We start from the raw sequence: 288358 nt of genomic DNA on the forward strand, positions 1-288358 counted from the left end.
TCATGTAATGTCTCAGCATGACACCCTTGAGGAAACAAATAAGTAAAGATAAATAAATTAAAGCCAGCACTGTCTGCCCTGCACGAATACGCCCTGTAGAACAAAGCGCATCATGAATCCTTTTTCTTCCAACCTCACAACTGGGGCGACTGGTGAACGAAAGTCGCTGTGAAAGAACTGCCACAGAACAGAAAAAAAGACGCAAATCACGACTGGAAGCGCCTTCTCAATTCCCGATAGAGAAAATACTCCCGCAAAGAACCAGCGGAGAAGCACGGGGCTTCGAGAGGTTCGGCCACGATACGACGAAGGGCGCCATCTTCAGTCAAACGCCTTACTGTAAATCAGTAAATAAAAGGTGATTAATGCAGGTGTTTAATAGAGTGTTATTGGTAAGGCACTGTTGACAAACTCAGAGTGTCAAAGAAATGGTTCCCCATCTCTTTTTAGTCGCTTCGTCATCTCTGTCGGTTCGCTCAGATGCCTTTGCTCCAACACTAAATCAGCATTACCAGCTGTGCTCTTTTAAGCAATGCTGAATGGTTGGAAGCCGTACAGATATGATTATTTCAACTCTGCGCATTGCACAGAGGGCAAACGCGCACTGGCGAAACCAAACAGCGACAATAAACGGGACACCTCCGTTTTGTTTGTCTCGTTCTTTTGTGTGCCGCCGTTTCCGCGCCGACTTCTAGGACTGTGCAAGTTTACCGACTCACCCATGTATCCTTATCTAAGCTCAACAACTGTGTTTGCTTCTATACCGTTTGGAACCAGACTCCCTGCCAGAGGTCTTTAGTCGAGAGGAGAAGACGCATGTATTGAGGAAACCCTCAGGGCCTCGTACACGACGTAGAGCTCGAGTGCAAGCGACGCTCGGAAATTGGTGTCAGAGAAAAAAAAAGACACACACACACACAGTTCTCGTAAGTGGGCCTGTTGACTCGACGGCGCTCGAAAAGATTTATTCAAGGCCAAATTTAGAAACTGTCCACTTACGCCCCATTTAGCCCCATCCAAGTGACGCCACTGTGACGCCCGTCTAGCGATCGTTTCACGGCTAACGACCCCGCCTTTTGCACGTCGGCTTTGTAGGCGACGACTGCATTGTTTTTAAACACGATGAAAAGTGCGCTCCTAGAAAACATCGGGTCATGCAGTCAGGATATTGTCAATAAAATCTATAGCATTTTGGCATCAAATCAACGCATGTAGTCAGCAATATTTCGAAGTTTAGACACAAGGTTGTGAAGTTCTCGAACGCGGGCAGGAGCGTGAAACGGCACTACATGTAGCCTACTTCGAATCCTAAACAAAGAGACGAGGAACGAAGGTGCTGTATTGCCGGCTTGGCTCTCCAAGCGACGAGTGCGCAACCTCCTCTTCAGCTGTGAGGCTATATGTGGCCTATCTCCCTCTGGCCATTTGTGGCCATATGTGGCCTCTGTCTCCCTGTGTCTATATATAGACCATATGCTGCCTACGTCTCCCGCTGTTTCACCAGCGTTTACCATCATCAGCGTTTACCACCATCGTCGCGTTTACCGTCATCATCGTTTACCGTCATCATCGTTTACCATCATCAGCGTTTGCCATCATCATCGTTTACCATCATCAGCGTTTACCATCAGTGTCACCACTGAAACAGAGGGAGACATAGGCCACATATGGCCTATATATAGCCATATGTGGCCTATATATAGGCCCTATGTGGCCTGCGTCTCTCTCTGCTTAATTGGTGACGAAGATGGGAGACGCTCCTGACCGCTCAATCTCTTAGGCCAACCTTTCTTAATCCACCTCATTACTTTCCAGAGAATCCTATGAACACTATTCATATCCAATAGCTGATTAGGGGATAAAACACAGTTATGCAGTGCCCTCATGTGCAACACATTTTCCTTGGATGCCGGAGTGTCGTTTGTAATTATGCTCCGGTGAAGCCAGGCGAATGAAGGCGTCAATAGTAGCGTTTTGCTGACCCTTTCAAAAGTCAACATGATGTTGGTATGCCGACATTTCCAGCGCCCAACGTTGAGCGCCTGCCATGAACATTTGCGGAATGGCTTTGTCGACATGAAAGAAATTAATGAGGGGCTCATGCCCAGTAACGAGAGTAAAGGTGTTACCAGAATGAGTGTTTTTTCTATTTATTATATTTTCAGCTACACCACGACTAAAGGAAACACGATAAAGAGCATGGATAAAACGGTGTCTGATAACTAAAGTAATATAATGTGGCGAAAGGAAAATTCACCTTGGCTTTTTTTGACTGATCACATCGTTCAAAGGAAAAAGAAGCTGCTTTCAATAAAATGAAGCTTTCGTAAGGTAGCAAATGAAAAAAAAATCAAAATACAGGCGTGAAAGGCTCATGGCAATTTCACAAGTAATTGCGGGGACATCAGGGCTTTCTTTTTTTATTATTTTATCTAGCTGCCGATCATTGAGGCCTGGTCATACCGCCGCTTAGTTTCATTGTCAATTAAGGACTCAATTTCCTTACTTACGTCACGAGTTTTTGCTGAGGACAAGATTCTGATGTTAAAGCTCCATAGCGCCCTTTTAAACAGAACGTCATTGCTCTTTTTCTGTTGTACGGAATGTTTCAGAATAAAAAGAAAATTAAAGCGCCATAATGCCAAGAGGAATTTTACGTAAGCTGGAACGAGAGAACACCGGCCCTATTCAGCGACGATTCACTTCGCGCTTCTATTCTTGAAAGCTTTATCATTGCTAGCCTCGTCTTTGAAGCCTGCAGCGAGGGGGACCACCGAACAATACCATTCTTTTCGTCTGGTGTTGCGAAACGGGAAAGATGCGGCAAAAATGCTTTGTCTGGATTTTGTCCACTAACTCAAGTAAAATTTGTATCCTTTTTTCTCTCCGACAGAGCTGTGCCGATATCAACACGCGGCGCGGCAAACACGATTCATATTCATCTGTGTGAACCGTGTTATGCAATCTCTTTGTTCAGCAGAACGTGTTGTCGGGCTAGTTTGTTCCTGTAGTGATGAAACATTTTTGCCTTTTTTTTTCCTTGAATCCGAGCAGCTACCGCTAGATCTCGAATAATAGAGGATACGATTTTGGCCACATGGTACGAACAATGCTAGACATTTGCCAAGCAAGCGAGATTTGGCATTAAATGGCAACCATGTTTCACAATTCGCACTTGCTTCTATGTAGCTCCCTCGATTACCACCTTTTCTTGTCATATATCATTCTCCTTTGTCAATCATTCCTTCCAGCCATTGATATCCACATGTTTACACCAACGTGTCGGCGAAGATATTGTCACGTTGTGTTGTCAACGCGTGATTTATTGACGAGCAGATTGGTGTGGCACTCAAAATAACTCTTTATTGGGCTGCCTTCCGCCCACAAACAAATTAACAGCTCGGTTGCGACAGTAGCATTAAGTGCTCTCGTCGATCCTAAGGGAACAGAATCAACGCCACTCTTGGCTGCCCTCAAATGAAGGCTGACCAAGAACTTTGAATGTAAGGCTAGAATAGCATGCTCGATAACCTCGTAAACCCAGCACTCTAATCCTTGTGCATTCCTAGCTAGAAGTACATAGTTTAGGACTTTGTTCACAGTTAATTTCTCCTTACGGATTTCGAAAGCGCTAACTGTGCACAGGAACGGACACTCACACAAAAGCCGAGGCGCTCAAAACAACTGTTTAATATTGCGAAGCAATACTACTTTAGGTCGCACTTCAGCCCGTTCCGTGGCTAGGCGGTGGTAGGCACCATTGACTTTTAGCGTGACCTCGCTGCGTGACGTCACACCACGTGACCTAGAGTGACGTCGCACCAGCTGTGCAAAAACGGGGCCCCATCTCACGCCGTCGCGAGGCGAGGCGGTAGCCACCAACGGCGGCCTAACTCCCGCTCCTCTCACCAGGGGCGCTACGGTCAGAGTGACGTCACACCAGCTGTATAAAACAGCTCCGCTCCTCTCGCCAAGGCAGTCATACAGCCAGATGTTACGATGGTGCCTACGAACAAGGCAGCTCGGCAGAATGCAAAGAGGAAGCATCAGCGAGCTACGGAGACGGAAGAAGAACGACTTTCTAAGCGGCGTGCCCAGTATGCAGCTCGGCGACAACGTGCAACCTCCTCTGTGGAAACAGCAGAAGCAAAGGAATAAATTATGAGTTTGCCCGACAGTGAGTCTCATTCTACTAGTTCACTGTTACCGCACCATCGGCCAATCGATACTGGAAGATTTTGTAATGGGCACGCTGGCGAGGGAAATGTTTGTCGGCATACACGGATTCGACGGATGACTTCCTCTTAGATGATTCACTGTAAGCCGTAACACTAGCATAACCCAAGACTACCACCAGCCATAATACCAGCTGAGCCGAGAATAACACACTATTGCTTCGCAATCACCAGGCTTAACCAAGCTAAGCCACGGCCGTTTTTTATTTTTTTATATAAGAGTATAAAAGCACGCCTCGACATGATGCCGTGCACAACAAGAGGTGCAGAACCCAGATCCGCGAATTCTCAGGTGAAACCAAGAAGAAAAACAAATAATAATAAAATTCAAAAACAAAGCATTGAAAAAACTTTGTAGGCCTATACTTGCGCATTGCAAAAGCTTAAGTTAACGCGGTTTTTCCTAAAATGACCAGAGGCGCGCTAACAAATTTTTATCTCGTGCAATCTTGATAGCAAAAGCTTTGATGATTTCTGTTTCTCTTCTGCTTCTAGCTCTAACTACAACCTTCGCCTGTTTTAGAAGCGAAATGCATTCGCACTCCACACAGTAAGGTGCCAGACTTTTTCATAGTTTCATAGGTGTCATAGTTTTTCGTAGGTGTCACTTTTTCATAGGTGTCAGTTTTTAAGTTTTTTTCGTTTTTTTATTGATTTGCCTTTATATTTTGTTTTTTCATGAGAAGGAGCATATCTGGGGCTAATGCGCCTCTTGTTGCATATGGTTCAACGTCATGGTGTGTTTTTATACTCCTCTCTCTTTCGAAAAATAAACAGTTGTTAGCTCATCACGCCTCCCACATACGAAGGCATTCCGTCGAAGAAAACTACGGGGTGTCAAGTTGTACTAATTATTCTGGATGAACAAGCAAGCATCTCACCTCACTCAAGCGTTGTGTTCAGCGGAGGTGCCAGGGCCTTGCAGCATTTAAGTGATCAAACAAGGGAGCACATCCTTGTTTCTTAACCGAGGAATGGGCATCGCAAGAGGCGTCGTATAGCGAAGCAAAAGTGCTGCGGATGAACTTTAGCGAATTAATACCGAGCACTTCCACTAGATGTCACGTTGTATTCGTAACACCGCGAAACACACACGATGAAACTGGTGCGGCACTGCAATGAACTTTGTATTGGGCTGAGCCGCTTCCACAAAATAATCAATAGCTCTGTGCGGGCGGTAGCAACAACAGTGTCCGGCCGTTGTCGTTGAGCCGAATCACAGCCGTTACCGGTCACGCCTAATTTAAAGCGGGCAAACAACTTCCGAGGAAAGTCTCGAATACCGTCAAGAATAATCTTGTACATTATAGAAGCAGTTGCGCGTGCTTGCAATCATTCGAGATAAACCTACTCTCATCTCTGCGTCATAAACTGATCAAGAAGCGTTCCGGCGGTATTGAGCAAAAAATAATAGATCTGCGTTAGTGTGTTCTTTTTTTTTGCAGGAAGGTCTGATAAAATAAGAAGCAGAAAGTGCGACAGCAAAGTGCAAGTGACCTCCGGAAAGCCGACGAAAACTGACGTCTATTCTGGTTAGCGTATTATGCAATGCGCGCAGGAAAAACACGCTCAAAAGGAATGCGGAAAAGAGAAGGCCAAGACTTTTGTAAGCCAAGAGTAATGATCTGACAAGACCAGGAATATCGGAGCCATGAAGATGTGAGGAAAAAATTGGCAATGACTAATCTCGGCTGTGCCAGGACATACGTAGTGAGGGTACGCTTCCTTGGCTGAGCTTGTTGTCGTCACTGTATGTTTAGCAATGAGAAACATCGGGATCCAACTCGGCGTCTGTGCGCCGTCTATTACGCTTGGCAGCCTGACATCTCCGTTTGGCTAGGTGTTCCTGTCTCTCTCTGTTCGGGCGCCTCCGCTGCTCTCTTCGCCTTGTTACGCTCATTCTCTTTTTGTTGAGCAGCCGAGTCTCAAACGACAGCCTCGGGATCGGAAGAGTTAATCTTTTCTTGTCTATACCGCCGTTTAGCAGCGGCTGGACTCTCCTTCTGTGTATCCGTGTCAAACGTTGTGATACAGCCGATAATTACGCAATGCTGGGCATGCGACGCCGGACCTTATATGCTTAGGCATATTTGGGCCTTCTTTATCTTGCTAAATGTTTCTTTCGTGCTCCATGTTTCGCTCGTTAACGCAACACCCAGTTTTCTCTATATAGGAGCAGCCGCAGGAGAGGGGAATTTCGTAGACAACACTTTCGGCGCAGTTCATGAATGATCGCCCTTGTTTGGTGCCACACCCTCTCTCTTCTTTTCGTCCTCTTTCAATACGCGAGCAAAGGCTTCCGAGCTTTCCTGGGGCTGAAAAAACAAGCGGCACACCCTGTCTGCTCGCGACCTTTTTCAAGTTGTGGGCTAACTTGTGCACGTAGGGCACCACCAAAGGCCGCACCACCTCTTCTCGAGGGACATCTTCCTCAGCTCTCACAGCCTTTCTCTTCATCTTCTGTAGCAGGCTTTCAGCGACCGCCATTACGAGCGAACCAGGGAACCCAGCTGAAGACAGCCTGGCAAATTATTTTTGAAAACTTAGTTGCATCTTGTGAGAGCATGATGTTCTGATGGCGGATTGGAGGCAAAGTGAAGCAATCCCCTTTCTAGTTAGCTTGGAATGAGCAGAGTCATATGACAGAAGCCCCTTTTTTACGCGCGGAGCATACGCCCACAAAACCTGTTCATCATAAAACTCAATATTAAGATGTTAAAACTGTAAAACATTACATTCAGGTAGTTCACGAGTAAAACTTAAGCCATTTCCATTCTGTCAAAATAAGGATAAAACATAGCGCACACTTTCTTCGAAGTTCAAGCTTTCGTCCAAAGTAAAAATGATTAAAAAGTCGCCCACATATCTGAACACTTTAAAAACGTTGCTAGCTGGTAAAACGAGGTGCAAAACTTGATCCGTTTGGGAAAGAAAAATATAGCTCAAAACAGGTGCAACACAGGAGCCTATACATATGCAAGCTTTCTGCAGAAAATACTGCTCGTCAAATGTTACAAAGGTAGATTTTAAGTAAAAACTGTTAAAGGGTGAAATATCCTCGATGTATACACCCGCAGTATTTTGAAAAGAAATAGTCTCTTTACTTTCAGTGCACTTTCTGACTGCAGTGAACAAAGCTTCTTGGTTAACAGAATAAAATAAATCCTCAATATCTACCGAAAAGGCGCGTCCAAGATCACGATGCTATTCAAAGAACTCACAAACCTCATCTAATTTTTTGGTAAGAAAATGGTCTTCTACGTTAAGCCTGCCCAAAATTTCAAAAAAAACCGGCTAAGCGGCCTCTGTCATGAACACTTCTCAGTAACAATAGTTCTAAAGGGCATTACTTGTTTGTGCATTTTTACAAAAGAGAACACTTTCAATGCATTATTCTTGCCCTTGGGAATCTGTTTGCGAAGACGGACTACAAATTGCGGCTCACATATTGCAGTCGCTCTATTCTTAACTTTCGTAGCTTTCACTTTGGAAGGCGAAAATTATTTTCAATTGTCCGGGCTGCTCTTTCCGAGAACTTATTTTCAGAAAAAACTACAAATCCACCTTTCTTATCCGCTTGTAAAAGCTTTAAGTTATTTTCCTTAAAGAAAGACACAATGGCTCGGGGTGAAGTGCCCTTAGGGAGAACAGGTGCCCGGTTGCAGGATTTGAGAAGGCAGTCTACGTCCCCAAGTAGACACTTTTCATGCTCCTATGAATTGGCCGTACTAGCGACTCGACGATTGATGGCCATCAGTTCTTGCGGTGGCACTTGTGTTTCAAGACAATACTTGGGTTCCTTCTGAAGAACTGATGACATTTCCACAGGCAGATGAATGTCCCCCGCAACCACTAAGCCTCCCCAAAAATTCTTCTTGTCTGTACTTCTCTCCTTTAGAAGCTTGTCTAACACGCACACCCAGAGTAGTTCAGTAATTCAGGAAGCTAACCTCTTCACGGAGCGAAAATTTTTTTCAGCAAGCAAGGAAGGATATTTATTTTGGAAGAAGACTCGCAGACGATCATTTAGCAGGCGAATTTGACGCCATAACTCAGACCTGAGGATCCTGCTTATCCGCTTTTTTGTCCCCAGGAGGGTAGAACTGGACGGAAAAGGGGACTTACTTCGACGGGCACCAGTCCACTCTTGATAGAAAAGGCGATATTCCTTGCACGACAGATGGTAGCGACGGTACATGAGATCCATTAGTAAATAATACATCGAGACGGCACACACACACACATGCCCACTGTAATAGAAATATAGCTTAAAAGGACGACTTGCTGGGCAAGTTGGCAACTGTACATCTTTGGTTACAGGCGCGAAAACAGACACAACACAAGGCAGAAAGACGGAGGCGCTCCGCCCCGTCTTTCTGACTTGTGTCTGTTTTCGCGCCTGTAACCAAAGATGTCCAGTTACCAGCTTGACCAGTAAGACGTTCTTTTAATCTGTAATTGATGTCCGAATCATTTCCAAGCCATCATTTGGAATAATTTATAATCATAACGAAGCCACGTAATGACAGCTTACATTTTATGGTAAAAAAGTCAAACTGTCGCCGTCTTCAAGACTTTATGAGGAATGGCGAAGTTATGCACTCCATGCACTATTTTTACTAGGAGAGAAATAATTTTTAGGCCGCACAATTCAGTGACGCAGTGACCGGCTCGGACTGTGCCGTCGGAAAAATTCACGGCCGTCGACACGATTATCAAGTTTCAAATTTATTGAGTAACGCACACAGTAATAGTAAATAAAATAAAATCAGAACACAAGGAGGTCCTATAGTACACGACTGTAGGAGGGACCTCCTTATCATCCGATGCAAGCTGCTCCCGTTAAGGCTGCTATCAAGGTTACGCGCTAATGGCGACCAATAGAGCGGATGTTTTGTTTCCCTTCATTCGAACACTCTCGCCGTCGACACCATGGAATTCCGCTCCAATTGCGAGTCGCCCTGCGTTGCTCCCCGTCTGGAGAACCTTCCCTCTCCTCTCTTCAGCCTCCTCTCTTTACTCGCTCTCGAAAGAATCTCATGCAGCCTTCGTAGAGCTTCCTGTTCGGGGCCCTGCGCAAACAACCAGCTCCATTGGATCTAGAGACGGACGCGCGCTTCATTTGCTTGTGTTTGCGCTGACGCTGAAACCGTTCAACCAGCAGTGTACACTAGACGAAGGACGTGCCATGGCGTGAACCGCTCGTACGTCACGTTCCGGCGATCGAGCGGCGACTGGCACAACTCTCGCTACTGTTGTTGTTGGTAAAACGGGTGGCATGGTGACGGCGGCGAATGCGGGATGGTGTGTCGATGTGCTGTTTTTAGTTTCTGGCGCTCTTCTGGATACTGTGAACTCATCCGAACAGTTCCGGTTTTTTGAGCTGACATCACGTCGCGGTACAGGATCCTCGCACTGCCTTCGCATTGCCGTCACGTGAGAACCGCCAACTTTTCAAATAAATTTTTTTCTTCAGCGAAGAGTATTGATGTCGGGAACTGCGACATTATGGTCACTTCGGTTCTACGACACTGAAATAACAAGAGCAGTGTTTCATATTATGCTGTGCTCCTGACACTCACTGTATTTTAAAGTTGCTTATCTGCAATTTTTTGGTGCTATCGCGCAGTCATTTCAAGTGCGGCATTATGTAAAATTTATGTTTTAAAACGAGCTGTGGCCTACTGCCATGGACAATGGTTTGTGGGTTGCGAGTTAGCGGAAGAAGACTTATTTCTCCACAGTCAAGCAGATGAGGCAAATGAGAAGCATAGAAGGATGAGGGACCATGCTTGCTCTACGCTCTTGAACATGCACCAGCTGGCCAGATAGCGACGAAACGAGAGAATGCATCCTTTCATGCAAATCCGCACTCCGTAAACTTTTGTCGATGAATGTGCAATCCAGTCGTTTGGAAGCTTGTTCAGTGGTAGTTGCCTTCTTTATTTATTTGTAGTACTTAATCAAAATATCAGTGATGCCCCCGCCCCTAGGCTGAGGGTACCGTTTCCGTGGGTTTTTCTTTTTGCTCTGTTTTATGCTGTGCCATGGCTGCATAAGGACAGCATACTAGATAACGGTTGATTAGGAAGAAAAAAAAAAAGAAATGAGAAACAAGTTATCGTTTAGGAATAACGAAGGAAGCAAAGCAAAAACTATAGTTAGCAAGACACTCGAATTAGAAAATTAGAAAATAATAAAACTGATCCTCTTTGAACAAGGCAGCCTGAAGAAAGATGTGCATTGGAGACCAGGCATTTCAACAGCCTGAGTCGCTCTGGGACGTTAAAAATCCTCTAAACCAAAACCAAACAACTCTATACGCTCCACCGAAAGTGGTCTGCGCACCAATTAAACTTGAGCCAACATGCAGAATTTTCAAAAAAAGATCTTCCAAGTATCTTGAAGTGGGAATAGGTCAAGCACGAAAACTCCTTTAGGTTTCGATTAAGCAATAAATGGGTGCACAGTAGAGTTCAGATATCCGAACGCGCAACGATGCTTAGCACTAGTGCGATATTAAGGCGAAAGCGTTACTTGCCTCATGAGTTCACCGGAAGTGTCCGCCTCAGCTGTCAGTCAAATGATGTCATCAAAACAAAATAAACAAATATAAAAATCAAACCACAATAAAAGCCAAAAAGATGATGCTGATCATGAATTTTTATGGCGCAACGGCATCTATGTCCAGAGAGCGCCATGGCACAAGGTATTTTCGACTACTCAAGGTGGGGTCGAAGACCCATTTTCCAAGCATTTCACCCCACATAAGCCGAGCACCAGGCCAGAGGAACGCTTGTGCCCATTGTATCACCGGTGGGTTCCCGGCGGCACTCGGGATCGAGCCCCACACCTCTCGCATGCAAGGCGGATGCTCAACTACTAAATTTAAAAAATGAAAAGAAATAATAAATGGAAATGGAAAAGAATTAGAATGAATGAAAATGAACTATAAAAGAAAATAGGCAATATAATAAAACAATATTTAAAAAATTATAAATACTAGGAGGAAAAAAATAAAAAACACAACGCTTACTGCCGCTGTGGAAAAAACCCGCGTTCTAGAGAGTTCCATGCTTTCGCATTCCTGCACGTAAGCAGACTTAAGGGCCCTCAGAATTTATTGCGTTCCACGTTCACCTTGCTCATTTTTTTTTTGGAGAGGTGTCCCGGCTTCCTCCACCTCCCGAGAGCTGACGTTGCCGTTGTGCACTCTGAAGGAAATATCGCAAAGTTCTTTTTTTATATGACTTTTTGCTGCGTTTTGCCCTACGTAAGAGGTACCACGGTTGGGAAACGAGCACATATATATGCAACTTGGTTTTATTGAGATTTTCTTCCTTAAGCTGGCTGGCTGACTGACTGAATGTTTGTCTAGGTTGTAGTCAAAGTTAAACATAACTGCATATTGTATTTCTATGATGGAGTCACAAGACATCGCTTTACTAACTAGGTTGTGTCTATACTAACCAAGGTTATAGTTGTCATATAATCATTGTAATATACAGGCACCAAACCCCCCGCCACACACACACACACACACACACACACACACACACACACACACACACACACACACACACACACACACACACACACACACACACACACACACACACACACACACACACACACACACACACACACACACACACACACACACACACACACACACACACACACACACACACTCACACACGCACACACACGCACACACGCACGCACACACGCACACACACACACACACACACACACACACACACACGCACACACACACGCACACACACACGCACACGCACACGCACACGCACACACACGCACACGCACACACACACACACACGCGCGCGCGAGAGAGAGAGAGAGAAGAGAACGGGACAGAGCGCCTCACGTGTGTGTGTGCGCATGTGTGCGCGTGTGTGTGCGTGTGCCTGTGCGGGCGGGCGGGCGTGTGTGTGTGCGCGTGAGCGTGTGTGTGTGCGCGTGTGCGTGTGTGCATGTGTGTGTTTTGGGGCCTTTAAGTTACAATGATCAATTACCGACTAGCCTAACAAGAAGTCCTCTTAACTTGAAGTTGAATGCGCGCACAGAAATTTTTGAGTTAGTTTTTACCTTCTTCAATTTTTTAAAGCCGGTAGGTTGAAACCACTCACACGAAGAAAGAAGCACCGTATGCTTTCGAAATTTTTGTGTTCCTTTAGAGTGAGCGGCGAGCAGCAGCCCTTTCTCGGCAACTTAGAAACCATCTGGGGCAATCAAGCTTTTGCCGCGCTCTAGGTCTATAACAGGCAGCTGGGCATGTGTCCCTTGAAAATAAAAATCTTCGGGAGACCTTACGCCTCAGAGCTTAAGGCCGCTATTTTTTTTCGAATCCAGGACTCAAGCATGTATTCTGATACTCAGCAGCCGTGTGCCCGTAAACGATCAGGGAAAAAAAAAATGTTAAGAAAAATGAAGCTTGAAACCCCGCAGCGCTTTAGGGAGCCCTTATGGCTTTCTACGCCGAATTATAAAAAAAAACATTCTTCAGCCGTGTTAATGAACCAGCAAAAAAAGTTCTATGGTGTAAAAAAAAAGTGAAGTTGCCGATAAACTTAACGCGCTGTGCTTTCATTCGAGACTTACAAAATAAAAACATCAACATATGTCAGGAAGGTCATCACATCTTGCAAGTACAAGCTAAGTCGAAAGAGGAGAAGCCAGACGCTTCTTTTTAAATAGGAGTGACTTAGTGCAGACAAAAAAAAAATCGGGCACGGAGGCGAGAATCCGGGTTTTGTGCTTTTACTTCGGACGCAGAAAGAAGGACAACAGAAGCTGGCGTTTTTCTGTACGGCTGTCCCTGAGCAAACTTTGCCACAACGCGGCTGAAGCGATTGCCTGTGAAGAGCTATAGAACGTGAATTGCCGTTTCGAGGGAACTATTTCCAGAAAGAACAGGAGTACAGTTTAGACGACACTTTCGTCGTGCCATTAACACAACGCTCTGAAAACGCGTTTTTTTTTGCTATAGCGTTTTGAAGTACCCCCGGAGTACCTTGATCGGTGTGGCGTAGATGGCAATAATTCCTTTTCTTCTTTAGGTTTTCCAGTTAAACCATTCACTTTATGTGATCGGCTTAGCCTTCAAATAGGAAAATCAAGAAATTAACATAGGAATGCTCCATTGCCTTTGAAATGTTTTCTTGAGTTTGCTCATGTACTCTTAACAACTGTCAGCCGGCGCAGAGGAGCCCGTGGCATCGCGCACAATCAGTGCATTCTGACGGGCCCGCTTGGAGGCAGCATATATTCCAGGTGCCTGTTTGCAGTCATTAGAACCGTATATATTCCTGAAAATAGTTTATTTCTCTTTTACTTTGACAACGTTTAAAGGTGAATAGCTGTTCCTGTCTAGTAGTTTCTAATTATGAAAGTACGAAGAAAAAATGCTAAATTTTGTTTGTCACCTGAAGAGAAAGTGCCTCTTGGCATAGCGGGCTTTTTTTTCGCGTTCAAAAAGAATACAACGCTCAAAATTGATTCATTTCGAGATTTTTTTTAAAAGCGTTTATCAATTACAACTGCTGCCATTCTTGCCTTTTCCTTCGCTTTGTAACACGACTTTCATCCACTCCTTGTGGACAGATGTGCAGGAGCAAATACATGTTCTGGTTTAATTTTATTAATTGAGCAAAATGCAGATGTCTTCGTGATAAAACTGAGATATGGAGCTAAAATTTGCGATGTGAAACGCGTCACGTTAGGCTATTTCTTTCCCAAGCATTTTCCCCTACAGTTTGTGCTTCGCATGCATCTTTATTAAACTTGGAAATTCATTCGCAGAAATTTTTATCCCGGAATAAAACTATATTTATTTCTTGCTGAGCACAACAGAGGGAACGCAGACGCCATTTTCTTCCAAACCAGGCATCATTCGGAAGGCTTCGATATTACTCCCCTCTAGTAGGTAGCAAGGTTTGGCTAAGATAGTGGATATTTAGAATCCGGTATCGCAACGCCTAAAGGGGGCGCCTCGGATCTGTTGTGCCGCACCATGATCAATGCGCTCCAAGGGTTCCGGGAGCTTGCAAAGCGGCGCATGCGTTATTGTGCTCCGAAGCAGCCACCTACTTGGCAAAAATGAAGCAAAGAACTAAAGCTAGAAAATAATCGTGGTCCTACGAGCCGTTTTATGGTGCTTTAACGTCCAAAAGCGACTGAGGCTTTGAGGAACGCCATAGTGATGGGCTCTAGAAATATTGGCCACATGGGGTTCTTTGACATGCACTGACATCGCACAGTACACGGGTCTCTAGAATTTCGCCTTAATCGAAATTTTGGCCACCGTGTCCGGGATTGAAACCGCGTCTTTCGGGTAAGCAGCCGATTGCCATAACCAGTACACTACCACAGTGGCTCTTTACGAATACAATGAGGTTTTTTGGAGAGGGCGGCAGCATCTCTTCTTCTGCGCAAAGCAAGAAATACGCACTGCTTTTTACCCAACGTGATCTTTATCTGATAGTGATAGTAATAGATAGGATATCTTTATCTGACACTTTATGTGCGATGGTGCTCTAGATAAATTTGGAAGACGCATAAAGACGCGTAAGGAATAGAAGATGCCAGGGCTTCAATATACACAGCATCAAAAATGATTCGCACCGGTGATCGTCGTTAATAACAAAAACTAAAGTGCTCTATCGAGGTGTGGTTTGTGTGGGTACAACTCACTGCTTTGACAGGAGGCAACAATTTAGTCTTACATAGTTTTGTGTTCAGACATCAGTTTACAATCAATGTGGTTCTGCTATCCACATCAATCGGCACTTACTTTTGATTCTTTTTCTTTACCCGCTTACCTTATGGGGAGATTGCACCTTAATGTAGTACTGTGCGCCAAACTGTACTGCTCGTACTTCTTTGCCTCCCTTTAACCTATGTGTAGCGGTCACTATATGGCGCCCATAAATGCTACGAATAACTGAGCAAGTACTTACTAAAGGGTAAGATTGTGTTAGCAATTTGCCAAACTTTAATAAACTTTGCCTCCGACCCTTCCGTTGTACCATCTGCAATTGCTCGGCTGCTTCAGCGGTAGCATCCTGAGATCACGTTCGTGGAGTCTAGATTTCGATGGTGATAAAATGTAAAATTTCCCACGGTTCCACAAACAGTGCTAATGCACGTCAAAGAAGCACTGGCGAGCAAAATTATACTGTAGGTTTAAGCTACGGATTGTAATGAGAAATACGAACTGTCCAATTGCACAACTAATATTTGGAAAGCCAGCGAGCTGCTCAAAGTTTGCTCTAATATCCTTCTGTTGTCTGTACTCAATGTCTCCGAGGCATGAAAACTGCAGTCCTCTTTATGTCGTGAGGTGAGCAGGCTTGCCTTAGATAAACTGAAGATTTGAGGACTGTTTCTGCGTCCGTGAGTACCAGCGTATGGCGGTTATTATACAGCCCGGAACTTTATCGCAGACTGAAGTTGCATCTGAATGTAAGTGGCTTTAAATTACTATCGCAGCACCACGAGGTATTGCTGTTACTTCGCGCTCCTGCGACATATATTCTCCTGCATGCAAATTGATTTCGCAGAGAGTAGGTCTATATTTGCAATATCTTACTGTAAACAAACAGGCGTAAAAAGAGAAACTTGGTACGGAAATCAAGAACTTAATAGCGCGCTGTTATGCTCGCTGTAAAAAAATCACAAGTGAATGAGGTATGAAATGACATAATGGAAGGCCTACGGCGCAGCAACGGCTTCTGTGTTCCTTTTTTTCTTTCCCTGTTTGCCGTTGAACGTTCGCGGACGTTACAAGAGCTTTCCTTTCTTCATAACCAGGAAACATGGTTTAAGTACTATTTCAACGCGTTAACTTCAAGGAGCTCTGTCGCAGAAAATCCGGCGTCGCCGTCGGCATCGTCGTTGACCTTAAGTGAAAAGTGCACTAAAAATCCCCAGAGGGGGAACCTAGGAGGCAGTTGAGCCGCCTATGTCATGTAACCTTGTGGTGTCATCGGAACCTACCCTACCAGATTATGAGCAAACTGCGCGCCGTGGCAGGTGGCAGATAAATTAATGATTGGTTGCAAGTTGCTGCTCAGCAAGAACAACATGAGTCGCACAAGCCCCAGCGGTGGCCCGGCATGCCATCGCAGAGTAGGTGGGCATTGCTTAAGAGCTACACTACTGGCCCAGGAGTTCTATGAAGACTCCTACGGATCTAAAAACGTTGAGTAGGGAATGGACAATTCTGCATGTGTGCGGACATTAACCCATTCAGCTATCGCACCAGTTTATAAAACTGGGTTATGATGTTGATGTTATAATCTAAATGATCGAGTACCCAGAATGTGGCCACTGGAGGTACGAAGGACTGTTACCACAGCGATGGCCAGTAGCTTTCAGCATACGCCTCGTATGAAGAAGGTTCGGGGCTCGATCACCAATGGGGAGAAGCCTTCGACGGCGCTGGTGCTCTGCTTCCAGGGAAATTTTCCTCCTTGTAAAATATGAGACCCTGGTTATTTTATACTTGATTTGCTTCAACCCCCAACAACTCTGTGAAGTGCGGGCTGCTCCACATATATTTTCCTTTTTTTTCGGAGGGCTCTAAACAAAGAAAAAAAGTACGAATTTCTTAGTACCTTACCTGCTGGCTTCTTTCGCATCACCGTATGACACTGACTTGCCATCTCTCAATTCTCTTTATTCAAGTGGTCTTTATCTCAAAATATTTCGCGTTGGTCTTTCTTCGGGATGTGGTAGAGTTGTAGGCGATTTGCTAAAGCCCGCAATAACTATTTTACGTGGTAGCGTTCTGTAGATTTTTTACTGTGTAAGAATTTTTGTCATTTTTTAGCGTTTGTGCGAACCTTCCATCTTATGGGCACGCCCCCGGAAGATTCCTCCTTCTTGGCACGATCCGGTGGATGCAGCTCTAGCTATATACCCTCCGATAAAGATGTGCCTCTCACCTACAAGCCTTCAGATAACACTCACCCACCACGCCCCCAGCACCACACTCCAGAAGGTGTCCGCCTACCCACACGCGATCAAAAATAGTTTGGTGCCTGAAAATAAAAGGCGATCGAAGGTGGGGGCACTGGCGTGTAGCGAATGCTGCTCTATAAGTAGCAGAAATCCGGTTCTCGCCATTCGCAGCGGTACAACTTTATACAGACCTACGAAGAACATTTCGCACCTGTTCAGCAACTTGTGCAATCGCAGCTTATTTACAGCGTGCTGCGTCGAAGCCGGCTCCCGATCCGCCCGAGCTTTTAATAGCACAGTGTGCCTTCGGAAACATGTTTCTTACGCACGCACCAAGCTCTCCTATATTTAGGCTGGTCGCTACGTAATATCGACTGAGGAGTAAAAGAGCCGCTCCTGCAATAAAATGCAGCGATTCATTCAACCCTTATCTGCTATACCCAAATAATACAAAAAAGCCTGGATATCCATTTGGTGGCTGCATTTACTGCGTTAACCTATAGAACGTCACTCGCTGAACGTGACTGGGGCCGTTGTTCATTGCTGGTGTCCAGTTGTGACCTCTCAGGTTCTTCAAACATCCCTCATATATTTTCTGGACTCACTTGCCCTACTGGAGCATTCAGTTTTCTATCAGGATTCTCTTTCCCTCAAAATATTAAAAGTTATTCACATAAAAATTTGGTTATCTTCAATCGCATCAAAACGCTTCCATTAGTTCGCAACAGAAATGTAGACACGTATGAATCTAAACGCAGGCAAACCCTCTGAAAAGTCTGGGTGCCAACACACTTCAGTATGCTTGGCATCTAGGTATGCGCGTTTGTGTTCAAAAGTCTACGCGGAAAAGGAGGAGGAGGAGGAAAGGTCGGGAGATCTGTAACCAGTAGATGAAACCAGTTTGCTACCCTGCACGATAGGCTGTGTCTTTGCCGAAGCCTTTCCGCCTTCTGCTTTTTCTTACCACTCTCTTGGCTCCCTCACCTTTCTAGGTGCACAAGAATTCCGTTTCAAGATGAAAGCCGAAAACCAGTTTTGTGATCTCCTCTTTTAACTCCAGGCGTGAAGTTTAATAAGTCAAGGCGGAAGTAGAGAACGAAAAATCGTTTGAAATTACACGTTGGGCTTGAAAACGTCGGTGTTTGTGACATACAAGTCAGGTAGGATTCCATTACATAGCTGAGTTAGTATATTATGAAGAAGTGAAAGACAATTTTAAGCTGTTAAGATCTATTAAATTGCATTACTCTGAAAAGAAAAATGTGCTGGCAGAGTTCATTCGACAGTAAGTTTACCGCTAGGAGGCACGTTTTTGTCTGAGGTTCATAAACGGCAGTTCTTCAAGAGCACGGTTCTCTAGTTGAAATCGGAGTAACTAGACTGAAGTCAAAAGTCTACCACCAATCTTCCGTGAAATAATCATCAGGCCGTACATTCCAATCTCTTTTCTTCTATGTCACGCCTCTTCACCGTCTTTCTTCATTTCTTCCTTCTTTACTTGCTTTTTTCTTATTCCTTTTTTTCAATTTTCTGCATAGGAATTAAATCTTTCGCCTGTTGGGTCCTCTGCCAGAGCACGACGCGGTTCCCGAAGTTTGAGCCTACTCTAATTCCCTCGCCACTATAACCCGAACTGAAGCCGGGTCTTCTATTTGACTGGGGAATATGTGCATGATCGCTGATGCCGGAGCGAAGTTCTGAAAGAAAGAGAAAAAAAGCACTAGACTAGAAGGTATTCGGCCCAGAGGACCGGGTGAACTTACTATACCCAACCCCAAACGAGTGTTGAGGAATTCGTCTCGCTGGAGTGCACTTTTTTTTCTTTCTTTTAGAGTAGTGTCTCGAGGCGATCATCCAGCCTCCTGTAGAATAAGCGAAAAGCAAATCTCTTCTTCTCGAAGACTTCCTAACGCGGTGTACAAAATCCTACTCCTTTTCAAGAGAGCGACGTAATCACGCAAAACTTGGGAGCATGGGCGACGAGGCGTTAACGGATGGGAGTGGATGGAAGGGTTGGGAGCGGAGCTTGGAAGAGGGGAAAAAAATATGAGAACTCGGAGGCGGATGAGGAAGAGAAGGAAAAGAGGGAAGGAGCAGCAACGGCTGGTGAAGGCTTGAGCGGAGGCCGACTTGGATGAATTCGCGCACGTGGCCAAGCTTTGCAGTTGTCGGTCTTCCGACCGCTTGCTCAAGACTTCTTATTAAGACAACGATAAAAAGGAAGGTACGACCGAAATATGTTGGCGGTATCTGAGGATTCCTGGTGGTACGGGCTTGAAAAAAAAAAAAGATTGGAAGAGGAGTAAGGCACCGTGGCTGCTGTGATTACGCACGGACACCAATGATTGCTCACAGATTACACTCTGAACAGAAGGGAGTAAAAATTGAGTAAGCTGTCCTCCAGAGCACACCCTTTTACAAAAGGTTGGACGCTAGAAGTGAGCTTACTTCATTTTTACACTCATATAAGTTTATTCGTGTTTAGAGTGTAGAAAACGAGAGAGATAAGTTTAATTACAGGAAGCGCAAAAAGGTCGTCCGAAAAATAAATATCTGCTTTGCTACTCAGCACTGGGAGAGGAAAAGAGGAGATGAAAGAGGTGAGTTAAAACAGTATGTTCAGTTTATTTAATTTTTCAAGGTTTTGTACGCGTGAAATGGAAGCGAAAGGAGTTGCTTGAAGACGAATTTCTTCTTTCATATGTTTTCTAGCTATGGCTTGTGCAAGGGTACAGTATATTTTGTTATCTCATTTAGTTTTTACTTTTACTTAAGAGCCGTTCCAGTGGCTATGGTGCTCGGATGCTGACCTTGAAGACACGAGTTCAATTCCGGCCGCAGCGGTCACATGAGGTAAAATTCTAGAGGACAGTGTTCTAAGAGATATCGGCGCATGTTAAGGAACTCCAGAAGGTGGATATTATCCGGGGTCCTCCGCTACGTTATCCCTCATAACCTGATTCACTTTCGGACGCTAAACCCCTTAAAATCAAACCAGACTTTTATTTAAGATTAATTCCTCATAGGCCTAATTAAAGATATAGCTGGCTTCCGTACACAGCTATGCAGCACGTTGTGGTCTGAAAGTGTGTGTACACTACCAGGTAAAAAAAAAAAGAAGTATAAAAAATTTCATCCTTGGATGTTTTTGCATCTGTTTCAAGCCTTTGCATTGCTATATTCCTTACGTTGTCTTGCCGTTGGCTCTTCCTATGTGCTGATAGTATCTGCTTTTTTTTTCTCTTGCAAATTATTTTCTTTTGTCGGGGAGGCGGAGCCTGTCAACCTACAGTCCTAGCTTTTTCTCTCCGCCTCTCTCATCCTCGTGATGACAAATAAAGGCATTATTATTATTATTATTATTATTATTATTATTACTACTATTATTATTATTACTAATATATTATGTTGTAATATTATTATTTTTTTTCCCAAACGTGGCGATGTTCACGACCCGCTTGGTATACGTTTAGGCAGCTTTGCGAATGCGTGTGCTTCATCTGGAAAGGGTGAATTCATAAATACTCGCAGATTTAACGCTATCCTTTGAGTTCTTGTAAACCGAAGCTGAAAAATCCAGATAGAACAATCCACAATGGTCACCTTAGAATTGCTATTCTTGGCGGAGGAGCACTCTGTATCTGACTGACGCATTGTATCTGACTGAGATGGCTGCTCTGAGTTCCAAAGAAATTGATGCATGGATGCTCGCGAGCAGCTTGCGCTGTAAATCGCCGCAACTTTCATGAAGCACAATTATGCGGACGCTCATGAGTCCTGTGTGCCTTTTTTTATTAACGCAATGTAAGTGTGCGCGTCTAAGCTTCCCGTAGGCGATGATAAGGCAAAGCGAACACGATGAATTGTTTGGCGACAAGGCTGTGGCGTGGTGCAGCCGTTGACATCCGGCTGTGGCTGATTTCCTCTCCTCTCACGAGTTGAATCAAAAAGTAGCTCTGAGCTCTGTGTCTGCGGTTTCGAAGTGGTAGTAGGGGCTGTTTTTCATTATCACTAAAGTAGAAAGACAGTTAAGAGAGCGCCGAATCTTTAGCAATCGGGCTCATGGTTACTGCTTTTATAACAACGTATCGTGTGGTAACGTGGAGGCTAACGAAAAGGGTTCAGATCAAGTTAAAGGCAATGCAGCCAGCTATTTTAAGAAAAATGCTAGGTGCAACGTTAAGAGACCGGAGGGGGGCAGAGTGGGTGAGGGAAGCAACTCGAATTAATGTCATCGTAGTGGAAATAAAGAGGAAGAAATGGGCTTGGGCACGGCATGTAATGCGAAGGCAAGATACCCGCTGGCCTTAAGGTTAACGGAGTGTATTCCAAGAGAAGGCATGCGTAGCGGAGGGCGGCAGAATGTGAGGTGGGCAGAGAGAAGATTGGGGGAAAAGTAGAGCGGCGCTATAATCACCGCGATGAGCGTGGTCGGCGCTGGAGTCGGCAAGAAAGAGAGAAAGAATAAAATTTATTAGAACCAAATTTAAAATTATCTCGCCCAAAATAAAAGAAAGCGAAGGCCACATTTAGAGCTCAGCTCTTAAGCGTTCATTTGTGGGTTCAGCCGCGTCGGCGCCGTTGGTGTAACCGAGCCAAACCATAAACATTGATTCTGCTCGGATTGGAACTCGCGGCGCCGAGAACAGAACAGCTTCGCGGGGCACTGCACGGGAGCACTAGGCTGTCGTTTTTTCCCTACATGGTATTTATTACAGAACGCTACGTATGTACAGAAAAAAGTTAAATACAGGTTAATTACAAACGACTCAGCTGGTGACTGCATTGAACTAACTTTACAGAAAACAGCACAACTAAAAGGGCGGCGAAGATAGACACTGCATGAACAGCGGAAACCAGCACGGTAGAAAGTCTCTTTCATCATAAATCTCGCTGAGCTGGAGCATCATTCGACTGAAATGGCTTCTGGGTGAAACAACAAGTTCTGCGTTGCAGTCCAGCGTGCGGGTTTCCTTCAGACTGCAAAGTCCTTGCTGAAATATGAGGGCACAAAGCCTTCCGTCCCCGCATTCCCACTCCGCGGATGCAGCGTTCTCACTCGCTAACCGCGGATGGGCTCGTACTCGAGGGAACAAAGGGAAGGGACGACACAGCGTGAACACTCATATGCTATTTGTTACACTTTCAATTAATACACAGAGCGGGCCAGGTAACTAGAGAACATCAACGAGGCATTCCTCGGAAGTAGGAGGCTGCGTAGAAGAGCTTCCGACTTACGGGCTAGGGCAGGGGCCCGATTTCGGATGTCTCGGCGGCGGACATTTGTTATGCGCCGACAATGGCAACCGTGTTTTCCCGTGCGCGCCGCATTCTTGGGGCAAAGCCATCCCCGAGCATTTGCTGGGAAAGGTGACAAGAGCGCGCGCTTGCTGCGCTCGCTTCGCTGCTTGGAACCAGAAGTCCAGCGGCAAGGTACGACGGATCTCCGTGCGCCTGCCGCGGAAGGTGAGGAGAGAGTGCGGCTGCAACCGCTCGTGACGCTGGCCAGATCCCGAAGAGACCCTGGTGGTGGTGGCCTTCTCCGGTTTTGCGGAAATCCGCGTAACCTACGAGGGGGCGCTCTCGTCGCTGTTTCCACTTCCCCCATGAGGGAGACCTCCCCCCTCTCCCAGCCGGTGCTGTTATGACGCACGATGCTGAGGATGGGCCACGTAGAAATGGAGAGGGGAAACAGGTTCTCAACATCCCATGAGGAAAAACATGTCTTATGGTTCGTAATCAGGGTGTTCCTACTGTGCACTTTAACTAGACTGCCACCGCAGATCATCATGCCCCGTGTTAAACTGCAATACACTCTCGCGCTCTGCATTGCACATCGTCATCGTCTTCAACTAATGCTGCTATCTGACCAATATACACACTATCGCGCGCTGTGCAATGCACATCGCCTTCATCAGCTAAAACTACTATTGAACGTCGTCAGAAGTGGCGATGACCAAGAAAAGCAAAACAATGAACCTGCTGAGAATGAGTAGTCGGAAATCGCCGCAGCCGATCACGCCTCGTGTTATACCGCAACACACTCTCACGCTGCGCACTGCACATCGTTATCTTCATCAACTAATACTACAACCAAACTACTAACCTTGCCAGACGTGCAGAAGACGCAGCAAAGCAAACATTGAGCCTACAGAGCCTCAGACACCGAAAGAGCTGAGCTCAAATTTCGCATTAATTAGGATCCTACTCTTCCCGCCGTGGTGGCTCAGTGGTTAGGGCGCTCGGCTACTGATCAGAATACCCGGGTTCAAACCCGACCGCGGCGGCCGCGTTTCGACGGAGGCGCAACGATAAGGAATCCGTGTGCTGTGCGTTGTCAGTGCACGTTAAAGATCCCCAGGTGGTCGAAATTGTTCCGGTGCCCTCCACTACGGCACCTCTATCTCCCTTTCTTCTTTCACTCCCTCCTTTATCCCTTCCCTTACGGTGCAGGCCGGATGTCCACCGAGATATGAGAAAGATACGGCGCCATTTCTTTCCGCAAAAACAAATTTTCAATTTTCCTTAGAATTTTTTTTAATGTGCTATCAGAAAACATGAAATCGGGAAGGAACTGGGTGAAAAATAAAAAAAAAACTTATTCTAGGCTGCATGGACTTTGTTCTCCAAAAAGAAATTGCGCCTTAAGTTACTGTGGCGAACACGAAATTGAATCATTCTAAGAATCGTGCAATTTAAGCTACAAAAATTACTGCGAAAAACGATTCAAATCCTGGCGACAAAATTGCTGACGTCACAGGAGGCGTATGCTGGAAGTCTGCTGAAAGTCGCGTCATCCGATCTGATAGTTTCTGCGACCCTTTCTTCTTCATTTTCATTCATGCACTTCGGCTGGTTGGTGAAGGACCTTCTTAATTTGCTTCAAAAATTAGTGCAAATCACTGAATCAGAACTGTACGTTGTGCTGAAGAATTTGTCCCAATTTAGGTATCTCCAAAGCCAAGACGACATTATGAAACCTATTGGTTGGCATCTTTTAGTGCACTGTACTGGTATTAAAAAGCGCTCCACCACAGGACAACCATTCGGATGAAATGTATTTGAGTGCATTAGCAATCATAAATCTGTACTGGAAACTCTGCTGTGCCGAGATATTGCAAAAAATTGTACCGTGGTAGCGCTTTCAGTTCACCGGTCCTTTCTCTCCGCGAGTAATGAATCCCAATTTTTTTTCCAGACAATTGCGTTTGCATGCGAACCGCCGAGCCAAGCAGGCTACCCCTATTAAAAGCCACTAATTATATGTTAAGCCGAAGAATCGTAGGAACAACTACTGAAAATAGACTTTTAAGTAATATGCCATAGAAGGCAGGAAACAACATGTGTGGACGGCCACACTGAAGTATGACCTGGGCCACTATTTACAGATTCATTTGATGCTAGTACCGTCAGCCGTCAGGTGCAGTGCCCTGTTAAAAAAAAGCTAAAAGCTATCTTTTACTTACTCATTGCAGGCCCGTGTACTGTTCGATGTCAGTGCACGTTAAAAAACCCCATGTGGTCGAAATTTCCGGAGCCCTTCACTACGACGTCCCTCATAGACTGAGTCGCTTTGGGACGTTAAAACCTCATAAACCAAACCATAAAGCATTGCAGGCCTTTTTGTTTTACAACAGATACCGTAATGCAGCATGCCTCAAATTCGGAAAGGATTGCTTCTCTTACACGGAGTCCAAAGGAAGTCACTCCACTCTAAATTTCCCCAAAAGCCACCGCAAAAACTTGAAAGAACATGAGCCCGTTTTGGCTTAAATTGCTTTTCCAACATCGCACATAGATCAGCGTATTCACAGTAAACTCAAAAGAGTCATACTAATTCAGCTGCTTAATGAGAATACATATATGCAGAGATGAACAACAGCGGAGATAACGCGTAGTACATACTCGAAAACTAAACACATTTTTACTTCAAACGGATTTACCGCAGCAGAAAGTCGTAAACTTTCAAGATGAATCTTCGGAAAAAAGTGACTTTCTCAGCTTAAGCCTAGGAAGGAAAAAAAAAAAGAAAATCTATACACGTGAAAGGTAATAAATTAAGAAACAAACAAAATCACGCTTTAAATCTGCTAGACGAAGGAGCTCTAGCGGCCGCACAAACTTATAAGGGACGGTAACAACATCCATGCGACCACTAATGTGGACTTCTCCCCTAATTCTTACTGGTGAAGCATTGACTTTTGTATCGCTCACTTCTGCGCCTCTCCATTAAAACGTTTCTCTCATACTCCGTAATTTATTATGCGCCGCTCCCAAGTTAAGTGCAGCGCCCATCAGAAGTCGGTCGCGGCAAGGCTGTCAGTTGTTTTGGGAGAGGAAAGGAAAGGTGGGTGACAGGACGAAGATGCGATTTGGGGTGGGGGGGGGGGTGGGGGGGGGGGGCGACCACGGAAGCGGGACCTGATCTCGTCCAGCGTATATCCTACAGGATCCCGCGCCAGCTCGCCTGAGCGCACACGTCGCTCCTCACTTGCAATGGCTGCCGGAAGAACTGGGCCCGAGTGATACGCCGCCTGGTGCGTGCATTAGGGACGGATTTGCGCCCGACTTATTCCCCGGCGCCACCAAAACTTGCCCGCTGGCTAACGAGATCAGTGCACCGTGAACGCCGCCTGCGCTGGTCGAGCTGCGATTGCCCGAAGGGCATTCCACATCCAGTTCAGACAAAGCTTGAAACCTGCGGTGCCTGCTTACGTCAAGCGTTGAGAAAATAGAGGTGCCGCGTGCTAAATATAGCTGTGTTCCTACGCAGGTGTCGAAGAAACTCAGGGATATTTAGCTTTAAGGTTACCCTGAGAGTTTAAGGATAATGCAGCGGGAAGAGGGATACATTAGGAAGTTCCACAGCGCTTGCTTTATAACCTCATCGTACTTTGCCTACTTTACAAAGTACTTATTTGCTGTGCAGCGGTAAAACAGCGCTTAACTGCGGCACATAGTCTCCCATAAAAGTGAGAGGCCACTCACTGTAATTTACGTAGGCATCTTTTCACCGTCTAGCAATACGGGTGCTTTGAGGAACCATGCGATGTTATTTACGCCGCCTAAATCAACTTCCTACTCAACGCGACGTAATAAATTTAATGTGTTTCACACTTAACCATCATATTTTTTCCAGTTTTATACACGCAACCATTATACGCAAAGAGACGCTGTAGTTTTCTGAATGCAAAGAAACCTTTCTGTGCCGTTATTCTCTTCTTTTCTGTTCTGTTCAAGGATTGTTTTCTGTTTTTTTTTTGTAATGACGAGAGGGCAATGAAATGCCTTTTTCCGAGGGTTCTGTGTCTGTTACGTATGGGCGACGAAAAAAACTTGAATTGAGAATGAATTTACCTTTCAAGTAGAAATCAATTTTAATTTGGTTTTCTTGAGACACAAGGCCGAGCTTATGCTACAGGACAGTTAAATTCATTCTGGTGCTGATGTTGTTCATTATCAGTTTAAGGCTAAGTATTATTTCTTTATTTATTTATTAAGAATACCTACATCACCAGAAGGCATTATTGTTGGGGGGGTCTAGTGCATAGTGGTCACACAACGGCAAAAAGTTCGCCAGAATGCACATTAATACACCAGTGAACAACAACCAAAACTACAATCAAAAATACTGGTAAACATGCAGAGAGTGCAATTACGCATTTTGCAAGTATGCAAAATTATGAATTATCGACATAAGTGAAATGTTCTTGGCTGCATTTAATTTCCGAACCTAGGTTGTGGCAGGAGTAGCGGGCTGATTAAATCATTGATTAAGAGCAGGCACATCACGCGCAAGTGAGCACCTGTCTTCTCATTGTTTATGTGATCCCCGTTGCGTCCTCTTAATGGAATGTGGGCACTGCTCTAGAAGGCAGCCCTTACAAAAATTTTTAGAGAGTCTAGAGACTTTTCATAGACTACTGTCTATAAGGTCTACCCACTCTATATACACAAACCCTAGAGAAGAGTCCACAGGTAATAATAACCCTATAGACCGTTTATAGACAATTTAAAGATTTATGGTCATACACTATTATTAGACTTTTCTCTATAGACAGTCTTTAGACTATGAATAGACAAAAGAATTATCTATAAGAAAGAAATAGTCTATAAGAAGTATATAGACAGTCTATAGAACATTTTTGTAAGGGAGTGGTTCGCTAAAATGCAAGCCTGTATTCGTTACGCCTACCTTTTTTTGCCTGAAGAATCTCAACACCCATTTTATTCCGAATTTGTACCGCCAGCTCAGTAAGAACGAAACACAAAATCTCTGAAACCTCTTTGTCCAAACGCAAAGCCAATCACAAGCTTACACAATGCCATGCCCTGTCGGGAAACTCTCAAAATACGCCTTTTTAAGCGCCTGACGGCGGCCGCAAAGATTTCGCACAAAACCACAGGTGCTCTGAACGTGGCATCCCAAGACCGCGAAGCCGTCACGTGTACTTCGTGCCACAATAAAGCTTTGTCAGCGAAAATTGGGTTGTGGGGCTTCAAAGATGCTGCGGTCAGGCCGCGCATGCGCTCATGCGGATTCGCGTTCGCACCGTTGCATGGCTAGACCACTCCAGCTCTTTCAGACTGTTTGTTAACAAGCGTTGTGCATCTTCAGTTTGCCAAGTAAAACCTTTATCTCGAAACAGGCTACGCCTCGCCGAAGCTGCTTTACGGCTGCTCTATTTTTGCTCACTTGTGCTGGGTTCGTCCAAAAGCGCCCTCGGGTATGCCGCTGTTTATAATGAACACATCCCCACGTGGGCTTGCTATTCTAGATTACCTTTGTTATGCTTCTGCACGTGGCAAGGAAAATTCGGCGCCTTCGAACCGGCAATGAAACTTGTGCACAGCGCTATGGGAGCGGCTAGAACAGCGCCTAGAATGATTGTTCCGAACAGCTTTCGAATTGAAGTGAGAAGGCTAAATTCAATGCGCTCGTCGTCAGTGAAATAGTACTACTCTTGTGCGGAGCACCAAGAAAACGACACGAACTCGGAAAACTAGAATGTCGACAGCATTTAACGTACGTTGATATCAGTCCTGTTTTGAATGTATCAAGAAATTAAATAGGTGCATTAAATGTTAAATTAAATAAAGTTAAGAAAGTGATTTATTAATGCAACTTCTTTTATGAAAAGTTGTCTAAATGCCCAAGAAGTCTTCCAAGGTAAAAGGTTGCTTTTTACTTTCTCATTAACACTGCCGACTGAAGTAGTGGCTTGCTGTGTCTTTAAGTAGTTAAAGCTTCAAAGTGAGATTTGAGACCTTACACAAAAGGTATGAAACGGCTCGGGAGAGGTTTATTATACTCCTAAAAACGTTGTTCACCTTGAAGAAAAGTGGGAGCTTCAATTGAAAAAAATAGCCTAGGAAACTGCTATGCAAACCAAAAATAGACGTTTGCAAAACGCCGGAAACAGACCGCTCTTTTATCATCGTTTCTCGGTACGTTACGACAGTAGAAGTTGGGTGCAGCGCTGGAAGACTCCCGATTAGTGGCGTTGCAGTGCTGCTCTTAATTACCCGGCTCCGGTTGCAACACACGGAACATGGATAGAAGAAGAATGCACGGCAATATTCTGTATCCAGAAGTCTCTAGCGATGCACCTATTTCCTGCCCCAGAATAGGGTGCGCCTGCCATGTGAAGCGTTATCGGTGTGCAGGGCAGATGGCTTCCAATATTTTTCAAAGGCTCCCTACTCATTGCCAGACGTAGTGTCTTTAATGCAAGGAATACCTGAATCGTTATGTCGGGATGCTAAACTTGGGCCCAGTACTTCATAGCACTTAATATTAGACCAGTTGAGCTTTGTCGAGCATGCATGATTCTTTTTTATTTGCTTCAGTAAGCTGCATAAGCAAAATAAAATAAAAAGGCTGAAGTGCCCTTCGCGCTTTAATCCTGGTCTACGTAAATCCCGAGGGCTTATACTTAGTTCAACGCGGGGGGGGGGGGGGGGGGGGGGGGCTTGAAGGCGACCTGATAACGCAGCAAATAATGTGTACAACTGAGAAGAAATCGGACGTGCTCAGGCATAGAAAGGGGCGCAAGACATTAAAAATATGCAGCTTCCTTAGCTGAACAGCAGTCTTCCTTTTTAGAGCGAAGTTTGAAGCCAAAAGCCCGCCTCCAAATGAAACACAAAACGAAATCGAAATTTTCAATTTTGTCATTTCTCTACCTGCGCAAGTGCGGTGAAAATTCCTAAATGCGATGAAAAAATTACTGCACGTTTAGTTATAATGCTACGACTCAAAAAACGCGAAGTGAAGGAAAAATTTGAGAAGGAACTGCCGCGAGAACAAAATTAATAAAAAAAACACCTCATCTAAATGCCCAGATCCTAACTGCAAAACAAAAAAATCCTTTTTTTATTACGTCTTCCAGGCCTCAGCATCAAATACAAGGCTTCAGTTTTTCAGTTTTCCTAGCGTATCCTGGACTATTGAGTGGGCCACGATTTGCAGGTAAAAACCTCTTGCACAAAAAAAAAAACCTAAATGAGCACAGGGTAGTATACATCCGCCAGACTGAAGTTGCACAACCCCTTCCCGACAGATCGTTTCGCGGAAGGCTGCCGTGTGGTATTTTGACCTTTTTGCCGAAGGAAAGATCGCGTTCCGTCGGCCACCATTTCTGCACTATCTGGTGCTTGCGTCAGTTGTGCGGCCTGCGCAACACTGGGGCGCCGCCATGTCTCTGCAGCAATGCGGACTTTGTTGCTTGAGGTGCCACACAGTCCTTCGGTGTGCGGCATTCTCGACTGATGGGGCGATGCTGCTGGCGGAATGAATCTATCTACTGCTACTAGTGTTACTCTTGTTACATTCTGTTATAATGTGACGTGTACGAGGCCCCTAGTCATTAACTGTATTGGTCACAGACACGCACCATCGGCATAATTAGCGCTGGAATATCGCGTGCGAATGTTGGATCACAGCAGTCGTTTCGCGGTTGCTTTGTTTTTTTTACAGACACAGTGGTTAGTGCCTGATAAGACCCTAGAGTATTCACATCTTGACTAAACGCACTTGTACTTCGTGGTATGAAGCGCACGCAAAATAAGCTGCCTCCGCGAAGTCTACCAATCAGAAGGCTGCAGGATCAGCACAGTGGTGATGTGCCTGTGTCCTGAGCGGAAAATTTGAAAATGGGTCACAAAAATTTGCGCGTACCTGGGAGAAGTGGCATTAACAATTACCAACATTTTTATCCGCTGAAGCGGACCATCTTTTGCATCCGAATACTCTTTACTGCACTGTCACTTTTGTGAACCTCTTCTACTTGATTTCGTATTAAAGCAAAGTGCCAACGGCGCACGCAGTGAATGAGGCGAAGTTAGGCGGGCATCGTAGCAACGCTGCACCCGGAATGCTCACAGTGCCTTTTTCTTGCTTAAAATGCACTGAAAATATGAAGTAAAAAATTGTCGCAAAATTTCCGCTCTCTTCTGGACTCCAGTGCTCTTTAGGATATCCGGCGTCCGCACTGGGGGCTTATTCCATCGGAGCCAAAGATGTCGTAACTCGGCATATTTGCCTTCGTGTTACTGCATGAGTGCAGGAAGCTGTTTTGGGCCTTGCTCAAGAGCACTAAGGAATTATGTATTTTCCTGTCACCGGTCACGAGCTCTCGAGACAGCTGGTAACTTATTTGGTTCTCGTCGTTTTGCATCGGATACAAGTATTTTTGTGCTTCTTTTCGAGGAAAATGCCGAAAGTGGCTTTGAGGAAGCCGCCATAATGTGGTGCATATATTTAGCGCTACAGTTCAGATGTTTATAGCCTACCGGTAAAACCACGCGTGAGAGGATGGGGAATCAAACGCTGCTAAACAGAGTTGCTTCGCAGCTCCCTACACAGCACGAATGTTACAAGCGGTCATCCATCACGCTGATCTTTGCCTGCCATGAAACTTTACAGGATACCATTAGGGATTCACAGGCATTTCCGAAGGAGAGTGCGCCTGTAAAGTAAAAATTTCTGTCGGACATGACTTGCGGTTCATTCTGCTCTCTATATGATTCATAACGCTCCCAAAGTGCAGGCTTTACGAATTGCCAACACTTATCATCAATAGAATTTCGTATCGGCCCCTCTTCTGCAGAAGTTTAGCGTTTTGTATTTTCTTTTTGCGCAAAAAAAAGAAATGTAGGAAGTGGACTGTTTCCGCTGCTCAAGTTAAATATAATGATGGCTTCGACAAGGCACATCATGATCTTTTTTAGATAATTTAGTGGAGCTTTGTGTTCTTTATTATTGCTTATTTTGAATAGTGTCGATTTTTGTTTACCACTGTGTTACTTGTTCTTCATGAAATAATTGCCTTTTATATACTTCATTTTGCATTCATGACAGATGTGAACATTTTTTCCTCTATTCAGTCAGATATGTGCCTCAGCCATACCACATGTCCGCAGCAATGTACAAATAAATTCTGATACTTATTTGTGCATTGTACTAAATGCACACTGAGAAAAAAATGTGCAGTGCTACACATACCAATAGGTACTGTTGGTAGAGCTATAGCTTGCATGCATGATGACACGCAGTTGTAAGAAAGTGGTAAGTAGACAAATGTGCAGTGTGTGTGTTTCCTTCTATTTTTCTGGAAAGCTTAGCAGCCATGTTCACGTCATCGCTTGCAATGCGATTAAATTTTAAATGGCCGCAGGTGAAGATGGAATAAAATAATCTATAGAGAAAACGAGCAAGAGTTCTCTCGGAAGCAAAATTATTTTCCGACGTTATTAAAATTACACGGATAAATTGAAAAGGAGAATATATTGGCTCGCGCTACAAGCGAGTAGCAGAAACGAATATAAAACTGATATTAAACGACTATATTTTCATTGTCGAGCTGGAATTATTTCCTGGTTAATGCGTCTCTAGGCATACTACACGAGAGCTTAGCATCTCCTGCAGACTTGTTTTTGCAGCGTTTTGTATACGTTAACAAGTATCAAAAATCCGACAGATATTAAACAAAATACAATCTGTTTGTTGCCATTGAGCATCCTCTGCCGTGTTTAGTGCCTCTCGGGTCACCGGAAGATGACGCCAGGCATTTCAGCTGTGCCGAACGAACACTAAATGGCGCTATGAATGCGTGGCACCGCCCTGATTTTCAAAGATCCCCCCAAAAACTCCCATGCCAGGTTGTTATTCCCATCTCTTGTTGGTTCTAATAGATTGAATTAACCGGTTGCTGATTGGTGGGAATTCCGCACCCAATAATATCGAACGATGGCCCACCGGTAGGCAACGACCTAAAATGCTCCTACGTAAGTGCTTGATCTGCGGTGGAAGTAAAAGCTAATCAGAAAGTGATCTAGAATAAAACAGGGAAGAAATTTTACGACTTTAAGACAGTGTTCATGAAAACATTACAATTAAGTATTAAAACCATTTAGATAGCAAGAATAAATGATGCTAATTAAATGGTCGACATTAAATATTGTGAAACCGGAAAATTACCTAAAAATGGTGTGTTTGACATCCTTAAAACAGTCATGTGCATGTCTCGGCAAAGGCGTGGTGAGAATTGGAGGGAAAAAAAAGCAAGACAAAAAAAACTCCCTACGCCTATGTGCACTTGGCTCTTGGCGCACACAAAAGATGTGTCATTGCGCGTCGCGTCAACCCCCACCCCCTCCCCTACCCCAGTGACTGACCGAAGTCTGGCAGGACAATTGGAAATAATGATAATGAAAGTAACCGAAGTCCAATGGAGAGAAGAGAAAAAAATCTTCAAGAGTGAAGAAGGTATTAAGAGTGAAAAAAAATTCGGAAAAGAAAGAAAATTTGAAAAATGAATTTAAACAAAAATTTTGCGATTGCTTAAGTCTTGCGGCACATGACTAAGAAAAAGAACGAGAATTTTTCTTGTTCTAAATTAAGAATTTAATTGTGAACTTTATTCTTTAGGAAGACAGCTGAGTTTCCAGGGCTTTCATTAAGTCCCGAAAAAGATTTCTTGAATTTTAGATGAGATATGACTCGCACATCTCTGTCATGATGCGTGCGGAAGTTTGATTCAAGGACGGTTTGAATTAAGTGTTATCAATCATTTAGGTAGCAGTCAGCAAAAAGGCTAACTAAACGATCCACGTCAAATCTTGTAAAACAGGAAGCTTACTAAATTCTGTTTTAAAACGCGACGAGTAAAAACTCGAGTGCTGTATTTTAAAGGAATAAGCAAAAAATTGTTCACAGAATGTAAAAAGGTCGAAGCGGAGAAGAGGAGACATCGAAAGGTGATACTGGGCGCAGTGTACATTTTTCCAGTACAAAAGTTGTGACAGAATTTTGTTGACACATATGCGCACATTATGTAGCCGTCATTTATACCGACTTCCAGGCAATATGGAAATGCCGTAGTTATCTTGCTGACATGAACAGTTATCACATTACCTTTGGATGCAGTGTGGGGTGTGTAAATGTTGATTACATTCACTAGCACAGGTTGTCTATATAATTTCAGGAAAAAACCAACGTGCACCGGACTGTCACACAAGCAAAGAGCAATGAGTTTCTAAGCCGACTCTCTGAACCTAAATCAGCAAGAAAAGGGAAGCCAGAATAAATAAAATAATGAAATGTTATTTTGTCCGCCCTGTTTTAATAATGCAGTGCCCCTGATAAAAAGATTCTACTGATCAAAACTGCATAACTTTTATCACTGAAATTCTTCATACCTAAAGTGCCATTGTTATGAGAACACAAAGCAAACCAGATATACAGGCTCCAGACTAATTAGGCATCGGAAGCAACCGGCTCCTAGTAGGCAGTCTTGTCTTTATCAGGCTCCGACTGTTTGCAGAAAAATGCCGCAGTTTTCTTTGAGGTTTAGAGAGTTGCGAAACTGCTCGTTTCTGGTGAGAAAATGAGCAAGAACACCGCACTTTTCTGAATCCTAGTTCCGTAAATAAAAGATGCTGGAAAATAAGTCTGTTTTCGGTGGCACAATTGAAGTTGTTCCGTTAATTAAAATTTTGTATTTACGCCTGCCCACTTAAGTCGGCAATCGTTTTGTGTTCAGGAACGCTCGGTACCACACAATAGGCGTGACTCAGTGACTCAACAATGAAGAAAAGAGCCGTGCAGGCAGCCAGGTTGGCACACCCTCAAGCGCCGCGTCGACAGCGAATGCTGTTGACTGGAGAATGACTTCCATGGCGTGCTGTTGAGCCATCGTGCCTCGAAAAATAGGCGTTGCCCCCATTTGTCGACAACGCGTTGTGACAAGGCACGCCTCCTCTATCATCACCGGTGCTCGTCGCGACACGCAGATTCTACAAGCTTCGCCGCTCGCCCGACACCCTAGCGTCGGGAAGTCTATTTTCTCGGTTTTGTTTGTTGACGTCGGATGCTTCATGATGAACGCCTGCTCAACAAAGGCATATGAAAGCGGTTGTCAGAGCTGTATGTGAGATGTTGTAAGTCTATGCAGAGAAAATTTTCAGACAGATAACAAATGGGTTTCGTAGCGTTAGAAGCGAAGGTCGGAAATAAACTGGCGAACATTTTTCAAGCCAAAGCTGCATTATACGCTGTCATACAGTTTGTAGTCGAGGACGAAGGATGCATCGAGGCTGCGAGGGGTACTTTAACACACAGCAGAACATCAACCCACGACCTTCTTGGGATTTATTGTTTAGGGGGATCGACGTCCCAAAGCGGCTCAGGCTATCAGGGACGCTGTAAGGAAGGGCTCCGGGAATTTCGACCACCTGGAACTTTTTGTTGTGCACTGACACCGCACAGTACACGGGCTTCAAGAATTTCGCCTCCATTGAAATACAACCGCCGCGGCCGGGATCGAACCCGCGTCTTTTGTGTCGGCAGCCACCACTGAGCCACCGCGGCAGCCTTCTTGGGATTTAGCGGATCCAAAATGTTGACGGCAATGAGGGATGTCGAACACCCGACCACGTAGTCAGTATCAAAACGCCGGAAACACTGACCCTTGGTGGTGTTAAAAGCACGTGTTAAAAGCGGCGGAAAATCATGATGTACACGTCGCCGAAAGCAAGTTTCTGACCGGTTACATGATAAATAGATATAATAAAAAGTCAGCAGGAGTATGCTCTTGTTCCTGCATGAGAATTCACTTTCGGCTGCGTGCAGCCGCTTACCACGCTTCCTGGTATATGCCATCCGACAAATATTCAAATAAAACAATGAGGCCCAGCACATGGTTACCACTCTAATACATATCATTACCAGTCAGAGCACCGCTGACCTCCGAACGCCATATGAGTGGTGGCGAGTGCCTGTTTAACACGCACAGTACGCGTGTCACCACTGCATATTTATTCATTTATTTATACCCGTCTACTTCTTTGAAAAAATCCAATGCCTGAACTGAGCACATGGTGCTTGCGCTGTACGGCGAAGCAAGCGTAATTATTAATGATTTGCTTCAATTTTAAGTTTAACATGCGCCCATTCAAGTCCATAGTCATGGTCCATTTGAGAGTGTTTTTTTCCAGACCACCACTGCTCGCATGAAGCCGTTGGGTTGAAAGTTGGGAATCTTTCAAAGCCAGCAGCCAGCTGCGGCGGAACATTTGTGACGGAAAGAGTGGTCTAATTACGTGCCCAACGGTTAGTGCATTTTTCTCTCATGTTTAGTCAGGAATACGATATAGAAAACATACTTTAAACTGTTTTGCATGATCCGATCAAACAGTAAATAAATTGGACCCGCGGTGGCAACATAAGTTCAGAAAGCAGCAATCAATACATCTCTTTTCATAGCCAGCCACGTCACTGATCTCTCATGGTCCGACAAAGACACGAAAACAACGCCATGATGTCGCACACTTACACACACACAAAAACAAAGCTGCTCAAGAGTCGTAAAACGCGGCCCTGGCTGCGCGCTAAAAATAGTGCCTGCAGTCAGCCTCTCATATTTAAAGCCTACATGCCGCCGCGCTGGAGTTTTTTAAGTCAGTGCCGCTCGGAGTGAAGGTGGTCGCCGTTTGAAGAGATCGCGGGATATTTTTACGTCTCGCCGAAAATACAAGTCAGACGTCCCTGTAACCGGAAAGGTGAGATGGTGTGTTTGTTTACTTCTCTCCGGTCACTGCATTATGAAGCATCTCTTGTGCACGCCTAGGAGTTCGCAGCTGCTAGCCCACTAAATACCCCTCCAAGCAAGTGCAGCCTTCATCAAAAGCTCAGGCGCCAAGAGATTTACTTCTTGGGAACTCTGTACGGTTCGTCGTGTATCAAGAGAGTTCCAAACCCGTTCATGATAGGAGATTTACTTTCGTTCTGTCTCCTCTGAGATTTACGACTTGCTGCGGTGCTATAAAAGGTTGACAGAACAGTTTAATATCGGATTCCCTGTGCTCTTTACTCCTGAAAAAAGACAACACGGCGTAATAAAACATCAATATAATTCGAACTTTCCTTTCATTGTTTGTTTTCGGGGTCTGTTCGTTGATATTAGTCCAGACGCGCTGCTGCAATCTACCGCTCATAAATTTTCTCTCTTTTCCTAGATCATCACGAATGAATTTTTGATGAAACCGGTAGACACAAGTAGTAGGATACATGATTGAGATGCACTCAAGTAACAAGGTAAATGAGAACTGGGAATCAATAAAACGGATAAAGTAAACAGAGAAAATGACAGGTCAAAGTAGAAATACTACAAAGCAAGTTGGTTCTCGCGTAAATGATTCCTGGTTTCGCTCGTGGGAAATAAAAATAGATACATTCTCGACATCACCTTTCTGCGTCTTCGCTCCTAGGATGTTAACGTAATGATGAAAATAAAAATTTGATATTCGGTCCCCTTTATGATTTTCTAAGTTACTCTAGCCACGAATTTCGCAAACCTCTTTTTTGACATTGCTGGAAAGTGCACGGTTTGACCGCGGAATCAACGCCGCGCTATTTGTGCCATATGTCACCACGAAACATTGCACGGCAGCTTCAGAAAATTGGCGAGCCTGTAAAGAATACTCTTGCCCGCTTTTAAAACACCTGACCATATAACCATTAATACGCAGCTACAGTTCCCTCGCCGTGCTGATTTACGAACAGCTAAGCACCTCATTACAATTCTTAGTTCGAAGCGTGTGATCTAAATATTACGGGTCTCTCAAGCATATCCAAAAGCACCAAATAGTAACTTAGAAAAGGCATTACAAGCGTTCCTTAAAATCAGCCAATTCACTACTTGCGGTAATTTTAATACAGTACTACAAAATTTGCTTAATATCAGTCAATTTAGAATTTACTTATACAGTTCCATGGGGTCAGCGAACATGTAGAATATTATATCCTAAAAATAACCCGGCCGCTATATAATGTTAGGCGCGACTATCCCATGACAAAGTACGCCAAAATGATCAATCTATTACTTTCCTTTCTTTTCATCTCTATGTTCCCCTCCCCACGTGTAGGGTAGCCTACTGGGCAGCGCCTGGTTAACCTCCCTGCCTTTCCATTCTTCTATTTCTCTCTCTCTCTCTCTTATAAGGAAAAAAGTGGACATCAGAATCCAGCTATATCACTTACTTTGATAAACACAAAGGTCCAATTGCTTGTTCATATGATATAGATGAACCGATGTTCCGCAGCACCTCCGCAGGAATAAGTGCAAAAAATGCTTGAATTTCGAGTGATGCCCTCACCACGCCAGTATAGTTCTAGATATGTCCAGAGGTCACCGCACTTTTCTAGATATTTTTGTCCACCATTCAGGCTTTGCAACGCTTTTAGTGCCCTCTTTTTTAATGTAGCTAGAAATACGTGACATGTTTCATTTTTTTATTGCAGCTAAAAATACGAGCCAGTTTCTATATCAAAACAATTTGAATTTTTTTTAATTATTTACATTTGACTCCCACTTTTGATTGTACAGTTATTTTCCGGAATTTAGGTCCGCTATGAAATTTTTGCTTTACAACCACACTGCTTGTTTAAAGCGTTACATTGCATATAATCTGCCCGTGGTATTTCATTTGATGGACAACTTATCGAGGACATTGACTTTATTGCTGCTACGTTTTTGTCGCACGTAGAGACGTCGTGACTTGGTCACCAACGCTAAAACACCGCAGTAGACGGCTAGCGAAGCACTGAGCATACTGTTTCCACTTCAATGTGATTTAGTAATGAGTGCTCGGAGAAATCACATGCCATACGTCCGCAGCTAAACCAACGTGTCGTTACCAGGGTACCGAAGGAGTGAAAAAATAAAAAAGGCACAAAAAGTTAAAGGGAATAAATGTAGCCGGAAAGCACGAGAATAATAGCTCGCGATAGAAAAGCCCGCACTCTTCAGGTGGAGTTTCTAATTTCGATACAGTAACGTCCAAGCATCTCTTCTGGTGAAACGGTGGCCTTAGTGCCAACAGATTGTCAGTGTGTTCGTACCAGGGCCCAGAGCATCGCTACGCCGCATGACATTGCATATTGTGGGGATATATGGTTTCAAAAAAGCGAGAAACATAAGGAACAGCAAAGTTAAGTTTACCGTTACCTATGAATTTCTTTGTATATTTGTGACGCACACTACTTACAGCTGCGGCTCTCCAAACGTTTCCTCCTTATAACCTATATATGTAATCACGATCGGCGATTTTGTCATATTCTCTGCTTGTGCCTTGCATCAAATACGCAGCTTCCTTAAGCCAAACTATCAGTATCAAAAGAAAAACAACTCTGCTATCACAAATAGGTAGCGTGAGCAGCTGATTTAGCTTATGCATTTTATGTATTACTGCAGCAGAAAAGTGTACAATAAAGATAGGAAAAAACTGCCCAAGCAATGCATCATGAATGTCTTTTTGTCCCCTCTATGTCTTTTGTCAATTGCTGATGCGCATGGTGGTGCCGATCTTAATCTACTTATAATGACTGATGCTGATGCCGACAGAGCTTGGAGCTGGAAACTCGGCGGGGCGGGCTACCTTGCTTTCGTAACAAAACAGAAAACAGAGCTGTGAAGAGTACGTAGAGATTCCACGATAAACCTCAACGCACAGCCCAATAGCAATAAACTCTCTTGAAACTCACTTCTTTTGATTATTGAACTACCCTTGTTCCACTGTTCTTAGTTTGACATCAGTGGACGAACGAGTTTTTAATGGCGCACCGATGTCCTAGTATGCGGCACCGATCTTTTTCACAGACGAACAATATCAAGTGAAAAAAGAACAAAGGGCGTTTCAAACTAGCGATTTGCGAAAGCACTTGAGAGCCCTAAGACCATTCGCTGCCATCCATCAGCGCTGTGTCGACAACAGGTTAGTAGATGGCGGAACAATGTTCAGTAGAAACACACAACGTTGCCAGGATTAAAGCTAAAAATTTTTGAAAGAAGCAACACTTGATGTATGTGGGTATCTTGCTAGTTTTGGCGTGGAATCAGTGTCTTTCAAAACACCTTCGGTGCGTCGCTCTTGTTCCTGAAATCCCGCATTAATTGAATTTTCTCTATCGCGCATGTTAAAAATATGAACGATTTAGATATATGCATTTATTGGCTGCTAAAGCAAAACATCTGAGGTCTACAACAGTTCAGCACCTAAGGCTTTGTGGTTTTTGCACAGCCTACCACTCAAAAAGCATGTTACGATATGTATGAGATCTGGAGTTTATACTCTTAAAAGCAGCAACAGGTATATGAGAGAACTTGCAGTGCACGGTTTTAGATTGCTGTCGACCATCTCGGGGTTTCTAACATCCACAGAACCACTCACAGCATGCGGGCCTGCTTTGCGTTTCGCTTCCATTGAAATGGGGTCGCCGCGACATGGAATCGATCCGGCGATCTTGTGCAGCATCAGAATTGGTTATGTACTCTGCCACGGTCCCAAGTCATTCCGATGAATGCATTTCTTTGAAGGAAACATTTTGTTTTTCGTCCAAGAAAGTTTTGTTCCTTTCTAACAGACAACAACCATATAGACCTGCCATTAAAATCCATCTCGATGGAAGTGGTACATCTTTTCATGTCGGGCTTAGTGACCTTTAGGTTTAAAGTGCCTCATTGGAAAGTTCCGCTGAAAAGTGCTGCATCATCCGGCTGCTACAAGTAGCTAAGATCAAGCAATGTAATGTAAATTTTGTAGATACTGAATACTCGGAGCTCGCAAAGAGTACGGCTGTTTCAAGAATGCTCCACGAAGTAAAAGAGATGCCGGTTTGAATCAAATTGGTTGGTAGATTTCACATGGGGCTCCCAACCAAATTCCAAAACACTTCAATTATGGGCAAGTTCTTTTTTATGCTTTTGAAATTTCGGCACAACAAAAAGACAAAAATTCTAGGTGTGTTAAGTCCTCAGGTGCAATAATGAAAAAGCGCTTTCCTTACTGCTGTTTACGTTGCTGCGTGTTCCTTTCTTTATACCTTTACCGTTTATAAATCGTGTTTTCGTATTTACTTCGGTTCTAGTTTAGTTTAGGTTAGGAGGGTTTAACGTCCCAAAGCGAGTCAGGCTATGAGAGACGCCGTAGTAAAGGGCTCTGGAAATTTCGACCACCTCGTGTTCTTTATCGTGCACTGACATCGCACAGTAGACGGGTCTCTAGAATTTCGCCTCCATCGAAATTCGACCTCCGCGGCCGGGATCGAACCCGCGTCTTTCAGGCCAGCTGCCGAGCGCCATAACCACCTGGCCACCGCGGCAGCTTTACTTCGGTTCCACCACATCCGAAGGCGTGGTTCCCGTTGCTAGAGGGTCTAGTAAACACACCAAAGTATAAATAGCTGTTTACTTTTAGTGATTTATTATAATTTTGTAAATAATTGATGTTTCAATTTTCATAATTTAATAATGAATATGTGAAGGAACTTTTTCGTATAACTAAATATTAACTTGACAATTGCTCAAATAACCATTTATTTAATTTTATTGACAACTTTGTTAAATATATCCAATTTAATTGTTTATTTAATTAATTCAGTGGTTTATGAATTAAGCAATTCTATTAAATTAGATTAATTTGAGAAGTAACTGATTGACTCAACTAATGAATTACTTCGTCTAATTTATTCCTTACCTATTATTATTCATTTCCTTAAAATTAATAATTCATGATAAATAGATATTTTTACATTCAACTTTTCTAATAAATGTCCATATCAATAATTATTTAAAGTTCGCGCGGACACGCTCTGCCGACAGGTTCTGTACACGCTGTAATGCTTTCGCATTAGCAGTGTTTTAAACCTAATATCATTCGTGTGAAGTTTGCGTCTCTGGCAGTGCGTGTCCAAATTTTTTCACGGAACTTTTTATTACACAAAGTAGTGCTTGAACGACAGCGATAACGAACACCTTGGAGAAAACAGACTCACACAACTGACATTCCTGTTCTTCTCGTCAGTGACTGCTGTGCGCTGTAGGTGAAGGTGATTTCACGTGGCCAAACTAATATCGGCTGTGTGTTTGAGTGCAAAGCCTCGCCACATAACTCCTTAGCGCCCCGGGCTAACTCAAACGGACACAAGTGCAGAAACACTCCTGGTCCGAGTTTGAACGACTTGATATTAAAGCGTACAGCGCTTGACGGCAGGCTACATAACAGAAACAATTTCTTCTACTGCCGACTCCGTCAGCTCTGCTATTGCTAGCACTTTCAATTCTCTTTATTATCTTCGATGCAGAGAATGAAGTCCGCCGAAGAGAAATTTCTATTATTTTCTCACTCAGACTCCCATTTGGTTTTATTCGAGAAAACACGGTAAGGCTTGCCGCGTGTCCTTGGCTCCCGAAAGGAAAAGAGAACGTCTTCTAAAGTAAGCGAAGAAAAGGAACGCATTAACTGCATCTGACAATTGAGCCCGTCGGTGCCACATCACCCGCCTACGTTGATTGGCTCAAGTAGAGGCTCATATAGGCGAAGACTCGAAGTGCTTTCGCTCCCTCAGCGGTGAGAGGGAAGTTACGAGCTGCTCAAATTTTGCGAAGAAGGTTCGACGGTATTGAATGACACTCCAAGTTGCCACAAAAGACTGCAATGCACGTGGCTGGAGTGCAAATATTAAGAAAACAATTGGTAAGGCACGACACTAGTTTGCTGTCCAAAAAGAAAAGTAAAATGAAAAATTCCGTCAAATAAAGATTCTTCCTGTTCTTTTATTGTGTTCACGAGCAAACCGAAACAATACAAATTGATCAACTGCACAGGACACGACTTGCTCTAACAATGTGTGCGGAGTTTTTTACAAAAGAATTTCTCAGGACGATTGTAGTGTTTTACCCCTGGGTATTTACTGATGGAGCCTTTGTCAAAAATGGTAAGTCCAAACAGTTTGCTCTTAGAAAGTACTGTGGGAGCTCAATGCTGGTACCCCTGTATGTCCTTAGCTTCACAAGTGTGAAGACGGTAGTTCTTATGAGCGATCAAACATTTGAAACTCTGACGATGGGGAGTGTGTAACATTGCGAGGGACACAATAGGGGTCTGTACATTTTACGACAAAAGCTCCACATTTGCGTTACGAAGTACGAGGTCTCAAGGATGCCAGTGCGACGGGCGTGAGCCAGTTACGAAACTCTGTGACATACGATCGCTTTATTATGTTGTCTCTATTGTCGGTGGGGCGATATTCTTCTCTTTCAGGGCCAAAAAAGTTGTGCCAGGCTCTATGAAGGCCTCACCCGCTAGTCATGAACGCACTCCGCTCATGACTTGAGTTTTAATAACGGTCTTTTTCGTGGCTCGATGCCTGCCTTTTTAATTGTAAAGCACGCATTCGACCTAATTACTATTAAAAGTGCTAAAAGCGCTTGTAAATGATTTAGTGCGACGCAATAATTAAATTCTGGTATTTGATGCGGGAACCGCATCGACCAAGCAGAGAGCCATTAACGGCACATAGTGACACGCAGCGAAGTGTAGCTGTCGGCCCTTTTGTCTTGATTGTCACTTAAAAGCATATTTTAGCGCGCTAGCATTAGGTGGGTCAATACAGAAAACCTGCCAGTGTTAACGTTGAAGCCTAGGTGTAACTCGGGTGACTTCGGATGAGCGTCGCGCTAGCTGCAGCCAATGGGAGGAAGCTGGAATGAGCGTCGCGCCAGCTGCAGTCAGTGGGAAAAGGGCGTGGTCCTAGCTGTGAAGATGGATAGCGGGATCCGCGGTTGCGTTCGCATGAAGGTGCCAGGAAGAAGAGGCGAAGGATGAAAGTGTAAATTAAAATGCTGACCACGGTGGCAGCCACCACCTTCGCTTTTCAGGGAGGACGCTTCTAACACACACACACACACACACACACACACACACACACACACACACACACACACACACACACACACACACACACACACACACACACACACACACACACACACACACACACACACACACACACACACACACACACACACACACACACACACACACACACACACACACACACACACACACACACACACACACACACACACACACACACACACACACACACACACACACACACACACACACACACACACACACACACACACACACACACACACACACACACACACACACACACACACACACACACACACACACACACACACACACACACACACACACACACACACACACACACACACACACACACACACACACACACACACACACACACACACACACACACACACACACACACACACACACACACACACACACACACACACACACACACACACACACACACACACACACACACACACACACACACACACACACACACACACACACACACACACACACACACACACACACACACACACACACACACACACACACACACACACACACACACACACACACACACACACACACACACACACACACACACACACACACACACACACACACACACACACACACACACACACACACACACACACACACACACACACACACACACACACACACACACACACACACACACACACACACACACACACACACACACACACACACACACACACACACACACACACACACACACACACACACACACACACACACACACACACACACACACACACACACACACACACACACACACACACACACACACACACACACACACACACACACACACACACACACACACACACACACACACACACACACACACACACACACACACACACACACACACACACACACACACACACACACACACACACACACACACACACAGACAGACAGACAGACAGACAGACAGACAGACAGACAGACAGACATACATACATACATACATACATACATTGAGCGAGAGCATAACCGAGGCCGCAGCCGTCGCAAGAAATGTTCATCATATTACTTGGATTGCTCCCTGGAATGTTGTAGTCGCCTGGCGCCTTTGTACCACATTGGTATGAAACAAATCCGCGCGCTTGGTAATGTCTGTTGTAAGTTTTATGCTATCACGATGTCAGCTAAGCGAGATGAGAAGGATATGCACATATTTCCTTTAAGGAAATGTTTTTCCACAAAGGCGGATGACCAATGAAATAGCGCTAACTGGAAAGGTTAATTGGTTATTGTGTTTCGAAGGTGCCATGGCACCTTAACTGTAAGGAATAAGCGATGTCTTGCTTCTGCTTGCGGCTGGGTTCTTCGTAATGTTTGACCATGACTGACCAACCTCAAAAACTCTAAGGCGTGGCATTCAAAAGTAGTGGCTAATATGTAGCATCCTGGCCCCAGGAGCCTATGGCTTCGTTAACTGATGAACTCGCTGCAAATCCTGGAGCTTTCTGTGGAGGCCTCTGGTCTTTTACGTGAAGAAATTCACCTTTTAAACTCTATACAACGTTTACCAGTTTCGCATTTTAAATTTGAGACATAAAATTGCCGCAAGCGTAAATAACTACTTTATTTCTCCTAAGCAGCATGCCATACTTTTGTTCATGTTCTGAAATTTTTATCGTTACGCAGTTTTTAATAGGCAATGTGCGTATTCGTTTCCTCCCTACGGATATCTAGTACCACACATCTTCGCAACGCGTGTTGACAACAGCGATTCCTTGCATCTGATTAAAAATGAGACTGCCTTGTGAGAAAGTCGCTTCGGGGTGCAAGTATAAGAAAATCCAAGGAGTTGAAAAGCTCTCATTACCCCCACATATTCCGCAAGTTGTTCATTTAAGCTATTGCATGATCCCCTGTACTGCTCAATATTGAAGGAAATAGTAAAGTTGTCACACTGAGTTCTGGTGAAATGCCCGCCTGCGTCATGATATCCTTTTACTTCTATCGCTGACTGGAATAGGGGCATTTGCAAGCAATGAGATAAATATTGCAGTTCTTTATTATAATTCTTTAAAGGGTAAACACGTGATCGGAAAGCTCTAACGAGTTTTTCCGACGTCATGCATTACTATCAAAACCTAAAGTGGCTATTACTACCAGTTCTATAAACTCCATGACTACTAGTACTATCTTTCTTTGTGACGTTATCACTATGGTTCCTAGTCTCCAAATCCGCCTCAGTTGCTTAGTGCCTTCTGATCACAAGGTTTCGAAATTGAATTCCGGCCACGGTAGACTCATTTCGATGAAAAAGACCTGCAGGTGCCCTAAATTATTCCGGAGCCCAGGACTACAGCGTCTCATATAGGCTGTGCGCACCTTAAGAACGTTAATTTAAGACCCCCCGTTTACGATCGCTGCTAGTGCCAGCGGCACGCCATCACGATAGACCGCAGTAGTCCTGGTTGATAGTCAGGCTGTAAATATGATGAGAACTGAATATTAACTTTTTCTGTGCCAATGCATATGATGGCACATAGAACCCGCCCTGACGTCAATTCAAAATACTTGTTTATGGTGGTCCCACAAAATATAAGATGAACCTACTGTACTCTCAAGATATTTCATTCTCAATTTAGGAATATATAGACATGAAAATCGAGCATGTGTGTGCAGGTACAGACGGGGACAAGAGTCTCCGGACCACGTAGTCCGCAAACGCAGCCTTTAGTTCCATAATTAGCCGCCGACTGGAGACAACAGTCCTGGAGGTGAAAGAAGACGGTACACTTTCACCTGCAGGAATGTCTTCATTCGCCGAATAGCTTCATTCGCGTAGCACGTAGTCCAGAGACTTTTCTCCCCGACTATGCACTCAGAACTCAAACATTGTTGCGTCTTGATTGTGTTTATTACCCCGGGATCACTTTTGTTTCCACTGCGTGCCGCGGATGGCTACTTAAACACCTAATAAAACAGCTGTAATAAGTCCGGCGAAGTGCCAGTGGGAGAGGACAGGTAAAACGTTCGATTACAAAGTGCTGCACAAAGGGGGCGCTGTTAACTCGGAAAATGCGTTAGTTATTCAAACCTCAGCCGAAATCAAGAATGTGATATGGGCATGGGCAGAGCATGCATACCGAAGGAAACAGAGAGAGAGAGATAAGAACAGAAGTACGGAAAGGCAGGGAGGTTAACCAAGCGATGCGCAATAGGCTACGCTACACGTGAGGAGAGGAACAATGAAAAAAAAAACGGAAAAAAATAGCGGCAACGAAATGAGTCTCTCACGTGTCCATCGACCACTACAAAAAGGAGACATATGGCGCAAGCTTAAAGAATAAAGTTTATAGTGGGGAACGAAACCTCGAGTCTTTTAAGAACTTGAGGAGGCCCTTCAGCACTGTCTTTTCTGTTTAAGATTTTGCCCAAGGCCTCTGAATCTTGGTTTCTGTAAGAGGACGAGAGGAAAAAAAGACCATAATCCTTTACGCGATGAAGGAGCCGATTTTGACCAGAACGCAAGCGCACCAGGGACCTCAGAGAGTCAAATTCTTGTACGAAATTAGGATTTTTAAGGGGGATAAAGCGGTGAAACCCACACTTGAAAGTCCTAAATATAGTTTAGCGGAGGAGGCGTCTGTCCTACCGTGCACGTCTGTGGGCTTCAAGTTACCATCAAGAAGGCGCAACTGCCCCTGTGAACAAAAGCTTCAGCGTCGTCACCCAGCCCATTATTGCGAAGCGAGAACCGCAGATGAGCAAGACGTCAAAACGCGCGCGCTTCTCACTCGGGTTCACTGCGCATGCGTCGCACTCGAGCGAGCGCGGCGCTCGCCCGCGGCCCGAGCGCTGGGCGCTGACGGGACCCCGAGCGCTGAGTCGAAGCGCTGACGCCGACGCGGCCGGATGCGCTGACTGAGAGCTACGGAGCGCGCCGGACCTCTCCCGCATCGAATAGCGCCACGAAGACCTGTTGGCTGATTGCAGTCTGTACGTGAGGGTCGTTTCTGCAAGGGGCTTTGGAATTCGTCGACAGCGCCCTCCATTCTCGTTAGTTTTTTCTTATTTTCCTAGTTATTTATTGCTTTGTAAACTTTACCGCTGGGACGCGTTACATCTGTGTTTCAGCAAGACAAAGTTAGTTGCTGATCTCAAGGAAATAGTGAATAGCTCCCGAGTAGTACATTTCGCTCACTGTTTTTCCTGAAACTGCGGTTCCCTGTAACTTTCGAGCAAGAAGAAAGATATATCAATAAGCTGGTGTTGGCCTCGCATACATCTTGGCAGTTTTTGTGGACCGGTTGCCGGACATTCATGAGTGTTCCCTACAAGCTTTGGTGGATCCTTCGGTTGGTGCTGAAGAATTTATACTTGACCAGTGGAGGACATTTCGACACGCGCACTCAGCTGCGGCCTGCTTTTGCTTGGAAGGAAATTTCTGGAGAGAACATCGTTGCGATCAGCATTGTGAAACTGATTTGTGCTTCAACGTTTCCGCTATTGTGACGCATCAGAACTTTTTTGGCGGAGCTTTCTATGTGAGAGGACGAAGATTCTTCACAATTCGGCTTTATCGACTCTACTGTGTTGTCAGTAAGCTTTTCGTAGTGTTGAGTGGAAACTGCTGATTGAAGCCAACAGTGCTTTGCTTAAAAAAAAAAACCTGAGCGCGATATCTGGATTATTCACAGCTGCATCTTTCAGAGATATCTGAAGCTTTCTGATATGAAAGTACACGAATTTTCAAAACCTTTTCAAAGAAATTAATTCTTGCAAAAGCAAGGATTAAAAGTGGACGTGAACTAAACCGGAATAATTATATTCTGAGCGCGAAAGCGTTGAACGCATTATATTTCCTGAATTCGCATTAGAACTCTTCAGTTCTGTGAAGCTCAACTCCAAACAAAGAGAATACCTTGAACAAAACCCAACGCTTTTTATCTCAGCAGCGCCTCGTTTTTTTCTGCGGCAAAGTGGAAGATACTCCGAGCTGTTGATGATTGCATTCGCTGAGAAAAAAAAATACAAACTTTCGTTGAATTAATTACCGACGAGTGTATCCGTCGTCTCTGACAGCCCTTATAAGCGAACAGGCAGTTGCAGAATTCGGGACTGCTCAATTCTCGTGTCACCGACCCACACCGGACAAATGTGCTTAACTGCTCTACCGCTCTTCGGTCGAGAAAGGCAGCTCTGAACTTTCACAACGAATCTTCTGTGCAGCTAATCCCAAGAATTTTGTCCCCGAACGCTTCTTGGAGGAACATTCTGCTTAGGGGTAAGTCAAATTTTATTCAACTATTTCTGGGGGAGTTCTATTTGTCACCGAGTCCATCATTCCGAAGTGCTCCATTTTCCTCATGAATTCCTTTTCCTGCTCCATTTTCCTCATGAATTCCTTTTCCGCTGTGTCTAATGTCTTTATAATCGGTGACACAGCTAAAAGACAATCTCTCTTGTAAACTTTTGATTAAAAATGAGGCTAATGAAAAGAAGAGAGAAAAAGAATAGAGAGAAGTGCATTTCAAGAAAAAACCACAGCAAATATTTTAAAATACAAGAGCGCGCTGAATTACGCGCGGATTTCTAGGAAGGCCAGCTCATAAACGTAGAGCTCAGCAACTGGTGTGACGACAACATGAAGCGAAAGTGACCGCTAGGAAGTATAACGAAACGCGTGACGGATTTTATTGCTCTGACTACTGCTCTCATAAGACCACAAAAGTCAGAAAATGCTTTTAATGAATAATAACTATCTCCAGAAAAGAAAACTATATTATATGGCCAACTTTTCCGTAATTTACTCCCTTGGAGAGACGAATTTATTGCGCATCGAATGTAGCACGAATAATCTCCAGGCCGATTTTTAAAGTTATTTTCCCACACTTAATTACGCATGCTCGAATCCAATGCGAAGATCATTGAGAGATATCCAGCATTTCACAAAGCCTTACGGTTGCCTTACCGGAGCTTTAGAAGTGCGCAATAATCACTACTCCCCAAACTTAAACGTTTCTGCATGTTCTTTAACAGACTAAGCTATGCAGGGCACATACTGCTACATGTGGGGTTAATTCTAATTTGCTTAAAAGGAAAATAGCAGAAACACAGGACAACGAGAGAAATGTGTTGTACATTCCTCTCTTTGCCCTGCTTTCGCGCTCTTCCCTTTTCAGCAACATTAAACCATCCAGCCCGCAACAATGTCCTCGTATCCTAACTTCCCTATTCCTCAGATCTTTTTACGCAAAAAGCATAGTAAACTGAATAGACTGCAACTCCAAAAAGAAAAAAAAGTCATCCGAATAAAAAACATTGTGTGAGTTCACAATGCCGTGCAGATAATAACGGAAGTTGCCCTCAATCGCCTAGGGTTGTCATTATGCTCGTGAGGTACCTATGCTTGAGCAATGCGCATAAGCAATTAGCAGTCTTTAATCAGTGTTTCTTTACTGTTCCGGAAGCGTATGCGGAAAACGCTCCGGAAGTAAAAAAAAGGACGCAACTGTGCTCTGTTTTCGGTTGAAATAAAAGCCCACCTCATTTCATTCACGCAGAAACTAAATTACAGGATAATAATCTGTTTACGCTGTCATTAAACGGGCTGGAGAGTTAAACGGTATTATTCGTAAGCACAATCGACCCTGCCGTGTTCACTTCCTGCTGTTGAAATCTGTATCGTGATGATTGGTTTGACTCGGCAAATTTGTCTCGATTTCTTTTTTTTTTGTTCTATACCTCGGCGCTTTCGCAGCTGCGCTTTTTGTTTTGGCTTTCAACTTCTACGATCTCTTGTTGGCAGAGCTGAAATAATTATTCTTTTAGTGATGGTCACTTAGATACAGTTATGTTCGAACTGCTGAAATTCTCTATGTAATCCGTGGGTAGGACCAGAAGCAAAGGAAGCAGACAGTTGTGCTTTCATTTTTTTTTTATTGCGAGTAGCGTCTGAGACTTTTTTTATATTATTCCCCCCCCCCCCCTTCTGATATGTGACAGCATTTCAAAGAGCTTTTGTTAATTAAATAAGTCAGTGTTTTGCTAAATGTTTATCTGCAAACGAAGATATTTCAATGAAATGAAAAGGAGTAGTTTTTTCGGTTTAGAAACTCGGAATTTTAGAATGGCAATTCTGAAAAGATGGGCTACTTGACGTGAGTATCTAGCATATACCTTTCCATCATTAGCCGCCCAAGCAGGAACAAAACTTAAGAAAAGGTTACAATACGTAAAGAAGCGAAACAGATATCTTTCTAGATATCTTATTGTCTTGCCGCACGATAGCTGCTGAAGTTTGTAAATTGTATGTGGAAAGACGCTCACCAAATCTAATCATAAATCTCTTTTTATGTGAGCATCACGATATATTCGAAGCATTTCACATTTTTTTTTCGATTAATCGTTCACGCTTGCGCTAAGCACGACTCACTTTAATGAGCATCCTGTCCAATATTCAGCCCACTCGAAACTTGTTGAGCTTTGCATACCAAACCCGTTTTGCCGGCTACGCTTCAAAGCGTTTGCTACCACTAGGAGCACTACGCAATTAAAAACGAAGTGTAGAGATTTCTGAGGACCCAGTTCTTTTAAAAGCGGCTTTTGCGCTTCTCCCGAGTCCGAGCTGAAAGCCACAAGAAGACACAAGGAAATTCACAGAAAGTTTTTTTTTAGTAATGTTAAACGAAATAATGGAGAAGCGTCTAGTAACGAGGACAGCAGGAGAGCACACACAAGCACAAGCATCTCTGTGGCTTTCCTGCAGTCCTTGTGACTTGATGCTACGCCGTTATTGGCTTTAGCATGCCTGGCTAACATTCCCACTCCTATACGCTTCGTTTCAGTAGGATCTTATTTACTTGCTTTCGGATGGTGCCTGCATTTGAATGCACAGAAAGCCGCATTCACAAATGTAAAAAAAACGCAGTACAAGCGGTTTTCGTTTGCCGAAAGTATGCTGTCTGTCTAAGAAAAAGATAGAGAAAAAGAATAAAGACCGCACTGTGAAAATAAGGACGCAAGGGGGTCGTAAATTATCTGTGGCTCTTCGTATATGGCATTCGCCCAAATGCGCAGAATAGTCACAGCACCGGATGGGGCGTTATTTGAGGTCGAGGAAAATAAGTATCACCAGACGCACTGGCTACCACTTATTTCGAAAAATGGTGCCTGCAGATTACGTCTATAGACAGAGTAGTGAATGCGCGACAACCCTGGTAAAATAGTTTGTAGGGTACGAAAGCATCTCTCTTGAAGTGCTTGTCATATGCTGCTGAAGGCACGAATATGCGTCAAGTGAAAACGATTTATTTCCTTCTTTACGTGTTTTACACCAACCATATATATATATATATATATATATATATATATATATATATATATATATATATATATATATATATATATATATATATATATATATATATATATATATCGTTACGAAAAAACACTTCTTTAATAAAAGTATAATGCTTGGTTGAGGAACGCTTCAGTTAGGAAGAGATATTTTGCAGTCGACGTTCAGACTTGGGAGCGGTTATAAGATAAATGCTTCTAGACCAGTGCGACGTCGAAACGCAGAATAAAATATATTAAGCTATTAATTTTGACATCCGTAACATAGTGATTTCATGGTTATACACACACACACACACACACACACACACACACACACACACACACACACACACACACACACACACACACACACACACACACACACACACACACACACATATATATATATATATATATATATATATATATATATATATATATATATATATATATATATATATATATAATAGAGAAACGTATTTGGTTGCTAGTGCAAAGTTAAGGAGCGCTTAATTTGGACAGAGATTTTCTTAGTATATATATATATATATATATATATATATATATATATATATATATATATATATATATATATATATATATATTCATTCAGGCATAGATTTATTTTGAGTCGACGTTTCAGACAGAGCCTATCCTTTCTCAGTCTTGACAAAGGACAGGCGCTGTCCGAAACGTCGACTTAAAATAAATATATGGCTGAATGAAGCGTTTCTCAACTTTGCATTTTGCCTCTAGCAACCAAAAATGTTTATCTTTATATATATATATATATATATATATATATATATATATATATATATATATATATATATATATATATATATATATATATATATATATATATATATATATAGTATAGAAAGATAAACGTATTTGGCTGCTAGAGGCAAAAGTTCAAAGTTGAAAACGCTTCATTTAGCCATAGATTTATTTTGAGTCGACGTTTCGGACAGCGCCTGTCCTCAAGGACAGGCTCTGTCCGAAACGTCGACTCAAAATAAAGCTATGGCTAAATGAAGCGTTTTCAACTATATATATATATATATATATATATATATATATCTATATATATATATATATATATATATATATATATATATATGACCAGTCCTTATACAAACCGTAGCCTGTGCCTATAATTACCGAATGAATCTAATTAATAGGTGTTCCCCTACGCCCTCTCGTTCCTGGTACACACTAGGAGGCATGAGCTGCTGCTGTTATAGCAGCATTTGTAAAATTACTGGAAGGTGGTGTCGCTGTCAAACCTAGTGATAACAAAACACAGCTGACTGTGTAACCGTTCACAGAACTTCGGCTTTGTATTAGATTTCTACACATTCAGTATAGCACCTAAGTAAGAGTAACTTTATCTCGCCTAACATTTTGACGTTTTGCTAGTGTACATCTCAAAGGTAGTAAATAATTCCGAAGTTGGGAATAAAGAGGATGTCAGTGTAGAAGCTGTAGGCTTTAAAGACAGGAATGCAGTTATTTCCAGTGGGAATCAAAGTTCGTGTTGAAGGAATTTGTGCCCCTATTGTTTGTGTGGAGTAAACTATTCTCTTGCTTTCTTCCTTTAACTACATCACAATAATTATCACTTTATTACCTGCTCTATTCATAGGCAAAACACATTCGTAATTCAAAACATATACTAAGCCACATTTGTAAGTACAGTTTTAATCGGCTACTACTTCTATATTCGTATGGTACTATAAGCAATAAACGGCAAAGAACAACATGAAAAAACAAAGAACTCACACCCACATTTCACATGTTTTCCACCTGTAAATAGTTTCAACAAAGGCTATTTAGCAAAAGAAAAACTATTTTTAACGCACCATGCTGACATCGACAAATGTTAGCTGCTGCGGTATCTTTAGCTTTTTCGCTATTTCTGATGATCACAGGGAGTTTAAATAATCGGCCCTCAAAAACGGCTACAAGTAGGAAAGTAATTTGTTACTGAGAGTGCAACCGTTCATCGACTCATTTAGGTGTAGTGGGACTGAAATGTTATTTTATGCTCTTTTTCTTTTTAGGCCCTGATACGAACTTGTTTTCTACCCGACGTTAGGGAGCTATTAATTTTAAAATCAGTTTTACGCCTGGTTTCCCACTAGATACGACACAAACGGTTCAACACAATTAAAAAAAATTTGCAAAATGGAAAAGTGTTGAGTAATTTCATGTCGTAACGTCGGGTTAACTTGTAAGGCGAAAAATTGAATGCTAAAAAAAAGCACCGTTCCTAAATATACGAACAGAAAAGATATCTTACGAGTGCCCTAAGCAAGCAGTTGCCAGCCTAGAAGCGAAGCAGTTAACATAGCAGGGAAATGTCACACTACAGTCTGACATGACTCGATAAGTTTTTGTTTTCTGGAACACATTTCTCTTTAGCTGTACACTTTAGTAGATCGCTAAATCATCGTGTGTTTAGAAACACCTAGAGCTTTCTTTTTAGAGAGCAGCTCTTAAACGCCCGTTCATGGGTAGAACGGCGTCACCGCCATTGGTGTAACCGAGCCAAACTATAAGTAAACAAATAAATAAATAAGTATATAAATAAATAAATAAAAAATCCCGCGACTCCCAAACTTTTGTCGACTTTTTTGTATAAGAGCAATCGCTTAAGTTTAAATATGCCAACACGTGACAAATTTATGAAAAAACCACAGTGATGTTTTAACGATAAGAGGAAACGACTCATTAGCACTACACGGTTTAATCAATATAGTGTGCGGGGGAATCAAGCTGGTAATGTTCCTCCTCTCTAAACTCTGAATTTCAATACGCTTGTCTATTCAGCCGTTGCCTTCGAGCCTCAATATGTCGGAGCTGTCTTTTTCCTTTGTGTGTTCAATTCATGTGCCTGCATCGGGTAAGAATTCAAAATTTATCCTGCCTCAATAACAGGGTTGTCGTCACCCCTTTTTTTTCATTTGCACTTGAACTGCATTGCCGGAAATTGATGCTGAAACCGCCTATTTGTTCACAGCTCGCTGAGAAGAAATAATTACTACAAAAAGGCTCGGAGCTAAATGTTTAAGTTTGAGTCTACCGGATGGCGCCACTGCTCCGTCATTGAGTATTTTAACTCAACTTTAGGGAAACCCACCAATCTTTTGCAGTTTGGAGCATTTTTTTTCTTTTCAATATGGCGTTCTGCATACTCGCTGAGCGGCTGTTAGCGTTCTACAAAGAGACATTCAGAAGATTTAGACAACCAGCTAACCTTAATCATACGCAGCGTTAAAACTAAAGGAGGAAATAGATTAGAGCACAAATATACAGTGCAGACAATAGACATTCAATGATTTGCCACAATAATCGGATAGATACTACGGAAATGAAAATCTACTCGAAGACTTCGATATGGTTAAGGATAGAGATCAGGTTGCGATATTTGCTGCGAGACTGACCATTGCTGCCGCAGTCAAGAGCTTATCCAAGATAGGCAGGAGAGGCCTTTCTTTTGCTGTGCTTAACGTTGTGCCTCTTTACTGATGGTGTAACGAAGTAGGCCGGTTTTAAACAACTTCAGGCGCAGTACATGAAAACCACATTCGGTTAAAATCATAACGATTGTATTCCCTCTCGCAAAACACAACAGATATTCGCGTAGTGTTTTGGGATCTCACCACAAAAATTCTTGCAGTAACAACAGGATTTTATGTACTATTGAGCAGCCTCCTGTTGTAACGACGGGGCCAATTCTGTCCCAAAAACAGACAACTTCAAAATACTACAGAAAAATCCGTCTTAATGACAGGACTACAAAATTTCTGCTGTATTTTATGGCCGGTTCCATCGCATTTTTCCACAGGGCTTTCATAACTTCCCAACGTAAAACTGTGCAAAGCTTGGGTATTCATTTTCCTTCCATTTCTGTTCTGCACTTTCTTTTTGCTCCGCATAGTTACATACAGGTTTACGGAAGCGTTGAACTTCGTCAATTTAACGTGACACAAGGAATCCATTGCCACCATTTTCGGCGAGACAGTACTGTATGCCAGAGCGCGTACTGACGACTGCTCGTCGTGGCATAAACAAAAAAATAACATCCTCGCCACCATGCCCGAATAGGCATTACATATCAAAGGTGGCGGTCTTATAAACGCGAGCGCGTCCTCCTCTTGCTCAGCGGCGGTGGCGGAAGCAACATCGGCAAAGAATAACTGAAAATCCTTCGCTTTGCAGTTCTTGGCCAGGCCTACAGCGATACACCTGGTGAACTAAAGTGGCAAGAGCGACGACGATCGGCCCCGCAAGATACCGGCACAAGCAGCGCCAGCCAGGAGCATATAAAAGGACGAGGCTCACCTGTGCCCCCCACACTTGCTCAGCGGCGGTGGCGGAAGCAACATCGGCAAAGAATAACTGAAAATCCTTCGCTTTGCAGTTCTTGGCCAGGCGTACAGCGATACACCTGGTGAACTAAAGTGGCAAGAGCGACGACGATAGCCCCGCAACCACAGTGATGTTTTAACGATAAGAGGAAACGACTCATTAGCACTACACGGTTTAATCAATATAGTGTGCGGGGGAATCAAGCTGGTAATGTTCCTCCTCTCTAAACTCTGAATTTCAATACGCTTGTCTATTCAGCCGTTGCCTTCGAGCCTCAATATGTCGGAGCTGTCTTTTTTCTTTGTGTGTTCAATTCATGTGCCTGCATCGGATAAGAATTCAAAATTTATCCTGCCTCAATAACAGGGTTGTCGTCACCCCTTTTTTTTCATTTGCACTTGAACTGCATTGCCGGAAATTGATGCTGAAACCGCCTATTTGTTCACAGCTCGCTGAGAAGAAATAATTACTACAAAAAGGCTCGGAGCTAAATCTTTAAGTTTGAGTCTACCGGATGGCGCCACTGCTCCGTCATTGAGTATTTTAACTCAACTTTAGGGAAACCCACCAATCTTTTGCAGTTTGGAGCATTTTTTTTCTTTTCAATATGGCGTTCTGCATACTCGCTGAGCGGCTGTTAGCGTTCTACAAAGAGACATTCAGAAGATTTAGACAACCAGCTAACCTTAATCATACGCAGCGTTAAAACTAAAGGAGGAAATAGATTAGAGCACAAATATACAGTGCAGACAATAGACATTCAATGATTTGCCACAATAATCGGATAGATACTACGGAAATGAAAATCTACTGGAAGACTTCGATATGGTTAAGGATAGAGATCAGGTTGCGATATTTGCTGCGAGACTGACCATTGCTGCCGCAGTCAAGAGCTTATCCAAGATAGGCAGGAGAGGCCTTTCTTTTGCTGTGCTTAACGTTGTGCCTCTTTACTGATGGTGTAACGAAGTAGGCCGGTTTTAAACAACTTCAGGCGCAGTACATGAAAACCACATTCAGTTAAAATCATAACGATTGTATTCCCTCTCGCAAAACACAACAGATATTCGCGTAGTGTTTTGCGATCTCACCACAAAAATTCTTGCAGTAACAACAGGATTTTATGTAGTATTGAGCAGCCTCCTGTTGTAACGACGGGGCCAATTCTGTCCCAAAAACAGACAACATCAAAATACTACAGAAATATCCGTCTTAATGACAGGACTACAAAATTTCTGCTGTATTTTATGGCCGGTTCCATCGCATTTTTCCACAGGGCTTTCATAACTTCCCAACGTAAAACTGTGCAAAGCTTGGGTATTCATTTCCTTCCATTTCTGTTCTGCATTTTCTTTTTGCTCCGCATAGTTACATACAGGTTTACGGAAGCGTTGAACTTCGTCAATTTAACGTGCCACAAGGAATTCATTGCCACCATTTTCGGCGAGACAATACTGTATGCCAGAGCGCGTACTGACGACTGCTCGTCGTGGCATAAACAAAAAAATAACATCCTCGCCACCATGCCCGAATAGGCATTACATATCAAAGGTGGCGGTCTTATAAACGCGAGCACGTCCTCTTCTTGCTCAGCGGCGGTGGCGGAAGCAACATCGGCAAAGAATAACTGAAAATTCTTCGCTTTGCAGTTCTTGGCCAGGCCTACAGCGATACACCTGGTGAACTAAAGTGGCAAGAGCGACGACGATCGGCCCCGCAAGATACCGACACAAGCAGCGCCAGCCAGGAGCATATAAAAGGACGAGGCTCACCTGTGCCCCCCACATCTCTCTCCTTTTCATCCTTTCCAACAATCACTGAAGAAGAAGTGCCCCCCACACTTGCTCAGCGGCGGTGGCGGAAGCAACATCGGCAAAGAATAACTGAAAATCCTTCGCTTTGCAGTTCTTGGCCAGGCCTACAGCGATACACCTGGTGAACTAAAGTGGCAAGAGCGACGACGATCGGCCCCGCAAGATACCGACACAAGCAGCGCCAGCCAGGAGCATATAAAAGGACGAGGCTCACCTGTGCCCCCCACAATTGCTCAGCGGCGGTGGCGGAAGCAACATCGGCAAAGAATAACTGAAAATCCTTCGCTTTGCAGGTTGGTGTGCTTTCACTTATTGAAGTCATAAGAAACCTTCTGCCAAACGCCGCCGCCGCTGTTGTTGTTTTCTATTGTGCCGCATGCTTTTCCATCGCGAGTGCTATGGGTGATCCTGTTTGTGATATATGCCTGGTTTGTAATCAGTCACTTCCAGCAGAGGGCTCGTCCCTTACCTGCTCAGAATGCCGATACGGTTACCACTTAGACGCTTGTTCTAATACGACGAAAACTGCCCACAAAGCAATGGCAGATATCGATAAAAAAAATTGGAAGTGTCAAACATGCGCAGTTTCAACTGCTCGAGGCTCAAAAATTGTAACAAAGGTACAGAATGAGCAGTCTCTGACAGAAAGGATGCTAATGGAAATCAACAAAAAGCTCTGTGAACTACCGGAAATCAAACAGAAGTTAGATATCCTTTTCCAGGTCAAAGAGAGAGTGGAAAGTATGGAAAAGTTTGTTCAGCATCTTTCAGATCAGTATGATGAAGTGCTGGCCAAAATGCAGCTTCAGTCGACTGAGATTGTCACTTTATCAAAAAGGGTTGAAAAGATTGAGGCACAGATTCAGTCAGAGAACACTAACCCGGAAATCTGCGAACTACGACAGCAAATAAACAGTCTGGAACAATACAGCAGGCGGAATAACTTGGAAGTACATGGACTTGCACAAACTAAAAATGAAAACTTGTTCCAAAAAATCAATGCTATAGCCCAGGACCTAGAGCTTCCTCAGTTGACTGAGCACGACGTTGAAGGCCTTCATAGACTGCCCGGTCATCATCATCATCATCATCATCATCAGCCTTACTACACCCACTGCAGGGCAAAGGCCTCTCCCAAGTCTCTCCAATTAACCCTATCCTTTGCCAGCTGCATCCACCCTTTGCCTGCAAACTTCTTAATCTCATCCGCCCACCTAACCTTCTGCCGCCCCCTGCTACGCTTACTTTCTCTTGGAATCCACTCCGTTACCCTTAAGGACCAGCGGTTATCTTGCCTTCGCATTACATGCCCTGCCCAAGCCCATTTCTTTCTCTTAATTTCGACTAGGATGTCATTAACCCGTGTTTGTTCCCTCACCCACTCTGCCCGCTTCCGATCTCTTAACGTTACACCTATCATTTTTCTTTCCATGGCGAGCGAGACTGCCCGCTAAACGTGGCAAAACCCCGGCAGTTCTGGTTCGCTTTTCCTCACGTGTAACGAAGGACCAATGAATGGCAAAGAAGCAAAGTATGCGGGAAGCTGAATCCACAGTGTACTTTCTTGACAATTTAACAGCGCAGAACAAAAGGCTCATGTGGATGATGAAGACAAGGGCCACAGAAAAGCAGTATGAATATGCTTGGCACAGTAATGGAAAGCTTTTTGTGCGCAATTGCCAGGGTGAAACGGCAATACGGATCGCGTGTGTTGCTGACCTGGAAAATATCATCTAAGCAGGCACCGCCTCTACTTCGTCTTACTGATCAGTTTTTTTTTTATCATTTTTCTTTTATGGCATCACAAACAAAGCCTGTTTACTACGATGCTTTATCTTTTAACTCTACGGTGCGCAGTTGTCTGGTTCACGAAAATGACAGGATGTCAGTCTTTCATGTGAATATTAGAAGTCTAAAAAATGAGCACTTTGAAATGCAATCAGCTTTGGATTCCCTGAATCATAGATTTGATATACTAGCGTACACTGAAACATGGTTCACAAATCAAAATGATGTTATTTTCTTTCGTGGCTACAAGTTTGAAGGCGTGTTCAGAGAAAACCGTAGAGGAGGTGGCGTCGCATTGTATGTTAATGAAAACCTTGACTATAAAGTTTTATCAGATTTTTCTCTTGTCGATGCCAACTACGAATCGGTTGCTATAAAATGTCATGGAACACTGATCGCTTGTATTTATCGACCCCCATCTAGTGAAAGTGCCGAATGTATCAAATTTGTGCGTGATCTTCTTGAATATGCTTGTATCATAAATATCCATGTTGTTTTGGTTGGAGACTTTAACATTGATCTTTTGTCAAATAGCTCCTCGCGACGTCTCTTTTGTGAAGCCGTTGATGCATTTCTCTGCACCAATGTTATTCAGTCACCAACAAGAATAACCTTAGAGAGGGACTCATTATTAGATTTATGTGTTACAAATCATGAGTTATCAAGTGTGCTATCAGGTGTGCTTACATTTGATTTGAGCAACCATCTGCCTATATTCTGTTTTTTTCCTCGAGCGATAAGAAAAAGGAAGCAAGTACCACCTCCCCAGATAGTATATCGCAGTTTCAATCAAGAAAACTTAGCTAGGTTTAGATCCATGATGGAAAGCACTCCCTGGAGCGAAGTTTACAATGAGTTAAATCCTAGTATAGCGTACAATATCTTTCTTCAGTTAGTAAAAAGCAAATATGACACCGCATTTCCTTTGACAGTGGGAAAAACTCACAAAAAGTCTCGAAAGCCGTGGGTTACGAGAGAGTTATATCGACGAATTCAAACCCGTGACAGGCTTTTTGACAAATTCATCCAATCAAAAGATCCAGTCATACTTAAGGAATATAAAAAACTTAGAAATAAGTTAGGCTCTGATATTAAAAAAGCTAAGAAACAGTATTATCAGAATAAATTTTCAGCAGTCTCCAATTGCCCTAAGAAAATATGGGATTGTTTGAGCGACCTCATGGGAAGGGCGACGACCCATATTCCCAGCACATTAACATTCAATGGTGTTGAATACAGTGGCGCTGCTTTGGCAGACAAGTTTAATGCTCATTTCCTATCCTCTGGCGAATCATCTCAGAAGCAGGATAGAAATCATGAAATTGCTCAGTATATTGCCTCTCCAATTGGTAGTTACATATTCTTGAATCCTTGCAGTGAACATGAAGTATTCACATTCCTTAGAAGCCTAGACAAATCCACTGTGGCAGGCGCAGATGAAATTAAGGCCGAGCCTATTACTGCTGTTGCCGATCTAATTAGCTTGCCCTTGCAGCATATATGTAACAACGCGTTAGTTCAAGGTATTTTTCCAGATGGTATGAAAATTGCCAGAGTGGTTGTTTTGCACAAAAGTTGCCCTTATGACAATATAAACAACTACAGACCTTTATCTGTACTCCCTTTGTTTTCTTAACTACTGGAATATTTGATCAAAATCAGACTGTGTAAGTTCTTTGAAGACAGACAAATTTTTGTTAACGAACAGTTTGGATTTCGTTAGAAGTCAACAGAAATGGCATTGCTTAGTATAAAGGAAAAAATATTTTCTAATATGGATGACAAAGAGTTCACAGTTGAACTTTTTTTAGATTTCAGGAAGGCACTTGATTAAGTTAAACATGACATTTTATTTTATAAGCTGCCGTTTTATGGCATTCGAGGAGTTGCCTTAAATCTGATCCGTACTTATCTTTCCGGTCGCGTGCAGTATACATGTTTGAATGGTCACCAATCACAACCTGGCCAATTAATATACGGTGTTCCACAAGGGTCTATTTTGGGTCCAATATTTTTCATTCTTTATATCAATGATATAATAGCCATCCCTCGAACTCCCACAATAATTTTATATGCAGATGATACCAGTGTATTTTTTTCAGGCATGCGTCTTAGTAATATTCAGGCTGAGGCAAATGCATGGTTACAAGAATTGTCTTTATGGTTGAATATAAATAAACTAGAGGTAAATGTTAATAAAACAAAGCTTATTGTATTTAAGGCACGTAACAAGCCTGATAACAGTGAAATTAAGCTTACATTCAAAAATAGCGTAATTGAGCGTGTTTCTTCCTACAAATTTTTAGGCATAATCTTTGAAGAACACTTGAGGTAGACCCTGCATATTGATAAGATTCATGCCAGCATATCAAGGTCATTATGTGTATTGCATAAACTTCGAGACCTTGTTCCGAAATGGCTGAAGTGGCAATTATATTATACCCTAATTCAATCACATCTTCATTATTGTTTACTTGTTTGGGGATCTACAACGAAAACTAACCTCACGAGGCTGATAACATTACAGAAGAAAGCAATACGATACGTAGAAAACCTTGCATACAATGATCATACAGGTTTGTACTTCTCTAAGCGTTCTATTCTAAAAGTCAATGAATTATTTGAGTTGAAACTGCTTTTTTATGGGTTTAACGATTTCAAACATCATCCCACTAAATATGTTCAATTAAACTCTAGTAGTGACGTGCCTTATAAACTAAGACACGTCAGTTACACAGTACCATTCGTAAGGACTAACTATGGAACCGAAATGCTTTCATATTTGATTCCCAGTCTTCTAAATAAACATACACAGGCCATAGAAATTATTCAGAAATCTGTTTCCCAAAAGTCTTTCAATAGAAATGCTAAAGCTTACCTCCTTTCTCGTCCGAATAATTAAACGGTTGTTCACGCAGAAATTCTTGATGTCCCTGTTTTCCGTCAACTCTGTGAATTTTCATGTTTTTCTTATTGTGATGTGCCTTGTAAATATTTACTTTATAATTATGTCATTGCAAGAGTATGCACCTTCCTCCTAGTTTTACCTTGTATAATTATGTTTTTTTGCCGCTTGTCCTGAGCATTGTATCGGGTGCTTGGGCCCCGTCAGGCAGAGCGCATCTGCCTTTTGCCCCTGTATCCGAGACCTTGTTGTCTGAAATAAAGATCTATCTATCTATCTATCTATCTATCTATCTATCTATCTATCTATCTATTTATCTATCTATCTATCTATCTATCTATCTATCTATCTATCTATCTATCTATCTATCTTGGAGCCATATGCAACAAATGAGACTTCAATCCTTACATTAAAAAAAGAATGAAAGTTTTATTCCCGCTGGTATAGTGGCTTTAGGGATGAAAGGCTGTGGCAATGAACAGCTTCAAAATAAAAAAAACGTAAGCCAGCCAGTTTTATTACCTTCTTCCTTTTGTTTGGCCTGCACAATGAGCTGTGATTTTACTGAACGCTGTGACTTTGCATTGTGACTTCAATTTCCTGCTACTTTCTTTTTTCCTTAACCTTTTTATCCCCTTACCCCTTTCCCCCGTGCAGGGTAGCAAACCGGTTATTCTTCCGGTCAACCTCCCTGCCTTTCCTCCTCCTCCTCCTCCTTGTCCTCATTTTGCAAGAAATTGAATGGAGACATTTAGCAAATTTTTGTGTTTGAACTTGTGATGTCCGAACTTGTGAACACGTTGTGTGTGTGTCCCAACTTGCGTACTCAGTTTGTCTTGAAAGCCGGCCATATTTGTCTTAACTTTCTGCGCTCTTCCGTGCAGACAAGGGTAGAAATTTGGGCGAGCTGTGATCGGCAGTTCATGACATGATGGTGTAGCGCAAATAAACACAACACGAAAAGAACTGTGACCGAGACACGTTAGTACGTGTTGTATATCGCACTACGCTTCGCTGCTCTCTAGATTACCCAAAGGTGGCCGACCTTGTTCTTCGCTGAAGTACTTATTTGATTTTTTTCTTTTTTGCCATGATCCTAATTAGTTCCTGGAAGAAAAGAGAGAAATGTTCTGTTACTATCAATAGTTGTTTTTTTTTTCGGGACGGCTGTTACGCGGTTGGTTTACAGGATTCCTCAGTCATTATGTTAACGAGAACTCAGACGCAAGAAAGCTAATTCCAGAGTGGCGTAGTAACATGCACCGTTCTTGACTCGGCAAGTCATCGCTACTAACTTTTCGAAGCACACCTTCTGAGTTTGCCGCTCCTTGAATATGATGAGAGGGGAATGAAGGGAAAGTGGAGTTTAGGGAGCAGACGCTGCAAGCAATTACGTGCAGGCGTCTCGTATAACGTAACAGCCTTTCTTCCGAAACGCCGACTTCGGGAAACTAGGACCCGAAAGCGAGTTTCTTGTTCCTTCCGAAACGAAGCCAGGGCATTCATTAGCGCTTGAGACTTTCATATGGAAGGCGGCGACTTGATAGCAAGCCGCCTCGAAGTGCGAAAGCGATAATAAAAGTTACGTGCAATAAAAGTGAGCACAAAAAAAAAATTGAAATGGTGATGTACGAAACGCGAAGCAATTGCATTAAAAGCCATGGACATGCAAAACAGTGTGAAGAAAGACGTGGCACCGCTCTTTTTACCATGCAAAGTGAACATTGATGAAAGACGCTTGCGAGTCTTGCAACATGTCGTATTAGTCATTCTTCCCGTTATATTTGGGTGCTACGCAGCATGAAAGGTTATAATAAACCTAAAACACCTCCAACCAAAACATTTAATTTTAGACCCAACGATTCGGAGCCAGCTCGGCTCCATCTTCAAAGGCATATGCGCTTATGCACCCAACTCTCACATGCATTTTCGCTCTTTCCCTAAATAGCGCAGAGTAGAAGTTTCTTTTAAAGCTAGCCGTTACTCAGTTTCAGTGCAGAACATGCGGGAAAGATATAAATTTGACTGCGGGCAGCAAGGCTTGAAAAAAAATAATAAACACATATAAACTACATCACAACAACTCTAAGAAACACAAAAACTGCTTCACAAAATTTGGGGCCCTCTAGAGACACATGGATCAAAGAAAAAAAAATACGACAGCAGTGAATAAGAATTCATGTTTTTTTTTCCACGCCGAGTGCATAAAACAATCAGGGGAAAAGTTCACAGCAATACAACACACGCAATTGGTGTTGTATTATTTTTATGCTTTGCATGCACATTGAAATATTGCTGTCTGCCGCCATGCAATTAGTTCCTGGCCCTTGTGAGGCCTCATACGGGGCGTTTAGTCAAGAAATTTGTCCAGTGATTGCTGTAAAATAAATTATCAATCTGAATCGCTAAGGTACAGGTAAAATGACTGGTTACCGCAGCACCTGCTGCACCCGATTCTGAACAAGGTGCCTAAAAATGAGGGTTTTCTTGTTGTTGCGATATCTGTGTTACTGATAACTACAAGAACCCTAACTCGTTTCTAGGAATAGTTTGGGTATTTCAGTTCCTCTAAATGGCATGGATAATTTATTTATCAGGCTGACAGTTTAAAGACGCTGTACAAAAAAAAACTGATTTGCAAATTAATAAAAATTTTGCAAGAATATTTTTTATACTTAAGCAGAAGGAAGTGTCCTAGCCGCTTTTTTGTGGCTCCTTTATAGATGTTTTTTGCACCCCGCTATGGCCGCATTTACCTTGTTTTGAAGCAGCCATTGAGTAAGATTAGATTCCTGAATGAAGCGGACCCTCACATATCGCCAGTTTGCAAACTTCAGGGTATGCTGAAATGTTGTGTGAAAAGCGTGAATTAAGACCTACTTTTGATATCAAGAGTGCTTCAACGTTTATTGCGCTGTCACAAACTGTACGGCAACACACTTTCTAAATCAGTATCAAGCTTCAAAGGCAAATTATCGAGGGATTAGTTAACCGCCAACTGTTTTCCGGTAACCTCCTTAGTTAGCATTCCTTTAGGTAAATACAGCGCTTGTTTATCTTTTCCTTTTATACTCAATAATGTAACTATTTTGGAAAGGGGACTCATTTATCCCTTTTTAAAGCTCAATCATATGTATTGCGATTAGACGTGTTTACTGCGCATTTGGGCAAACCTGGCTGGATAATATCTTCAAATTTCAAAGTCATAAAAACTTCAAAAAGTTTGAGCTGTTTTGGTTTGTTAAGTCATTTTTTTCAGTTTCTTTCTACAGAGTTTGCCCTTCGGACAAAATAAGGCTCAGGGGTATTTCGTCACTCACAAAGTACTCCGCATTCGTTCTAATCTTTCGCGTATCGTGACCGAAGGCCCATTACTTTAAAAGCGCAAACAGCCGAGATAAGTTCCATCAGCATTTGCTTAAAAATTTCATTCTTCATGCTCTTCTTACCAGCACAACCGCTGGTAACGGTAAGTACAAAATAACCGCTCTCAACGCCGCCGGATATCTCTCTCCCTCTCGCACACTTCACACAGCACAAAGCTTCCTTCTCTCCTTCCAGCATGTTCCTCGAGAAGCTTGCGTCATATTCCTTGCGTTCCAATTTTCCGACTGGGTGGATGCACTTAATTTTCCGCCATGATGCTCCTCGAACACCGCACGGCGAAGATCGCCACCGCACGCCAGTTTCATAATGGGCGGAGTTGCCTTTCAAGCAACCGCCTAATACACAGGCTGGGCTCTCGAAAGTTATACCCGCGAACTCAGAAACGCAGTTCAGAGATTCGCGGGGTGCATTGAGTAATGTGCGCATTAGAAGCACGTAAAACACCCTTCGAAGTAAACGTTTTTCACGAACTGACTGCAGAAGAGCTCGATGGCTTTTAGGCTGCAGCTCGCACGAAACAGCCTTTGGATAGTGTTGGATTGGTTCGAACTCAAGCCTACCTTTGTGCACTCGTTTAGCGCAGGTTTTGTTCGCGGGAATAGTACCCGCTTGGAGAAAAATGGTAAGGCTTTGTATCATGTCAACTGATCATGATGAGGTGGTGGCGCAGATGTTGATGTTAACATTTCTTTTTGCACAGGGGCATCTGATGCAAAACAGTGCTTTGGCTCAAGGCAGATTTGTCTACCCATGATAGGTCAAAATCCCATTTCCGAAGCATTTCACCTTAAATAAGCCGAGCACCACGTCAAGGCAATGCTAGCACCCTTTGTATCACCGGTGGTTATTCGGCAGCAGGTGGGATCGAACCGCGCACCTTCCGCATGCTAGGCGGATGCTGAAACCTAGCCTCAGCTGTGGTATCGCATCTCAATTGTAAGATCTTTTATTATTCACAAGACTCACAAGTACTTATGGGGCAGAAAATTTTAGGGTAGCCGAAAGTTCAAATTTATCTGAGTGGAATGCAACCAACTGACAAAAATAAAGATGTAATGATAAGATAGACGGAGAAAGCAGGAGTGCCTTTAACAAACTGACATTAGATACAACTTACCTGAAATCAAGAGAATGAAATAGACAGGGGCAGTGCAAGGAGCGTTCAGAAGTGAACAATTACATCTTAGTATAAGAAATGTGTTCTCCAAGATGACTGAGGTTCAGGTCGGCGGATAGGGTTAGAAAATTTGTGTAGCACAGTGTTACCACAACTGGCTCTTACCACAACTGCGCTGATTTGATACGATTAAAACATACTTTTGCATTCAAATAGATTTATAGCCATGGAAAAAAACTCGGCAGGCGGATCCACCGACAGGCTTGAACCCGACCGCGGTGGCTGCGTTTTTATAGAGGCAAAACGCTAAGGCGCCCGTCTGCTGTGCGATGTCAGTGCACGTTAAAAATCCCCATGTGGTCGAAATTATTCCGGAGCTCTCCACTACGGCACCTTTTTCTTCCTTTCTTCTTTCACTCCCTCCTTTATTCCTTCCCTTACGGCGCGGTTCAGGTGTCCAACAATATATGAGACAGATCTTTCGCCATAAAAACCAATTATTAATTATTATTATCCACCGAAAAATAATTTTTTTGGGGCGGCCTGGCAAGAGAGAGAGAGGGTTTATTGATAGGAAAGGCAGCGAGGTTGGCCTGAAAAATAAATATCTGGCCTGCTACTCTGCTCTGGGGGTTGGGAAGAGGAGATAAAAGAAGGTCACGATGGGGGACGATGATGATGGGAGGAGGCAGATGAAAAACTACTTTAAAAATAAAAAAAATAAAAAACAAGGCACACTTTCTGACATCACAAATGTGAGACAAGGTCCGTGTCGCTCAAGAAGCGTGAGCAAGATTAATAAAGTCTACAGAATCACCAGGAGACATGCGTGATCCAACCTCTCGAACCAAGTCCAGCTTACTGACCAGCGAGGAAACCAGAAAACAATTACTTTTTCTTGATTCCGCCTTCCGCAAGCTTTTCTCCGCGGCTGTACATAACCTATTGTTCTCGACAACGACGACATCGTCGATGTGTTGGCTCACACAATGCTGGCTCATGCTCAAGCGAGCCACTTACTATGCCCAAGCGGACATTAGGTATATATGATGTGTGCGGTTCAACTTCACAGTCGTCCTCGTGGAATATAAGAAACCCCGAAGGAGGGCTCCAGATTAATTCCGTCCGTCTGTATTATTTAGCGTTTTCCGAACCCTTAAGATGAAATACCAACTAGCCCCTATAGTAGCTCTTCTATATTATTTGACACACATTCGCATCGCAGAGCACAACACAATCTTTTGCAATTTGTTTCTGTAGAGATAAAGCAACTGCGAGAAGGATATGCTCGTTAAAACATAGTGACAGCAGAAAAACGGCAAAACCGTTGCGACAGCTACAGTGAGGTAACTGCACTGCAATAATAGTGATAAGTGGCTCATTTGGTATAGTGACATATTAAGAGGAAACTGAGCAGCAAAAGATAAGAACTAACGGCTGTTGATCGAAATATTAAGCAGCTATCAAACACTGTTTTCTATTAATGCGCAGTTTAACCTATGCCTAGAGAATAACTTAAGCAAACATGAGTCTGTATTTGTTCGAAAAAAGCATTTCGCTGCCAGTGAGATGAAAGAGGCAATCCTAAAGGAGGGAAACATGCAGAGACCCCTTATAAAAATTTCTTTATACAGTCTATAGACTCTGTATAGACTTATGTCTACAAAGTCTATAGACTGTCTATAGACAAATTTTAGAGAACAGTCTAAAGGCAGTACAAATCCTAAAGACATTCTACAGACAATGAATAGATTTATGGCAATAAGCTTTTATAAGACTTTTCTCAATAGACAGTATATAGACTATGAATAGGCAAAAATATCTATAGGAAGGCAAGAGAGTCTATAGACTCTCTGTATACCATTTTTGTAAGAGTGGGCCACAGTATTCTTTTTTCTCATCTGCTGTTCCACATTGTACCCTCTTCTTCCCGTGTCTCTTCTTTGCTGAAGATGCTGCTCCTTCAACTTACGGACGCCTTCCAGGTTTAAAACTCGTCTGACGCTTCAAGCCGCAACAAAAATTCTTTTTTTTTTCCTTGAGCAACGGCGTGGACACCTATTGGTGACAAGAGCATTTATATGTAGGTCGCATACTGTAAGTAAGGTGCGTTGGGATAAGGGAAGAGGTTTCATTATTCTCCCTGCAAATAATAGAGGTAGAGCTCGTCTTCAGGCTGATTGGTTAACCAATAAAAATATTTTCGGCCGCTGCGTAATCTAGGCTTCTTCAAGCACAATGCTCCATTCAGTAGGTTTGGTTTAGGGGGTTTGACGTCCCAAAGCGACTTAGGCTATGCAGGACGCCGTAGTGAAGGGCTCTGGAAATTTAGACCACCTGGGGTTCTTTAACGTGCACTGACATCGCAAAGTACACGGGCCTCTAAAGTTTCGCCTCCATCGTAAATCAACCACCGCGGCCGGGATCGAACCCGCGTATTTCGGGTCAGCCGCTGAGTGTCGTAACCACTCAGCCACCTTAGCGGCTCTCCATTAAATAGTTTGATTGTTAAATAAACACTGGTCACGTAACGCTTTCAGCGTTTGTCAGCGCCTCTGGACATAAGAAGAGACGAGTAAAGCTGTGTAAAGGCCTCTTCGTTAACTACCGCAAATACAACGTGGCACAGAAGAAACAATGTAATACAGTTATTTTCACAGGAAGAGCTTACGTACTAGTGTGAGGTCGAGTTCAGAGTTGTTTGTTGTTGTTTTCGTGTAGATATTTTTGTCGTGCCACTTCCGCAAGAGTGACGCCGCATTCAGCATCCCTGAGGCGGAGCTATATTTACCTAGACTCTACCGGGCGCGTTCTTGGGGAGCAAACAAATTTACGACGCGCTGCAGAGGCATAAATAGCTAAAGGAGAGACTGCAGCAGTGCTTAAACTAAGAAGGCTGGCCTTCAGAATGACGAGGACGACACCAGTCTGGGAACCGTAAATTATCCCATCTGTCCTTGTCACCGACCAATTGCTTCTTATCAGGAGCGCATATCACATAGGATTTCTAAGCGCGCTATACTGGGCGAGTTGGCAGGTGTTCATTCCGACGAGCCGCGCAAAATTCAACAAGATACCGAAGGAAAAGAGAACACGTGTGTTTCACTCGTCTTAGTTAAACAAGTCAAACCATGGTGGCGAAGTGTTAAGCGAAGTATTTCCGCCTCCTTTGTTGAGCCCCTGCGGTGATCCTGAAGATAATACACTGAAATGAACTGAGCTGAACATAACTGATGCTTTCAATCAGACATCGCAAGGGCAGGTCGACCAAAGAGTGCCAAGTCTAAGTTGTCCTCGTTCTTTACGAGCAGTGGCCGAAAACGTTTTTCATCCTTTTTTCCTGTGAGGAAAAAACACAAGGAAGCAAGAAAGCTTGCGAGCATTTAAAGTTTCGTGGATGACCGGCGGCATTGGAGACAGAACAGCGCTCACTCCGCATACGAGGCGGACGCTGAAACAACTAGACCACCTCTGCGGGGTCAATGTGTTCGATCGTACCAGTACGTCGAGAGCAAAGCGAAAAAGTATACAAGACCATTTCCGAAAACTTAGTTAAGTTACTGGTATGGCGTCTGTATTAACATTCAACACCTGCTCCCGAGTTTGTTGACAGTGACAGCGAACGGGGTAAGCGACTGGGGGCCCGAAGGGTCAAACGCTTCCACCAATCACAAGTCACGAACAGTATCTCCTGAACGCCCTGTATTAAGATGCCGCTACCCTGTGGCTTAGTTTTCAAGGCACGTCGGTATGTGTAGCAAGACCAGCGGGGGTCGCTTGGAGTCACAGGCACCACAGGGACTGCTGCGTGGCCTCTGCTTGGGTCAATAGCTTTTATCAATAACTTGGAACTCCCGAGGTATAAATGCTGAGGGTAAACAGCATCCTTGGAACACAGCAACATTTACGTGTGCTACCTTGTATCTTAGCGAGCAAACAGTCCTTATAAAGTATAAAAGTGCTTAGTAATTATTTTATCCATTCAAAAGAACATTCAACCAACATATTGAGGGAACCGTCATAACCTCAAAGAAAGAGTCAAATAGAAGACCAGCACCAAAACAAAAGGTGGAAATGAAATAGATAGCATTATTAAGGGAATCTTTTCTTCGCCTATAGGATGAAAAATATCACAATGTTTTGAATGCAGTGTAATACATTACATACTTCAGAAACAACTTGTTTTTATTTCACCGTACTAGTTCTTTCCAATATGAGATTGAATCTTATGGCCAAAGCCTGTCTTTTCCTTTTTTTTAATAGAGCCATCTCTGTTAATCGAATACGGTCGTATTATTTTGTGGGGATGTAGTTTCATTCGTAGGTAAGAAGCCGCCACGATGCCTCAATTGGCATAGTATTCAAGCGTTGCGCAGAACATCATGAGGTTGAATCTAAGCAACGCCGCCCATTTCTCGATGGAGGCGAATGCAAAATCTGGCACGTTCTGAAGGATCTTAGTCAACATTGAAGAATTGAAAGTGGTTGAAATTTATTCTTAGCTTACTATTACGACGCCTAGTTCTGTCTACCAGTTTAAATGGTAGACACCACTCACCCCGACATTATAGCGTCCACATATGGATAGACCGTAACTGCGTCCTTCTTTTCTGCGTGAAAATTTTGCGCTTCTTTATATGCAGGGTAATAACGAAACGTGGGAGCCACGCTGACCTTGTTGCTCCAAGCTTCAGCACAAGTTCCTACTTCCGAGAGTAATACCTACCCACAGTGTTTTCCTACACCATTTTTGTTTCATTTTCGGGACAATTGTTCCCGTTTCATAATTTACAACATCTGTGACTGGAGGAGAACACATTCGCGCATTTTTAAAAACAGAACGTTAGAGTTAGCGCATGGGCACAGTAGTCGCTACTTTGCATATGGGCGTGTCGCACACAATGTAGCTTTCTCTTACAAAAACGCAGCGAAGCCACTGTGCAAAAGTTTTGCCCGCCTAGAGACGCAAAAAGCTTTCTCGTTTCTGACTTCAGGCTTAACCTTCCGAAGCCGCGAAGCAGGATTTCCAGACTGGGTCATGAGAACGACGCGCCTCTTTAAGCGCTCTCACTTCAACTTTCGCCTTTCCGTTGTCACAACGAACTCAGCGGCACTGAGGCAGTCCGCCTTGAGGCAGCCCGGCAAATCGTCTCAAGAATGCGTCGCAAAAAATTTCAAAGACCGCTCTCTTTTCCTCGAGTTTATCTTGTATTCCCCAGTGGAGCCCCCCAGTAGAGCCAGAGAGTCCTCTGACAGGGTCTTCAAGCTGCGCGCTTGGTGTTCACTCCGCAAGGGCTCGTCTGAAGCCCAAGTTGCCACCAGTGTGGGTCTTTATTTCCTTTTTTATTTTGAGGGGCCAAAATGCCAAGGCTGGAGACCCAGCTCCGAGTCGGCGCCGAGTCGCTCGACCGTGAAAAAGAAGCTCTTCGCAACGTCCCGTTCCTCTCTCTCGAGACTCCAACATCGGACGAGACAGAATAGGCGAGGAGTGGGCCGAAATATACGCACAAGCAAGCACCCCCGTACCGGCTCTCAGCATTCGCACGCACGCACGCACGCACGCATGAGCGCACGCGCGCACGCACGCATGTGAACGTCAGCACAGTGACATGCGGACAAATAAAGCCGTAAAGAGCTTACAGGCAGGCCGCACATTCTGGAGACATGGGCGACCGGAAAGGCAAATTTCTCCCTTGTGCACGCTTTCCAAGCACTTTGCAGGCAACGAAGAAAGAAAGAAAACATAATAGAAAGAAGAAAGGACGCGGGTCTCTCAGAATAACCAGGGCACGCGGACTAATGCTGGAGGGTGTTCTCTGCATGGACGCGATCTGGCCTTCCGCTTCTGATCCATTTCTTGGCCCGTAGATGTATACTTCATTTCTCTTCCCCGGTACCGCTTATAGGCAGTGCGCCATTCCTAACGCAAGGTTATGCATAAGATGTTTACCCTGAGCGTACTGGCTCGGGTCTGCTTCTGTTGTCGCCGCGACCAAAGTCGATTTGGTTCGAGTCCTTTGCAAACATGGCTGCCGCGCTGCTGCCTGTTACTTCTCCCCTCGAGCTTATTTGTCCCTCGCATCAGCTGTCTGTCCCGAACACGCCAAAGGCAAGTGATGTCGGGGGAATAGAGCAAGGAACAGACCGGAACCAATAATGAAAAAGCGTACGTGATGAGAAACAAGAGAGAAAGGGACACGATTGAACGGCTGGTTTGTTTAGGTGGTCATGCTTCTACGTTACTGCGGCCGTTAGAGCAAAAACAGAAAGTTTCTTTTCTAACCAGTACTAGTAGGAGGAAATGGTGTTTGTCGTGTATTTTACTTGCAGACTTTCTGAGAGGAAAGTCGGGAATTTTTTTCCTTTTGCACGGTATTGAGTGTGGCATCAAAAAATCAGAGTAGGTCTTGACTTACTTTCAGTTCAAAGTTTAGGTTCCAAGGGCTGCATGTTTGCTGAAGTCTGCTGTAGCGTAACTGGCTGCATTACAAGGAATGTTGGAAAGTTTGTAGTGGGCAAGTAAATATGAGCAGGTGATGCACGTAGGCACACCTCGCACACTAAACATGTAGTGTTCTACAACTTGTGAAATTCGTGTTCAAAGTCATTTTGTGGCTTCGAGAAATGTTTAATGCACAGTCTTCGTTTAGAGTAACTTGTAACATGGTACTTAAATGCGAAGATGAGGATACGGTTTTAAAACAATATATGTGTTAACAGACTTAATTTTATATAGCTTAAGAATTACGAACATTCTTCACCGCATGACCATTAAGAAAGACATGTGAAGGAAATGTAGACTCTTTAATTTTTTTTTGCAGTACATACAGTATGCGTGGTCGAAACGTTCATTAGGAAACGATGAGATTACTGCTTTATTCGCCGTACACTGGTTGAACACTGCAAGGATATTAGGCCTCAGTAATACATTTGCAACTACACCGGGAACTTTGGACATCTTCAGGTTCGTGTTAGATCACTAGTCATTTCTTTTGAAAACATTTTTGTTTGTTTTAACTGACGTCAGAGATAATATTATTATGTTCTTTTCTAAGACCAGTTGTGAACATTTTTGAAAGCGACAGAAACTAAAAGGACCCACGCGTTTGTACTGAAAAACGCTTTGCGTATAAGGCAGTTTGGAAGGCATTGCATATTAGGTCTTTGGCAAGAAGTGGAAATTAGAACCCACTTAACGGTACGTCTCTCACAGATGCGGTAAATTTGTCACCAAGATGTTTAATACCACAACCGCAAGCAAATTAAACGAAATAACGTAGATAGCTACTTCAGACTCTTGTTTTTTGAGCACTTTGTTCATTGCAAACAGGGGGATACTATTTGCGGCCGGCTGCTTGCAGAAATTCTTCCACAAGTTTTGTGTGACGAGCATGACTTCGGGAAATAATTAGCTAAAGACACTGGTGATCCTCGCAGACCACTGTATATCACTAAGCGACCTATACAGAATGCAAAATTCGCATGTTGTCAAATCAAATGTCCGTTAAAATCAAGTAAGTTTGATGAGCAAAAGGGATTCCAATTTTTTCCATACTGTAGATTGCCTTTTGTGCATTGTCACTAGCGTACTTTATCACCTTTTTCTATCTAATGACAAAAATAGAAATACATGCAAAGTGCTGTAGAATTTCAAATTACGTAAATCTGTGTGGGCTTTGGTGTTGCCGAAATCCAAACACGTAATCGTTTTCAATCTTTACCATAAATGTCTGTTCATTCTCTCATTCCTTTTGTGTTTTTGACGCACGCAGGAAAGATTCGACATTAACTATTAGGAGGCACGGATCTTCATTAGATGGTTCGAAATGCTCCGTTAGATCAGAGCAATACACCTTGTAAAGTACAACTATTTGGATTAAATCAAATGTCCTTAAAGCTTTTTTTTTATGTGAAAGGCGAAGTGGAACACGGAAGTGATTGACCCAAAGCCACTGTGGTCATTAGCAAAAAAAGCTAGTAAGTTATCCTTATAAAAACAAAGCTGCCAAAGTGGGCAGTCATTTGATAGTGCGGCTCTTAAACTTAAACCAGTTAACAGCGGCCGAATGAGGGAGCTCAGCACGAATTATAGTTAGCCTCACTGAAACAGTGAAGCTAATTTATCCGGCAGTTATCATTCCTTAATGAGTACGGCCTCAGTTGCGGCTGCCGTTTTCTACGCAGAATGAAGGCGTGGGATGGGTGTGCAGGCAGCAAAAATGCTTTGTCTGAACATACGTAAACAAAGCGAATGAGACATCGGGAAGTAATGACCGGAAAGCGTAACCTTCCATTGCGCGTATGCAGATCTGCGTTACTTTATTGTTCAAAAGGCAGTAACGCAAGCAGGAAGAGACATCAAACGTATCTTACATTCAATCTTCGCTAGAAAGTAAAATACGGGCAAGTAACCGGATGGCATAATTTCTTTTTGAACAGGCCACATAGATCCAACGCAGCGGGACTAAATTAGCGCAGCGCTGGACAGTTAAAACTTAATGAACCATCGATTATTAAATATGCACTTCCTTCTTTACACCAACTTGAAGAGGCAGCGACAAACAAGATAAAATGCGCTCATGCCTTGCTACGAACATATAAATAGATGATGCAAGAACTTTCTAATATAAAGAACCCCGCTTCCGGCTTCTATTTTACATACTCAAGCTTAGTGCCGCGTGATATGTAGGCTTCTTCTGGAAAGAACATAAAGCAAGGTGCACTGTCTTTTTTTGTGTTCCTTTTGACATCAGAGAGATAGCGTGTTTGAAATTAAATTGTGAGAGAAAAGCCTAATTGAGAACGGTCGCATACAGCGAACACAACCTCGGGGCACAAATTGCATAGGGAAGCTTATTAATGCTACCACGGCTAAACTTCGGCCATGATAAAGGGAAACCAATGAAAGGAGAGTAACAGCAAAGAAGTCCGCTAGTTGAAAATACCAGTCCTTTTTTTCGGCTGAATATACCAGTAATTCTGCCATTGTGAGTAAAATTCTGCGATTAAATGTGCTTTCAGATGCTTCGGACACCTTTGCGGATGTGAACTAAATGCCGTCAAATGTTTCTTATAGAAGGCTTAACTTTCACAAAACTGCAGCAGTAAAAAGGGCCAATATCCGTAAAACCTTGTGCAGATACATGTAGTCCAACTGTGCGATGCAAGCGCAGAGAAATGTTTTGATATCAAAAATTTAAATGTTTTACGTGGAATGGCTTCAGAGTGCACGTTTCTTTTGCGACTTATTAGTGGCTGTTTAATTCGGGCTTGTATTGACCCGGGTGTATTATTGCCAGATAGGCCTTTCTGAACTGGAGCTGCCTCCATATAGGAATGCTCTCTTTGGGAGGCTCCGAGAGCAAACTTCGAACGCATACTCTTCATATGCCGAGAACTCCAACCGCTATCTCGCTGGAACCGAACAGGCCTAGAAAGTTGGGAGATTGCGGTCTCTAGCTCAGAGCCGGCCTCACAGAAGAGGCTGGTGGAATAAGCAGAGAAGGTCGCCCGAAGTCATGGACTGATGGCCGCCAACAGGGATTAAGAACCAAGCCAACCAAACCTCCCCTAACGCCTTAAACATAACGTTTTAGCCTACCTACCTTCCAGTGGGCGCTTAAAATATTTAAATTTACTGATCTTTTCAAAGCCAAATCAAAAAGCAAGAATGACCCATAAGAATATAACGTAGAATATGAAATCACCGTTTTGCTGCGGCTGCGACATCAGAGACAGCACAAAACAGCGCATTTACGATCACGATGTGTATAAATTTGTTGATGTGCAATCGTGCATGTCATTTGTAAATATCTACCGATTTGTTAAATTCCACTCTTTCTCAGGGCAATCACTAGCGCTTGAAGGGGATAAAGAGGTACATTTTCTACAGGCGTCCTTTAGAGTAGTATTCACTGTGTTCCAAGTGCCAAAATCTGTACAAAGATATCCTTTTTAGGTCAAATTCTATTATAAAAGTAGAAGGACTGGTTTAGAGTAGCGCATAAATTTTATTTATAATTTGACTGATATAATGCACTGCGCAGCAAATTTCGTTCAGAACGTATGCAACGCAACTATTGTTTAATTGATTAGTGGACTGCAATAAAAAAGTAGCCCCAAAAATATTCTCTTCTGAACCATAAAACAATAACGAAAAAAGTTACACAGCGCAAGTACGTACGCAAAACAATCTGCGAAAAGCGAGTTTTCGAGACGATACCTTTCTAGCACTTTCCGATAGTCTGCTGTAGTCATAACCGCAATTTTAGCCTCATACTCATAAAAATAGATTTAGAAGCTGTTACACTAGTTCTTGCGACATTGTCATTGTTTGCTCCGTCGTATCCACATTCACCCTAGTTGTGGACGCAGCCACTACAGAGACAGAAATATTAAACCTGTATTACTAGAATTTTTGCACTAGCGACCAAACGTTCAGTAGCTTCAGACGTGGAGTAGGCACGTTTCGTTTACAGCGCACTTGCATGCACACAGTACAAAATGAGGTTGATCAAATTAGACTTGAATGTGAGCAGGCATGACACTCGGATGGGAAGTGTCAAAACTCCACACAACGATTCCGCACTCAGTTCGCTTTAGTGTGCGTGTGTAGTTTTCACGACAAATGTTTCATAATTCTGTATTCAATTCAATAAATCTGCTGCAGAATAGCTTCGATGCAAGACCGAATCACCTTTAATGCGGTAACATTATAGTCGTCGTCACACAAAAACCCCACCGATGTCCGAGACAAAATTCGCCGATTGGTCGAGAGAGGTCACGAGGTCTTCTGACATCATCACAACTTCTACACCTTCAAAGACCAGGCTCTCGTGGCCGGTGACAATTAAATTATTGATTGGTAGGTAGAGGCCACGTTTTTGACGTCACCATAGCTTGCCAAACGAGTTGTCAGCACCTAGTTTCTAGACAGCATCGTGCGTAAAGAATTGAAATTTAAAAATTGAGAGAAATGTAATACATACAAATGTTCTCTATGTCGCAGCTTAGCACATACCAGATGTGAGTACGGCTATCAGTCCGAATATAGTTGTTGACGCACCGACAATTGCACATAAACTCATGCATACGAACACTGAAGTTTCAATGGATGCTGCGAGAGATGCGGAATCTAACTCTATCACACTGCACTCTTATAATTGAAGTGTCGCCATAGTTTTCTTCACGCCTTTCCACATGACCCTGCCGAGAGCATCATGTTTTCATATTTAACTCCATAACGAGCGCTACCAGCAGCGGATAAAAGTCCCAAGTGTAGTCATGCCTTAACTGCTTTTTGTTATTTTCGTGCGTTAGTATTAGTTTCAGTGCATGAACACTAGGATTACATGAACTTTGCTGCGTTCTTCAGAAAAAGAGCATGAAATGAAAAAAAAAACAAGTGTGGCATGGCGGTCGAATTCCAGCATTCTGAGAGTCTCTAGAGAGAAGACCACTTAGAGTTTCTTTTTATTTTTTCTCCACCAATCATACGCTATTGGAAGAGCCGCAGGTGCAGAACTGCCTCTCGAAGAGCTTCCGAGTGCTTTGCAGAATGCAGCCCGCCTACTTTGCATGCACATGCGAGATAGAACCCCGCAGTATCTCTCTCGAAGTCTGACACGTGGAGCCTGAACCGTACAAGAAGTAAAAACACTGCTAACAACTATGTTTAGAGTGTAGACGGTTTTTTAAAGTTACAAAGTGCCCTTACATGAACAGAAAAAGGAAATCTATAAGCGCGTGTTGTTTTCGTTCTGAGAAAATAACGGGAGGTTAGTACGGTAGCATTCCTTCGGAATTGGGGAGAAAATTTCGCAAAACTGCTTGCAAAAATTCCATGGTTGTTGCTCGGCCGCTTCTGGCAGTTCCTGTAACGAAGAAGGTTCAGTGCGTAATACGCTATCACTTATACTAATAAGAAGAAGGATTTACAGTTGGGCAAGTAGTTATCGGTTCATATTGGAATGCACAGCGCAAACTTAGACGCACTACGAAACAGAAAGAGTACACAGACAAGCGCTCACTCGAAAGTATTTTTTTATTAGGAAAAAATATACGTTTTATACAACTCTGTCATGTGATCACAAGTTGAGAGCACTGACTCATCCACCATTATCACTTATACTAATAAGAAGAAGGATGTAAAGTTGGGCAAGCTGGTAACGGTTCATATTGGAAGGCACAGCGCAAACATAGACGCACAACGAAACAGAAAGAGCACAGAGACGAGCGGTGACTCGAAACCTATTTTTTATTAGGAAAAAATGTACGTTTTATACAACTCTGTCATGTGATCACAAGTTGAGAGCACTTACTCAGGCACCTTCAGAACAGCTAATCTTGTATTTAACATAAAGGGGGGGGGGGGGGGGAAGCGGGATTCTCTTCGGTAAGGTTTAGTCCAGTGATAGTCGTTTTTCGGTTCGATTTTGCCGTCTGTCTGCGCAAGAGCTCTCCACTTCTGATCACACGACAGAGTTCTATAAAATGTGTAATTTTCCCAATAAAATATTACCTGCGATTCAGCGCTTGTCTGTGCGCTCTTTGTTTCCTCGTGCGTCTCTGTTCGCGCTGTACCTTCCGATATGAAGTTATTCTAATATCTATTTCCATGAAAGAACGCGCCATCAAAAGTATCAGCATCATACTCACTTTTTGAACTTTTTTACAGTTGTGATCTGAAGCCTATTATGGTATCAGGATAAAGGTTTTGATCTTCTATGAATCTATTGAGTCTAGTTTAAATTACGTGCTAAATCCATTTTCTAACGCAAGATGTTATAGAAATGGCTCTAAGATGCTCAAAGCTGAGCTTCTTCCCTGGCTTCGCAATGAAGACCATGTTCGCAACTTTCCACGCTTGCGGTATTTCTCCCTTGTTCCAGCATTCTTGCATATAGGTTGCAAGATTCCGAAGGGAACTGTCGTCAAGATTGCTGAGCATCCTGTTGTTGATTTTGTCCGGCCCCGCAGGCATTTTGGTTCTTGGGTGCTTGAGTTCAGCCCTCACTTCGCCGACAGAGATGGGCCTGTCCAATTCTGGGTTTTCCGATCCCGCGTATTCAGGGAGACCCTCAACTCCAGAACAGCTGAGGTAGCGATCCCTAACCTCGGCTATAAGTTAATTTGTCGGACCTTCATATTTATACACCCGCTTATGGAGCTGCTGTCGTACCCCCGATTTTGTTTTCTCTGGATCTAATAGATGTCGGAGTAGTTTCCACGTTCCGGCACTGCCAATAATTCTATACACTTGTTCACAAGTATTACCCCAATTTTGCTTGGTGAGTTCCAATAAATGCTCTTCAATGTCTTTGTTCAATGCAGCAAGTTGTTTTCTTAAAGTCCTGGCACCTCTTCTCTGGCTGTTCTTTTGCTCTAACTCTTTCTTTTTCTTCCATGAACTCAGGAGATGTCTGTCAACGACTTCCGGATCACCTTCAAATTCTCTCTCTTCGGTAGCGTCCTGAAAAGATTGAATAACTCTCTTGCTTCAATCGTTAATATCCCTTATCAGGTCCTGTCACGACCTGATACTATCGGCATGTGATGTCATGCTACAGCTGAAGGAGCAGGAAATCGATAAAAAGATTGTTGATACTAGGGTAATTGTGGGGCTTGACGTCTCCAAAGCTTTTTATAGTGTCAAACAGATAGCCGTACTTGAGAACCTTAGCGCGCTGAATGTTGAAGTCAAGACATGCAACTACGTAAGAGACTTTTTCTCAAATCGGGCAGCCACAATCAGCCTGGGTGGACAATCACTCGAAAACATTAGATTAGGGAATAGAGGTACACTGCAAGGGTCTATTTTCTCTACGACCCTGTTTAGTGTAGCGATGATTGGGCTTCCAGAGCAGCTGGAAGCAATCACAAGTCTGCATCACACCATATATGCCGACGACTTGACGCTGCGGGTGAGCAGGGGTAGCGATGGACAGATTGAAAGCACACTTCAGAGAGCCATAGCTGTAACAGAGAAATATCTCGAGCCGATTGGCTTAAAATACTCGGGAGAAAAACACAAGCTCTTTTTCTGTCATCTCAAAATAGGAAAAGAAACAGTCCCCCTTGCAAGGGCTTTGATATTGGTTTACGAGTGAATGGCAATGCCGTTCCGACGGTAGACAGTATTCGAGTCCTAGGGCTGCGCATAAAAGCAAATAGCAAAAATAGAGAAACTATCATGAGACTTGAAGCGAGTACCAGCTAGACGTGCCGGCTACTCAACGCACTTCTAACAAGCATGCGGGGATGAAAGGGGCAAATCTTTTGAGACTGGTTCAGGCTTTCGTCATAAGCTGAGTGCTATGTGTTGCACTCTATCTCAAACTGGCCAAAGCAGAAACAGACAAAATTGAAATCATAATAAGAAAAGGGATCTAAACCGCATTAAGTCTTTCTCCGAACACTTCCGCGGTAAAATTTCTAAGGCTACGTGTCTCCAACACTCTGAATGAGCTCATAGGAGCCGCCACGGTGTCGCAGCATCAAAGGCTTTTAAAAACCAAGACTGGAAGAAAAATCATAGAGCGCCTGGGGTTCGAACCCTCGGTGTGTTCGAAGCGGACAAATGACGTACCTAGAGCAACCAGGGATAGACTCTAAATTCCACCACTGCCACAGAACAGGCATCCGGTATTTCACGAAAGTAGACGCAAAGATAGGGCTGTGACCCTACAGGGCAAATTTCGAGGTAGATCCTATGCGTTCTACACAGACGCTGCCGAATACGATCGCAAGGCAGCACACACAGCGGTAGTGGTTCGGGAGAGTGGAGATTCGGTCTCGTGCTGCACCGTTAAAAACACAAGTGCAACTGAGGCAGAAGTTGCCATTGCTCAAGCAATAATACAACACGGTGCAAGGGTGATAGTGAGGGACTCTAAGGCAGCCATTAAGAATTATGATATGGGCAGATTCTCTGCTGCACCGCCAAAATTTTGAGAGAAGCGCAAGTACCATCAGAGCTAATCTCACAGTAAATGGCATCCTGAAGTCTTTAATCCTAGATGTACGCACTGCAATTGCATTGCAGATGTGGTCCACATGGTCTGGACGTGCCCTTTTTATAACGACACGAATAGATATGTACAATCCTGGGAGACCTTATTGCTCAACCACGAAGCAGAGAAACAATGCAAAGTCGTCGGTCTCGCCATGACGGCCGCCGAGTCCCAAGGGATTCCGGCCGACGGTTAGGGGAATGAATGGGGGTTTAGGCTTTAGCCTTCTCCGCCGTAATTTTTGACGGGTGCAAATTAGTTATTTCTCTCTCTCTCTTTAAGTTACGATATATCATGCCTGCACCTGGAGGTATGACACGAATCACTTGGTAGTCCAATGACGTGTAGCTTATTTGCTGTCAATCTGACCACTTTGTTTACCCTCCATACTGTGAGGACACCCTTTGCGGTGAAAATCCGGCGTGGTCGTCATCGGCGTTGTGAGCGAAAAGTCCCGAAGAAGTAACCTAAGTGCGCCACTAAGGTCACGTGGTCTTGTGACGTCATCACAACCTGCCCATCGGATTGTGACCAAACTGGTCCCCGTGGCACGGGGCAGTTAATCTTTGATCGGTCTTGAAGAGCAACCTGGGTCGCGGAAGCCTCACCTGTGGCAGCACCCGCCATCGCAGGGCAGTGGAGCATCGCTAAAGGACAAAAGACGCCAAATTTTTGCTTGCGTGTTTTTTTCTTTCAAACCATGCGTTGGACACTCGTATACACGGAGCACCATGTGGTATTCGTCTACGAGCACTAAATAATTTATAATTGAGTTTATTCTTGACGCAGTTTCGGTTTCGGTTTCATCGACCAAACGACAACTGTGACATCAAGTTGATGTTCTGGTGACGTGATCCACGACAAAACCGTGATGTAATTGCTGACAGGTCAGTTTTTCTCGTGCCAAGCCTTGGAAGATGCTGGATTAAATGTTTTAGTGAATTAAAACAAGTTATCAGCCATTATACAACAGTTTTTTGCGGATCTCGTGACCAAAACATCAATTTGACGTCACAGTCGTCATTCGGTCGATGAAACCGAAACCGAAACAACATGACCGAAGAAATTCAATTATAAACTATTGATCGGTTCTAGGCAAATACCACTCGGTAATTCATGTATTTTAATGCGTAACGCATCGTTTGACAAAAGAGAACGCATAATAAAATTAGGTGTCTTTAGTCCTTCGACGGCTGCACCACTGCGCCAGGAATGTTACAGGACCCAAAGGGTTCTATCAATATATAGTCGGGAATGACCAATTCCACAACAAGGCCGTTAAGCCATTAACGTTATCGCGTCATGCCGTTAAGGCAGAGCTCAAGTGTACCCTAGAATATTTTTTTGCTCTTCATGAGAATACCTTCAAACTGACTCTTCAGGACAACGTCCACCGTGTATCTCTGACGCAAGTGATCAACCAGACCCATCTGTTTGTCCTTACTGAGGAGAAAAGGCGCAAAACAACTACACTATACGCATGGGAAGTGGCGCGAAATGTGGGGCCATTCAGCTTGCCACTGTCGTTGTTGTTGTTGCCTCAAATACAGTGGCACAGTCACCGAAGTGAAGAGGAAGCAAAGTTCCGCGCTTCCCGGACCGGAACGAGTGCCAGTGCGCGCTACCGGAACGGGCTTAGGGAAGTGTTTCCCCGTGTCTACTTCCGTGCGACTGGCGCCAGCGTTCAATCGGGGAAACGAGCCACTCTTCGCCTGGAACCGCTGACTCAGTTGCGAGTCCTGGAAGGCCAAAAACAATCTCGACCCAGATTTGGAGGAACCGACCAATAGCAGAGCAAAGCCTCCTAGAACCTAGCGACTCAGCAAGAAGGAAATAGGATTGTATCTTTCCGTCCTGCTGGCAGGAAGCCTTAATGACTTCAGTGTTCAGTGGTAATCAGAGCCTTGTTCGAGCACTTTAAAACGACCGCTGTATCAGATACTTTTTCTGGCGTTGAAGATGCATTAATATATTAAAAGAAAACAGCGCCCGCTTTTATCGGTAAGAAGAGAATGCCGGTCACAAAAGAAGTAAAACTGAAGGCACAAGCCAAAAGTCGGAAAATCTATGCGATTCGCAGTTCTAGTTGTTACTTACAACTACACCTATAACTCGCTTAGATTTTTTGAAAAACGATACACGGCAAACCGTAGCTTTCATTCGCAGTCCTAGCCACCAGAAGGCGTGCGCAGGAAAGGAGTGGAGCGTGACTCACATGGCTGAGGAACTCAGAACCCTTTTATAGCATCGTGATCTCGACAGCACTAATTCATCGCAATGAGATTCAGTCAGAAATAGTTGTCCGCAGACAAGGTTCTTGAAAACAAAAACTTCTCTCTGTGTAATCGCATTATTTTAATGCTCCTTATGAAGAATTTATATTGCGAAAGGAGCTGGTCCTTCTGTGAGAGGGGTCGGTTAGAAAATGAACCAACAGGCAATTGATTGTTTTTGGCAATTTACATCCTCGGTTTATTAATGTTTTTTCGGTCCACTCTTATTCCTCGGCAACCAAATTTGTAATTGCAGTGGCTTCAATGCCGAGACGTCCAAAAGATTATATTTAAACTTTTATGAAAACAGGTGCCTAATGAGACTGCTCCTCATAATCTGTGATACTGCCGTTCGAAGAATTTGTTCGAGAATACGCTGCGGAATCCTGTTCCACGCATGCAAGCTTTTAGGCTTCACGCATGGATAATTTTTGGCTAACCGATGATAACTGTAGCAGTGGTTTCTTGCGGGCTAATTGATGATTGAAGTTCGCTTTCGAACATCGCAAAGGACACACACACACACACACACACACACACACACACACACACACACACACACACACACACACACACACACACACACACACACACACACACACACACACACACACACACACACACACACACACACACACACACACACACGCGCGCGCGCGCGTGTGATCGAGACGATTGATCAACCGAACTGCGAAAATAACCACAGAGTAAAGCAAACACACACACACACAAGCGCGGTGTGGCGCTTGCGTTTGTGCGTGTTTGCTTTACTCTGTGGTTATTTTCGCAGTTCGGTTGATCAATTGTCTCGATGCGTGCAAGAATACTTCAATGAACATTAATAAAAACCCGGAAGACACTTCGTATCACTCAATTCTTCGGAATCTTGCTTCTGGAATGCTCAGATTTGCCTTAAAGGTTAATAGAAAAATACAAAAATCTTTCCCGATACGCGAGGCTTAGTTATTTGGTTTTTATTCCTTTAAAAATAAGAAAACACTTAATTGGTAAGTGTTGTCGCCACTGAATATTTCAACAACCGAAATGCATGTCCCACTACTCTTCGAATCCATTAAATTTTGCCTCTGAACCTCAGAGAACTAGAAAAAAATATTTGCATAACTATATCTCTCCCCTTCTTTACCCTGAAGTACTTTCTATATTCTTCTCCCCCTCTCCAGCTAGCTTATTCTAGCCGGCCCGTGTTGAAGCAGACCACATGCCGTTTAGAACCTGGGAGTCTTTAAATATCATCCGTCTTCATTTAAAAACATGACTGCTTAGTCACTTCAGGTTTTATGACCAAATTTCTCAGCTTTATTTACCGTGCTTTAGTGGGATGCCTTTCAACACTACTTTCTTTTTTATAGCGACTAAAGAGCATGCCATTTCGTTATCCGCTGTGTTTATTAGTGTATGTGGGAGCGCCGTGCCAAGCTGAAGTAATGGCTGTCTTTTGTGATGTGCCTCTTAATAATGCTCTTCTAAGCGGCACTCGGGAATACTGCAGCCTCACGAAGATGAGTGAGAGGGATAGTCAGCAGTCAGAACGTTTTTAGGCATGATTCTCGGGAAATGTGATTGTATATCTGGCCTAATGACTTCCAGTATTTCTCCATATTAGCCTCTCTAGTTTCCGTGTGCAGACGATGCTGCATGAGCTCGGCAGCACTGTGTGAACAACAGAAATGTGAGCTCTGGATTTATAAGAACCGGATACGAAAAGAAGCTATTAATTTGCATGAATAATAAAGCAACGTGAACACGTTCATGACATTACGGTTTAAATAACTACTCTTAAGAAACCCGTTATCGTGTTCTCAACTTACAAAACTGAATAATTGTTTGAAGACACTGAAGGCCTTTATATACAGCCAGCGAATGGGTAGCGCATGCTAGTATTAATGCTCCCCATCAGTTCTTTGGCAGTAATTACCGGTCTATTAAATACACGACAGGTCTCTTTACTACTGTGCGACAAGAAGTAAATGCCGCATGTCGCACCAAAAATTCCACTCAGCGAAATGGGCCTCTAATGTGTTATAGATATCACTTCTTCCGCTCCTCACGCCATTAGTGAAGTGCTAATTATTATTATACTAAATTACTGATCTGCGAGCTTTTTCGAAGGAAATTCTCCAGCGCTCAAGGACCACCGTAGCAGACAGGCAAATGAAGCTACATGGCACGGAAATTCATTCACATATACGCGCCGTTGTTCATCGCAGGAGGCCTGTCTTTCCATTAGTTTATCAACACCTAAAAACACCTTTGAACTTTTATCACGTAAATTTTAACACGTATGGGCGCCGAATTAGCTATTTATTTTAATACTTTATCTCTACTTATGATATGTCCTCACCTTTCATGTTGAAGTGTCGACCCGGTTTATCTTCTGGAGGAGAGATTTCATCTGTGTCTCTTTTTCCTTTACATGACCATTTCACCGCAAACAAAAATACAAATATTACATACAAAATACAAACAAGAACGCTCAAAAGACTTCCGTAAAATTTCACACCGTATTCCACAAGAGAGAAAGGAATTACGCTCCGACAGCAATTTCCGTGAAGCTGCTGTGGTCCTCATCAGCAGCTTCTTCGGAAAAGCAGTTTTGTATTTTCTTTTCTCGCGAAGTATCCGCGTCATGGGAATGACCTGGAATGCACCGCCTGCTAGCATACTGGCCGAGTCCTTTGCACTATTGTTGCATAAAAACAACGGCAAGAGGAAAACAAAACAACCATCGCGCCAAGAACTACGACTAAGAGGCGGCTGCATATCCTGGAGCGTTTCGCGGAACTGACGACTTCCCATGGCAGGGACAGTACCGCGGTTTGTGCTCTCCCAAAAAAGCAAAAAGCCCCGCGTTCAAAGAAGCAAAGCGAGGCATCAGCTCTCTGCATCTTGTTTATAATTTGTGTATATTCCTTTGGCTCTTTCTCCCTTTATCTTACTCTTCACGCCTCTCGTGCGGCGCACTCAACCACCCGGCTCTTCTCATCTGGTGCAATTCCACGGGCGCTGGCCCAAGAACACTGTGTTGATGATGAAGCCTCCGGGGCATTACGCGAGTAGTGAGTTCGCGTGGGCACGAGTGACTTGTTTACTGCAGGAAAACTCTGAAATTTCCACTGAATTCTCTACCAAAGCGTCTTTGTTCTTGCTTACAACATACAAACACTAAATGATGATAGCTCTGAAGCAAGAGAGGCGTAGTGTTGTGTATTTTTTTTCTTTTGTACTGCGCACACGGAGCCTTGACATTCCGCTTTGGCCTTGTTTCACTAGAAGTGCGCACAAAGCTGAATATAACAAAAAAGCCGTAAAGAATAAAGAAATAGCACAAAGAACAAACACCACGGGAAAGGAAGAATGATGGGGCATGTAAGCAAGGCAGTATGGTTGGCACTTTACCAGACAACACCGCATTTACCGCTGTCTCGCTTTTTCTTTAAAACAGTATCATCCAGAAACAAGGAAAATTGCCGCAGCTTCGAAGAAAAAAGACGATAGAGTTGTAAAGTGACAAACAGAGTCCGGAAAGGAGAGTAGCGCCGTTGCAATAAATAAACCAAAAGAACATGACAGCTGCTTGAGTGACATGATGTAGTTAAAACGAAAGGGACCAGGGTAAAAACTTATTCTGCGACCTAATATGCTGTGAACAATGCATGAAAGCCATCGGGACTGTCATGCATCTCAGCTTTGGATAGTTAGTGCGAATTCTGTCACATTGGGAACTTGAAAAACACCGTGAATTCTACACACAGAACAGAAATAAGTTTATAGGAGTTAACTAATCTGAATTTAGCGTATTTTGCTCTTAACGAAGTTTTTAGCGGCAAAAGTTTGTCTTTAAACCCCTGTGTTCGTGCGTGCCTGGATAACATAGACTGATATATTCAAAAGTTTGAAATTCGTAAAAAAACAGAATTCCTCGCCCTGCGCAAGAAATGAAACCTATAATGACGGCAATAGTTCTGAGGATTTTTGGCTGCTGACAGTGATTATATATTTATTTAATAATTTTCCTGAATCGCCGGAAAGAACATTCAACTATTCCCGACTGCGGGGAGCATAGAGTAGTTACTTTTTTAGGTTAGTTCAGTTTATCATCGAAAAGCTTGTAGGACATCAATATCATGCTTTTAAAACAGCGCACTGGCGGAAGTGGACGACTATTTGGCGTTTTTTAGGCACCCCACCAACTAAAGAACTCTGCTAACTAGATTATCTTACTGCACAATGTAAAATTCTTTCCAACTACGCCTTCCAACTAATGTGTTTTATGTTTTACCCGCTATTATGTACAGCTGTTAAATCTTGTCGAAGGAAGTAACGGCATTTTGCGCCAAGTGACACTATTTGTTCATCAAAAACCAGTGATATCCAATGATTTAAAAACAAACCAAATGTTTGCAAGAAGAGTATATGAAAAAAGTCCTGCCGTAGATGGCAGTTTTATTATCATCATCATCAGCTTGACTATACCCACTGCCTGGCAAAAGCGCCTCCCATGTCTCTCCAATTAACCCTGCCCTTTGCCAGCGGCGGCTACCTTATCCCCAGAAACTTCCTAATCTCATCCGCCTACCTAACATTCTGCCGCCCCCTTCTTCGCTTGCCTTCTCTTGGAATCCACTCTGCCCGCTTCAGGTCCCTTAACGTTACACCTATCATTTTCTTTTCCATAGCTCACTGCGTTGTCATCTGTACTACCATCTGGGCAACGCAGATGGCCGATTCTACGCGCAAGTTGCGCCTGAGTTCATGCATGAAACTCGGATGTTGGGTCCTGGTTTTATAAAGCAATTCACGAAAGCTTCGGAACTTAATGAACCCAGAGTGTTCATTGCAACCCTCTCATTCCGCCTGCGCGCACATACGCTTTCTCGCGCGCAAGCCAGAGAGAACGGCTGATGCCAGTCTGCAATGCATTTCTCTCTTGCATTCCACACACAAGCTATCGCTAGCGCCAAGTGGGAAATACGATATCAGAAAACAACCATGTTGAGTGCTTTTTTATAGTTCCCGCTTATTCACCGGGTGAACGCTTTACTTAAGCTACAAACAAGAGTGCGCATGTTGGCGCTCAACATCCTGTTGGTATTTAAGCTTCCAGCGAAGCGCGAGTCTGTTTATGTTTCGCTACTTAATTACTGGGTATCAAAGAGAAGTGAGCATCATTTACTAAACAGTACACTGCCATTGGCAGAGCGAAAACAATGGCTTTTCGGGAGAGGGAGTTACCTGAACCGGAAACGATCCAGCGGAATTTCTTTGCGAATTTTAAGCTGTGGAAACTTCTGTATATCTATGATTTGGCCCGAGGGAAACACACAGAGACCAGGGAATGTTATGATAGCGTTTATATCTGACTAGACTACGTCGGATCGAAAATATAAACTTATAGTAATTTGTCAGTACAAGTCTCTGGTTGCTCAAGAGCAAAATAGTCGTGATAGTTTTATAAAAATACTACTTAATCTCAATAAAATGGACAAGATACATTATGGTTTATCAAGTTTGAGAACGGCTAATCTGCCACAAGCGTTAAAACTCCAGCAAAAAAAAAAACTGTTACCAAACTGGAAAACTTTTCCATCAGCAGATAACGCAGCGGTATGGGTGCAAAAATTCATGCTGATTTTTTTTTGCGTTAGCGATAGCTTCGGCAGTGAACTATCCGCCAGCAGACCTTTTAAAACCTTGGAGGTTGAAAGTTTGGTTCGGCTTTGATAAATGTATTAGAAATTTCAGGTGTGCTGTCATCCTCTTCTTACTTTCATTTTTTTACCCGTTTAATGAAGAGAACTGTTTATTCACCCCTCTACTCCACTTATATTAACGAATTTCCTCTAGAGCTTCTTCGCAGTTAGATGTTTCATACCACCGTATTGCCACCCCTTCATGAGTCGTCCCTTTGGCTTCTCTCCCATATCGTTATGCTTCATCTTCTTCTTTTCAAGGAATATTCCGTCTCTCTTCTTTACGTGACAAAGCCGTCGAAGCCTTCCTTTTTGATATTAGTATTATCTTCCATGCCGTTACACAAGGTTCAAGAAAAATCAGATGTGATGTGAATGGCAAGTGCAGGCAGGCAGGCCGAATGGCGGACAGGCAGTGGCAGGCTGGCAGGTGGGTTGGGTAGGTTTATTCAGACAATAATGTCTTACGCAGACGGGCGAACGGCCGATATGTCGTTGCCCCAGCAGAATTTTCTACATCGACGAAGTTTGGGCTGGGGAAAAATATGGGGTAAAATTCTTTATCAAGTGGTGGCGTATGTTTGTGTCCCGGCTGCTTCGACGCCTGTCATATTTTATATATGACAGGCGTATATATATATATATATATATATATATATATATATATATATATATATATATATATATATATATATATATATATATATATAGGCACTACAAATAAAAAAAGATTAAAAACATTCCCCTATGCCACTTGGTTTCGTTGACTGTTGGCTTCCTTAATATATATATATATATATATATATATATATATATATATATATATTAAGGAAGCCAACAGTCAACGAAACCAAGTGGCATAGGGGAATGTTTTTAATCTTTTTTTTTAATTTGTAGTGGCAATCAATCGGTTTAAAGAAAATTGCTTATAAAGCAGGAGAAAAAATAACCTTGCGGCCGGTGGGGTCCGAACCCACGACCTCCTAATATCGCGTCCGGTGCTCTTACCAACTGAGCTACGGCGACGGCTTTCCAATCTGCTGCTTTCGTGGGTATTATATATATATATAATACGTTATTACATTATATATTATTATTTATTACTTCATTGCGACGAGCTGTCAACTTGAGTCAATGGCAGCGCAGGGTTCGGCGGAAGCAGGCACACCGCAACATGTCAAGAACCAACGTGCTGGGTTTAGTTATAAGCACATTTGGGGTGCGATTATTTCTTCGATCTGAGGTGCAGCTTGCAAGCAATTTTGTTTAACAGTCTGTGAAGACCCTTAAGGCACAAAACTGTCAGTGCTGATGTCACCGCCTTCGATGCCAGCCGCCTCATCTGGACGGGCTCTAATTGGGATGAGAGGCTAAGGCGCTTCAGCGCCAAAGTTTCAGTGACGATTAGCGAAGGTGTTTCCCAATACTGTAGTTTTGATCCTATTCCAGGAGAGCCAATGGTAACGAGAGTAGCGTTGAGAGAAGCTAAGCCTTAAGTACCACATGGCAGTATAACGGATGCAGAGATTACGATGAAAGCCGATTAAGAGGAGTCTGTGACGCGATGTAATTAGTGTTATTTAGAGACCAGGGAAAAATGCTATTAGAAGGGGAGGAGGAAATAATTGCGAGGGATGTTTCGGGGCAAACGTTAAGCCACGGCTTTGGACACTAAGGTGCTTAAACGCAAACTGCGAAGAGGTTTTGCGAAGGCGCTGCTAATGTGCATTGACGGCATTACTTTAGATTGCCGCCCCTCGATGCAACTTGGCGCGCTCTGCCCATAAGGGTCGACCACTGTAAACTTAGGTGTAATCTCATTAGCGTTAAGCTATATGCCACTGAACGGGCGCTGAATGTCAGAGCTACAAAGTTAAGGGTTCCATGTTTTGATTTCTCTGTTCCACTGATATCGATACTAGGCACCGCGTAATGCTAGTTTGTTTTTATACTGGGCACTGTCCCCAGTTTATAGCGCTGGTAATTTCGCTGGGTGGTTTTATTGTAGGGCTTTTACATAAGTGATATTAGAAACCTGCGGCGGATTTTGCAGTTTTTTCACTTTTCTCTTGAATCGTAGAATTATTGATTTCGGCTGCCAAAAGTAAACGCAAGCCAGAAAAATAATTAAGTAGTAAGATAACAAACGTTTAATTATGTCCGAGTTCTAGAAACGCTCGCTAGCAAAAGAACACCCCTTAAACAAATCACATTGATAAGCACATACGCGAAAACAGAAGACTGGCCACGATCTCATGTGTGCAGCGAATTAATGCTGCCACAACTCGCGTTTCAGTTTGGCTTGAATACAACAGCTTTAAATTGGTAATCATTTTGGAATGCGCTAGTTGTACACTTCCTGCAGAAGCGCAAGAACAGTAACATGAATAAAACATAGATGCCAAAGGAAGAATTTGGCTACGTAAAAAGACAGCATAGGCTGGGGTGTGGGAATAGAACCGCACCCAGGAGGTTCAATCTACAGGGCCCACGCGAGAGAAAAAAATCCTCAATTTATTTCAAGTTATGTTTTAATACGCTCAGTTTAGATAAATGTACAATTTTAGAACGTTATATTATTTGCTTTCCTTTTGTAGAGAAAGTGAGATCAGCTGCAACGGTCTATCGACTGAATGATTAGTATCGCTACATCAGGTTTAGTATGAAAGCTAGAAGGGTTCAGTGAGGGTACATTGATTAGATGGGGGCGACCTAAAAGAACGAAAAATAATAAGCCCGTGCCTGCATCTCTGATTGTACATATATAAAGTAGGTGAGTTCGAAAGAAGGAAGCACTCCCCGCTCTACTAAAGTACCGCGGGTAATACCGCGGGGTACAGTATAAAGCACTCTGAATTAAATTTAACCGACATCGAAATGCATGCGGGCGGATTTTTAGAATTTTTCCCCCAAAGAAATGCGGCCGCCGGGCGTGGAATTCGAAACCTTCACCTTGGACACGTAGCCGAACGTGGAAGTTTATGGGCCAATACTGTCGGTAAAAATTCAATATGCCTTTTATACATCGCAGAAAGCACACTGCCACATTTGGAAAAGTAAACGAAACGCAGCCTTTAGTGCTTGTGAATAGGCAAACCGTTTAAACCGTTTTTTTACTAATATTGCCAAACAGTCCTATGACGCTAGTACACAAGTACAGTGTATCGTTAGTGTAAAAGGAAAAAAAAATCTGGTGACGGTTATTCATTAGTTGTAATTAGCACGAACGGGCTCAAATACATTGTAGGGACATTAAGCCTAAAACATGATACATGTCAGGAAAGCATTATGACGGTAAAAAGTCAGGAGCCTGACATGGGGACAATTGAAATACAACTTTTGAAATAATTCAGGCGATCTGGCAAGGCAGCTGTGAGAACAAAGAAAAGGAAAGATAATACCATCGTGGCTTCTAAGAAGCAACTCCCGACGAATATGTTATCTCTGTTCGCACTGCCAGAAAAACCGGCATGGCCACGGATGGCTAAGCACAGCAGCAAGTTTCCAAGACAGCCATATTGAAAACGGCATCCTCGTGTTTCCCATTCTGTCGCAAAGAAGCCACCCATGCCCTTTAACAAAGGGATGCTCGAAGCGAAAGGCGCTCTGCAAAGCAGCGACAGGACGGTAATTAACGTTCTATTTTTACTTAGCCGCGATACGCCCGCCGAAGCCATGCTCTGGATGTGTAATTCTGACCCTGTCACAACAGCGCACTGCCAGTGACAAAGGGATTTCCGTTTCAGCGTGAGATTCTTGAAACATGACTTAGCCAGTTTCGAGGTGAAGGGAAGCTTCTGTATGTCTGCTGACGTCGGCGCTCACTCTGGAAAGACACGAAGCCAGTAGCCTGCCGGGGAAGATTGTTTCAGTCATGTTCAATTACCAATACGCAAAACCTGCAGGGTCTAAAATTGGGATGCATAAAATAGCGAACTGTGCGGTATTTTTACGGACCCTATTTGAAGCTCTATAGAACTCGCAAAATGGAGCAACCTGCCTTTTGTGTCATTTCCTTACCTAATCTCTCCACAGACACACACCAACAAACGTGTGTATGTCTGGTAGTTACGAGGAATTCTTCTGGGTACGTTTCTAAACTAACATGCGCGAGTAATAGTGCCTCTGGGGCGGAGTGATTAGCAAAACACTGCAAGACTGCGAGGCGCGGATTGGAAATGTTTGCGGGCCTATTTCATTTTACACAAGATTTCAAGCCTCAGGTTTAATTAGAATGGAACTGAGCACGTATAGGATAGATTGATCAGTAAGAAAGAGATGCCAAAGAAGAAACTCTCAGGAGACTGCCTGCTATAAAGTGCAAGCGTAGAATACATACAAGCATTCAAGATGAATAATAAAACACAGAAAAATGCGCTGATAATAATCATTTTCAGACGGAAAGAATCGATTAACCCCTTTCAACATTAAAAAAAATTAATGTGTTTCGCAACGCATGCAGTTAATAATTTCCGCCGCGGTTCCCTTTGTTCCCCAATAGCTTCAGGTTTCAGATTTCAGTTTCAAACCTCCATATTTGTTCTGTGTTCAGTAGCCCTTTCATAGAGCTTCGAGAGAGCCAAAATTCGATTTTAAAACGAGGCTGAAAAACGAGTCCGTTTCTTGCAACGCATAAAGGCAAATCATATGGAACTCGAATACACAAGTGAATCCGAAGAAACTTAAGAAAGTCGGTCAAGGAGAACAAAGGGGTTAGTGAATGTCCAGTAAAAGGAAAAGTAAATCTCTCATCAAAAAAATGAAACGCGCAAATTGAGCCATCGCTTTAAATAGAGGAAACTTGCGGCGAATTGAGTATACTAGTAGTACTTCCCTTCTGATAGAAGCCGTGGTTATAAATCACTACTGGACTTTGGAATAACAGGCGGCTTAAAGCGATTGAGTGCACTTTCCGATTGGCAGCCCATGATATTTTGAAGAAAACTCAACTCTTATCAGTCTTCACGCTCCAAGAGTCTTGGTGAAAAGCTCTCGGAAAGGCCGGGGCGATTCATCCGGCAGTCCTTGCTTTATTTAAGTCAAAATTTTACCCAGGGATATTTCGTATTAGTTTTTGCTCTTGATGGCTTTATTTTCCGCATGACGGGGGGAGTCAAGAGCAGAAAATGAATTACAAAAGAGAATCTAGACGCTGTGCAAGAAAGTTTAGCAAACCGATTAAAACCACGAGGAATCTGTGAGTTTTCGATGCCTGGCAATAAAAAGAATGGTGAGAGAGAAATCATACGCACTTTATTTTTTCTCTCCAACACAGTGCTTGCTATATGGAGGCGGCAATATACGCGTGTCCACTGGACCGATCGTACGCATTCCATATCTCGCTATTCGTGGTGTCACCTTTTCCCACCGACTTTCCCGTCTGGGGGATCGGGTGGCAATCTCAGCTCACGATCAGGGATGTTGTCAGGCGAACACTGCTGTTCAACGACTGCGTATGGCAACTGCGTCGATCGGGTTTCTTGGAGCAACCTTTTCTGCCAGACCACGTAAACAAAGTTCACTCGAATGTGGTGAGTCGTGAAATGAATTCCGAGAAATCGATACGAACGTTTTGGCACCTGCTATAATGCAAAATAAAATTGTGTATCTCAAACAGCCGGATAGTGAAAGAATCTTATTGCATTGCGAAATTTGGCACCTGATCGATAAATCTCAGCAAACATGGTCTGGGAACCGTGGAACGCAACAATAAAGGCCCGGAGGGGCGATAAAAGGTGACAGCCAGGTGCAGATTTTTAATTGAATTTTTTTGTTTGAAGAATTCGTTATATATTACGGCATACCCCTATCTTCATACGCCCGTCATCAAAAGCGCGCCATTGTGACACGAACAAAAATTATTTTTATGCAATGAGAGATACAGCGTTTTCTAGTTGGACAACAAATTTGCAGCCGGTTGGCGGACGTATTACTTTTCTGGATGTAATCACGCGCTTTTGTGAGCATCCTAGCCTCACAATGCCATTGCAGAAGCCTGGTCATTTTTTTTCGAAACAAGAACATGTATGAAGGCGTTGTTGGCGTGTGAGGAAATGCATGCAAGCTGCTCCTATTCACGAGGACTCCTGGCGCCTAAATCTTGACCTGAAATCTCACTCTGCTTGTGTGCCAGAGAAGGAAAAAGCATGCAAGAAAACGGCATACTGTAAAACTGAATACAGTGAAACAGCTTTGAGCGAAACGACACATAGGGGAACAAGTTAGAAGAAAAACGGCGTGTAGAAAAATGGCATAGATGCAATTGACATACACGAAAACCGCAAAGTGGGAGCCATGGAAGTCGAAATGTCATACCTGAGAACGGCATGCAGTTGAATAGAAATAGGGGTTAACTGCGGTATACACGATTTTCTACAGGGACACTGCGCCTGGCATGAAAACCTTTGTTGAAATAGCCCACAATAATAGCAATGTTGCTTTACCATCCACTTCGTATGAGGGTGGTTCCGGGTTCAATCTCCCTCGTGCTTGTGGGTGCCAGCCTGCTTTTCAAAGCACAGAAGCTTGTTTCTGGCTTTGCGGTTCAGCTTCCGTGATTAAAGTGCTTGAACAAATATACCTCTTTCACAACAGCGGCATATGAAATACGCTACTCAAGTCGTTCTTAAGCAACGCCTCACTTGCGCCACGCAGATTGTTACAATTTTGAATTCATAATGGACCGACTTCTTTTTCTGCATCGAGCGTAAATGATGCTCAGCTGGGAGAGTTTCGGCTGCTTGTTAGTTGTGCGGCCGCTTATGCCAGGTGTTACAGAGAAGAGAAAGTAATCTTCAAAAATGAGATTTTTCATGTAAAAATATGGCTTTCTTGGCATAGTATTTCCAGCGTTGACGGACGCCAGAAGGCCGGTGAATAATATAAATTAGTAGGCTAGCTGGTTAGCTAATTTTCGATAATTACCTTTTTAACTGCTAGAGTTAGGCGCCTAGTTGCATTTAAAGATTCGTAGCCGGTCGTTAGTAACCACCGCATCAGTTTCAAAATTTAGAAACGCGATTACCCTTGGCGCTGTGGCTCCATAAAATTTGCCTTTTTCGACTAGTTACCTGCACTGGAGGAGGCCGCTTTGCCTGCATGCTTTAGAAAGCGCATGTTTTTCGCCCGATGCAGCCAAATGTTTTCGAGCCACAGCGGCGAGGATAATCATGGTTTCGAAATTCTAAAAACGGGTATGACAGTTATTAACGACGAGCTACAAATCTATAGTGCAACCAGGGTTCTAACTCTAATAGTTAAAAAGTTAATTATTGAAAATTTGTTAACAGACTTACTAGTTGAAATGATTTGCCAGTTTGCAGGTGTCCGCCAGGCATGGCAATACCACGCCACAAAGGCATGTTTGTAGCTCAACAATCCTATCTTTTAAAATTACTTAGTCTTCTCTGTAACACCCGGTATATCACTTGCCTTTTCATTTTTCCCCGCTGAAAATCGCAATATCGATCGGCCCGATAATTCTGAGACCTAGATAAGAAACAACAAATTATTGCTCTCATCTGATTGGACAGAAGTGGTGACGAGTCACGGGCTAACGAAGTACTGCAGACGGCTAGGACTATTAAGCAGCCATTCATGTAGCGGACCAGCGGGGGCCCAAACTAGGACTCCACAAACAGGAAGGGGCATGATCGCTCTAGGTGCGGGAGGTTCGCTAGGCGAATCGAAGAGTACATACGCGCTTTGCGCTTGAGACCAGAAAACTACTTTGTTTCTATTAACGTGCGCACAATATTTGGCTCCGCGTTTCAAGAATCAGAAGGCATAATCGGTACTAGAGGTGCAAACAGTGTGCACAGGCTCTAAAGGCTCCATCTCTTCTAAGTCTCGTTTTGCCTTTCTCTATCCACATATATACGTATGTATACGCACACACTCCTGAAGGAAAACAGACGTGGTGAAAAAGCAGTGTACTTCTCTTGAAATTCCGGCAGGAGAACGGCCTTCGTCGGACGAAGGTCGAAGGTGTTTTAATGCCCCTCACAAGAAAACCCCAAGCGAAAAAACAGTAATGTTTCACTCTAAGTTTTAGGTCGCTTTGAAGGCAAAAATCAGTGTTGCTAAGGGAACGCCTCAGGCAAGCAGCGGCTTTGTTTCCATGCGCGTAGCCGGCGTAGAGATCAACATTATCGCGCGGCAGCTACTTGTTAAGCCTCTAAGGGGGCTGTCATTTATCTTTAATAAATTGGCTTAAAAACTGTATCTTGCTTGCAGGAATTGATAAGACTCTGTGCAGTCGTGCATCCACTTCACTTTATAGCCTAAAATTCACGCCGCGAAGCTTTCATCGAAAAGCTGCGGCCTGGCAACACGGACGCCACACCTAATCTCGAAAGTGCTCCCTGCTCAACATGTGGCGAATTCGTGCCTTTGTTCGTTCTCATTTATTCAGTGGTGCGCCTGTATTTAGTTTTCTTTAACTTTTTCACGTCAAGCTAGAGCAGTGACGTGTATAAACTGAAAGTTCCAGCCAGTTTGTTCAAGCGCTGAAATTAAAGTTTAATGACTAACAGCTGCGGCGTGCGCAGTTTTTCAATTCGATTACGTCTTTCGATGCGCAGCGGAATGTAATCAGCACGGGCGTATGGCCCGTTTATCCGCTCCAGCTGCGTTCCGGGTCGACAAGTTTAATCAACCCGGTCTATTTCTCTCTTCGGTAGTGGGAATTGCACGCTAAACCATGCCCGATGAAAGTTTGGTAACTGGGTGGCAACGAACATTGAGGATAGTTCCACTGTGAAGCAGGAAGCTAATTTTCCTTCAGTAAGTTAGAGGTGTGTCTCAATCAGGCTAGGGAAAAGTTCACCGAAATTTTTAAATTCATGAGAGGTTGCATTGCAGTTAATACGCAGTTGCATACATCGGAACTCGTAATACATATTGGAATGAAACTGAGTCAGCGTAGGACATTGAATATATTTACCCAGGAAAAGCACCCTTGACATTGAGGATAATTCCGCTGTAGAGCAGGAGCCTAATTTTCCTTCAATAAGTTAGAGATGAGTCTCAATCAGGCTAGGGAAAAGTTCATTGAAATTTTTAAATATATGAGAGCTTGCATTGCATTTAATACGCTGTCGCATACATCGGAACGCGTAAGAGATATTGGAATGAAACTTAGTCAGCGTAGGATATTGAATATATTTACTCAGGAAAATCACCCTTGCAAACACGAAGCGTGTTTCCACTTTATCATTGAAGGGAAACTATAGCACTAATGAAACTGAGCTTAAATGATTGTAGGATATAACTTGAAGAGCTGCACAGATGGGATTTCTCAATAATCGATGGAAACGATAAAAACGGGCGTAAACAGGCACTGCACAGTAAACCTCCAACCAAAGTGGATTTCTGACACACGTGTGACTGTTAGGCTTTTAAATATTCATTCGGCAGCACTTGAGAATACATGGAGCCGCCATTATGATAAGGCATATCGCGGCACTTATCGTTCGCTTTAGACAAAAATAAATGCAGTCTATACAGTAATTGCAGCAGCAAAAGTCGGCGAAATGTGTTGTGTTCCGGTTCTGAGAAGAAACAAAAGGAATTCCATCTATTATCTGCCTCCATAAACACCAGCTTGCGGATATGGCTCGAGCCACTGAGTTGAATCCAGTAATAGGCGGCAGTGGAGTCTGAGCTGAATGTACTACTACCCTCTCCAGTTTCCTATACAGTCCTTTAGAAAAGCAAACACAAAAACGGATTGCCATTCAGACTGCAGGCGTGAACATAAGCCACGTTCTAATGCTTCCTCTCTTGTTGATGACAATTGCGGGTGTATATTTTCTGCTCACTCATTTTCGGTTTGCGTCGCCACTCTGCATCTTTCCTACGACGTGAGTAGAATGCCGGGCTTCCCTGCCGCAAAAAAAACACAACGAAATGACCACGAAAACCTTTAAGATGGGCCTCCGGTTCCCCTGCATTCTGAACAGCTATTCCACGCGCACAACCGCGGCACTTATTTACGACTGTTCGTTTTGAGAGCCACTGCTCTAAGCGGTTTGTGTTGCGAAGAATGGGGCAATCGCCGCTAACGGCGTCGGTTGTTGAAGATAAGCTGCATTTCAACTGCCGTGCAAAGAGAAAAGGTGGAACGGCGGAAGATTATAATGTGAGGCTATTTAATGCCGCTTACTGCCCGCGATGTTGTTTTTTCGTTTTTCGATCGCGCAATACGCAGCAAGAGTCGCGCGTTAACAGCCTCCGTTGCTATAGCAACGTAACCAGGTCGAAACCGAGATTACGCACGGAAGATGCGTGGTTGCAACTAACAAACAGCGTCTGCGAGGACGTGCACAAAATCTAAATTTGGTTCGCGCTCTGAGAGCAGCGTTATTATAACCTAACCAGGACAGCCTGCTATCTGAACGAACGCATGGTCCTGGAACGAGTAACAAGAGTAAAATGTGGGGAGAGCTGTGATGCAATCAAATTACATTGAGCCAGGAATACATTATCGCTTACGTGAGCCGAGAAAGGTAAAAAAAAACCTTCATGAAAGAATGGAACGAACAATTTCTGCTGTACCTTTGATGGTGTGCATGTGAAGGCCTCGTGATGCAATTTGAAATATTACTCCACAGGCACAGAGGCGGAACCTCATCGTGCGTTCACAGCCGCAAAAAAGATATAAAGAAAACAGAAACGTTTTAGGATCTACCTGGCCAAAAACGTGGGAGAAAGATCAGTGCTAGCCTTACAACATTCTTGAACTTTGCAGATAAAAATAATAAAGCGACACGAAAAAAATATTTTAAAAAATTGAGCTAAATGTATGGTGCTTAATTGTAGTCTTCTCTTAGATTCGTATTACGTTTTGCAAATCACTCAGAAAACCACACAATTTTGTTTAATTTTGTTTCTCACGAACGTTTGAGCTAAAAGTGTTGTGCTGAATATGTAAACTTCTCTTAGAATTGTTTTTTGTCTTTCCATTCAGTCAGTAAAGGCACTATTATTTTTTATCTTGTTTTTGACGAACCTGTAAAAAATGCGAAGGTTTCGTTGACTGTAAAGCAAGAATACGACCTTATGAAATGTACCTTAGGAAGCATACGGAAACCCAACGCTCGTTATAATACAGTTACTTTCTCCGTTGTTTCTGAATAAGGAATGCTCACTCTTGCAACTTGAATGATGTTTAAAGTAACTCATTTCCTCTGCTAATTTTTTGTTTTGTCGCACATTTGCGCAAGAAAAAAAGGTGATATGATCAACTTTCTAATATGATTCTTTTGTATGTGGAGGCGTTCTACATAAACTAGGACGAAGCGCCCGCTCTCTTTATTCTGCTTTGACCACATTTTAATTCTAAGTAACAAGTTATAACGATTATCTATTGAGCAAAGGTAACTAAAAATCTGCCATCAGACTTTTAATGTTTGGCACGCGCAGTAGCTGAATACGTGGAAGATAACTGTCTAGCTTTGAATGAAAAGTTCTGGCATGTCTACTTAGAAAGAAGCACGCTACAAAAAAAAAACCCCTTGATGTAAGCTGCCAAAAGCAACTTTTTCGCAGGTCTTACGGAGATCAGGGTAAAAAAAAATAGGACTTTGAAGCCTTAAGAAGAAAACATAAGCACAAGCAGAGAAAATAATTGTAACACATGGGGACTCAACAATTTCTGTTGATGGGTATCCCCTGCTCACACCCCACAGACGCAGCACAATGCAGGCGGATCACTAACCGTTCCTGTTATGGCACGTGACACTGTTAGAGGTCCAGCCCCGTTCCCTGGAGTGTGATTCTTTCCCCGCATCACGGACTGTGGCTTCCTTTGGCGCACAGAGTAACGGCACCACACGCAATTGAAGATCTCCGATGGTCTCCTTTCTCCCGACCATCGTATACTAGCGTCGCCGATCGCTAGCTGTTGTTATTCCTTTCGCCTTCTCATGTTGCTGGTGTTGTTGGCTCATTCCTATGGTGGTCAATAAGCGATTGCTTGGAATCTTTCCTTCTCTTCTGTTTTTCATATTTTAATCTTTTTCACGTCTTATGATACCTGTGTGCTTGAGGGGCGCTCTTGTCTTTCAAGTGTGTCTGGCCAAGTTCAGTGTTACCGAATAGCTCCAAGCTGCACTAGTGCAGAAGCTGGAGATGAACTACTGCCGGACTGTGCTGACGTTGAGTGCATTGCGTGGTGCAAAAATACACGCATAACAAGTCTTTTTGGTTCTGGTATATCAAGGCTCTTCGGAAGAAAATTCTGGCTGGTTTTGGCGCTGGTTTCGCGTTCAGTTTGTACATCCACTTTTCATTGGTTCCACCATGGTGTTCGACCAAGATTGCTGAGAATAAAAATTGTATGTTCCCAATTTTTCTTACGTATGCAGTGAATCCGCACTTTTGTTGTGCAAGTGGAGTCTGGGCCGTTATAAACCTTCATTCGCAGTCCAGCTGTTCGCACAGTTGCATCGCGCATTACCAATGTTTTTTGGTGCAATGTTTCCCACACAAGAAAAGCGTAATTCTCACGCACGACATTAACAAGCTAACGCCAGAACGCATCCTAAAAAGTTGAAACGTAGATCTGCCAAAAAGTGCTTCAGTGTTAACATTACTGAAGTTTTGCAAACATCTACATTGTTTTCTTAAATTTATATCCAAAGGCAACCCTTGTAAGTAATAAATCTCTTTACCAGGGCTTAATACTAATTATTATCAATTTTTTTTACTAGATATTGTTTTCGGTTTATTTAGAAGCCTTAATAATCACTTTCTCTGTGTAGCGAGTTTTCTTTCCTATATGCACGTATTTTGCAGCATCAACTGCAGTTTTGGTTATGTATACAAGTACGTGATGTCGCATAACTATCCTCCGCCAATGCTCCACAGAATAACTTCACACGAGAGAGAAAGTACCTTATTATAATTCCAAACAGATCGAGAGAACGCGTTATTTTCGTTGCATAAAAAAGTCACAGGGCATAAACTTCACAGGGAAGAAGTTTGCGAGAGACCATTGTTGTTTAAAAATGAAAGCGTCAGAATTTATCTCGTACAAAATGACAAATAGAGCAAAAAAAACATGAAGGGTATGAAGAAAGTGAAGACGTCATGGTTCTATGCTCTGCTATTGGAACTCTGCAATGTTTATTTGTTACCATTTCAAGATTGTGTATATTTTTTGCAAGACAATTTTCAAGTTGTGGTGAGCCTTTAGAAATAGTGAAAAAAATATTCATCAGTTATGATAAAAATAGCGCCTTCACGTGGGCCAATAAATGGTGGGAGAGACGAAGCGTAAAGGAATAAGACGAAAATACATCCCCAAAACGGGAGCAGAAATCAATAAAAAACCAACTGGAGAGGTGCACTTCGAACGTTACGTCGAAGTAGCATAACTGAAGCTGCGGTAAAGAACGTTGGTGCAATGAATTCAGAAAAAATTCAGTAGTTGCAAAAATATGATTTTCAAAGAAGTATGTAAGAATCAAATTCTTTTTTATATTCTTGGCACCTTTTATGCTCAGTCTTTCACAAGAAAGCGCTAAAATGGTTCTGCTGAGAGGCACAATCATGCAACACAATTTGAACTAATGTTATAAGCCTATAACAAACATTACACTTACTATAGTCGGATACAACTCAAGAACGCAGTGGCTTTTCCCCGTCAAAGGACCGCCTTCCAGCCTATGGCGTCGGCCGATTCTCATTACTGTGCTAGCGTGACAATTCAGGGAGTGGCACAGCAATGGGAAAAGGGGTCTATCTACGATCATGGAGGAAGGGAAATGTAGGCTTTCCACTTCCACTCTCTGCAGGGTAATGAGAATCAGCTGTTACCATTGGCTGGAAGGGGGTCCTTTTTTCAAGGAAAAGACGCTGCGTTCTGAAAGTTCTGAAGTTGTATCGGGCAATAGAAGTCTTTCTTCGTTTATTCTGAGTAATTTGCCTCAGTGAACAAAAGAAAAGAAAGGAAAATGTAGAAAATATAGAGTTCCGCACTCTCATAATTTTAGTCCCACTTCTGTAAAATAAATGCGCCTTTCAGAATATTTATTCCAGCTCGGTGTTTTACGCCATTGCAATAAACAAAAGAGAAATGTTCGAAAACTGAAATAAAATTTTAAATTCTTAGCGCATAATGTTTTTAAAAAGTTGTGAATATTTTGTAAATACCTCTTCTCTGAATAAGTTTAGCTTTGTTCATATATACGGTTTTTATTCTACGACTGCTACGAAATATTTAATCCTCACTAGCTGTAACAGTCTCACTCCACGATAAGTGAAACACTGCGCTTAGCTTCCCTTTCTCACTTAACGCTTACACCTAAATCTTTGTTCACTCGAACCCAAAATCTGTACTAGCGCTCATGGCGGGAATGAACAGTTTCAGCAAACGCCAACAAAAAAAAAACACCACAACCATGTCGTAGCAAAGAGAGAAATTATTTGAAAGGCGGCGCACAGCCTGAAACTTCCCTTGGAGGGTAAAACCCACACGCATACTCGGACCCGTGGTTCCCCATAAACCATACGCCTACACAAGGCAACCGCCTGCCGGGTAACAATGCCGCCTCTATCAAACTTTTTTGAATCCGTGCGCCTCTTTGGAAGCAACCCTAGAAGTAGGAGCGGGTGCAGTAGACAGCCCTCTCGCAAAATGCGAAATTGCTAAGCTCACCACATTTTTTATGACTGTCCGAAAAGACATAAAATTTGAGCAGCATGCTATGAATTTTCGACACCGGCAAACCCCTGAATTTCGAGAGCGCTCAGTTTTGGCGGCACATTCGTATTGAATTCACAGCTGTCGACATGAAAAGATCGTTGCTGTGTTCGCCGCGATGAAACAACCAGCGGCTCTTTGGAAGCCTTAGCTGACGCCAAGGAGTAATAATAATAACAACAATCAACACCTTTATTATTCAGTAAACAATACCTTAACAATAGATTTACTCACAAATTTAAACGCTGGTTAATGTAAGACATCATTTTTTGGAGCCCGTACACCAGCTAAAGATGTGATTCAGCTACACAACGGAATAAACTGGTATACTTTGCGAAACGTGCCATAAGACATGCTGACCCGTCGCGGTGGCTCAGTGGTTAGGGCGCTCGGCTACTGATCCGGAGTTCCCGGGTTCGAACCCGACCGCGGCGGCTGCGTTTTTATGGAGGCAAAACGCCAAGGCGCCCGTGTGCTGTGCGATGTCAGTGCACATTAAAGATCCCCAGGTGGTCCAAATTATTCCGGAACCCTCCACTACGGTACCTCTTTCTTTCACTCCCTCCTTTATCCTTTACCTTACAGCGTGGTTTAGGTGTACAGCGATATATGAGACAGATATTGCGCCATCTCCTTTCTCCAAAACCCAATTATTACTATTATTACTAAGACGTGCTGAAATATGGAAGGTTGTTCCAGATCATGAATGTCAGTTTACCAGTATCCCTAAAAAGAAAAGTATGCAACCGCTGCATCTTAGCAGCACTCACCTACGGGTCAGAAACGTGAAGGCTAACGAAAAGGGTTGAGCTTAAGTTAAGGTGAACGCAGGGAGCGATGCAAAGAAAAGTGATAAGTGCAACGTTACGAGACTGGAAGCGGTCAGAGTGAAGTGGGAACAAACACAGGTTAATGCCATCCTAGCCAAAATAAATAGAAAGAAATGAGCTTTGGCAGTGCATGTAATGCGAAGCCAAGATAACCGATCGTCCTTAGGGATAACAGAGTGGATTGCAAGTAAAAGCTAGCATAGTTGGGGTCTGCAGAAGGTTAGGTGGGCAGATGAGATTAAGAAGTCTGCGGGGATACGGTACGCGCAGCTGTCAAAGGACAGGGTTAATTAGAGAGACACGGGAGAGGTCTTTACCCTGCGGTGGGAGTAGTCAGGCTGATGATCATGATTATGATGAAATATAGTGCAGTACGACGCATTGCAATTCAGTACAGTACAATACATGAAATACTATACGCCGCAATACGATCAGGTACGGTCAGCGAAATGTTAAGCTGTGGACCGACGAGTAAGCAGACGTTCTTCGTCAGGAACAGCTTCGAGATTCAGCCCTAAAACGGCTGACGTTGGCGGCGGCGTTCGCAGTAATGCACATTTTTATAGCGGGAGATATCAGATTCGGCGTCACGGCTCAGTTGAGCGCAAACCAACAAGAACTGACATCGACGTGGGCGGAACAAAATGCGTGGGGGCACGTCAATGAAATAAAATCCAAGCGAAGTTTCATAGAAGCGAGGAAAGCAAGAGGCGTAACGACGTCGGCGGGCCACACAATCTACGAAATTGAAAATCAATCCGATTATTGCTGTTCGACTGATGGGAGCGTCGCCATTCAAGGAAGCGCGAATTCAATCATCGTTGCCTCCCCAACAACAGAAAAATGGTCACGTGACATCAGGGCATGCCAGAACGAGACAGTACGGCTTTCTCAGCGAAACTTTCTTTTTTTTGGAAAATTTCATTTCAGACGTGGAATAAACGAGAGTATGGTTTTTATGGTCGGTTACGTAAATAGGTTTGTTTTAAACGCATTTAAACTACATAGGACACACCATCGTCTAGTTTTCGCTAGAAAAAAATAAAGCTTATAGGAATCTCATCCAATTTATTAGTCGAATAACGAAGCACTCTCAATGTGAAGACCGCCTTTTAACAGGCTCAACTTCCATTCTTATTGTAGGTCCGGACCACGGTCAGAGCGTACTCAAAGCCGACTAATAGGAGCGAGGCCTTGGAAGTGTTTGGCTCCGGCTCAGATTGGAAGTGTTACGAAATTTGCCCATTGAGACTCATGGTATCAGTGGCTTGTTTTCAAATTCGTATCGTCGCCCACTTTCTCGTGCTTTGTGTTTGAACACAACACAACGAAGTTTAGCCCGGAAATGCTTCAGCATAGGGACATTGAACAAGGTCTTTATAATAAGCAAATAAACGAAAAATCGCACCTAATATCAGCCTTTCATTCCAGTTGTAATCCGTTATTAGTGATAAAACATCGCGGGAACGATAAACGTCCAGGTTCAACTTCGTGGTCAAAGACTCTTTCCTTGCGATAGCTTGGCGGAGAGTGCTTGGCATACTAAGAGCTATACCTTGTGAGAACCATTTTGTCGATTTGATGATCCACGGCCTTTTGCATATGCCTGCTTTAGTTCAAAATCGTTGAAAGAAGCAAGTCACAATTGTGTGTTGGGGTTTTTATCGTGTTTGTTTGCCATGCGTTACAAAAGTTGTAAAGAGAGATGTTTTCAGAGACACCTGCGCTGTTAAGCATGTCGCCATAAGGTTCGTTCAGAGAGTAGATTGGAGAGCCTCAAAGCTTTCCACTTTCTGCGCTAATCATTGCACCGACAGAACGAGCTAGTGTTCTATTTCGGAAACTCTAAAAACTAAGATAAAGCCAAAAATAGGAGTAATTTCAGCCTACCCCGAGAAACCTCTGTCTTGTAGAGAACTCCGAGGCTCGGCAGGTGATGAAGATTGGGACGAGCTTAAGACTCGTTGTGCTTCGTCAGAATTTGAGGAGTAGTCTAAATGATCAGTTTGAGACGTTTAAAAGACCCATAAAGTTTACTCATATGGACGTATCACGCGGAGAGGGGGGGGGGGAGATTAAAAGGAGGAATTCATACAACTGATAGTTTCTGCACTGCGTTGGAACCTTCGGATCTGTCCTAATGTTCTTTTTCTTCAGCACGATAATGCATCTTGGAAGCATAGCCGCTTTGTCTGCTTTTTTTTTTGCTCGAGACTACGAAACAATATGAACATTTACTCTAAAATTTTCACTTAAAAATGTGTTGTTTTATGAGTTTAAACCAGTGTCAGTGATGATTGCTAGTTTCTTCGGTCGGTACCTTTCGCACTGCTTAGCAACTATTGGGCACCAGTTCAGCATGCTTTTTTTAGTTTTGATAGGTTATTTAATACTGGTAAGAAAGGCAGAGGATAACCACTGATGAAATCCATGATGTGAGTTCGCTTGAAATGTCGGCTTTTTGGGGTATAAATGTGCCGAGATAGGTGAGCCAGAATAGAGTGTTCCGCGAATGGTGCAGAAGTACTGACAGGAGATGAATGAAAGTATAAATGTGCATCAATATCTATGCTATAGCATTTTGGAGAATCTCTATTGGGACATAGTTGATGTGAGAAGTGTCTACATACTTACTGAGGTTTTTGACAGATGTTTAAATCTAGGAAGGAAACATCTACTAGCTCCAAGCACTTCGCTATTTGTGCAAGGTTGCAAAGTTCACAGCCCTAACTTAGGTCATAAGAGTGAGGAATGAGAATAAATTTAAACAGTGGTTAGAATGTCTCACGAATACGTTCCAGCAACTCAGTGGCTTCAATTTCAAAGGAAGTGCAAAGAAAATGATAAATGCAAAGGACTCCATCTGTCAAGCTCATTTTTCGCCACTTCAAGTTACTAGAAAAATCAACTTTCCCCATGTGGCTTGGAAAAGCAACATTGCGCCAGCCATGCATCTGCGAAAACTTCTTTCACATTTATCATTGTTGTAGCTATATACAGCTATCTCCTGAAGACTGATACGAATAGTAAACAAGCGCCCAGTGTAATATTACTGAATATAAAACGCAGTCTTCCTAATAACAATAAGAATATGTTAAAAAGCACACCAAGCGCTCAGAGAGGAATCTAACTATCGCTTTTCTTGCGGTCCACGTCCACAATTTCTTTTGTATTCTCTCTTTCTCTGTTTGGCAGTTAGATTGATTGCGTGTCTTCTTCCCGTCTGACAGATTAGGCTAGCTGTTCTGGCTTTCCGAAGTCGTTCTCAGGCAACATCTTCTTGGATCCCACGCCTATGCCGGACGTGAGGCCCACCCACTATGATGCAAAACAGTATGGCAGTATGCAAAGCAAATGCAGTAACGTTGTTCTGGTGCAGCTTTCATGGTCCTGCAGCAAAGCACAATACTTTCTCGTGAGTGACAGAATAGAGTTGCTTCGTTTTTGCTTTGTATATTCCTTGACTGGAAATGACAAAGATTTTCCTAATGGGGACTATACTTTCCTCTTTAGCTTGAGACTAACCAAATCATGTCCATATAGTCGTTTTTGTTAATTAGCCGCTACGTATTGAGTTCATCTCGAGGCATTCGTAAAAATGCCACAAAATGCATGCAATGCCCAGTTTCCGATATTTGTAGCGTTGATGGTAGGACTGGCTTGTACTTTACATTTAACAAAGATAAGAGCAAGAAAAAATATTGCCAGTTTACCTCCCACCGATATATAGTTAGAAATGAATCAATTAAGAATGCGTAGAAATTAGTTTATTCGCTGCATTTGGAAGCGAGAAGCTACTCAGAAAAAAAAACACGAAATGTTTTCTTGCCTCTCACTGTAATGAAATGGTTATACAGCCTAGTACCCTGTAAATATTCTTGCATGTATACTGGAAGGCACGAACAGGGGTTATAGGTAACAGCTGCCACGAAAAGTGAAGTGCACATTTTTTAAATATATCTCAAATTTTCGAACTTAAGTCTAAAAATCTCCTTCCACAGAAGTTTGATTCATAAAATGAGCTCTAATTTATGCCAGTAGTGGCATTCAAGAGTGTCAAGGAAGCGCAAACCATTCCTTTGCGCTAAATAATCAACTTCTTTCAGTTTATTATATAGAAAAATATACTCCGTTCTGAGCAGGTTATGATGAGATGTGGACGCACAAAAACAAAAGAGAACAGCAAGGAAGTGGACGGGATAATAAAAAAAAACGTCACATTTTGCATACCCATGTTTAAAAAAAACGAAGAAAATACATGAAATGAAATGACATTGATGTTTCTCATTTTTTGGCTTTTTTTTAACATCTTGGTATGCGCAATATGAAGTCTCTGTTGTTTGATGCCTTTCTTCAGAATGTAGTTTCAGTTGTGAGTTATTGCGCGTTGTGTTTTCCCTTTATTCGTCCTTGTTTTTCTTGTTTTTATTCACCTAAGTCTGATTACTAAGGTTTCGTCGATTAGCACTTCTCCCCAAGTGCTCTCAATCCTTATCTGAATATCTCATGTAACCGGAATTCCAATAGCATTGGAGCGATCTTATCTCCCTGCTGGTAATAATTACTTATAAAGAGCAAGTACTAATATTTCCTTCGGAAACTATAGTATTGTGGCAAACAGGAGTTACATAACTTGAGGCTGGCTTTTCAGTTTTTAAATCGAGAATCCAAGCCGCACTACTGGAGCTGAAGGTACTCATGGAGCCTATGTTCAGAGACTGCTTTAAGCGAATTCGAGAGAATGTATTCTTTTGAGTCAATTCGAGAGTAGTTTATCCTCGATAGTACGTGCCTACCTTTCACACCTGCGGATTCGGTGTTGGAACGTTTACTACCCCTCGTATTATAAACTACGGTTCACTCTTGCCGATATGAAGTGTTCGCAATTTCTTTAAAATTCTTCTCTTGTTAGTGACAGACATTGTACTGTGAGCCTCCCGCTTGCAGACTCCTCCGGATCAGCTTATGTGATTTTCTCATATGAGTGCCAAAACTTTTGTCCTAAATGTGGGAATTTTTACTTTGCATTCTTTGAAATTCCGCTGAAGCGAGTGCGAAGAAATTTAGATTAAATAGAAAGTGTTCAAAAGGAAGTTTACGGTATTCTATTTGAAATTTAAAAATATTGCAGGCAGTGATAAACGTTGATAATTCATTTATTGAACACCAACCCTTTCATTTCTTTTTTGTCGTAACAGGTTTCAAGAATCCACGCAAGACGGAAAGAATAAAGAAAACAGCGGAACCACCCTGCCGCTATACTGGAGCACTTGAAAACATAACGGTAGGTATGTTCATTTTCAATATTTGCAAAAACTTCACGATAAGGACAGAAAACACGTATTGGCAGCTTGCATGTTTCTTCAACAAGGTTATGAGGCTCCTGCGTCTACTTTGCCTACAACTGTGCACCGACTGTACGTCAGCAATCTTCGGCGGACAACGAGATACACGGCTACGGGAAAAATCAAGAGAAAAGGACGCATTCACAAGAAGTGGATAAGATGACAATAAAAACACGACAGAATTTTATTCACTGAAAATATTGGGAACCGAGGCAAGCCTACTTGCGCGTAAGCAACAACACCGCAAATCAGCAAATCTCCTGGTTTTTATTATTACCCATGCACGAACTGGTCCAACTAGGTACGCATCTTCAAAACAAAAACAAGAGACGTGTAGTGCTGGTAGCATGAAAATTATAACCTCTTAAGCAGCCTACGACTCATTAAAACTAAATGGTAAAGCATTGAGACGGCTGCGTTGTAGCCGCAAATTAGTGATGAGGTGTATTTCATGATCAGAGTCTCACACGACTGTTCGTAGTACTACGAAAAAAAACAAATGAAATTAAATTTTAAGTGGTTCACGTCTCTTGCATGTAAGCAGAATAGATGTTATGAACCAATAGTATTTAACAGCCTAATTGAGGCTTCCTTCTGCTTATGGTTATTGCAGAAAAGAAAGCGTAGAGTCGTTGAGGTTTTAAAATTGAAAAACTTTCTAAATACCGCGCCAGTGAATGTCTTGTTTACTACTGCCAAATATAATCCAATTTCAATAGTAAGCGTACGAGAACCAATGCTCTCCCGAGCTTTACAGAAGCAATACCAACACATCTTCTAACCGGCCTGCTATTGCAATAGACTTCCTTACCTTCGCTCATGCTTTATATAAAAAATGCGATTCCCTGCATACAGTGCATAATCACTGCGAGAAGAGCTGGTAAAATTGACATTCAAATCACGCGACGTTTTAAAAAGCCCAGTCTTGTGTTTAAGGGGCACTGAGGACAACTTCGCACGATTTTGGTACTTAGTAAAAACAAATTCCACGGATTTGTTTGGCAGTACTTCCCTAGAGTGAAAGCGAAAGGAATTGGCAGAAAAATTAAACTTATAAATCTTCACTGTGGTCATTAAAATGATTCACTGACCACAGCTTAGCATTGGATGGTGATGTTGCCTGTTTTATCTGCCATCCACGCCATGAGAAAAGTACCGACGCATCAGGGTTTGCTGTGTGTTTCAATTTTAGTTTTTCTTAGATAATAAAAAGCGCTTTCAGTTAAAGTAGCACCTTTGCTATTAAAATGCGGAAATATATCAATGCAGGTAAGATTTATTCCGTACAGCAGAGCTGGTCTGGTTTCAGCATCCACCTCGCATGCGGGAGGGGCACGCTTTGATCTCCAGAGCAACCGGGCACCCATCGTTAATACAATGAGTACCAGCTTTCCCGTGCTTTGTATCTGTGTGGACATACTTGAAAAATGGGCCTTTGAAGCCATCTTGTGCAACCACAAATATCTTGTACTATGGCGCTCTTCGGCCCGAACTGCCTTTGCGCGTTAAAAAACAATTTTATTCCACATTATTTCGCCCTCAATGACCGTTTATAATATTTTGAAATAATCTATACTAAACTCATAAGATAATGTACTAACGTGTTTCTTGTGAATACCGCTAAAACCGACATTTTATTCACTGCGCTTGCAATGACGTCGAACGATGTCATTGTGTTCGAAAGGTGTTAACTTGCAGTGTTTTGTTCCTTCATTTTCTCTGCGGTTGCTTTCTTGTAGTATTTTACGCTCTTCAATATAGGGCCTATAAAATATTTTGCGGGACTCTGTTGTCTTTCTGCTATTCGGTTTATATCTCATCAACGCACGTTTTAAAAAGAACTTTTTCTGTTGTCAGGGTGGCCTCAGTTTTATTCCATTTCATAGACTCGCCTTCAACTTCTAGCATGTTTCTGGGCTCCTCAAAGTGGAGAAGTTTTATAGCCTTTCAATCTGCGAGCAGTAACGCCAGCGATAATAAAAACAACCGAGGTCTAGTTCGTGTCTCACCTATAAATACGGCGACGGATTCGATTGATTTTCGAGGCGCACCATGGCTTGGTTTCTGTGTCCAAGAAAAATGACGTCATAAAAAGCTCCTCCAATCAACGCCGCGAAAAAGTGGTGAAAGGAGCGGTACCAAACTTTGCAACAAGCTGAGTAGCAGTAAATCTATGTTTTAAAGTAGGACAGCTGTTTTCTTCGTTATTCCAAGGGGTGCGCTGACCTTTCACGCAACAGAAATATTCTTCTTGTTTCCTCCTTTCTTACTTCTCTCCACCTTCGTACCTTCCAGGGAACAGCTTGTATCGGTAGGGTAGCTCTTAGAGAGAACAGCACAACAAAAATTCATCACCTAAAGAAGGGGATGACAGTAAATGAGGAAAGGCAAGGTGGTGAACGAAAAGAAGGTCTATGTTGGCTGCCCAGCACGGAGATAGAAAGGAAGATTGTAAAGGTTTGATTTTTGAGGGGTCTAACTTCCCAAAGCGACTAAGGCTATGAGAGACGCTGTAGTGAAGGGTTCCGGAAATTTCGACCACCTGGGATTCTTTAACGTGCACTGACATCGCAGACCGCATGGACTTCTAGAAATTTGCCTCCATCGAAATTCATTCATCACGGCCGGGATCGAACCCGCGTCTTTGAGGTCACCAGCCGAGCGCACTAACCGCTGAGCCACAACGGCGGACAGAAAATTGTAAAGGGAAAGAGGGAATGAAGCATGATTCACATATGGCCGAAAACCGGCAAGCAGAACTGACGCAGAAGGAAATGCCCTCGAATAACATAATAGTGGAGTCTACCTGACACTAGGGGAAATTCGCAAGCCTAACCGTCTTTTCATTATCAATCATTGTTGAGTACAGCAGTGGTGGATCCAACGCCAGGCTTGAGGCGTAGGCTGCTGCTGGGAGGTCAGGTGTAGGCACCTTCACAAATATTGAATGCTTCTTAAATACCTGAAAGAGAGGCATACTCCAGGTAGCGAAAGAAATATTACAGCTACCGCTCGCGCAGTATAGGAGGAAATGGTGCGTCGAACCGGATATTAACTGCTTTGCTTAGCGACTTACGTTACCAGGAACAGAGGCCGTCTAATATGACGCTAATAACCCTTTCTACTCTTGCGACTGCTTTGTCTGTATTCACGCTCGCTTTTTATTGCGCGCAATAGCTTTTCTTGCTATTATTCAAAGCTATCTTGAGTTTATATTTTTCCGCTGTGTGTACCACGGAAAACCGGACGCGAATGGAACCGAACGTTTTCCTTTTCATTCTCTTCTATCTTTTTATTTCATTAACATTTTTTTCGGCGCATTCAACGCCCGTTTTATTAACGTTTTTGCCTTCGGCAGAAATAAAGGGTATCGAAATAATGGATGCGACGGAAGTGTAAAAGGATCGGAAGTAATTACGCTTTGGAGCGATGTCTGTCATTTCTTCCTCGCATGGGGCGTACACAATAGCGGCTCCGTCTCATATAACTAAAGTTCAGCACTGCTGTCGCTCGCGATCACTCGTGCTCGGAGGCATAATGGCGTATAATTTTCAGGAGCGTTACGCTGGAACACAGTTTAAGCGCCCCACTGCATAAAAAATAAGATCAATGTGCAACGTTGTGCCGTAAAAGGAAAGAATAAGCGACTTTCTCATTACGTCTCGCGATGTTTTAATTGCGCAAAGCGATAATTACCCGGCGCCGGTTTTATACGCTCGCTGAACAAAGCTGCATTACCTTTTTATGTCAACTCGTTTCTCTTTCTAGTTCCTGCATTCGCATTCACTAAAAAGGATCCGGTATCATTCTTTCTACTTACAAAACGCAGCTATACACATCAGTCGCAAGTAAGTGAACACTCGAACTAACGCCTGGTCCTTGCGGTAGCCAGAAGAAACGAGGAAGAAATCTCATCTGTGTTAACTTCAGGCTTTTGTGTTTTTGCTAAGGTGAATGTTAAGGTGAAATCTTACTTTATACGAAAAACTCGCAGTGATAAACAATTTGCCGTTCAAAAATGCGCTGGTCTGGATTGTCTGGTATGTCTATTACACCTGCAAATTTGCAGTGTCGAGTCCAAAAATTGTAGTGCATAGAATTTTCTGCCTTGAATTCGAGAAAAGTTTTTTGTTCTGAGTCACACGTAAGTAATCTAATTTGGTGACGTTCGGGCTGGAGAATTTTATTTTCTGTTTCTTTTCTTCCTCATTCTAGTCTTTGTTTAGATGCTCTCAGTTTGGTAGTATAAAATCTTTAAACGTTTCATGTTACACGCACAGGCATTGGGCAGAAGCAGGAATAGGTGGGACCATTAACACGACAAGCGCTAACTTTCAACAAAGCTTTCCTTTTGCGAATCTGGAGCATATATATACACATCTGAATCTCTAAGAAGGCGTCAGGAGCGCACAAAAGTAAACGATGGAAACATCATATGGCGTCTACGTGCACCATTAATACTGGCATTTTCCTTGATAATTCCACGGACCGCCTACTGACGTATTCTGCTGGCTGTCCTACCTGGGAGGCTGCCACAATCTTCCTAGTCAGGCCATTGCAGCGAAGATACAAAATGATTCCCTTACTGTCATCGTTCATTCATAGTTCTGCAATTTGTTTTTCATATAGCGATCAGTTACCAACATGCCCAAATTTAGACTTCTGAAGAGCAAATCCACCCCTGTTTTCCTATGCGCGTTCCGATTTTTTTAGGTTAATCAGCGTTTTACATACGATAAAAAGCGCTCTATCCGTTGTGTATGATCTTCGGATATCTTTATCTGGTTCAGGTATTACGCATGCAGTAGAAACGAGGTTTTTTGGTAGCTTTTTTACTCACCACAAAATTTCCAGGTAGGTTCATGAAGCAGCATCGGCCAGATTGTCATATGGCACAAGATTTCCGTACGAAAGGAAATACCGTGTTGGGTGTGGTGTAACTATGAAAGTTGGTTTTAAAAATTTCAGCGAACAGTAGAGAATAGCCAATGGACCCAATCACGCACTTTTCAAGTAATCAAGCGCTATTTGCACAGACAGCCGCCGCGGTGGCTGAGTGGTTATGGCGCTCGGCTGCTGGCCCGAAAGACGCGGGTTAGATCCCGGCCGTGGCGGTCGAATTTCGATGGAGGCGAAATTCTAGAGGCCCATGTACTGTGCGATGTCAGTGCACGTTAAAGAACCCCAGGTGGTCGAAATTTCCGGAGCCCTTCACTACGGCGTCCCTCATAGCCTGAGTCGCTTTGGGACGTTAAACCGTCATAAACATAAACATAAAGCTATTTGCACAGAAAAGTACGCTTGTGCAATTTTTTCGCATGTGCTGCGTACGAAAACGAATTACTCACACTTGACTGGTTCCGACCTAGTGCAATGGTTGTGTGATTTATGCATCATCGCCAGTATGATAAGCCTGACTCCGCCCACTGCTGGAAAAATCCCAGACCGTTCCAGTTGCACCTCTAAAATATGGGGTAGGTGGTTGTAGAACTGAGGTTGTAGTTTAGCGCATTCTGAAGAGATGATGCACTCCTCGTCTATTATTGCCTAAAAACGCAAGGCTTTAAAAATGTAAGTGCAGCAGTGCACAAGAATAGTTATCGTAGTTGCATATGAGAGGTGCTGCATTAAAGCGACAATGCGCAGAGTTACATCAGAAAATTGCGTTCTTGGTAGCAATGTGAGAGGATTAAGATATAAGAAAACCTTAAAATTCATGAAACCGTAAGTGCTCATGTCGTGTAAGGCTAAAGTTCGGGGGGAAAAAACGTAGCGTGAAAGTGCAAACAAAAAAGAAACGTAATGTGAAAAGCTCAAGCAGCGCCACACGAACAGGGGCGATCGAAAGACATGCGAACAGATCGGAGCCTCGTCACTCCGCAGTTCGCATTTCTTTCCATCACGCTCTTGCCTCGGTGGCAACAAAAAAAAGTTAGAGCCGTTCGTGATGCATTCTACGACGACTCTCACCCCTTTTTATGACTAACCAGGTAAAAGCGCGAAGAAAAAAAATTCGAACACCGGCACGAGTAGGTCCCGCGTTATTCGCGTTTCTTTCCATCGCGATAGTACGTGACACGTTATCGTAATGCATAGGCATTAGTTCCTACATAAAAGTTTGTTGGCTTCAGCTAAAATTGTTCTGAAGCGCGCTAATTTCTCATGACAGAGATTCTCCGTAAAGTTCCCAAGGGACACAACTCTTGCCTTCAGTACGGCACGCATGCAAACAGACAGTGTTAAGTGTGGTTGAAGAGGCACTCCTATAGAGAAGAGCACGACGCTGTGAAATATGCGTAGCGCGCTTCCCAAGAAGTGGTCACACAGGATGATTTATTGCGCGGCGTGTTGGGGCTCAGGATTCTCAGCCGCGCAATTTTCGCACACGAGAAAGCTCGTGATAAGTGCGGGATGCGTAAAGCAGCACCTTGGTTTTATCGCGACAGCCATAGCGGCCGGGCGAGTTTGTACGTAGACGACCGCGAGCATACAGCGGCGCCAAATGCGCGCGAACCGCGAAAGCTTAGGCCGACAGTATATCTTGGACGGAGGCGTATAAAAAAAAAGTGGTAGAACTACATTACCTGCGCAGACGTAAACATATAAGCGGAGAAGAAGGGGCACCAGGAAGACTTGGCTTTGCAGCGACAACTTTGCGACGTCAAGGATTTTGTTTTTTTACTTGCTCGTTATTCAGCCTTCGGGTTCGAAAAAAGTGCCTTCAGGTGAGCATCCATGAGTCGCCCCCCCCCCCCCCTCCCCAGTTAGTGCGTCTACATAAGCTGTTGCAGCTATTGCGTCTGATCCAAGGATACTACCAGTGTTTCTGCTAGAAAAACTACTTATAATATTATTCCCACTACAAAGCAAAGGAATTATTTCAACATTTTGAGCACACCAGTTGTGTGCTGTCTACGATGCCTGCTCTCTCATTTTGTCTTCAACAGCTTGCTTTCTGATCCATGTTCTACGTCCGAAGCAATTCAACTATGCTAGAATCAGCCAGTTTAGGCCGAACGGCAGCTCCTGACGCGAGCTTTGTCTCTCCTGAAATTCGTCGATGTCTGGAGCTGCTGCGGCAACCACTGACAAAGCTTTCGTCATCTGGAGGCCTACTTTTACAGCGCTCAGTGCACTCTGCTTCCATGCTACAACGCTCTTCGGCGAAACAAATGGGGTGCATCTGAGGCATTGTACCGTCTTAGAGATGATCACTTGGTTGGAAAAGACACGTCGTACTAACCTAATGTTTTCAGCTCCGAAGGAAATCTAAGCGATCCCTTGAGATAGAAATCGCGCGATGCACTGAACAATAGGCGCACGAAGGCCGGAAATGACAGGATCGACAATTAAAATCCAGCTAAAAAAAAGCTATAACATGGGCGGCTTTTCACTGCAAATCCACAGAGGCAGGATGAAAAGAGCGGCTTGTTATGACAGCGACTTTCAGGCCCTAGACAATCCGGAGTTGTTTGATTCCTGTCAAGCACGTAAACAGGTGAAGGAGTCCCTTTGAAGCTGGAACGCCTCCTGCGTGCAGATTCGCCATTGCAGCGAATGCGGCGTCGCTTACAAATCAGCGAGCTCGGTGACTGGCTCGCTGTACATGGAGCAGCTTATTTGCATATCCCGGACGTGCCCGTGGCATTCAGAGCGCGCGCTATTGCCGCGAGAGGGTCGTGGTGCTCGCTCTTGCATTTATTATGACCCAGGGGATGCAAAAAGCGTGAGTCGCGTCCTCATAATCCATGCGCCGTCACCTGAGTTTGCCCCAGCCTGCCTCAAAGATCCTGAATGGATAAACGAAAGAAGCGCGGCACCAGAACTAAAGAACCATGCAGAAAGGTGTAAAGACCTCAATACTGGTGGAAAAATAAAAGCTAGAAGTTTTAGAAGAACCAGCAGCTCCTCATCCGCAGTCTGGACTTGTTTTCGCTCTACTGGTTCTTGAGTTCACACGGTTTGTAATATATTTAAGTCAAGCAAAAGCATAAATATGTTTGCGTGTCAAAGGGTCATCGAATATGCAGCAGTCATTATTAAGTAATAATGAAAGCAGCATTTCATGTGCTTCACTTAGCCTTACATAAACTAAGTCTGAGCTGAGATGGATTTGGCGTGCAGGCTTGGCGATCCGAGAAAGCCGTTTGTTTTCTTAAATATTAACTATTAACCATTCCGCACTGTTAACGCGACAGCGTTGAAGAACCCGTGTCACAGAAAAGCCGGTGTCGGCGTCGTTGACGGTGATGAAAAATAACGGACAATCCCCACGAAAGCAACTGCGGGGTCACGAGGGCCACCTAGGTCGAATTACCTTATTGCGTAACTAACCACGGCATCCAACCCCCGAATTATGAGCAAACTGCCCATCGCGACAGGTGACAGTTAAATTAATGATTGGTCGCGAAAGGTTGCTTGGGAACAGCAACCTGAATCGCACAGTCTCCACCGGTGACATCGAAAGGCAATGGCACAACGCATAACTTGCGCATCACTGTGCCAGGAGCGGTATAAGGACTCGCAGGGATCTATGAATGCTAAATAGAGATGAGCCAATTCCGCTTATATGCGAACTCACCCATTAAAGCTATCGCATCATACCCTTAAGGCGGAGCTTAGGTGTCCCCTCCAGTTTATTTTTCCTGCCTTCGGGCCTGTGCGGCTGACCATATCTCCAACTTCACTAAGGCTGGTGATTTTTTTCTTGAACAAATGAAGCAACCGTTGCAGCTGCAGTACGACTGAAAACAACAGTGCACACACCTTGGTATGCAGTTTATCAGCAGGCCAATTAATAATAATCCAAGTTTCGTTCATTTCCTTAGGTAAAAACGCCAGCATATCTGGAACGAGCAATGGTAGGAGGTGAATCAAAAACAAAGAAGGTAACAAAATCTGCTCCTCATATACGTGGCATATTCACGTGTTCGTACCCGTGCTGTGTTTTAGTGCATACGCTGTTCATACAATGTACGTTATTTGCACTACTCAATGTGGGCTGCATGCTGGTCCAATATGATAATAAACGAAAAGCTGGCTTCCCGGCGTGCAATAAACACACGACTGGGTTGATTGCTGCCTCTTTGGTGGCTACGTCGAGGTTCTGTGGCCAGGTGGAGACGTATTTTTAAGATGCATGCTAATTATGACGGTCTGAAACCATTTGTGAAGGAAGCGGAAAGCCAAATGGACCATTCTCCGACAGCATTCAAAATAATCTGCATCGATGTATTTGGTTCTTAAATTCTGTGTCACTTTTGCACTGCTCAGGGTCTCAAGGTTCAATAATTTTAGTTTTCTATTTCTATGTCCTACGCATTGCGTTGACGCGAAAGTAAGGCGGTTTCAAATAACCAAAAATAGCTCATGACGGTGTAATCATTGCCGGCAGTCTTAATGTGGCATTCAGCAAAACATGAAATTAGAAAATAACACTGCCAGTAAGGCTATATTTTAAATTTAAAGAGAGAGAGGGACCAAACGTTTATGCACTGCTCCTAGGATATTGAGAGTTTTGAAAGGCACCTGTAGTCCAGGAATCCTGCGGATGCTACGTTAGGTTGTGCATTTTCGACCAATGAATGTTGATATAAACTGAGAACTAAACTGTCGTAAGGCTTGCTCTTCGTGTTTGGTAGATAAATTGGTCCGTTGAGCAGCGTATCGGACATGAACATGTTTTGTGCCCCTTTCCGGCTGTTATATCGTTGTCATATAACCTCGTAGGGAAATACATGGCCCACACTGATATAACTTCATTTTCTCCTGATTCAATACGACATTCGGTGCCATCTGCTTTGAATAGCTTTGCATTCCTAAGATGTTTTTTCGGCGTACACTCTCCGCATGCTCGTAAAAAAAACATATTAAATCAGCTACCAGCTAGACTCATGTAGTACGATTCTAATGCGATTTTCAACTCATACCGCCTACTGCTTTCAAGAATCAGATAATTGTGCCTCCAGGTTGAATTTACTTTTCTTTTTGTGAAAAATCACGGGATTCCTGCCATTGCGACTTAAGATTAGGCTGGGTGCGTCGCAAATAGGTATAGCAGCAAAAAAAAATACAACAACAAATGAAGAGCAGTACTGAAAATAAAGCGACGTTCGGCCTTCGGCTTTAGTGTTCTACGAAACTCAGGCAATCTCCGCTCGAGTTCTGCAAAAGCCGACAAGACCGATGCATCGACTCTGTCTACGAACACAACTCTCAATGTACTAGCAATATCTACAAAACCTCTGCATTGCAAAGGGCGGTTATTGCGATTACAGGACAATCAGGAGACGATGAAGACCATTAAGAAGACAATAGAGGCTCACACACACCCTCTACTTCATCAAACAAATACAGCAGTGTGCATGCCTTGATTGCCTCGCGAAGCCGCGCACTCTCTCTGGGCGTCGGCAGTACAGGCTGTGCAATTTCGACTTCTGACTCTGGCGTCCTTGCGCGCAATGTGGCAATAGTTGCGCGTTTAGGCGCCTGCAGAGAAATCAAGCCTTCACAGAAGTGTTGCAGTCTTCTCTGCGTTTTTCGCAAGAGCTCGCCTAACTATTCGTTTTTCTCGGTATTAGCTGCAGGATTGGCGCCTGACCCGAGGGCCGCGCCAATGAACGAAGCGGCTGAAATATCAAACAGTATCACGCCTGTTCGCGTTGTTACCTTTGCTTGCTTTCGTTGCGTCGTCAGTAGCGATGAACCGCTGGAAAACTAGGAAATACCCATACCATAAAACGCCATTGCGACGTAGGAAAGGCCTTGAGCTTTATATCTCGCATTTGAACACGAGGTGACTGCAACTCCTGCCCTATCGTGACGGGATAATTAGAATACAGAGTTCCCTATTTCACCACCAAATTCTTCTACTGCTACTAAGATGAAAGAGTAAAAAAATACAGGATTGCGATTAAGTCTGCTTAAGAGTGCATATGCTAAAACTTTTACCGGTCTTCTTTCTCACTTTGTTTTTAATATTATTTTATTTTCTGTAAATTTTTATTTTAAATTTTTGTATTTTTTATTTATTATTGTTTGTTTTTCCCATTTCGGTTTTCTTCACGTTCCCTTTAAGCAACATATATGTTGCTTAAAGGGAACGTGAAATTGTTTTTGAGAATTTGAGGTTCTTCAAGAAATAGAATCTATGAAGCTTCAAGGTGAATCATGCAAAGTATTTTTTCGCCAGCATTCAAAATAGTAACGTAATCGCCGATTAAAACCGCTGCGATAGTCAGGCTTCTCCTTACTACGAATAAGAAGTGCTGAGAAACTCGCGATGACGTCATTGTTGCTGAAATTTGAGATGTCCGCTACCTTCGCCCACGAGCTGCAGTGAGCCTTCCTACACCGCCAAACAATGCTTCGTGGGCTTCACCGTCGGCAGCGTTGGTTTAATTCCTTGAAACAATCGTTTATTAGCTGGAAACGCAGCGCCGCCCAATGTGACGTCATCGTTGCGGCCTCTGCCCATCGCTGCGCACTGCAAAAAAGCCTGACTATTAGTGAGGATTTATTCTGCAATTACGTCACCATTTCAAATCTTAGCACAAAAATACTTCGTGTGCGCTTCCCCTTTAAACTCGTCAACTTCTAAAACCTCTTCACCTGCCCTTTAAGATCTTTTGCTTAATAAAATTTTATTTTTTTTTTATTTATCACACAACCTATGATTCACAGTTCGTGCTCACAACTTCCGTCCACAAACTTTCGCCTACAACTTCCGTCCAACGCCACTCACGATCCAAGAAAGGCTTTCGCCTTAAATGTGTACCTGCTAACAGTCGCTGTTACGGCTAGTGCGCTTGGCAATGTGGAAACGCCTTTTGTAAAGAAATGGCGCAGTGTAGCCTGCCGTGCAACCAACAGCCTTAAGATACACAATACGCACTTAATGCGCCTTTATTAGTAGGGTGTCGTTAGAAAATAGCTCTTTCGGGGCTCTCATGCCCATAGGAAGGCAGATGCGTCCACCTAGTTTACACCACAATATTTACACCACAATAATTGAAGTTATTCCCCTCAGGAGCTCGAACCCATAGCGCCCACGCCAGACTCCGCGCACATTTATTTGAATACTTGTCTCTTACGACGTTTTGCAAAATCACACTAGTTTTCAAAAGTTATTCCCATTGGAATATGGAGAGCACTCGCTGCGCCTCCTACCAGTCACGTTTTCAAGAGCTTTGTAAGAATGGGGACCTTCCGAACAGCCTTGCAAGTTGGTTGCTTCGTTAAAATGAGCTTCCTGCTCTCAGCTGTGAGATAACTTCCAAGTTTCCAGCATTTCACTAAGAGAACAATTGTGATATCGGATAAAATACGCATGCTGCCATGCATTATTTTCAATGAGACATTCAGAGAGACCTTTGCGCACAACAGAGATGCCTGCAGCAGAGTGCATGAAAGCAGATTTTATAAAGACTATTGGACCCAGGGATGCAAAATTTTCCCCCGCGTTGCTGGGAGCATCCTCTTTTGGAAATGTATATTGATCAAAGCTCGCAAAGAAAATTTTTGTTCAGGGTCAGAAATGACATATCTACAAGCCGATCAAATATGCCTGAAATAGACACAACGTGGCCTTGTGGGCTATACAAGTCCGAAGCTTCTCAGATATCACTCGCGTAATTCAATTTGTTACTCATTGAATGGACTGGCGCCAAAGAAACAGGCCACGACCATTTACGTGTGCTTCTAACGTGAAACTATATAGCTCCCGCATTTTGATACAGCTCCAGCGACAACACGTGCTTCTCCGGAGCAATCTCAAAGCCTCACTTGTCCAGACCACTGCACACCATGGTGTGGGACACGTCGGTCATTAAGGATGCACTAAACCCTCACCATTTGCAGCAGTTAATGAACCCTTCCGTCTCCAGACGCACAACACGCACGAAAGTGGACGCACGCGGCGCCCATTAGGAGTCTGCCATGTCAGCCTATTTGGCACTGTCCAGGCCTCCTAATTATTTTGTCTGGCTCTTTCACCTCCTGTTCGGGTTCCTTTCTTGGTTTCCCTCCAGGCATGAGGACGGTTCTTTCATGGTGAACTCGCCGTAGTTGGTGAACCCAATAGCATGTTCATTACGTTGAAGCTGCAGCAAGCAATTATTTGACACGTGCAGACCTTCTGCGTTTTCATTGAATATGTGAGCAGGTTCGTTTAAGCGTACCATAAAAAGCAGTCGCACTGCTTCTTTGAAGTGAAATATACGTAACGAAGGCAATATTCTCCACGGATCAGTAGTGTAAGTGTGTGTACGAAGCCTTCATGATGGAAAATTGGCAGTGACGCACAGGACACAGCAGAAATCCTAGCTTTTTTTTATGGGCTTTATTGCAGACATTTGTAAAACTCATGACTTCCCTTGAATTCTCAGCCTGCTCGTCCAGTGCCATGGTAATAAAACCGTGTGCTGCAAACAGCTAATTACAAACATAATTCAACTTTGCTATGTAAGAAACAAATTTCTGCAAACACAGATACGGCAATCCAGACAGGGCTATTTTGAGAAAGAAATCTTGAGCATGCATACAATTATTAAAAAGCAGCATATTCTTAATCTTCCGCTCGCTCCTTTGATTACGTATGCATAGGCGATTATGGTAGCTGGTTGCAAGGTGCCTGGCTGTGAACAAGCAATAATATGATTCCATTGCGTGTAGCGTCGTGTATTATCTACCAGAAAGTCTAATGTTGAATCCGAGACATAGACGTGAATACCACATAGCTAGGAGGCAAGCAGGCGACTCTCAACTACCTCTCCAAGGTCTGTGGTGTCAGTGGTGATTTTGCTATTGACAGCTCAGAGGGCACGAGGCGCGGGCAAATATTCATTGAAAATCACCTTGCTCATGTTTCACCAATTGCTCCCATTGAAATACTGTCCATCACTCCATCCGAGGTAACCATGCTAAATGCATTAGGCCATATTGGGCGCGTGGTAACACATTCAAATGCTCATTTTTTTTCGAAGACATTTGAAACGTGGAATGCGTTACTAAGTGAAATTGTTCACACTGCAAACGTTGATGTGTTTTGCCAAAAATTTGACCGTCTTTTAGCCCAAGAAAATGAAGGGACTTGACAGTGATTGTTACCGCCAGTTCCACTGTGTTCCTGTTTTTGCTCGCTATTGCGCTATTTATATGTACGCGTGACTTAGCCCACTTCTGTATAAACCTGAAGAAGGTTCAAAGTATTACTAAATGAAAACTCGTGACTAAAATTTGTCCTTGAAACTTCGTGCCTTACTATTCGTGCTCTATATAAAATCATATCCGCCTCAATGGTTCCCCATTTTAAGGGAAGAGCGAAAATGCGTGCGTGTAATCATAACTAGCTTTCATTTTTACCCCGTTTCCCCACCGCCATTCCCCAAACGGGAAGAAGGGCTCGCCTAATGTCCGTTTCTTTCTTGTTGTCATTATGAGCAGTCGCGCTCATAAGGCGAAACACACCCACACAGACGCGGTCGCACAAAAGGCCATCGTACAAAAGGACATCTGGGGCCTGACTGCCGTTAGCGAGCTGACTACAGCTTGACGTCTTTAACTTTTAGTTACGCTACTTTCGCCATGACCGAGATGAGGAAAATAAAGACGAAACCTTGCTTAAATTGCAATAAAGGGACACGAAAAAGCTTTCCTACGAATTATGGTAATGAAGCATTAGGAGAACACCGGGCGCGGCTCGTCTTCTGGGAGATAATCTCCCTTTTGTCCCCCATAGTTCTGCTAATTACGCCTCCGCCCATTTTCTTCTTCTGCCTCGCGGTACGGCAGTCTCCTCCCGTTTCTATACGATGCTTTCATAGCAAGCGGCACCCTTCCATCATGGCGGTTAAGATAACGGCGCTGACCCTTTGTTTTGCGACGTTGGCTTTCCGCCTCAATGCTGATAAAAGAAGCAAAGATTTTGACGCAAAACTCAGCAGGGACCTTGTCCTAACTTTCATTCCGAAGTAAAAGCGGACTGGTCTAGACGCTAAGCGTACGAAACAGTTTGAGCCTTTGACGGCTTGAAAAGTTCGTTTTTCATTTATAGCTTATTTGTTTATTATTGCTCATTATCATTACCCACTTCATTTTCTAAATAAATGCATAGAAACCACTTCAAAATTTTCCAAGAAGGCAACAGTAAAATTGACCTCGAGTAGGACGGCGCATAAACTGACGTCAAATGTGACAGAAACAAAACTCTGGCAACCAATGGCAGCGCTTTTGTTCTCCTTTCTCCTTGTCTAGTTCTGTGTCTACTTCTGGTTCTCTTTGTGTGTGTGTTTCAGTGCTGCTTGTTTGTTTGTTTTTTGACGACATCAACCACTCATAGCGTTTGAAACCACCTGCGATGAGAGCGCTGGTGTTTTCTTTCTGTGTCTTACGTTTCAATTTGTTTGATGCCGTTCTGGAGGAGAAACCCATGCAATATTGCAGAACTCACGCATCATACTTTCTGCATAGTGTTTTTTTTTTCATCGACGAAATGAATATATTTTAATCCTCTTGTTGTAAATGCCGATAACTTTATTGGTATTTTGCATGCTGGGAGAAGATTAAAATCTACACTCAGCCCACCTCACCCCCGCCCCGACGTGTGTACCTAGGCATATTCTACGTCACGAGTGAGAGCACCGCATCATTAAGGGCCCTAAGCGACCAGCTTGCTAACGGCTTATATTTACATAAGCGTCATTGCGTTTAAACCAGTTGTGAACGCTGTAGCTGCCATTAAGGTGCACTAGGATGTCGACAGTGCCTACTCTTAGAAAACTCATTAACTCAGTTACCGCTGAGGTACACGAAATGTATGTGTGAAGTGTTTCGAAGACGGAGTGATTTAAAACAGCATATTCTTCAGCAACGGCAGAGCTTTCAATTCCTAGCGCCAATTAGAGTTTCTCAACAATATTGCTTGCGAGCTCATTGATTTATTGCTTGATTGAATTACTGACTGACTGACTGACTGACTGACTGACGGACTGACTGACTGCCTGACTGACTGACTGACTGACTGACTGACTGACTGACTGACTGACTGACTGACTGACCGACTGACTGACTGACTGACTGACTGACTGACTGACTGACCGACGGACCGACGGACCGACCGACCGACCGACCGACCGACCGACCGACCGACCGACCGACCGACCGACCGACCGACCGACCGACCGACCGACCGACCGACCGACCGACCGACCGACCGACCGACTGAGTGAGGACCTAAGCCAAGCATTCTGTCCCTACTCCCAATCGAAACAGTGGCTTCAGCCCCAATTTGTCCTAACAGGAACATGTTTCCATCACTTGTACGATTCGTGCAAAACAGCAAACTGCTTGCTCCTGCTTTTTCTTCTATAAGGATACCTGCCTAGTCTTTGTTTCGAAAATGAGCCTTGTCAAAGCAGTCTCTTTCACGCGCGCTCAGAGCTTATGCAACCATTACTGTGAACTTAATGGCCCTGGCAATGTCATCAGCTCTTCCCGCAGTACCGACGGCGAACATATAACGTGGCGCCGTATCATTTCTTGGCTCCTCTTTGATCACGTATCTGCGGGTGGTAATAGAAGCGTGGTTCGATAGAGGCAGAGTATAGTCCATGTACCCTTCTCAAGCACACAACACTCAGAAAAAAGTTAAAAGAGAGCTTACAGAGAATCTTAATACAGTCTCATGAAATGTTTGTTAGTGTAAGCAATCTTGTAGTCCTCGAAACACTACGGTCTCTTTTCAGAAGAGCAAACCACGTAAAAGAAAAATAGGAAGAAAAAAAGAAAAAAAAAGAGTAGACACTCTCCACGTGTGCATCGGCATATACAGGCATGCATAATGGACTGTTGCGCCCGTTTTAACTGCTGATATTTTGTAGGTCAACTGTCCACAGCAGGTTCGAAGTCAACACATGCATCAACGCTGGGCAGCTGTCCCCAAGTTGGCTTCGCACACTTGGAAGCGAATGAAATATTCTGACGAAACGCAAAAAAATTTATATGCCTTTCTCAGGAGGAGATATGCCGTAAGATGAAACATGGCGGATGAGGGCTTTGCAAGGCCTCCTACGTGAATTGCCTCCAAAGCTGCACTTCCTTTCCGGACCATGCGCTGCGAGCCAATTTTTTCACGACGGCTGCGTAGGGCGTATTTAAAAATAAAAGTTTGCTCTGAACCTTTTCACTTTACCATTCGCTTTCAGCGTGATCATAATATATTTCAAAATTTTTATTTCAGTTTTAATTTATTTCTTTTCTGGAATGCACTATTTCGATAGGTGTAATGAATAACAAAAGCTGACGTGCGAGAGAATCTAGCAGGGGCGACTCTTTACAATTCACAACATAAAAGACTTTCTGGAGACTGGCGATTTAAAAGCAAATTATGCTTAAGCAGCGTTCATATATGCCTATCGTTAACAAAGTCCGCTAATACCAGACACGCTGGCTCCGAGAATGGAACAGTGTTGTTTAGGCAGCTAGGTAGTAAAAGTGCTGCCGGAATGGCCCTGTTTAGAAATTAGTACGCGAGATCCAGCCCATGATGAGCACAACAGCTAAAAACGTTAGAGGTCACTGCGGCTAACCGCACTGAAGGAATGAGAAAGCACTGACACCTCCTCGACACTCGTCGCCTCTCTTTGCCCCTCTTTGAGTCCATTCACGTTTGCTTCTAATTAACTAATTAGTCTATGTCAATCAAACTTTTCGTTCGCTTAATTATTACTCAACGAACACATTTCAGCCTATTTGAAACTTTATTTTCACTTCTTTGCCTATTTTTCTACTATTTTGTTGTCCACGGCTGTTTCCCCTTCCACTCACTATATTGACATCCGCGCTATTTTGAAGGTTGTTTGACATTATTGGCTCTAATTAATGAACTAATAATCCTAGTCACAACAAATTTTTTTAGAATCATTCTCACATTCTTGTCTATTGATCAGCACTATTTGTTTGATGCTACCTCTTCTGAGAACGTCACAATTGCTGCGCACATGTTTTGGTGACACGACCCCGTGTCAGACACGCGTAAATGTAACCGCGACTGTCAGGTCATGAATATCACGTTACTAGTGTCGTTCATGCAAAAAGTGAACATTTATTGTGCTTCGTCAGTGAAGGTTAATGATGCTTTAAAATAAAACTGCGAAACATGCAGGAAGCTACGGAAGCCACGTAGATAGCAGTGATAATAATATCCGAAATCAAAGATGAGTGCGCTGTCATCAAACAGGTTGAAATTTTGCCTCCGCTAAAATAAAGAATGGCATGTAATACCGAAATACGTTTACGTGTGGTTGTTTAGGGTAACGCAGAAGATCACATCGGAACGAAAGCTTAGCAGGGGAACTCTGACAGTAATATCACCAGGTCAGACTAGGAAGTTCACGAGAACTGGGCGGCTGGAGCTGCCCCAGCGCAAGGTTAAATCGATGATAGCGTGGAAGACTTGTCCTCCAACAGATGCCAGCTTGGTCGATGATGAACCTTATCATTTTTGTTCTTGCTTCCTTTCTTGTCATTTTTTGGTTCGCTTTAAAGACAACTAATTAGCGGAAAGAAATATTACACCTATCTGCAGCCCATGGAAAAAAGAGGTTTTAGAAATTGCGTTTATTTTGTCCCCACCAACGAACGATTCCGGGCCTTTAAACTGTAGTATGGATGATCCAAAACATATCTTTTCAAACTTCACTATAAAGAGTTGCGCATATTGCACAGCCTTACTTTAATATTTCAGGCTGCTACGATAAATGACCGCAATGGTGTTTCGGCAATACTAAAGTCGCAATTCCAATTTTTACATGAGTTATCTTTAGAGGAAAAAACTGAACTTTATAACCTTAACAATTTGATCTTAAAACGCAGCCGAATACATTGCAAAGATTAGAAATGCTTGGAGTAGAACTGAACTGCGTTTGAAAGAATTGAAAGCTTTTACACGAAATCTTGGAGCGTTTTTTTTTTTCCGAAATCCTTAGTTGGCGCTCAGATTCCATGCATTACGACTCAAATATAACAAATTCTTGACTGAGGAAAAACTGAAAATAAGCCACAGAGCAGGTATTGGAGAGTTTATGTTATATAGAAGAGCACAGCAAAACAAAGCCTCATATTATTATTAGTATTATAGTTATTATTAATTTATACCTCGCAGGCCACGAAGAGCGTTGAGTGAAGGGAGCATCAACGAAAAGGAATGTACCGAAATAATAAACAACAATAACGGTACAATGGACGCGGTACAAGGCAAGGAATACGAACACAAAGCTGATTTAAAATGGATAAAAAATAACATCTCAAGAAAACTACAGAAAATACGAAAAAAATTGCGAAACGCGAAGTAGTAGTAATCAGGTGCAACCAAAAACAGAGGTACTATCAACGTAGAATGATATGCGAACAGCGGAGCGCGTGGCGAAAGGTCTAGTTTACGCCGCCTGCCTGTCCTCAGCAGAGATAAGTGCTCTCATCCGGCTCGCGATAGTTTTGCTTCTGTTTTCCTTGGCATCCGTTTCTCGCTTTTCCAGTAGAGGGCCCCGTGCATTCTTTTCACCGATCGCAGCTAGCGTAGCACGGTATACTGCATCGCCGGCGGCCACGGCGGTGGGCCTGGAGTGCAGGGCTTTGGTTCCGCTCAATTCCTCGGGTTTTTATCAGCGTCTGGTTGCGCTGTGAACAAATAAAGGCTAACCGGTTGCGTGGATTAAAAAAAATATTGAAGGCCACTTCTACTCAGTGGGATGGCTATGACATTAAACCAATCTTACCTCGAATAGGAAGGGTTGACGTGCACATATGGCAGGAAAGGCACACCTGGTGTTGTCGGTCTCCATATTCGTTGAAGCTTCTCCCAGTGAGTTGAAAACGTAGACTCGTTAGAGAACGTCACACAGTGCCACCTCTCCGTAGTCCATGATGAATGGTCTCGTGAAAACACAAGCCTTGCTTTCCTATTTGCTTCTTTGCTTCTGAAACCGCTGGATTTTGCGATGGTACAAGGCTTCGCCGAACAGCTTCTTAAAGACGACGTCCAATGGTTGACGTGCTGACACACAGCTGAAAAATGTCCTTTGATTAACGAGCCGCTGTTTTGGGTGGGTCTGCTGCAGCGGCCACAATAAGTAGGTCTCAATTCTTGTCGGTAACCCGCTGTCTGTGCCCACGGAGCAAGTTTCTGAGCCTTCCCTCACCACAGAATGCTTTGAAAATTCTAGTAATTGTAGGCAGTGGACGGCCTGTTTCCTCTGCAAAGGACGCGTTGCCGTAGCACTGCTGCACGCCGCGATGGTAAAGAGAAACGACTCGCGCTCCCTTTTCAGAGCACACACGAACGCAGGAATGTTCGATTCCAGGGTATTTATGCTGTTCTGGTGGCGGCGAAGTTCTGATCACTACTGAAAACACGTGACTCGGGAACTCTCTCGTTGGGCACCAACCGCAACCCGATTGGTCTTTTTCACTGCACGCATCGCCGCCAGACAATGATAACACGACAATGATGGAAGCGAAATCAAAGCACTGCAGGTCAGGGAGATAAGAGCGCTCGCTTTCCCTACGCAGGCTACAGCCGGTGCTGCCAGCCAAACCACCCTGAAGGAGTTGAGACAAGGGGAAAGCCTGAATGTGGCACCCCAGTGGCAACCCGAAAAAATGAAGGTCAAAGAAAACAGAAGCAAAACTCTCGCAAACCGGATCAGCGCGCCTATCTCTGATGGCGACAGGCAAAGGTATTAAGCTGTACGTTTCATTTGACGCTGACAGCACATTAAAGAACAATATATAAACTACTTAGGTAAGATTAATATCATGTCTTGTGTTTCAAGTCCATGGACAAATATTAAAATAAATATGTTTAGCTTCCTTAAGCGCATGGAGTAGAAGTACTTTCTGCATAGTGCTAGATTTCACAATTTTTTTTCCGAAATTTATTTCCCTACAGGTCTAGCAAAAACACCTGGCAGTAGCGGCATCATGGAGAACATGAAAAATAAGGTTCGAAAATTTTACCAGCGCTCACTTTTACTGAAAAATATAGCGTGTATCCTAAACTTAACCAAATCTAGGACTTGAACGATCGGCCTGTTCTCAAGCATCAGAGCTAATAACAGAGTAAGGGAATTCTCAACCGGAACAAGGTTTGTTTTCTTGATCGCGCTATAAAACCTCCTTACCTAGCCGTAACTTAATCTAACCAAGGGCTTGAACAATCGGCCTGGTCTTAAGCATCATAGCTAATAACAGATTAAGCGAATTCTCGATTGTTGCAAGATTTTTTCTCTTGACAGCATTACAAAAACTTCTCACGAAGCACATGAAACAAATATGAATTGCACTGCCTAAAAAATTATTTATTCCGCGAAGCATGACTTAGAAGCTTGCTTTCGCAAGGCGTTCTACGCTGCTTTTTAATTGTACGGGAAAGCCAATACCGTCGGTGAAAAGAAGCCCTGTCTGCGAAGATATCTCTCGTGGGAAACATTAACCCTTGCTGAGACTCGGAAGTTTACTCACTGATGGTTTCCTTCATTAACAGGAATTAAGGCTGTGAATAATCATAATTACGGAGAAGTTTGTGGAACCTGTCCTCGCAACCGCACATCGCTGATGGCGCATCGCTCACCCCGAGAACAGAGCCGTGCTGGCGCAACAAAGAGAGTGCTTCATATCCCGCATGCATGCCTAGCGCGTCTTCGTTGCGAAGTATTGCGCGCCGTGAGGAGACATCTATCACACTCGCATAATTATGCGCTGGACGCGGCGATTATGGATGCGATCCGGGTGTCTCCCATCCGTCATATTTTTCTTTTTAATGCACGTCATACCAAGGTGGTGGCTGGCTGGCTTCAAGAGGAGCCAAATCTGGGTCATCTTCTCTGCGTCCTGTCTTCAGGGCTTTTCTTTTGTCTGCTAGGGCTCCTCCGATGTCGTCTCTTACGCATCGTGTGCCGAGAAAAAAAAAATTGAGCAGGATCTTGAAAGGACTGTAGCTCATGTGCATCCAACAAAAAAAAGGTAGTTTCTTGGGAAGAAAACCCTTTCAGACTGCTTGATCTCCTCCTTGATAAAGAAATGACTTCCCCTTATCTTCTTCATGTCATGATCCAAGCCAACCCTAGACTACAGCTGGACCACACCTCCTTCCATGGGATATTATCCCACGGGACCTCTTTCAAATCGACATAACCCATAAGGCTCCGCTTTCTCTGTTCGAGCGCCCTTCTTGGCAGTGGGTGCATGGCAGACCACTCGGTTCTGAGAGGTCGGGACTCAAGTGTGCATACAAACGGAAACGTTACTTGTACCGTGGAAAACCATTCCTGATGGTAGCGCTGCAAAAAATTATGGATTGAGCATAACCCGCCACAGGGAATGCATCTGAGAGTGGTATGATTCGTAATCAGCCTGCTCACATACAGGTGGTCCTCCTTCTAAATATGTTCTCAACTGGTATCCGATCACGATCTGACTGCGACAACAATATATTTTGAGTTTATTTCCCAGAGCATGTACAGGGAATGTGGTACGAAGTGTGGTGATAGAGATGGGATAAAAGCTGCGTCAAAGCAGCTTGACTGACCCCGTCGCAACAAACAACATTGGAATAAACAAATTTAGGAACATTGGTACATACATGTGTAAAGCGAAGAAGAACCGAAAGCAATAAATTCTTCAAACGAATGTACACAACAGGACAAGTGAGAAGCAATGAACACTACATTTGCGAAATTATAGTCAGACTGTACAGTATGCGCCAGTATTGTCAAATATTTTTCCTCGCAGAACACGCACCTGTTTGGTTCACCTGTATCATTTAAGTGTGCTTGTCAGGCTGCTTTTGAACATCTGAAAACCGTGGTTGGTAGCGCTCATGAAATGTGCCAAAGTTCATGATGGCGAGTAAAACGAGATGCCATGTGAGTCGATGTCTGCAGCAGCCGGTAATAATAATAATAATAATAATAATATTAATAATAATAATAATAATAATAATAATAATAATAATAATAATAATAATAATAATAATAATAATAATAATAATAATAATAATAATAATAATAGTGAAAGAGGTGCCGTAGTGGAGAGCTCCGGAATAATTTCGACCACCTGGGTATCTTTAACGTGCACTGACATCGCACAGCACACGGGCGCCTTAGCGTTTTGCCTCCATAAAAACGCAGCCGCCGAGGTCGCATTCGAACCCGGAAACTGCGGATCAGTAGCCGAGCGCCTTAAAAATTAAGCCACCGCGGCGGGTCCACAGCCTGCAATGCTGTTCTCTTCTTCTGGGTTTTTCATTTTAGTGACATCAACAGCTGATGCTGATAAAAGGTAGAACGCTTTGCAAGATTCAAAATAGTGGCACAGGTCAAAAGTCAGGGGTTTTTAGGGGGAACTTGCCCATTACTTGTAGCCCATTTTCGGTACTTAACAAATCTGCTGACTGACTTTTTGGTATCATCACCACAGTAAATAGGATGAAACGCGGAATGTGTGTTGTGCAGTTTTCCTTTTTGTGGGAGCGGTCAAAGTTTTGTACTTTTCTCAATACACCCAGTGCTCTGCGCGGTTAAGTTGCAATGCTTTCTCTGTGAAAATCCCATAGCATATTTGCATGGAAAGTAACACCCACTTTTTTGCACTGGAAGAAAATTCTATTTGGGCTCTATTGCAGTTAAATAGATTAGGGCGCACATCTACATACTTAGCTTGAAAGAGAACCGCCTTTGCTTTCGAGCTGTTTTCTTGAAGACTTTTACCACCTGGCCATTTTCACAATTTGTCCAATCATATGTTCACGGTTTCGAGAAGGTCGTCTTCTTACTTCCTGTAAAGGATGTGCTGGTGCCATCAGCACGAGATGCATAATTTGTGGTGTTTACTGCAGATACAAGATCATAGATGTATAGCAGAAATTAAAGTGCTAGCTCCAGATACAAGAACATTGGTGTAATTCCTGAAAAAAAGCGAGCCCAGAATGCCTCCGTCAAGCATGCAGTGCTCAATACTTGCAGCGAGAGCAGTTCATTGATATTTCGTTTTTTAGAAGGGAATTAGTCGCATAGTTTTTAAAAATCCATATAGCGACTCCACTAACGCCGTACTTAGGGAATTTTTCTTTGGAGAGATCGTGACCGAGTCTTTAGAATGCTTGGTAAAAACTGTAAAAACACGTAACATTAGTTGTCTTGCGTCAATATTTTATAAAAGTAGTTTATTTTTATGAAGTAGAGTAATCGGAGCAGACCGGGCAGTACGGAGGACATATTGTAGTGTTACAATGAGCGAATGAGCGTCTAAGAAATAATTAGTATAGTGAATATTTCTTGCCTAGATTTTGAAAACAATGGTAAAACTGACAGAATTGTTAGTTCAGCATTCTGCGATTGATCCGCTAACACACCATTAGGCAAACACAACTTTGCTTTAATGATGTGTTAAGTATGGCACGATAAGATCGATTGCGAAGCTAACCTGCTGGATTTTATTTCACCTATATCTTCGCACTTGATCCTCTTCAAAGCGGGAAAGAAATGAAGGACTTCGCACTCGTCTGTAGGATGCAAAACTATTAAGTGTTCCAAGAGGGGCAGAAAGAGAGAGCAAAGCATCGGCGCTTTTTAGCACCCTTGATTAATGATAAAAAAAAATAATTGAATTTTTATGCAATTGCTTTGTCCTTAAACTATTAAACATCTACTTTTATTTCTAGAGTGCCTATTTGAAGCTTCCAGGGGCAACAGTGATCAAAGCTTTTCAAAAGTTTATTTCAAACACGTACCGAATCGCGTCAGTGCACCGTTACGCGGGAAATAATTTTATTTCTAAAGTGACCTAAGACGTTCTCTAGCCATTGCATAGTATTGCATAGATCAAAATATGCGAAATGCGCTTGTTCAGTGCATTATGCGCGCCCTCTATCGTGTAAAAAATTTGATAATGGACAGGTTTGCCGGTGTATCAATATTTGGCTTAGGGAACATCCCAGATTACTCTTAAAATCAAATACGAATAAACAAAAAACAAGACAGCCTGAAGACCCGTATTCACCAACACAAGCATAGTGTTTCGTGACATAAATCTGATAGAGAGAAATAATGGAGGCATCTTTTAGTCTAAAATACGAAGAATGCGTTTGATAGTTATCATTACTGCTAGTAAGCAAAGAAGTGGCTCTCCTTAAAAATACAGGGTGTTTTTCTTTCAACTTTTCTTGGTTTTGTGTATCAAGGGTTTCTGGCTTTAATCCTGTGATGTTTTTAGAGTTCACTATGAGCATGTGCGCGAGACCTGTTGGGTCTTGTGATTGTAGATGATTGTGATTGTTGTTGTATTTAATTTTTCTGAAAATTTGTACTTTTGAGTCAACGCTCATATGTGTGTTCCTTATTCCTTTCATTTTTTTGTCCATATGCGTGATTCCACGCAAAATTCACCTTTACCAACAACCCCAAATGTCCATCCCACTACAGTAGATTTAAATCGCAAGCGTTTTGATTTTTTCTTACTTTTTGATCGTCGAAACCAAACAACCATTCTTCGTGGGTGTCTATTGCACACACTATTCCCTACCTAGTTACGCATACATGCCAAAAAAAGAAAGAGAAAACACCTACTCATTGCGTCCGTATCGCCTCGATTGTACCGCCTTCTACGTCACGCGACTCGGCGGCAAGTGGACCGCGATTACAGCTTCGGGTCGTCTCCGCTTTCCTTTCCTCCGTCTATTGCTGCCTGAGAGAACACCAAGGCTCTCCGCGCGCAGTCGGCCCCGAAATCTAATCTCCGGGGGCGTGAACGTGACCGCGCACTCTACGCAGCAGTATGGGGGTCTACGGTTGGCGTATGGAACAGAACTGGCGTCGCTGCGACCGGCCTGTTGTGTTTGGCGAGAGCGCGTTTACTTGCGCGGGAGGAGGTGATGCCCACCGATCACTGTGACGCTCGAGGATGTTTAGGAAGTGCGAGGCTTCAGTTTCGTTCGGCCTACGCAAGCGCTACTTTCAAAGGCACGGATTTCAGGCAACCACGGTGAGGCGACTTCTTCCCCGAAGAGTGTACGGTGAGTGCTCCTCTAATGGAGGCGTGAGTTCCTCCCATGGTGCTGAACGGGGACGTATTTTTTTCTTCTGCGGTAGGACGCTGCTGAGTGTACGTCCGGGAAACGTTGTGATATTGTGCAGCTTCACACGGAAGACCACGAAAGTAAGGAATGGACGGTTGCTCTTTTATTTGGCGTGGCTATACTCCGTTATGGGCTCTGCTTAGACCCTTACGAAAATTTCTGCAGGCAGCTTATAGACTGTCCATTAACTTCTGTCTATAGAGTCTATAGACTTTGTGTAGCCATATCCTATAGACTTATAGTCATGCAATTTTAGTAGAGTTTTTTTTCTCTGGACAGATTATAGACTAAGAATAGAAAAAAAGAAATGTCTATACGAGAGCAACAAAGTCAGTAACACGTCTGTAGACTGTCTATGGATCGGTTCCATAAGGGTAGTAAGTGAATCAATAATTGATGATCGCCGCAACAGTTTTACAATATGCGTATCAACGACGCACGCAAGATTTCTGTGGTCGTGGGTTTACGGAAGTTGCTGAACATCGTTTGAAGGCAGTGAAACGAGTTATTTTTCTGTCAGAGGAATTATTCATCGATTTAAGGTAACTGCAAAAATTGATAAGCTTTAAATTTTTCGTCAATTATATAAACTGCACAATAAGTGCTAGTCTCGAACACGAGAGGAAAGGCGTTCTGGGTTTTTTGCGCAAAAGACACGACACAAAAGAAACGAGGTAGACAGGACAGCGCTTGTCCTGTCTACCTCGTTTCTTTTGTGTCGTGTCTTTTGCGCAAAAAATCCAGAATGCTTAGGCACCAACTAGCCTGCAAAAACATACTCGCAAGGAAAGGCGTATTCAGTTATGCTTCTCACGGTGTAAAACCTTTTTATAATTCTATTCAAGAAAAGCAATATTACTACAAAATTTGACTGCTTCCCACATCCGCTGACAAAGCAATAGCTTTGCTGTGTTTTGTGTGTGTGATGGGAATGTAATTACGAGCTGAGGCAGATATGGGATAAAGTGCAGCATACGCCCAGGGGCTAGAACTCTGGATCGCGCCAATTCTTGACGACGACAGTCAGCGTGAGCGGTCAAGTTCCTCAACAGGCTTTTACCTCTCTGTTCTGCCTCGTATTGGTACGCAAGTTCTCCTATTAAAAGCAACGGCCAGCTACCGGGAACAGTCTTTAGAGTAACCACCACTAGGGTTAGAGCAGAATCCATGTATAGGTAATACGCATAAGATCACTGTTTGGCAGCGCGCGAGTGTAGCTACGCGGGATTTTCTGGCATCTGTTAATCTCTTCCTTGAAACCAAGAAATTCGTTATATATAATAGACAGGCTGCTTATAAATGAAGCATCAAATTCCTTACAAAAAGTAAGCTTATCCTTATGTCTCTATTCCTCTCATTATCACAATGAAACATTATAATGAAACATTATAATATCAATTCATTTTATGTTTTATTTTGTGGTACTTATGTGGAGGCAATAGGGACATCCTTAAGGCAAATTGGCAGGTGCGCCGCTTTTATTTAATAAGAAATGATTTGAGAACTCCTGGCGTTAAATAATTAACGCACAGCTCAAACAGGTAGTAATTCTCCATTACCCTTAGCAAAAATCGTGCTGGCGAGCAGTGCACGAACCGTTGTAAAACTGGAGATAATTCCAGGTGCACAAAGAACAAGCTTGTTATTATTGAAAAGCAAGATTAAGGTAAACAACAACAAATTTTTGTTTTGTATCCAAAGTTGCTGCTCCTGTGGTTGGTTATTCGTTTTTATTTAATATGGTTTATCAGTTATCATGAGCGAAAAAATTGAACGGTTTAAACTCCGAAGCGTTCTTTAAGCTTAGAATTAGTATTTAGTTGTTTACTTCTACGGGCAGCTATCAGCAAGACATTTCATGGAATTTCAGTGCAGAGCTAGTGCCGTAATGCATACATGATCAGGAAGGTAATAATTACCGAAGAGAGCAACTAGGGAACAGACCCTCAAATGTACCCATTGCTTCGTTCCGAAGTTCTCGTAGCGAAATATAAGCCGCGTTTTACTTTGTACTATATCGTTCGTTTGATTTCCTGCGTGAGAGAAGAGACCTCATCTATTTAAAAATGTTGAACTCAACCAGAAAAATCTGCTGGTATGAACTCTGAACTCAGACAGATAGCAATAAATTCACAATCCTGTCAACATTCCGAAGTCGCGAGAGGGCTCAGGGTCTTAAGTCCGACGCACTGAGGAGGTGCTGTTTTCTTCGTACCTCCGGACCAAGCTGAAGATCACATCCACCTGGCGTATTCAATAACTCTTCTCTGGCACATCTGATCATGCTAAGCAACAAGCAAAAATTAGAACTTTATAAAGTGAGAGATGACAAAATAACCGCTGGTCCTTAAGGGTAACGGAGTGGATTCCAAGTGACGGCAAGCGTAGCAGGGGGCGGCAGAAAGTTAGGTGGGCGGATGTGATCAAGCAGTTTTGCGGGGATACGGTGGGCGCAGCCAGCAAAGGACAGCGATAATTTGAGGATTAATTGGAGTGAGTGTAGTCAGGCGCATTGATGCTGAGGCATGTTGGCACATGAAGCGTACTTTGTTGTCCGCCATACACTTTTGCTATATAGTCAAGATTTTCAGCGGTGACGAAATACGAAATATTTGTTCTTTTTTTCATAATATACGATGTCGCGTTCATACATTTTCGGAAGGTTCCGAAATCTTGCGATTTACTGTCGTCGCGTTGGATATTTATTAATTTTTTTCGTTCGCTTCATCCCCCGAAAAGTGCTCAGCGGCTTCGTAATTCTGTTAGAACTGTTTGTCTCGCAGAATAGTGCAGGCTTTATCATTCCATCCCCTTTCAATTTCAGGACCTATGCGGAGCTTCTTTTATCTTACCACCGCTATTCCGGTTTACAATGGGAATAACGAGCATGAGGCCTGTGGTTCGTTATGTTTTCGCAGAGAACAAATAAAGAAGTTAATAAAAAAGAATACTGAAAAGTGTAACTTAACTGCAGTTGCAATACCGTCAGCATAAATTCTGGGAAAGATTTTTTTTCAGCGCTTACTGAACTAACTGTTGTTTGAATTAACTTCTTGTTTGCTTAGCTTTTAACCCGAGGCTCCCCAACCGTTAAGAAATTCGCGCTGTTCATGCAGTAAAAAGAAAAGTCTTAAGTTTCCCTAAGTAGAACCAAAGGTCGATGAGAAGTAGCCCAAAGTTGCGGAAACAATGATACAAGCACGTGACTTTATGTCGATGCAGCAAAACTCTTGGAGTTTTCGACCAACTCTGTCGCATGCACCAGTGCTTTGGGGCTGATATCTGAACGGAGGATGGCAGTGATTAAAATACGCGAGTTGGGGACGCCGTCGGTGTGAGTTTGAATCACATTATGCTTTCAAAACCAAAGTCCTGAAAAGGACACCAAAGAACTCGTCCAAAATTTTTCCCTGCCGTAGGGGAATCTTCACGGGCCGAATAAATTGCCTTGCTTCCAAGATCTAAAGCGCTTTTGGAATGCCTTCTTCACACATTCAATCTTTTATTAAAGCGTCGTCATCTTCAGCTCAATTGCGTCGACTACCGGAGAAATGCTTTTATTTTAGCCCTCCAATTAACTTTGCCCTGTATCACTTGCTGCCACTTTATATCTGCGAACTGACTTCCAATTACATGCGCCTACCTGACTCTGTCGCACCAACCACGCTTTCACTAAAGCTTCCACTATTCGAAATTAGGCCTCTGTCCAGCATCCTGGGAACAGCTGAGAGCTCTACCGAAGTATACATGACAATTATCATATCAATGTCCGTTATTGATATAAGGCGCTAGAGCGAATACCTTTTTCTACCATTTTCATGCGATCGCCTTCATCTGTACGGTATTTTTTGCAGACAGTTCTTTGCTATGACAAAGCCTGTACTCCTAGGCGAATTTTCTTCTGCCTTCTTGCTTCACCCTCTTCGCAATGGTCTACTCGAATTACATTCTATTTACCCTTTCTGCTTACTGACCGAGACAAATCGCCAGGGACAGCATGAGAGGTCGCTAGATTGATGCCCGGCGGCATAAGCCTGGCCAGTGCTGCGGCCAAGTAAAGTTGGGCAATGCGGCGAAACGGCCGATAGCCTGACAGATTGGCGGCTGGAGTTCTTGCTAGTTTGACCATGGCGCGCGCAAAGGGTAGGAAGGCAGATAAGGCAGGCCGCTCTATTGGTCTTCACATTTTTTCTTTCGATCGTGTTACGATGCGCAGACACTGATTGCCAAAGGTTTGGCTTCTCCTCCTTCTGATCAGATCATTTCCCTGAGGGTCGAATGGATATGAGTTCTCGAATATCCTCAGCTCCCAATCGCGCTGTACTGAACCGATGATGTACGATTGTGATGGCGTTTTCAATATGGACTGGTTTTGATCGATAAAAAAGGAAGGTGAGATCTGATTGCTAAAAAGCACATCTAGTATTATTCCGCCTTCAATGAAGTTCTTTCCTGCTTCTGCTTGCACATTTGTGCAGACGGACACACATTGCGCAAAAAAATATTAATTTAAAGATAAGCATGACATAATCATCATTAACTATCTGTGTATTGCAACACTAGTGGAATTCATAAAATACCAAAACACGACACAAGAGTTTGCTCTCCTCGTTTTAGGTTAGTCTGTGGCTCCCCTGCAGCACTGGCTGCCAAGAAATCTTGAAACTTAACGAGAACAGAAAATGAGCGAGTTTTTTCAGTTTTTTTTGTTTTTTTCGGTTATTGCTTTTGGTGCCTATATAACTAACCCTTATAGAAATAAAAGTTCAGTTGTTAGATAGCGCTCGTGTCGTCTCGTGTTTCTTCCTCTACGTCCTCTGTTTCGCGCTGCTTAAAGATGAATCTTGAAACTTGCTCTGTGTAACCTGTTTACATTCTTCAGAGGGTTTTCTCTCACCCTCTCAGTAACCCTGTCCAGAAGCGCATCGTTCGAGCTTTCGACTGAGCGATATCTCGGCTACTCGGAAGAATCGAAAGAAAATGCCCAACTTTATCCAATTCCGGTGCCGGGGGCTGTTTGTTGACAAAGATACTCTGCTGAGACGGTGTCCTAACTCACTCACGCACACTCTTCTTTTTCCTATCCCGATTGTCCTTCTCTGCGAGACTGCTGTTTCTCCCTTCATTTCATCCGTTGGTCCATCCTTCAATTATGTTTGAATGAAGCCTCAAGGCTCTGGCCTACTAGAACGCGTATAGTTGCCTTTTGTTGCTAAGGCTGCGCAAAACGGACACAACAATTTTAGACTTCACCAGCGAAAGACCCCGCCTGCCGCTTAAATAAACCAACAATCCCAACATCACTGCCCTATTTGCACAAATTTTGTTCTTCAGTTCACTCCTTTGCGCCTTTAATGCAGATATCAACCGCCTAAAAATTTAGAACCAAGAATCAGTAACCAATGTTGGTGATGGCTCTGCTAATAAAGAAAATGCTTACCGGGGCCATAATATAAAGAAAGCTGGTCAGGAATAAATTGCCGCAAGGATACATATTTTGATCTTTTAAGCACTGCCAGCAATTTGAACGCTTCAAAAAATGGCAGCTTTTTCGGCCGCCTCCAAGACGAGAGTACGGTAATAGCTGCTAAAGTTGAGAGTTTCTTAGGTTGGAGTGCGCATGCATATAGTTCTAGTAGTAAAAGATCGCAAATTATGTTCGGTGATCCCAGTGGCAAAAACTTCGCTCTGAATCTCGGTCCTTCCATATAACCAATACGTTGATTTTAAGTGATGGTCAAGCGTCCTGTGAGACTGTCAATCGCCTATACGTGGCGTTCTGCAAATTTCTTTGTCTCTTACGTTGGCGTTTGGATACACCTGAGCAGTTAGTAAAGTTAGTCTGAAATACGCATGCAGCGTGACAGCCTACTTACCTTCAGAGTTGGGGCGAATCAAGCCACGGTATTTCAATGCAGGGGACGTGTTTCACCACTTGTGTTATAAAGAACGTTGAGTGTTCCTGACATTGTACCTGTGTTTGGTAGAAAAGCGTAGGTGGGTGTGTTTGCAAACTTAGCGCCTAGATGACATAAACGCGCGGAAATATCGCCTTTGTGACCTTTATACAATGCTATGTTAACCGCCTGAACCATTTATATTAAAAAGTAGAGCACGGTCTTTATGTTTTCAGTTTTCAAAGGCGCTATATCACGCCGATACAAATATTGCGTGCTTTCTGGAACGTTATCTGTCGGTAGGCAAACGTCTTTATGAGATGTCTAGCACTGCGACCTTTGTAACGATGTCTTCTGCTGGGTTAATTCCACACCGTCTGTTAGGATATTTCTGAAACAAAGTGAAGCATATTCACGTGCACAGCTCCATGGGGCCTTATTTAAACGTTGAGAACAGGCGCGAGGTTCTGATGAAGAAAAGCATAGTGTAATCAAGCGACCGAATACTCACGCGCCGTCTTGGTAACGGCGATGTTTTAGTTTATTTGAGGATTTAAAGTGAAATAAAGGACGGCAGCTTTTCGGATCTCATTTCTCACGCCCGCTGGGTATTCTCTTTTGCGTTCTGCCTCGACAAAGCGTCCGTGCGAAGTGACGATGACGGCTGCGAACTAAATGAAGTTTTCTTATGGCCGCTTTCTAGATTCTCAGCGTGAGTGCAAGGAAAGCGAAGGAGCTTCACGCTGTGTCCGCTCAAAGGACTGAAGACGCAGAAAAAAACTCTCTCCTCTTTCCGTTTTCTTCACTGTTTCTTCAAGCCCTTCCGCGTTTTTTCTCTCATTCAGAGCGCAGATGACTTTGCTTTGAAAGATTGATGCGAGTGTATGGAAGAAGATGAGTCCTTTGGAAAGGTTGGAAGCGTGGAAAAGAATGCACAGTAAGGAAATAGGGGATTAACGGAAGGGCCGGCTATAAGCCGGAGAGTGAAGCAAAAAAAAAAGCAGTGAAACCTTCCGGCAGATGCAGTAAGAAAACAAAACTAAGTCTTGATGCATTGCGGGAATACCCTGCGAGTTTTCTTCTCTCGGCACCGGAAGCGGCGTCGAGAACCCTTAAGCCTGGCTCAGTCGCTAGTTTTTTTGCTTTAACTGTCTCTTGCGTGCCTTTTGCAACGAAAAACAAAAATTAAAGGTTCAGCTTAAGATAACGACTAAGCGAGCGCATCCTGGAGGACGCTTCATGGCGGGATTAGGCAGGCCTCTTTAAAAACGTAATAAAAGGGCACAGCTTCACTGGAAAAGCACAAACAAATGAAAAAAAGTGAAGGACTGGCGAAGGTTTCGAAAATAAAACGAAGTAGACTACTAGCTGGATGGAATTTTGACAAATAAAATTTTGGATGCGTACTTACCTATGTATGTATGTATGTATGTATGTATGTATGTATGTATGTATGTATGTATGTATGTATGTATGTATGTATGTATGTATGTATGTATGTATGTATGCATGCATGCATGCATGCATGCATGCATGCATGCATGCATGTATGTATGTATGTATGTATGTATGTATGTATGTATGTATGTATGTATGTATGTATGTATGTATGTATGTATGTATGTATGTATGTATGTATGTATGTATGTATGTATGTATGTATGTATGTATGTATGTATGTATGTATGTATGTATGTATGTATGTATGTATGTGTGCGTGCGTGCGTGCGTGTGCGTGGTAACAGCCATCGCTGCCAGTCACATGAAAGCTGCCCGTGATGTTCTCTTCATATGTGCTCGTGCTCCTTTAAGTCCTTTTCTGAACTATATTCGCCACACGTGTCCCAAAAACCTCGTCACTTGCGGGCAGAGTCTTTCTTCAGGTCGCCGAGTTTCCAATAACGATCCCGTCTAAGTTTGGACAGCGCAAGGAAAACGTACCAGGTTGAACACAGGAAGCATTGAATTTTTTTTTATGAAGTTCTGTGATCAAATCTCAGCACAACAGACAAGGTGAAACACACGATAGATTAAAACTTTTTGTCAAGATCTGCGATCATACCTCAGGACTTTTTGCCAACCGCCTCATGCTTTTTTATTCCATAAGCCGGGAACTCTTATTTCTAAAGTAAAGTGGATTATGTGGGCTGGTTGGATTTAGGACCAGGTGGGCTCTAGCCATAAGCCACGACGTTATTTCTCAACTTCCCTCTTCAACCTCCCAACCCAAACTTTGTGAGCACCACACTATGCGTCTTGCATCCAGTACAAAGAACTCGAAAGGTGGAAAGGGAGTGAAAGAGATAGGATTTAGATAAGTAGCAAAAAAAAAGGTGTCCCTGTGTATTCGTTAGTGCAGATGTCTAGTGATTACCGTTTTTTTTTTCATCGCGACCTCGCCCCTAAGACTCGTGCCCACTCCCCACAGTATGGAAGGCCGGATTACCGAAAGAGAAAAGAAATAAAATTTTCGGCAGTTTTTTTTCAAAATGGGCACTCTCTGGAAAGCTTCTATCGGAGCGCCGTGCAATTCTACCTTCTGCAGGGCTCAACGGGTGGATCAGTGTATTTCTTTTTTCCTGTCGCTTTTGGTGTTGGTTGACACTTTGGTGCCCCCGAGCTTTCCTAGCGAGCATATCAAGGATACCCAGGAAAGACCGTTTCAGGGGAAGAGCGCTGTAGGCCCCAGTGCGCTTTGTTTGTTTGCTCAAGAAGCAGAGCGCGCTTGGTGCAGGAAGAAACAGCAAAGAAAACAGTGAACAGGGTGTTTATCAAGAGGAAGGGATTAGTTGCCGCAGATTAACATCCTGAAAGCGTTTATTGCGACCTTAAAAAAAAAGAGAAATGCAACACACTCAAATAATATATACGTTATGGAGAGTCACTAAGAGCACCAAAGATGGCAATCGTAATAAGAGCTTCGTACGAAATACGAGTCGTTGGTCCGTAAGTACGCGTTAAGCTCCGGCCGCTCGCGCGTAGAAGAGGATTGCCTGAGATTCCCTGGAACACTAACACCTCGCTTCACCGAGCAGAGCGGGTTCTTTGCCTCTATAGAAAAATATTTGATGGCAGAGTTCTGCACAGATTTAGAAGAAAATAAGTACTAAATCTAGTTTGAACAGTCGATGCATTCATTGCTTGTAATTTTTCTAATCTTTGCTTTTTATACGCGCGGCGCCGGTGCTTTATTACAAATAAAGAAAAAACACCTTTAACTCAAAGTGCAGCAGTCTTTTCACTGATCAGTTTAACTGTAATTTGCTCTCCGTTCGGCAACACACGCAGCGAGGCGAGAAGTTTTATTGGAAGTCTGCAAATTCCTGGAATGGTCATTGCACAGTCGAACGAAGTTACATCTTCAAGCGTATGAGAGAGTGTCAGACTCGTGGCTGTTCAGATAACAGCAGTAATTTGGAGAGTGATTGTAACCAACTTCTGGAAACAGAAAGAAGGAAAAGCATGTCGCCTAAATGAAGCCCTTTAATTCCTTAATTAGTACACAATCATCGCCCTGGCGAAAATTACTTTAGACAGCCTACAGTCTGTTCATAGACTTCTGTCTATAAAGTGTACAGATTTTTATAGACAAACCCCAGAGAACAGTGTATAGGCAATACAGACACTATATACAGTCTACAGACAATCTATAGATTTGTGGCCATACACGTTTAGCGGACATTTGTCTGTAGGCAGTCTATAGATTCATAGACTATCTTTAGACTATGTACCTATAGAATATCTCTCGGTTTTGTCTATATATGAATAGACAGAAAGAAATATCTATAGGAAGGCAATGGAGTCTATAAGTCACAGTCTCTATAGACCATTTTTATAAGGGCGGTTAAGGAAGGCTTAGATGCCGAAGCGACACTACTGCGTATATAGGCTGTAAGGCATGATGCAGCATCGCGCTCCTGTCCCATTTCAACAACTGCGATCGTTTGGTGCGCACTGAAGATATCTGCGCATGGGAGTTTTCAATTTCCGCAGGGTGGAACGCAGCCCTAGCTAGTACTGCCAATGATCCGCTGTGGGGGACATAACGACAAAAACTCACTCGACATGGCTATGTGAATATCAGTGAAAATGGACTTCGCAGATCGTGTGGCCATATTATCGCTGATGTCGAACAGGTAGTAAGGTGGAATACTTAGTCCAACGTGATTGAGAGATTAGTACCTTCATTTACCCGACGCAAAAACTGACCTACCTGATAGCAAACCTTCTTAATCACCTTCCTGAAATCATATCTGTTATAAATGAAACCAGGTTTCTAGGAATGTTCAAAAACCGCCTTTATAAATATATATTATCCCTTGATGACTCAGCATATTCTGCCCATAGCGTTTATAACTGATTTCTTTTAGCATCTGTAATTACAGTTAGGTTTATCTACGGTACAGAAGATATGTGTTCCTGAATGCTGCTGTATGTACATTTTACGAATTTTTTTTTCCCTTTTTTTGCAGTGGTCTGTATGATGTGTCCCATGTTAAAGGCGCTTGACGCTTATTAAGCATATTATTGCCTTTTCATCAACCTCCTACATTACTGTGTTGTTGCCAAAATATTCTCAACTTCAACTTCAATAAGGGTGTGATTGTGCTGAGCAAAGAGCTCGAACAAGTGTAAAAGTATTGGAAAGCCTAACGGCCTTCAGAATTCTGGTAAGAGGTCGTAGTTAATTGGAAGCTCAACCTGCAGGATTCGGTCATCCCTTTTGCGTGAAGCATTGTTTCGATGCAATGTACCAGCGGAACATTTAACGAGATCGGAGAATTCAATCAAAATACGAACATATATGAAGTAGGGCGCTTGGCGGGCTGTCCGTCGTGTGCAGCAACTTTCTGAAGTGGAACCGAAGCAACTGATCACTGATTGGTTGACGCTGTTTCCGAACGGTCGGGCCAGAATGTCGTGTTGAGCAAAGCTCTAATGAAGGTTGGTTTATTGAGCTTCGTAGTAAACTGTACTGGAGCGCCTCTGTTGATAGATGTTGCAGAGGGCCATCTGACTGGTGGACCAAGCGTTTATTTTGTTCAATTTCCCCGTTACGCCGCCGAGGCCTGAGGAATAAATGCTATGCAAATAACGTACAATCTTCCAGGTATCCTGGCAATATCAGCATGGGCGGTAACTAGAGATATCAGTTACAACTACGTGAAAAAAGCAGTGACATTTTCGTGCAATAAACTATTGATGATTTTGCTGGGAATGAATGTCTCACTCTAGGGTAGCTTTTTCTTGTAAGAGATCGTTTATTTGAGAATCAGCTTAGTAAAACATGTGACTTCAAAGCAGGAAACCTCTGTGGAGATCAGCCATTATGCTTATTCTATGTATTGGATCCCTGAGGGAACTGATGCAGTTTGGTATAAAATAAATTTGCTGGAAAACATCTAGGTTGAGGATAAGGCCAGCACAAAAGAGGCGGTGTCGCTTTTCCTCTAGCTACGAATACAATGTACGCTTTCAGGAAACATGTCCAACATTCTTGGACAACAATTTCGAAAATAAGAAAATTGTAAGATACTGTTATGAAAATATTGAAGTTGATGGTCCAATCTTCTGATATGTAGCACAATCTTTCTTTTAAACTGTTTCCATCGAACACTGAAGGCTGCCATAGAAAACAAGTGCGGAACGCTTTTGACATTAGAAGAAACATTATTAGAAAAAAGATTGCAAGAATGCAGTAGAATTATCGGCGGATATATTGAATCATATAGTGAAATCTTTCATTATAATAAAAAAAACTGAGTTCATAAACGGTTTCCCGGTCAAAATGTTTTTTTCTAGAATATTTGGGTATGCGTCGGTGGCAGATCTGCTTTATTCACGTAAAATCGGTTATTCGATTACGAACGCTACATCTTTAATAACTCAATATCCACATCCTTATTTCGACAGACCCATAAGAGTTGCGGTTTAAAGATGTAGTGGTGGACGGTATCTCTCTGCAGAGCAATTGAAAGTGGCTGAATCTTAAAAGCAAGTGCCTGAATATTGGCTGATATGACCTGAACGTGTAACCTTCCCGAGTCATTGCTACAGTAACGACAAGTAATGGCTTTGTAGTGTCGGAGTATCAAGCCAATTACACCGACAAGAACTCTTGCTGAAATGACCCGCCGCGGTGGCTCAGTGGTTAGGGCGCTCGACTACTGATCCGGAGTTCCCGGGCTCGAACCCGACCGCGGCGGCTGCGTTTTTATGGAGGAAAAACGCTAAGGCACCCGTGTGCTGTGCGATGCCAGTGCACGTTAAAGATCCCCAGGTGGTCGAAATTATTCTGGAGCCCTGCACTACGGCGCCTATTACTTCCTTTCTTCTTTCACTCCCTCCTTTATCCCTTTCCTTACGGCTCGGTTCAGGTGTCCAACGATATATGAGACAGATACTGCGCCATTCTCTTTCCCCTCCAAAAAACCAATTATTATGAAGTGTCGAAGATGCCCATTAAATAAAGACCATACCCATCTTTTCAATGCTGAACGCCGTGTAACGTTATTTCACATTGCACTCGCAAGGGATGGTAGCCGAGCCAGTTGGTAGCCGGTTGTCGCGCTGCTGTTGTCTTTAAAGGAAAGAGATCGTTATCTGCAGGAAAGAGATGTCGAGAGTATTGTTTAAAGCTTCTTCTCTTATTCCAAATATGAGAAGCTGAAACGTTTTGAGCACCTTGAACCGCCGTCAAACTTCCGGCTTTCGTGCATTAAGTTTTCATTGGCGCGTTTATTTCCCCACATTTTCTGCAAAAGGTATTTGTATGTTCGCAAACTAGCGTTCATTCTCCTCTAGTACTGTCATACTGACGCTGTTGTTTTCACTCGTTGATGAGCTACCGGACATGATGACTGATTTTCTCTGCTGCTACGACAAGAAAACGTTGATTGAATGGACTAATGTAAAAAGGCACTCCAGTGACTGGATGATTACTTTTAAGAATAATGGCAAAAATGTTTAACCTGCAGCCTTGCAAATCTGCGTTTATGGAAAGCCGCGCCAGTCATCTTTTGGAGTCGTCGTGAGGACAGCATGCTTAAGCTACAGCCTGAGCAGTAATTTTGCCGTGAGTCTTAATGCTACCTAACTCTCGTGGTTTAGAGGAAAAATAAAAGCAGAATCTCATTAAACGCTTGTATTAATCACAAATATCTGCCTCAATCTGAGAAGTTTCCTATGAGAAAATATCACTCGGGGATCATTTTTTCGGACAAAGAAAAAGAAATTTACTGGAAAATAGCACACCATCAACCGTCCGCCTAAGAGACACCCGCCAATCTGCCTTGTTTTCCCAAGTACGTGCTCCTGAACGTGTTCTTGTGACAACTGGTTTTTCTCGGTAACATTACCTTCGCTATCGACCTGAAACGTATTTAGGCATTCTTTTTGGTGTGACCATATAGAAAACAAACTATATTGACTTTATATTTTTAGTCAGCCCCAAAAGAAGGATATAATCCAGTTCTACATGAAATATACCAATACGTTTGGAGAAAGAACAACCCGTAGGAATGTAACTCGAGCACGGTGTGCCAGGCTAACGAGAAACGCTTAACACTCTTGAGACCAGAGGAGCGACGGACACCCTGTAGCCGTTAGATTTGGCTGGGTGGACTCATGTGAAGCGTTGTAAGTTAACGGAGTGGCGGCAGTCAGCTAAATGACATTGCAGAAGAAAAGTGATGCCTAACATCGTTAAACCACCAATTTGTTGACAGGTTCACTGCATTGTGAACAAGTAACGGCAAAATAAAAACTGTTGATGGCATCACATGTTGTGTTGCGACGAATTCTATCGGTCTTTTACGGTTACATAATTACAGATCGACAGGTAGCTTTCGTTGAAAACATCCGACATCTCAAATATTAGAATTTCTGTATAAAGCTTTATCAACATCATGGAGAAGATTATGAAAGGTGAGAGATGTCAGGACATCTGGCACTGATGTATAAATTGGAGAGTGATCAGTGATTGGGCGAATAATCGAGTACGAACACTCCATATGATTGAAGAAAACACGCGGTTCGGAACCCTTCTATGCCCGCCGAAGCAGAACCTGTAATCCATCTCCAAATATACCGAGGCAGTCCATAGAAAACCGATCTAATGAGAGTAAACGGTTACTTTTACTTTATAAAATGAGGGATTTGCTCAGTGCGGTTACGTTTAAAATTACGTGATGCACTTTGGCACTTTTGTAACGGAATTTAACGTAGGTGGTGAACAAATATACGTTACACATGTATAATACAAGAATTTGTCTCGGCGCTAGAATCCTTTTATAATGTCTGACAACCAACTAGCCCCACAGCAAACTTTCAAAGCATAAGTCGTCAGCTTGCGAACTTAAGTGTCCGCGAAGTAAGAGCTCTGCTGCCTCTCCGTTAGCGTGATGACCTCCAGAAAGGTGCTACATCACGCGAACAAGGCTAGTGCGTTCCGCTCCTAAATAATTGACAGGATAGAGCTAATGAGCCGCCCAGCACTGCCCAGCCGTTTAACTTGCACTCCAGTCACTGAGGTGTAATTGAAAGGAGCTGAAATTGCCGTGTAATTAGCCTCGCTCCGTAAGCCTGGTTATATTTATGGGGTGCAGCGGCCGTAAAATGGAATTAAAGTACGGCAAATTAAGTTTGGACGCAGTATGAAACGAGAAAGAAGAAAGGAGGCCATTGAGCAGTGTATAAAGTAGTTAGCCCTGAAGGGCTCTAAACGAGTTTTCAAGGCAATATTGTTTCGTGGGAATGGCATTTAGGCGTGCAAATTGCCTGTAACGGTGTCCTGTATTTTTACGGAGTTGAAAACCCACTTACGAAGCACTGTGTGTGGGTGTGGGTGTTCACTCGCCCTTTCACGCAAAACGTACTCACGCACACAAAGATACGCGAAATGTTAATATAGTGTTTTATATGCATAGATTTCGTTGACGGTCTTCAGATACTTCCAAAATGTATTTTTGTTTAGTTTAAAGAGTTTTATTCTGTGCATCACTGCCACCACTGACAGCGAAAAGGAAATATGTAAGGCGTAACTTGCACGCTGATAAACGTTTTACCAAGTACCAATAGTTGCCTCATTAACACAGACGCTTATTGATGGACAATAACGTTACTGATCATAGTATTTATTCTTTCAAAATACAATAGCCGTTAGGGTTAGCAGGAGAAGCAATTTGGGTTTTTAGCAAACGCTAAAATCAACCCGCGGTGCAGAGGACCCGATGTGGTCACTCATTCAAGTCGGCGTAAAGTCGGGGAGTTGCCGACATTGTACTCCAGCACGAGGCTGTACGTTGATTTCGCAGCTTGTGCCGTGCTTAGCCCGCCGAGCTGATTCTGGTGGCTGGTCTAAATAAACAAATCCTCGCAATTGAAATTAGATATGTCTTTTTCGCCCGGTTGGCACCGCTTAACGGGAGGACGAATATATTTTCACAGTGGCAATGTTTCCTTCAAATATCGAAGTTGACACTCTCGCCTCTCCTTAAGCGAAGGAGTACGTTACTCAGCTTCTCATCTACTCGCCTTTTACAAAGTTTTATTTCAGTCTTTCTTCCAGACTGACACATTTTGTGACTTCTAGTTCATCTTATATGACTGCAGCACATTATGTTCAGTATTTCAAAGTGTGCTTTGTGCTGTTTCTCCCCGATTAAAAAAATGTCTGTGTAAATGAACGAGTATTTATTTTGAAGTGTGCTTTTTTTCCTCTACGTGTGCTTGATTCGTTTTACTGAACTGATTTTTTTTGCCATAATTTCGTCGCCAAACGCGTTCGGTTAAAATCTCTGTAATGAAATGTATACTACGCCTTTTTCTTGTGATATTCGCCGAGCAAAAATTGTCCCATGCGAGAGCTATTGGTATTATAAATGAACGTCAAGATTAATAGATATTAAATTAATAAATAAATAATTTTTTGAATCAAAAAGCAATAACAATGTCAAGCGCTTATGAGATCATTGCGGTTCTTTTTTGCGGGGAGAAAATGTTTTCTTTTGGGCAAAATGCTTGAACAAATGGGTATTTCACCCCCATCTTGTGAGGTCTGAACTACATTGCAGACTTTGCAGCATTACAGCTACACGGGCCAACAAGCAACCCGGGGCTACTCGCACTTAAGACAATGTGTGTGAATCTTTAAACTTAATATCTAGCCGAAAGCTCTGAAGATCTAGAGCGTTAAAAAAGCTGTCCGACCTCTTTAATCTGTCTTTCTTCCCCAACCCCTCAAAAGCTAGTGACAGTCAGAATACAACCGAAAACTCACAGTGGAGCGAATGGCCTATCTTAGCAGGGTGCAGAGGATGCCTTATCCCTACACTGTGACGTTAAGTCTGCCTAGAGTGCTCGTTTAAAATGTGGCAGCTTGGAGCCTCCGTTGGCAACGCTGATTCTGATAACCGATGAGACAGCAACACGGCCGTTTCTCTAGGGAGTAAACAATGCAGAAGTCATCTGCTTACAGGGCGAACAGCAGCATTTCGTTGTTAGCTGATCGCCCCAGCTTAAGGCTGGAACGTGGCCAAGAAGCGGAATGTGGCGCTATATACCACGGAAGTGGAGAATGACGCCCCGCAGATGCCTTGCATTCCTTACTGGCCACTACATGTCCGATTTCCTGCCTCACGGGTGAAAAACACCCTTGTGCTTCGATACCACTGGTAATTGCGGTCACCATGGCAACAAGAAAGAGGATCGCACACACATACTTTGTCTCCAACTCTTGTTGCTCAGATATCCAATAGTCCTAAACGTTATACAAGCCTGACAGTAGATACAGTAGCAGGCAACGCGAAACTCCCTGTTTGTCACGAAAAAAGAGAAAAAGCTGATGAGATTCCAGAGCACAGGGGTCAGTGGAATGCTTCTTTCGGAGGAGATAAGCGTCATCTACTGCACACCTTTCTCTCTTTTTACTTCCGGAAAAGCGAATTCATGTTTAGAGTGCACGATGTTGTGAGGAAACAACACTGAAAAAAAATCTTCAAAAGCAAGTGAAGACTTCATGATTGGTTGAGTATTTAATTTAAGGAACTGAGTAACGGTAGTTTGGTGTTGGCATTTACATCTGCATCAGGCTCTAATTATGCTGGTATTGTTCCTAACGAGTACATCAAGGTCGAATACCAGCGCCATAGATCATGTCTTGGTCACTTCTCAACATGTCATTATTCTACAAATATCCGATCAGCTCTCACCTCTATTAAGTCTCATTTGGAATTCACTACTAACTGACTAGAATTAACTGATTACAACTTCTTGAAAAAAAAGAATGAGGGCTTCGTATTTCAAAGATAAAGTATGTGGTTCTGCTTCTGAAATCTACTTGTTTTGTTCTTTAGGGCACTTCTATCACATTGTCTTCACGCATGCTTGAAATGCTTGCATCGGTCAGTTATTCTCAATGATAGTGCGAAATTTTGCTGCCTGAATTTTTTTCTTAATGAAATAACTGCCCCCCTCTCTTATCATGAGCACGAGCAAAATTGGGTGGAACATTTGATCTTTAAATCACATCGTTGAAATGTCCCGACAAAATATCGTGTTTTTTTTTCGGGAGACCAAAGAAAAAAGAAGGAAGTCGCTTCATGTCACGAACAGTCGTTTACAGTAGGAGGAATTTTTAGAAGCTGCTTACAGTAATGAATGCAGCTGTACATCCTGTTCATTTATCTTCCCCACAACCCCTGATAAGCGTAACTGCACCCGTTGTAAGCAAAACATAGTGTTCAAAGAATTCTTACCCACAAGCAGAGTCCCGTTATTCGAGCTCTTAAGAAACATTCATAGACACGAATTCATTGTCTGATGCGGCCAGCAGCGGTGCTACTTATATGCCGCTGTAGCGAACATCCCCCTTTGCGCTAGAGTGGAACATCCGGTACATGATTGTAAGCGCAGGACCACTTACGTCTCGGCTTTTTCGCAGCACCCTTTCCATATGAGTGCATTTGCAGAGGAAGGGAACGTCATGAAAAGAGGAAAACTTACTCTCCGTCCCTTCTGAATTTTCGTAGAGTGCGCACCGCTCTAACCGACACCGTAACCTCTTCTGTGAGATCCCTCGGCCACGTCGACTTAGGTACTGTTACATGCTAGGGTCGTTGGTCATTTTCGCGTCCTGGACCGTTATTACAGTACGATGGTGTTTTGTTTTCGGCTCGCGACCTTTGAGCACAAACAGCGCTTGTCCTTCATTCCAAGCCATTTTCTAGGCAAACATTTTTTAGCGGAAACCGTTCACCAACGCAATTTTTTTAGTTTACTATAATATTTCACTATAACAGTCAATATATCCGCAGAACACCCACTAGCAGTCTTGTAATTTTTTTATTCACGTTTTTGGTATCGTCAAAAGCGTTCCCCATTGGTTTTCTAAGGCAGTTTTGACTCCTCGATGCGATCGATGGGAACAGTTTAAGAAAAAAGATATTGCTAGATATCAGAACAATGGACCACTACTTGCAATATTTCGATAAAGACTCTTACAATTTTTCTATTTTCAAAATTTTTGCCTGTGAAAGCAGGACTTGTGTTTCTTCCTCTTTCGTCCACGTCTTTTGCGATGCTACCCTCAAGAATCTGTTACCGACTCGCCTGTTTAGCAATTGTATTGACTTTTGAAATGTCTTGCAATGCTTGGAAACGATTGCGATTTAGAGTTAAATTCCTCCCCCGGACGCTTTTCAGTCGGCGTCGTATGAGAACCAAATACAATTTGGTCAATGCTTTTATTTCGATTTTGTGTTCGGTACATAGAAGAACCAGTGCACCATGATACCTGGATATGCAAGTGTATGCTACTTGAGTCACTGTTGCGTGTGTTTGATAGCATGGAAATAAGGACCCTTGTGCTTTATGAGTTGTTTTTCCTTGATTAGAAAAACTTTAAACGACCTCTTGGAATTAGAGTAAATACAGTTTTAAAGTAGACTGTACATGCATTTATTTCTTTGTACCTGGCAGCTGTGCTGCGCAGTGAAGGATATCTCAACTGCACAACTTCACAAGGATGCTGAACTGGGCAAGTTAGAGAGGAAGCATGGTTTTAATAAAAAGCGTGAAAAAAGAACGGGACGGAAGCAAGAGAACACGAACAAGCGCTCTCTTTTTCTCAAAACTGAATTTATTACCAGGAAGTGCAAAGACAAAATAGCAAAGAACACATGAAAAAGTATGAAGACAAGAGGGGCGACTGAAAAAAGCAAGTCAGAGAAACTAACACTTCAAAGAAGGGAAACAAGGGTTTGAAATTGCGATTAGGTCACTGCTTAATCCAGGAAAGTAATCTCATTCTTAGTCAGTGCGATTAAAGCATCGCTTACGCAATCGTCTCCTCGTTTTACGATGCAGAAAGCTCCCTTGTTTCTGCCCCATTCTTTCGCGCTGATTTGTTCCAAATATGCACAACTTGAGCCCAACGAACGCATGTCGTGAATTTCAATTTTAATTTCAATTATATTTATTTATTTGCCATCATGGCACAAGTGACGGCGGGAGCCCGGAGTAAAATCTGTCGTTTGACAGCTTGACAAGGTCACGGGCCACCACTTTGGCAGCAATGCAGTAGCCTGGCACGTTCACATAAATGCAAAGTGCATCGCATGTACATTTCAAGACAATAAAAAACAACCACACAAGCAAAAGCAACAGAGAGAATAAGGCTCTTTAGAGTTTGTAACAATTACCACACCAACCAGTACACCGTGAATACAAGTGCGAAGAAGCTCACAATCTTTGCGAGTTAAAAAAAGAACAAGTAGGTTAAACAAGCGACAAAAGAATAGATTGAAAATAAATGAAAAAAGTGCTCTAACAGGTCGCGGCGTGGAGCGTTTTCAAAAAAAATATTGTTTTCTGCTAGGTTGTTAGGAATTCGGAGTAGTTTATTTTTTAATGTTTGATCCCCATACGAAGTTCCGCAAGTTTTCACGCTCGACCTCTCAATCGACATGAAGTGCGAATAAATCCAGTGACGACAGTTTGAACTCAATTTCCTGCTGTCTGTTCGTTTATGCACAGGTTCTTCATAAAGAGAAGACCGGAAATCGAAGCGACGCGTAAGGATTCGAGAGGCCTGCTCCAGACGGCTCCTCTTCATCACTGCTCGACGACGTCGTAAAAGACGCAGGCAGCAAGATAGCCAACTGAGTGGAACGTGACACCAAGTGAGGCGGACGCAGCCGAAGTAGACCGGCACTTCATCAGACTGACGACAGTCTATAGTCTGCGCCGCAAAAGAAGAGCTGCTCCTCAAACGACACTGCGAAGACATCCGCTTCGGACTTAACGGCTTACTTCCAAGGACCGCTTGAGTGCGTGCGCGTGCTTATGATAGCGTTAGCTGGAAGTTGAGGAGCTTGATTTGAAAACTTTTCAAAATAGTTTGAACGACTTGACGGAAAGTTCTGAGGAGAAAAAGAGCAGTTCTTTGTTGTTTAGTAGTTGAAGTGGCTGCAGTTAACTGCATATCAATCAAACGGGCTTTCCCCGGCATAGACCAGTGCGCGTGTGATTAAATAAGAACGTCGGGAGGAGCGCATTCATCACAGATCACTCTCATTTGCTTCTTCCGGGATTCGAATAGTCTAAGTAAGAAAAGGGGGTTACTGAAAAACTAAGGTAATAAACGAAAGAATTGGTACTTCCTGCATTCGTCTCAATATACAATGCGACGAGTAAAAATTTTCAAGGGCCTCGTGTTCCATCATACTGACAGGTTGTACCGATCATACCGGTAGCTAGTAGATATCAGACACTATCGAACTTCTAAAGGAAGCAATCGGTGTTCCTAAACGCTGATTACGAACCGGACAGCTTAGCGCCTATATGTAGAATGGGTTCGAAACGGCCCACACTAGTTCGCTAAGGGTGGAAAGCTGGCCTAGTTGGTCTCATAATTCTCCACCAGTTTCAATGTTACACTGGAATATTAAATAACGAGAGGCGTGTCTCAAGTATCGCACCTTTTTATGTACAAGCGGAGAGCATACAGGAGTGCTCGATACTAGTAGTACCAAGCAACCGTTAATGGCCAACTTGCGTCCCCATAAAGTCACTCACGTGTAGATTCCTGCAAGACACTTTTTTCCAGTTCAAGTGGACAGTTGAGAGAAAAGGCTGCAAGAGCAGTTAGCCTATTTAGTATATCCAATAAAGGCAGCCTCGCTCTGCGATTGCTTTCAAGAGTTCTGCCGTTTAATAAGGAATCATTTACTGATAAGGGATCAGTCAACGTCTCGAATATATCAACCACGATTTGCTCAATAGGCGGCTTGCAGTGTTGGCGAACAACACTTGTAGGCAGTAGAAGCAGGCTCACCCAAACCTAAGTACTTTGCTGAGAGCTGATAAACCAAACGCGATTTCGAATGTTTGTTCCGTGGCCGCCATCCACCATGGAAGCCCCCGTAACCGAGGACTGTTTCACCCTGAACGACACGGCAATCGTCACAGACTGCGAGGGACTCGGTCTCAACGCCACCTGGAGGACGCCTTCGCCGGAAGGTACCGGGCAATGGAACCTTAGTTCCCCCCAGTTACCGCCCGACCACGTGTACTTCGAATACCCCGAGGAGATGCTAGTGCCGTGGGTGATGAACGAGTATTTCTTCTTCATCGTGGTGACATACTTGGTGACGTTCGCGATCGGTGTCAGTGGCAACCTGGTGGTGATCTCGGTGATGGCTGGTGACAAGACTTCAAGGAACGTCACCAGTGTTTTCCTGGTGAGCCTGGCCGTGTCAGACCTGCTGCTTCTGACGATCTGCGCGCCGCTAGACGTCGCTCATTACTTCGTGGTTCGGTGGGACGCCACCGGCACGGTGTGCAAGCTCGCTGCGTACGCCGAGACGGTGTCGGCGTTCGCCTCAGTCCTCAACATGGTCGCTGTCACGCTTGAAAGGTAAGTGGCTTGGTTTTGAACACTCGTGTGAAGGAAGCCAACAGACATCATAATCAAGTTGCTAAGGAAAATGTTTTCGTTATTTTTACATTGTCTAGGCTTAATCTTTGGGATAACACCAGCGTAATTATTTTATCGCTCGAGATATTTAGCTAAGAAAAAGGCTGAGCATGGAGCGACTTCTCGATAGTAATGCGGTTCGACAGTTGCGCATGCACATTGGGCTTGCCTAAAATTTCGTATCCCAGCTTGCATTTATGTTTAGCATAGACAGACAGAAGAATAGTGTCTTGGCTGCAATCTCAGTAGTTAAAGACCAAGATTAGCCCCCAAACTAGCAAGGGCAAATGCATGGGAAATGAAATTAAAAGGTTACTTTCTAGCTGAACGGTCTATTGAGCATTTACTTCCATTCTTGCGGGTATATGAGAAAATAATCTTTAGCACAGTGGTATGCCTCACGTAAGAAGGTATTCATTGTAACTCTTTATTATATGATGCACAATATGGCAACTGACGTTGCATGACATGCGTATTATGTAAACATTCAATGATGTTATAGCCTTGAGCTGATTATACCCTTCTTAAGATTATGCCTTCGCAAAGGTGCAGCAGATCGCATAAGATCAGAAAGTTGCTCATTAACGCGTACCAGATTAGTGTATTGCCTTAGCCAGAAAAGCAAATGAATGAAAAACATCTAGTACATTGCATTTTCGCCCACCCACAGGTTTGTGGTGATCGTGTTCCCCATCCATTCCCGCACCGTGTGCACCATGAGCAACTGCAAGCGGCTCATGTGGGGCGTCTGGCTTGTCTCCCTAGTCGTCGCCTTGCCCATGCTTTTTGTCAAGGTAAGCCGCAGTAGAAGCGTGTTTTTCTTTAAAATGTCGCAATAAAATGCAGGCTTGTTGTAAGCATGTCCTTCACATTTACTACCACCTAGGCCGTGCACTATTCAGCACCGTACCTTGACGCTATAGCGGTTACCGGCAGTAGCCGCTCAGACAGATAAACGCTGTTAGGTCGGTAGGAGGCTTGCCTAGAGCACTGTAGCCGTGTGCCAAGGAGCAAATAAAGCAAAATTATAGCCCCCCCCCCCCCCCGCCCATCTGTTCAGAGCTGTAGGTGGCGGTGGCTTATCTAAAACAATGATCTAGAGGGACGTTTAACAGCCGTTTATAGCATTAACTCCGTCATTTTGAGAAACGATAATTTCTTCCTGCCAGAGTATGTTTAATCCTATAACCACTACTGGAGTGCTAGGTTTCCTGCAATACAAATTTTTCAGTCGCGACCGCCCTATGTTTGTCGAGAAAAAAGCGGCCGACATTAAAGAAAACGTCTGCCTCGAAGACATACTTTTTCGAAATATATAATAATAATAATTCTTTATAGAAGAAAGAATTCATGCAGTCTCTTTAATCCTAATTTTCTGTAAAACAGGCAATGTTAGTGCTTTGGAAGTTACTTCCACATTCCGCGTTATTATGGAGTGTGCTAAAAAAACCCAGCTCAATCGTGTCTTTCTAATTCCAGCGGCATCGCGAAAGCTATCCTGAATGAATGCAAGTGTAGAACTATGGAATACATATGAACGAAGCACAGGAAACGACAGATCCTAGCACCCCTAAAAATGTGCGGCCAAACCGCCAAAATACTCGTATTTTGAGACTGCTTATAGGCTCAATAAGATTATTAAACCATACATTGTTACCTTTGACCACGCAGTATGCTGCCTAGAGACAAAACCCTTGCATTATCGGTATTATCTTTTGTTCCAACATGCAGAATGTCATCCAAACGACGTTCACAAACCTGCGCGTGAACGTGACCATCTACAGCTGTAAAGACGAGCACGACTGGCAGGGCCAGTCAGTGTCCTGGTACCGCCTGGTCACTCTCTTTGCCCTTCCTTCGGTGGTTATGATCGTGTGCTACTCCTGGGTGATCCTGGAGCTTTGGGTCAGCACCAAGACCATGGACCAACTGACTCAGTCCGCCAAATTCAGGTATTCGGATTACTGATATGTCTATCCAATGATGCGGGGACTGCGCCTAAATTGAAATATAGCTGCAGCACGGCGGTCAATTGATACTTATAGAGTATCGTGACGGGGTATCCGTTACCGTGATCCGCTTCCGCATGCAGTCAGTGCGCATGCGCTGATTAGTCTCGACGCAGCAGGCGTACGCGCAGCTTGTCGGCACCTGGCGTCATATGGCATCCTTACGGCGATCTGAGCATGCACAGCGGCGGGTCGCAGAACCACATCGCCGTAAAAGATCATGCTATGCTCTAAGCCTCGCATACAGAAAGGCGCGTTAATAGACGTGGCACTCCCCTTGCAACACCTCCACATTTTCTGCACTTATGGCTCCTACTTAGGTGCACTGCAATATGCTAAAAAAAGATGTGTATTTAATAGGATATAACACTTAAACTGCCGGCCACCTGGAGCGGCTGAAGTGACCTACAGATATCACCATCTTCGTGAAAGTAGTCTTCTCCCTCTCTCTCTCTCTCTCTCTCTCTCTCTCTCTCGAGCTTTGGTAATTTGCAGGTGCCGTCTCGAATTTAAGAATAGTCACCGAGTTCAATAATTCCCTAAAGTCCATCAAATAAAGAGCATGGACCAGAGAGACTGGGCAGCTGTACTTGTTTGTAGAGAGCAATGATTTGATTGGTGTGATTAATGACTGAAATACCTAAGTGCCAAATGGCCAGAAGTGAACTATTTCCAAGAAACCCGACCGTTTTTTTTTTCTGAAAATAACATTTTGCGCAAGTTTTGACTCAGCTTTCACATTTTTTTTTTTGCTGCAGTTACCAGTGCCAGGGACCCACGACTCCTAGGCTAGGCTCACTTCCCAGTCCGGCTCCACAGCAACCGAACTGCAGACTGATCCTCCGTGGCCACGCCAACTCGGACATCAGGGACGTAAAAAAGGCTCGCCAACAGGTAGGCTACCTAATAACGCCACGATCCTCCACCCTTGCATTTTAACGTCACACTAATTTTTTGCTTTGTATCGAGTGTCTAGGCTTTATAGGGAATAGATGCGCACATTTCTACCCCGGTGACAGTCAGAAGGCAACTGTCTTGACGCCCCGGTCTTTGGCTGGCTGAAATTTTATTCAGTGCTGTGTTTTGATGCCTTTAACGTAAGTGGCATTTTAGCTGAAAAAATATGAAGCCGAATAACAATAACGACTGTACTGAGGGTGAGTAGTAATAAAAATTTTGGGGCTGCAAAGAATTTGCGCTCGCATAAATTATTTATTCAGCTGCCAAGTCGTGAGACAGAGCATGTCTGATGCGTTTTCAAAGAAAAACGCCTGCTCTCAGAGTACAAACTGAGACAGGGTGCTTATGATGGTGGGGTTCTATAACTTAAAGCTATCGTTCACTCTTACGGAAGCAAATGCGCTCACTAGAACGTTCGCTATTACTGCAGGTCATCAAGATGCTGATCCTCGTGGTGATCTTGTTCCTCCTGTGCTGGGGTCCGCGGCTCGTCATGGAGATCGTCGTAAAGTGCTGTCTCAACGTCTTCAACCACGGCGTGTACGCTGTGCGGGTTCTCTTCTACCTGCTCCCGTTCGTGCATAGCTGCCTGAACCCTATCGTCTACTGCTTCATGTCGAGCAAGTTCCGACGGCGCATGGTGCGATGCTGCCATCGCACCTGCTTTCAGTCGCGCTGCCATGTCAAAACGGCGGCTACCAACAAGCGGTGCTCGTCCAGGAACGGCACCACTCGCCTCGGTTCGACTTACACCTTCACGTCCTATGCCACGTCTACGGTGGCCATACCGTCCTCGATGACACCGCTACCGGGCGACCCGCTCGCCTTGTGACAATCGTCCTGCCCGCCGCAGCACCCGCGCGGCGCTCTGCACTTGAAAGCCGTCGGTGGTGTTGTTAAAGGAGCCAAGAAAAAAGCCGCCCAACAGCACCTTCGCTCTAGAGACACTACCATTGAGGACTTCCTGTAAGCGCCTCGAAGTGTGACTAACCACCCGGGCTGAGGCTGGCTCAGAAACTCCACGGCTTCAAGTATGGATCCATGAGTGTTTCAGTATGTGTGGAGACGCCTCTGTTAGGTGGCCTCATAAAGCGTTCAGTGTGGACTAAACGTTCTTCTGAGTGGCTCGAAGTGAAGGGTACCGGAAGAGGCCGTGGATTGAAAACGTGACAAATCCCCCTTGCAGCGTCTGCCAGGAGTCCTGCATGATTTTTCCAGAGGGCTTTTAGAGGTTTCGTTGTAGAGGTACATTTATCGACTAATCGAACTCCAGAAAGAGCCTTGTTAAAGATCCTACAGGACTCGAAAAATTGATATGTGCATTAAATCATAGTCTCCGTGGAGGTCAAGGGTTCTTAGTTGACATTAAAACCACATAAAAGTGACTATAATGCATTTTGAAGGTGCATTCCAAGTAGTCATCACGCCAGAGTGAAACTAAGCTCCATTCAGGAATGTTCCGAGAAGTGTCTATCCACAAAGGTGTTATCGGTGTGCTTCGCTTTTTTAAAGAAGAAAGAGTAGCGATGGAGCATTTCAAGAGCCAAGCTCTATGATGCAGTGTTTTTCGGGCCATTTCTGTTGTATGACAGCAAACGTCTCCTAAGTGACCCGGCATGAAGCGTTTTCCTGCGTGCTCTGAGGCGTCAGAAAATTGGCGTAGAGCCTGAACGTTGTAGTACGTTTCCCCAAGAAGTCGGCGTCCAGAATGCTGATCATCCGTGATTGCTGTGGCATTCAACGGTCGGCTCGAAATCGCTTTATATCTTTGAAGTTATGACACTCGACGTTTCTTGCCATTGTAAATAGTTGCGCGCCTGATTTCTTTGTGGAACGAAGTGGCGGGCTGACGAGTCTAATGGCATGTTCCACTCGGTACACAACAGCTCTCTTAATCCGTAATGGAGAAAACTCCATCGCCAGTTGCCAGTCTAGATCACCCACTGAAATAGATCTGTTTCGCAGAGCATCCGGATCCCCGATTCGAGCACCCAATAAGTCACTCCAGAAGGAATGGCTAGCGCGCTGTTCATCAGATTATTTCAGAACTGTTGTGAAGCTGTGCAGTGGTGATTCCTATTATATCAGGACTGTACTTTCAAGGAGGTGCTGCTATTTGAAACGTTATCATTGTGGACCCACCGTATTAGAATCTCATGATGCCAAATCAACCTCGAGTGTAGAAGTTTGCTTACGGTAGTTTTCATGCCATTTTACACCTGTTGTCTATGCCCAGCAGGCTGCATGAAGTGTGTGTGCGCGTGCGTGTGTGTGTGTGTGCGCGTGCGCGTGTGCGCGTGCGCGTGTGCGCGTGTGTGCGTGGGTGCGTGCGCGTAGGTGTGCGTGTGTTTGTGCGCGTGTGTGTGTGTGCGCGTGCGTGCGTGCGTATTAGCATCTACATAATACATTCATCAGTTCTTCACGGGCGCCGAAACTGATTTTAATAATGCATATATTAGACATTGAATTTTTGAAGATGTGTCTATGAATTAGCACTTGAGCCTGGGAAAATGCACTGTGAGAATGTCTTGAGTCCAGCGGTTTTAACGGACGTCTTTCTTTGTGTCGTATTTAATCATTTCATAAGCTGGAACGAGTGTTCACAGAAACGAACGCCGTCCTTCACTCGAGGTTGTGCCCCAAAGGCAAACTTTAAATGCGCCAAATGTAAATGACACGGCTGGTGTGCCACACATGACGTTTTTTGAAACCTTTTGAGTGAAAAAAAAGGAAAACTATATACCCCCTCACCTTCCGCCTTTTGTGGTCGACGTTCATTACCCACGCGTGATGGTGCTGTTTATCGGTCAAGGCATCCTGACTATGCTCACTCCTGCGTACCCTGAAAAAATTACGTTGCTGGTCTTAATCCAAATGTTGTAGCCACCTTGAGAGCTCTTTAAAAACACAATTCGTGTTGCCTTCAAAACTCTTCGACTGATGCGCTGTCCATGACTGTGTATTTGGTGCTTAAATCCTTGGTGCCGTTGTTATTGTCAATACGAGTGTACATGCCTCCTTGTATAGCTGAAAAGGATTTGTAACAACAGAGTGCATGAAAACGTGAGGATCGAGCTGAAAAATACATTTTGAAAATAGCAATTTGTTGTGAAGTGACTGTGAACATACCTCCTGCCTGCACTTCAATATGAAAGAAAGGAATAACAGCCCACATTCGTGACCCGAAAAATTTTCATAATATAGCCAGCACTAGTCAGGGGCATGAAGAAAATCTGAGATAATTGGGTGATGCGCTTTGTTGTGTTGTGTCCTTGGTGTTCATCTGTGTCTTGTGTCCTTGCCCTCTCTTGTCTGCGCTCCAAGCAAACAAAAATCAATAAATGAGCACCGCAAAGTACTGTCTGTGACTCACACAATTTCTGCTCCAACTGTTCTCCTCCGCTGGAAGGGTCCCGGTTTCTAAGCCAAGGGGCACCAATCCTGGAGGATGCATTACTCAAACACTTGAACAAGTTTCTATAGGTACGGTATTAATAAGAATTGTAGGAGCACATCACGCAACAATGTTAACGCGCTCTACAAAGACCACAAAATGTTTTCTTTGCTTTCTTTGCTGTTTTGCTCGCCGCTAAAGGCGCAGCGCTAATCGTGTTTTAACGCAATAGCGTTAAGGGTTCCGTTGTGCAGAAATCTGGCATCTTCTGCGGTGCCGTCAGCGAAAAAGCGGGTGTCCCTTCAGCCACCACGTGTCCTTGAGACATCCCGAGAAACGCTTAACTTCTACGCCAAGAGTTGTATGAGGGCTTCCAGCGGTATTTTAAAGTTGAGAATTACCAATTCCCCATATGTGCTACATAACCAATTAACATGTTACTTGGTTGTGTTCAAAAATTGGAACACCGGAACCAAATTTTTTACTTGACTTCAAAAATTTTGTTTCCGCATAAAGTGTGATGATTTGTGATAAGAACGTTAATTTATTACTTATTATTAACTTTATTAAAGGCGTTTAATTATTATTGGTAAAAGGAGATATTTAGGCATTGTCACGGATCTGTGTTTCTGAACCTCTTTTCGCGCAAAAAAAGATGTTAAAATGAACAAAACAGAACAAAAATAATGAAAAATGGTAGGTAATTTCTTGAATGAAACATAGAGAACAAAAGCCTTTGCGGTTTTCATTGGCAGTGAGTTTTGTGCAAATGTTTTTTTTCGTAAGATTGGCACTTAGCAGCAGCAAAATTCAAAGAGAGGAGATACTCTTATTTGAGTCTCTCGCATTACGTAGGTTGGCGTAAACGCTGTCCCATTGTGTCTGTCAAATGTTTAGACCCAGATTGCGGATGCTACCAGATAGCGCGTTCCTGTACACCGTACCGAGCATACGTTATATAAGTTGGATCTGCCGTATGTCTTCGGGCTCTCACCTTCCACCTACATGCGGCTTCTGAGATGCGGTTCGAAACGCTTGGGGCATCATCTGCCGTAAACGTGTTCTCAAAATCACGTGTTCAGCCGAGGACGGCAAAGGCTGCGCGGAGCGAAAGGTGCGAATTACCTGTAGACAACGAAGGCAGCCCAAGGCACGTGCAGAAGGTAGTCACGTGACAATGGAGTGGAGCCGCGCGTGAGTCATCGTGGGACGACCATATCATAGCTATAGCGTAAAATCCACTGTTCAAGAAATTCTTTCCTTCCTCCCCGGATTCTGGAGCATTTAATGCAATACAGCCCGCACGGACAAAAACGCGTTTTTCTCTGTAGTTTGCTATCTATAACTTGAGAAGACATTACAGGCAGCAATTAGCTTGTATTCAGATGGCAAGGACAAGAAGACATTCGCGCTTCAAAGGGCCATCAAAGCTTTTTCAGACAAGAATACATAACTCTATATGAGAAGCGCCTATGTTCAAAAAACAGAACAGGCTAAAAACTTTACACCTATTGTAGTTACAGCTACGTTTTTTTTTCATATTTGTATTAGTGAGCGTATGTAAGTACTCAATTGGAAGTTTTTTCTTTCAATCATAGCTTCGTAGGGCGGCGTTTAAAAAACTTAACGCTGTCTTGTGATGCTTGTAAGGTTGTGCTTAAGAGTCCCCTCCTATTATTATTTTTCTGCATCGAAAGGTCTTGTTTGTGCATTGAAAGCTTATTGCCATAATAATAATGAAGACGCTGTCAGTGGTGATATTAATCGCTCATTCTTACACCACCTACTGACTTCAGGCTCATACGGCTGGTGGGCAACAGGCGTAGTCATATATGATTCGGAAAGATACTTTACTTTATAGCTTCTCAGTATCGGGAGCTGACAGATCTGAGCACCTGTTTACACCTTATATGTCCACTTAAGTGTTTGCGTACACTCCGCGTACTGCACTCATTATCAGGTAAATATTACAGAGCATGAGACCGAAAAAAAGATTTCAGCCATTTATCGTGAGGGTGCAACAAGTGATAAGCGCTGCAGCTTCACAAAATGACTATCACTATAATGACGTTACTTTACGCATACCTGCCCGTTCCACTGCACACTGAGCTCTTTAGCCTCTGCCATTGAACTGACACTGAAAAAACACGTAGCCGCCGTAGCCAAATAATTATAGAGCAAATTCGTGGCAGCAGAGACGTGTTGCCTCCATCTTGGTGTCGCTTAGCACCACCGGCTCCAAATAGGCAACCCGAGCTGGTCTTCGCCGCACAGTGGAGACTAGATAAGAGCTGCCGCGGCCGCTAGCGGAGAGCTGTGTTTACAAGTGTAGGGTTTTTATCGTTTTTTCTATCTGCCGAACGCCGCATGCGGACGGAACGGCGTAAATGGCAGACGGGAGGGAAGTAAGCAGCTAAAGTCTGCGCTGTAAATGCAATTCCCAGTTCAACGAGGTATGCTTTCAAAGCTATTGGAACAAGTGGCTAAGGTTTTACATATGTGAAAAAAAAAACACTTGGCAGCGCGGCGCCTAAAAACGTGTGTACTGATTTCCTGTTTTTTTCTTACTGCTATTAAACTTACAGGTACGCAGAGTGCGCTGAGAAGATCGTGCTGCACTAAATTCTACCCATTATTTGTCTCTAATAAAATTGAAATTGGTTTTTGGTGAAAGGAAATGGCGCAGTATCTTTCTCACATATCGTTGGACACCTGAACCGCGCCGTAAGGGTATGGATAAATGAGGGAGTAAAAGAAGAAAGGAAGGAAGAGGTGCCGTAGTGGAGGGCTCCGGAATAATTTCGACCACCTGGTGATCTTTAACGTGCACTGACAACGCACAGCACACGGGCGCCTTAGTGTTTTGCCTCCATAGAACGCAGCCGCCGCGGTCGGGTTCGAACCCTGGAATTCCGGAACAGTAGCCGAGTGCGCTAACCATTGAGCCACCGCGGGGGGTTAATCCGTCTCTAGTAAATCCTGTGTCTGCATACAAAGATTTACGAAGCGATGGAATAAAGCATTAAAAAACTATAATTAGAGAAGCGTACCTATGTGTTTTTAGTACTGTTCACAAGGAAACTAAGTGCACTAGGCATCGGTATTGCATGCGCGCCTCATCACTGTTTCGACCCTTCAGATTTCGGGCTTATATATGCTCGTCGTAATTGCTTCGCGCCCCTACCATAGGCGCCGACACCGACCGTTTCGCTAAAATATTCGGCTAAGTGACCCTTCAAAATCACGACATCTAGCACAATATTCGATTTCATGTGGATCCTCATGTTGGAGTTGCTCTAAAAGACTGAGACAAGCCTCTCCTACTTCGAGTTAAAATATCGAATAAGATTTGCTCTGCTAATTGCTATGAGCACAGGAGTGCTGGGATATAAGTGTGATTAACCTGTGCAACGTCTTGCGTACGCCTGATTGTATTAACAAAATGAGCCAAAATAACAACACTATTCCTAAAGTAAATTGAGAGGGCAAATGTACTTTTACAGTGCACAACAGGGGGGTTTCAGAGCTCACGGCAGGTCTATTCCTGCACATGCTTTCCTTACATTTTCATTAAATACCCTTCCTACAACTTGACGAAGCTGTACCCGCAGCAGCTCACTCGCGTAGCTTGAGGCGAGCATCTTTTTATGGCTTCCTTGTGCTGTTGGCCGCTTCGAGATTGGACCGCACCATCTTATTCAGATGAGCATTTACGACCTGCTCTGGGTGGGGATTTCACAGTGAGCGCGCTATCGTTCAACAGTTGATGCCCTTGAAGGGTTCTTAACAAAATTACTTCGACCTGGTCTTTGACTGTTATACTTCTACTACTACTACTACTTGACCAGATGAACCCTTGATCAACGAACCCTTGACAATTAACATTCCTTCAGGTGCTGATGACTGCACCGGTCGGAGAGTGAAAGTTGTTGACATCGCAAGCATATTCCTTCAGCGCTGTTAGATATGTATGCTAGCCGCTGTTGCACTCCAAGACTGTAGCCGCTCACAAAATCACTTTGCATATGCACGGTCCTTTCGTCGGCTGACACTCATCGCGCGTGATTTTCGCGGATGGCCTAACTCTTCTTTCGGGCTTTTGGTTCATTGGTTTATGCGGTTTAGCGTCCAAAAGCTACCGAGGCTATGAAGGATGTTGTAGTGGAAGGCTCCGGATAATTTCTACTACCTGGGATGGTCTAACGTGCACCAACATGGTTAAGGAACGGCGCTAAGTACGGGACAGGAGAAAAACATGGAGGCACAAACACGGCATGTTTGTCTCTTGTCCCGTACTTAGCGCTGTTCCTTCACCATGAAATACTAACTAGCCCGTCAACTCGCTCTTCTAAAGCGCACCAACATCGCACAGAACATGGCCTCCAGCATTTCGCCTCCTTCGAAATGCGACTCGCGCGGCCAGGCTCGAACCCACGACTTTTGGGTCAGCACCCGAGCACCAAAACTACTCAGCCACAGCGGTGGTTTCGGTTCTGTTGGAAAGTGAAACATCCTTCGACCATTCTTGAAGTGGTTGATGCACAACTGCACATAACACGCAGGCCTTCTGTGCCGAAAACCACGGCCAGGAGACAGCGCAAAATTAACAAGTGCTGATTCGGTGTTGGCTGTGAGGGAAGTGGGCTAGGCAATGGCGGATAGACAGCGGATACGAAAGGCGGTCGGTGTGCGACAGCTTCTTCAAGGAATGTCCCTACTCTGACCGAAACGGGGACGAGAGGGCGTATCCAGGCACCCTAACGGTCATCGTCTTGGCATTGCCGTCGGACAGTTCTGGTTGCTGGCCTTTCCGGAGGACACGGTGGAGAACACAGACGAGATCGAGTTAAGTCTGGCCGGCTGTGGTAATGCCGGTGGCGCGTTCTACATTCTCTACCCATTGCCAAGGCATAGGCAAGGTGCCGAAGCTTTATGACCTCAGCAATGTTGGACGCCAGCGGCTCAATAAGATATTTTTCGACGGTAAGCTGACGCGCAATGCGACAGGTATCGATTATAATTTTATGACCGAAGAACTGAGCGTGCGCTTTCCATCTAGCACTATTGTCCACTTCACCGCCCTCTAAACCATAAAACTATTGTAAACAAATATGGTTTAGTTTATGGGGGTTTAGCGTCCCAGTGCGACTCAGGCTACGAGGGACGCCGTAGTGAAGGGGTGTGGAAGTCTCAATAACCGGTGGTTCCTTAATGTGCATTGACATCGCACAGTACTCGAGCCTCTATAATTTCGCCTCCATTCAAATTCGACCGCCGCGGGCGGGATCAAACCCGCATCTTTAGGGTCAGCTGCCGAGAGCCATAAACATTCAATCACCGCGGCGGCTGTAAACAAATACGTGTTCTCTCACCCTGACTGAAACGGGTCGCCAGAAAGTTGCTCTTGATCACCTAGTATTGTGCAGGCATTTCAAATAAACATCGCGGCTTTCTTGCTTGTGACCATGTACCAACTCTTCAGGCGGCGGCGGTCAGACGAGTGGCACAGCAGACCGAAGTTATTGAGGTTGGACGGGGGACGTTTTGGAGGATAGGAATACATCAGTCTACGTGGCCGGTTTGAATAATTTGAGTTTCAGGGCCCTTTCTTAATTATTCCTCTAAATAACTCAAAGATTACAGCGAGGCACGAAAGATGGCAACTGTATTTACAGCTAAATTTTAATACGCACCGTTGGTCTTGGTTCACAGATGTTTCAGTTGACATTTACCACCAAAGAAAGTTTCACAGGGACTAGTAATAAAAAAAATGCGGTCGCAAGTGTTTTTGTAAACTAGGAAGCGCAAAATACATGACGACGGACAGAGTAAGGGACACAAAAAACAGGTTCACGAGCGCTGCTACCAACTGTTTATTCATGCTGTGGTACAGGGGTTATATAGGAACAGAATGTCGAGCATGCGCTTGGAAGAGGCACAGAAACCCCACATCAGACATGCGCACAAGTTAATGAAAAAAAGAATCTAAAAAGGCACATTTTGATGAATAAACGTGTACAGACGTGTCACTGACACAACGATCGGACAGCTTTCGGATATAATAAGCTTCTAGGACGAGTCTAGCCTTATCAGTGCCGCTCTTGCCTAGAATCGTGGTCTTCTCCATCCTTGCCCTACACGTGCACAAAGCAATGTGACGCACGAGATTAGCACTAGTGTCTGTTTTGTATGTTTTTGGCATGCTCCCGTAGCCGGTAATTAGTACAGCGGCCAGTTTGGCCAACGTATGAAGCCCCACATGAGAGGGGAATGCAGTACACCACTCCTACTGCACATTTGGTGTACGCGACCTCATGTTTTTTGTTGCAGCCCCTGCCGGCCTAACCCGTGATGCGAGGGCATAGCTTAGATAGCTTGTTGGGTGCTGAGAACACCAAAGGCACACGGTGCCTGCCAGCCACCTTTTTAGTTTGTGCGTGAGTTGGTGTACATAAGGGACCACCACCGGCTTCGAAGAAGGGGGCTCAGACCTTTTTTGGGCGCCTTTGTGCTTATGCAGGAGGGTTTCAGCGATAGCTGAAATGACCGGGCCAGGGAAGCCTGCTGATAAAAGTCGCTCAACCTGATCATTGACACTCTGTTGCATTTTATGAGGGCAAGGCTTTTGAAGCGCAGACTCCAGGCAAAGCGACGCGATACCTCGTTTTACCAGCTTGGAATGAGCCGAGTCGTAGCTGAGCAGCTCTTTGTTGGCTCGGGGGGGGGGGTGGGGGGGGGGAGTACATCCAGCAAATATGGTCTCGGCAGAACATAAGCTTGAGGTCTAAAACGCAACGCCTGACTTTCAGGGAATTCATGGGTAAAAACTAAACCTTTTCCGAGTAGATTAAAAGTTTTTAAAGCAAGTGAAACAATATGTTCAAGGGATGTAGGGTTCCCTGGTCTTAAAATAATTAAAAAGTCATCAACATAACTAAAGACTTTAAAAACTGGCCCCCCTTGAAAAGTCTGTGCAAGAAGGCGGTCAATTGAAGATAAAAATATGTGACATAAAATCGGAGCTACACATCAGCCAATACAGATACCTTTACGCTGCAGAAAAAACTGGTTGTCATGAGAGATAAAAGTTACCTGCAAGTGGTATTCTAGTAATCTTAAAAAATTATCCTCCGAGATTCCAGCTAAGTTCTGGAAGGCCACAGCCCCCGATCCGTCAATACTTTTTCTGACCGAAACTAACAGCTCAGCATGTGGAACAGAATAAAACAAGTTTGTATATCAATGGAAAAGGCTAAATCCATCCGATCGTTTCTCTGCATTTTCTATTGATATACAAGACTTGTTTTATTCTGTTCCACATGCTGAGCTGTTAGCTTCGGTCAGAGGAAGCATTGAAGGCTCGGGGGCTGTGGCCTTCCAGATCCGTCAATACTTTTTCTGACCGAAACTAACAGCTCAGCATGTGCAACAGAATAAAACAAGTTTGTATATCAATGGAAAAGGCTAAATCCATCCGATCGTTTCTCTGCATTTTCCATTGATATGCAAACTTGTTTTATTCTGTTCCACATGCTGAGCTGTTAGCTTTGGTCAGAGGAAGCATTGAAGGCTCGGGGGCTGTGGCCTTCCAGATCCGTCAATACTTTTTCGGAGCGAAACTAACAGCTCAGCATGTGCAACAGAATAAAACAAGTTTGTATATCAATGAAAAAGGCTAAATCCATCCGATCGTTTCTCTGCATTTTCCATTGATATACAAACTTGTTTTATTCTGTTCCACATGCTGAGCTGTTAGCTTCGGTCAGAGGAAGCAATGAAGGCTCGGGGGCTGTGGCCTTCCAGATCCGTCAATACTTTTTCTGACCGAAACTAACAGCTCAGCATGTGCAACAGAATAAAACAAGTTTGTATATCAATGAAAAAGGCTAAATCCATCCGATCGTTTCTCTGCATTTTCCATTGATATACAAACTTGTTTTATTCTGTTCCACATGCTGAGCTGTTAGCTTCGGTCAGAGGAAGCATTGAAGGCTCGGGGGCTGTGGCCTTCCAGATCCGTCAATACTTTTTCTGACCGAAACTAACAGCTAAGCATGTGTAACAGAATAAAACAAGTTTGTATATCAATGAAAAAGGCTAAATCCATCCGATCGTTTCTCTGCATTTTCCATTGATATACAAACTTGTTTTATTCTGTTCCACATGCTGAGCTGTTAGCTTCGGTCAGAGGAAGCATTGAAGGCTCGGGGGCTGTGGCCTTCCAGATCCGTCAATACTTTTTCTGACCGAAACTAACAGCTCAGCATGTGCAAAAGAATAAAACAAGTTTGTATATCAATGAAAAAGGCTAAATCCATCCGATCGTTTCTCTGCATTTTCCATTGATATACAAACTTGTTTTATTCTGTTCCACATGCTGAGCTGTTAGCTTCGGTCATAGGAAGCATTGAAGGCTCGGGGGCTGTGGCCTTCCAGATCCGTCAATACTTTTTCTGACCGAAACTAACAGCTCAGCATGTGCAACAGAATAAAACAAGTTTGTATATCAATGAAAAAGGCTAAATCCATCCGATCGTTTCTCTGCATTTTCCATTGATATACAAGACTTGTTTTATTCTGTTCCACATGCTGAGCTGTTAGCTTCGGTCAGAGGAAGCAATGAAGGCTCGGGGGCTGTGGCCTTCCAGATCCGTCAATGCTTTTTCTGACCGAAACTAACAGCTCAGCATGTGCAACAGAATAAAACAAGTTTGTATATCAATGGAAAAGGCTAAATCCATCCGATCGTTTCTCTGCATTTTCCATTGATATACAAACTTGTTTTATTCTGTTCCACATGCTGAGCTGTTAGCTTCGGTCAGAGGAAGCATTGAAGGCTCGGGGGCTGTGGCCTTCCAGATCCGTCAATACTTTTTCTGACCGAAACTAACAGCTCAGCATGTGCAACAGAATAAAACAAGTTTGTATATCAATGAAAAAGGCTAAATCCATCCGATCGTTTCTCTGCATTTTCCATTGATATACAAACTTGTTTTATTCTGTTCCACATGCTGAGCTGTTAGCTTCGGTCAGAGGAAGCATTGAAGGCTTGGGGGCTGTGGCCTTCCAGATCCGTCAATACTTTTTCTGACCGAAACTAACAGCTCAGCATGTGCAACAGAATAAAACAAGTTTGTATATCAATGAAAAAGGCTAAATCCATCCGATCGTTTCTCTGCATTTTCCATTGATATACAAACTTGTTTTATTCTGTTCCACATGCTGAGCTGTTAGCTTCGGTCAGAGGAAGCATTGAAGGCTCGGGGGCTGTGGCCTTCCAGATCCGTCAATACTTTTTCTGACCGAAACTAACAGCTCAGCATGTGCAACAGAATAAAACAAGTTTGTATATCAATGGAAAAGGCTAAATCCATCCGATCGTTTCTCTGCATTTTCCATTGATATACAAACTTGTTTTATTCTGTTCCACATGCTGAGCTGTTAGCTTCGGTCAGAGGAAGCATTGAAGGCTCGGGGGCTGTGGCCTTCCAGATCCGTCAATACTTTTTCTGACCGAAACTAACAGCTCAGCATGTGCAACAGAATAAAACAAGTTTGTATATCAATGAAAACGGCTAAATCCATCCGATCGTTTCTCTGCATTTTCCATTGATATACAAACTTGTTTTATTCTGTTCCACATGCTGAGCTGTTAGCTTCGGTCAGAGGAAGCATTGAAGGCTCGGGGGCTGTGGCCTTCCAGATCCGTCAATACTTTTTCTGACCGAAACTAACAGCTCAGCATGTGCAACAGAATAAAACAAGTTTGTATATCAATGAAAAAGGCTAAATCCATCCGATCGTTTCTCTGCATTTTCCATTGATGTACAAACTTGTTTTATTCTGTTCCACATGCTGAGCTGTTAGCTTCGGTCAGAGGAAGCATTGAAGGCTCGGGGGCTGTGGCCTTCCAGATCCGTCAATACTTTTTCTGACCGAAACTAACAGCTCAGCATGTGCAACAGAATAAAACAAGTTTGTATATCAATGAAAAAGGCTAAATCCATCCGATCGTTTCTCTGCATTTTCCATTGATATACAAACTTGTTTTATTCTGTTCCACATGCTGAGCTGTTAGCTTCGGTCAGAGGAAGCATTGAAGGCTCGGGGGCTGTGGCCTTCCAGATCCGTCAATACTTTTTCTGACCGAAACTAACAGCTCAGCATGTGCAACAGAATAAAACAAGTTTGTATATCAATGAAAAAGGCTAAATCCATCCGATCGTTTCTCTGCATTTTCCATTGATATACAAACTTGTTTTATTCTGTTCCACATGCTGAGCTGTTAGCTTCGGTCAGAGGAAGCATTGAAGGCTCGGGGGCTGTGGCCTTCCAGATCCGTCAATACCTTTTCTGACCGAAACTAACAGCTCAGCATGTGCAACAGAATAAAACAAGTTTGTATATCAATGAAAAAGGCTAAATCCATCCGATCGTTTCTCTGCATTTTCCATTGATATACAAACTTGTTTTATTCTGTTCCACATGCTGAGCTGTTAGCTTCGGTCAGAGGAAGCATTGAAGGCTCGGGGGCTGTGGCCTTCCAGATCCGTCAATACTTTTTCTGACCGAAACTAACAGCTCAGCATGTGCAACAGAATAAAACAAGTTTGTATATCAATGAAAAAGGCTAAATCCATCCGATCGTTTCTCTGCATTTTCCATTGATATACAAACTTGTTTTATTCTGTTCCACATGCTGAGCTGTTAGCTTCGGTCAGAGGAAGCATTGAAGGCTCGGGGGCTGTGGCCTTCCAGATCCGTCAATACTTTTTCTGACCGAAACTAACAGCTCAGCATGTGCAACAGAATAAAACAAGTTTGTATATCAATGAAAAAGGCTAAATCCATCCGATCGTTTCTCTGCATTTTCCATTGATATACAAACTTGTTTTATTCTGTTCCACATGCTGAGCTGTTAGCTTCGGTCAGAGGAAGCATTGAAGGCTCGGGGGCTGTGGCCTTCCAGATCCGTCAATACTTTTTCTGACCGAAACTAACAGCTCAGCATGTGCAACAGAATAAAACAAGTTTGTATATCAATGAAAAAGGCTAAATCCATCCGATCGTTTCTCTGCATTTTCCATTGATATACAAACTTGTTTTATTCTGTTCCACATGCTGAGCTGTTAGCTTCGGTCAGAGGAAGCAATGAAGGCTCGGGGGCTGTGGCCTTCCAGATCCGTCAATGCTTTTTCTGACCGAAACTAACAGCTCAGCATGTGCAACAGAATAAAACAAGTTTGTATATCAATGGAAAAGGCTAAATCCATCCGATCGTTTCTCTGCATTTTCCATTGATATACAAACTTGTTTTATTCTGTTCCACATGCTGAGCTGTTAGCTTCGGTCAGAGGAAGCATTGAAGGCTCGGGGGCTGTGGCCTTCCAGATCCGTCAATACTTTTTCTGACCGAAACTAACAGCTCAGCATGTGCAACAGAATAAAACAAGTTTGTATATCAATGAAAAAGGCTAAATCCATCCGATCGTTTCTCTGCATTTTCCATTGATATACAAACTTGTTTTATTCTGTTCCACATGCTGAGCTGTTAGCTTCGGTCAGAGGAAGCATTGAAGGCTTGGGGGCTGTGGCCTTCCAGATCCGTCAATACTTTTTCTGACCGAAACTAACAGCTCAGCATGTGCAACAGAATAAAACAAGTTTGTATATCAATGAAAAAGGCTAAATCCATCCGATCGTTTCTCTGCATTTTCCATTGATATACAAACTTGTTTTATTCTGTTCCACATGCTGAGCTGTTAGCTTCGGTCAGAGGAAGCATTGAAGGCTCGGGGGCTGTGGCCTTCCAGATCCGTCAATACTTTTTCTGACCGAAACTAACAGCTCAGCATGTGCAACAGAATAAAACAAGTTTGTATATCAATGGAAAAGGCTAAATCCATCCGATCGTTTCTCTGCATTTTCCATTGATATACAAACTTGTTTTATTCTGTTCCACATGCTGAGCTGTTAGCTTCGGTCAGAGGAAGCATTGAAGGCTCGGGGGCTGTGGCCTTCCAGATCCGTCAATACTTTTTCTGACCGAAACTAACAGCTCAGCATGTGCAACAGAATAAAACAAGTTTGTATATCAATGAAAAAGGCTAAATCCATCCGATCGTTTCTCTGCATTTTCCATTGATATACAAACTTGTTTTATTCTGTTCCACATGCTGAGCTGTTAGCTTCGGTCAGAGGAAGCATTGAAGGCTCGGGGGCTGTGGCCTTCCAGATCCGTCAATACTTTTTCTGACCGAAACTAACAGCTCAGCATGTGCAACAGAATAAAACAAGTTTGTATATCAATGAAAAAGGCTAAATCCATCCGATCGTTTCTCTGCATTTTCCATTGATGTACAAACTTGTTTTATTCTGTTCCACATGCTGAGCTGTTAGCTTCGGTCAGAGGAAGCATTGAAGGCTCGGGGGCTGTGGCCTTCCAGATCCGTCAATACTTTTTCTGACCGAAACTAACAGCTCAGCATGTGCAACAGAATAAAACAAGTTTGTATATCAATGAAAAAGGCTAAATCCATCCGATCGTTTCTCTGCATTTTCCATTGATATACAAACTTGTTTTATTCTGTTCCACATGCTGAGCTGTTAGCTTCGGTCAGAGGAAGCATTGAAGGCTCGGGGGCTGTGGCCTTCCAGATCCGTCAATACTTTTTCTGACCGAAACTAACAGCTCAGCATGTGCAACAGAATAAAACAAGTTTGTATATCAATGAAAAAGGCTAAATCCATCCGATCGTTTCTCTGCATTTTCCATTGATATACAAACTTGTTTTATTCTGTTCCACATGCTGAGCTGTTAGCTTCGGTCAGAGGAAGCATTGAAGGCTCGGGGGCTGTGGCCTTCCAGATCCGTCAATACCTTTTCTGACCGAAACTAACAGCTCAGCATGTGCAACAGAATAAAACAAGTTTGTATATCAATGAAAAAGGCTAAATCCATCCGATCGTTTCTCTGCATTTTCCATTGATATACAAACTTGTTTTATTCTGTTCCACATGCTGAGCTGTTAGCTTCGGTCAGAGGAAGCATTGAAGGCTCGGGGGCTGTGGCCTTCCAGATCCGTCAATACTTTTTCTGACCGAAACTAACAGCTCAGCATGTGCAACAGAATAAAACAAGTTTGTATATCAATGAAAAAGGCTAAATCCATCCGATCGTTTCTCTGCATTTTCCATTGATATACAAACTTGTTTTATTCTGTTCCACATGCTGAGCTGTTAGCTTCGGTCAGAGGAAGCATTGAAGGCTCGGGGGCTGTGGCCTTCCAGATCCGTCAATACTTTTTCTGACCGAAACTAACAGCTCAGCATGTGCAACAGAATAAAACAAGTTTGTATATCAATGAAAAAGGCTAAATCCATCCGATCGTTTCTCTGCATTTTCCATTGATATACAAACTTGTTTTATTCTGTTCCACATGCTGAGCTGTTAGCTTCGGTCAGAGGAAGCATTGAAGGCTCGGGGGCTGTGGCCTTCCAGATCCGTCAATACTTTTTCTGACCGAAACTAACAGCTCAGCATGTGCAACAGAATAAAACAAGTTTGTATATCAATGAAAAAGGCTAAATCCATCCGATCGTTTCTCTGCATTTTCCATTGATATACAAACTTGTTTTATTCTGTTCCACATGCTGAGCTGTTAGCTTCGGTCAGAGGAAGCATTGAAGGCTCGGGGGCTGTGGCCTTCCAGATCCGTCAATACTTTTTCTGACCGAAACTAACAGCTCAGCATGTGCAACAGAATAAAACAAGTTTGTATATCAATGAAAAAGGCTAAATCCATCCGATCGTTTCTCTGCATTTTCCATTGATATACAAGACTTGTTTTATTCTGTTCCACATGCTGAGCTGTTAGCTTCGGTCAGAGGAAGCATTGAAGGCTCGGGGGCTGTGGCCTTCCAGAACCCAGCTGGAATTTCGGTAGATAATTTTTTAAGATTACTAGAATACTACTTGCAGGTAACTTTTATCTCTCATGACAACCAGTTTTTTCTGCAGCGTAAAGATATATGTATTGGCTCATGTGTAGCTCCGATTTTATGTTACATATTTTTATCTTCAATTGACCACCTTCTTGCACAGACTTTTCAAGGCGGGCCAGTTTTTAAAGTATTTAGATATGTTGATGACTTTTTAATTATTTTAAGACCAGGGAACTCTACATCCCTTGACCAAATTGTTTCACATGTTTTAAATACTTTTAATCGACTCGGGAAAGGTTTAGTTTTTACCCATGAACTCCCTGAAAGTCAGGCGTTGCGTTTTTAGACCTCAAGCTTGTGTTCTGCCGAGACCATATTTGCTGGATGTACTCCCCCCGAGCCAACAAAGAGCTGCTCAGCTACGACTCGGCTCATTCCAAGCTGGTAAAACGAGGTATCGCGTCGTTTTGCCTGGAGTCTGCGCTTCAAAAGTCTTGCCCTCATAAAATGCAACAGGGTGTCAATGATCAGGTTGAGCGACTTTTATCAGCAGGCTTCCCTGGCCCGGTCATTTCAGCTGTCGCTGAAACCCTCCTGCAGAAGCACAAAGGCGCCCAAAAAAGATCTCAGCCCCCTTCTTCGAAGCCGGTGGTGGTCCCTTATGTACACCAACTCACGCACAATCTAAAAAGGTGGCTGGCAGGCACCGTGTGCCTTTGGTGTTCTCAGCACCCAACAAGCTATCTAAGCTATGCCCTCGCATCACGGGTTGTGCCGGCAGGAGCTGCAACAAAAAACATGGGATCGCGTACACCAAATGTGCAATAGGAGTGGTGTACTGCATTACCCTCTCATGTGGGGCTTCATACGTTGGCCAAACTGGCCGCTGTACTAATGACCGGCTACGGGAGCATGCCAAAAACATAGAAAACAAAGACACTAGTGCTAATCTCGTGCGTCAGATTGCTTCGTGCACGTGTAGGGTAAGGATGGAGAAAACCACGGTTCTAGGCAAGAGCGGCAATGATAAGGCTAGGCTCGTTCTAGAGGCTTATTATATCCGAAAGCTGTCCGATCGTTGTGTCAGTGACACGTCCGTACACGTTTATTCATCGGTATGTGCCTTTTTAGATTCTTTTTTTGATTAACTTGTGCGCATGTCTTGTGCGCATGCGCGACATTCTGTTCCCTTATAACCCCTGTACCACAGCATGAATAAACAGTTGGTAGTAGCGCTCCTGAACCTGTTTTTTGTGTCCCTTACTCTGTCCGTCGTCCGGTATTTTGCGCTTCCTAGTTTACAACATGCATCACCAACTAGCCAGGCAGCTTGCTCTCCTGAACTGCAAGTGTTTATTTTTACTTATCTACTCTGATAAGAACGCGCTTGCTTTTGGTCGGCAAGTGAAAGACGCGTTCAATGCGATGCCGGCAGGAGGGTCAAGCCCAATCCTAGTAAATGCTCTCCAGTAAACACGCTTGTGCAGGTCTTAATTAACTGGTTCCGCCTGAAGAGATTCAGCCTACTTGAAAGTCAGAGCCAAGTCAGATAGTTAAGCTGCCAGGAGTTTTAATCTCAGAGGCATCAGGTCTGGGTGGCATGCCCTCAAGTCCTCGCTGCTGAAATACGGCTGACGTGGAAGCATGCGCCTGACACGGTCCGCACGGCTTAGATTCAAGTGTTTTGCATTTAATAGAACGACAGGCGCGCTTCGCTGGTCCACATCGTACACAGCTTGCGGCCGCACACAAAAACAGACGTAGGGTTCTCTTCCCACCCTGTACATGAGTGCAACGAAGAAGTACTTTTTTTTCAACTTCATATTCTTTATTTATCCATGAAAACACAATAAAAGTGTGTCCAGCACTGTTTGGACCCGTAGCCGCAGGCCAGTTATGTGACCAAAAAATTGAAATTGTATAATGCAAACACTTTGTCACATGCAGAACAAAAACTTGGAAGAGCGGAGAGAGGGATATATACATAATACAAATCACAAAAAAGCATAGCAAAGAACAGTGTCTTCATTTAAAAAACATCGTGCGTGTTCAATTACAATAATAATTGGGATGCTTACAAGAGCTTCAGAAAAGTGCGGTCTAGTGCGCGACAGGTGTGGCTGCCAAAATTCGTACCAGCGACATTATTACTTACAGCAGGCGTCGTAAGTTTTCAGCGCTTTGAAGCGAGTTTGAACCGTCAAAAACGAAGGGCATTGAAGGAAGCTTTTGAAGAAATGAAGGCATTGGAGGCCTTACGTAGTCTGAGGCAATGCTTTAAAAAAGTTGTGCTGCACAAATGCTGAAGTCAAAAGTATATTTTTGTTTCGGCTAGTGCAACACAAGGCAATTTCAAGACTCGACTAATTACAGAATTAGCTGCGCATAAATGTGCGAAAATATATAATATTAGTTATAGGGCCGTGGCGCGTTTCATTAGATTCTAGGCTGGGTTCAATGGTTCAGTAACATCCAAATCAGTTTTACAGCCCAGCTGTTAGGCGCCCGTTCATGCGTTCCGCGTCGTTGTCGGCGTTGGCGTTGTCGGTGTAATCTGTTCTCCAAGTACAGACAGGAAGCAACCATGGAGGTGGGGTGACTTGCAGCGTAACACAACACCTGCCATCGGTGGCAGGTGGCGCGTGAAGAGCATCGCTCAACGTTCGCTTTACCCTCTGTCGTAATCGTCTCTGAATTGTTTGTAGAACGTACTTCCTGGGTGCTCTTTTTTGTAAGGAATTGAAAGAAAGCTTGCCAGATAAATAAAAAAGAAAAAAACAGGTCACCGGCCACTTTGGCCCTATTGCAATACATCGTCCTCAACGTTTGCCGGAGCGAGCGGCTGGCACCGCATGCAGCCTCGACTTGAAAGTGCGTCAGCGAATTTGCGGGTAAGATGGAAAACTCTTGCCGCGGTCTTCTGTATGCGATAGACAGGGCACCGAAAATCGGATGAGATGGCGCTTTTGTTCAGTCATCACACTTATAAACAGAGGAAATTGGAAAGCGGTAGGCCAAGGGAGTTGAAGGCAGCCGCTGGTAAAATGTTTTGTTTCATTAGACGCATTTAGCATACCACGTACCGTATTACCGTTACCAATACCGGGATACAGAGAGCCCGTGCACAGCCAATGCGCATGCGCAATTCACCCTGACGGCGCTAGATGGCGCAATGTACCCGGCAGCTGAGTGTGCGCCTGCAGCATCGGGACCAATCAGCTGGTGCTCACTGCAGTTGGGCGGGCTCCCGGTATTCCGGCAACAGTAACGGTAACATGGTACACGGTATGCTAAAGGCATCTGTTGTGCAGCTAGAAGATGTGAGCGCTGGCCACTCACTTTGGAACGGTCAGCAGCCATACCTTGTTTGTCCAAAGCACGGTTGAGAGCGCTGCTATATAGCAGCTCAAGATCATAGTCACATGTTATTTTCTGTTTCATGCGGGTTTCCTTTATGTTCATAAAGATAGGGCAAGAAAAGATGTAGGTTGCTAGAAAACATTTATTCCTATTTTTTGAACGCTCTCTGTAACTTAACGGCAGGGGCTTAAGTCTGAAGCGGATATTTTATGCTCGGCGTAGGGGTCCTGCATAATTAATTAACTAGCGAAAATTCGTAAATTCTCTGAGTTGCCCCAACCAACAGCAAACACACAGGATTTGTCTTCACGAATCCGCGGTGTTACTTATTCTTTAAATCCTTGATTCAAGTTCCGTGAAACTCCTGTTAGTTTGATCCGAAACAGTTTTCCTCGCATTTTGCTCGGAATGCATTGGCAAATAACTTACGTAAGTTATGGAAAATAGCCATGCAACACGCCTCCCCCTACTCCCGCCTACCATGAAAGAAAAATCATCTAACTGCTCTCTTTCAAGAAGTAGGATTAGTATCGTTGCTTTATTGAGCCATTGTTTTCACATCATCTCAAACCGCTCGCGGCAAGTCCAGGTAAGCATGGCCCACTTAAATCCCCACAGAGAAAGCGTTTTTTCGATTGCCTGATCCCGCCTTATGTCATAAGCGTCTGCACTGTACGACCGCTGAAAGAAACAGTTCTATTTTCGTATGAGCTAGAATGGTGGCAAAAACTACTTATGGCTGCGGCTTTAACCTCCGAAGTCTGTTTGCAAAAGCAGTGTAAAAATGCGTGTAGGTATTAGAAAAACAAGATCATTTAACACCCCCCCCCCTCAAAAAAAAAAAGTTCAGCTCATTTTTGGCGCGACCTTTGGGAACCACTCGTTACGTCGTGCTTTACGTTGTGATGGTTATTGGGTCAAAAGAAAGATTAGAGCCCAAACGTCACTGACACTACAGCGTTGTCAAAGCGTTTTACGCGATCGTATAGCCACGCCGTGCAATATAAAATAAAAAGGTGACTCGAAATAAATAAAAACAACTTTTTTATACGCTCTACTGCTGGAGCAGCTATATCTGAATGACTGCAGCCAACTGGGGCATAAAATGAATAACACAGGCACTATCATCCAGTTAGTCTGCTTTTCATTTACACTAATGCCAGAGCTCCAGCTAAGTGAAATGACACAGCACACGCTTTTGCACCATTCTGCCAGTGATCAAAATCTTTTGTGCCGTCACGCTTGCGAGATTCTTCAATTTCAAGATTTTGGGTAATATTTTGATATTGACAGAAAACGGAAGTAGCCTCGTCCACATATAATTCGCGAGGTATTCAGAAATGGAGTATGACAAGAGCCCCACGAACTGAAAAAGATTAACGCCCTGGATTGCATAATGTTTAAAACACTTTACAGCTCATTGCGCACGATGTCAGCAATTTTTTTGCATACTTTGTTATTGTTTAGTTCAATAGTCGCCCCTCTGTGACGATCCCATTGAACTCAAAGGAACAGGATAAAGCTGCACAGTATTGTTTCGTGAAAGAGAAATAACACCTGGAATTCCGTGCGCCGCAGTGAAGTGTTTATGAGAACAACGCTTTACGCTTGATGTTGAGGGAAGTCTGAATATTTACGTGATTGCTCTCCTCTCACTAAACGCTTTTCATGTTGTTCAGGGCTCGGTAAATCAAAGAAAAAACTTGCAGACCTCTTTATCCTCTAATAAAACAATTCCCAACACAACAGCAACGATCAAGAACCAAGCTAATGCACCGTCGCGACTCAAACCAGGCCGTGCTCTCACGCTGCCCAAGCACGATATGACACAATTAAGGTAGTCATGTTGTACTTCGCTAGCGAAAGTACGATAAAAAAAACGCATGATGCAAGAAAGGGAGGTGCCGTGTGCCGCTGTGCGAGACATTCTGTACTCTAGAAGCAACTTTCTCCCTTTGGGCCTCGCACGATATACCGCACGAAACGTCATCGCTGAGCGAGGTTTCTTTACTGCAGCGTATGACAGTTTGACGCACGGTGTGCCGGCGGTGTCCTTATATTGCCGCAGGTACGCCGGAGACTTATCAAGTCAGGTAAACGACAAAAGCATTTGTTGGGCGAGTTGGTGTTTACGATGATCCATAACTACAGCGCAAACGACAGGACAGAGACAGGACACCACAGCGCTGTGTGGTGTCCCTTCTTCATCTCTGTCCTGTCGTTTGCGCTGTAGTTATGGATCAGGTAAACGATCGGTGTGTTGGCTTTGCGTGTTTCTCATTATGTACCCTGAGACGGCGAGAGAATGCCAGCATGTGTGTTCACTAGACGAGACATTGAAAGTGAGCTGAAAAGTAAGATACTGTCATGGGATTCCTTAGATGCTCAACACAGAAAACTTTTTTTTGACATTTAGGAAAACTTCTTTATTGCCAGGAAGCAATAAAGTGCCACAGCCGCGACTTTGGCAACGATGTTATTTGTAGTTCATATGAGTATAGCGACTCTTCGGACACCTTATATGATGCTCAGGTTTCCACTTCTCTGCCTCTTCTATCCTTACCCAACGATTCTGAAAAAACAAGCATTTATGAACGGGAAATTGTTTATCAGCGCAATTTTTTTCATATATTGTCACATTTCATTATAACAATAAATATATCTGCAGATATTCTGTCAACAGGCTTGCATTTATTAACGTTTTTGCGATCGTCGAAGCGTTCCTAATTGGGTTTTAACGGCATACTTAACTACTCCGTGCGAGCGATGGAAAAAATTTTAAAGAAACATTTTTGTACACATCGAAAGAATAGACCATTAGCTTCAGTATTTCCTCAAGAGTATTTCACATTTTTCCAATCTAAATTTTTGGCCAAAATGTTGGACATGATAATATTATCGAGAGCGTTTTTAAGATGGCGGGTATCCAAAAATACGGACGGCATCTTCTAACAAGTAATGCCATCTAGAATCAAGACTTGGATATTCCTGTTTATTGTTTGAATACACTAGAATATAGTGCACATATTTTGAGAACACAGGTGAGTATACTGCACACGTCAAACAGCACAACGAACATTACGACGGCCACCACCGGAAGCAAATTTATGTGGAGTGCAGCCCAAGTCTGCGCTTGAGAATATTCACGGATAACTGCAACCAAGTTTGCAGCCGAGCAGTTTAAGGATCTGGTTATTGAACTATGTTGTATGGAATTGAACTTCAGTACATAAATGACGTCATTAACCGCTGTTCTCGGCTCAAATAACAAGACGCGCTGTTTTGTTTTTGTTTTTTTCTTAAATAGAAAGTTAGATTTTGCAGAAAAGAGTCGAGTTACAGCCAGTGCTATTTTCGCTTACCGTTCCTTTTGTACCTCCTCGGCAATAGATTTGGTTCCGCAAAGTGTCAGACAATAACGTCTTCTTCGCATACAATTCCTTCGGATGTGATCAAAAATGAACGAGAACAAAAATGACATTTTTAAACTCTGCGAAGGCTTTTGAGACGAAGTCCCGGTCCTTTTAATTGATGTACCAAAGAAATATATCTAGTGACACTCCACATTTAGTCATATTTTGCGTGTTTACGTGACAGCGGAGTGAAATCGTTCGCATTTCAAATCACGCGTGGAACTCGCTCACATTTTAATCTGCCCGCACATTTCCCGATAACTGCAACATAACTGCTTGAACACCCAGTAAGTTCTTGTCACAATAAAAGCACACGCAAAATCGCATGAGAAATGTACGAAAATAACAACACAAGCAAGTTGTTTTTAAACTCTATAAAACTCGTGCAAGCAAATTGGCTTAAACCAGTGGTACAAGTAAGCATTGTGCAAACAGAATACACGCAGACTTGCTGCGTCTGCGCCCAGCGCGGTGCATATGAGAGTAAATCTAGAAAAAATAAAAACGATGTATCTTTTAAAGTAAGGATTGCTTTGTAAACATTGAGAATGAACCGATGTTTTTCACTGCTATCCAAACAGACGCAATATCCTGAAAACAACGTTCAGAGCTTGGAGCTTCATATTGATGCCCAGGATTAGCCTCAACGACGGCATTTAATTGAATCTTTGATTACACAAGAAGTGCTCATAACCCGCATAAAACCAGCTACAGAGAGCTGACGATCCGAGCGCTCTTGGCAGGCGGCGACACCATGCAAAATTTAATCAAATAGAAAAAATGCACAGAGTCATAACATCAAAATAATTTTTGTCTAGTGTGACTGTTCGAGACCGATATGTTTATTTTGCTCTTGTTTGAGATGCCCTTGAATTAATCTCCCACTCTTTTCGCAAATCGTAAATAAATGCCTTCACTCAAATCGGTACAACCGAACTGATGCTGGAAATTTTTTTTTCCTTGCAGGTGAGAGTTCTGAGAACGACGAGTGAGAAGATAACACAAGGCAACGCCGAAAAAAGCAATTTAGAACAGTAAGTGCAAATTAAGCAAAAGGGGCATATTTATGGCTAATGGCAAAACATCACGAATTACGCAAAGCAACAGACCCACATTACAAGTGCAGAACAAAGTTTACAGGGTGACACGGCGCGAGTATGGTGTACGCCGATATGTGAGGCAGATACTGCGCCATTTCCTTTACCCAAGAACCAATTTAATTGTCATTTTACTTAAGTGCGCTTAAAAGCGGAAATGCGAAATCCTTTGCCTTTCCTTTTTTCCTCACTTCTTTTTTTTTATTCTTAAATAATTTTTATATTCTTGTTGTTTTTATATTTATTTTTGTTCATTTGTTATTTTTTATTTGTATCTTTATTTTTATTTCTTCCAAATTGGTTGGTTTTTATTTAATTGCATATATGCTGCTTATGAACTCTTGATTCGCAGTTCGCGCGGAAAACTTCCGTCCACAACTCGGTGTCCTGCTAGTATTCCACCACAGCATAGAGCCTTCATCTTCTATTGTTCTTAGGGCGTACTCACATCATGGGGAAAATGGTTGTTGCATCTTGTAATACTGGAACCATCTATTTAACAGCGCTTCTACCATGCTCTTTACATAGCCGCCGCGGTGGCTCAGTGGTTATGGCACTCGGCAGCTGGCCGGAATGACGCGGGCTCGATCCCGGCCGCGGTGGACGAATTTCGATGGAGGTGAAATTCTAGAGGTCAGTGTGCTCTGCGATGTCAGTGCACGTTAAAGAACCCGAGGTGGTGGAAATTTCCGCAGCCCTCCACTACGGCGTCTCTCATAGCCTGAGACGCTTTGGGACGTTAAACACCCATAAACCAAACCGAACCATACTCTTTCCAGCCAAATTCTGACAACATCAGGAGGTATTCGCAAGGTACTAACGTAACGAAGCAAATGACGTGGTTCCGCGAAAGCAGATTATTTGTAGACTATTTGTAGATAATTTGTAGAACATGGCGCCAAATTTGAAGCGAAAGCATCACTACGCTAGGTAGAGCCGCACTTCGCGTGGCAGTAATTTGACCTTCACCGAGTTAGAGGTCATGCATGGCTATAAGTTCCACGACAGCTAAGCCCTTCAACCTAAACTTGTGAACCATATTGCTGCCGCACCACGTGGTCATAACCTTTGACCTTGACCTCTGACCTTGACTTCTGGGTGACCTTTAGGTCGTGTGTAAGAGAAAGGAGGACTTATATTTAGTCACGTGGATGGCGTCACGTAGTCATAGCTGTGAAGCTTTTGCTGAATACACTGTTTAGCTGTGCTAAACCTGCGCAAATTTTTTTGAGGGTCACTAATTCTCTGCCACTGAACCTTTTTCTCACGCTTCTTTGCGTGAAGCCAAGCAGAGGCATTCTATTAATCTCTATGGCCATCAAAAGAGAAACAGAGCAAAACTCTGCCGTGACGCGCGACCTTTTCACTGTGTAAGGGCGCTTCAGTGCCTGGATGGGCAACATGAGCGATCGCGACGAAGAACCGCTACGGTCTATCAGGTCCCTTTCCCGTGAATGGCTGGCATCAGTGCGTCGTGTAGTACATTTAGCGAAACTTGAACCCCTCAATAGCTGCCTCTAATAACAGCCCGGACTTCTCTTACTTGCCTGTTGGTAGCGCGCTGTGAAGTTTATGGATCGGTCGCTGTACTGAATGAAGTCTTGTTAAGTGAGCAATGGGTGACCTCTGCAGCGCTTGTTTTCCTTCTCTGCGCAAGGAAAGAAATCTTCATCTGGATTTGAAATGAAATCATCGATGCAGATCCGGCAGTTCGAGTCTGACTTCTGGCGGCAGGATAACACTTTGTGTTTGCTTCCACAGCCGGTTCTGTGGATTGCCAGGCGTGCTTCAAGGAAACAATCGGTTACAGCCTTGAACTGGGCTAGTTATTAAGTTAATCTTAAACATAACAGAAAACAGCGCGTGTGCATGAGACAAAAAAAGGGCGACACATTTCGTTTTTTTGCTAGTTCTGTGAAACAGTGCTACTTTCTGCTATAGTCAGATAAGCTTATATGAAATCTTTTTATCTTGCGATATGTCCATTGCATTAGACTGGAAGGTACACACGCTCTAATAAGTTTAAAGGAGAAATATTTGGCGTATAAACTGAATACAGATAATTTCAAGGAGCCCAACTTCAAATTATGACGGCAATGTGTAATTTGCTAAATAGATTTTTATTTATGCCTCGTCTCAGCGCAGTGCAAATGCGGGAATAAATTACATTGCTGATATTGTGTTTTATAAGATGTGAACTCATTCTGCTGCTCTGCTCGCCAATATTGAAGATGAAAAAATTGTGCCATTGCACCCTGAAGCCCAGTAACTGGAGGCAGCACACTCCGATATTTCATATTTTTGCAAACGAGGACCACTTCAAGAGCAAACATATACAGGAACATGATGCATATTGTGCATAATGCATCATTAGATTTTACTGAGGTGTTATTTGGTGCGCTAACCTAACCCAAATTATTCTCCCAAGACATTTTAGAATCAATTCGAACAGCCATTTGACTGACACCTTAAAACTATGGTAGGCGAGCAGGAGCAATTATTTTAAAGAGCAGATTGAGCACAGACTGGAATGGTGGCAGGAATAAGTCTGAGAGAGTGATGAAACATGCTCTATTTGTTTTAATGCATTGTCTATAAATAAGTTTCTACATACCAACTCAAGACATACAAAGCCTCTATATGCAATTTAGCAACGGCTTGATTGTACTTAATATGGCGAGATAGCAAAAGCGTATCATCTGCCTACTGGAAATAAAGGTAGCGGTAAATGAAGTTTTGCGTAGTGTTTGGAGATATGGTACACGAGGCACGTTTACTAGTGCAGGGTGGGCTACTTGCTGTAACTTAAGCAGTTTAAGGCTATTCATGCGTGGTAACCGCAATGTAATGTTAGCTTTGTTCAAAACAACCGCATAGTCGAGAAAAATTTTCATATGTCTTTAAATCCACACAGGAAGTACTTGATGCGCAAAACGCCTTAAACGAACGCCTTAAACTCAATACAAAATAACAATTTATATGCTTACAAAGCTATAGGCCCGGGGACACTCCCTCCCTACGCTGTCGTCCGGCATCTGCAATCTCCGGTCTAAGGCCAACTTGGGCGATCTTCCTGAAGGGTGTCCGGGATCTCATATGAAAAAAAAGCGCCTTGAAATACCATCAAAACATTATTACCAATCAGATTAGAAGAACCTTTCAGTAATGAGGTCTAATGCCATTCATACGCCATGGCTTTCTGCCATCACGTCGCATTCTGATTGCATGAAGTGTATGTTCGATGTCAAACTGGTTCGTATGCTACATGGCAGCCTTAAAACCTTATTAAGAAAAGAAAAAGTCTGGAACGTACAGCTATCTCCAAAGGTCACCGGTCAGCTTACATATCTGAACCTTCTTGCACATATTTCCAGGTATAGCCTGGTTTCTGAATATAGCTGCTTGTGTATTCAGCCTCAACAAGCACACTTGAGCGCAAGTGCAGCAACCGACCCGTTAACGAAGACACGCGTGTGATGACTTCACAAAACAATGCACGTTTGAGTAAGCATGGTTTCCGACTACCCCTATTCATTGGTACAGACGATTTTCCGCCGGTTGATTTTCTGTCCTCCTTTTTCAGCCTACTAAAATAGAGCTCACCCTGCTGCTTATCACTCTTTAGACATGAAACAGGATTCAGAATTGCGAAAATTTCTGCCTGTTACTTTTTATGGCTGCATTTCTTGTTTTGTAAGCGATCGAATTGTTTTGCAAGAGCTCAAAACAGTCATCTTCGTTAATATTTGCATAAAAGTGGACTCAGAATTATTGTAGAATGCATGCAGGGAAACCTTGAAGAGACTAAAACCTTCAAGTAATCCGCAAACTGCAGTATTATGATGGCAGCACAGTGAGTAAATGCGGAAATTGAATATACTGTGAGGGAGAAAAGTATGTGAGGAGAACCATTCCTAGATACTGTAGATCAATATTGCTCTGTTTCGTTATTACACGTTCTTATTGATCGATCCCTCTTTCTCATGCACATGCAGTGTCTTAGATTAAAAGGAACACGGTCGGAGTAGCCTCAGATTTCAATTTTTCTTCAATAACTCACGTTTTCTGCTCCTAGAGGGTTGACATGTTTTCCGTCCTTTCTTATGCAGTCGACAACTTCACAGTTTCTGCGCATTTTTCCTTGTAGGACTGCAGAATTACTGGAGCCGTTAAACCGAACGCTGTGTGAAGAAATCTCCGCTAACATGAGACGTCTACCGTCGACTATTGGCCCCCCGGAAAAACTTTGCGTGACGGAAAAAAATAACTCAACACCCGATTTAAAAAAAAAAAAACAACTAGAAGGAAGACAAAACTTAGTGTTCACGCTTGCTGCCTAAATGCTGAGCTTCATAGAGAGCATGCGGTGGCCTGTTCGCTAAAAATCTTTTGCCCTTACCAACCTTCCTTAATCGTGCCCACTGAAAGACTGCAGGTTTTCATTGCCTACGAAGACGCACACCCTCTCTTCTTTCAGTACAGCAAGGACAGTCCTGGGTCAGTCTACACAGCATGACAATAGCTTTGAAAGCTTTTGCCTGTCAAAGCTGTAGGTCCAGACTTGCGCATATTATCCGGTAGTGCACTTCAGGGAAGCGTTTCTGTGTGCTAGCTGCCCGTTGTTTTCAGCCTCTGTCATCCTTGATACGTGTAGCATCAGAGAGTGTTCGGAAGTTTTAGCAGTATCTTAGGATCGCGCTTCCAACCCGATGTCGACAAAGGTTCCAAAAAGTAGAATTCGAGTGAGTTCAGTGAGCGATCACGTGACCACGGGTGAGCACGCACTTCACCTGGACACAACAAACGTATACCTCCAGGCTCATGACGCAGATCTTCGCATGATTGGTGAGAGCAGATGTACACATTGTTATCGGGAGACATCACTTATTTAGCGCTGGCTGTAATATTTGCAAGGTAGTGAGGCATAAGAGGAAAAAAAACGGCGAAGGAAGTTTCACTCTAGACAGCGCTCACAAGCAAGTATGAGCTAGTTGTAAAGGAATAAAAAAAAATTTCGAAGCATATTCTAGGGCTCCGAAAAAATGATAATTTGGATTACCAATGAAAAGTCCTTTACTTCGTCATAAGGAAGAAGTAAATGAGACTCTGTTGTTTCGAATCCGCACAGAATACACAACTGTTAGTTCTTTCACTAAGCACATAAGAATTTCGACATAAGTGCACGAGCTGCATTATAATGGCGTCGATTTACATTTGCACCTTGGACTCATCGATGGCCCTCTTTGTGGTTGGAAGCCGACCCTGAGGGTCACACTTGTTACCTTGAGAGCACAGCAGAAATACTTAACCAAACCCTTGAATGATGCGCGTGCGCTGCACTCGTCAGAAATTTGTATTCGGTACAAATTTGCCTAGATATTAGAAATAGACTCTGCCCATCACTTAGAGTTAGGGCACTTATTGTTATGACTTACCCGACAAACATGGAGTGGTGCATTTTATTGAGCTAGGTTTTGTGCATGAAGCAATGCACACGGTACAGCTTCGTTATTATATATCTTGATAATAAGAATGGCAGTAATAATAAACTCTTTGCATTATACAAATGAAATAATGACGCTCATGCACTCCTGTAACTTGAGTTCTGTGCGCGATGATGTTTATGTGGAAAATATTATTTGCGTCTTGATACGTTTGCTGGTTTGACATTTAATTCTACAAAAATAATTTTCTTTTATAGTTCAGAGAGTTTTGAAAACATTCAGCGTGGAGATAATTTAATAAAGACGATGATAGATAACAGAAAGATTATTTGATGTGGTTGTCTTCAGGAGTATCTTTTTTTTAACAGACCGTCTAGATTTACAACTGTTGGAAGCCTGTGTGTCTAATATGAAGATTTGACGCAAACGCAGTATTGCAAATTGGTAACCAAAATTTCGTTACTTCCTGCAGGTTCAGGAAGCGTGATACGGTGTACAGTAAGCTAAATCTGTTCTAATCAAATTGTTCATGTCTCAAGCGAGCAAAATTGTTTCAAAAATAAAAAAAAGATGTAAATGTGATCTTCAAAATGCAATCGGTAAGCATCCACAAAATGCAGCCTCTCCAAAAGCTGAGCTCTTTATTAGTACTTCTGCGTCACTGTACAACGCAACACAGGTCTTATGCGTGGTGCCATTCTAACAAATTTATTACCAAGTTGTACAACATAACAAGAATAAATTTATTATTAGAGGATTCTACAGGAGCTACAGGAAGAACAAGACTTAGAAGCAAACCTCTTGGGCTCCAAACTTTTGACAAAGACTGTACTCGTCACTTTCCTGAAAGCACTGTTGAGATGTCCACTCACCTAGGGAGCCAGTTAATGCGCATTTCCTTTCCTCAAATTCAACGGAGTCTGCAACGTTGTTAACGCCAACGCCAATGAAGCCAAAAAACGCTGGCGGCCTATTGCTTCAGTGTCGCGTTTCTCGCGAAACGTTCTGAAAGCAAAACCAAGCAGCGCACTTACCCCTGTCACTACCGCCAAGTACTTCAAAGCATGACTCCGGTGTCCATTGACCCAGGGAGTCAGTTATGCGCGTTTTCTTTCCTTTTTGTAACTTTTGTGCACAGGTGGAAGTTGATAAGACAGCGACATGCAATGCACCATGAAGATTGGTAGTTTAACAGGATTGAATTAGATTTTATAATCATTTACTGAGCTCTAAAAACTCTTGTCGTTGTCAGTCAGATCTTCAGTCTTCTCAGCCATCCATCGATTTCAGTTCAAACAGCGGTCGTCTGCCTTTACTCCAGGGCCCGCTAGCCTTTGCTGACTTCTGTGCACATTGCACCAAACCTCTTTGGTCCTCGCAGCCGTCGCTGGCTAGCAGTGCTTCTCAATGCTCCGCACTCGGGTTTCCAATATTAGGGACCGAGGCAATGTGCTGAAATTCTCATGTATTTTATATAGGGTGACTTTTCCTTGCGCCTTGGACACCTGTGGGCGTATACAGTGTGGTGCATCTTTTTCAGTGCATGCAGATTATGATATCAGCCTGTCTGGAGCTGCGTCCATGCAACAGCCGCTCCTTGCTGAGTGATTTATACAGCCAACTATAGATCCCTCTGCTACCCCTGGTTGAGCATCCGCCTCGCATGTGGGAGGTGAGGGGTGCGACCCCCTGGGCCGCCGGGTACCCACCGGTTATACAATGCGTACAAGCTTTCCCCTGGTGTGGGGCTTATCAGGGGTAAAATGCTTGGGAAATGGGCCTTTGACCCCACCTTGTGTAGTCGAAAACGCCTTTTGCCATGACGCTCTTTGCCATAGGTGCCCTTGTACCATAAAAATCTATAACCATAAACATCAAATAATATGAGACCTGATCGGCTACGGTTATAGAGTAGTGCTCTTGTGCAGTGGCCAGCGAAGCTGATCTGTTCATGCCGTCGCCGGTTCGAAACCCAGTCGCAGCAATATTTATTGTAATTCTGCATTTATCTTAGTAGCTTAAAACACACCTCGCCTCTTACAGGATTGCAAGCGAAGGATCTTTCGCAATAAAACAAACCGCTTTTATGTTCCCAATAAAAACATTCACACTAGCTGCAGTGGGATAAAGTTAATTTTTTGCTGTTAGCTGCCCAATTGACAGTGACCATCGTCATCTCACTTGTCCTCCTGGCCGCATAACTTAAGTGGGGAGGTTGGTTTCAAGTACGTCTCAGCGTATAATTTTAATACATCTGTATCACCTTGGTGATTATGATTGTCATATTTACAGGCGCTACAGGCAAGACACAGACAGGTGGCCGTTCGGCAGGAAAACCTTGCACTCCAGCCTCTACCGCAGCCTCTGGAGCGTTGGACTCTGGAGCAGTCAGTGTTTGAGCAACAAGCACTTCTATATCACAGAACATTTCCTTGCGCGACAAGATGAATGTAGGATCAGTGCGCCTATCCGAATTTCCGACTGCGTTTAGTGAATTTTTTTAATGAGTATATAAATTAAGGTTGTCGTACTACACTTACAGTGTCGGGAAAATTTTGCCTTGAACAAAAATTTACCACAGGAGAAATGACCTATGATTATAAATTAGCCGATCTGTAATCAATAAGAGAGGCTATGTTGAGGCAGCATTCGTGGAAAAACTTTCGCTTTAGTGGATGATGATGTGTGTATGCTATTACTGGAGGCCACTTTTGTGAAAAGCTGAATGACTCACTTTTATCTTGCTCACCTTCCGTTTCCTTTGGTGAAAGTAGGTGATTTCTTACGGTGCGATCGCGTAGGGGATTCTCTCGTGTCAGCACAAGAGGTGAGCGTCCCGAGATTGCCACTTCTACCATCAGTGCAAGTTTTGTCGCAGGAGCTGTCAGCGTGTTCGTGTTGATCGATACCCTGACGCGTGAAAATGCCCCCGGGAAAGTCGTCACGGATATAGGGGCATCGTCTAACTCGCACAAGCTCGAAAAAAAAACAAGATCACAAGACACGAGATTGGAGGGCAACACAGACGGGCGATATGAGAACAGAGATTTTTGTTGGGAGTGTTTATTTTTTGTGTATGCCTTTTTTTCCAACCCAGCCATCACGTTTCTTGCCACTTTCGCCTTTTCACTTGTTTGCGCATTGTAAGATGGGAGACAGGGCAAACAAGGAGATATGTCCCGATGGTTTGCTTTTCATCAACAGCTATTGCTAACGAATCAGCGTTGACGTGGCGTGGTTTTCTTGTGACAGTCCACGGAGAGACGTTTTGCTCTTTCAGGCGCGGTATTGATCCTAGAGCAACCCATACTGAAAACAGCGATGTCTGGACAGAAATTGCAAGCTCCGGAACGAGCATGACATGCCAATGTCAGCAAGAAAAGCCCACTGAGCGAAGTGATATTCCATGGTAAGGAATTTCAAGAACACTCCAGACAACTCAAGAATTGTATGCAGTCAGGCAGTGCTGCGTCAAAGTTGTGCTCAAGGGAACATTTTCTTTTGTAGCGCGGTTACGCAACATCAGAAGAACATCAGAAGGCCTTGCAGAGAGTGTGCGACCTGATATGAATGCGAGTGCAATGAATTGCCTTCCGCGCGCGCTATGACCAGGAAGACAAGCTGCTAATCAATGGCTGCAATATGCAAAGGCTCAATTTACGAAGACCTCTGCACATAAAACTTTCCTTTCAGTCACTTGAGCAGAATTAGTCCTCGAGTATACATATTATCTGCTTTTTTTATATGTATGGTATCTTCTGCATTCTCCCTACCGTGTCCTATTATGCATGCTACCGATATTTCCTGATACGGTTGTGCACGTACTTGGCTAGAGAGCTCGAACAACGCGCTCTATTGTCCAGTTATAACAATCGCCGATGCCTGGTGGATCAGGTACCGGCATTAAAGAGATGCGAATTAAATATGATCCATCGCACTGCGCATGCGGCACAATGTCAAGTTTGGAGTCCTAGGCCGCTCGGAAATGAAAGAAGTGTACTGCCCAGTGCGCAACTCGGGTGATCTAGACAGGTATGTGGACGACTGTACTTGATATCCCTCCTTGTGAACACCGACGTTTTTAAATCTGAGCTCAGAAGCTTTGGGTTTGCTTTGCAGGAATTCCTATTATGCTTTTCATTTCAAATTACTTTACACAGACTGCTTCCTTAAGGCGTTTGGACAGCAGGTTACTTCCGGAGGACTTACCGCTAGGCGCTTGGCCGCAGAGTTGGCAGCAGGCCCAACAACACGGGTGTTTTCATGATTTTTTGAGTGACACGGCCCTCTACTCGCGGTTGTGATACCTGTAAATGTGCGTGCAAATATTCTCATCTCTCTTCTCAGCACATTGTCACCCATTAGTACCCTCTTCTCCTCCTCATCTTCAGGTGAGATATCAATCTTTCTGACCGACCTCTTTGCCTTCGTCTCAATAAAGTTATCTATCTTTACTCGACCCCCCTTACAAGCTGGAACTCCTGAGACCTGTCGATTATATGAATAAAAATTAAACTAAACAACACTGACAAGTGTCTTCAGATACTACAAGTGGTAGTTTTTGATTAGCAGAAAGCGTATATTTTACAGGGACCTGCTCACTGGGTGCGTGAAACTGTTAATTCACGTTCCCATCTTAATTATATCAGACTTGTAATGTACGAGCACCTTAAATATTACATATAAACAGTGCGTCTTCACTCGAAGCGACGATGGCTGCACCGTCAATCATCAGTTCACTTGTGGTTTCCTCTGTCCTTGGTGCGACGACATTGAATCCTCGAGCCGTGCATCTACCCGGCGCTTAACGACCCTTCTTCGAGACCGGCTGCCGAGGCAGCCCTGCAGCCTAACAGCCTCCCATCCAGCAAATGAGCGGAATTTTCGTTCCGCATACGCTGTGTTCATTAGCCCCGCTACGGTTTCCCTACGGAGGGACGATCGCGCGGAAGGCGACCTCTAATTGCGTCAGTTGGTGGCAGCCGTCATCCCACTCGGGTGCACTTCGGCTCTCTGCGCAGCATCTGCATTTGACGAGAACATCTCTAGTGACGGCTGCGGAATAATTTTTATTACTCTTCTTTTATGGGTACCTCTTCTTTACATGTAACAGCACGCCAAGCCACACATGTCATATTCTGAATGTTAAATGAACACTTTTTTAAGCTTTCTACAGCGAAGCTGTATACCTCTACCATCCAAGAAAATTTTCGTGTCGTCGGCGTCATCAGCGAAAAACGCCAGGCTAAAAATTGAGTGCTACTACGAGTGGAAAAGTACCCAACAGCATAGAAATCATATATCATACTGATCATGAAGAAGTCGTAGTGTAAAAAGAAAAGCAAAGGAAACAAATAGGAGAACCACAAAAAAACTACAATAAAAATAGTAAGAAATTATAAAAATAACTAAAACATATAAATGGTAAACCATCAAACACAGGCATACAGCATACAGCTCAGTACTCGTTTTCATTAAGAAAAAAACACAAAACAAGCATCACAACTACATGATGGATGATAAGGAGCCTGTGAACAATGCGAAAACGTTTTCACCAATGCAACTCAACCAACCACTATTCATGGTTCGAGCATTGTTTTAACTGTAGCAAAAAATATCTCTACATTCAGAACTGAAAAAATGTTGGCATATCATACTGATCATAAAGCTGTCGTGATCCGTGAACGTCGTTTTGAAGTAATAAAGAGTATTATAAGTACATTTCACTTGTCTCTGGTTTCGCTCTTTGTAGAGCCATGAGTGTGAATTTTCAAGTGACGTTGCAATAGGTAATTGAGTGGCATTTTACAGCTTCGTTGTCCAACCACCTTCAGAGCGTGGATTGGGGTCACAATTCTTGTTTTCACAAGTCATGACAAGGCATGAGATTATGAGGACACACGAACTGCGAGATGAGGGCTGTTAAAAGCATTCATAGGTGAACTTAGCGAACATTCGTTGAAACTAACAAAAGCATAAGGGAATGCTAAATATTTGAATTGCTCACTTCATTTTGTTTGGTTCCGTGGTGCGGCTGGAAAGCGGGCGCGCCCTCCTCATGCCCTCATCAGCCCATTCCGGAGTACTTCAAGGACGTTGTAACATAAGTCTGACCTGACGCAGAAAAAGCTGGGCTAGCCCTAATGGCTATGCCGAGGGAAAATTCCTGGAAACAATGCTCGCAAAAAACTACGAGAACGAGGCTACCCAGAACCCCCCCCCCCCCCCCCCCTTCCCAACAAGCTGCCCACATCAACCCCTACTCGGGTACATAATGGTCGTATGCGACATAAATCCAGGTTATATGAGAGAAAAAACGCGGCCGGCCCAAATAGGGCTGACGACGCAATGCCACCGAGGGCGTGAACAGGTCGTAGCGGGAGCTGAGCTCACCGGCGTGTCTCAATCCTGCCATGCTTGCTGTACAATGAATTATCTTGTTTTCAATAAGCGTGCCCGTAAGTTCCTGTCATACATTATTTACATTATAATTCCAAGCATATTTATTCAATAAGTGAATATTACATGTTTATGACTCTCCAAATCGCGTAAATTCTTCAAAATGAGGAGACGATATGCAAGAACAACTGTGTCACTTTACCAAGATTCTCTGGACTACCTGCTACCCTCTCCCCTACCACACTTAATCATCGTTTGAAATGCACATATCACCCGCTCGCACTGCCACTCTTAAAGCTTCTGACTCGCTCTTTCGAGCCATTGTCAAAATAAACCCATAAGCCCATTCTTAACAGGATAATGGGGGAAATATGGGCCTATTTGTCAAGTGCCACAAAAACAATCGATGGGATGCTTAGATTGGAGTGTCGTGTGAAAACTAGAAGACGATTTAGGGCCATGCACATTGTTCTCCTGCGAGGAATATATTGGCTCGCTCAAATTGGGCTGGCCACTTCAGAACACGCATCGGTTCCATAAGGCAATTGGAGTAGCCCCAAAAATTTCCACCTCGGCCCCCCTGGAGCATTTGCGGGCAAGCACAAGTGGCGCTTGCCCCTGGACAACCAACATAGGTCACCTTTCGGTATCGCAGGGGATCTTGGCAACACGGGTCGAATGTGGGCAGCCCACAGGAGGCGAATCTGGGCACCAGTGTCCAAACCCTCATTTTTCCCAAATGGGCTGCCCAAATGGGCCCCACTAGGGCTCTCCACATAGGTCCCGCTTGGAGCCCCAGTTCATAGACGCTTTTGTGCTACTCGAGCAGTTGTCGGTAAGTTAAGGAAAATGCTGTATTTCAAGTCCACGACTGTGCTTAGTCACATCCGCTCACAAGTGTGATGGCTCCTGCATTGTGTTTCCTATCTAGGCATTTCGATTTTGTTTGATCAGTTATTCGGCAGAGTAATTTTCTGTGCCTACAGTATGCATGACTATTCCTATCCCAAATCTCTTATGGAAAAGAGCGATACTGCATCTCCTCTATATCGCATGTGACTTCACTGTACTACAGTATTCGACGCAACATGTTCCTTGGAGAAGCTGTTACACTATGCAACTCTAAATAGCGCTTGCGCATTTATTGACAAATAACGAACGCAGTTTTCTATTGATTTTAAAGCAGGAGAAACTATATTTTAAACATTTTTTTTTGTTGAATAGACATATTTACCTTGCACTCACAAATGAAGCGTCGTACTAGCATGGAAGAAGCGCTGTGGCCAGCATTGCCGCAGGAATTACAGAAACATTCTGGCGCCTAACAGCGCCAGAAAGCGCTGCTATTAGCAGGGCAAGAGGAGAAAAACACCCATTACATTGTGGAAAGAATATATTCGCTCTTTTGAAAATAAAGAAATGTTCTGGCGAGCAACCGTCGCATTTCAAGTTTTCAGACATCAGCTGCTCAAAATACGTCCGAAGAGCGAAATAAAATAAAAAATAACCATTTCACGTTTTCTGGGACTACTGCCAGCACGCAGCATAGAGAATTCATACGCACAAAAAGTGCGGCATTGAAAAGAATGGGGTTCACATTTCTTATTGGCGCTATCGAGAAATATGAAAGACAAGACAAAAACGTTTGTGCGCGACATGCTACACGCCGTTTCTCACTACCTGTCCCCGCGTTGCATACGCTACGGCAACAGGTTCCAGAACCGAACATCGTTCAACTGTGGATGCCCCACCGCGGTGACTCAGTGGTTAGGGCGCTCGGCTATTGATCCGGAGTTCCCGGGTTCGAACCTGACCGCGGCGGCTGCGTTTTTATGGAGGAAAAACGCTAAGGCGCCCGTGTGCTGTGCGATGTCAATGCACGTTATAGATCCCCAGGGGGTCGAAATTATTCCGGAGCCCTCCACTACAGCACCTCTTCTTCCTTTCTTCTTTCACCCCCTCCTTTATCCTTCCCTTACGGCGCGGTTCAGGTGTCCAACGATATATGAGACAGATACTGCGCCATTTCCTTTCACCAAAAAAACCAATTATTAACTGTGGACGATGAAAATACTGACATCATTAGATTTTCAAGGCTACTTGACTGTTTTGAAAGTCTCTACAAAACTGCGTTCGCCAAGGAAACCCACAGTCTGCGACTACGCGAGGACCTCTATGGAACTTTGCAGATACCCACTTCGCCGGCTACCCTTTAATCTAGGTTTTCGATTTCAGTTCGTGGTGAATCAAATTCCCTGTCGCTGTCCAAGTCTGCCGCTGGTCGAGACGAGGCTGAGCGCCATTCAATTCGCTCTCCTGTCCCCTGAGAGAAAATAGGTTGGCCGCGGGCGCTGACCTGCTGTGCTATTCTCCAAAGACGAGGCCCTTCATAGAGTTATGCGTCTTTTCGCAAGACAGCGAAACGCGCCTTTATATGATTTTAGATGTGCCTTTAGATGCGGCCTCCTAGTTGTTTCGTCATGTCTTGCAAACCATCTCGGCAAAGTAAATGGGGCAGAAAACAGGGCACGAAGTGAATACAGGATTAAACCTTGTTTTCTTTTCTGCCTCGAATGTCCCGGCTGGCTTGTCGTAGTAGTATCGCTTAGTTTTATTTTATTTGGTGGCTCACGAAAACTCGAAAAATTTGACAGGCAGGTCTATTCGTGCGTTTTAGCGTCTCGGAATAATATATGGCACGAAACAGCGCGGCTATTTCATCATACAAGAGAAAATAAATAATTATATGGCTTGTATGCGTGTGTTGCCATGACAAAGACTTCTTGCATTATTTCACTCGGACTCCGAATGCGTTTTTTACCGCGCGTTGCGTTTCACCGCATTGTACAATAAAGCTGCTAAGCAGAATAGCGCAGTAATAGCATGTTGAGTAGTGCATATGGATTTCAACCGCATCTTGTTTGTACGTTGAAAGCGTAGAATAAGTGCCAAGCGAGTAAATCTGCTGGCCGGTGGCCTTGGATGAAAAAGAAGGCAATTTACAAATGGAACTCTGCCATCGTGTGAAAGACTAACAACAACTACAACAATAACTATCGCTTTCATTAGCGCACCCCTGCAGGCCATGTATTGGAGAGAATGACGGGCGATAGCAAAGAATCTGCCACCCAGTGTGGTGGAAGTTCAAATGAATTGAATGTGGCAGACATTTACTAGACATTTTAAGCTATAAGCAGAAACTAACTGCCATGCCTCCAAACATAACTACATGTCCTTTTTTTTCTGCCTGAACTAATCTATGCGGCCAAATTGTCCTGGCTAAGAAAGATGTTTTGTGATAAAGTAAAGCGCAGAGAAGGCCACAAAACTAATTTGTGTAGTAACAGGTCGAAGATGGCAATTCAAGACTTGAAGGAATAGGATGGCCACAGTTGGCTTGAGCTATGGAAGATTAGCCATTATTGAGAGGGGCTTTTGTAATTAAATTCACTAGCCTCACGAATAATGGCAGTAAAAATAAGAGTTTGGGCGATCGCGATTTGCACTTGTGGGTTTGAATGTCAAGTCCAAAAATCGTTATTAGCCATCACTACATTAGCTTTCCAGTTAGAGAGTGAACAAACCTAATGAAAACATAATCAGCGAGGTTCGAAATATGAAACCCATGATTTTAAGCCACAGTACTGATTTCCAGAAAGGCTTTGTAGAGCTTCGGCCTTGCGACTCATTCCTGTAGGAAACTCAGGCGTGGCACATAAAGCTGGCTGTGCACCACGCGAAACAACTTTGGGGGCATACTTTGGGCAGTACCAGGGGAATTAACCATACGCTCGGTTCGAACTGGATGAGGCTAAAAGGCAGTGAAAATTTTTCATACACAGCACACAATAGACCACTCCGCATTTTTGTGCTCTCATAACAATTACAACATTCCCCTCCAAATCTGTAAAATGATACATGAAATCGCAATCCGAGAGAACAGCTTCATTCTGACAGTTGCCAGAGAAACTCTCTGACTAACTCACGCGTACCCTTTTTTATTATATGTAAGGGACTGTGCTTTACACTTGCCGGATGCTCAGTCTCGGATTTTACGTCGTCTTTGAAATAATAAACAACTGTGACTGCAGTTGACGATGTTTGGAATGTGTTCAGCCAAATTCAGGCGTTGCGCAGCCGTCATCTGTCTAACAAACAGGCTGACGCAGAGATGGTTCGAGTACAATATCAAACTCTTATTCTCAACTAGGAAGCTAGAAGTTACGAAGCCCAGTTAGAAATTCAGTGACTAATGCAATGTGAAGAAATAAATCGCTATGTATTTCAAACTTTTATCGTAAACATTTAGACCAGATTATTCAAAAAAAATTGCCAGGAATATATGCCTTGAAAGAATAGCCTGATATTTCGAAACAGGGTATTCTAGTAATAAAACGTGGGCAACACGAACAGCAAGAAATAAATATTTTCAGTTCCTTAGGGACATTTCAAAGGTTTCAACAAAATTTACTGCGAATACACTAAATTTTAAAAGCAGCCAATGCAAATTATTTTTCTAAGTTAAAATACAGTTGAAGTTATAATTTGGTGGGTTTTATTCATAGCAACAGTCTAATTTACATAAAAGTAACGAAGACGTAATGACGGAATATAAATCTGACTTTTTTTACCACCATTCTAGAATAAACAACTATTAATAAGCGTCTTGTTTGCTTCGCGCGTATTGATTAAAAAGAGATGGAATAGATGTTTGTGGCAGCAAACGCGGCAAAGAAGATGCGGCCAAAAACTGATATCATCAGCTATTCCTTCTTCTAGATATCTGTGGCGGCTCGTCGGCCTTTCCAAACATGCAAAAGTGTCAGGCTATTGCCCGCTTAACTGACATCGTATTAGAGAGTTGATATATCCATATGTTTCAAACTTCGCACTTATCACACATGCAAACCAAGAATTTACGCCCAAGAAGCCCTGATGTTTGCGCGAAATCGGTTATTCGTACGGATACGGTGGCCGCAGCTGGCAAAGTACATGGTTAAGTGGAGACACATGGGAGAGGCCTTTGTCCTACAATGGGCGTAGACAAGTTGCTGATGATGATGAGTTAATTGAAGATAACATTCCACCATTACAGTTCACAAGGATCACTGCCCTCTTGGCCATCGCAGTGCTGCGTAGAATATCCGCAGTGTGGTATTTAATCCTGTGTCAGGTCCATCGCCACTGTACTCTGAGCTGTTATTGCACATCGCATGAATCGAGAGTGCCAGGGGGAAAACAGAAAGGCAGGCTTCCATTAAGGAATGCTCGGCGCAGCCAAGGACCAGCCATCCGCTCCTCTGTGGGTAGCCTTTTGTACATTGAGGCTGTCCGAGTCCCCATGAGTTTTTCTTCTCTTATTCTGCTGCGGGTACTTTTTTTATTTTAGATGCTGAATGTGTCCCGACCCTTTTTCTTTCACCGTTCATTCGCCACCGTATCGGAAGCCATGCTATCCCCGTATGTCACTGGTGCCCCATTCGTTCCGCGTGGTCGCACCTTAGTCGGCAAGCACCCCCACTAATCTCCCCCTTAACACGGCAGAGGTGTTGTTAGCGGTCGGACCGGCCGTTTGTCGCCTGTCACGAGCTGGAAACGCAGAATGTTGTTCTGCTCTCAATTGCACCAATGTCTGGCCTAAAGCCTTCGTGGACCTTGGGCTTGCCATTCGTGCATTTCCAGGCCTAGGGTTTCTTCCATTCGTTTCTTTTGTAAACAGAACACAAGACAGAATAGGTTTGGCGGCCTTCATGAAATCTTTCTAGAAGTTCACAAAGTTATTCAGCACAAAAATACACGCAGGCCTCCGGCACGCAGGCCTCCGGGAGAGGAGTAAGGGGTTTATTTACTACTAGACTAAAACTTAAACTTATGTCATGCTGCAGCTGCCAGTTGCGTCAGTTCCTTTTGCACCCTGGAATCTGGGATTCTTAATTCCATACTCTATCATCTTCATACTTGGTTTTCCCTGGAGCTTTTTCGCATTTTCTGATGGTATGATCCATGTTACCCCCCCCCTCCCCCCCCCCCCCAAAAGATGAATTTTTCTTCCTGGTTTAGTGCCTTTTCTTCCTTATTACAAATAATATAAAATGAAACGTTCGTTTGTATGATGAAAAACAACCATACAAAAGCTACACATCTATGAAACTGCGTTTATCCTTGATTATATATCATCCTATGTTGCAGCATAGGTATGCTCCTACAGCATGCTATACACGTTTATGGATTAAATCTTCTGCAGAGCGATCAAAAATTGAGCGCTACATGTGAGTAGCACGCGGTAAAAGGAGGCCACCGCTATCAATGCCAGCATATGAACCAAAGAACATCGCTGTCTGTTACTTAAACGCTGCAAATAAGGAAAACACCTAATGGGTTTTTATTCATTTGCTTGAATACAGTAAAACATGGTTTAATTTTTATTTGTTTCGTGTTGCTAGCGCTCCACGCTACCTTCTCTCGCCGGTGCGTAAACGCTGAGGATGAATTTGTGGCAGCTCTAGCTGCTTTTTTCAACAGTCGCGAGGTACGAAATGCAAATTATAACGCAATAAGTGTTGACGGGGAATACTGTTGCTGTTCGTGTACCCGTTTGTATCAATAAACGAGTAAACTAAGATATTAAAGGCATTCTAGTTACCTCATTATATATCAACCTTAGCGTGTTAATACTATCATAAACCGAAGCAAGCTGCAGTGGTATATACCTGCCTACGCGTTTTATGCTGCCCTAAACATTGATGCAACAGCATGTTCCTGAATCATACAGATTAACCCTGATTTCCTCGTAAGTAATAATTCCACAAGCTGACATAAAAACTCAAAAGCGTCATATTATGTAAGGTCCTGTGTTCAACTTGTACAAAGTAACGAAGAGTGCAGGTTTCCTGTGGAGGGGAGTTCTCGGGGTGTATTTTCCGGACCTTTTTTTTTTTAAATTGCACATCTTACCTGTGAAACGTGCAATGCCCTAGCTCTGATATTTTTCCCGACATTCTTTCCAGATCACATTTGGCAAGTTTCGCACGGAACCTGTGATTTGTGAAGCTCTGCTCTTCAAGCGACAGCAGCTTTATTGACCCTCAAACGGGCTAGTTTTTGTGAATTTCCGCTCCAGCAAGAAAAATTTCAGTGAAAGTATGCACTTTTTCCGGACACCTCTCTTTTCATCAACCGAATAGAACATATTTGTAACATTTCCTACTACTATGCTATTATTTTTCTTTGCTTTCCACGTACAGCGCAAAATCTGTTTCGTGAGTCACATTGGGCTCTTGCAAGACGCACGCCAATATTCCAGGAATGAATTTGCATATGGCGAAAGAACAAGTGAAAACTAAACCATGTAGTGGCTCTGTTTTATGAGAATTGAGTATAGCGGTATGTACACTTCAAATTCATATTTCCTTTTCGGCCTAAGCATGGTGCATCAAGACCAGCATGCATTTACCAGCATTTCTGCTTGAGTAGCATTTCCGCTTGAGCAAAAAAAAAAATTCAGTGAAAGTATGCACTTTTTAAGGACACCTCTCTTTTCATCAACCGAATAGAACATATTTGTAACATTTTCTACTACTATGCTATTCTTTTTTTTTTGTTTTCCACGTACAGCGCAAAATCTGTTTCGTGAGTCACATTGCTGGAGGCTTGGCAGAGATGATCGAGAAAATTAAAAAAAATGCGCGGCTCTTGGAAGACGCACGTCAGTATTGCAGGAATGGTTTTGCATATGGCGAAAGAACAAGTGAAAATTAAACCCTGTAGTGGCTGTGCTTCACCAGAATAGAGTATAGCGGTATGTACACTTCAAATTCATATTTCGTTTTTGGCCAAAGCATGGTGCACTCAAGACCAGCATGCATTCATCGCAATTCAAAGCACGAAACCATAACCACTGGTTTCAGAGGACTTGAGGGCAGTTTGTGGACATAACTTTGTTGTTTCTTCATCGAGGATTGAATAGCGAGGTGAGAGGTCTCGATGGGGGAACAAAAACATTATATAGCCCGCGATAATGGTTCGGGAGGTTTACAAATTGCAAAAAACTCGCAGTACGCAGAATACACCAGAGATATTTCTCTGTAGCCATATTAAATACCTTCTCAACAATATATACGTGTCATCTCTCGCATTACAATGTGAACTGAGTGTCTAACAGTAATTCCCACGGGCTTGGTAGCAGAGGCTATGCCTTCGAATAGTTTCTTTACAGATTCATTTTATAATCTTCTTTTTAGTTGAAACCGTGCTTCGTGCAACATCCAGCAACAAAAATTCCCTTTTTTACAATTTAGCGCGTAGATAGGAGGGCTTGCATGAAAAAGATTTTAAAGAAAATAATAAGCAGTAAAAGGAATAGCTTCCCGCTAAAAATAAGGATTATTTAGCAGGATCTGTCTTTCTTGTACTTCAATTTGTTAATTTTACTTGTTGCGACACTTTTTATTGAGGATATACCACGTATATGCCTAGTGGCAACCAAAGCTGATAATTGAATACAAACAGGAAATTTTACCACCTTAACCTCCATTTTCAGACGCCATATAATATTTTTTTCTCGAAAATTCTTTATCGTTTGATAAACCGCCCACCCCTCACTCTATGATTGCTAAGCCTGATAATGAAAACTGTCTGAGAAATGCTACGTTCACGAAATATTCCACGTCTAGCTCATACCTTTGCTTGGCACTTCGATTTCCTGGTTTTTTAATACCAGGAATTATTTTCGGTTGTTATTATTCTTAAAACTGGCTTCAGATAGCTGTAAGGAGTATTTTCATGAACACAAAAAAAAAATAACTACAAAAGCATATCTGAAGGCTGTTCCCCAAATAAAAAAGGAATCATTTTCTGAACAAAGGATAATAATTATAGGGTGACAGAAGTATCGCTTTTTATTTCCTACAAAGAGCAACAGCAGCCACCAATGCATTAGACTGAGATCTCTGCCACCGAGTTTCAAAGTCTATTCAAGAGCGCTTACCTTTGAGGAAAACTAACGTTTATGGGAACAGTTACAATGTATCATTGCAAAAAAATGCTTCAAACAACACATGAGCCTCACTTCTTGCAGCGAGAACTGCGAATATCACCCTCCTTTTCAACCCTGTCCTAATAGATATTTTCCTCAAACTCTTCAGCACCCCCAACCTCAATCACAGTATTTACGTCGATGACGTCACCCTGTGTCTTTTAAGAGCTCTTTGCTATCTGCATTCTTTTCCTGATTGTGTTCGGGCTGCTGTCGTACTTATGCTGCAATTGAGGAAACCCTGCTGCTCGTCATTCACGCAATGGTAGAATCAATAGAACATGCCAACACTATGTCCGCTATCCTTCTTCCTCCGCGACCCGGCTACCCCCTCCAACTGGACACCACCCTTCGAGTTAACGAGCAAACCATCCCGCGGGTCCCCATCTACACATGCTTGGCTTACATATCGAAACAAAACCGCGAAAACACCACCTTCACCACGCAAATATCCTAACACGTAGATCAAACCATCCGTCTCAGTACCGTACCACCTGCAGGAATCGAAGGTTTCGAGAGAACGAAACCCTTAGCCTCGTAAAAGCCTTCATTTTAAGTCGCCTCGTGTCGAGGCGAATAAGTTCTTGGCCATCCGGCGGGGTTGACCTGCTGTGTAATGAGGGGCTCTGCCCTTCCCATTCAGCTAATGAAGTTCATTTTCTGTCTGACAGTACGCACAATAGCCGGCCACGAGTACTGACTTGAAATGGAGCTTTCGTAGAGTGATGCTTCAAATAAAGAAAAAATATGAAGCGTATGCACCTTCTTTTCCTGAAGAAATTAAATCTGATAGCCCACAGCAGAACAAATACATACTGCAGGGCAAATGTTCTTTTTTTCCGGCTTGAGCCGAGTGGTTTAATTGGCTCGCAATTTCCACGATTTACTTTGTTCGGGAGGACATTATGTGTGCTGACGCCGGTGCGAAGACCACACCAGCGAAGAATTTAAATTATGTAGAGAGACTAATTTGTTTCATTCGTTGCTGCCATCTGAGATTTACCTCCCCGCTGTAGAAAGCGCAGTCGTACTTGCATCGCTTGAACGCCTGTAATTTTGCTGATTGATATTTTTGAGCTGAAAACACACCTTGAAATTAATGTTGCCTGAGAGAGTGTGTTTAGCTAAGCCGAATTAATGAATCGTTACCATGAAAACCTTTTTTGGAATATAAGAGGTGCCCTGAAACTATTTTAGAATTATATGCCACATTCTTAAATGCATTTAGAGTGTCTAAACTTCGGGAAAGAGTTATCTCGCATTTCGTCTCAATGTAACTTTACCGTAGTTGCGGGAGCCAGAGTAACTGATTCCCTAACACTTAGCATCGAAACACCATAGCAACAATGCCATTGTATTTTCTTTGCCTACATAGTTTCCTAGTTAAGCTGCAAGCAGGAGAAGACGATCTTGAAATGGAAGAACCGCAATGATGAGAAAAGACGAAATAGACTTCCTACGATGCGCTCACCCTGCCATCAAGCAGGATGTGGAGGATTTCGGACAGGTGTGTTATAGTGACCACAGGATTGTAAGGTCTCAAATTAGCCTGGACATGAAGAGCGAATGGAAGAAAGCAGTGAAGAGAAAGCCCATTAACAAGTTCGTGTTAAGAGGGAAAGTGGAAGAATTATGAATATCGTCAGCACAGATATTCGGATTTAACTCAGGACGACGACCTTAATGTTCAAGCTATGAACGATAACCTCAAAGCTAGCAATGAGGAGTGCGCCGCACAGGTAGGCGGCAGCACGGTTCGACAGGATAACACCAAGCTCTCTTTGGAGACGAAAAGTCTGATTAAGAAGTGCTGAAGCGGGAAAGTATTAAACCCCACAGTCAGAATAAAACTTGCAGATGTGTCAGAGTGCCGGGAAAATTTTAGGTGGGCGGATGAGGTTAGGAAGTTTCCTAGAATACGGTGGACGCAACCGGCGAAGACAGCGTTAATTGAATAGATATGGGAGAGGCCTTTGCGCTGAAGCGGGTGTTGTCAGGCTGATGAGGGTGATTATGAAGCAAAGCTGGATAGGTCGAGAAGATTGTTTATTTGGCAAGTACCAAATAAGTTGTAAGATCAAATATTTAAATGACATGCCTTGCTTTTAAGTTAGGTCTATAATACGGATCTGGGAGGTCTTGCTGTTTGTTTCGCGTTTCTGAGATACTAATGTAGTCGAAAGATTTAAGCTGTATCCTTATGGCACTTTCACTGGTCTCTTAGCTATCGCCTGCACCTTTAATTGCACTCATGAATTAAGAAAGGTTTTCTTTAGTACCGAAGCTGCTGAACTTCTTGGTTTTGCAGTAATTTCTAATCCCCGAATACTTTTGAAGACAACCTCATATGGCAGGTATTCGTCCGTAACAGTGCAACAGGGAAGTTTAACGTCATTAATTACAAAAACTAAGGAATTCCGAAAAAAAATAAACGACTAACAGAGAGCACCGTTCGGTTAGTGTTTTGAACAACTGCCTCGTGTGCGCGAAGTGAGGGCTTCCATCTCTAGTACAACCGGGTATAAACCTGTTTACCAATGACCGCAAGTTTGCTCCCCGTCTTTCCTCAATGTGTCCTAGTGCTGCTTCCCTGATCTGTCTCCGTTGTCCGCCTTTCAAGCAGAGAAAAGATACTGAGCCCTGCGCTATTTTCATTTTAAACAAAAAAATCCCGATCATTAACTCCCTAGAAGAAGCGAAATTTTATTTCGAAACTGATGCGTTATATGAGAGACGTGGGGTCCAAGTTTTTTGTCTTCATAAGTTTTTCCTTCGTGTATGTTTTATTGCCGGTGTAATTTCAACACCTCAAAACCACACACACTGAAAACGATAAAACATGACCTAGGTAGAATACCAAGTTAAAAAAAAATAAGATAGACTGTTGGACGAGTCATTAATGTTCGCGAACAACAGCAAAGCGTTCCCTCCCAGAACGGTGATGACAGTGCCAGAACGTGAAAAGAGTCAGACATGCGGAAACTTCCGGTCCGTAGGAAACTTGGGAAACAATGCCCGAGCAAGGAAATGCTCGAGTACAAGGAAAACATAGCCAGCTTATCCGGTTTCGTCCCTTTCGAGGGGATTGACTGCGCGCCTGGCTTCGAATTGCAGCCGAGGAGATGCGGGCGGACGAAAAATATGTGGACGCACTTTTTGGGATATAATTAATAGAAGATAAAGAGAAATAGCGGACACAAATTAAGTAGACCAGAGACGCCCTCAGTTATCGTAGAGCAGGAGATGGAACGTTCTTGCGGAATCTTATGGTCGCTTCGCAGGTAAGGTTTTTGCTTGTCGCTGGCTGTTGCACGTCACTGCTGTAAACAAGGAATAGAATTCGTCCTAACATGAAAACAATATATTTGGGTACTTTAAATGATAGTTATAGGAAAGCAAATCACGCGTAGATGTATGGTTCACAAACAATTCTTCGTGCTAAAGAGCCCGAGCTATCTAAGAATGATAACTCGTCCTCGATCCCAGACTGTTTAGCACGCGACTGAGGGCAAAATCGTGGAGAACTAAGTTGCAGCAGGCGCGGCTAAAGCTTCCTCTTTGTTGTGGGGATTTCAGATCGTGTAGTAAGCCTGACCAAGCACCGTTCTTATTCACCGATCATTTTGTAGACGTCCCGCCCGATGACGAGCGCTTCGAGGAAACGTCCATTCAGTGTCTGTTGCCAGGGCTACAGCGATAAAGGCAATACCGAATACTGGGCTTCATGAAGAAGCAGTCACCGGGCTATAAATTCGGTAAGACTAAATTACTGTTTCTCTCGCCGACCACAATGAGCTTGTCTGAATAAACAAATATAGACGAATAAGTGTGTGCTCATAATCATGATGTCTGGATAGACTGACGTAACCCAATCATTCTATCTCACTCACAATACGGGCACCAACCACCATAGCCGGAAGCATATATATAGGAAAGCTTTTTGCTTCTGTGCCCGGAACTAAAAGCGCACGAATGGCTCCAACGCCCAGGTAGTAGCCTGCATGCAATAAAATAATATTCGCAGCCGAGGGACCTATTTTCGCAGGCAGCATTATCTTAGGGCGCTCGAAACACAACTGGCACTGCGCACTTGGACAGCTTACTTTCTGTCCACTGTTTTGTAGAGCTCCGAGTTTCTTAAACTTTATCTTTGCGTGTTCGAGCCTGTTGTGCTAGTCTTCTCTTTTTCATCAACGGTGGACCCAGGCATGCCCAAGACGACTTTTTTGTTTATTCCGCCTCCGCGACATTCAAAACAAGATAAAGACCTGGCTTAGCTTTGGAGCACCCACAGTCTGCAATCGGCGAAGGCCGATCTCTTATGAAGACTCAAGATGATGAAGGCAGACGTGAAGGCCCAAGTTCCACTTGGATGCACTTACGTTGCCCTCTGTCTGAAGGAACCAGAGCGCATCTTCTGAGAGAAAGAAGTGGCACTTGCTTCGACACACATTGGCACTTTCGTCGCAACTCGCAGCGTCGGCTTTCAGCAGAGAGATGCATGCGTCCCCGTTGCTGTCACTGAGTGTCAAAGGCCTATGATGGCAACTGTTGAGCCACTCGACCATTCAGCGGTCTTTCAAGGTATGTACACATCTCTGCCTCTCTACTGTAAGTACCGATGTCGCCAGCACAGCCAAGGAATAGCGCGATGATTTTAGCGGAGGGTTTTGAAAGCAGTAACCTGTATTTTAAGTCACTATGCTTCGGAGCATTTCGCCTTTCGAAATAGTTATATTTTCGGCATAGCTATCTAAACAGTTTCAGTTGCACAGCTACAGAAAATAATTGCTTAAATGGGCATTCACTTGATTTTTTGCACTAACACACTACGTTTGGGAAATCTTCCGAAATATATTACCACACATCTGATGCGTAAAGTACAGTAGCGCAGTCGAGAATAAAATTATCCACAGATACAAACCACACCAGCGCTGCATGAATAATGTCATGGGTAACCAACTGGTACGCACCCTTACAATTTTTATCGGGTTGTAATGTCATAGCAAAAAATTTGGTATACCGCGGCTGTCTTTCTGGGTGCGCTATATCAGTGAATTGGAAAGCAATTATTTTCTCGATGGTGTTTATAGGCCCTTTAATTGTTTTACGGTTGTTTTATATAAGATGCTTCTTGATGTTGACACCTATTTAGTAGAAAGATTTTTTTTTCCTTTAGCTTCGAATGTGACACGTTGGCAGGGGAAGCTATAGCTCTCACAGTTATAGCTACAGCTGCCACTCTCATGTATTGACAACGTGCTATTTATAACTTCAAACGGTGTGCGAAATGTACGGTATGGTCCACTGTTAAAGGGAACATGTGATTGCGTGGCTACAGCGCATCGCGGAGCGCTGCCGCGGTGAACGTGTGGGAGGTATTGGCACAACGCGTTTGCGCAGTAAGCATGTCGGTTGGTCTTTCCGCGCATGTGCCTGGTGCAGCCCATTCTCGCCGCTTCCAAGCAGCAGGGATTCGTGATGTGTGGAGGCCATGCGATCGCATGTTCCCTTTAACAGTGGACTGAACTGTACAGTAACCCATTCTTTTTACATTCGCTATTATTTTTTCTTCTTTCTCAAGGTAGGAATCTGCCCTAGCTTGTTGGCGCAGATAGCGGTGTAGTGCCACCTCACGTGCCAGCGTGCAGAGGACGATGAAGTGAGAGCACTTCCGTAGGCATGTGCCATATATACTATGTGAACAACAACGACAATGTGCCATTAAGCCTGAGGACATCATCACCATTATCATCAAAGTCCATGGCATTGCCTTTGAGGGGACAACAACAACGTCCATGGCTGCCTCGCAGAGCTGACTCGTTCGTCAACTGGCCGCCGCTTTCTTCGCCAAGCGTCGTCGGGCCTCCATCAATAAATGTGGATCACCTCCTAGATCTGGTGACTCCAGACGAGAACTTCGACGCACGCAACGCCGCACCCACCGGCTCTACGCTCCTGCCTGTCCTATTCAACGCTTGGTCTTGCCGCTGCACGTCCGCTGTTCGCGCCCGGCTTTCGGAAGCTTCTTTTCGCCACCATGTACACGCCTCCGATCGTATCCGGTGAGCCCCTCGAGCCGTATCACCGCTCTTTCCTTCCTGGGCTGCCAGGCCCGCTTACTTTCTATGCCAGAGGCCCTGTTTTGTGCCTGGCGCTGTTGGACTCCAACTTTTACGTTAAACAAGTGTCCATACAGCTTCCTCGCTATCCATAGGCCAACCACGAACTCCCACCCTGTCTCCTTGCAAAACTTCGGTTGCTGCCTCCTGGCCTACACATTTACGCCGCCTTCAAGAAGGCCCTGACCGCGCACTTAGGCTTGGAGCTCCCGCCGCCTTCCGGTGCTCCTGTTCCAGACTCAGAATCTGCGCCGCCTCTCGACTTGCTCCCCATGGCTGGATTCCGTAACCCAGCTGCTTCAGCTTTCTCTTGGCTAGCTGCTACATCGGAGCCCTCCTCACACTGGTTTCTCCACTATCGGCACCACCCAATGAGCCCCCACCCATGGTTCGGCAAGCGCAACGCGTCCAAGCGTGGGTCTCTTGCCATTCTTGAGAATGCTCACATACAAGTAGCATTAGGCTGTAATCTTTTTGTTCTATTTGGGGTCTAGGGACCCCTCAAGCCGTCGTAGAACGGCTTTTACCTTGGTCTCATGGACACTCTGGTGTATGAACAAAAATATGAATGAATGAATGAATGAATGAATGAATGAATGAATGAATGAATGAATGAATGAATGAATGAATGAACACTCTGCCTCCGGCGGCTGCCTCCTCCTCGGTCACCGTTTCTCCTTAGTTTGCTCCACCAGCCCCTTCAAGCGCCTCCTCTACCAATGCCTCCAGGGACTCCCTCCGCCCAGTACACAACCTCCTAGTCTGACTCTACACTCTCACCCCACCCTTGTGGCTCAACCACTGAAGCTCTGCCGCACAACTTGCGACCTCTACGGTCTCCTGTATCCCAACGTCTCCTTCATTCAAACGTCGCTGCGATGTCGAATTCTTACCACCAGGAGAGGATCGCTCAGCTCCTGAAATGGCAGCTACGGAGGCTAGTTCCACCGCGCAGTTGTCTCCAGAGCAACGCCAAAGGCCCGACTCAAGTGTTCTATCACCTGTACCATACAGCACGCGCTGTTCCGGCCCACGCCCACCGACTGTGTTGTCACGGAGCTTGTGGGCGGTGCCCGACCGCTGCCTGCACCTTTCACGAGTACAACTACCAAAGGGCACTTATCATTCCCAGCCACGCACATGCCGTGCATATTTGTCTAACTCAGACTTCCATTGCTGTGACGCTCGAAGCGTTTAAGCTACGGTGGCGCCGCTACCACCACCGCAGGGTGAACGCCGCCGAAAAGCCAGCCCTGAACCGCCTCGCCAGCCTTTGTCCGCCAGACTTCGTCAAAGACGTAAACCTTGTGCAGACCGAGCTTTCAAGCAAAACACAGCCCACGCCAGGGACTGCCACCTACGCTATCTTTCTTCCTCCAACGTTTTGCGATTGCAAGCCCGCCCCACAACATCTTCCTAGTACAGCGGTACCCACTGGCCGACCTCTAGTTTTACTCAAGCACGACCTCCTGAACGTTGATTTCGATTTTCCTTGATTAGCCATCAGACTACGACCTGAATTCGGGCTTACTGTAGATACGCATACCTGGTACTAGCGGCCCCATCACTCTCGCCCCCCCCCCCCCCTCGCATTTGTTTCATTTCTTCAGCTTTATTTTTATCGACAAAAGGTCTAGGAGCGGGCCCTGTACGTAGCGCCAGCTCACGTACCTGGAGCTTTTGAGCTGTCGTCTGCAATAAATTAAAAGAAAACAACGTGGGACGTAGGCGTGAATGCAGTGGCTGTGCGCGCCAACAAAAGGAGTAGATGCTAAAGCAATACCAGCGTTGCTGCAAGAGAGTTAAAGGCGCCAATGATGTGTTATAAGTGGCATCACAGAGCTCATGACAGGAAAAACTGTTCGGATGTATTTGCCAGGAGAGAGACCAAGAAAGGGCTTTTTTGGAAAGAACATAGTCTTGAGGACACAGGCAAAACATTTTCCACCTGTTCTTTGAGTTAGGAACACAAACTTATGCCAGGACGTCGTGCCACAAGCACAAATTAACTATGCCAACGCCATGATTTCGGTGCCGGAAATATGCGGAATTTAGGGAAGATTAACCTTCTGCTGGTGCTACCATGCAGCCTGGTGTTATCGGCCTTTGGTCTGTATATATTGGAGAATATTTCACTCTCCATTTAGCTGATTTCAACTCTTTCTCCAAACATTGTGGTCCCAAATGAGCTGTTGACAATTTGAGATTTCATAATCGGAGTAATCCATAACAGAAAAATAAATGGACTCATTCGGCTTTTAGTTGATAATATCTTCAGATGAGACTGTACTGGCTTTTCAACATGCCTTAAGTGATAACGCATACGGCTAAAGCGAGAGATACTATTTTGACCTCCTGTGCGCTTTCAACGACAAGCATTTATATTTTGCTCGTTGCGACCATGACTATCGCAGAGAAGACGTAATATTTATTCTAACTGAGATAACAAAGATAAAACACGAAGACAAAAGCAATAAAATGACTTAGTGTCTGGTTTCTGCTCGGTCTCTTCCGACAGCGCATCCTGAGGCCTCAGAATTCACAGGACGAATGAAATGTTCGCTGAGTTGTATTATTTATTTACTAATGATGCCTTGCGAATGGCGTTTTTGACAATCGGGAAGCAAAAACACATTCGCCGATGTCTCACGTCACGCAGTAAAATATTAATGAGTAAGCGTTGAATGTTCCATTAGCGCAAAAGCCGCCGTCCGCGGTCTCTCACTGTCGATAGCTTGAAATTCCTCAGTGCTCTCACATGCCGTCAGCAGCTGACCATAAGGTACAAACGCCTACAGGAAAGAATAAAAAATAAAATTTCTCTCGAAGGCACTGATACCAAGAACTTTCAGATCGCGAGGCGAGCTCACAACTCATAGTCTACAAAACCGCGTTACTACTTGGCGGATTAAGGTGATTGTAGTGTATGCGTTTCCTTACGACTGTAAAGAGGTGAGTCATTAGAATGGAAGAAATCTTTAATGAACCTCGCAAAAGAGCTCACGATGAGTGAATGCTATCGCATTCGTAAGCAGTCTTAAATGGCTTCCGTAAATATTTTACCCCCTCCCCCCTATGTCTTTTACCATCCCATGGCATTCTCCAAACCTGTCTATTCAGATAATGCGATGGGTTCAATGCACCCACTTGGGGCCTAACTTTAAGTGCCTTATCTGAAAAATTATCAAACGGCTTTCATTAATTTTTTAATGGTGTCCTATGGGAGGTGTACAATTCTACTGAAACAACGCATATTTATGTCTAGACGCCAAAGCAAAATTTTAGGTGCGAAAACAACGTTTGGAAAAAAAACGGGTTTGTTTGTCCAATTTTTACGAAACTTGAAAGAAACATCTGTGCTTAGATATTGTTTCGGGCGACATGGTTGAATTTAGGGCCACCGACATGAGAATGGCTGCGGTGGAGCGAGTGGCCGCGATGACCGAAGGCGCACTTTCATAGTAGGCGTTGGTGACTTGGCGTTTAATACCGTGAGGGACGCTGCAGTGTTAAAGAACTTTCATGGAGAAATTGCCGCTGCCAGTGGGCTACTAGAGGATAATGAGCGAACCTGGTTCTTCATAGACTTGTCGGTGTCTGCATTTGCAGCCGAACGTCTGGTAAGAGAAGCGTTGGGCAGACAATGGGATACTTGGTGCACCTGAAGGGTTTGAATGATGGCGTCACATGCGTGAGCAATTGTTGGGACTAGAGAAAACGGAATGAGAGTGTTCAACGGCAAGGTGACGTGCTTACCAAACAAAAATAAGGAAATCAAACGTTTCAACATGTGGAGCCAATCTTTGACGTCTTAAGTGTTCATGCTGCAGAGTTTCCGAAAGTACTGTGAATATGAAAGATTCACCTATGGCATTGCTGGCGTCTTTGCTGCAGAGAAACATCTTGAGGGACTACTGATGGATCAAGCTGGCGTCCGGTATTTAGCTCCGTCGTATTCCATAAGGGAAAGCCCCATCTCCATCGGCTCTCTGAACGAAACATTATTTCTGATGTGTATCATTGAATAGGACGGCAACAGCTTCATCGAGAAGAGAGAGCACTCCCTCGTCGTCAGCGTCTGCCTTCTCCCGTCGTAGATAGTGTTTGTTGCTTCCTGATTGCAGTATTCATCGCCAGTGCTGTCTGTGCCTTGTAGCTGTTCTTGTACTCAGTACGACGCCACGGCTTCTCGGATGCAGCCATTGTAAAGTTAAATACTTTTGAAGATATTAGTTCAGGTGTGCATTATGGCGGTCCCCAAAAACGGATGAAGAATATCCTCGTTGTATGAACGTGAATCGCAGCAAAGAGTGTAAACTACATTCGTCTTCTATAACACTCGTAGTCATGACTGAATTGTCTTTTCTGAAACTACGACTGGTGGCACGCACTCGGCGGGCTTGAAGTCCTCCTGATTTCGATCTTCTCTCAGACGGGGTTTACTGATAATATCGCTTAATTTGTCCCTCAAACGCATTGTGTAGCATGTGTCAAGCTCTAGCAAGAAAACAACAGTTTACAATTGGTAGCAAGTGGTTACAATCGCTTGTATAGCAAGGAAACAGCAGTTTACAAAAGAATATATCGATTTAGGACACGTAGTAACCGCTGATGCTGATCATGAGAGGGAAACAACTAGAAAAATACGAATGCGGTGGTGCCGTGGTGGCTCAGCAGTTACGGAAAGACGCGGGTTCAATACCGGCCGCGGCGGTCGAATTTCGATGGAGGTGAAATTCTAGAGGCCTGTGTACTGTGCGATGTCAGTGCACAGTAAAGAACGCCAGGTGGTCGAATTTTCCGGATCCCTACACTACAACGTCTCTCATAGCCTGAGTCGCTTTGGGACGTTAAACACCCATAAACCAAACCAAGAATGGGGTGGATTGCAAATGGCAGGTTCTCTCTGAATATGAATGGCAGTTTACCAATATCCCTCAAGAGAAAAGTATACAACAGCTGTCTTTTACCAGTCCTCACCTACGGCGCAGAAACGTGGAGGCTAACGAAAAGGGTTCAGCTCAAGTTGAGGACAACGCTGCGAGCTATGGAAAGAAAAATGATATGTGTAACGCTAAGGGACCGGAAGCGGGCAGAGGAGGTGAAAGAAAAAACGCGGTTTAATTACATCGGAGTCTAAATCAAGAGGAAGAAGTGGGCTTGTGCAGGGCATGTAATGCGAAGGCAAGATAACCGCTGGTCCTTAATGGTAACGGAGTGGATTCCAAGGAAAGGCAAGCGTAGCAGGCGGTGGCAGAAAGTTAGATGGGCGGATGAGATTAAAAAGTTCGCAGGCATAAGGTGGCCGCAGCTCTTAATTCCACTGTTTAAGCGCATAATGTCTGGCCGCTGATGGTGGAGTCGCACAGTGCTCCCCTAAGAGATAAGGGTGAGGTCTGTGAGCTGACTGAAATACATGGGAACGTCAGGTGTTCGAAGCGCATTTGGTAATGGTTGGGCGTCCTTGTTGGAATGTGCTAGTGAGCCCGAATTGAAGTAAAGAAAGACAAAAACTATTTTCTTGCACCCCTGCTGCCAGAGCAATGGGCAAACACCTGTAGCGAACATGGATGACAGTATTTGCCAAGCTTTCAGCACCAGACAAGGTTGAGAAACCAGCAGAAGTTCAAAGATAAGAGTAAGCGCCGAAAGCAGTAACTAAAGTTGACGATATGGTATACAAGTAACCTATACATAAAGCAGATGCTGCGGCGAAGACCCGGAGCAGTAACTGAATACGGCCAGAGTAGCAAGATTTGTTCAGCTTGTTGCCGCTTTGTTCATCTTGCTCTAATAACCTTTTTTTTTTTCTGAGCGACGAATAAAAGCGCGCCGCAAGAATTATTGCGTCCACAGAAAACTAAAAAGTAAGCGGACAATAGTTGCAGGGAAGCGGCCCACGTACAGTCGCAGAGGGAATGCTACCGATTTCAACCAGTCGGTTCCTGGATTTCCCCAGCGCACTAAGCTCCTTGGTCCATCTGTAAACAGCTCCGCCGACTTTTTCTTTGTGCGCGGCTGTGACCTTTAACAGGAAAGCATTTCTTTGATTTCAAGTTTTGTTGACTGTGCTACATCGGTCTGTAATGAAACAAGAAATCGATTCTAGACGGCGCCTCGAAAGCAAGCAAATTTAGAAGGATAGGAATAAGTAACGAAATCTTTCTCCCCTTTCATGCGTATTAAGTGCTGAACACTAAGCCTGCAAAAGACAGTCTTGCGCATTGTGCTTTGAATTTGTGCGTGACACTGACCGGCTTGTTCGATAGCTTCTGTATACTTTTTCAATTATGAATTTTGCACCCACACTCAGGGTCAATATATGATAATAATCTATATTACATTTTTGACATAATGTATATTATTCACAATTACTGAGAATTTGTAAACGCAGCCGCATTCAGTGGTGACGTGAATGTGACGGGGCGAAAACAGTGAAGTGGGCGCTAGCGGAAAAAATTAAAAGTAACACCTATGTCGAGGCTGTGTTCAGTGCTGAAAGCCAAGGCCTGCTTGTTCTCTTTAGTCGTTCGCAATCCTAAACAGAGCAGCATTCTCAATCGTAGATCGGGCGTTACCGTATATCAGGCTGGAGCAAAAATGTCACTTTCAGTAGGAAAGCACTGCGCAAGAAGCACAGGTGCCACGTGCTAGGCGCCAGAAGTGGAGCACTGTGGACTGCGCAGCTACCGGTAACTAACGAACCCCGTGCTTTCTGCGCACTGAACGTAGCCAGGCCACAAGTACTACGGCCACTTCTGCCGGCGCCCACTTCATTGTTTCCGCCCTCTCACATTCGCGGCACAATAGAAGGCGGCTAAATTCAAGAATTGCGCGTTTGAGGGCGCTGCTATCTCTTACAAAAATTGTCTATACACAGTCTACACACTCTTTATAACCTCTACTGCCTCCCTATAGATATTTGTTTTGTCTATTCATATCTATAGACTGTATGTAGACAAATGTCCAATAGAGATTTATGGCCATAAATCTATAGATTGTATATAGACTGTCTTATCAAATTTTTATTGCTTATAGACTATTCTTTAGAATTTTTTCTACACACAGTCTATGGAATATATAGACAGAAATCTATGGACAGTCTATACACTGTTGCAAGAAATTTTTGTAAGGGATGGCGGCGTGTAAACGCACGGAAATGTGGGATTTTTCACATTTCCCGCTCTCTTTTCAACAAACGCACAAAAAAATATATTTATAGTGCACATCAACAATAAAAGTTGATTACTTTGACTTCTTTTAGGGGCGCTGAGAAATTTGGCATTAAAATTTCACTGGAAGCATATTAGTCAAAGGTATTTTTAATTTATTTTTCATTTAGTGGCTAAAACAAAACAAAAACTCCGAGTAATTACATTCAATGCTTAAAACATATTTTAAGTTTCCTCCGCCTATCTCGCCTGAGTAAAGTTTGAATCCTTCCGAAAGTAAGCAAGGGCAGCTCTTACTATGTAAAACAATTTGGTAGCGGTTTTTGAAGCAACCCAATAGAGCAAACACACAGCACACAATGAAAGAAGCCAACAGCAGTAATACTGACTCCCACTGAGCGCTTAGTAAGAAAACAGAACACTTAGTTGTATCGATGAAGAAATCCACCCAAAAAACGCTAAAGGGATGAAAGATACCTGTCAGGCGTGTCGAGATAGGACAAGTCGCTTTCATGCTAGTCAGTCGATGGCTCATTAAACAACGTCTGTTTATTGCTGTGGAAGTCGTCGTCCTTGGAAACTCCCAGAGGGAAAGTAACCTAGACGACCAGGCAAGGCAGCCATGTCACTAGAGACAGGCTTAAACCAGGTGCGATCGTTAGTGTTTTTCTAGGTGGGACCGTGGGACCATGACGTTCTCTACAAAGATAAGCTGTGCTTCCGCAAGCGTTCTTGGAGGAGTCGGCCTGTTCACCAATGCATCTTGCGGCGGGACGTCATTCTTAAAGAAAGTGATACGCCGGCCCCGTACACTGAGTGACGTGCTTCATAGAGTACTTTCTATGCCTATCACGCACAATGCTTTTGGCACGGTTGCCAGCGATTGCAGAGATCATGCCCGATTTTACAAGAGCCGCGAATGTGACATAAATATCATACCTGTTACCAACATATATCAAGATACGTGAAATTAATGAACCGATGGAAAGGCTACTGCCATTTTGTTTTTGTTCACCTGTATTAAAGCTCATAGGAAAGTCACTTTGGCGTCTTTCACTCTTCTAAAAAGCTTTATGTAGGCTAGGGACATGGATTTCAAAATCTTCTAGCCTTAATCTATTAACTTCTCATGAAACAGATGCACCACTGAGTGATCGCATGTGTTGTGTGCCGTCTCATAAAAACAGACTGAATGCTGCAAGTGGAAAATTATGAGAGGATTAAGCATGCAAGGAAAAGCAACTACCATAAGTGATCCTGCTAAAACTAAGTTTTTTATAAAGGAACTGCAAACAAGCATCAAGCATCCTGCCTATCTCGAAGTTTGGTGTGAACCCATTTCTATTATTCATGAGAACCTTGGAAGAAATGTACAATGCCCCTGATGTATTCACATACCTCAATGTCCACATGAATGCGATTTTGAAAAGGGCTCTCAAATTTCTGTCAATACACCTCCAACATGCATGATAAAAAGTTGCCTTAATCGCACACGTCTGACTAATATTTTTGTTTTGTTATTTTCTAGAGAGCTTCAAATTGGCACAGGTTCTTCGGGCTTTTATTTAACCCTCTGATGCAAATCAGGGGCCGAAAAATTATTGTTCCCACTTTAATTACCTTTATTCGTCTAAAAGTTTCAAGTTTTTATTTCTGTGCACATTTGTTGATGTCCTCAGTCTCTTTTTTCTGTCCGCAGAAGGTTTTTCATTTATGTACTACCACAGATAAGTAGGTTGCCATAAAAACCTAATTTATGAAAAATTACGCACACGTTACAAAGGATATCATGCGGAGGTTTCATCGTACCAATGCCATGCAGTTCATCGCAATACTAGAGCGTCGACATGACCTCGTCACGTCCATGTTTTCGTGTTAATAGCACTTTAGTTTTCGGCACATCCTTTTTATGAACCACGTATGGTGCTCATCTAAAGTCATTGCAGGTAATTCAAAATTAAGCCATTCGTATACTTACCCATAGTTCTTATCACATCGATGTATCATTTATTTTTCAGCAACATTACATCCTTTCCCTATCACAGCTTGTCAGATATTCTCTTGGAATTCTCGTGTACAAACTGGTCAAAATTCTAATCTCTCTCCCTCGCATATCACAGTGTTATGTTGTAAACGCCAGCATAGCCCGGCTTTCACACGTTAACAATATTGTCCTACCTAAAGTACGCACCAATTACAGGAAGCAGGCAATTCATTTCTCATCAGTTGCTGTCTGGAACACTATACCTAAAGAATTAAAATAATGCTCATTCAATCTTCATCTTTAAATCGCACTTCAAGCGATCAATTCTTAGCTAAGAGACCTCATTGTGATTAATTAATTTCCTTTTCTTCTTACATGCATCTTGCACTATTCCTGACCTCCGTTATAATTCAGTATGATATATAATTCAGTATGTTTCGATGGTGGTTCTTTGTAATAGCCTTTGATCAGCTTTTATTCATCTCCCATGTGTCTGTTTGAAGTTGCATCCCATACGTATCCCATACGTGCATTCCATATGGAGTTGGTAGTGTGGGCATGTGGTGTCTCTTTCTTGTTAGTGTCCTTGTTTGCGCCGCCGTTCATTTCATCATGCACCAACTCGCCCCTCAGGCCGTTATTTTGTATATATTCTGTTTCACATATTCATTTGATCTGTAACAAGCTGTTGAATGCTTACACGATGTATTTGATTAGGAGGTCCCATTACCGTCTTTGACTTCTGGACCTTCTTCTGCATGATATGCGGTACGTATGAAATGTATAAACAAATAAACACTAATTTTGATTCATATTCTGACAGTGCAACTATTCCTGAATTAAATAAATGAATGTAATCAAGGCTCAGGCAATCTAGCTCAATCAAGAAAGGGTAGTTTTTGGTTTCTCATATTGAAATAATAGGAACAAAAAAGCAACGCGTTAACGCCAAAAGCAACATATATTAAGCCGGTTGGTAATAAAACCAGGCAGATGTCGTGTTGGCCAATGTTGTCAGAAATACAAGGCTCCAGCGAAAAAGCTTTATTTTGCAGTGTCCTCGCAACAACTGAAATAGAAGCTACACTTCTGTCTAAATTGAAAAGGCTCCTATTAAGTTCCACTAAAAAGCGAGGATGGTTGAAAACATCTGCATATTTCAGCGCTGAAGAAGTATGGTTTGTTCGGTCCTGGTGTGAGATATTGACTGCTTGAAAAAATGTAAGTCTAGGTGTCACAGCCTTTTAATTTTGAAAAGATGACAGCAAAGGCTACAAAATTAATTTATATTTGTGCAGTGTTTTCATCACGATTCACTCACGCCAACCTTTCTGTAGCGTCCGCTACACCGAGATGAAGCTGAACACAAAGTTCTCTGCGTGGCTAGTTCACAAAGAGATGTAATGAAATAGATCGGCTAATCCTTTTAGCGAGGCCGTTCGCCTTGTTTCGAGCTTTGCTCCGAGGCTATTACCTTCTGGAACGTAGAGCCCCCTTGTCTACAAGCCTCTATCCAGTAATAGAGTTGAGAGCAGGGAGACACTCGGCAGTGGATTTTTCTGTTGTGGCTCCGGCTCATCAAGCACACACAAACTTGATTAACGCCAGGGTTGGTACACTTTTGTAAGTGACAGGAAGTGCCAGCCGATTCCAGAGTGTTCTTCATCGAGAAACTGCGTTTACGTTTCGCAGAGCACCAGCAGAGCCATGAAAGCGGATAATTTTAGCGAAAAAAGAAAACCCTCGTGTTGTTGCCAGCAGAACGTGAACCATGGGCGGATGAAGGATGACGGATGACGTCACAAAGATCTGGACTGCAGGACTTTAAAAAGGACGCGTAGCACCTCGTCATCGAGGGTTTATTTTCAGTAAAAATCTGTTGTTTAGCTATTTGTGTCTATCTTGATGGTTGCTCTGCAGCAACGAAGTATTTGTTGAGAGGAAAATTAACTTAAAATGTGGAATAACATTTTTTACCCGCCATCGACTGGTGGAGGCGTCTAGGTCTGAACTGAAGCCCATAACGACAATATTTTTTAAAAATTTTGTAATAATCAGTTGCCAGTGCGTTTAATTGAGGTATCGCTTTCCTTAGTTTGCTGGCTTTTAGCTCTCCGATGCAAATGCCCAATTTCTGTTTCTGAACAAAATTGTGCAAAAGTCTCTTGCAGCGTACATATTTGTGGCATGATACTTTTAACGTAGTTCATTTTTACATATACATGTCACACACCACACGGAAACGCACCATCCCGTAGCTGAGGCAAAGCCTCAACTAGGGGTTCACTTAGGGCCACGCCTTGTTTTGAAGATAGTGTAGGCATGAGGCAATCGGCCTTATATGATTTTTCAGAGAGCTCCTTATGTGTAGTGAACCTAGTTCGTAGGGTAGGCAAATGTAGAAGGTATATAAGAGATTAAGATCAGGGATGAGACTGACAAATTTCAGGAATAACCTTCGGTAGCTCGAGAAGGAGGGGTTAAGTAGATGTAAGCAGGGAAAGGTATTTTTTATGATGTGGACTTAGTTAAGCTGATGGTGTTGACAGTTGCGGTAGGCATTCACAGCCAGCTCACAATTTTATGCACCACACGACGGAGACTTGAGCAATGTAGAAATATGAGGCACAGAAGAAAAAGCGAAATGTGTATCGTATTTTATTCATCATCCATGTACAACAGAAATTCCGTTTTTAATGCGTGACTTCAAGCGTTGCATAGAATACGACGTCAGTAAGAACCTTGCTTTATGCAATGAGAGATCAAGTTAATTGGTGCTCAGAGCTTCAAAATAAAGCTCTGTAGCATAGGCGAAATCTTCTGCCATTAAAGCGCTCTCTGTCGGCTCAGAGCTCCCCTCCCGATAGAACATAGCGGGTATAAATATTTCTAGCCATCGCAGTCACGAGAATGGTACAGCTACATTTAAGAAGGCAATTTGGCAGGCAATCAGGTAATATTAACCGCAAAATTATCCTCTCTTAGAAGCGGAATTTTTGTTCACTTCTCCAGTGAACATTAGAACTATTAAGAAAGAAGTTGGTCAGAAAAAAACAGAAGTGAAGAATGACATGCAAACAACGCACATGTGAAAGGTATCTAATAATTCATATTAAATTAAAGTAATTAACTTTTTACCGCCACATCGAAACGGCTCTCCTACATATACACTTTAGCTGAAAACCATGAAGAGGCGAATGTAGGCTCGCGAGATTGCACACTAATGCGACACAGCAATTACTCACACTTTAAAGAAACAACACAATCACAGAACGAATTGCGATACTTGACATTTGCGGGACACATCAACTTTCTGGATGGCATGTGCAATGCATAGTGCTGTGCTGATCAAGAGCGGTAATAACTATCGAACGGCGAAAGTGCGAATCATTCACAAAACTATACCGACTTATTCTCAGCTTCGTTACTGGATGCCACTATTTTACGCAGCAAGAAAACAGATAAGTACACTGCCCTCATGTCATCTTGTGAAAGGCATTTCAGGTCTGCATATAGTCTTATATTTATGGATTATAGCTTATGAGGGTTAAACGTTCTTTCAAAGCGACTCCGGTTGTAAGGAACACCGTAGTGAAGTGCTCCGGAAATTTCGACCCCCAGGGGTTCTTTAACGTGAACCTAACATCGCACAGTAAGTGTTATGTTTAGTCCCGGTTTAACGTATTCAAGCCACATGACTTGCGTTTCACATATTTATCCTCAAAACCAAGCTCTGAACCCAGAAGAATCTTGGCCCAGAATAAACTTTACCCCTCCAGAAATTCCATCGCGATCACGGCTAAATTTGTTAATGGGCAGAAAGCAGACAGTGACACTAACGAAAAAAAATAACAAAAATGTTTGAAATATGGTGGTGATTTCTACCTTTCTGTCTTTTTCTCGACCTTTTATTTATGATACAAATGCACGAGACAACACTAGGAGCCATAAACTGTCTATCGCGATAGATTAACGCATCTAGATATAGAAATAGAGAAAAATAAATAGACGAAGGAATAGGCTGGGCTTCGTTGAGGTGTAACAATTCTCTAAACTTGCTTCCTTCATCTCCAGTTATAAGTAGCTTAGTTTTTCAAGTCGCTGGTGCTGAACGGACTTGTGATACTGTCATCAGCTAACCCGAGTTCCTGTGTAAACATGAAGTCAGTTACCCACGTGACGATCGCATCTCTACAGTGCGTCATCTTAAATGGCTTAGTGTTGCTCCCGCGAGCAGTCAAGGCCCCCCAGAGGTGCTGCCTCAAGCATTCGTGGTACTTTGTAACCATGGAGAGGCAGCGCAGCTAAGTTTGGCTTCTGGCTGGCATAGTATAATATGCGCAGTTGTGCAGCGCATGATTGGTATAGAAAGGTAAAAAAAAATGAATTCGAAACAAGCAACACATGCACAAGGTGGTCCGCCATTTGCACACCTTCTAAACATCTGCGCCATTTCCTGCTCTAAAGTCCGTTAACGGAGTCGGCAGCAGGCCGCTGCATTTCCAAACTTTTGCCGACTACTTGTCGTCTCAAGAACGCCATTCGAAGTTAAGCGCTGGACGTCGTAGGCGCACTGCAAGGAGTCCGTTCTCATTTCCGTTCTGGAGAGTACTGCCATTTCCGAATGCTCAACTTGGCGGCGGGAGCTGAGAGTTTGGACGGGGCGGAGAGGGCGGGAAACGAGTGCTTTGCTATGCATCCAATTCAGAGGAGGCGGCTCCATTAGGGAGAGCGTCTGATCCACTGTCGAACAGTGTCAATATCTGGATATCACCTTCAGCCCAACTCCACGCCCGCTCCCTGGAACCACGGCTATTTTCGCACATGCATTTCCGAACCCTTTCGCATATGAAAGGTACTACAGCACCAATTTTTTTACGCTTATATGTCGATTGTACGCGGAGCAATATATAAAAGTAATTCCGCAATGGGCGATGTTTACGTTGCTGATAGGGCGCTAATTACGTTGGAGCATTTATTAAGCTTTCGCTCAGTTCCCGCGGTTATGTTCATTAAAAGAAGAGCGCAATTAAGTAGTCATGAATGGCAGCTATCCTAAAACGCTGTAAGGTGTTATAAAGCATGTGATCAAATACGATCTTCAAATCAAGCTCGCACCTGTATGCACACTACTTCGTGACATTTGTGAGCCAAGAATGCCACGTCTTTGATACTCCCTTTGGACAATTCCAGTTTAAAGCTTCGAAATAACGGCGGTATGGGGCCGAAATCTAAGCTGGCAAAGGTGCCAATATCCATCGAAAATTTGTGCACGTACTAGAAAAAGTACATCTCCATACATTCCCGAGCTGGTTTAAGGCTCACGAAAAAACAAAGCCAGTAAAGACCTTGCCCGACGGCTATAACTATTTGGGAATGGCTGCAATGCCACACGCACGGTTTTTTACTCTTATTCATTTAGACGAACAGATTTTGCTGTAGATGAGAAAGCCTAGCGAAACACATCGGGTGTTTCACATAACTTGAGGCAAGGATAAAAAAAAGCGGTGCTGCAGAAATAAGTGAAACCAACAACATGATGTTTTTCTTAGTGTGGCCGTCAGCAGAATATTTTACAATTACGTTTATTTAATGACTAGCTAAGATTAGTGATCAAGCGGCAGTATTATCACGGTAGCAGAGACTGGCATGTATAGGCACAAGGCATATACGCACACTGGCCAACAGAAGCACACGTAACCAGGTTAGTGATGCAACGTTTGCAATAATCACTTTAAGGTGAGGTGCGCTTCGACAAGTTGTAGAGAGGGCAAAGAAAGAAACGATTCAATTTATTATAGTGGCGTACCTCCTACGTGTTCCTTTATTCCGGCATTTAAAGAAAATCCGCGAAATATAAAACACCCCGTTACGGGGCACATGCGCTACCGTATTCCACCGACCCCAAAGGTGTTTAGAAGGAGCAAAACGTGCGCGATGACCAGGTCCAAGTGAGCGGCCGGCGCTCAGTTCTAGGGGCTCCAAAATATAAAAACAAAACGGAAATGGAGGACGTCCTCAAATACACTTCACTGCTTTTCCTTCCCTTTTTGTGTTGTCTACGCGATGGCTCAAAAGAAGCTGCGCATGAATTGGTCGTCTATGGTATGCCTTCCACTTATCGCAGGTCAAGGCGCATGCTTTTCATGTTTAGAAAGAAGACCATGGTAACACGTAGTTCGGTCGGCAGGAGCAGTAGGTTTTTCAATAACGCCTTATAGCCACAGAGCGGCCAGAGCGAGAACACTAAAAAGGACATTTGGCGGGTGTCACAAGCCATTTGCTAAAACAAGAAAAATACGGGCGGGCACCACGGACATTCGGATATGTTCCGACGTTCGGATATGTTGCCGGAGGTTCGGCCTTGAAGGCCACGTAGCGCAACTCCGACGAAGGACATACAAATGGCGCACTCTGCCTCATGAAAACAGCGTGCTTTTGGGGAGTCCAGACACTCGAATGCCTTCCGAGGAACCGATATTCCGCAGTCCAACGTTCGTGTCTGCCTATTGCCTCGCAGTCAATCCTGTTCGATTCCGATTGCCTCCGTGACGTGACGAAATTTTCCGTTCCTTAAGTTTACTCCGTAACTTTTAATTCTCTCTCTCTTGTTTTTTTTTGGTTTTTACCTGTGTATATATATCACTACCTCTATCCTGCTGCAGTCTTGAGTTTTAGTCATTTGTAATTATTTAACTATGTCCACTGATAGTTGCTTGTGCCGCAATATTTCGTTTTTCTAAGATTTTAACTCCTCGTCGTTGTTTTCGTCATCTTCTTTATGCGTGCAAGCTGCACTGCCTCGAAATTCTTCTTTGTCTCCACACAGAGGTGGAAAAGCGTAAGGAAATAAATGTGCCACAAAACTCAGTAGCGGATAGGCCGGTAATCCTTCAGAAGACCTGCGCCATAACCTTGCCCATTGACCAAGTTTGCGACAGTGGGCGCGGAAACACGTCATACGAGTTGGTCACCACGTACAAAATGCAACACTTGGCTGTCGCCAGGGCAGTAGACTGGCTCCTAAGGGAAGTAAACAGCGCGTCGATACGCGAGGCTGGTGCTCTCAAAGCCGAAATTGTTCCAGCGATTTGCGAAGTCAATGGTAGGTAATGTCCGCAACACAACTCACGGACTCTCAAGAAGTGTGCAGATGGTGCAGCGATGCTCGCATGCCGCAGCAGGCACGCAAAAGGTGTAACCGAAAAAAACAGCCTGACGAACCGCAGCATAATATGCAGCCCCACAGACGATGACATCGCGGTTAACGTCGAGGTAGACGCCTTCGCTCGATGTCGTGCTAACTGAGCAGGGTTGAAGCCCGAAAGCCTGAGAATATCTCTCGAAGCTAGGTTGACATATTAGAACACTAAAGGATCGCAAGCAGACGACACCTTCTTCCACAAAAAAAGCTTAAACAGTTAGCCGTCAGACAGTTGGAGAAAGCTGCAAATAAACGCATGCCTTAAGTTACACATGCTTTAGTAAAATAGACCCGTCCCTTTAGGGCGACGCACATTCCTTTTGCGAGGAGACACGCACCCTTTATCACACCACATGAACTTGCCAAAAGCAAGCGGCAATAGTAAACATAACGAATCCCAACAGAGAGCGGTAAGAAGCTGCGCTGCTAGCCTTGAAGTCGACCATCAGCTCCAGCTGGTTGAACGAGCTCACCTGGCAGCAGAAGCCGCTGGCGCCCTCCACGACAGGTATCAGTCATAAAAAGAGAATATTCACCTCAATTTTCAGCATTAAAGTTTTTAAATCAATCAGCTGAATAATGCCATGGCAAACGCACAGCCCCAGCAACAGCAACGAGGCGGAACGAGGGAAGCGGCCGCTGAGGCTCTCACTGACCGCGGTGCTAGAGGCCACAGCTCCTTCCAAGAGCGATACTACAGGCGTTCAGGCGGCGACGATAGCGCAGTGCACACTTGCAAACCAGACGCTGATCGGCGTCGGGGCGATGTCGAGCGTCCTAGCGAGTCGCAAGCCATAGTTGCGTGTGACCGTCAAAAGTTGCAACGACATTCCCCCTTCGCAGCATTAGCCATTTCCGCACCGTCGGCGCTCGCTACCGAGCTGCCTGGAAAGCGCAGGAAGCCGGTGGGTTCTGAAGCGAGCGCGCGCAGAAAAATTGCACAGTTGTGATATTGTTGAAAGCGCCAGCGATAAGCGGCTTCGTAAAAGCTAGGGGAAAGAAGATGCGCCCGCGCCGCCGCAGCGGCCGGTGAGTAAGCCAACTGTATGCCGCACGAAACAACTCTATGTGCAAAGGCGACAGGCCTCACTTGTCCGCCTTAACGGTTACATGAATCCGCCCATCCCGCAGGATCTTCGGGCCGTTCAACAGCGCCATCACCTCAGCTGCGTCTGGTCCACGTTCACTGACTTTTAGCGCGTTACTAAGCTTTGCGTAAATGTAGTGTAATTTTCTTTTGCTTTCAAGCCAGCTCAAGACGCGAAACGTAGCCACTTGATCTCAAATTTTGCTCGGCTAAGAAAAGAGGAAATTTTGCAACGCAGTGGTTCTGGTGCTTGCGATTTTTACATTTACCATACACAGTAACCTTTAGTTTCATTTTCGAATGTAAACTTGGGGTGGTTTTCTTAGCGAGAACAAAAACACCGAGAGGGAATTGTGCGCCGAGAGCTGGTGTAGAAAGAAGTCCGGATTAAAAAGGACCTCACAACTTTAACCTGCTGATCAAATCTGACCATAAGGTTCGCTCTTTCGAAATGCTGCTGCCGCACTCTGAGCAGTAGTTACGTATTGATTTCCGCCTTCTCAACAGTTTTCTGAGCGACGTGCATAAAATAACTCGATTGTTTTTCCGCCCTAGATCTGCTCTGCGACAGGCGTCGGCTGTCGATGTGGAACGCACGGCAAAAAAGGCTCACAATCGTCGCAGCAAGAATCTCCACATCGCGGCGTATTTTTATATCGATACTCTGAGGGCCTTTGCAGGCATTCGCAAAAAATAACTGTTTTACAATGCAAATAAAAAGGGATGAAAATAGGAACAGCAAGCTTAGGAGTCAGGTACAAATTAATAAAACAAAGAAAAAATGCCCAGGGAGAAGTTCTTCAAGAAAAAGGGAAAAAACACATCCACTGCGTAGTATGTTGTAAACTTGGAAGCACAAAATACCGGACGACGGACAGAGTAAGGGACACAAAAAACAGGTTCACGAGCGCTGCATCAACATGCATCACCAACTAGCCCGGCAGCTTGCTCTCCTGAACTGCGTAGTATACTGATCCAGCAGCAGGTTAAGCATTTATGTCTTAAGGAGGTTTTGAAGCACACAATATCAACAGCTTTCGGGAAGTAAAAAAAATGGAATCAATGTAGAGCGAAGATTCGAATGCTCCATTAGAACTCAAATAACTGTGTATGAAACAGTCGAGAGATAGAGAAAGGCGAACGGAAAGTCAGGGAGGTTAACTAGGCAACGCCCGGTATGCTACCCTACACGTTGGAAGGGGAACGGAGGGAGAGATTGAAAGGGAGAGAGCAAAGGGAGATCAATTATCCACATGTCCGTTGGCCATTACTTACAGGGTACACAGGGCACACACTGATAGTTCACAACCTTGCACTCAGTCCTGAGTCCTTCATGAACATGAAAAGTGCCTTCAAAGTTGTCCTCAGCGATGAAGGCTTACTCCAAGGACCCAGAATTTTGGCTTCAGTAAGGGGCCGAGGATCTAAACGGTGGAGTGTTGCAGCCAGGAGTGCAAGCTCGCGCTCAAACCGAGGGCAGTTACAAAGAATGTGTTCCATAGTTTCGTTGCACCCACAGATCTCACACGTAGGAGAGTCTGCCATTGCGATTAAGTGGGAGTAGGCATTTGTGAACGCCACTCCCAGCCACAGGCGACACAACAGCGTAGCATCGCAGCTGGAAGAAACAATGCTGGTTGTTATGGAGCAAATTGATCTGCTTAAGATGAGTCATAATGTGAGTGTATGCTAAGTGTTAGAGTATTGTGCAACGCTCTGAGGTGAGTGAAATCGGCCTGGGGTTAATAAGAAGTGTTCTCGATCCTGATTTAACTACCAGGATTACGTAAGCGTACCTCCAATCTTCCGGCACACATTTCGTATCGAGTGATTGTTGAAAAATAAGAGTGAGCAGGAAATCTGTGCGAAAGAAGGTTATTATTAGCAGTTTCCTGTTGATGTCATGAGGTCCTGAGTTAGTGTTGTGTGGTAGGCGATCAATTGCCTTAGCCACACCAAGTGCTGATATGAAAATGGGTTAAAGAAATCTGGAGCTGTGAAATATGTGCATTAGCTATGTGTGAGAGGGATGAGCGACTGAATTAGCTGAAAAAAGCATTCAAAAGCACTCCACAGATTCATCGAGAAGTTACCAGTACATAAAATGTAGCAAAAATCATCATTGCAAATTAAATGTGCAGTAAAATGCGTGAAAGTGAAACTACGATCACGAAGGTAGAGCATACTTTGTTATGTTTTTCTACGGGGCCATTAGTTTGCTTTACATTTGCTTGCCTCTATAAGTGCACTCAGGCAGCTTTCCGCCTTTTTTTCTACATAAATCTATACGCTCTGCTAGTTCTCTCTATATCAGTTTTTTATCGAAGTCAGCACTTTTTAAAGACACGTACACAAAAGTGAGGCGCAAACAGAAGTTGCGATGTCCTGTGCTTTTCCTTTTACTGTTCATTCTTTTTGCAGACTGTTTAAGAGATCTGCTTCATATCTATGCCCTTAGATTGATAACGTATTAGAAAAGATGCGAGGAATCTTAAAGACAGTATCGGTCAGTACCTTTAAGAGTAATTATAGTGTTTATAAATAGAGCAAAAATATTGCGCATGTTTTTTTCAGTTTTGCTCTGCTCCCAGAACCATCATCTACAGTTGCCCTCCCTCTCAATAACAAGTATCTGCTCTCTGTGCAATCCGGAAGGTTTGCAGTGAAGTGATTCTGCAATAGCCGAGCGCAGAATAAGGAGACGACGTGACAACAGGATTCGTGCGCTCCCATTGAGGTCGGCTGCGGGATTAGTTGTGGATCCTTGAGAGCAGCTGAAGGAAGAGCCCTTGGAAAAACACTTCTTGGCGTTGGAAGTTCACAATTTTACCGGAGACAAGTTTCGAAATGTGGCCTTCCTTTTATTGTCACAGACGGAAAATGACAACACTGATGTTCGAAAGAGCGCGGCGAGGGATTTTCTGCCGATGAGTTTTTCGCTGGTGCGTAAACAAACATGACGCGTCGACAATATTGCCAGCGACGCCTACTTCTCAATTAACTCTTCCCATGTGCTAAATAAAACTCTTAACTTTCTTTTTTTCGCCTACGTGTTTCAGGTACAGGTAAAAAAGCACTTTTTTCAGAGATACAACAAACAAAAAACACGGCCTAAATTTCAAGTTTCTTGACGGAAACGAAAAGAAAAAACATTACAATCACCGCAGTAAGAATACAACATATGGTCGCGCGCAAAAAATATGCCGCCATTCGGTTTCAAGCCATGCTGTTTTCTGATGGCTTCGATGCAGTTTCAGTGGTCAGTGACCCCGCAGCGTATTTTGAAAAGCGATATAGCCATGCATGCAGTGCCGAGAGCAGGGAAGGCCGCAATTGTATAGTTATCTTTCAAGGTTTGCTCTTTTCGACGGGGCGTGTAGATTAATAGCCGGGCGAACCAGTGGTCGCAGAGAGATGGGGATCATACCAAACGGACCGTCGTTTCGTGATGTACACGTTGGTACCCAAATTTGTCGAAAGCAGAGGTGAAAACAACTTTGCTAACTCTCTTCTTTGGCCACAGGCGCGAAAAACAGGCAGTCTGTTTTTCGCGCCTGTGGTCAAAGATGTATAGTTACCAACTTGCCGAGCAAGACGGTCTTTGAACTCTCATTTTATTTCGCATTCGCAAATCATTCTTTAATCTTTTATAGGGCGGACACGCACCCACAAAGAAGCGAGCGTGCTTGGCACTTGTGGAAGAACACAACCGCTGCCGCTTTCCGCCGTTTTCAATTCAAGGTCGCATTGATCATTGGAGAAAGGGGCATGGATGTGTGACGGCATGCCGAGTGACGTGGAGACTGCAGAGCGTGATTAGGTCTATCCTTTGGCCTTCTGGTGCCTATGTGCCTAGCACACAAGGCGATAAAGCCATACGCCGCAAATAATAAATGACGCTCTCACAGATAAAAACAAACAATACCTTTCAGCAATATACTTGCGCCCTACCTGCAGTATTGCAGTATTGACGTGAAGTCACTGCTTACGAGCGTGCCCACTGGCCTGGCTGTGAAGGTTTGCACAGATGCGCTTCAGGCGGATGCAAGCCTACCGGAAAGAACACCTATTGAAATTCTAGACCACAGCAGACTTCTTCAGTTCTGTTTGTCAAACACCTATTTCACGTTCCAGGAGAGCATATATAAACAGGTCCATGGTACGGCTATTTGAGCATCAATTTCTGTCACCGCTGCGAACTTGACAATGGAGTCGCTGGAGTCCCGCGCCCTTTCATGCTTCACGCCGCGCCCGAAAGTGTTTCTTCGTTATGCGGACGACTGTTTCTGCATAATCTAGAAATAAGCTGTGAGTACATTCCTTTTGCACTTGAACAGCATAGAACCGGCCATACAGTTTACTACGGAAGAGGAAGTAGATGGCCGTCTGTTTTTTTTTTCGGACTTTCTGGTGAAACGCGACGGCCCTGGAATATCATTCAGTGTATTCCGGAAGGACACGCACACTGGCATGTACCTCAACTTCAGTTCCGTACCATCGCCCTGTCACAAGAGGTCCGTTGTCGCCTCGCTTGTCCGCCGATCGAAGAACCTCTGCTCTACGCTGGCAGAGAAAGCGACACATCTGGACACCGTTCGCCGCGACCTGATGGCTTCGGGCTATCCCAGTTCTTTGATACGAAAATCCGAGAATCGCCTAGCTCACCCGCCACCACAGCAACCCCAGCGAGAGAAGAAGAAAAGGATTCCGATACCCTACGTCCCCGGAGTAAGTGAAAGTTTATCCCGCATATTCCAGTCGTACGAAGTCGACGTCGCACATGTATCCACGCGGAAGCTACGACACGCGATGGTTACAGTGAAAGACAAGATAAAGAAGAAGTTCCCGGGCATCGTGTATAGGGTTCCCTGCGCTGATTTTGAGCATGTCTATATCGGTGAAACAGGTGATTTTCGGAAAAGATTGCAGCAGCACCACAATGATGTCAAGAACAAGCGCGTGGCAACAAACGCACTGGCTGATCGTGCTATCTACGAGGGCCATGACATCGACTGGGGCGGCACGAAGATAATCGGAAAAGAAAAGAGCAAGACGACAAGGCTTTACCTAGAATCTTTTTATATTCAGACGACAGCAAACACGCTTAATCGCAACGAAGGCAATCTACCCCCGATATACTCCCGCTGCTTGCGTCATATCATGAAACCTATATAACTTACCTTCACTCCTGTCTTTCTTTCATTGCGAACAAGGCCCCAGTAAGCCGGGGCCGAAACGTCATCTTTTTAACGATTAATTGGCGCTTGAAGGTTTTCCGCCAGGAGATGTCTTTGTATTCGAACTGAGCTAAAGCCATTATTTCAAGCTTGGTCTCCAAAAAGATTTAGTTTCAAGAGAAATCACTCTCTGAGACCGATCGCATTTGCCCGCCTTTAAATGAAGGGACTGACTTGGTCTAAAAACTATGAAATAATATTGTCTTCCCGTTTCCTGCTCCCGTCTAGCTGCTTCGCCACGTGTATTCTGTTTCAACAACATTAACTGACATGGAAAACATTGCGCCGGTATTTTTTCTTCATTTCTGCACTTAGGTTAATGCGTTGCTTTCATAAGCTAAATATTAAATAACCAACATTAATAGATGTAGTTGGTTTTTCGTTGTTCTGAAACCGCGTTACTGTAATACAGAGAATAAAAATATGTTCACGAAGAACGGCCGACAAACAGAAATTAGGCTGCCATTCTATAAGCCTGGCGCAGTGTATGTACAAAAAAAAATATTAAGTAGAAAAACAGGGCACTAAGCCAAGCAGAGAAAGTATTGAGAGTTGCTCAAGAGGGACCCTCATTTCTGGTAAAGGATTTAAGGAAGAAAGCAATAATGTATTTTGTTCAGCCAAAATTATGAATAATGCATGTAGGTTAGACGGAGATGTTTTCGCTAGAGGTCTTAAAAATAATTCTTATGATGAAATATTCTGATAGATTGGGAAACCAATACTACGGCGAACTAGGGGATTTGTATAGATTGTCCGTGCTTCTAATAACATCGCATGTACTAGCTGAGCCACTAAATCTAATGGTCTGGAAATGCAGACCAGAACGAGAAGAGATACTGGAAGCCTTTTTTATACAATTGGAACGACAATCGTCCGTGAGCAAAAACAAATGTTTGTTTCTACTGAGTATCTGAAGTTTTTCTATCGGGAAGTGCTGTCGTGCATGCGGTTTGATTGTTGATTATTTGGCACCTGATCGTTGCCTAAAAATCCGTAGTGTCTCCGATAATAAGGTCAGTTGATGGCTAGCGCCTCGGTTTTCTTCTGTCCTGTCGTCCCTGTTGTTAGCACTACTGCTATGTTCTCTCAAACTTGCAGTGCTGCCAACTGGAGAGAACAGAATCCTGGTGCGGTTCATTAGTGAAATCCACACAACATAATAGAAAGAAAACAACAATCAAAAGAGCTGTTTTCAAACACATTCATTAATCAATGAGGTAAGTTAAACGAGAAACATATACTTTTTGTGGTATATAATCTCTTGTCACTGCGGAGATTTGCGCTTAAATGTTGCAATTGGGACCTGCTCCGTGGCTGGCGCAGCTTGGCGCTATAGCAGGGGAGGGATACCTTTAGAATTTAATAGCTGGGTAGCATTTGGCTAGTAACCGGCTTTCTATACCAATAGATAAATTTGAAAGAAAAGAAACAAAAACAACAGATGCTTTTTTAATTCAGTCCTTCAGGACTTGCTGTGCGCGCATCGCGAGGCTGGCATTCCGTAACGTCATCACCAATATTTGCTGGTGACATGACCTTGACATGTGCTTGAAAACGCAATCAGCTGGAACAAAGGCTTGGTCTTGTTCATGAAGGTGACCCTTGGATAATGATAATCAGTCCTCCAAGGTCCGTCACATAGGTTGTGATCCGCGTTTCACGCACGAGACCACAATGACCGCTTCGAAAAACATTGTCGTCTGCACAGTTGATCCTAAACCTCTGGCGTTACATGAACTGCCATTTAGATATTTTTTCGGTCTACCGCGCGCAGTCTTGCTCTTGATGAAGCTGAATGTCACTGCCCATGTCGATGTTGTGATTGACGTTATGATTGACAAGGAACCCTTACGGGTTCTGAAGCGTCAATCATAACCGCGGCATTGTCAGTGACCATACAATCACAATGTCAGAAATGTCACAATGTCTGAGCAGGCAAGCTTTTGTCGAATTCCGGACTAAATCTTGCTATTGCTGCAGAAATGATTAAGGATGATATTTTTCTCGAAAATTTTATGAACTGATTCGGTAAGGGGGACTCATCGCATCATGGTGATGAATTACCGGAGCATGAAGAATGTGGTTTTTTTAGCTGCCATATCATGAGAGAGGAACACGAAGCTTGATCTCTGTGAGATTTTTTGCGCAACAATATTTTAACTGATGACAAAAGTGAGCTCTCTGTTGATACCGATAAACCTGCGCTAGAAATCGATAGACATATAGAGTAACGTATGTTAGAGTAACCTATGTTACTTTATGTAACATACGTTACGTAACACACGTCACATTAGCATGCTAGCAAATACGGAGCACACGCGAGCGCTGACGTCGCTCCCTCTCCACTCTTACACCTCACTCTTAACACCCTTCGAAAGATGTTCCGCTCGGTAAGTCTGCTATGTGGAGCTCTGACCTCTCATTCTTAGTTCTAAATGTTTTCAATACTGCTGCCATTTTCGCATGTTATGATTCTCAAATTATCGATGCAGCAAAAAATAAACAGTTCTGATAGTGGTCAACGGCGTGTCAATGAACACCAATGTCAATAGCAGCAGAGGCAAACATGAAAAATCTGTCCTAACGTGAAAAGTTTTTTTTTGAGTGAGAAAATTGTGTTATACACATAATGATAAAGGCTCAGCTCTTTTTAATGCATAGAACAACACCTGCACCCTTCACTATAGCACGTGATATCTATTCCAGTGGGGATAAGAATACATTGAGAAGATTTCCTTTCTTGAAAGTGAACATTTGCGCTAACCGCTTCAGAATATTTATTGACAAGGCTTTCAGCGCCAAGCTTTTTGTTGAAACGACTGCGAGTACGCGGTGCAGCAGTTCGCTAGCCTTGATTGGAAAATGAGCTTCGTGAGATAGGAATTCCGAAGGAAAAAAAAAGGCAACCAAAATTTTAAACATTATTGAGTGAATTAGTAAAATTCTATAGCAGCGCGAATGAAGATTGCAGGGCATTTTTTTTTCTTCTCTTGAAACAAGCGCTGTAATTGAACCGCAGGTTTTACTGCTGAGCAAGTTTAGGATAGCTTTTCGAGCTTTTTGCGCTTCGGACGCAGCTAGTTTAATTAGGACATACACTGGCTTGCGTTCTATTTTTCGCTGCCTTTCGAGGTTTGTTTCCAAGGCACAGAAAGCATTCCCGTAAATTGGATTCGGAGGACTCCATTCTTTCTCGCGGGCAGCTTGTGCAGAAGTGACGCCTTATGAAGTAGTGCAGCTACTAAGCTTTGTTTATTACTGCCTAATGTTTTAAGGTGTACACTCAAGAGATAGTGTCGATGATACGAGATGTGCTGCGAAGTACTCTGGCACTACATGCAGCCTATTGTGAAGGTTTGAGGGGGGCCCAAACTTCGGGAAAGAGGTTTCTCTTAACGAGTCTTCGTATAAGTGCACCACCAGCAGCCATCAGTCGAACCCGCGGCCAGGTGCTCAGCCCCAGATCCCCATAGCAGCAAATTCACCTCGCCGGAATATCTATACGGGTCCTTCTAATGCATAACGTTTTAAGGCACATGATATTTAACATTGATCTGATATCACCTTGAGCTTCTATAAATTTTTAGATTCGACATGGTCGTTTTATTCGATGTTTTTTACGCGGTATGATAGCAGCGTTCTTTCCTCGTGTTGAAAATGCCTGAAGATCAATAAAGGGTGTATAGCCCCAAACAGCTTTGTTTTAAAACAAAACGCACTCTTTTAAAAACAGTATCGATGTCTTCAGCCTTTTTTTCCGACCCTTAATGTACTCCCGTTCCCTCAAGCAGTCGTGAGATCGATAACTGTTGAGCAAGGTTTCACTAATGACATGAAAAGAGCCGCACTTGCAGGATGGTGGGATGGGGCTGTCATTCTACTCTGTCCTTGGCCGCAAGTGGGAACTCCTCTTTTTAACCTTCTTACATTCTGTATACTACCGTGTCGGGCCTTCTGCTCTCCGTTCAAAAAGTTAAAGTGGGGTTTTAGGAGCGGCTGCCAGGGTCAGAATACGCTAAAATGTATCCTAGAGTGCCCTTTAATTTAGCTATATAACAAAGAAATCGAAAAAAATGTGCAGCTTTGGCGCAACTGCCCTTGCATAATCTAGAACCAAAATTTCTCTTTTAGACCGCCCTTGTATATCCGAAATCGATAAGCCTTTCTTATCTGCTGCTGCAGCAAGGATATCTTACCCGCGAGGCCCCTCAAGGAAGATGTCTAAGCGAGAGGTGACGCAAAATACAATGGACTGTCAGCGAGAATGTTTTTAGATCTTGCGCGATAAATGTGTCATCGGCAGCAAAATTTTAAAGACGTCGTATGCAGGCAAATTTATTCCGGCGTAGCAACCCAAGCCAATCGCACGAAATATATGAAGGTATCAAAAATTCTTGCTCTAGTGAAAATACTCACGTCCCGCAACCTTTGGCTGCGGACAGTACATATAAGATTTTTCATGTCTCTAGAAAAATCTAGCGCATCAATAACTAATTGCCTTTCACTTTTTTTATGAAATGTAGCCTACGGAAGCAAGTAATTTCTGCATCGTGTACTACTTTTCATCCAGGGAATCTACATTGGCTTGCAGATCACCATTGTTACAATTTTTTAACTAGGATTTAAATGTAAAGCCGAAATCGAACTGTGCAGTGTAGTTGCGGCTTCTTTAGTTTTCATTCTTCGCAATTTTTTTCCGCGCTCAGTGGCTTTGTGGAATTTGCAAACCCCTGAACAGGGCACAAAGATAGACCCGCCGTGGTGGCTCAGTGGTTAGGGCGCTCGGCTACTGATCCAGAGCACCTGGGTTCGAACCCGACCGCGCTGACCGCGTTTTGATGGAGACGAAATGCTAAGACGCCTGTGAACTGTGCGATGTCAGTGCACGTTAAAGATCCCCAGGTTGTCGAATTTATTCCGGAGCCCCCCACTACGGCACCTCTTTCTTCCTTTCTTCTTTCACTCCCTACTTTATCCCTTACGTTACAGCACGATTCATGTGTCTGCCGTTATATGAGGCCGATACTGCGGCATTTCTTTTCCCCAAAAAACGAATTTTCATGTTCGCGAAGCTAGCACTGTACGCTAGCTGTATTACTGTACTGTATTGTATTGTAGCTGTATTAATGTACCGTACTGCAATAAGTACGCTACCTGAACTCCAAAAGAGAAAGATGTTACGCAGTTTGGAGGCATTATGGCGGATTGCCTACCTGCATTAAAGCGTCCCAGTTTGCTTCTGAAATTGATGTTGTATGTTCTTTTACTCTCGTTTGCTACCTTTCTGTCTCTCCTTTCGAACGTCAAGTTAATTCGGCTAACAATACTATCGATTTTGTGGAAGGAAGAAATAAAATAAAACTATTCCAGTGCAGAGATCGTCGAGATGGTTATGCATAATCAGTATAAGTGCAAAAATGGAAGATGAGAACGGAAGAAACACACTTGAACAATCCCTCGTCCATGCCCTGGGGCAATACCTGTATATTGCTAAGAAAAGCAAATAGACAGAAAGTAAAGAAATGAAAACTTGTAGAGTACGTTCATTTTTTTAAATTATATTCTTAATGAGTACCTTAATTCGCTTGCCCTGCTTTTTCGCATTTTGGCGATACAAGTGGTGGTTGATATAAGGAAAATATATTCGCGTTTAGAATTTTCACTGCGGCGTCGACTGTCGGCCGCAGCACTTAAGGCGCTCTTTACCCATTGGTTCCTCCTTAGCTCAGTTGGGAGCGGCAATTCTATTGCCATGAACGCCTTTTGACTTGTAAGTGATGTTGTTTTTGAAAATACCCGAATATTTTTCAAAGTAACTTCAGAACTGTACGTATTCGAGAACAAGAATAGTACTAGGAGGGCAAATTATTTCAACTAAAAAAAAAGTTATTCACATCTAGTGGTTCGAGTATCCACCTTCTGTACAGGATATGCGGGATTCGGTCTCGAGAACTGTTGGGAGATAAACTGGAAGTCTAAAATTTAGAAGCTTCCAGTACTCCAGGTGGTCTCGCGCTCAGCTTATCTGTGATTAGATGAGCACGCTTCGAGCAGAGGACCTACGCTAACCATGTTGCGGCCTAGCGAGGCTCCTCTCGATCGTTTAAAAAGCCAATAAAATGTTTATATTAATTGCAAAAAAAAAGAGAACGCTGTGACACAAGTTTTCTGCGTTATGGCAGACTTGGTAGCCAAGGTTTCGTCTTTTAGTTTTTATACTTTAGAAATTTTCAAGCCTGTAAGACAAGAGACATTATCAAGGAACAAATCCACATCAAATAAAGTATTGAGCGAGGAAAAGATAGAAAAAAAAATTCTGACGGAGGCATCACTGGTGTTCAGAACAAAAGCAAAGCGTTCCCTCAATACAACCGCCATGACGGCGCCAGATTTTGAAGAGAGTCACGGATCCGGAAACTTCCGGTCTGCAAGAAACTTGGGGAAAACAATGACCGAGTGACAGCGCATAAGGAAAACGTTGACCGCTTATCCGGTTTTGCCGCCACCCATGCATTGGACTGGGCGCCCGAGCTTCGAATTTTCGACGAGGATCACAGTGTGCAAGTGGACATGCGCTGATAAGAAAAGTTTGTTGATACAGGATATATAAAGAGAAAAAAAAAGTGTGATAAACACAGATACCAATCCGACAGTAGCCGTGTAGACTGATGCAACGCCCGAGATCGTAAACAGCAGCTCCTCTATTCGTCGTTCATTATCCCATCGTTGTGTTACGCCTTTATAACATGTCAACATTAAAGTACCGCAAAAATCATTCCATGACTACATATCGAAGAGCCATAATACCGCTAGGTTTTGCTACAAACCTTTTTCTCCTGAGAAAGTTTCACACCGATTGTGGCGAATTACGTGTTCCTTCAGGACCACATTAATTTTCAGTACGTTTAAGTTCTCATTTAAATCCTGAACATTCTTTTCAACAAAAGCTTACTCACAATTTTTTTACATTTCTTATATACTTGTTCAGTGTTTCGTGTTGGGTTTAATCGCTCCGAATTTACTACCCTAAGGTTATGCCTTCCACTACTGACCATGCTATTTTTTGTTGTGATTTCATCTATGGCTGGATGGTAGTCCCGGTATAGTCGAAGACTATGAGATCCTATTCTGTATATCAGTATGTATACCTTCATTTTTGAGCAATCAATTCACAGGAATGAATTTGATTTCTTTCAAAACTTCTCGCGACAATTTTGGGCAACTTGTAGCCTTGACTTTTCCTGGGATATGAGAATTGGATACCAAGTCCTGAATCAAGGAATTTAGTTATTGGCCACACGAACATGTTATTTATGAATAGGCTGAAAGATCAGTGCAGGGAAGAAAAAGAAACATTTAGGTTTGCTTACGTGTGTGAAAGCGTAAGCCCATCCGCTCACTTTGTGAACGCAGTCACATTGCGCAGCGGCGTAATGCATTCCGGTGCCACGCAGCTGCTAATTCTACCTCTGCATGGCTCTATGTAGCCGCCAAGATGCCGCGCACCCCTTCTGGTCTGAGTGCTAACTTCGTGATGTCAGCCGCCGCCGCACCGCGGTCACCGTTGCTACTTAACTGTATGACGCGATAGCTAATCCTGTATTGCACATAGACGAAGAATTGGTCTTTCTCTAATCAAAGTTCATAGATCCCCAGGGGTCCTCTTAAAGCTCCTGGCGCAATGGTGCACCGGTTAGGCGGTGCTCCACTGCCCTGGGATGGCAAGTGCTGCCGCCAGTGTAAGTTGCTCCCTCTGGCTCTCTACGACAGTATAAATTAAATGGGTTAACATATATTCCCAACAAAATTCTCAAGATATTTGAAATATTTCGCAGGGCACAAACGCAAAGACGAACATGTTTTTCCTGCCTTGTTACATTCGCGGATTTGACTTGGTGGACACGCACCTCCTTATTCTGACACTGCTCTCATCTTTGCCGCATTGCCAGCCGCGAGGTCATGTTGCGGTCGTAGGGGGATTTTCGCGCAGGTATTAAAAGGCGCTTAACTGAAGATCATCATAAAGCATCTATCTGCGCTTCTGCTCACGGCGACATTTACGAAGTTCTCCTCAGTGTATAGCTTTATCATCATCATCATCAGCAGCAGCAGCAGCAGTAGCAAGCAGCAGCCGCAGGAAGCAGCAGCAGCAGCAGCACCATCACCAGCAGCAGCAAGCATGTGGCAGCAGCAGCAGCAGCGAGGATGCGACAGCAGCAGCAGCAAGCAGTAACAGCAGCAGCCGCAAGCAGCAGCAGCAGCAGCAGCAGTAGCAGCAGCAGCAGCACCAGCAGCAGCAGCAAGCATGCGCCAGCAGCAGGAGCAGCAGCCAGCTGCAGCAGCAGCAAGCAGCAGCAGCAGGAAGCAGTAACAGCAGCACCAAGAGCAAGCAGCGGCAAGTAGCAGCAAGCAGCAGCAAGCAGTAACAGCAGAAAGCAGCAGTAACAGCAGAAAGCAGTAGTAGCTGCAGCAAACAGCAGGAAGCAGCAGCAGCAGCTGCAGGCAGGAGCAGCACCAAGCAGCACGAAGCAGCAGCTGCAGCAAGCAGCAGCATTACATGCTGTGCCCAGCCCCATTTCTTCTTGATGCTGATTATGATGTCATTAACCCTAATTTTTTACCCTATTCCCTCTCCTCTCCTCCTGTTTCTTTAAATTACATCTACCACCTCCTTTCCATACCTCGCTGTGTCGTCCTGACTTTAAGTTCAGCCTTTATTGTTAGTCACCAACGTCCTGCTCCATAAGTGAGTACTAATAAGATACAGCTGTTATGTACTTTTACGTTGAAAAGTACATGAACTTTCACGTTGGTTCAGTGGTGGCTGATTGTTTATGGCATTCGGCTGCTGACACGAAAGACGCAAACTCGATGCCGGCCACGATGGAGGCAAAATTCTAGAGGCACGTGTGCTGCGAGATGTCAATGCACGTTAAAAAACCCCAGGTGGTCGATATTTCAGGAGCCCTGCTCTACGGCGTCCCTCCTAGCCTGAGTGGCTTTGGGACATTATACCCCATAAACTACTTTTACGTTGAGGGATACTGGTAAATTCCTATTCATGATATGAGAGTGCTTGCCAAATATGCTCCACCCAATTGTTAGTCTTATCGTTGTTTCACTCTGGTGGTCGAGGCCTGCGGTAACTGCCTGTCTATGTGGACGTTTTTTCGTACCGCTTCTTGCACCTCAGTACCACTCGTGAAGAGCTGCTTTATTCCGAGACTTTTGAACGTTACTTTCATTACTCCTCATACTATATGCCACGGCAGCGAGCTACTCTGTGACCACAGAAGTGACAGGCCTCGTAAGGCGTCACATTGCGACATGAGGACCTACGGGGTCTCCAACTGTCGTGGAACCGTTCCACCTGCCTTAATGCAACTGGCGATGTAAAAAATGGGGAATGACAATGCACAAACAAGCCGTCATACTAAAAAGACCGTGCAGTAAAGGAGTGATATTGTATCTGCAATCCGAAACAACCCCATCGCAAGTTGGAGAAGTCAATGAGGGGAGACCAGTTCTTGGTTAATTAACTAAGATTGAGCATTGTGCATTTAAGCCTTCCTCTTATCTGTGGAAATCGTAAGTCGTATTAATCAGTGCTAGGCACCATTCGTATTTAGCTACCGTGTTTTAAGTAGGCCGTCCAGTGCCCAATGCCTGTAAGGAGCATCTACTTAGTGGCTGTTGCATGAGCCGCACCGCGAAAGCCGAGCATGAATACTCGCCTGCAAGAAAGGACTGTTACCAGAGTGTATGTGTGGGCAGACAAGATCGTGAGTTTCATGGTCTGGCGCCCCTAGCGCGTCCGAATAAACGAATGCAACCGAATACAGGCGTGCTCATAATAATAACGGCCGGCTAGACTTACTGAACCTAACCATACTATCCGCCTCGGCGAATGGAGGCGGCCGACTACAGCCGCATGACAGTATATGCGAACGCTATGGTTGCTCCATTTCTTAGCACCGTAGCGGAATAATGCGCTTAATACACCACAGATGGTTTGCGATAAAGAGAAAAATTCGCCGCAGGGAGACTTGTTCCCCATGCTCACATGATGTAAAGGTAGACGGGGGAAAAAGTGGCAAGCATAGAGTAAGTTTCTCTCGTGGCGCACAAAGCCATAATGCAGTGATTCAATGTAATGGCTTTCACGTGCAAGTTTCTACTCAGAGAAAAAGTTTATGATATTTAATTCACCAGGAGCGTCTAAAAATGCGTATTCTTATAATGCATGAAGACTTTTGAGAGCTTGCGGGAGTAAGCGAAGCACTATGTGTAATCTTTGACGGGGTATTCGATCTTTTATCTTTTCCTGCGGCGATGGGCTAAAAGTAAAGTAAAAAAAGAGCTCTCCATTAGGTAAGCCTCTCGACTTCACGCTGCGCATTCTTTTGGCCTATTATTGCCTGGGATTGCCGCTAGGTAGATTCCTCTCACTGTTGGTATATTTTTGGCAAGCTTATTATCTCAAAGTTCAGGAAAGAAATGCGTACGAAGAAAGTTAAAAGGTACACTTTTCTTTCATCGTTATGAAATCACAGCTATTGAATAAAAATAGAGCCATTCCTGAAGTTGCATTAACGGCTCTCAAGCTCGAGTTACTTCTGAAAGCGAGCTTTTGTTATGTAGTGCCTTTTGAATATAAAATTTATCTATTTTTTCCTTATATTCTGAATACTGTGGGCCAAATTTAGTGATAGTTACAAGAGAAAACAAAAATATAACATGTCCGCAAGTATAGTTACATAGCTGCGGTTTCAAGCTTAAACAAAAGAATGATAGGCATGCAGCCAATGAGGCACAAAGAACGAGGAACCAAGCAAAAGGCAATAGTGGGACTTGCTCTTATAAATACATTGTAGAAGCTCTGTAGTCGAGCAGAATTAACGAATACATTACGAAAGAAATGTGACAACTTAGCTCCCCGCCAGCTAGATACATTGGTCCTTGGTTGGCTAAGTGAAATTGATGGCATCAATTGATTCCAATCTCGGGCTACTTCTCGAAACAAACATCAAATGGTACTAGGGAAACAAAATTCTTCAAGCGTCATTGCACGCTTGAGTCGAGTTCCTCTCGAATGTTAAATAAAAAACTATCCCCGCTGTCGATGGAAACCTTTGGGATGCTGAACTGCATTTTTGCCTCACAAAGTTATTTAGATTATTTGTAGGGCATACCAGCATTGTAGTCGTTAAGGAAGTCTCCCTCAGCAAACGGGAACCGATATATTTCCATCGCAATTTCTGGTCTCTAAACACGAACGGATTTGAGCGTTGCCGTAGGCATCGCACGAACGATTGTTTTCCTCTGAAGTGTAATGTGTGCGCTTACTGTATCTCTTCCTTATGACGAAGCCGCGCTTCTTCGCGATCTACGTGCGTATTTTTCTTCGTTAGTCTATAAGAGTAGGAAAGATTCAGTTAATTTAAAGCAAATTCGCGGGAATGGAAAATAGAAGATTGTGATTGACTACATACACTGTGGGAAAAGGAAAAAGAAGTGACGGGTGCGTTACTCATGAAGAAAGTTCAGTGAGAAGTTACGAGTGCCATGTCATTCAATATTCCGAAAGCGCGACTCTCTCAGGAGGCGACGTAATCCTTTCAATTAATTCTGCTTGAGCGGTCAGCGTGGAGTGAACTGCTTTATTCAAACCGCAGTAGAGGGTTCTGCCTTGCCGACGAACTGGGCTTCTTGCCATTCATATATATATATATCTGGGCAGGAACATTTCTGAGGATCAATGTAGAAAAAATCGAATGCTCTCAAACGAGCCGAAGAAAATGATAATTTGACAAAATATCGAAAACTGCCTGGAAGAGGTGAGCTTCCACTTCACTATTTATAAAAAACCGCACTCACCACTTCAACTTCGTATGGAGCTACCCGGCGTTTTCAGGACAAGTGTATGAGAGAACAAAAAAAAAAAGAACAGAATTCTCTTCAACCACATCTTGTGCCAACCTCACGTTCTGAAACTCAATATTGGAATGAATGACGTATTGCAGCAGGGCTTCGGACTTATTATGAACGCTTGCAATAGTTTAGCTTGGAACGATATCTCTGAACAAGAGGCATTTTTCAGCTCCCCTTCTTCCAAAAGTCACCGCTGTCGGGATTGATCTGGAGGCAATTAGCGCAGAAGCCGAACTTCAAGGTAACCGAGCCACTCACGCGGCTAAGCCAAAGACTTAAGGTAGGGAACAAATATTGTAAGAACCTCAGCCCCTAATCACGCACGCAATTCCAACCTGTGACCTTTAGACATGTAGAATGAAGGGACACGTGGCGTATAATGACCTGAAAAAGTTACCCCTGGTGCGTAATTAAAGTTTGATCTGTTAGTTTAAACTGCTTTTTAATTTTAAGTTATATCATTATGTCGCCAAAAGGTTACGTGCTCAGTCATTTTCCGCAATAACTCTTTCAGCGCTTTTCCTGAAATTTTGGTCAGGGCTAAATGCGACAATGTACGAAAGAAAAGAAGTGTGATGCAAAATGTACATAAGCCAAAAGCGGTTATTCTTGCATATAAACTTAACCTTTGATGAGAGAGAAAACATTAAAGATGAGAAAAGTGAAGAATTCGTCCGGCGATACTAAGTTGGCAGGCAAGGTGAGCAAGCTAAGTGTCTTCACTACTATTCATTTATTCTGACACCTAGACTTAACTTCAGCCGACTGCAAACACAGCCGACCTTTTGGAATGAAAGGACGGATACATATTGTGCCAACTTATTGGCAATATTTTAGCGATAGCCAATTTCTTGACCTTTGCTCACGTATTATCTGAGACCCAGTTGGCTTATACACCTCTTGCCATATTGCTTGTTGGTCGATGTGCGAGCTCAATATGATCTGCTCTGCCTTGCTTGCACACTACCAGAAGGTAATATTGCGTAACGCAAAGCTACCTTTCAGCCCAAATCTTTTCTGCGCGTGGACATAACGCAACGTTAGGGGTGGTTCTAACTTTCCTGTCCGCACAAAAAATCTTGAGCCGCCAAGAGCACAATTGAAACAGTGCTCGACGAAGCTTGATTCCTGTCCATCCTTCCGTGCCGGTGATGCCAGCTTAGGTCCCGTCGTTAAGTAGCATTCTGTTGTGCAAGCCTCCTAGAACTGTATGGACCCAGACCCCGCAGAGTGTCATGAGAAGCCCAGAATCATATCGCAATATGCTGGCTCTGCGAGAACAAAAACAAGACAAAATCTCGGTTTCACTTTGGAAAACCCAAAGACCCTAATCCGGAAAGGCCGAACGCGCAAAGTTGGTAGAAGACGCAGATACCCGTGAAGACGCAAGCTGCGCCTGAATGCACTTGCCTCGCGCCCGATCTGCCTCTACGACTGCACATATAAAGGTAGGAAGGAGCGGCACTTGCTTCGATAAACATCCGCCGGTCCGTCGGCTCCCATCAAGTCGACTTCGATCCTATAGGCGGAGTCTGCCCCATCGCTGTCACCGGGTGTCACCGACCTGTGATGGCTAGTGCAGGGCCACTCGCCGACTCAGCTGGCATGCAGGCTGTGTACACGTCTCGCCAACACTTTCGTCGGTAAGCAGCAATGTCGCAAGAGGAAAGGAGGAATGGCGCCGCAATTCCAGACGAACGGTTTACGATGAATGCGAGGAAACGGTTTGAAGATGCAAGCTGCGCTTGGATGCACTTACCTCGTGCGCCAAATGCCACAAAAACAAAGGTCACTGCGCTTCGAGAACATCTTGCTCCTCTACGAGCCAAATGTAACTACTATAGCGTTTACTTTAGAACAGGAAGAAAGAAAGAAAATAACAAATTTGGAATGCACGCATTTTCTTGAATAGTACTTCTCATCGGGTAATCACTATAAAATGTAAAAAATCCTTTGCTTCGCACAGGCTCCTCTTTGCAAGAAGATTCGCCTGGACCCTGACTATGTTACAATCCTCTTAATCACATAATGTTAAGAAATTTTGCATTCTTTATCACAAGTTTTTTCACTTCTGCACTTAAAGCTTTGACCTCATCCTCCAAGTTACACCCAGACAGTCGAGAGCAGGTAGGTTACACCTCATATGCATGTATTATTTTTTCAGTCAATATTTTTACAAGCTACATCGACCGTTGAGACGGTCCTCAAAATGCGTTGCCACTCGTTTTTTTTTTGTTTCTCTTCCTTGTTTTTTATCGTACACATTCGTTTGACATTTGAATGATAATTGTACGCGACTTGTATAAAAAACCTTGTATGGTTTTGCATCATAGAAGTCTTTGAGTAGGAAGATAAAAGTTTTAGGATGCCAAAGAAAATTCAGTGGTATCATTTAAAAGCTTTTTTAATGGGACTTTGAGCTCGGAACGCTAGACTGCGCCAGGAAGCAGAGCACACGAAAGATGCGGCAAAGTCAGCACCTCTTTCATTTCCCGCAGAATTGTCGCTGTGAATGAGAACAGAACTTTAACTAGTACTGGCATGTTCTCATGGTATGCTGTCATACCTACCTGAAAGTACAGATGTAGGTCCACGCCCCTTTTGTTTCAACGTACTGAATGTGGAGCCCTTGTTTCTGGTCACAATATTGATATATTTTGGAAAACAACATTTATCACATCTGGCGTAACTTGACGAATTATCAATTTCACTATTTTTGTGACCATTCGCGAAACACTTCCATGGTTGCATCTTCCTTTAATTAATTAGGCACAATTCAGTCTGCCATTTTGGGCCCTGCGTGAAGTGAATTTTCAGAATTGCATGTGTGAGTTCCAATCAGTGTTGTTATGTTATTGTTTCAAAGGTGCTGAATACCAGAAGACAACTATGGCTTTCATATCCTAAAACAGAAGCACCTTTCTCGGGCATGAATTTAAGACAGTGCTACTGTTTCTTGTTGCGAGAAAGCAACATATGACACAAACTGGGCGCTACATAGACGCAGGAGAGAAATCTGCCTTGAAAACATGTAGTCGCACAAGATTCTTTTTAAATATTATTAAAGGGACGGAGAGTAGGTGCGCCTTCGTAGCTATGACTCATGGCGTGCTCTGCTCTACTATTTTAGTTTAGCTGAAGAAACCTGTGTTGTCAGCGTGGAATGAAATATGCGAACAGCGGAGCACGTGGCGAAAGGTCTAGCTTAATACGTCTGCCTGTCACCGTCACAGATGGGCGAGCTCATCCGGATTGCGACAGTTTTGCTTCTGTTTTCTTTGACGTTCGTTTTCTCGCTTTGCCACTGAAGCGCCACATACACGCTTTCCACCGATCTCAACTGGCTCAGGGTGGTTTGGCTAGCAGCAACGGCTGTGGTCCGCGTTAGGGAAGCGAGCCGTCTTAGCTGCTAACCCTGGCCAGCAGCGCTTTGATTTCGCTTCCATCATCGTCGTGTTATCAGCCTCTGGTTGCGAGTGAAAGAAACCAATCGGGTTGTGGTCTGTGCTCAACGCGACGGCTCCCGAATCACGTGTTTTTAGTAGTCAGCACGACTTCATCGCCACCAGGGAAGCTCGAATGTTCTGGAATCGCACATCTACGTGTTAGTGCGCGGCCTGAAAAGAGTGCGTCAATCGTTTATTTCTGCAGTCACAGTGTACAGCAGCGCTACAGCAACATGTTTTTGAGAAGGAAACAGGTCGTCCACTGTCCACACTTAGCGCAATTTTCCAGGCATTCTGTTGTGACGGAGCGCTCAGCAACTTGCCCCGTGGGCACAGACGGCAGGTTACCGGCAAGGATTGAGACCTACTTATTCTGGCCGCTGCAGCAGACAAGCCCAGCATTAAGGCTCTCTATTTAAAGGACATTTTTTAGTTATGTACGAATGCACCAACCATTGGACGTCTTCTGCACGAGGCTGTTCGGCGAAGCCTTGTACTGTCGCAAAACCCAGCAATGTGAGACGCAAATAGAAAAGCAAGGCTTGTTTTTTTACGAGACCAAGCACCGTGGACAAAGGAGAACTGGCGCTGCGTGACGTTCTCTAACAAGCCAACGTTTTCAACTCACTGGGACGAGCATCAACGAATTTGGCGACCGACAATATCAGGTATGCCTTTCCTGCAATATGTGCATGTCGACCTGCCAAATTCGAAGTATGATTGCTTTAATTCAATGGTCATCATGCTAAGCAAAAGGGGCCTTCGTTCTTTTATGAATTCACGTTACCAGTCGACCTTTTTTGTTCACAGCGCAACCAGACGCTCATTATATTCCGACGATTGAAGTAAATCGAAGCCCTGCGCTCCAGGGATCTAAGCACGCTCGCTACACTCGAGCGGTGGTTAACAACCGTGGCTGCCAGCGATATAGTACACCGCGCTGCGCAAGTTGCAATCGGTGGAAAGAATGCACGGGACGCTCCAGTGGCAAAGCAAGAAAATAAACGTCAAGGAAAACAGAAGCAAAACTACCGCAAACCGGACGAGAGCGCATATCTCTGATGAGGACAGGCAGCCGGTGTTGAATGGATTGATAGCTACGCCCTCTGCTGTTCGCATTTCGTTTTACATTGATAGTACATCACTCCCACGTTTCTGTTTTTTTTTGTTGCTAGGATGACGAATTACGTTATTCGATCCTGTAATTTTACTCACCCTAATATTCACCTCGAAGCCGAAGGTACTAAACACTCCGCACTAGCGCATCCTCACCACGAACTTTGTTATTTATCCAGTTCTGTATATGCTCTCGCGAGATAGCCGCGGCTTTTTCCTAGTTTGTTGTAGGGAGACCACTCTGCCGGCGACGAAACAACGCAGTAGAAAGAATGTTTTGCACCCGTCTAATTTCAGCAATTCCTTCTGAGATAGAAAGAGAGCAAACTTGAATTTCTGTTAAAAACCTGGATCCGTGGCTCATGTGGTTGAAGAGAGGCTGTAGCAAGGCAAGGCGTCTTGGTTACTCTGAATCTGTGTTGCGGACCGCGGATATTGCGAAAATACTACGGCCGCTTAGTTTTGTCTTTGCGAAAAGATGGACTCTTCACTTTACTCCAATGCAACTGCTTATTACGGTGACAGACATAACAAAGATACATGGCGCTCCTCCAAACGCACCGAAATCGTGGGGGTGGGGTTGTGAATTGGTTGAAATCTGTCGCAGTCTACGTATAGTACAGATATTGAGAAGCATCCTGACAGCGCCATACCTGCCGGAGCGTCGATCAAACACTTGTACTGAACACGGGTGATCGTAATTATTAAGCTTTGCGAACCCAAGACGACTGCCGACCACAAACCCTGAGTGATAACGATTTTTTTCGGTTTTCTACATGGAGTACTTCTTGTGACGAAGGCAACCAATGGCCTTTGAACAATTGGTAGGGTTTTAACGTAGTTAAACGGAGAAGGCGTGGAAGAGCATGTGTTTAGCCTGATTGGTTGATGGTTTCGCTTTTCTGTGTGATCGGGACTTGTGGCGACGACATTAGACTTAGGTTAAGCCATGATCGAGGTTCAGCTGATATGATCGATCCGCGCCGCAGATGTAAGTTGATGAAAACGACAATGTGCAATGCTCAGTGATAGAGTGTGCTACTGTTTAACACGAGGCGCGTTAAGGGGCTTTATATAACCCCTTCTGTACTTACATAACCTCATAAAGTAAATACGGTGCTGTACATGATTTCCCTGCTCGAACTGCACAGCGTGTGGAAAACGCTCATGTTAGACCGTAATTATGAGCCTGTCGTCTTCCCCAGCACACATTTCGGCCAGATGGCGCTTCAGCTTAAAGACACTTACGAAGGTAGTGACTATCAACCGGACTGGTTCCCGTTATTGATGTCTTGTCTTACCTTGCCATCGTTTTAGTTAACTTGTGTTAAGACGTGTGTTTTAGTTTTGTCGTGTTGTGTTTAGAGTTAACTTGCTCGGCTACTGGCTGTTTTTTTTGTAAGTAATGTATATAGCTCCTTCTTGTATCTGAACGCGAGTAATAAATACCTTGCTGAAAAAAAATGCGACGATAGCCAAGTGCGCTCGCGAAGCGGCCTGCGAATCTTATTGGTTCACGCCACCGCGGGCTCGACTCCCAGTCGTGGATATTGATTTTATTTATTTTTATTTACTTCCGTGGGTTGTTTCTAGAGAACGGCACAAGATCCAAATATAACAGCATTCTTGGTCGGTGTTGGTGAGCGTATGAGTGATTTCACACTAATACCGCTAGGGTGGCAACAGTTTTTCATGATGTTGAAACTTCAACATCACTGATACTTATTTTTATGTGCTGGATAACAAGATATGTCGCTATGCTTCTAAGATATTTTATTATAAAAGGCGGGAAAGCGCACGCCATAAAAAATAATCTAACTGAACGAACACAAAGTAAGCCGCCAAGAGTTCCAGCACACGTACAGACGCAGCAGGAGCGCTACCGATTTTTCTCGCTCGGTTCCTGGATTCCTACAGCACGTTAGACTCAGTGGTACGTGTGTAAACACTCCTGCCAGAGTTTTGTTTCAGCACGTCTGTGACCTTTAGCTGGCAACTATTGATTCGGGTTCCAGCTTTGTTGAGAATGCTGCATCGATGCGTAACGAAACATGAGCTTGATTCTAAAGTGCGATTTGAAAACGAACAAAACCAGGTGAGCGGCTCAGAAGTACTAAACGTTTCTGTGCTTTAATGTGTATTCAGAGATGAAATCGAGTATTCTCCGAGACACTGTGTACTGTTATATGGCTTCAAATGACAATGGCGCTTTAAATGTTTGCGCGACTGCAGCGCCATATCAATTCACCCATCGTCGTAACCTATCCCGTAAACTATTTCTGTTAAGAATCCAAGACCCATCCTCAGAAACAGCGCGTAATCAGGATGAAAAAAGTCATATGAAGGTTAAATATAGTACAAACTAACACATGCTGCTTTGGGTAATTGATGTTTTCCAATAATGCTGCCTAATCCGCAGGCATGCATTGTCCTACGTCCAAAGATTTTCACCGAGACAGGAATACAGAATACATAGCATGTAAAATAGCACAAAAATAGAGCCATAAAAACAAAGAGGTCAGGCAAGAATTCCTTTAAATAGACGTATGAAATACAATGTCTGGACTTAATGTCTCCACGCATCTAAACTAGTTATCGTCATTGTACTAAACGCGTTCACTGGGTAAAAGGACCGAAAATTCCTGTTGAGGAGAAGGACTTAGTTGCAGTGATGAATCAATAAAGAGAACGAAAGTGGCAACTTACTGACGTTGTCGGACTTCCTACCACCGCGTCACCTCGGAGGATTCTCGTTTTCACCATTTACTTCCCAGCCTGTCTCCTGGCATCTTTATTTATTTATTTAATCGATACTACAGGTGTTGCGTTCCAAGCAGGAGGGGCATAAGAGTTACGCATATGCAACTTACAAATACAAATGGCAAATAAAGTTGTTAGGCGGCAGAAAATTAAAATAAAGTAGAGCGATGCGTGCAGCGGTAGCAAGCCGGGCGCGGGCAGTTCGGTCCCAGAAGCCTGCTATGTTGCACCTCTAGATATGGCGCTCCGCTGCAACCCCACAATTCCCGACCAGACAAGCAAGGCAGGTAGAACTTCGAATACAGACCGACTGTGTACTGCTATGTAGCAGCAGGAAAGTATGTGCAGCTTCTACAGGGGACATCTCAATACTTCTGGTGACGGCAGCAAATAGAAGAGTGTTCCGCCGCACCTCGAAGCTCTGATACTTTACCTGGTATATTAGGACGTTTACCATTTGCTTTTGCATTATACCCTCCCAGCTTGAGACAGCTACCTTTCTTTTCACATGGGTTTGGATTCCTTTCTGCTTGTTTTCTATGTGTGCAGTCTGCTGCTCCTCGCTTATTGCTTCCGGTGAAAACTGGCGAAGCCTTTGCCGTAACGAAAACGCCATTTTCATTTTCTTTAATTTTAACCGAAAGTGTATGTCTTGCTTTGAAGACATTCTGGTGTACCACTGTTACAGGGTTATAACTAATAACTGGTTGGGTCGAAGTGAGAGATTATAGCGACAGAAAAGCTATCAACCTTAAAAATGATCAGCACAGAAGGTACCACGGCATTTTTTGTAGATCTGCGCACAGATTGGATCAAAAACTTCAAATAAAATGCTATTGAATCGTTTTTGTAGCGGAAGCTACACTGGGCTACCAGTCGAGCATTTCGCGGCACATGGGTGAGACCTGTTCTGTGCATGTGCCGTTACCATGCCAACCGAAGAGGAGCAAAGTGCGGCGTGCGCTTCGCCGTCACCGCGGCCGCGCGCCCGCTCCATCGTCGGAGCCGAGCGTGACGTAACACGGATCAGCAGTTGTGCGCATGCGCCGATACCATGGTAGTAACCAGAGAGACCCCACAGCTACGCCGCGTTTTTCGTCGCCACCTCGCCACACACAGCTCTATCCTTCGAACCCCGCATCGCATGCGCAGGATTGCGTATAAAAGGCGATGTAGTGGGCGTCTGTATTACAACGTTTGACATGCTACAGGGAAGGAGAGTCCAGCCGCTTCTAAACGGTGGTATACGCAAGAGAAGATTCACTCTTCCCATCGTGAGTTTGTTGCCTGGCAGTTGGCTTGAACCAACGTGAAACAAGTTATCACCGCTGTCAGATATCTCCCTTCGATCTCGGTGAATAATGGTGAAGCCTGCTGTGTTCGGCTTCTGGAGAGCGGCCTTATCATCCAAGAAGTCTACGTGGCACCGGGAACATCTGTCAAGCAGATGATTGATGTGGTTTCCACGTGCATACCAGCCTACGGGATGGTTTCACAGTTTTGTGTGGCTTTGGGTGATTTCAATAGCAAGCAGGACTCTCCTAGTCAGTGTAAGAAAGAAAGGTTTGACTGTAGCTTCGGACCGTGATGTCCAGATTACACAATGGGGAACTACTGTAGAGCTTGTATGCTAAAGAGGCTCTAATAAATCGAAATACTGCATCGACAAAATTGAGACCGCTGCATGCTACTTCAAAGATCATCGGGCAGTCTTTGTCTCTGTCAAGCAAAATGAATGAGAGATGTGTGTACCCAATGTCTCTCATCGCTAAACGTATAGTGACCACAACAAGCTCAGCCAGGGAAACGTACCTCTGGCTACGTATATCCTGGCACAGCCGAGCTAAGCCACTGCAAATTTTTTCTCTTGGCGCTGTGTGAGCGAGGCATACCATTATTGACATAGACGAGCACCGAAAAATATAGCCGGACCATTGTGTGATCACTATTTCCGTCGCCCTACCCATTTGTACTCTTTATATGTATTTTTTGGCTAAGATTGTACGTTTAAATCCTTATTGTACTCTCTATATGTATTTTTTCGCTAAGATTGCATACGTTTAAATCCTTATCTGTTGTTTTTCGATTTTCTTCAAGGTGGACAACGTCATGTCTCACAATCGGACGTTCACGGAATGTTCGAAGACGTAATATGTCAGACGTAGGTTCTTTCCTTCGTACGCTTTACTATCAAAGGGAAAGACAGAAAATACATCACTGCACCACTGTCTGGACAGATGAGGAATGTCAAGATGGAGGAAGTTGCTCATAGTCGGTACGGAAATGACCGCAGGTTAGGTCCAGGCAAATGTCCCTACACACAATGACTTCCGACGTCCCGAGAGTAATGGTGCCAATGCTGCCGCTTATCTTCTTACTTCGGCTCAGTGCAAGCAGTTACTTCGCAGAAGCCATCGTCTCCGTTCACATGCATACTTCTCAGGCTTACCGCTCTGTGCTTATTGGGCAGGTGTAACTCACAGGGGGTTCAGCTACTGATATTACTCTTTTTGTTGGGAATAGCTTCATCTGGTGAGCTTACAAAGAGAGTTGGATAAATTTGTTGACTGTGCAAACAGTCCAATATTTTTGGAATTCAGCTAGGATTTGAGAAGGGGCTCTATGGTTGAAGATCAGTCGTTCTTGCATTAGGCCGGTCTTTGCAAAACGGAGAGCGGAGGTTTTATATGCCTAGCTGCAACGTTTACTGTGCTTCGATTAATTTGTGCGTTGTAATAATACAATTAAAATTTAATTTATTCCCGCAGTGGCATGCTGACTGTGTTACTTCAGGAGATGCAAAGAAAGATGCAAAGTAAAACTCAGCCGCGAACTGAGAACAGTATTTCGCAGCACAATGTACCGCTGTAACAAAAAGGTCAACACTACAGGCAAACGAAGAAGAATATAACGGTTAGCGAGGAAATTACGCACATTGGTTTGTTTGGCACAAATTTGAGACCAAAAACTTTGTGAATGCTTAGCAAAAAATTTCTAGGCGGGCATTTGCACTGCACAATGGCAAAGAGTTGCCTTTATATATTCTCTCAGAAGTAGATCACGTCACTTGAAACGTGTCTACTAGAGCGCATCATACTTGATATTTTAAAAAATCGCGCATGGCAGGGTTCTCGCTAAAACAACGAGAACAGTGCTTTTATTATATCCAGGTTTGAAGAAAGCGCGTTCGCACCCAGCCACGAAGAATCAATTCCGCGAATTGGTGTGGATAAAAAAAAAAGCAACAGTTAATCTTTTGTCCCGACCTTCAGGCCTGCGATACCTTCGAATATGTGTACAATTCTAAAACTGCTGGTGGCTGAAAATATCTTATACACTGTCCAAAAAATTTCAGAACACGTATCAGTAGCATTCTGAGAGAAAATCCTGTGAAAGAGGAAATTGCGGAGTTTAAATTTCAGCTGCCCTGGCTGCAATACGGCTTTGCCACAAAGGCAACTGTATGAATTCAGTATACTTATCCCGATAACACTTCATCCCACTAGCGTGAAGTTCGCCAATTGAAAATAAACGCGGACAGATAAGTCGGCGTTGTGAGTTATAGAGCGTACTATGAAATTTGTTTGCTCAAATAATTTCTTACTTGGCAGTAAGGGTGCAAATCGCAATATGCCTCTTCGGTTAGTTTCCGTTTCAGATATTTTAATATGCTTATCTGTAGATGTCAACTTGTAAAGTAGCCACAAATAACTTATATGGTTTATGGTGTTTAACGTCCCAAACCTACTCAAGCTATGAGGGACGCCGTAGTGGAGGGCTCCGGAAATTTCGACCGCCTGGGGTTTTTTAACGTGCACTGACATCGCACAGTACACGGGCCTCTAGAATTTCGCCTCCATCGAAATTCGACCGCCGAGGCCGGGATCGAGCCCGCGTCTTTCGGGCCAGTAGCCGAGCGCCATAACCACTGAGCCACCGCGGCGGCTCAAATAACTTATATCATTTAATAAGAGAAGTCGTTGGGCTAGTTGGATCATGTTTCTAAACCGGAATCAACAGGTCAGATAAAAAAAAAGATGAGAGATTAGACGAGACCTATAACGATTATTGCGGAGACATACACTCGGCCTGTATTTCCTGATGGATGGAGTATTTTGGCATGCAGCAAAAAAACGGAAGAGAATGAATATGTGAAACTTCTGACGACCTTACATTAGAGAATCAAGACTGGTCAACTTCGGAGAATTTATTAAGCTGTCGGAATACAGACGAAGGCCAAGTAGAGTTTATTTAAACCGTTTGGCCAAACGAACAGGTTACTTAATTTCTCTCTACTATTTTCTGGAAGTTTTACCCCTAAGAATGTCGGCTTTGAAGCAAAACACAGAAGCCGCCGAAAAAAATTTGCTGGTGCTTTGCTCGCCTGCTAGTCCGAATATGCGCATGTCCACATACAGATCTCAACTATTTTGAGAGAGGCCGTAGTGAAGGGTTCCGGTAATTTCGACCGCCTGGGGTTCTTTAATGTGCACTGCTATCGCACAGCACACGGGCCTTAAGAATTTCGCCACTATCGAAATTCGACCGCCGCGGCCGGGATCGAAAGCGCGTCTTTCGGGTCGGCTGCCTAGCGCCATAACCACTAAGCCACCGGAAACGCAGTTAAGCCTTTGTGAGTAATTCAAATATATTCCAATTCTCTCTGTCAGAGTAGGGGCCCCTTTCTCTAGTACTTCGAACGCCTTAAAATTGTTTTTATACCTTTGGCCAAAAATTACCAAGAGATTACGCTTTGCGGCATAAACCACTTATCTCGGCGAAAGCTATCGCGATGCTCGTGGCTCATCATCATCATCAGCAGCAGCCTGACCACACCCACTGTACGGCAAAGGCCTCTCCCATGTCTCTCCAAATTACCCTGCCCTTTGACAGCGGCGCCCACCCTATGCCTGCAAACTTGCTAATCTCATCCGCCCACCTAACCTTCTGCCGCCCCCTTGTGGCTGTATTTACTAAAGCCTGTTGAGAGCTATAGTAAAGTCTCGAGCATAAACACTATCTCACAAAATGGGCACCCACTGTGACTGCAACGGACACGCAGTCACATGTCTGACGCTGGTCACATGACGGTACTCACACTTTACGCGCAAACCCTGAACTTCCACCGGGCACATATTTACATAAATATAAGAGCAGCTTTACTGGACAATCATTGCTAAGCGCTATAATTTTTGATTGCTGAATATCTACATATTTAATGATCTGAAGGCCATAGCTACCAGCAATTATGTTCATTTTGGAGGGCAGCGCCATTATCCTTTCTTCCCAGAAAGTGAGCGGCGCCCCAATATAATGGCTAGTCCTGCTCCGGAAATGCTTCCTGCCTCCGAGAAAAGCCACACGTCAGTTTGGAATGACGACGGGCTAGGCACTCGAAACTGGGAGGGATCATTACAGCGCTTCCTTTCACCCCTGTCGGCGAGCGCCTGTCGTTCGTAAAAACGAGGGCCCCCATAGTTATGCATGCAAAGTATGCACGAAAGTTACGCAGAATTATTTAGAGATTTATCCTGTAATATCTGTGAGCTGGCGTTTCACCTAAGCATTTCATGGAAACACAGTAGTGAAAACAAAGAACGGTCAGAATTGTTGTTCTTCTGCGAGGTGCAAAAGTGACAGCGAGAGTTGTGTCTTCCCCACCACGTCACCCCCAAGCGGTCCCTCTTCGACCAAACCGCACTACTTAGCTTGAATTGGCAGATACTTAAATGCACATGTCCTGCCTACATGCCAATTAAAGAGTATGGAGACTAATTTTTATTGCGCGTTTTTCAGTTTTGTAATTATGTTTAAAGCATTACTTTATATGGCGTATTCCCCTAACACTGTGGAATAGTTAGGAATAGAATTTTTCCGCTCATGCGCCTTAGTTTCGATTTCAAGAGCCTAACGATGGTTATGGCTTCAAAGGTCAGTACAGGAAACATGTGGCATAAACATTGATACATTACCCCCTCCTTCATTTGTTGTCATTGTAGTTTTCTCGCCAGGGTGGCTACTGCATTGTAATGATTTAAAATTACGACGCAACTATTTTAGCCCTGTTTTTCACGCTCCACGCCACATATCACATAGACTGATCTTTAGCCTCATAGAAAATGTTCGGCTGTTAAAATCGAATCCAAAGTGGCGTGAGGGAAGAAATGCGCCTCTATTAGCGGACGTAGGGAAATACCAAGTCCCGGTCCATGTATACTAATGGCACAAGTTTCGTTACGGTCAAGGGAGTATGAAGCAGAGTACTCGGCCCAGTAGGAGCAAGGGACCACTTTACGATAAAGTGCCTCGGCATGAATTTCGCCTCTATATGTTAAATTGACAGCATTTATTCTGAACAACCTCCTTCAGCAAACTATGGTAGTAATTGTAAAGTATAAACGACTCCAAAGCATTACCAACGGAAAATGTATTAGTGATTGCACGCACGATACGCTTACATTCAATGCCAGTCTTCTTTATTGTACTGATCTGAACACCCATGCCCTTTTGTTTTTCTATACCGTAGCTGTTTTAATTTTGTGGGAAATATTTGCAAGTCCGTTAATTAGAGGTGTCACTGCTGATTTTTATAAGCTTCTGTGAGTCTTTAGACGCAGCCGACGGCGCACTGCTACGTTTTGTTTCACCAAGCAGCGCGAAAATCAAGAACATCGTAGCATAATACGTTCTTTTTTTATATAACACGCCTTCTTCGTGCCACAAGGCATGCTGGCTCAATAATAAAATCAATTTTTATTCCGCTTTGAAAGCGTTTTGGTTAACGGATATATGGAATTCCGTCGCGGCAGATGCTATTTCAGATTTTTGTGACAAGAGGCAGAAAAAATGAAACAGCTGCTAAATGCTCCTCACAGAAGCATGGTGTGCTGGAATTATTGTGAAACAGCATTAACCTCAGTGAATGTGAATGCTTTTATGCGTTTTATTCTGAAGGGAAAGCACTTGATGAGCATGCGATAGTTATGTTTTTAGCTAGAAGCTACTTAATAACTGAAACACAATCACTTGTTGAAGCTTACAACATTCAGAAATAGAAGTAACAATTCTTTTAAGGTATACGAGCTTTGAATTATCCTCAGAGCAGTCATGATTATTTGGATATGAGCGCCCGCTGTGCTTTGTGAATGCAAAAGGAAACTGATTCTATTTATTCTTTTTCATTTGTCAGTCATGAATAAATGTTTACTGCAATTTATTGTACCATTACCACAGCTCTTTACCACACATTCGTTCCTCTAGTTTTAAGAACTTATGGATATCGACTGCACTGTCAAATTTTCAACGCTTGCAGGATATAGAAAATAGCAGCTCTTTGTTTCTGTGCCATTTAAATTTAAGTTCAGATTCCTTCTCTGTCAACGGCTACTGGGCGTCCGACGAGTACAGGGGGTATAGCGGCCATGAATCTAAGCAAAGGGCTGTCGGTTCTTATAGGAGTTTTCCCCAGAGGCCGCGGTGGCAATAAATTCTCCTTGCGCATTTACGGCAAATAACTCTCCAAAATTATTCAGTGCATTTCAAAATATAATGTTTTCATGAATATGCAATCAATTTCTGATCAAGCAGCGATGTTTTCATGGTGCTATTCTCTAAAAATGTTCTACTGATGGTCAGAATAATAAAGTAGTTGTGAATGAAATCACGCACAAAAGAAAACAAATCTAGCTTTACTGCAAGATTTTTATTCTTTTTCTCTTTTGGACAATGAATGTAGTCACCATATTCTTGCTAGTCTAAAAAAATGCTGTTTTCTTTCATCTGAAGGCATTGTTACTCCAAATAGCAGGACCTAAATTTATAGCTATGCGCAATTCTTTATTTTTTCATTTACTATGAACGGTGGCGTAAGGTTGTCCCCTCAACTCCTCCATCAGTCCGTCAGTTTCCTTAGCCGGTCGACCACGAGGACAGCAGGAGACTTGGTCAACAGGTTTCCTCTCAAATATTTTTGAAGTTTTGTCGCGCACAGAGGGCACTATCGTTGTTTTCGCAGTTTGTTGGGAATTTTCGCGGAGCAAAAAAGAAATATCTCCAATATTAGAGGCAAAATACTTTTGGGATTCACGGTATGATAGCTTTTTAGATTTTCTTTCCACCTCCAATTACGTTTTGTTAAGTTGCACAATATCACACTGTGATCGCTAAAGCAGGCGATGATACGCATTGTGAGCATTTCGGCACCTGTCTTATAAAGAGATCTGTTGCATTGAATCACAACAAGGAATCACGTCCTGGCTTTGTGGCTAGTGTCGGCAGTACCTGAACGTAGTAGAGGTTCTGGCATGTAACAGATCCTGAGACACTTGAGAGAGGTCTTGGTCTTTCCTATTACAGCCTCGACATGGCATGCATAGCAGTTGAGGTTAGTCACGGCGCGATAACTACAGCATGAACAAAAAGAAACGCGCACGCAGAGCGCTGGCTACCCTTGAGGAGTTTCTTCATGAAGTAGTCTATTTACACAAAAATCATAGGTTACGAATGTCAAAATGATACACAACCATGCTAGAAGGTCACCATGCATGATGAAGGCTTGTATTAGAAAGCGTATCTGCGAAATATTGAATTCCTTTCCTTACTAAAGAAACTTACGGGTCAACGACTCATGGACCATTAAGCATTACAGTGTTTCAGGCCTCTGTCATCTACCCTGTCAGCTGAGGTACGGCGATGACAGAAATCTGGTAGGCTGTGCATATCGTGCGACATTCTCCTTCTGTGCAGGCGCAATATTAGGCAGCCTGGCTCTCGGATACGGCTGCAACTTACCTTTACTTTTTGTGGTCTTGCAGAAGCATACTACTACGTGAAACCGACACAAGTATCCGCACATGAGAGAGGCAAAAAATGAATAATTGTATAGACCTAATGGACTCCTTTTATGCTTTACCAACATTTTTTTGTATTTGCCGAGTTTGAATTTTTGTGTAAAGTGTCAATTTCATGAGTACACTAATTAGGAATCGCCAGCGATGTCTGCATGTGGTTTTATTTATGGGGCTGTATTTTCTGGGTTGTGACGAATCCTGTCATAAAAAACTAACTTGCTCAAACTGATACCTTTGTAAGCATGGCTGACAGTCCAGAGATAAAATTGTAGCATTTGGTCCAATAGTGCTCGATATAACTTCGTTAACAATCATGTTTCCTTCTCCCTAAAACAATGAAAATAGACTTTGTGCGCAGTCAAAGAAAAGGAAGACACGTTCTGAGTACAACGCCAGTACTTATTCTGTGTCTCCGCACCCCAAGCGCAAAGCTCCGGGGATCTTTTCTCGCAGCGCAGTAAAAGAAGATTCCTTCCGGCGTCTGTATTTCCAGCAAAGGGCAGAGGGTCACCAATGACGTCAAAGGTTTATTACATCCGGCTTTTTAATTCCACCGGTGTTTCTAAATTAGCCTTTCCGAAAGCGTAGGAGCAAAACCTCCAAGAGCTATGGTGGCCGACTTATTCCCACGCTCAGAAGCTCAGAAGGATTGGGCCCCGTATAGAAGAGGCATCAGGGGTGTTTGTTTTATTTCTTTTAACGAGTTACGCTAAAACGCAATCCGGTTTCAAGCGTTTAGTATGCTCAATAAAAAGGGTTCCAAACCGCTTCGAGTTTTGAGGTACAGATGAGGAAATAATACTAAAGCGTCGATTTATATTTAACGTATAGTCTGCCACCACTCATTTTAGCGCCCCCGAATGACAAGCTGGCAGCCAAAAACTTAGTCTCAACCAGCTGGGAAGTGTTCAGCACAGAAAAGTTTGAATTTATTTTCATTCTGTTCGATGTGTTATTTCTTAATACTGGGCTGCTGTTTGCTGAAAAGGACTTCAAAGGAAAGCCATGTGCTACAAATTCCGGCATCTTTGGCAGCCAGAACGGGGCACATTCAGTTATATCTTTCGTAAACTGAACACTAACTGGTGGGTCGTGAATAAGTTTGCTCTCCCTTTAACTGCAAGCTCAGCAAAGAGGCCGAACTCACTACTAAAAACGTTAAGGTGGATGCCATTTCTCATGAAGGTCTATGATACATTAAGGGTTTAATAAAAAGGGTTTAACTTAAGTTAAAATCAACGCAGCGAGCTATGAAAATAAAGATGAGAGATGTAACTTTAAGAGGCCCGAAGCAGGCACAGTGGGTGAGGAAACAAACGCGGGATAATGACATCCTAGTCGAAATCGAGAGGAATAAATGTGCTTTGGCAGGGCATGTAATGCGAAGGCAAGGTAATGTCTGGTCCTTAAGGGAAACGGAGTGGATTCCAAGAGAGTGCAAGCGTAGCAGGGTGCGGCAGAAAGTTAGTTGGCAGGATGAGCTTAAGAAGTTTGCGGGGACACGGTGGGCGCAGCTGGTAAAGGACAGGGCTAATTGGAGAGACATGGGAGAGGCCTTCGCCCTGCAGTAGGAGTAGTCAGGCTGATGATGATGACAGGAGTCAAGAAATCAGGATGGGTCATCGCACGAGGCAAGCAAGCAGAGTAAAAAGTGTACCATACTGCCGTTAATGAATCACTTGAGCTCAGAATATATCCACCGTGCTGCTTTTGACGTCATTTTATTATAGCAGACAGGTGAGTGAGTAGACGCTCTAAAGTAAACGGGCTTCCGTGTTCGAAACTTAGATTCGAAACAAGGCTGCTATCTCTCTACTAAGCTCAGGAAAAGCGCCCGAGTCACTAAGAATTGTTGAGCAAGGTTTCGAGTTTCGATATTGAGAGAAACATGAGATTGGGCTTTTTTATCAATTTAGCCCCCCTTTGCATTCACTGTCATCTCCTACTCGAATCCACTTGATTAGCAAAAGCAGTCTATGGGTAAGCTTGAGTTTGCGCCTTCAAGTTTCCCCTTCTTAAACTAGTAGAAATCCTTGAGGCAAGCATTGCATCTCTTGAAACACCGGCTGGTTGTCTTTTGCTTCACCTTTCTATTCATTCACTGCTCGGTGCGGCATTGCATGACCACTTCATACTTGATGTCTTTCATCCTCACATAAATTACTGCTGTAGATTGTACGAGTTATTTACTGCACTTTTTGAAGCATCCGCCATATGCACCTCATGCATCAGTTTTGGGTGAAAATGCAAATTATATTAAGTGGCCTGCATTCAACTTACTGTGCACATGTGCCCGCTGTACTAAAATAGAAGATGCACAAGTTCCCAGACCAGAAAAGTGAAATTAATTTTTTTGGAAGGAGGGAGTACTTATTATCCATTACCACCCATTCAAACGCTGACATGCGCCTAAAAAGGAAGTTGGCGCAACTTTTTCAGAAACTTCAAAGTTGTAGAAAATTTCTTTCCTTTATAGTCGTTTGGCTACGCTTGCATAGATGCTAATTAATCCTTGGTTTTTTATTGAACTTTACTAAAGCTTTAAAATTTTCCTAAACTTTTTGGTCGAGTATATGCTCTCATATCAGCAGCACTGCGAACGTTTTTCAAAAGCACTGGTTTTTCTTTCCGCACACACGTGGTCCAGAACATGCGCTGGTGCATAGATTATGAACGCCGTGCATCTGCGGTAATTTATATGCTCTATTTTCGGTTTCCGAAAGGATCACGTGAAAGATGTGCCCACTAATCAAGATGCTGGAAAATGCAAATAGGACCGCATTAAAAAAGCAGTAAGCTTAGCTATAGAGATTCAAACACCAAACAAGTTTGAGTGTAGAAAAGATAGTTAAAGTCATAGCGTTGTTGCGTACCCTATATTACAACTGACAGTTTCAATCAGAAATAAAACTATAGCCAAACCAGCAAGTGGCCCTGAAAGCACATGATTAAGACATTCTAATTTGCGGCGGATTCTATACAGGGAACACGGTGCTTGTTTTGGGCTCGTGTTCAGGATAACTGCAGTGGAACCTCATTCGAGTTCTCGTAGCCACCCAGCAACTTCTCCTCCACTTCGGGCTAACCTAATCCCAGATCGCATTTTGTCCGCGCAGTACGATCGGCCAATATGCAGTCGTGACAGCCAAAGTAAGACAAATTGCGCACAAGATTGCTTCCTGGTTCTCTCTGTTTGTTGCTGTATGCCTTGCAACAGTTGCATTCGCGACATTTACCACAATGACCTTTCCCGGAAACCGAGAGCCAATTCGACGGTAGCATGATCTACGGATAATGTGCATGAGATGTTTCTGCCAGTACTGGCAGTAGTCTTTATTTAGCGTACGTGATGTTGTGGATGTGAGCAATTCTGATGTTCAAGAAGAACTTTGGTTTGGGCTAGTTGGTTCATAGCTGTAGTTGATGTCAAGACTGCGCGAAAACAACAAGGACAAGACAGGCACAATATAAGAGTTTGGGCGAATAAACCTCAGTCGCAAGTTGGCGCCGGTCCTTTTGTGTTCTTGCGCCTCTTTTGTCCTTGTTCCATTCGCGCCGTTTTGACATTATCTACATTCTGATGCGTCCGGCATCAACAGAAAGTGCATCTTTTCTTGATCTCACGAAGAAAGTGGCATTGAGAAAGAGAATGTTGACATGAATTTCTAATAGCTGGGAATTTGTTTTCTAGTGCACGTTTGCTCACAATGAGCTTACTCGTTGAATCTGAAAGGCGTTTTTGGATCTTTGCGAAAAAAATGCAGAAAAAACTCGAACACTAGCTTTCTAAACTATGATGATGAGGTAATAAAGGTATTTATGATTGCATTTGATTTGCAATATTGACTGCAATTCACTGAATGACCCCCACGACAGGAGTGAAGTGCTGTTCTACTAAAGTCAGATCCCGGACGTGGACGCAGATTTCTATCAAATATAGGAAATTTGCCAGGCAGCCAGTGAACCGCGCAAATGGTGCGGGTTTTAGTTGGTCTTAGGAGACACTGTAGGGCGATAAAAGGCGATTAACGCTATCTAGAAAGAATCGTTGCCGGTGCCGGACCCGCTTGTGGGCAGTTAACCGGCTGAGGCACATGTGACGCTGTGATGATGGCGCCTTGACAGCTTCTTTGTTAATCTGTTTTCTTACGCCCCACTTATCACCTCCCTCTCGTTTCCTTATTCGCCTCTCTCCTTTTCTACTCCTTCCCTCATGCTTGAGAGATGATCACGGCAGTAGGGACATCACACTGCATACTGTGACACAGACGACACAATTATCCCAAAAGCTCCGCTGCAAGTCACCGCTTCAAAAATCAAAAGGTAGTTGAATTGGAAACAAGTGTCTATGGTACGGTACCACGCCATTCCGTCACAGTCACTGCAGCTTCGTTCAAAGACTGTGGATTTATGGGCTGCAAAGGCATCCTTAAATTGCAGTTTGTAATTTTTACTTGTTTTTTTTTTGTTTCGTCTCTCGGAGACCGCTGGGTTCTGTAATAAACGCTACCAGAAAAGGCCACAAGCGTATCCACCCGCTTCCTCAGCCATGTGTACACACCGAAGGCCGGTAAACAACGCCCGCAGATAAAGACTAACGTCTTTCCGTCAGGGCTTGATCCAGCCTCGTTAGTGTGAGGACGTCACTCGGCTACGCGAAGCTGTCTCTGATGCGACTGCCCGACCAGAGTAACAGGCGCTTCCGCAAAATTCTCGCCGTCCAAACAGCTGTCAACAATTTAACGCGCCTGATCTGCTTCTGACAGAGAAAGCTTAAAATAGAATGACTTGTTTCTGGAGGTCACAATGGTTCTGCATGTTGTTGTATTCGGTTACCAAGTAGAGCTGTCGTTGCTACTTTTAGTTTCGCGCTAATCTTTTGGGAATTTTTTAAAATCAGTGCTCAAGCCTTTATGGACCTGCTTGATAAATGCAGATTTTGGAGACGCGGTCCGCAAACTGTGCTAATGTGGGATATGCGATTTGACTGATCTTAAACCGAGTGTGCCATCTTGCGTACATAGCACGTACATAGATGATTGAATGATTTGGAGCTTACGGTATATCAAGTTTTTTTTCTATTGGCAACTCTCGGCTAGCTAAGCGATATGAGGTAGACGTTTCGATATGTCAGCTCACGCTAAATAAATCTAGAGTGACATTTTTCGGCTGTCTTTGTCGCAAATGCCTTCGGTTCAAAATTGCGCGTACGGTAATTTAATGTTTCCGTGTCTTTTGCTTTCATATGAAAATGTGGCTATTTTTAGAGAGGTAAACTGTATAATCATATCTGGATTTTTTTTGTTGCGCATGATACAGCTTAAATCACATTTTTTTAAAGACATGCTTGCGTTCAATCTACAGAACTGTGAAAAAAAAATGCCACGTTTTGAAACAAAATCGCAAAATTCCTGTGAAGCAGAGATAATCGAAACCTTCAATATAGAAATATGATAAAAATAATTTGCAGCATAAAACATATAAGCAATATAGTATAAAGGAGACATATCCGACAGATATGATTTGCTCCAAAATTTGCAGGAAGCTTTCTGCGGTATTAACAGTTACTACGTCAACCCTCAAAGAGACATGGGCAGGCATGTCATTGTTCTGAGAAACAGCCTTGTACAATAGAGCAGCGGCTTTAATGGGGCATAATGCTCGGAGTTTTATTGCTCGTACATCTATGTGGCTCCGCTTGAGTTCCACCGTTGGGTCTGATACTCAGTACCTCCTCAGAAATTTCAATTTTATTTATCTCGCGGTGGACCACTCGAGTGCTCTTGACAAGCGTGTGCACCTCTGTGCGAGCTAAACGCTTCTTATAATATTGTTACGTGCTTTGCACGCACGGGGGTTTATTCAAAGAGGGGACCGGTCGAAGCAGGATGGAAGCAGGAAGCCTAGCAGCGTCCTTCAGCTCTCTCTTTTTTTTCCTCTTTCTCCGCGGGTCCGTCCTTCATCTTCTTCTTCTTCCGTCGAGGTTCTGTGGAAGCACGTTACAATATTGTTAGTTCATGTATTTGTTACTGTGACTCTATATTACTGCTATGCCGCAAGCACATCATGCAGCATCTACAAGATGAGAGTTTTAGAACAGCTTTAAACACTTGCTGCAATGTTCCAGTGATGCCGTATAATGTTCGACGTCATACGGTCATCCAAAAGAAGTAATTTATTGGCCTCTAGGTATAAAACACGAATTCGTGCGTTAGTGGCATGTACGTTTTGAAAGAGACTTTGCTTTTATTTTTTTCTGTTGCTTGCGATGTAAACCGATCTCTAGATGAGAGAAGAAAGAGAGAAAAGAGTACTTGTTGCTGGGAAGGGGGAGGAGGCCTGCCGAGTGAACGTGTCTCTGGCCTGCCTAGGCTTAAATAGGAAAATGAACAGGAACAGTAAGCAGCAGGGTGTGGTGGTTCATTTCGTCTAACGTTATTCTTTTGAGATGTTCCGATTTACAAGCAAATTAGGTGCCCAGTTACATAAACTAACGTCCAAATTATTTGAAACCTATTGACGGCAAGAAGTGAGATACAACTTGCAAGAGTGGCAGATCGGGCTAGTTGGTATTTTTCCATAATGCGATACAGCGCGAATTAAGACGGGGACGAAGCGAGACAAGGCACCACAGCGCTCACTTAAACTGAATTTTTATTGCGGAAAGGGGATATTTATACAGGAAATGGAAGGAAACGCATGATGCCGCTACTGCTGGAATTGATACGCGGGATAAAATATTTAAAGGCGAAAAGAAGAGGCTGCAACACCGCACAAGGGTGACTGCTAATAACAAACAACAACGCAGTGCAAGTCAAAGATGAACGATAAGAAAAGGCACCGGCATTTTGCAAGAAAAACACAAAAACAATAGCCAAAGGGCCTTAAACCGCAGAACAAGGCGAGGAATGAAACTAGAGAGCAAAAAGCAGGGCACTAACAATTTGCTAGGGGAAAAGAAAGCCAAAAAAAGGGCAAAAGATCTAAAACCGTACGAGAGAGACTTTAAAATTGCAGGGCCAAAAGGGGCAAATAAGAGGCTGCTCATGACATGGAGGCAAACACACCTGAAAACTACTAAGAGCCAAAAGGTTCTAAAATCGCTGAAAATCAAAACCGAATGAAGAAATCACCTAGATGACACCTGGCTCAAATAATCTACTTCTTGTTTCGTCAGGGCGATCGAGGGAGAGCTGACACAGTCCTCTCCTAGTTTCAAGATGTGCAATGCCTCCATGATTTCGCGAGTGCTTTGAAGGGCATTTTTATCTAGAACAGTGCAATCTTGAAACAATGGCTTGCAAGTGCGAGACGGACACTTCAAGCAATGCACTCCCAGGTTCCTCTTTGCTGTGTTGCTGACGTCATTAGAGTGCTCCATCAGTCGCTCATTAAGGCACCGACCAGTTTGGCCTATGTAAGCCCTGCCACAACTCAAAGGAATTTTATACACGACACCGACTTTGCAGGATACAAACGGTGAAAGGTGTTTGACCGGGCAGGCTGGTTTACGCTCTGCAGGGGCGTTTACTCTGGGGCGTTTACTCTGTATAAATATCCCCTTTCCGCAATAAAAATTCAGTTGAAGTCAGCACTGTGGTGTCTTGTCTCGCTTCGTCCCCGTCTTTATTCGCGCTATCGTATTATGGAAGAACTGAGATGTCAACAGTAATTAAAACGGTGTTTCTTCTTAAAATTCAGAACATCCTTTGTTTTATTTCTGGCGTAAATCCACGGTAGACCACCAGCGCATATACATTGTCTGGTCATATGTTCTTGTCTTGGTCTTGCGGTTTTCCCATTTTTTCTCATCTTCTTTTTATAAAGATTTCCCTGCTAATGGTTCATGATTTTCGTGTTCCGAAGAGCGTGGCAAAATTAGCGAGAAATGTGTTGCCCAAGCATAGCGAAATTAATTTTTGTTATGGTTTCACGGCACTCTTTCATCGGGACGTGCATAAGGGCGCAGCCTGCCTGCACTGTCATTTGCCAAGAAACACTGAGCAGCACTTATTAGCAGCGCCATTTCCTTGCAGCCGCACTGTATGCTGAAAAAATGGGGAAATAATTATACCCACAGCGATGTGCAGTAGAATGCAATGTCGCCAGACGTCTAGTCGTACCTCCATATTTCCTCATCTGCGAAAAATTGCGGTAATTGGCCAAGCGCGGCAGATGCACAATAGTTTACCCCGAGCCAGGTAGTCAGAAGACATGAGGCCAAGTTCTTGACAGCGTATGCAGAACTTCCTTCGCTCCAAGGCACACCGGTAATTGCATTTTGCACCATCCCGAGCGACTTTGCATTGTATTAATGTAGTGGCAACTACTTACCTCCAAAATTTCCCCCTTAAAATAGAGTGAAAAGCGGCGGGGTCAACTTTTTTAGCAACGTTGCTTTTGCCGCTCTCCGAGACGGCGACATAATCACTAGCGAATGCGGGAAGGAGCCCCGCTGTTTTTTTGTTTTGCAGGAGTGGTGCCGCGAACCGTGAAAATGGTTCTCTCAGTCTCAGTCGTAATGCGAAACAAATTACAACTGTATCAAATAGTCGCTCACAATAAAATACAAATTTTGACATTTGGCGGCTCTGATGATATTCTACTGAGAGCAAAATGTGTGTTTACTGGTAAGTGATGTGTTAAAAATAACATATTTTTGCCGCCCTTTCATAAAAACTGCTGGCATTGATGGGGAATGGTACAGAAAGTTTATCGCTGTGATTACAGCACAATACAAAAAGCCAACGTGGGCAAGAAGTTGCTAAAGTAAAGTAAACGTGAGCACCCACTGTAAGTTCATACCAATAGATTTATGTTCGCATATGTGACGTTTATTGGTAACAATATCAAGACCTAGAGCAACGACCTTATATAAAGAAGTTGTACACATAATGGTATTAAACATAAGGTAGGACATAATAAAATGAATTATGTGTTGATGCTTATTCCGTACATATTTTATTTTCTGTAAGTATTTAACAGTGCAGGGCTAAATTATAAGAGGGACTGTTCGTGGTGTGAGGTATGGCAAAGAGATAGATGCGATGGCAATTGTACTGTACTCTTCACACGGATATGAAACTTTAGTGACATTTGGAGAAGTAAAATTGTACTCATTAATTTAATAGGCATCCACGCAAAAAGCTGTGACAGGACGAGATAAAAATGCGCTAAAATTGTAACAGTCAGAATAATGAACATACATATCTCTAGTTTGATTTCAGTCGAGGCATTGTGCCTAATATGTACTCTGTAATCATTTGTGGGAGTGGATGAATTCGTGGTGTGTCCTGGAGCGCGGAGTCAAACACTTAGCGACGTCATTCAAGTCTCGATAAGAACGGGGCTGTGAGCGGCTATGCCAGTATATCATTTTTGGGGGAATCTATATAATTTAAATGATTGATTTCGAGTTTAAAGTAGCTTCTGTTTCATTAATATAGGCATGAATTGATACATGTTAAATAAATCCACAGGTTGTTTTGCGTTCAGCATTCGTCTTTGAATATTCGGATAATGTGAGGATCCCGCTGCCCAAAAGGTGCAAAACATGAACAGATTAAAAGGATTAATGTAAACGCCTACGGAGCGTATGTCTTAACTTCCCGCTTCCCTGAGATCGACGGGACATAGGTTGTAGCTAATTTATTTCAAAATTTTTCACGTCTTTAGACGTCATGTCCCTCTTTAATAGTTTTCCTTGAATTTCCAATGCATGGGTGCCGCGTGTGAACTGCGAATTTAGGTAGGGTTTCTGCCTTTCTCGAAAACAGCCTTTTTCAAATATCCGATGGGCGAGGATACTCCACCTTGCAAGAATTACAACGTATCTTTTGAATCTAGGATTTAGCACAGTAGGCACTAGACGAAAAAAACTTGGTTTTGGATATCGGTGTTGCATTCTCATGATTTAACCGTTCCTCTCAAATCTGACATATGTCTGTTGCTGTTCTCGTTTTTGTGTTTATTTTTTCGGGACCAAATCTGCGGAGTTCGCGCTTCCACAGTTATACAGGCCACATCGATTTATCACTGATTGCCTCGGGGGGGGGGGGGGGGCATCGCCGTAAGCCACTCACAAGCGCGCAATCTATTGCAGAAGAGAGGCAGTTGAGAAAATTTATGGACCGAGTCGATAGACCAGCAGATGGCGAAGTCGTTTTACGAGGTATCTCTCCACCGCAACCGCTGGACTTACTTCAAGTTTCTGCAGCACTGATGCCGCGTGAGCATCAGGGTGACCGCGGCATGGTGTAACGAAAACGATCATAGAGCTTCGAGGCAACTCTGATAAGAAGGAACGTCTGCAGCGTGAGAAAAGATTGCGTGCGCATCACCATCGCATTGGTGGATTATTGCATATTTATCATCGTTGGAGCGGGTATGAAGGCTATCACATCGATACACAGCTAACGTAAGCTTTCTTTACATTTGTTTTTTAAAGCTGCGAATATATCTTTCCGTAGAATCGAAAATGTGTATCGGCAAATGGATTAATATTGCTGCTTCAGCGTATTTATAATGTGGTAACATGAGTAGATTAGATTGAAAAATTTCAAGGCATGAAAGACTCCAATACTTTAGATAGAAGAGAACTCGCCGACATGTCTATGCCATACTTATAAAGAGGAGGTGGCTATGACAACAGGGAAAAAAAGGCCTAGGCAAAAATGACTGATACGGCTTAAAAGCCCACCCATGGCATAATGTTTTTATATCGAGAACAAAATCAAATTAGCCGGGCAATTTCATGCATATCTACAGGGCATCTTGAATAATCTGTGCTTCATCGACATGGGCAATGGTGTGCGACCATTGTACATGCTGCCGATAATAAAAGAGGAAATAAAAAAGAGCTTACATTCAATGTGAAGGTGACAAGAGACTAATGCAGATGAAAGAACTGCAAATCTGTTTCAGGACGTTCACGAGTGTATACCAGACGAACTTGACGCTCGTTATACTAAGTAGCTTACGACATCAAGCGTACTGAAATTGAGGACGAACGCTAAGGAAAGCTTACTCCATGAAAATGGGGATATTATGGAACCAATGGCAGGCATTGAGGAACCAATGTGTAGAAGAGGAGAACGTAAATTTAGCAGACAATATCTGGAGCGGCTGCACAGCCTTCATAGTTTTCTTTAGGAAAATGATATAATGCCAATCAGAAGGGCTCTCAGACAGGGAGACACGATCTCGCCAGTACTTTTCAACGCTTGCTTATTGCTGGTATTCAGCGATAGGAGCTGGTAACATTGAGTTGCTAAGTAATTACGTAAAAGGAGCTTATGGCCAACCACCAATTTTAATTGTCAATACTAGTAAAGCAGCCCGAGCAGCAGAGGTAATTGGCCAACACTGGAACCATACTGGCAAAGGCCGGCCCTACAAAGGACCAGGATGGAACCAGCCTGTTGCAGTATTGGGCCGATTACCTGTGCTGCTTGGGAGGATGTCTTACAGCGCTAGCTGTGGTAGTTTGTTCCTCAGATATTGTTTAGTAGTCGCTGCCCTGCCGTAAGGAGCACATCATCTGTGACCTCACGGAGAAGGGAAACGATAAGGAGGACAACCAGAAGCGAAGCAATGTTAACGATGCTGCAGAAGAGCCAGATAATAGAACTCAGAGAAAAGCAGTGATCGGCGCTGTATGGTGCGGGTTTGTGGCAACGTATTTTCCTACGGAATCATTGCACCACACTGAAGCCTTTCGTGTAGGCCTGAGGCCCCCGTGACTCAAGGCCAGAGGTAAAATATATCTAAACGCAGAAAACTTAGCTCCATAGATTAATGGAATCCTCTTACGTTTCTATCCAGTTGCTAGAGCTACGTTTGGTAAAAGGTTGCAATATCTGTTGCAAACTGCGCTCTACTCGTAATAGCCCTATGCTCGTGGTTTCTGCAGTCAGTACAGTAGTGGTGCATGAAACAACAAAGTAATAGCCGTCGAATGGTTAATCAAAAATCAACTTTATTTTTTCTCTGCGGTGGTTAAAGAAAGAAACAAGTTTTCGTTATGTACAACCATAGACGGGGGTTTCAGAGCTACATGTGCATCCTGCCATAACATGCTCCAAGATGCACTCACGCTGAAAACAAGAATTCTAATCTTACTTTATTCCCGTAGTTTCTGCGCTTCTATGAAAGCAACGCCAGTCGCAAGCATACTGCAAGAAAACAGACATGGTTGCATGGTTCTGACGCTCTATTTTTTTATCGCTGTGTCTGTAGATGACTTTCAAAGCCTGGAATATTCACCTTTTTGTTGTTTATCGACCTTCTTACCGACTTCAAAAAAGAGAGCTGAAGCCAGTGGCCGGCCGTGTAGAAACGTGTAATGATGCCCCAGCTGCTTGAGCGGCATACGCATGATGTCTTTCCTCGAGGGGCACGGGGGGCTGTACTCAGGATTCTTCACTACAAATACACCAAACAAAGCGCCCTCAGTGCAGTAGAAGCCAGCAGGAATATGCAAATGTGCCGTTTCTTTGTGCAGCAACTTGCCACAAGAGAGTGCCGCTATGAAAGAAACTGCTGTGGACATCAAATACACGCCGATGCAGCCCTGGATCATTGGTACCGTGCCTCTTTGTACATTCTTGAGATCGATCAAACAACGCTTTGTTGACTGTTGCGGGTCTCCATCGCAAACAGTCGCGGTTTCTCGCTTGTCTCAAATTAAAGAAACAGCGCGCTAGAAACAGGTTTTAGGAATCGAAGGGCTCGAGCAAGTGGGTCCTAATATATAAAAAGGGCTAAAAAATGTGGCCATTACTTTGGGTACGCAGTGTCAACTGAGCGCAAAAAATGACGCCGAAATACAAATTTGTACATCAGCCATATGTTCTAGAGATACATGGCCAGAACGTTGAAAGCACAACGCTACTACAATGCGCCAAGCCAGGTACCTTGCATCGTGCATTCCGTTAGAGACAGCTTGTTACAAGGTAACTGCATGTGCCGTTAGCCTAGCATGTCATAGCTTTACTGAATTCACGTTGCCAAATAAGAAACTTGGTCCATGTGTGATAGAGCCATTCCTGACATTCGTTATTTAGAGCAGCGTGAAACTCAGAAGAGTTGCGAACGACTGGGGATTTACGGGAGCCTAGGAATTGACAGGAGCAACATTGTCTGTAGTTCGCCCAGGCTGAGATTCCACTGTCAGAGGGTCTTTATTTGTGTCACCTACCACGGTAATGCTTAGAACAAAACCCTACTTATGATCGAAAACACACCTTTGATGTTTGATAAGCACATTTCAAAAAGTTTTGCGATCGTACTGTCGTTGAAGAGAAGTGCTACATATCAGACATCCTGAAGTTTTAATAATTATGGCACTTTGCAAAGACGTAATATACAAGGATAAGTAAAATGCGAAACAAGAGAAAGAACCACGTCTGTGGCGCATTCTTTATATGAGGGCAAGCGCTGAAATATCGAACGGCGCTCCACCAAGCCACCAGGCTTGCTGAAAATTGGAAAAAAGAGATTGTATTCCATAGATGACAACTTAGAGTAACTAAACAGCGAAGGGACAGTAATATTTGTATTGGTTTGAAACAAAATCACCTCTACATATTTTTTTTTAACTTCTGAATTGGTTTCTCGCGATCCGCATCAAGAAACACATTCATGATTTACATGGAAGTCTTTTATTATATATACGAAATGAGAACATGCATTTCAGGGCCTTACTTACAAAGGAATACAGTCGAACGCTCTCAACTTCTTTTAGTAGTTTCCTACTTTACTGCTCGCTAACATCATATACCACGTGAAGAGCACACCTCCTGTGTCTCCCCAAGCCAACATATTACCATTTTATTTACCCTCATCGCTCACTGCCCCCTTGAACACATCTTCGGTATTGAAGTTCGCTGTGAACATTCGGCCCTCATCTATTGCCGCACAAATGTAGTGCAGCTAATCCTCCCTCTACCGGAACCGCCCGACGCAGTCGTCAATCACTTGCGTACTTCCAATTTTGTTCGTCTGGCGCCAGAAGCCGCCACCTACGTTTCTTTGACTTCGGTCCCGCCTGTACCCGACGGCTACTACATCGTGTGTCCCATTACGGTCGTTCTCTGCACTTAAGATCTTGCTCTTTTGCATGCAGCTCTCAGCATTGTCCGTAATCACACGTACCTTCTAGTTTTGAACTCCTCCCTTTATGTTCAGCTGCTGCCTCAAAGAATGTCGCTGGTGGCACTTAGCGCAACACTCGTGGGCCACATCTCGTCTGTGACCAAGCCCATGCCGTCTTCATCTAACGGCGCATCCTCTACTGTCGCCGTTCCAGGCGACGAGTACTCGACAATGAAAGCTCCAGATCTTTCCCCAACCCAGGCTGATCATCTTCGACGTGTTATTTAGTTCTTTCGTGCCATCTTTGATTTCGACGACCGTCCGTTGAGGCGAACTTCCACTGTTAAGCATCGCATAAACACCGGTGACTCGTCTCCCGTTCATAGACGAAAACGGCTTCCAGCGCTGAACAGGCTGTGATCTAACCGGAAGTGGACAAGGTACCATCGAAGGACATTGCTAAAACATCTCAGAGAGAAATTACATGGGCTTGTTGGTGGTTCATCGCGCTGGAACCGCGCTGGACTTAAGCAAACAAACCACAGTCTAAGGAAGACCGAAGCGCAAACTTTCAACCAATTTTATACTGGATGTGTTACGCTTTTTATGTCAAACAAAAAATTACGTGACGATTTTCGTCATAAGGAAAAACCACCACCCGTGCACATTGCTCAGCGCGAAGAGCTCAGCAACAAAAGTTCGCTATCTTCGACAGTCAATGATGTAGCGCTGACACAACTTTCTGTACCAGAGGTTGTAATCTTGAACGCCCCGATTATTTCCTGTTCTGTTTGTGTTTCCGCGTGGCCTAAGATTGTTATGTCTTCAAAACGTGCCTCGCACTTTTGCAGTCCTTACAATGGTGACAATGGGAAGTCAGGTTGGCTGGGTGAGTAATCTGTGAACACTTGTCGCCATGTTGCATGAGTCTTGTGTTTACGCACCTTCCGGTTTGTCCCATGTATTGTTTTCCACATTTCACAGGCACGTTGCACACTACTTCCCTATCACGCTCGCCAAATATTGTCTCGTGGGCTATCCCACACTGTGGGCTTCGTTGCTCTATGCTCCAGAGTCAACAGGCCTACACTTTAAGGCTAAGACATGCTAGGCTTACGGCACACGCAGTTGACTGGTTAACAACCTGCCTCTAACAAGATGTACGATGCAAGGTAGCTGGCTTGGCACATTGTGGCAGCGTCTTGCATTCAAAGTTCTGGCCATGTATCTCCAGAACATATGACTGATGTACAAACTGCAATTTCAGCGGCTCTTTTTGTTTACTGCTGGAAGAGTGGACCGCGATTAGATGAGCACATTTTTTATGTCTCTTTTATTTTTACACCCGCCTACACGTGCCTTTTTATTCATCGGACCCATTTCTAGCGCGGTATTTCTTTATTGTGCCACAAGCGAGAAACCGCGACTGTTTACGATGGAGACCCCTCAACAGTCAACAAAGCGTTCTTTGATCGCTCTCAAGAGCGTACAAAGACGCATGGCTGCATCGGCGTATATTTGCTGTCCACAGCAGGTTCTTTCACAGCGGTGCAGCGGCACATTTGCATATTCTTTCTGGCTTCTGATGCAGTGAGAGCGCGGGTATTTGCGGTGAGGAAGCCCGAGTACAGCCTCCTGTGCCCCTCGAGAAAAGACGTCTTGCTTATGCCCTTCAAGCAGCTGGGCCATCATTATATGTTTCTACCTGGCCGGTCCCTCGTTTCAGCGTTTTTTTGAAGTCTGTAAGAAGTACGATTAACAACGAAGAGGTGAATGCCCTAGGCTTTGAAAGTCACCTACATTCATGGCGATTCCAAAAAAGAGAGGTCATAACCGTGCAACTAAGTCTGTTTTCTTGCAGTATGCTCGTGGCTATCGTTGCTTTCACCGAAGTGTTGAAACTATTCGAATAAAGTAAGATTCGAATTCTTGTTTTCAGCTCGAGTGCACGTTCCAGCATTTTGTGGCAGAATGCATATATAGCTCCGGAACGCAGTCTATAGCCGGACGTCAAACTTATTCCCTTTTTTAACCTTTGCAGAGAAAAAAAATTCTGCTTTTTGATTAACCTTTTGACGTATATTACTTTGTTGTTTCATGCACCAATACTCTCCTGACTGCAGATGCCACGAGCTTAGGGCTTCGCCCAAGCTGAGGCAGATGGAGGTATAGGGCATTCATAAGCTTTTTTATGTACACATTGCTAGGCGTAGAATAAAATGCATATATGGCAGCATGCATCGAACAATAGGTTTGAATATTATTCATGCCTTTAAAAGAGAAAGAAGAAGTAGAGCAGCAGACTAGTCGACGAAGTAGACGATAGCCTCTATGAATCAAGGAATTCTTATTCTTATATTTTTGAAATCAAAACTCTCATCCCTTTTCTGTTCATGACGAAGAATTCACCGGTGTTGCGCTCCCACGTTCTTTTCCTTTTTATTAACTGCGTTCAGGTGAATAGCCACCCGACTCTTGGCCGATCACCCAGTGTGGGTATGTGCCATCTTTTAATAGGCTAACAACAGCAACAACAACAAGGACTTCTTTGAGAGCTGCCCGAGTTATACGTGTTCTCCAGGCGCAATTTGCGCATGAGAGACCAAATCGGTTGGAAATCATTTCAGGAATTCTCGTACTAAGTTTTTAGTGGGTGTGTGTCTACTTTATTTCCTTTCTCAAGTAGCACTGGCGTGATGATAGTTAAGTACTGCGTGGAAGAGAAGGTGCTTCCAACAGACTGATTTTGACTGTTTAGTGCAAGCTATTGCTGCGGCCAGTGCTGTTGCCACCCAGGAAACGCGAATGCTCTTTCAGCGAACAAGGTGCACTAAAGGCGTGCTCATTCTAAATGTGTGCCATTTGAAAGCAATGAAAAAAAAATTGCTTTTGCTACCTTTGCTGATTACAGAGCACGTAAGATTAGGCTTCAACTTTTGCATCTTCTTTGCAACCAGATGCACTACGGTTTTACGTTCCTAAGCAAGTAAACTTTATTCGTGTGGTTACTGATGTCGCTCTTTTTGACAAACTTCGAGCCATAAAATATAAGAACCGTGAATTAGGAGGTCGTGTCAATTTGCCGCCGCATTCTGGCTGGAGGAGGTGCTTGGAATAAGAGCAGCGACTGAAGCCAACGTATCAGCTCTCCTGCTTGCGAATTGTAGAAACTGTCAAACTGTGCCGGAAAGGAAATATGCGAGCTCCAAACGTCTGCGCCACATATGGCTAGACTTAAATCACCCTAGTTGTAACCATTCATGATTAAGGGTCCACAGTCCCGGAAGACTTCGAATTAAGTGAGTAGACAAATGTGACGGAAGGTTAATGGCAAGCTTGAGGAATTGGAGCGCATGAATTACCGCTAGTTTACAAAAAAGATTCGGCCAATTCATTGTGCCGTCATAATTTGCTGCGCCTTTTTCTGTCACCTGGTTCCCTTAAGCTTTTTATGTTTGTATCGACGTGTTTTAGTAAGGTTAGGAATTGATCGCAAGTCCCAAGTCCACGACATCAGCTTCGTATTATTCTGAGCTAACATTTACTAAATCCGGAAGCACAAATTCTCTTAAGGGAAGCGAAGAACTTCACTCTCACCTATGGGGAGTTTGATAGATACTCACGAGCCCTGACGAGACCTACCTCTTCACTGAAAATGAGACCATGCGGTCTGGGGCTTTCGAACAGCCGTCACATTTATAAAAAAAAAATACGTACAAGTGGTTTGGAGCTGTTCTGTGCAAACATCCTGAGCTAATGTCCTTGATCATTTATTTATCCTTTTCCATGCTTACATTGAGTCTTTGCTTTGTAAACTCAGTAGAAGAAAGCAGCAAAAACTGCTTTCTTCAAAGAGGTAATATTTCAGCATTCCAGACTAGAACTTGTAACAGTGCATTCTACGGTTTTGAACTATCCTCAGTTATTATGATATAAGCTGCTCTCGGCTCTCCTTCACTGTCAGGAGGCACACAATAATACAGAAAAAGCTTTCTTCATGAAAAGAGGGCATAGCGTTGTAGTTTGGGACCGACTCTTTCATCAGGTTTTACTGTCAGGTGCGCACTGCCAAAGTAAGATCCGCATCCGGTTAGGTTCCCCAACTTTTCTTGCTTGTTTTTGCACGTACAGTAGGCGCGCATAGGGGTGCACAAAAGAGGTGTGTAATTTTTTAGGATACCTATATAACCTTATGTTGCCGGACCAAGAGCCTACACTCTAAACAAAGGGTGAGAAAAGATAGTAAACCTGTCCTCTAGCGCACTCTATTTTATAAAAGGGTGTGCGCTACAGGACAGTTTACTTCCTTTTTACTCCCCATACAGGTGTATTTGTGTTTAGAGTGAACGCTCCCCCGATATATTGTGATAGAAGTGTACATCTGATGACGAACATGAAAGCCTACATTCAGTCTAAATTTTTTGTACCATTTTCAGAACTGGAAACTTCTATACAGAAAGTAATGTGTCTGGAACCCGTCTGCTGATTGCAGTTTTTGTCGGTAGCAGTAAACCAATGTTGCAGTGCCACACTGAAGAGGAACAAGCGACCTGCAGGCGCTGTAAATGACACGGGAAAATGAGCTGTCGAGTACTGAGTGGGACACTACAACAATAACAAGACAGGGGACCACGTGAGAGCAGCGAGAAAAGGGGAGAAAAAAATTGCGCACATTTGCGAAGAAGTTTCGCAGTTGTATATCTTCAAAACTGTTGTGGATTTAAGAGTATTTATACTTAAAGAATAGTTCTTTCCATCTTCGGGCGTGCACAACTGCAGATGACGGAACCTTGAAGCCACTAGACGCAGGATGGGAACCCTGGCAACCACGAAGCATTACTTGAGGAAACTAGGGATTTCTTTATCCTTCTTCAAAATGCTATATAACACTACGTGGGTTTGTTGCGGCAAACTGTTACCAATGTGCCACCGCAATGACATCCTGTCGACAAGATATGAAATTCTCATTTGGCAATGATCGATACAGGAAGAAAGCAGCATTACTTTGCTATATTTCTGTCCAGAAAAGCGGGGAGATAGCTAGGACAAAGCTGAAAGAATGTTGGTATTAGAAACGCAAACAGGCAGATAACCTAGTGAAATTGAGAAAGTATTCTCTAGTTCACCGAGTAGTTTCTTCTCATTGGACTCGAAAAGCGCGAATGTGCATGTGTTTAGGCAGTAGAAGAAAAAGGAGTGGCAGTTATGGTAAATACCGTTGCTGAAAACAAACTTAATTAGTCCTTTTGTATTCATCCTTGTAAATAATAATTAAAGTGGACAAAGTAGGGCATCGGTGGTGGCTCAGAGGTTTGGTGCTCGGCTGCTGTCCCGAAAGGTGCGGGTTCGATCCCTGCCGCGGTAGTAGAATTTCGATTCAGACGAAATGGTAGAGGCTCGTGTACTGTGCGAGGTCAGTGAAAGCTAAAGAACCCTAAGTGCTGAAAACTATGCGCAGCCCTCCACTACGGCGTCCCTTCAAAGCCTTAGTCGCTTTGGGACGTTAAAGCCTATAAAACATGAAGTTCAGCAATATTTCAAGTTGCGCAAATTCACATTTTCATTAAGCTCTCCATAAACAGTTTCTGGAAGGTGCCTCCAGAGTGAACAATAAGGTGCCGTCACCACCATATCTATGTGTTACCAGAATGTTTAGAGAAATTCAACTTCAAGCATTCCGGTTTCTCTAGAGAGATAGGAAAAACCAAACTACTATGAACTCTTAATTTGCATGGTACTTTTAAGATAAAGGCTGCTGTATCCTCATCGTGATTTCCTTACATGGTCCCAATAAGTAGATAGGCCGACACCCTGATTTTGGAAACTGAAAACAAATGCGCCGTTAAGTTGGCATGTCGCATATATCGACCGATGAGAGCTGCGATCCGCGAATATGCGAAGAAGTTGAACGACTATTTCACCGGCGTCGTGAGAAGTGCGCCACAGTGCTGTATTCGCACTAAACATAAAGACAATACACAACGCGAGATGTTAGCCAGACAACCGAATGTTCGAAGCATCAGCGATGCCAAACATTGATAGGAGCAATTTATGGAACTGACAATAATAATTCAAACAGGGTGTAAGTCGGTCACTGTATTTTTTGGCTCAGTACTTATTCGAGTCCCGGCCTCATCTTGGTATCTTTTTTTATGCTTTTCAGTAAACAGATAGGGTGTGAAACCGTTGGGTGGTAGAAAGGGTAGCACCTGTCGTATTTTTGAATGCTCGAAGGCGTTCGAAAGCAACGGTTTCCGCTCAGGCTCGAATTCCGTCTTTCTCTCTCTTCATTCTTTGCGTTTCAATTCAATTCAAATAAATTCTTTATTTTTCCAGGAATAATGGATCCTGGAAAGGGTCAAGAGCTAAAAGCTGTCTCGACAGCTTGACTAGTCCCATGAACCGTTCTACAAGGCAGTAGTGGTTTACAGCAACAGGTAGTGTTCATATTATTTGACATCAAGAAATGCAAAGAACAATGAGTTATAGAATAGCAGAAATGCAAATAAATTATTAACTAAACAGGATATGATTTCAAAATGTGCCTACAATAACTGTACTTATAGTTTTGAACACAGCACAATACCAACAAGAGAAGCTAAGCAGACAGAAATATAAAGAAAAATAGAATACATACATGTTCATGAAAAACAGCCCTTTCAAATGAAAAGGTAAACACGCATAGCCATTCATTCTTTGAATAGAAAAACATCTATCAGTTGTCGGAAACACCGAAACTGCCTGGATCTGGAAAATAGCTCCTCATTTCCTTGGTTATTCCTGAGATAAGTTAATAACTTTTGATGATTTTCTTTGCTTTTGCAAAAAGAGAAAGCCAAGATTTTGGAAACACGTCGTTTTCGGAATCGCTGCTGGCAAACAGCAATTGGGACACAAAGTTGCAGCTATACCTTCCTGGCTATTCAAATTTCAGCTACGTTTCTTTACAAAATAGCACGTGTTTAGAAGGAATGTTTTTTCATTCGGTAAAATTACACCGCTGCCAATTAAAAATTTTCAAACTTTTACTGACGAATGAACGCTACGTTTATTATGCGAGTTGGGTCGTTACGCTACCAGAAACAGCAGATTGCCCACGATACAACTATTTGAAGTGCTGAAAACCGAAAACGAGAATTACGAGAGAGATTTCTAATAATAATAATAACAATTGTTTTCTTGGGGGGAAAGGAAATGGCGCAGTATCTGTCTCATATATCGTTGGACACCTGAACCGCGCCGTAAGGGAAGGGATAAAGGAGGGAGTGAAAGAGGAAAGGAAGAGATAGGTGCCGTAGTGGAGGGCTCCGGAATAATTTCGACCACCTGGGGATCTTTAACGTGCACTGACATCACACAGCACACGGGCGCCTTAGCGTTTTTCCTCCATAAAACCGCAGCCGCCGTGGTCGGGTTCGAACCTGGGAACTCCGGATCAGTAGTCGAGCGCCCTAACCACTGAGCCACCGTGGCAGAATAGGTTGCTTGCAAAGGCACTCCTATATGACTGTCTTGCAAGGCGATTTAAACGGGAACGGGTTACCAGTTCGTCAATGGACTGAGCCTGCTTCCATGATTGCAACCAGCGGTGATGCATCATGGACGCGAGGGTGTCCATTCTGTTACGAAGCAGAACCCCGTCGACGACAAAAGCAGACAAAGAAAAAAAGAAAAGAATCAACTCCATCACGGTTTTTTTTTTTTTTTTGCTAGAATCTTGAGAGATCTCTAGCGCTACACACTCACTGAAATGTTCCCCTGTTTGCAATATTACCCTATACATCCTCAGCTTCTCTTTTGGTACCGCACGATGAACTGACGATAGCGAGATTGCTGACTTTGCTTCCCCTAAGACACCCTGTTCTCAAATTGGCTGGAAAGCAAAGTGCTCTTCAAGCAGAGCGCCGGCAGTAGTTTGAAGTGGCTACGTTATTTGAAGTGATTCCTTGCAGAGCAGGAAATGTCTAGGCACGTAGCTTTGTGCCGCAAGTCGTTTCACTAGGCTGAGCCGTTTTCTCCTCTGGAGGAAGCCCTCGTGATATGTCAGAATGAAGAGGCCACGCCTTTGCGAAGTTCGTTCATGGCACAACTAAAACCTACAAGTACCTCGCAAGGTTCTGTTTCCACGACGAAGTTATTCTATTCAGGTGTATACTGTGAATAAAGAGGTACGTGTTCAGGGAAATGGTAAATATAGTAATTATGTACTACATTAATGCCCGAGCGTAAATGGGCCTATTTGGGACTCTAGAAAGACGAAGGTTAAGGTATTCGGAATTTCCAACTGAAGGATTAAGCCGTTCACAGAAACTAAAAAATAAATTACGAAAATAACCCTATATAGGTCACCTTTCACAAGATGTTCTACGCCAACACGCATTCATAAAGAGCCTAGAGACTGCTATATATGCCTTTAAGTGGAATACTCTGGCTACATAGCATTTCAATTTCCCGGTATTGGGGTCACTACTTTCAGGTCTTCATTCTCCGTCATTTGCATGCGCTATATTCTTCATGTTGGTTCAATTTAGAAATTTCTCTCTTCGACTCAATTTACTTTTTTTATTGGAAAGTCAAAACAACCCTGGCAAAGAACACATGACACCATTCAGGTAAAAAGTTCTGATTCTATACAAAAAAAGTTTTTTTTTTTGCACGCAATTTCATTCATGCTATATCGCTCTGCAATGGGAACTCAAGAAGGCTGGATAACGCATAGAAATTGCTTCGCGTTAACTGCGTGTTTTCTTTTGCGTACATTAGTAGAGAAACAATGCAAAAAAAAAAAACATTCTGTACACACAAGGCTCTCTTCGAAGAAAGGCGCTTTTTATTAGCTACGTCATCGACGTGCGGCTACTAGACATCGCTTCGACTTCACAACCACTCCAACCTTCTATCAGCGGCAAACCGAGTCCTTTGTGGGTGGCACCTGTTATTTCAGTGGAAGGTTTCACCCATTCCTTTGACAAGCCTTTCGTCTACACGTCCTCCAAAGTTTCCAGGAGCTTGCAGAGCTCTGCCCTGTCATCCAGCTGGCACGGCAGCGCCGGCAAACGTGATTCCGCTTCCAGCCATCTCTGGCTGCAACGTGTCATGCAGTTTCCTAGAGAGCCTTCAGTATCTCAGTGCAGTCACGGTTACGCAGCTTGCGTCTTGGAGCTCATATTTTCGTCTTAAGCCATAGTCTGCCGACGTGGCCCTACCGCCAGAATCACCTAACAGCAGTCCTACT

General features: G+C 43.6%; 1 protein-coding gene across 4 annotated transcripts; it reads left to right on the forward strand.

Annotated features, from left to right (window-relative positions):
* The first annotated feature begins 9307 nt into the window (after positions 1-9307).
* On the forward strand, positions 9308-165401 carry LOC144111189 (cholecystokinin receptor type A-like). Of its 4 annotated transcripts, XM_077644374.1 has the most exons (8): positions 47341-47514; positions 48688-48742; positions 110917-111002; positions 157123-159004; positions 159735-159858; positions 160796-161016; positions 161832-161967; positions 162464-165401. In XM_077644374.1, exons 4-8 carry the CDS (start codon positions 158472-158474, stop codon positions 162863-162865), a joined length of 1416 nt encoding a protein of 471 aa, XP_077500500.1. In that variant the 5' UTR covers positions 47341-47514; positions 48688-48742; positions 110917-111002; positions 157123-158471; the 3' UTR covers positions 162866-165401. The 4 variants fall into 4 exon arrangements, with proteins under 4 accessions (XP_077500501.1, XP_077500500.1, XP_077500502.1 ...); XM_077644375.1 differs by lacking the exons at positions 47341-47514; positions 48688-48742 and adding an exon at positions 9308-9671; XM_077644376.1 differs by lacking the exons at positions 47341-47514; positions 48688-48742; positions 110917-111002 and adding an exon at positions 136815-137271.
* Positions 165402-288358: the final 122957 nt, after the last annotated feature.

The sequence above is a fragment of the Amblyomma americanum genome, chromosome 11 (assembly GCF_052857255.1).
Source record: "Amblyomma americanum isolate KBUSLIRL-KWMA chromosome 11, ASM5285725v1, whole genome shotgun sequence".
Lineage (NCBI taxonomy): Eukaryota > Metazoa > Arthropoda > Arachnida > Ixodida > Ixodidae > Amblyomma > Amblyomma americanum.

Bases quoted from the DNA above. Each gene is read 5' to 3' on its own strand.
- LOC144111189 (XM_077644375.1), top strand. From the start codon at position 158,472: ATGTTTGTTCCGTGGCCGCCATCCACCATGGAAGCCCCCGTAACCGAG. The intron at 159,005-159,734 runs GTAAGTGGCTTG...GCCCACCCACAG, and splicing joins GTCGCTGTCACGCTTGAAAG to GTTTGTGGTGATCGTGTTCC. The intron at 161,017-161,831 runs GTATTCGGATTA...TTTTTGCTGCAG, and splicing joins ACTCAGTCCGCCAAATTCAG to TTACCAGTGCCAGGGACCCA.